Source organism: Solenopsis invicta, chromosome 6, assembly GCF_016802725.1.
Source record: "Solenopsis invicta isolate M01_SB chromosome 6, UNIL_Sinv_3.0, whole genome shotgun sequence".
Taxonomy (NCBI): Eukaryota; Metazoa; Arthropoda; class Insecta; order Hymenoptera; family Formicidae; genus Solenopsis; species Solenopsis invicta.
In genome coordinates, this window is record NC_052669.1 from 11,075,224 (window position 1) to 11,363,581 (window position 288,358).

Below are 288,358 nucleotides of genomic sequence, written 5' to 3' on the forward strand. Positions count from 1 at the left end.
GTGAACTTTTTCGCCATCAGCCGTGATGGCGAAAAGGTGAAAATTTAGGGAATTAATAAATTGTATGTATTTTGAAATAAGAATGAAAGTGTGGTAACAGTTTGAAGAGGTATTATTGAAGAGGTTAACCTTTTTGGTATTGCATTGCGTTGATAGGATAAAGTAATACTTACATAAATAAAAATAATGCTTTTGTGATGTAATTAGATTTGATATTTATATTTGACAAATTGATATTTTGATAATTATATAGAATGAGGTTTCATCAAATGCAAATTTAGATAAAAATATACTTTAAACGCGTTTTGATACACAATGATATAAGAAAGGTGCGTCTTGTGAAATAGAATATTAATCAATCATGTAAGTGTTTATAACTTATAAATTTGGAAAATACATGTGTGAGCGGAGAATTCAGTTTTGATCAAGGTCGTATTCTAAATTATTCAATATTTTTTAATTAAACAAAGTTAAATTTAATGACTAATGAAATTAATTTACTTTAAAATTTGCACACATAAAAAACTAATTAAAATTAATTTTGAAAAACAATGTTTGAATTAAATTACAATGTAATTTTGAGTATTAGATTACTACATAATAAAATAGTTGTTACAATATATGGATCATTAAAAATAAATGTAATATATATTATATTTGTAAATTAAGTTTATGCAATATAACTAAGAAATATTGCTATTTATTTATGAATATTTTTTTTACAATTTTTTTTATATAATAAAATTTTTACAGTAGAAGTTATACTGTAAAAGCAGGTAGAAACTTTTTTCACGATCGCTTGATAGTTGCAATGATAGAGACTCTAATGGTGAATTTCGGAACCTAAACTAAACTTCCGCGCATTATTCATACATAATCGCTATGTGTGAAAAGATTCACGTGAACTCTCTATGAGTGAAAAATGAAAAATGAAAAGTGAAAAGTGAAACGTGAAAAGTGAAAAGTGAAACGTGAAAAGTTCCACGTGAAATTACATGATTGACCCCCTGGATATTAAATCCTATTTTTGATACGTTATTTACATGAACAACTTTTACAAATCATAAACGTATTTAAGGAACGTTTAATTAGTATATGATAGTATTTTATAGTATTTTTATACGTGTTATAAATGTAAATACATTTCTGGCATTTTATAAACCATTTTTCAACGTATAAAATACTTTCCGTATTATATATACGTAATAAAAACGATTATTATAAACGTATATTGCACTAACGTATAAAAACCGTTTTACCTATATACATATCTGCCACATACCTATATCTGTTTTATACCATACTTGCGTTTAATAAACGTATAAATTTAAATAATCTAGTTCTTATTGGGTTTATTGTGAATAGTCGACTAATAATCATTTATATATTAACTATTAAAAGTAGTGTGCTGGTGATTATTCCAAATAACCTGATTATGAAATTAATAATTACCTATTCAAAAACTATTAGGAAATGATTATTGCAAATAATCTAATCATTAAATGCTACATAATCACTATTAGAGAATGAATAATCACTATCGTAAGTCAATATAGTGATTATTGCCTTTCCAATAGTTCATTTCCGTAAGAGTTGTGGACCGTTCGATCGGATTACGACGCGAGTTTCTCACTTGAGAATAATTACAATTAAAAAAAAAGAAAAGAAAATAAAAGGGGAAAGGGACGGAGTGAATGTTGAGAGACTTACTGTTTGGGAAATCCTTGAGCCAACTCTGTAGTGGAACTCGTGTAGTGGTTAGGAAATTCCTAGGTCGGACCCGTGAAAGATCTGCTCACAGTAACTGAGTGGATCCGCGACAGTCGTCTACGGTGGTGGACGGTGAGCACGGTTCCAGATGTGATATGATGTTCTCACTCGCGAAAGAATTAATTATGGTCATCGTTTCGTTAATATGCAAGTGCTTGCAAAAAATTTGAAATGTTGCAACTGCATGAGGGTTCTCAGTTTACAAAATATTGTAGCTGAAAAACGTTCAGGCCTTTATTCAATTCTAACAATTGTTTGCGAAGAGTGTAAGACCCAAACTACAGTTAGCACAGGAAAGATGCAAATGCATAATGGTCACAAGTATGCAGAAAGCAACTTATTACTTGTACTGGGTAAGTTTTAAATTCAATAATATTATTCAATGAGGACGATACAATTATAATATATACTATATATATAATTGTAATGCTTTTTTGTAGGTGCGATACACAGTGGCGTTGGTTATACTGGGTTGAAAAAATTATTAGCCTGTATAGATATCCCAGGTATTTCAAGTGATTTATACAAGCGATACGAAAAAATAGTAGGAGACTCGATAAAAAAGAGTGCAAAAGACAGCTGCAAGAAAGCTGCTGATGAAGAACGCCGCCTAGTGATTGAGAATATGAAAAAGCTGTGTGAAGAGTTGTAAGGAGTTATTTTAGTATTTACTATAAATTTTGATTAAATATCAGTCAATTAAATCAAGATTGAAAATATGGAACGTTAATTTTAAATAAAAATATTAAATTAAAAAATACTTTTGATTAAATAACTATATAGAACTGACAAAATAAACATGACCACAGACATAAACATTGAATATTTTTCCATAGTAATGAATTGTATATTGATAATTAGTAGGTTTCGAAACTTGCATTAGATATTAAACAATAGGCACAAAATATGTGTTTACGTCTACAAATCAGGGGATGTTCGGAATAAGGATCTAAGTCAATTTCGCGACCTCTAAAATACGTAACAATTGACTCAGTCGGAGGCCAGCTCAAAATCTTAGGTCCTTATTTTACGCACCTCCTCAAATTTATACAGAACACAATATTTTCGACTGCGTAACACTATTTCTGAAAAAATGTGTAAGGGTTTTATTTTAATAATTGAATGTAATTTTTTATCTCTACGTACAATGTACATTATTTGTATTTTTTATTCTTTAAAAAAATTTCTAATTGGTTTCTAATAAAATCATGGATTATTTTGTTTTAATTTCTTCTTATTATAGGCCAGTTGAAGTTGTAAAAGACTATCCTCACCTAAACTTGCTTCAATCCTACAATGATCCCAATATTCCATCTTGTTCACGACAGACGAATGAAAATTCGACCGATATGACGTTTTATTCGAAATTAACAGACATTGTAAATATCATCGTATCTTACGACATGGGCTGGAGCAACGGAAGAAGTTATGACAGCTTGAACGGTTATGCCACAATTGTAGGATTTTTAACAAAAAAATTTTAGATTATGCCACTCGAAATCGTAAATGCACAATGTGCGATAAGGGTCACAGCAAAGAAGACCACGACTGTCGACTCAATTTCCAGGGGAGTGCGAAGGCTATGGAGGCGGACACTAGCGTTCAACTTATTAAAAAAAGCAATATTTTAAAAGAAGTTGGTTTAAACGTTCGTGTTATCATCGGAGACGAAGATAGCTCGACAATTGCGGCAGTATGCAAAGAAAGCGGTGAAACCGTTCACAAATTAGCGGATAAAAATCATTTAGTCAAACATTTTACGAATGAATTGTACGAACTTACCAAAAATGCAAACAATTAAATAAACAAGGTGTGATAAGCCACGTAAAAAAATGTTTTACGTATGCAATTGCGCAGAATAAAGGCCAGACTACGCAACTAGCTGATATATTAAGAAGTATACCAGATCATTTGTATGGTCAACACAAAAATTGTAAGGAATGGTGTAGTCGCCAGAAAAATTTGACAAAACAAACAGTTAAACTAACTGACGAAACACTGTTAAACGAATTAAAAATAATATTTGATAAATATGCAAATAACGCGCAAAAATTTTCAATGGCGGCATCTAGTCAGAGCAATAAAAGTGTCAATAATATAATCGCTCACAAAGCACCAAAAAATGTTTGCCTTAGTAAAAGCGCTGCTTGCGATTTTCGTGTTGCTAGTGCTGTATGCACTAAAAATGATGGTGAATGTAGCATTTGAAAAAAAAATTAAATCTTTTATCCGGTCAACACACATCTATTTACGCACGAGGAAGCGATCAGAAACGAGAACGAAAAGCACGTTTAGCTTTGACAAAAGTTAAAAAATTACGTCGGCATGAATTAAAGGTGCAAAGAGAAGTCTTGAGAAAAAAGAAAGAAAAAGTGGAGGATGTTCAATACTTCCCAAACTGTGGAATCAATCAAGATTTTAATTCAAGTGTACACACTGTAGATTTTATATCTCTCAATGAAAGCAAAATGGTATTTTTTAATTTAGAAACTTCAGGTCTTAATGCAACGGCTGATATATTGCAAATTGCTGCAAAATCGGGCAATTACATTTTTAATGTTTACATTGAACCATTGCAAGAAATATGTACAAGCGCAACAAAAATTACTGGATTGCACAGCATTGGTCCGAAATTATATTATCATAATAAGCTACTAGAGACATGCACTCAAGAAAACGCATTGCAAGCTTTTAATTTATTTTTAAAGAAACTTGCGACTCGCTGTCTGCTAGTGGCACATAATGCGTCTTTTGATATACCACGACTCCTCAGGCTTATTTTAAAACACGATATGATAGAGCCATTCTATGTAATATCTGGCTTTTCCGATAGCCTTGCAGTTTTAAAAAAAGCATTACCCGATCGAAAAGGACCAGGTAAATTCAAACTATCAACGTTGTACAATGATTTTCTTACAACCGATGATGTCGACGATAGCGACAAAATGTTTCACAATGCCGAGTTTGACGTTGTGGCATTAGAAAAGCTTGTACTTCACTTTCAAGTTGAAGAGAAGCTTTTTTTGCATGCAAAAACGCTTCAAGTAAGCTTCACAGAACTTGAAAAAAACAGTAAAATAAATATAAGCTTGCAGGAACTAAGCAGTTTCAAAAATATTATATCGCGAGACGTTTTAAAAAAAATTGCTATAGCCGGATTTACAAGTGCTTCACTTATAGCAGTTTATAAAAGTGCAGGAAAGGCTAAATAGAATTATTATCTGAAAAAGTCGATGGAAAAGCACGAGTGACTAAAAATAAGAAAGTATTGAATAAAATTATTCATCATATCGTTAGTCTTCTTTAGGATATTTGGTTCAATACTTGTCAGATTTTATAGTTGCGTTATATAATTTATAATTATTATGTGATATTTGTTATTTGAAGTTACGCTTTATTACGTTAAGGTTACGCTTTGTTACGTTAAGTAAAGAATTACTACTATAAATATACGTTTAAAAATAATATAATTGATTTTCAAATTTCATTTATTTCGCATAATCGTTTTCCTTTCCGATCCAAATAAAAAGCCGCGCTACTGTTACTACGCACATGTGCTGCGCGCGCGGCGTTGCCGCGTCTCAGCGGTGGCTCTCCTTCCATGCGACGACTCGCTTCGAAGTGCTGTCGGAAACACCATTTCGAACTTCGATAATTCAACAACGGTACCGCTACGAATCTCCGTTTTTTTTTATGTTGTTTATAGCATCGCCCTGCATCATATCCTACTTTTTCAGAAAAATCGTATAGATATCACAGTCGCTATGAATTAAAATGTCACTTCAGCGCACGCTTGGGCTATACCTTACATGTTAAAAGCTGCAACTTTGAAAATTAATAACTCGAATTCGGTACCGCTATGTTTCCTGGAATTTAGGGGATATATCGATAATGATTAATAGCATGCAGTTTAAATTTAAAGCATTTTGTATAGAAATCGATTAGCCGGTGAACGTCCTTAATGTTTGCCGATGGAGTTTTATACGTTTTCGGGATCGAGCAACGTGTTACCTCGAAAGGCTCCCATAAATTATTTTTTGTGTCAACGAGTTTATTTGTTCAGCTAATAAGACGATTTCCGATGACGTTATTATTTGACACTTCTTAATAATTTATGGTGCTTTGATTTGTGACATTTCTTTTATAATTTATGATATTTTGATTTTTATGACATTTCTCTTATAATTTATGGTGTTTTGATTTTTGTGACATTTTTACTCGCCTCTGTGGCCTATTTTATGTCTCACTGTATTCCCGGAAATCGAAGTGAGATTAAGTGGGTCATCGTTGCTCGGCCTCCGTCGTATAGTGTATCCGTCGTCAAAAGAAAAGAATCTTACGTCGCCGGACGTAACAATAACATAGTATATAAGTTTTTTTTTTACTTTATATTTTATACTTTTTTGTAGAATTTTATTTTAATGTAAAATAAAATGAATAATTTGTCCTTAGTTGCACTTCAATTTTTCTGTAAACTTGTTTTCTTATATTTTTATTTTGCTGTAACTCGCAAGCGCACTATGACATCAGTGTGTGAACACGTATCTTCTGGAATTGAACTTATATCACTTGCACGCGTAAGACAAACATGCATGCGAGCGATATGAGTTGCAAATGAGGACACATCTGCGTGCGTTATGAGGGTTATGCGCATGCGAGTACTCGCACGTGTGCGGGAACAGTGCGATCATTGTGCGCGCATTTTGTTATCTGGGTATATGTGCATTCTTATCTCAAAGTTTGTTTTCTGATTCTCTTTATGGGATGGAATCCGATAGCGCATGGTGCGATAGCCCACCAACCTATCATCTTGACTTATCTAACTCAACCAACGGAAAAACTCTAGGCATTGGCCGCTGTGAGTGTTAAGCCCGTATTAGATTACGCATTGAAGATTGAGATTGAAGATTAAATATTGAAATTTGACCAATCAAAACAAGGAAATTTTAACTTTTTATATTTTGATTGGCCAAAGCTCAATCTTTAATCTTCAATCTTCAATTTTCAATGCATAGTCTGATACGGGCTTTAGTGTACTATCGGTCCCGTGTGCTATTGGGATTCGTCTCTCTTTATGTATAATACATTTATAATAAACGTTGTTCTGTGACACTATTAACTCCGTGATTCACTCGTATCCTGCGATTATATCTTTGAAAACATCTGCATGACCAACAAATAACAAAATTTGTCATAATCATAACATTTTTTGCGCAACGTGTCCGAGCGCGCATCGTCTTATGGTGACCATGAAATCTTGACACTCAGTTATGTGAAACAAGAAATCCAAAAAGATTCTTAATCTACAGATGTTTGATTATCGTTGGGATTAGAATTATTAAAATCGAACTATTTTTAAAATAATTATTATGCATGTAAAAATAAATTTAAAAAAATCACTCATAATTTCTAATGCTTTTTTATCATTTTATGTCCTGCGTATTAGCGTATATTAAAAATTTTTTAGGTTATGTATGTACATGCTTGTGCCCACATAATACATGGATGTCCCCGGACGTCCAATACATGTCCACAAAAGTCCTTGTAATGTCCTAGTATCTTGTACGACTATAGGACGTTCCAAAGACGTCCGAAGGACATCCTGGTTTATCATAGCTGCAGTATGACGTTTGTAGGATATCTATAGGACATATTTAGGATGGTTCGTAATATTTAACATATTATGTATACATACATAATAAATATGTATTCGAAAATTGCGTTGTTCTTTATATTAAATAAGACATTTTGAAGATGTTCTAAGGACGTCCTTTAAATCTCTAGCAGATATTGGTGGTACATTCCAAAAAAGTCCGCTATATACATATATGTCAATGAAGTTGAGTATTTTTATAATTATCATCATTATCATTATTATTATAACACAAGAATTTTATAAATTATAAAATTATAAAGATAATTTTTCGTGTTAAAAAATATTTAACAAAAGATATATTTAACCATATATAAACATAAACTACAAATTTTGATAATATGAGAAGCTTTAATATACAGTATATAGCTTTTTAATAAAATATATTATTCGTTAATATTTAATATTTCATTATATATAATATTTAAATTACGTAATATTTAATACATATGTATAATACTATAACGATTAATTTAATATGCTATTTAATGGCTATTTTATTTGTGAGGAAAATCCTACTCAAAATATAAATAAATAATAACGTATATTATATCAAGTAAAATTTTTCTCAGAAAAAACGTTTTGGAACGTAAACTTAAAATATAAAGAAAGTAATTATATCTAGCAGCAAGGTATATATATTTGATTTACAGAATCATATCTGTTTACATGATTCTGTGAATCAAATACATGTATACATTAAAATTCGATTTAATTATAATTTATGAAATCCTGTAATTTCGGATTGAAATGAATTTAACAAGTGAGTGCTGGCACCACCGCTAGGCGGCCACGCCGCGAGAGATCTTCTCGTGAGTCGAATGCGGCCACGGGCGTTATATCTAGGCGCCACCGCGGCCGACTCCCAGCTCATAACTTCAGTAAGACTTTTAGGAGTTGTTTGTTGAAATCTCGAGACGAATACTCGCTCTCAGTCTTTTCAAATGTGACGTGTGTGTGGAACGCTGTTCCACATAAATTTTTATAATTTTTACATGTAAATAACAATTTGTATTGTTATTTAATCTTGTACAAAAATTAAATATTTAATTCAAATTTAATCTTTTTTTAGTCCTTTTTAACGAAAGGGATACAAGAAATATTTTTTTGTAAATTAAAACATTTATAACGTTTTATATTAATGTATTCTGTTTTAATAAATCTATCTGGGTTCCGATTTTACAATATTTTCAATCTGTCTTAAGGCTCCTGACTCCTCAGCCGAGAACTCCGCGTTGACGGTAGCGACATTTCGTCGCGGACAAAATTAGAACTAATACACGTGAAACGTGACAGATTGACGATGAAATGTTATCGTGCATGTCATTTTGTTATTATGTGTTTCATTGTAAAAACATGACTTGTCTCGTATTTACCAAATTCGTAAAAATGGACCGCGAGTAAAGTTTCTTTGAATTTTATACATAAAAGTACATTTTCCACTCCTTTTAATAGCTATCCGTGTGTTTTCCTGTCTGAATAGACGTCACTTTACATGCTTTTTACGACTATTTACTGACTGCTAGGCGAAAAAAGGATAGTCGTGACCGATATTTAGAAGTGTTTTAAAGCCATCTGATTAGTCTGTTTTATCCAAATTGGCATTATTTAGAAATGGCACGTCGGACAAAATTATGTGCCCATGTGTTTTCCTGTTTCAATTGCTTCACTTTACATGCTTTTTACAACTATTTACTGATTGTTAAGCGGAAAAAGGATAGTCGTGACCGATATTTAGAAGTGTTTTAAAGTCATCTGCTTAGTTTGTTTTATCCAAATTGGCTTTATTTACAAATGGCATGTCGGACAAAATTACGTGTCATTTCATGCAATTTCTCGCTTCTGACGTCACGACTATCCTTCGACTATCCCACGACTTCAATATGGCCGCGGCGAGTACTCAGGAGCCTTAAGGAGGTGGCCAAAGATGTAGAAAAATATATAGATTATTTTAGAATGCCACATCAACTATTTGAAACACTATTGGCATTAGTTGGACCTATTATTGCTAAACAAAACGTTATTCGCGAACCTGTTTACGTTAACATTTTGCACAAAATATGAATAAAATTTACTTATTGTTGAGCTTAGAGATAGCCTAGGGAGAAATGATAATGGAATCAACGTCGAATTAACTGAAAATTCTATTATTAGTTCTCACTGGAAATGATGCTCAGTATCAGAGAAAATATATATATGTCATTAAAAATTCTAATAATTTTTATTCTTACAAATTTTTGTTGAAGGTTGTCCATTTTTATTACACATACATAAATACACGCACACAACAAGTAACCAGCGTAACCGATAAGCCTAGCGCATAAAATAAAAACTTGCGGATAAAATTCGGCGGAACGGACATAAAACTGATCGGACCAATCACGAGTTTTCCGCCAATTCCGCATTCCTTGTAGAAAAATACTATTAAGCACACTAGTGCACAATAGTATTTTGAAGTACTACGGCATTATTGCACCACTATACTACTGCACTGAACACTTTTGCACTTTCTTTACAAAAAAATTCACATATGTGAAAAAAGTTATGGACAGTTTATTAAAAGTCTTGTGCCGCAAAAAAATTTATGAAAATCAGCTTTTTTCCGCCGATTACATGATCTTTCCCTCTTAAATGTAAAACGCATAGTGAATATAATATTTTATGTCTTATTTGTATCTATGGTGCGTTTCGTTTAATATTTATTTCTAATTTTTTGTCTGTCTGATATTTAATCCATACAATACATAAATTTGCAGCAATTAACATTCCAACGTTATAGCAAGGTTGCTGCAATATTGCTGCAAGTATTCCTCCATTGCTGTACACTGTGTAATGTTTTGCTGCAATATTGTTGCAAGTACTCATCCATTGTACGCACAGCATAATATTGCATAAACGTTATATTACAATGTTGCTGCAACATTAGTTTATGATCAAAATATATTTTTACTAACTATGAGATTTAACAAATATTACAAAAATTAAAGATGGAAAGAAATATTTTCCGAATATTTGATTAATTTTATGTAATGTTTAATAAAAATTCTTCAAACAAAGGATTACCTGATAAAAAATGCCGTTAATTCCATCCATTTCTATCGCATGGCGTTTGTCATTCGTCAATGCTCGTTTAACGGAATTCAATTCAAGTGATCCTTGTTATTTTACACATAAAAATATATTACGGTGCTCTTGAAAATCGAGCGATTTACTTTGGTTTTGAGTCTCAAAGCTTTTTCGCGACGCCAGTCTTCGCACCTTCGCGGCTTGCGCGGTTTGCGCGGCTTCCGCTAGGTGGTCACGCCGCGGGGGATCTTCTCGTGAGTCGAGTGCGGCCACAGACGTTATATCTACGCGCCATCGCGACCGTCTTTGCAAATCGCACTTCAGTGAAACTTTTGGGAACTGATTGTTGTAACCTCAAGACAAATAGTTACTCTCGTTTTTTTTTTTCAAATGTGACGTGTATGTGAAACGCTGTTCCACATAAAATTTTATATTTTTACATGTAAATAACAATTTATATTGTTATTAAATCTTATATATAAATGTTTAATTCAGATTTAATTTTTTTTAAATCCTTTTGAACGAAAAGAAAAAAATATTTTTTATTACGTTTAAATTATTGATTTATGTATCAATATGTATTTTATACGACTATATATAATCGTAGTGACTATTGGGTTCAAATAATTTTTCAATAGTTCTGTGTAAATAGTTCATCCCAATAATCTGTGAAAAAACTATGACAAATAATCCAATAGTTTTATTAATAGCTTTACTAATAGTTACAATAGTCCGTTTTCATACGGGAATGCAGAAAAACCGAAAAGAAAAGCAGTTTTGTACCATTTCTCTGTAATTTCTCTGTTAATTTTTCTGCGATCTTATCACACATTTGTTTGCAATTTCTACGCAAAGCGGCCCAATTTTAAGACTTACAGCACAAAAATATGTAAAAAAATTGCATACAAATTTGCGTAGAAACAACAGAGAAATATTTTTGCCAGGGTGAACACGAAAGTTCTGTATTTCTCGTAACTAATTTAAAAAATCATAGAACAGAATGAATGCGCTTCATTATGTTATTTTATTTTTGTCTTGACAAGAATATTTTTTGAAAGGATCTCCAAAATTGAACTTTAGATTGAAAAAGATGAAACAATTTTAACATCAATTTTAATATAAATTTTAATTGAATTTAAAATTTGAATTTTTATGCCTACTTTTATATTAAAATTATGCTAAAATTTTTAAAAAATTTTTCTGTTAATTGCCTAGCAATTTAATCACATATTTTTGCGTGTAGTTTTAAAGGCTCGGGAAAAAAACCCGTTTTTTTCAATTTTTCCGCGGATTTTTTCGGTTTTTTCCCAAGGGTAGAAAAATTCATCAGAAAAATTCAAAAAGTACCAAAGTTTTCATGATTTCTTAATTTTAGTTTGCCATACTTATTTTCGAATCCGGAGTTTGCCATACTTCGTGAGATAGCTCAATTTTCTGTCTTATTACTTTCATACTAATTAAAGTTTTTAAGTTTGTATTATAAAAATTAAAAGTATGTAGTCTAAATTCAATGTTCATAAGATAATAGCAGGTCGAGAAAATAATTTGAATTTAAAGTAATTACATTTATATAACAAAATATGTAGGAAAAAATAAACTATAAAACGAGACTACACTTCAGTTCATTAAACCGGAATATAGAGAACTAAAGTTAGAAATAACTACAGAATAGTCCATACAAAATTATATTAATTTAGTCTCTGTCTTTAAGTTTTTCTCAGACAGCATAAGAGAAAGAACGTTGGCTCTATGAGCTTGTGCGAGCAGTCGGTAAGCCATTTTTTGTAATCTCTTATGGTAAAATTTCTTATGGCAATTGGGAAAATTATGATTCACATGTCTAGAGCTAATGCTGAGTTCATTTTATATGTATATATCTTCACAATAACCGCTTGTGCAGAGAATATGTACAAAGTGCAGTTATACATTTTAACTCTACTATGTTATTACTGGAAGTTTAGATTATGTTCTACTATAAAAGTAGAAGGAGAAATAAAAATTTTAACAAAAAAATAAGATTACATAACTTCCAGGATCATATTAATGTGATGAAAGACATTAAAAATTAAGTAACATGTCATTTATATAGTAAAAGCAGCAATTTTTTGCAAAAAAGCAATTTTTCCGAAAAAAAACGGAAATTTTTTCGGTTTTTTTGCGCAATTTTTGCGCAAAATAGCCATTTTTTAGATAAATACCAGAGAAATGTGTAGAGAAATGGCAGAAAAATATTTTCGCTTAGGTTGACTGAGGCCGGTATTCATAGTCGATTCTTATTTCAAGATCGTCTTAAGTAACGTCTTAAGATGCTAATACAGCTCTCTGATTGGTTGATGGCATCTTAAGGTAATACTTAAGATGATCTTAAATATAAGAATCGACTATGAATACCGGCCTGAGTATTGTATATGTGTTTTACATTTATTGTGGTTCTTAAGAAAGATCGCAATTACTCACCATGCATAATTTTATGCATTAATAAATTGCATGTCTAGGCTGCATTCTAAAATTCATTGCAAATACTGAAAATTTATAATTTACATTATACTATAGATATTATATTATAGATTTTTAGTACTCTGATGAAAAATGAAACGCACCTCTAGTTGAAATATCAGAACACAGCTTCAAATGGATATTTACGTCCCCGAGTGTATAATCGATCTTGAATGCCGTGCCGTGCTCCGCCGGTCGCAGAACGTGGCCTAGAGTTTACGATTGTGACGATGGCGCTCGGGCGGAGTCGGGCGCGCCTTCGGTGACGGCGATGTCATGGCGCAAGATGGCCGCCGGTATCGGGAATGGTGTATCGTAGACAAGGGCGGTAGGAATTCCGGAAAATAGGTGTGTCGGTGTTTCAACGTTACGTGTAGGAAAACGCGCCGTTAGGATGCTGCCCGACCGCGTCGTTGTTGTCGCTGCTATGGATTGAACCTCGGAGTATCGGCGTCGCGCAGTACAGTGTCTGTCGTGTACGAATCGTATGTATGAATCGGCGCCGCGCGTCTCATCCAGTCACTCTCTCTCTCTCTCTCTCTCTCTCTCTCTCTTTCTCTTTCTCTCTCTTTCAATCTTATTTTCTCTCTTCTTTCTTCGATGTCAATGAAGTAAGCAAACGTCACGAAAGTCTCCTGGTCCATGATCCATCTTCGATCTCCTTTCTGCTAGGATTACTATGTACTCACGCAAGGAGGACAAGCTCCATAAGAGCTCTTAGTGCTAGTTTAAGACTCGAAAAGGAAAATCGTCGGCGAAAATTGAAGAATAAATCAACATGTGACCGAGAAATTCAAGAAAAGTCCAAGAATGAGGTGACACCGGCTTTCTTCTAGGTGTTAACTATGCTGTGTGAAAATCAGGCTTCTAGTGGATAGGCCACCGGATTGTTGAACAGTATGATCGAAAGTCTCGTTACTGAATTGGAGAAGAGGACGGACAGTGATATACCTGGGATAAAATATTATTGCCATCTAATGTTCTCTCTAGTCCCAAATATTTTATAATGGATGCAACGTAGTATTACTACTGTTAGTACTATTATTATTGCTTACGTAGTTGACTTGTTAAAATTGTTTTCAAATCATGAACCAGACTAGAAGAGTTACAAGAATGATAGCTTGGAAGAGCAGTTCTGTATCAAGTTGTTTCTTGCTTTGATAACTAAACATTATTTACAAAATGGCATTAATAATGTATAACAGCATTGAGACAACCAGAAAAACTCGTTAGAATTTTTAAAGGGAATACATATGGAAGTGTATTCTCAAAATTATGAAAGCATGAGTTACGCTATCATTCAACTGTTTCAATTTGAAATTTTCTCGCATTTCATGAAAAATTAAATATCTTTGTGAAAAAAATTGGAAACAAGTTTTTAAAGATGCATTTTAGAAAAGAAAGATAAAGCTTTAAATTTGTCTTGTAGTTTTGTCGTTATGATATTTTGTTTCTAAATTACATAAAATTGATAAAATTTAAGATTATTTTTTCAATATTTTTTTTTTACTTTAAACACTACAGCTTCATGACATTATCGAACAGAAATTAACAAAAAATTCTTTTTAGGTTGACTTTCAAAGCTTTAAAATGCTTTTATGAAACAAATTAATGCGACAATTTCATTCAATGATATTAACTTTCTTGCATAAAATTTATTTTTTACAAAAATTAAAATGTTTTTTAATATTAAACCATTTATAAAACTAAAGTATTTGTGGAAGAAAGAGAAAAGAGAAAAATGTTATAATGTGCTTGTTTGTATAAATTAAAAAAAAATTTTTTAAAAACTTTATATTTAATCTTTCGTGTTTCATGCATGTTGAAAATTTTAAACAGTAGTGTTTTGTTTTCCTGAAACCTGTTTTGAAGGAAGAAAATATTTAACGAGAAGGAATTAAAATAGTATGAAGTTTGAAAATGTGTGTTTCTAAAGGAAAAATTTTAAGATCGGTGAAAATGTAGAGATTCATAACAAAGTGTTTTCAAAACAACAACAAATTTCTATAAAGTAATACTGAGATTTTGTTTATGGAAATAAGAACAAGGGTACGAAAAAATGTTCAGTGATCTTGATGATGTATTTTTTTTGAGATAGAAGAAAAAACAAATTGCTATATTTTCTGTGTTACTGATTTATCATGGTGCTAAATAAAGCTTAAAATCAAAAGTTGATCGAGTGGTTTTACCAAATGGAGCACAAGATTATTTCAACACTTAAGTCTGATTCAAAGATGTTTCTATGCCATTGAAATCAGAGAAATGAAAGAAGGTTATATTGAAAATTAAACTGCGAATACAGGTGATTGAGATTCAGTAAGAAAAAAGAATTAGCAAACGGCTTTCGAATTTGATATCATGACAGCGCGCGCAAGCCTCTCTCTCTCTCTCTCTCTCTCTCTCTCTCTCTCTCTCTAACTGAAAATTGCAAGATTGAGTGTGTATACACCAAGTTGAGATGCGTATACGATACGTGGTGAGAAGGCTTTTACTACGGCAAGATGCACGAGTTCTCTTCACTTGCGCGATCGGCGAGGTGAATGCGTCCAGTGATCGGGAAACGTCGGCTTCACAATCGCGACGGTGGACGAGCGCTCTCGATCGAAGCGAGCGCGATCGTGTAGAAGTTCTCATCGACGAAGAGGCAGAGAAGCGCGTTTTTACTACGGCTTCATGTTCGCAGGCACAAACACCTTTGCATGATAGTCGATTTGATTTAGAGAAACAATAATATTCTGTTGACATGTGAGAAGACTAAATAGTAATAAGTCGATCGACGAAAATGTCTAACATTATCAGAAGAAAGTGATATTTGTTTAGTAAAACCTTGGTGATTAATAATTTTATATAAATTTTTAGTTCACGCGAATATTTGTTGATTTTGACACACATTTCCAATTAAAGCTGAAATACATAATATCACAAATTAAATTGATAATATGAACAATATCTTAATATGACCAAGACAATATCCTAAGTGTATGAACACATTTAAATAGCAAGAATGACTATACCGATCGAAAGCAGTTCTTAGTGTTCAATAATTTTCTAGGTGAATTTATAAACATTTACAAGTTTCCCCAAACTGCGCGCCGCATATTTGCCGGACTTAAAACAGTTTTTCAGGAAGAACTTGGAAATGTAATATCACAAAAATTAAATTGCAACTCAATAATTTAATAAGTTTGATACTTATAAGCATCTCTACTATCCTCTCCTCTCCTCTCCCTCCCTTATTCCAAAAAGTGTAAAGAAATTTATTGCAAAAAGTATTACCTCGGCCAAGGTTTGAAACTGGATCCCTCAGCATTCCATACAGATCTATTAAATTGATAAGTAATTTAATAATAGAGAAAGATCAATGTCAAATTATTTTCAGACTATATTTCTTAAACAAAAACTGAACATTGCAAATAGAAATTTAAATTAAAAAGTGTTCTCGGTCAGATGGTATGGCAATTTTTATGGTATTATTTTGTATTTTGCAATAATTAATGTTTTCATATAATCAAAAATGAGTGTTTAAGAAATTGGGCGCTAAAACTGTCATAGTAGGCAATAATTGTAGAAGGCAATAATTTAGATATAATCTGATATTATGCAGAAGTTAGTTATGAAATAAACTAATAAAATATATTTCTGTGTATTAAATAACATTATATAAAATTAAAACATTAAAATTGAACTGTTTTAACTGTTTTAATAAAAGCAGTTTAAATACCGAAAAATAAAAATAAACAATTTATTTAAAAGATAGATAATTTATCAAAAAGAAAATTTATATGCCATTTGTCCAATGTGCACTGACACATTTAAATTATGATTAGTCTCGTTAATAGAGAAGTGTATTTACATTTTACATTGATTTTGTATAAATCTGCAAAACAAGTTTAGGAAGTTACACTTTTTTTCAAAAATTTAAACAGAAAAACGTGGAAATGGTAGTTACTTTATTATTAAAGAACATTTATCCGCTAGATATAATTTTTAACAAAATAAATAGTAGGTTAAAAAATTTTAACATTAAGTATTAAACTTGACTAACAATACAAAAAATTCATGGTGACAACGAATCAGTTTATGCGGAAAAACAAATAACAATTCCAATACATGAAAAGTGTTTCAGAATTAGTCAGCTATGAATAAATAAGAATTTATTGTTACTATAGATGTTTAAATAAACTCGGTAGACAAAATATAAAAGAATAGAAAAACTTCCACATCTAACAATAATGTAATATATAAAATATGTTACAAGAACTAAAACATTATGTGTAGACCAAACAAGAAGAAAATTAAAAATAAGATTAAAAGAAATAAATAATATCAGATATAAACAATATCAAACAAAATTTCTCAAAACACTCATCTCACAAGGGATCCACTTTGTATATATCCATTATATATCAATAGTAAGTTTCTATTTGTTAAAGTACCTCTTAAATGTATTCTTGTTGCTCTATAAGTAAATAAAATAACCGAATCCGGAGATATTAGAATATTTAAAAATTCTTAAGTCTAACAATAAGACAAAAATGTTTCATATAAATTATTAGGGCGAAAAAAATGCTGACCTTGACTAATTTAAGATGTCTTTAAGGTTAGGTCAAGACCTCACTTCTTGACCTGTCGATCATTAGCGATGCCGTGTTCCCCCCCCCTTTTTTTTTTAAGAAACGTTCTCAGACTTGTTTGATTTGCTGAATATTTTTGTAACGATCTGTTTAACTTAATCTCGGCGTCTCTGAAGTTTTGCTAACAAACCGGTGTAGGAATTTATCATTATCTTTCAATCTCTTTTTTTTGCTTTTCAATTGATAAAGCAATTTTTAAAAAATAATCGAAATAATGTAAAGTAGATTGAGGTGAATTGGATTAATTTTTTTTCATAAGTAAAAAAATAAAAAAATAATTTTGTTATTAAGTTTTATTATAAATTTTTAATTTTTACACCTTTGGCTTGAGTTTTATGTAATAAAATCGTACATAAATATGGAAATTTCTTATTGCGAAACAAAAAAATTTAGAAAATGAAATTGTCGATTCGCTCCAACATCGGGCGTAAAGCGGATCACCAGTTTAAAAGAAATAAAAATAAATGAATAACTTTGAAATAAGCTATTAAGCCTCTTTGTTACAAACTTGCAAAATTGGGATTGTGATTTTATATGATAAACATTTCTTCGCGCACTCACGATCTCTGTGTTTTTTGACTGACGCAATACAGAATTGTTGTTTATTGTTTTCGCTGCAAAGGGAGCATGCGAAAGAAACTGACATGATAAATAGATCGTATGAAACAAAAAACGATAACTGTCTTAAAATTTATAATGATGCGATTCGTCTCGGTCTACCCTAATTTTAGCAAGTTTAATATTGATAAGATTTTTCATTCACTTATTATTTCTTATACATTTTAGATTTCTTAGGAGAAGGTACATAGTCAAGATCTTTTTGATCATTAAGAGTAACATCGGAAAGTCCATAATCTACATCTTCGTTTTAAGAGGTACTTTATCAAATAAAAACAAAAGACTTACACGTATTATTCTACAAGTAGGTTTTTTGCCAAAAAATATCTTAAATTACGGTCATTTATTAGATTAGGACGATACACAAATTTCAGATTCTGTACCTAAATATTGCAAAAGAATGATTTCTGTAATGGTACCTATGAAAAAACAAATCAATAGACAATCTGAATAAAGATACTGAATTGGATGATAATTTTCTCTTATTTAGTCATGCTTGAAAGACTTACCAAGAATTTCTAAACAAAAAAAAAAAAATGACAGGATTGATTATTTCTTATTAGCTACATGTGTATCACGTTCACCTTACATATATACACATATACATATATTTTTTTTACCTGTTACACTTTCACTTATATATATGACTCCGAACGAAATAGATGTGAACAAACGATCATACACTTATCCTGAATTTTATTATAAGTTATGAATTTACACAAATATTCTATTTACATGGCACACAATTGCGATGAAAAAATGATTTAGCAATTGCGATTGCGGAAATTTAGAACGCGAAGCATGAGCGAGAAGGGGGAGAAAGAGAAAGGAGAGAAAAGAAAGAATTGAAATGCAAGAGAATGAGGTACTTGAGCTTGAAAGAGAAGAGAGATGTCAAAGAAGCGCGCTCAGGAAAGAGTATGTTTGACGTGGAATACGTACACGGGCGCGCGTACATACATGTATATATCTCATTTTGTGTGAGCCTATCACACGCTACAAATAGTGCGTGCATTAGCGGCGTGTGCGGTAATTCACCAATAATTCTCTCGCAGATCCATTATTTTCGGGGTGTGTGAATAATAACGAAGTAGTATAATAATCGACGATAGCGGTAACCTACAACGTGCAAAATGTGGAATATGATGTGCGATGTGATGCCGACGATCGCGGAGGACAGTATGAGCCAGCGGAGCTCGCAATTCTCCGGCGAAGATGGGAACATTGAGCAACTGATGGTGCAAATGTTGGATGAGCGTGACAAGATGATGGAGTCGATGCGCGAGCACCAGGAGCGGCTCCAGGAGATGGAAGCGCGATTGGCAGAAGTCGAGAAGGAGCGGGATGCCTTGAATCGTCAACTTAACGCAAATATTCCACAGGTAAATCAATTTTATGTTTATCAGCAATTGGCTCGATAATTTTGTTTCGAATGATAATAGCGATATTATCACGAATCTATCTTGAAGTGTTTACTTACAAGAAACAGAAAGAGTTATTTTAAAACAGATAAAGAAAAATGTCAGATGCTTGTAGAAAAATGAAAGTTTTAGTTAATATACAAGGTAACTATTAAGTATTCTAAAATATTTTAAATGATGATAAAATAATGATAATAACATTTGAAGCTTAAAAAACTCAAGCTCGTAATAATATGACATTTAATTTGCAAAATTCTTGTTTTGAGACTCTTTAACTGCATTGCGTGTCAATCGTGTTAATCGTGGATCTTCGTAATTGTTGAAATATTTATGTATCAAATGTAAAACGCAAGTTTGATTTAATTGCACTTGCACTTGCACATATATTGTCTTTGTAATTGTCTCATTTTCCGAAAGATGCTCGTTATTATTATCATAATTAACTCCTTGTTTAGTATATTTTATTTTACCATTTAACTCGTTGATTTTTCTCTTGCAAAAAATGTTAACGAATACACTTACCAATATTTCAATTTCTCAAATGATTTATTGTTGAGGCTCCTGAATAGTCGGCCGTATATATAAATATATATGGACTAAACGTTCTGTATACGAACTGAATCTAAAAATTAGTGGTTTTTAAACAGCTAATTGTTTTACTTTCTATTTTATTTTCTTCTTCACGGGAAGATATTGGCTATGACAAATATCAGCTTTACTTCGAAAACAGAAAGTTTGGTCTAGACATGTTGATATGTCGTCTGGCCTACTTGCCGAACATGTTTTTATCTTCGGAGTCAGTCAATTATATTTAAATTACCTGATGATCATGATTGCTGTTTTATCTGATTATCTTTGTATAATCTAAGTACACATAAACAACTTTTTCATTTTAATGCGATTTTAATTTTTAAAGTTAACTTATTAGAGATTTATATTTTAAGGCTCTTGTCTAATCGCCGCGGCCAGTCGTGACGTTATAAGCGAGAAATCACATATAAAGTTTTCCGACGTGGTATTTTTAAATAAAGAGTATTTGGATAAAACAGAATAACGAAATCGCTTTAAAACATTTGTAAAAATCGGTCTCGACTATCCTTTTTCCGCCTAACAGTCAGTAAATAGTTGTAAAAACGTAAAGTGAAGATGTCTGTTAAGTTAGCACCCCCACCACAAAAAACCGAAACGCCACCTATGCCAAAATTAAGTGCTTTTTATGTGCTAATTATGTACCCAATTTGAAATTTTTGTGCTCGAGCGGTTTAGCAGGAAATTGAGATTGAAGGTGGGGGGTGCCAGCTTAACGTTAAGTCAGCACCCACTCATATAAATAATTAATAAAATAAAAAAATAAATACACTAGAATTAAGTGTTTTTTATGTGCTTTCTAACAATATATAAATAAATATTTGTACTCAATCTCTTTGACTAGAAAATTGTCTTCAAAGTACGAATCCACCTTTGCAGTACAAGAGTAAAGTACCAGTAAAAATGCAGACATTAAATTGATTATAATTCCAAAATATTTTTATATTTATGTGCTTTCGAAATACGCACGAGATTTTTGTGCACTTTATTCTTATATCGCGAACGTGGGTGCTCACTTCAGGGGCAATTTTTCAGTCGGACGGAATGAGCACAAAAATTTCGTTTTGCATATTCCGAAAGCACATACATAAGAGAATATTTTAAGCTTATAATTAATTTTGTAGTTGCTTTTTTATTGACACTTTACTTTTGTACCGCGAACGTGGGTGCTTACTTCAAGGGCGGTTTTTTGGTCGAAGAAAATGAGCACAAAAATCTCATTTTACATATTTCGAAAGCACATAAATATAAGAATATCTTGGGCTTATGATCAATTTAATATCTGCTTTTTTTTGGTACTTCACTCTTGTACCGGTACAGTGGGGTGCTCTCTTCAGGATCGGTTTTTTGATTATGGGATTGAGCACAAAAATCTTGTCGTGAGTATTTCAAATACTCACATAAATAAGAAAATACTTATTTATGTGCGAACATGGTTACTTACTTCAGGGGTGGTTTTTTGGTCGAATGGGATGAGCACAAAAATCTCGTCTTGCATATTTCGAAAGCACATAAATATAAGAATATCTTGGGTCTATGACCGATTTAATATCTGCATTTTTACTGGCACTTTACTTTTGTACCGCGAATGTGAATTTGTACTTTGGGGACGATTTTCTGGTCGAAAAGGTTGAGTACGAACATTTATTTATATATTGTTGAAAAGCACATAAAAAGAACTTAATTTTAGTATATTTAGTTTTTTATTTTATTAATTATTTATATGGGTACTGGCTTAACGTTAAGCTAGCACCCCCATCTTCAATCTCAATTTCCTGCTAAAACGCTCGAGCACAAAAATTTCAAATAGGGTACATAATTGGCACATAAAAAGCATTTAATTTTGGCATAGGTGCTGTTTCGATTTTTTGTGGTGGGAATGCTAACTTAACAGACATCTTTTTTATACTTTAAGAAAATAAATTAATAAAAATATGAAAAAATTTATGAAATCAACATTATGATTGAAGATTTGGGAGTTCTTGTTTATTTTTATGGAGAGAATGAGAGGAAGAGAGAGAGGGGGGAGAGGGTGGAGAGATTGTGATGGGGGGGGAGAAAGGGAGGGAGGGTTTGTTTTACGCTGCACAATGACTTTTATATTCTTTAAACTGCATTACGAGGAAAAAATGCATGAGAAAAATATAAACAAAACATTTTTAGGAAGCAACAAATATGTAAAATATTAATATATGATTTTAAAAATATATTTATTGAAAATTATAGAAATAATTACCCAAAACTGATAAAAATAGAAAATTGTTATTATTTACTAATGATTCACACTATGTAAAACTATTTTTAACTAAGTATTGTTTGAATTGACATAAAAATGTGTGTGTGTGAAGCTGGCGTATCATTTCGTGGAAACTCACAAAATGTTGAGAGTTCTGGCTTTATTTACAATAGTTCTATAGTTCCTGATAGATAAAACAAATAGTTCCGGCCTTTAAAGCGAAAAAAACGTATAGGACAAAGTGAGACGCCAGGTTCATGCAACGTCTCAGTTTGTCCTGCGTCATTTTCCAGACCGAATTCTTGTAGGATTTTAAAAGATCTATAGTTCTAGATAAGTTCTAGAAAGAGTTCTAGCGTTTAACATAGTTTATTTAATAAAAAAAGAAAAATTATTATAAAATATTTATTTTATAATATTACATAATAGAGTTCCGTGTACAAAAAAATATTTTTCCTCCAGTTCTGAATGTATATAAACGCCTTCCGAAGAGTTCCGGTCGATTGCATAATTTATTAGTTAATAATAAATTGTTAACTCCCGCCAAACACGTATTTTGTCATATATGGTTGAGACGCTGGTCTTTATTCGAGAGTTCTGTGTACCAAAAAATATTTTTCCAATAGTTCTTAACGTATCAAAGCGTCTTCCGAAGAGTTCCGGTCGATTGCATAATTTATTAGTTAATAATAAATTGTTAACTCCCGCCAAACACGTATTTTGTCATATATGGGTGAGACCCTGGTCTTTATTCGAGAGTTCTGTGTACCAAAAAATATTTTTCCAATAGTTCTTAACGTATCAAAGCGCCTTCCGAAGAGTTCCGGTCGATTGCATAATTTATTAGTTAATAATAAATTGTTAACTCCCGCCAAACACGTATTCTGTCATATATGGGTGAGACGCTGGTCTTTATTCGAGAGTTCTGTGTATCAAAAAATATTTTTCCAATAGTTCTTAACGTAACAAAGCGCCTTCCGAAGAGTTCCGGTCGATTGCATAATTAATTAATTAATAATAAATTGTTAACTCCCGCCAAACACGTATTTTATCATATATATGTGAGACGCTGGTTTTTATTCGAGAGTTCTGTCTATCAAAAAATATTTTTCCAATAGTTCTTAACGTAACAAAGCGCCTTCCGAAGAATTCCGGTTGATTGCATAATCTATTAGTTAATAATAAATTGTTAACTCCCGCCAAACACGTATTTTGTCATATATGGGTGAGACGCTGGTCTTTATTCGAGAGTTCTGTGTACCAAAAAATATTTTTCCAATAGTTCTTAACGTAACAAAGCGCCTTCCGAAGAGTTCCGGTCGATTCCGTTATTTAATATTTAATAAAAAATTATTAACTCCCGCCAAACACGTATTTTTCCATACATAATTTACCATACATAATTTATTAGTTGACGCTGCAGCGTCTCACCCATATATGACAAAATACGTGTTTGGCGGGAGTTAATAATTTTTTATTAAATATTAAATAACGGAATCGACCGGATCTCTTCGGAAGGCGCTTTGTTACGTTAAGAACTATTGGAAAAATATTTTTTGGTACACAGAACTCTCGAATAAAGACCAGCGTCTCACCCATATATGACAAAATACGTGTTTTGAGGGAGTTAACAATTTATTATTAACTAATAAATTATGCAATCGACTAGAACTCTTTGGAAGGCGCTTTAATATGTTGAGAACTGTAGGAAAAATATTTTTTCGTACACAGAACTTTTCGAAAAAGACCAGCACCTCACCTATATGTGCGGAAAATCGACTTTTTCGGGAGTTATTAATTTTTTGTTAATGAACTAATATCGGAATCGCCCGGAACTCTTCGGAACGCGCTTTAATATGTTGAGAACTGTAGGAAAAATATTTTTTCGTACACAGAACTCTTCGAAAAAGTCCAGCACCTCACCTATATGTGCGGAAAATCGACTTTTTCGGGAGTTATTAATTTTTTGTTAATGAACTAATATCGGAATCGCCCGGAACTCTTCGGAACGCGCTTTAATATGTTGAGAACTGTAGGAAAAATATTTTTTCGTACACAGAACTCTTCGAAAAAGTCCAGCACCTCACCTATATGTGCGGAAAATCGACTTTTTCGGGAGTTATTAATTTTTTGTTAATTAACTAATATGGGAATCGCCCGGAACTCTTCGGAACACTCTTTAATATGTTGAGAACTGTAGGAAAAATATTTTTTTGTACACAGAACTCTTCGAAAAAGTCCAGCACCTTACCTATATGTGCGGAAAATCGGCTTTTTCGGGAGTTATTAATTTTTTGTTAATTAACTAATATCGGAATCGCCCGGAACTCTTCGGAACGTGCTTTAATATGTTGAGAACTGTAGGAAAAATATTTTTTCGTACACAGAACTCTTCGAAAAAGACCAGCACCTCACCTATATGTGCGGAAAATCGACTTTTTCGGGAGTTATTAATTTTTTGTTAATGAACTAATATCGGAATCGCCCGGAACTCTTTGGAACGCGCTTTGGTATGTTGAGAATTGTAGGAAAAATATTTTTTCGTACACAGAACTCTTCGAAAAAGTCCAGCACCTTACCTATATGTGCGGAAAATCGACTTTTTCGGGAGTTATTAATTTTTTGTTAATTAACTAATATCGGAATCGCCCGGAACTCTTCGGAACGCTCTTTAATATGTTGAGAACTGTAGGAAAAATATTTTTTTGTACACGGAACTCTATTATATAATATTATAACATAAATGTTTTATAATAATTTAAAAAAAAAAATAAATAAACTATGTTAAACGCTGGAACTCTTTCTAGAACTCATATAGAACTATAGATCTTTTAAAATCCTACAAGAATTCGGTCTGGAAAATGTCGTAGGACAAACTGAGGTGCTGCGTGAACCTGGCACCTCACTTTGTCCTATGCGTTTTTTTCGCTTTAAAGGCCAGAACTATTTGTTTTATCTATCAGGAACTGTAGAACTATTGAAAATAAACTCAGAACTGTCAATGTTTAGTGATTTTCCACCAAATAATGTGCCAGCTTCACACACACATTGGGTCTGGAAAATGACGCAGGACAAACTGAGACGCTGCGTGAACCTGGCGTCTCACTTTGTCCTATACGTTTTTTTCGCTTTAAAGGCCAGAACTATTTGTTTTATCTATCAGGAACTATAGAACTATTGTAAATAAAGCCAGAACTCTCAACATTTCGTGAGTTTCCACAAAATGATACGCCAGCTTCACACACACCATAAAAATTACGTTATTTTAGCACGACTTGCTGATCCAACGGGATGTACCACGCGAGCATACTGTAAATATTGCAAGTGTACCTTAATTGCTCATAAAAAAGATTTACTTAATCATTCTAAATCTTTAAAGCATACATGAAACATTAAACTCGATTAAGAAGCGAAATTAGATATATATATTAATGTCAGACAAGATGTTACAAATACGCAAAGAAAAACAGAATTAAAATTAAGTATTTTTATTGCACAGCTTTCATCAATAAATACAGTTAATCATTTATGTGAATTACTTTCGAGAATAGATTCAAATTCCGCAATATTATCTATTTAATTTGAAATTACATAGAACCAAGTGTACAATGCTATTGAAAAATGTTATTGCACTTTGTATGTTTCTTTAGTTAGTAGATGATGTAGGTGATTCCTTATTTTCTAATATTGTGGACGAAAGTACAGATCTTGTTTCTGATAAAGTTCTGTGTATTATGATAAGATACTATTCTGTAAAAAGAAAAGAAATTATTACTACATTTTAAAGATTACTATTATTAGAGAAATGTGATGCAGAAAGTCTTTTACATTATAAAACAGCAATTGATAAATGATAATCTAAAATTAAAAAATTTAATTGGTATTGGTGTAGATGGTGCTAATGTAATGGTAGGTCGGTTATCACATTCTTTTGCAACTCTTTTTATAAATGAAGTCCCAGATGTTGTAATAATAAAATGTATTTGTCATTCTCTCCATTTGTGTACTGAAAAAGCTTGCCAAATTCTTCCTAAACGTCTGGAATTTTTTATAAGAGAAGTTTATAATTATTTTTCTTATAATGCGAAATGTATAACGGAATATAGAAATCTATACTTACAGTTGAAAGGTAATATTCCAAATAAAGTAGCAAAATTGTCAGGAACAAGATGGTTAGCTCGAGATGCAGCTATACGTACTATATTATTACAATGGGATGCTTTGTATCTTTTTTTTTAAAAAGTCAAGATAGAGGACAGATGTTATATGGCAGAACAATTATATTTAATAATGGATTGTTCAGCTTATAAAGCGTATTTAGTATTTTTAAGAGACAACTTGGCAATTATATGTAAAACAAATATGCTTTTTCAAAGTGAAAATGTTAATCCATTTTTATTATTTGGAGACGTGTTTATGTTATACAAAAGCATGTTGCAGAAGATTGTTGTGCTTGGATAATTAGAATTAATTACTAATGCACAATTAGCAAATTTTAATTTTGAACAGCACAGAATGCATGAAGACTATAGCTGGATATGAGTTTGATATCATAGTTAAAACAATGAAAAAAGACGATATATTAAATGTAAAAATAAAATATAAACAATTTTTAATAGCTATTTGCAAAGAAATCTAGTATAGACTTACACTAAATATTGATATTCTTCAAAAAATTAAAATTTTATGCCTGAATCTGCTACCTCTCAAAAGAAAATCCAAATAAGAGATATAATGTTGCAATTTCCAAGATTTTTTGTAGAACATTGTCAATTAGAATGGAATTTAATTGCTAATAAAGTATGGAATAATACAGAGGATTATTTACAATTTTAATCAAAAGTATTTAATGATAAAAACAGTGCTGGAGAACGTTTTAAAAATATTAACCGATTAGCATTAGGCTTATTTTTATTACCAATTTCCATTGCAACCGTAGAAATAACATTTTCCATTTACAATATAATAAAATGTAAATTGAGAAATCAACTTTCTATTGACGTGACAGAAGCTATAATGAGAATAAGATATTATTTGAAATTCAAAAATCTACATTACTTGTGTAGATTTTGAACTAACTACATCTATAATCGAAAAATTTAACATATTAATGTATGATGACTTAAATCTTGGTGATTCTATGGAAATCCTAGAATTATTTGAATCAATATAATAATTAAGTATTTTATCCAGGTAGCATACTATATTTTATAATGTAATGTTTTACACCGTTATACATATTTTAGTATAGTTAAGTTACAATGAAATACAATTATATATATATATATATATATATATATATATATATATATATATATATATGTCAGTCTATAGTATATAATAGTATATTTACATGAAGTATAATATGTAAAGAATGTTTATCTTAGTTGTTCAGAGTTTTTTAATATATACGTTAATATATACTTACTTTTTAAGCAAATTCCGTCTTATTTATTAAATCTTACTACTATTTGATCTACGAAGGCTATAGCACACACTTTGCGTAAAGTGTTATAAGACGCAGTTGTAAATTGTTACCAGTTGTAAAGTACATTGTAGAAGGTAGTAGAACTTTATGCTTATAGCCTTTCTACAATAAGCTATTAACCAGTATGATAAGTTGTAAGCTATAAGAATTGACCAATCACAGTCGAATATTTTTTTTCATATTTGACTGTGATTGATTAATTCTTACAGCTTATGACTGATACCGATTAATAGTTTATTGTAAAAAAAGTCTTTACAACAGCGTTTGTTATAAGAGCGAACCAATCACAGTACTCGGAGGATTGTCACGTGTTCTTGCCGTCATCGTTCATAAGACGTATCTTTATTGTAAATAGATCAAACTTGTTATATAACATTACTATTACTATTATTCTACTTCTATAATCTTACAATTTCTTTTATGCAATTGTAGACTTAATCAACTCCCGGGATTATAAATATTCATCAAAATTAATTTTGCTAATAAAAATTTAGGGGATTTGTTCTAGTTGTTAGGGGTTTTTAGGGGATTTTAAAGTACTTTTTAGGGGCTAACTTTTAAAATGACTTGGCAACACTGCGGTAGTATCAAAGTGGCTGCGGTCATAATTTTACGATGAATAAAAATAACGAACAACGTGTTGCGATTACATTTTGCGTTAAAGCCGGTAAAAGTGCTACGGAAACGTTTAAAATGTTAAAATTGGCTTATGGATCTGTTATGTCTCGTGCTACTGTTTTTTGGTGATATAACATTTTTGCGGAAGGTAGAGAATCGGTTGAAGACGACGAAAGGAGCGGACGGCCATGCATCACGAAGAATAACGAAAACATCTAAAATCGCAGTTGTGTTAAAGGACCATCGTAATGCGAGTTGTAGGTTGATAGAAGAATTAATTGGAATACCAAAAACCATTGTACAACGCGTTATTAGGAGCGATTTGAAGAAAAGAAAGCTGTGCGTGCGTTTTATTCCACATGCGTTAACCTCTGAACAGAGACAGCAACGAGTTTCTCACGCACATGACTTGTTGGAAATGATTGAAACAGCCGAATTTTTTTGAATCCATTATTACGGGTGACGAAAGTTGGTGTTTCGCGTACGATTCTAAAACGAAATGCCAAAGTGCTGAGTGAGTCGGCAAAAATTTGCCGCGACTAAAAAAAATTGCGATTTTAAAAATCAAAAATTAAGACAATGTTGGTCATTTTTTTTTTACTCCAAAGGCATTGTCCACAAAGAATTTGTTTCTCAAGGTACTACTGTGAATGCTTTATTCTATCAACAAGTGCTAGATTGCCTTTTCAAAAGAATTGCGCGTGTTAGAATCGAGTTGTGGAGAGATCGTTCTTTTTTTCTCTTGCACGATAACATACCGTGGCGATTAACACTCAATTTTTGACCAAAAAAATGGTTCCTGTGCTCAGCCACTCATCGTACTCGCCTGATTTGAGTCCCCTTTACTACTTTCTGTTCCCCAAATTAAAGATGGACTTGAAAGGGGACCATTTTGCATCGATAGACGAGATACAAGAAGCCGTGACAACGAAGTTAAGCAGTATTTTAAAAGAGAAGTTTTTGAAATGCATGAAAAGGTTGAAAGATTGTGCCAACAGGTGTATTACTAATGGAGACTATTTCGAATAAAAAATTTGTTGAAAACATTTTTGTAATTTTTTTGCGTTTTTTATAGCCACAGTCTTAAAACTTATGGGACACACTGTATACGTTTGCTCCATAGAGATGGCTGGAAAATTGTGCAGCAGCTTAAAGGGCAATTAATATTACATTAAAAAATTTGTGCGTATACAACGAGATGAAATTGAACTGATGTGTGAGGATTATAAGATAATTCTAAAATGTATTAAAGATTGTTTATTATGTGCATTATTTTTTTTAATAAGTTTTTATTTTATTTTTTATATACATTTCTGTTATGCTCAATGTTTAAATAATGTTTTATTGTAATTCTTTGATAAATATATTGTCTAGACTACCTTTATAATTAATAACTTAATATTAATTTTTTTGTTTTTAGTTTCTTAATATATTATTCAATTAATATAATAATATCCTGCATTGTTCTAAATTAGCGTTATATGTTTAATTATCGCTCAAATTTTGAATACACACACGCGTTTGCAGGCGCGCGCGCGCGGCGCGCGCACACACACACACACACACACACACACACACACACACACACACACACACACAGAGGGTGTGAAAATTTGCATTCCTTAAAAACAGATTTTTTGGAACATTCTAAGAAAAATTTTAATATAAAAATGTCGAAGGTATAATGGTTCTTAAATTATTCGCGATTAAAGTTTACGAATCACAGAGCTGACATTTGCGCGCTCAGGCATGGTGACATAACACGGTACCACAAGGGTACCTCTTGAAATTGAGATTGTCATATAAATACATTTATATTAAGAAATTACAACTGTAGCAAACATATTTGTACATTACATATGCATAATTAACGTTTTCAATAAAATATTAATTCAATAACAAGATATTACGATAATTGTTGGATCAGTTGTCAAAATCACTTTCTTACCATGTTCATATGATAAGAATTGTTATGATAATATATTATAAAGTAAAAGTTCCTATAAAAAGGAAAGTTTTTATTATATGAACATGGTAATGAATTGATTTTGACAGCTGACCCAACGGTTATCGTTACATCTTGTTATTGAATTGATATTTTATTGAAAACACTAATTATGCATATGTAATTTACAAATATGTTTACTATAGTCATAATTTTTTAATATGGATGTCACTACGTTTTTATATGACAACCTCAATGCCAAGAGGTATCCTTGTAGTACCTTGTCATGTCACCATGCTTGAGCGCGCAAAATGTCAGCTCTGTAATTCGTAAATTATTTTAATTGCGAATAATCTAAAAACCATTATACCCTCAACATTTTTGTATTAGGATTTTTTTCTTAGAAATTTCCAAAGAATCTGATCTTAAGGGGGAAAACCACAGTAGAGCACGAAAAAGTAAGGCTATTTTCGGGAATTTTTTTTGGGTCAATGAAATGATGAATCAAAAATCTGTAAAATAAGCAGTATAACATCATAAACGAACTACAATTTAAAATTTTTTGACGCATTTTTATTACAAAATGGCGGCTGTGCAACACTTGTCCTGTGGCGCCTATTTTTACAGGAGGGCCCATGGGCGGACATCTACAGTCCGTAATTTTTGACCTGGAACAAAAAATGAAAGTTTTTTAGGTTCTATATATAAATGGGTATGGAACTGCGTAGGATTTTTTCGATATGTTAATTTTTCGCAAAATGGCGCACGTTTTAAGAAAAACTTGCAAATGTAACAAAAAAAACGCCATAAAATTGTTGATAAAAAAAACTATATAATATAAAAAAAACCCCTACGCAGTTCCATAGAGAAAGGTATTCTGAATATACTGTGAAAATTTCAAACCGATCGGTAAAGATTTATTCAAGTTATGTGTCCGCCCAGTTAAAAAAAAGTGGTTTTGAGAAAAACGCGTTTAAAGTTTTAAGTACTGTAAAATCATATAATATTTTTATATACCTCTAATCGGCGATGCCTGCACCATACAACTGGCCTTCTTCGTCAATTTCCTGTTGATGTTTGGCCTTTTGAATTGACATCTGGTCGATTCTGGCCTGTTTTGCGCCCTCTGTCATGGATCGCTCCGCCTTCTGTATTCGCCTTTCATTTAATTCCATACACAGCTCATAATTTTTCGGGCCATTTTTCATCTCCATGACTTCGATTATGCGTAAAACGGACAGTAACCCGTCATTAAAAATGCACGAAGCGATGTTGACAGCAATATCGATAACTTTTTTGCCTGAATTTAAAGTTTTTGGAGCAATCGCCCACACTGTCGATTTCAAACTTTCATTATTATTTTGTGTGAACCGCCGATGCAGCGAGTGAGAAGATCATCCGCAGTGAGTTGTTCGTAAACTGGCTTAATTGCTTCATAAACTACATCAGACATTGGTGGTTTGTGCGTATAGGTAGCCAAAGTGTTAGAAGATTTCGCCCTTTGCCACGAGCACCATGAATTTTTTCCAGTCGGGCAATTGTCGTGTTGGGGATGGTTATCCGTAGATATTTTGTGAAGTAATGTGGCCCATATAGCTGTCTTCATTTTTTCGACTGATTCGCAATTTCTACGAATAGCTAACCCGAAATATATTGACAGTTCGTCGATCAGTTTACCTGTCAATTTCCCTTTTCCTCCCAAGCCTTTTGTGCGTTTCTTCAAATTACGGAGGTGGGTGCCCATGCGTTTTTGTACGTGATCTACGCATTTCTTTTTAGTTATCGTCACGTTTTCGTACGGTTCAGCATCTGTGACACCTTTAAAGGTTTTCGAGTCTCCATCGCCTACATAACTTACATACTGCACATCATGCAATTCTTCAGAGCGCTGGAACATTTCAATGACAGCATCGACCTCCATTTTTCCAGCTGATCCCTCGTGATTTGTTTCGCAATTGTCAACATGATTTTCTGCCCATTCCTTGTATTCGTCGGTGTGTTCTTTTTTCGCCCAGAATTCGCATGATTTGCAGTATTTTGATTTCACTAAGACATCGATAACTGTACCAGTGTGCCAACCGATAAGTGAAACGAAACCATACAGAGATGAAAAGCCGCGTTTTCGCCATGATCCATCGCCCGACACCGTGATTCCGTTTATTTCTCCATTCTCGACAGAAAGTCTTTTTTCTTCTTTCGCTGCATTTGACAGACTCCTCTCGGAAACGATTTTTGTTGCATTAGAAATATTTTGAACGATTGTGTCATAAACCGATTGATAGACCGGGCGGGGCAGTTCCATAAATGCACAAAATTTTCGTAGGCCTTGCAAACCAACACCAAGCAATCGCATGGCAAGAATAATTCTACGATTAATTTCGTAGGCATTCTTGACATATGGGCAACTCGGTATTTCTGTTTTGTCACAATTCTTACAGGATACAACAATTTTAAATCCTAATCCTCGTTTACTGCTTTCTGTGAAACTCACTTCACAGTGACACACTTTACACACGACGACATTGGAAATGGCGGCAAAAACTGCTACAAAATTTACGATGTTATAGCCAAACGTAGGATCCACTTCAATGTCAGTAACATCACGCCCTTTTAATTTCTTCGCCGATGCGCTGACGTCTAAATCCTCCGGCTTTTCTATTTCATAGCGATTCAACGGTCGCTTGTTTTTCTTTGTCGGTCTTTTTTCATACGAATCAAAACCTTTTGCACCTTTCTTTTCACGACAACTCCTTCTGTCACTCATAGTTCTCAATAATCACTGCTTATTTTCACTATTATTCGAATATTATGGAACGTATATACGAGGCAAAGCGAAGCGAAGCGAAGCGAAGCGAAAAAGCGTCCGTTTCAACGATCGAGATTCGGTTTTCTAACGGTTTACACACGTATTCTTTGAATGCATATTGGACATGGTGACACCTGTAGGCATTCTTAAGTACTATAGAATTTTCGGAGAAAAATTCTTTCTCCATCGACTGCCATTATACCTGCTCCCGTACTCATAAATTACAGCGCGCGCCGGAATCACAAAAGGCGCTCGGAGCATACCTGAGAGGCGTTGCTGCAGAATGGAAAATTTGGGTATTTACACATTTTTGCGGCACTCCATCTTTTGGAATATTATTCTTAAGACCCTAAAGCACCTTATAAGCGAAAAAAAAAATTTCGATTTTTTCAAAATTTTACTGTGGTTTCCCCCCTTAAAAGGAGATGCAAGTTTTCTGGGACATCTTGTGTGTGTGTGCGTGTGTGCGTGCGTGCGTGCGTGCGCGTGCGCGTGCGTGTGTATATATATATATATATACAGGGTGTTGAAAAGAAAGGGTTACATTTTGATAGCATGTAGCATTAATCAAAACAAAAAGAAAAGATCTAAATAACGTGGGTCCTAAGACTAATATCATCAAAGATACAAGCTATTTTGTTATTTGAGCTCTTTGTCATTTTCTCATTAGTCGTGTCATCTTTAGAATGTAATGATTTAAAAATAATTTTAAAAAGTTGGTTTATTTAAAAGAAATACACAATGTCTTGTTACAAAATTATGTATTTTTAATTTTCTATTGTTTAGAATTTTTTTATTTAGAATTTTCCTGCGTTAGAAGCTTTAGAAATATCATTAGAAATTTTATTAAAAATATTATTTTATCATTATTTAACATTAAACAACAAGCATAAAATGTTGTCTTTAATGTTTTTATACACCGCTTTTTAGAGTGACAATCGATTTATCGAAGAAATATTTTGATATAAAAATTTTGCTTAAAAAATTATATTAACAAAATTTCATGTTATTGTTTTAACTTTTTATAACTCGAAATGTATACGGCCGAATAAAAAGTTAAATAACAAAAAGACACTTTAGTGTATGTACCTTTGTGTGATAACACTCAAGATTAAGAATAATGAGGAAGTGTATATAATTAAAGGTTAAAAGTATACCTTGATAAAGTTTAGAAGTGCTCAAAAGTAAAAATGCCTTATAACAATTGTCAGTCATTATATATTGGGATATTAGCATCACTAAAAAACGGCGGGCTACTAAACAAATAACTCTATAAGCTATTATTAGAATACGTCTCTTAATAACGGAAATAATAAGAGTATTCATATAGTCGACAGTAGCCATAATAGCCTTTTCTCTTCTATATGTAGATCTGATAGCTATACACACACACACACACACACACACACACACACACACACACACACACACACACACACACACACACACACACACACACACACACACACGCACACACACACATATAGAAAGTAAAATATTTATTTTAATCACTTGTCAAAATAAAATTATCATCTATATAAAACATTTTTAAACAACCAAAAAAGAAATTTTTGTTATACTTTGACATTGGGCCTTATTAAATTTTTGTTCTTTTATTAAGCCCTGAATTAAAAATGAATAAAAAATAACAAAGGAATTAAACATATTTTTTAACTCACTGTTAAAATGATTAATTACAAATACGAAATACTTTAAGATCTATATTATTGTAAAACATCACAATTATTTTTAATTTTGTCTATAATTAATATTTTAACTTTAAGAAATTTTGCTATTTTAGTGCAATTTTAACTTATGGAAAGTTAGTGTCATTGAAAATCATTTATTCTTTGTTGCAAGCCACATACATAATAAAAAAATGGCAAAGATTATAACAATAAATGTATAAGTGGGCCTTATTTAATAATACATCGTTTATAAAAGAGTATATTTATTTCAATATATATATATATATATATATATATATATATTTAGGGGAGACCGGGGCAAATCGTTAGACGGGGTAATTCGATAATTGGAAATATCTGTTTATGGGTACATATTAAAAATTTACTTTAAACACTGTAAACTCGTCCTAATGTAACGATGTTGCTAACAAAGATTTGTTGGAAATGGCGTCATATTGAAGTCGTAGTAGTGAAAAATGTGTTTTGCGACAGTCGAAGTAATTTCTGATAGTCGGCATTTCTTCGAAATTTAAATAAGATAATAAGGTTTTTTTGAAAACTTTGAATGTATTGTGTCAAGTTGAACGTATTTGAAACATTTCGTGTTTACTTTTTGCTGTGTGATGTCTATTTTTGTCGATCATACGCAATAATGCGCACAGTTGATGTTGGGACTATTCGTAATACCGAGCACCGGGGTGATTCGTTAATACTGATTGCAGCGCCTAACCTAAGTTGAGTAACCCTAACTCTTTGGCTGTGTTACGAATGTCTGCGCTACGCAGAGTTAAACATTGAGGTAAAGTTCTTCATTGATTTAGTTCAAACATGATAATATTGTGTCTTTTAGTACTTAGAACATGAATATGAATATAAAATTGTCGCTCTTAAGCAGGTAAAAAGTTGTAAAGCGTTAAAGATTGACACTTGTGAGGTTAGAAAATCTGTCACACCGATGGCATAAAAGAACATGCGAACGTGTATGTTTGCATTTGTTTTTTGTATACCTACATCCTTTTTTAAATAAAAGAAAGTCTTAACAACAGTTTTTTTTACAGACTTTTAACTTAAAATACAAATTTCGGAATATTTCCGGACTAGTTACGAATTACCCCGGGCTTGGGGCTATTCTTAATTCTTGACATTGGTCGACATTTTTATATCTACTTTAAAGCAAGTACATTTTCATGTTCTATTTATATCGGCATTGTGAAGGGGAAGGTTCATCCTTTCAAACCGGCTCATGTTTTTTTTTTTTAATTAATATAGGACTCAGGAGACACAAAAGAAAAAAAGGTCTAACGATTTGCCCCGGTCTCTATATATATATATATGTATATATATATATATATATATATATATATATATATATATGTATATTATATATATATATGTATTTGTTTTTTTTACAGTTAGAATGTTAAATAATATTATAATATGTTGTAATAAATCATTAAACAATATATATTTGTTAAATTTACTACAAATTTTTATAAAATTAGCTGATTTCTTTACTTTGTTACAAGCTTTTGTTGCACTGAATAAACGTGTTGCTATCGGTATTAATTTCCTTTTTATCTATTTCTTACATTTTTTTAGCATATATTTTAAACATAAATCGCATTTTTAAATGGTAAATTTAAAAGTGTGTTTTATTTAGTACTGGGCCTTATTTCAAGTATCTTATATAGTATCTTATATATCTCTATCACCCTTGTAGAAAAATACTACTGAGCACTACTAGTGCGCAGTAGTATTTTGAGGCACTATTGCACCACTACACTACTGCACTACAACACTACTACACTATTGCTACTGTAGTGCAGAGGAGTGCAGTAGTTTTCAATAGTGCTAACAATAAGTAGTGTTAAGATTTTCTGTAGCTCTTATTATTTTGTTTTGTCATAAGTTGTTTTTTATACATATTTGAAAAAAGTTATGTATAAATAATTGCGATTCTTATCACTCGAACACATTTTATTTAACAATACATTCACGTGTGAAATAATAAGATTTTATATGACCACATTTTAATATAATCCTAGCAAATATCTTATTATTCATCATGAAAGTTTTCATAAGATTTGTTATCACAATAATATACGAACTAATCAATCCAGCTAACAAGACAACGTCGAAAACATAATTATTTTCAAATCGGTTGTACTGTATTGTATTAGTTGTATTATGTTTTACTGAAAAATTTAGATTCACAATTTAATTGAAAAATTGAAAAACATTCAATTAAACGCTATAGAGCTCAATCATTGTACTATACAACTGATTTAAAAGGTATTATGTTTTACTAAAAAATGCAAGTTTAAAAACGCATTCAATCTTATTAGACCGAACAGAGCCTTCTAATAATTTTAATAGAACATTTTCAGCAGGAAAGGAAGAATGATATATAACATCTCTATAAATGTTTAAATCATACGCGGACTAATAGAAACGATTAAGATACGATTAATATTTATAAAACAAATATAATAATATTCAAAATTTGATTTATGTAATTTTAACAATACTTTTATTAGATACACGGGAAAATCTAACTTATACCTGTCAGTATGATAAATTATTTACTGACCTTTGATGAAGATTTACTGCTTTTACATATTGAACACTCGTAAAACTAAATACTACAAAAAACTATTTAAAACTATGTGGTCACTGAGTGAGAATGCGAAATTAGACTTGTATCAGCGCTGCATCCTAAATTGCAATATGGTGAGTTTAATAACAAGAGCTTATTGTAGTATAATGTAGTAAGTTGACCCTATTACTGTAATAAGTTGGCCTTCGTAATATTCATATTACAATAACCATACGCATGTGGTCCATCGAATGTAGTATTTTCGTGCGGGATTACAATAATCACATGAATTACAATTCCTAGCCCGTGAATTTTTTCGTACGAAAAAGTGCAATAGTGTTCAGTGTAGTAGTGTAGTGGTGCAGTAGTGCCGTGCTTCAAAATACTACTGCGCACTAGTAGTGCTTAATAGTATTTTTCTACAAGGGCAGAAGTACAAAAGTACAGAATTTGAATGATAATTAAACATATAACGCTAATTTATATACAGGGTGTCAGAAAACTAAAACTTATGCTCTCGTGGTTTGATAGAGCAAGTCATATTGAGGAGAAAAATCTTTTATCATTTTTTATTATTTGCCATAGTTATTGAAATTGGTCTATCGTCAAGTATGTTTTTAATGGATTTATAATGGATTTATAATATATATATATATATATATAATGTGATGTTCTTTCCCTGGAGTTAGGGCGATCGAAATGAATTAACCAAATTTGTTTCTCTGTAAATAAGAGTTTTATATTAAGCATATATTGCTATAACTATAGTATGTACAAAATTTACAAATCACCTGTAAATAAGAGAAACGACAATTTAGGTCAATTATCTGACTCTTCTTACAACTTTGCTTTTATCACTTATTCTGTTAGGTTACTTCTATGTTTCTTCTATCTATCTATCTATTCCTCTCTTATCCTTCTTTACATGCTTGATGATTAATTTGTTACTCGGCGAGACATCTAGCAGGTTGTCATCGCAGCGCGTGCAGAGTATACTGAGCGCGCTAATTTTGAAGAGAGTATATTCTCTTTACATCTCCCCTCTTCGGGAAAATTTTCCACTGTTTCTCAATCCTCTTCGGCTTCTAATAGTGGAATTAGCTTTGTCGCATGGAATAGACTTGTATCTTGATTTCTTCTACCAGTTTTTATTTTATAAATTGAGTTTGAAACTTTTTCCTCTATTGTGAATGGTCCGATTCTTAGTTCTTCTAGCTTTTTCCTGTTGAGTTTGTTCCCGTTTTCTATGAATACTTTATCTCCCACGTTGAATTCATGGTGTTTTCTATTCTTGTCGAATATATTTTTGTTATACTTATGTGATTTTTGTGTTCTCTCTGATGCTAGCTTTTTGTCCCTTATCCAGTCTTCTCCGTTTTTCTTTCTTCTTAATTCTTCTGGTATGTTGCTGGTGTCTGTTCCGTGTAATAGGTACTCCGGTGTAAATCCTGTGATTGTATGTTCTAGTTTGTTGTACCTATTCACACATTCCCGTGCTATCGTTGTCCATGCTCTTCTATTTTCTTCTTCGTTGATTCTGCATCTTATTTTGTTTGTTAGTGTCTGGTTCAGCCTTTCGTTTAGACCATTAGAGAATGGTGCATTTATTGCAGTGAAAATTAGTTGTATTTCTTTCTTTTTTACATAGTCTTTAAACTCTCTTGAATTTAGACCGGGGTATTGATCTGTCAAGATTGTTCCGATCTTTTCTATCTCCAGCACAGTTTGAACTAATTTTATGAAATCGTTGGCATTTTGGCTTTTTGACGTTGAAATAAACGCGTATCTCGTGAAATGGTCGACTAGTAAATGTATGTATTTTTTTGTCGATCTAGTGCCTCCGAATCCTCCGATTGTATCTATAGACACGATTTCAAAGGCCTTAGTTGCTGGTCCTAATTGTGACATAGATCCGAATTTATGTTGTCCCCTTGATTTATTCTTAATGCATATATCACATTCTTTACATATTCTTTTTATGTTCTCCTGCAAATTTTTAGCGGTGTAATATGGGCTTATTTTTATTCTTGTTTGTGTTATTCCTGTGTGGCACCACTCTTTGTGTGTTCTCTTAATTAACTCAATGCTGAATTTTTCAGATAATATTATTTTTTCTCTCTTTTTAATCTTTTTATAATATATGTTGTTTTTCTTTATCAATTTTTCTTTCTTGTTTTGTAATAATATATTGTTCTTCTGGTCTAATTTTATTTCATCTATTTCAATGAAATTTACAGTTTTCAATAAGTCCTCTTCTTCTTCTATATTAGCGCCAAGTACGGGGTTTCTGCTTAAACAGTCCGCTTCTGCGTTATCTTTCCCTGGGATGTATATAATCTTGAAGTCGTATTGAGATAAATAGTGGGTTAGGTCGCCTAATTCTTCGTCTGTTCGTGCCCTCACATTCATATTCTCTAGTGGTTTGTGGTCCGAGTGTACTTCGAAGTATCTTCCCATCAACCAGTGTTGCCAGTACTTTATGGTTTCCTTTATAGCTATACATTCAAGATATATTGCTTTCTTCCTCTTTTGTGTTTCATTAAGTTTTTTTGAGAAGTAGGCCACCGGTTTTTCTTTCCCGTCTTCTTGCGTTTGTTTTAATATTGCGCCTATGCCTTCGAGGGATGCGTCTGTATATATTTTGATTGGGAGGTCCTTGTTAAATATCGCCAGCACCGGTTTAGAACATAGCATTCTTTTTATGTTTCTGAAGGCTTTTTCGCAGTCCTCTGTCCATATGAATTTTTCATTCTTCTTTAGCAGTCGATGTAAGGGGTTTAGTAATATTGAGCTTTTCTCTATGTATTCGTGGTAAAAGTTTATTTTCCCCAAAAATTGTCTAATCTGCTTTTGTGTGGTAGGAGTCGGGAAGTTCTTTATTGATGTTATGTTATCTTTCACTGGTGTGACTGTATTTTCTCCTATTACATGTCCTAAATATCTGACCGAGCCAACTGCGAACGTGCATTTCTTAAATTTCAACCTGAATCCTTCTGTCTTTATTGCTTCTAATACTCTTTCAATGTGGTCTAGATGTTCCTCAAACGTCGATGAGTGTATTAGGATATCGTCTATATAGTTTACTGAAAATTCCATTAGTTTATGTTTTCTCAATATGTTACTCAGAATTCGTTGAAATATAGCTGGAGCCGTTTTTAAGCCAAAGGGTAGACATGTCCACTGAAAGTGGCCGTCTTGCGTCACAAATCCCGTTTTTCTTCTATCCTCAATTCTTAGTGGTATTGACCAAAAAGCCGAGTTTATGTCTAGTTTTGTAAAGTATTTGCAGTTCCTGGCTCTTATTGTTATATCGTTTATTAAAGGGAATGGTTGTGCTTGAGGGACAATGTTTTTGTTTAAGTCTCTGAAGTCTATACACATACGTGTTTTCCCTTCATCCTGCTTATATGCTAGCGTGACAGGTGCGGCAAAAGGGCTGTAAGATTCTTCGATTAGTTTTTTCTCTAATAATTTGGCTATCTGTTTTTCTATTTCTTCTTTGTCTTCTATATTGCATCTGTACGGTCTTTTACTGCAGTATCTCTCTACTATTAAATCGATTCTGGCTTCGTACTCCTTCACCTTTCCAACGTCGTATTTGTCTTTTGCAAACGCTGATTTGTTGTTATCTATTAATCTTTCTATCTTAATTTTTTTATCTTTGTCTAAATGTTCTATATTTATTTGGAATTCGTTTGTTTCCACGTGTTCGTTAAAATTAACTGAACACTTTTCCGTTTCATTTTCTATTTCCCTTAGTATTATCTTTGGTTCTTCTATCCCTTCTTCTATTTTCTGTGAGATCTCTAAATTTTCATTCAGTCTCAACTTGAACGTGGGGATTAAATCCAATCCTATTATAAAATCTTCGAAATCCTCTCTTTCAACTATGTATACTTCTACTTCTTTTTCTATATTATATATTTTTATTCTTATTCTTACCAATCCATTTGTGTAATTCACACCATTGATCGACTTTAAAAATATCCTATTTACATCTTCTCTATTATCCTTTATCTTTATCCATTTCGAGTTTATTAAGGAGACTTGAGAGCCTGGGTCATATGTTCCCATTATCTCTATCTGATTCTCGACTAGCATTTTAAGTTTGATCAATGGTGTGACTATTCGTTTTTTTTCTCTGTACTTAGGTCTACTTCTATTACTGAATTGCTTCCTATGGCTTTTGGCTTCTCTTTTTCTTCTCGTCTAAACCAGCATTTCTCTTCTGGGTGATATCTTGCACCTTTATCCATCTCCTCACATGTTTTGCATGGTTTCCTTTCTTCATTCTTAACTCTGTTTTCTGGTTTGCCTTCTTTTCTAAATGTTTTCTTTTTATCTGTTATTCCTTCAAGCTTCTGTAATTCATTCACTAAATCTCTTGTATTTTTTATTTCTTCCCTGTCAATTTTCTCTCTGATGAAATCTGGTAAGCCAAATGCAATCCTATCTATCATTGTATCCGCGTCCATGTCCTTGTTTATTTCCAGTAATAGTCGTTCTTTCTTTATTGCATATTGTATTAGTGAGCCTTCCTTGTACTTAAAATAGTGAGCATATGTTCTGCTACTCCATCCTTTATTTGCGAAGGTTTCTATTAGTTCTTGCTTCCATCCCTGCCAATCGTCTTCATGTTCCCCTCTTATTACTGTAGAAGTGTACCAGTCTTGGCATGTTCCGTCTAAAAATGCTCTCAATAATTCGATTTTGGTTTTATCCTTTTCTATATTAAATCTTCCACATTCCTTCTCGAATGTGTCTAACCATTGTTTAACATTGGATGTTTTATGGTTGAATTTCCCTAATACAAATTTATCTATAATGTGTTTTAAATTTTTCTCTTCTTCTTTTTTTTCTGAGTTTTCCACTAGTTTTCCCAGTATTTTTGCCAAATCTGAGTTTTCTTCAGTGTGTCCTCGCGCTATTTGTTTTAAATATTTTCCTCCAAACTGGATATTTCCTTCTTCGTCTACGTATGTCTTTTCCAATTCTTTTGTCAGCGTTATCCATATTTTCAACTCATCGTGCCTCCTTCCTAATGATTCTTTTACTTTTTTGAAATTCTCCGTCTTTGTTAATTCTCCGTGATAATCTGCATAGATGAGTTCATCTGGTATAGCGTATTGTTCCCCATCTTCTGTAGCGATTGAGGTTATGGCCGCAACCGTAGATTTGCTATCCTTTGGGGACACCACCGCTTTGAATGCAAATCTTAATTTCATCTTGTGACAGAAATTGTCGTTTTATAATGTGATGTTCTTTCCCTGGAGTTAGGGCGATCGAAATGAATTAACCAAATTTGTTTCTCTGTAAATAAGAGTTTTATATTAAGCATATATTGCTATAACTATAGTATGTACAAAATTTACAAATCACCTGTAAATAAGAGAAACGACAATTTAGGTCAATTATCTGACTCTTCTTACAACTTTGCTTTTATCACTTATTCTGTTAGGTTACTTCTATGTTTCTTCTATCTATCTATCTATTCCTCTCTTATCCTTCTTTACATGCTTGATGATTAATTTGTTACTCGGCGAGACATCTAGCAGGTTGTCATCGCAGCGCGTGCAGAGTATACTGAACGCGCTAATTTTGAAGAGAGTATATTCTCTTTACATATATATATATATATATATATATATATATATATACACAGGGTGTTTCAGCACCCGTACACCCCTTTTCTCTTCGCAGGATTAGGACCAATCAAAAATATGTTCAGACGAAAGTTGTAGGGTTTCAAAAGATCTATTCAATGATCTGATCAGTTTGACCTTGGATGGCGTCGCCAAGGTCAGATCGAAATCACATTAAGTTTTTTAAATGGAACACCCTATTTTTGATTCCAGAATCTAATAGCTGGTGTCAAGACCTTTCCAAAACACTATAAGAATGTTTATTTTCGTTGACTACTTTCCGAGTTGTGCGGCTTGAAAGTTACACTACCGCCAGCATCAGCATTACTCAAGATGTACCATGTGGTGGTTACTTAGTCGGATTTAATCTTGTGGGTGTGTGCATACGTGCATGCGTATGTGTATGGGGGAGGAAAAGGGGAGTCAAAGTTTTATGTACTCTGCTTTTGTTTATTAACTGGATTGATTATGTTTGATGATCAATCATGTCCAGATTGACTGTATGCATTTTCCTGTGCTTAGCATTATCCAGAATGAACGACGTGGACGTGACGAGAATTTCATCCCATTGGGGTGCTTGATTCACGTGAGTCCCCTTGCCTCTCACGTTTGGGGTGCTTGATTCACGTGAGTCCCCTTGCCTCTCACGTTTGGGGTGCTTGATTCACGTGAGTCCCCTTGCCTCTCACGTTTGGGGTGCTTGATTCACGTGAGTCCCCTTGCCTCTCACGTTTGGGGTGCTTGATTCACGTGAGTCCCCTTGCCTCTCACGTTCGGGAATGAATGAGTGTATGTTTTGTTAAGCGACTAAATGTTCAAAGTGAGCACCATTCTCTGCGATGCAAGCATCAACTCTATTTTGAAAATCATTGGTTGCTCGAAGAATTTCCTCGGCACGTAAGGATCGAATTGCTTCACTTATTCTACGAATCATATTATCCCTCGTAGTCGGACGTTCATGATAGACCAAGTTTTTTATCCTTCCCCAGAAATAATAATCAAGGACGGTGAGATCTGGTGAACGGGGTGGATAATTGATTGGACCGGGGTGGATATTTGCCTATCCACTTGTCGGGGAACATAGTATTTAATGCCGCACGAGCAACTCTCGATGTATGAGACGGACATGCATCTTGTTGGAACCACATGTTCAGGCGCAATTGCAGAGGAATATTTTCTAGTAAGACAGGAAGATCTGTCATTATCAAGGCGGAATATCTATCACCGTTTAGATTTTCGTCAAAGAAAACAGGACCTATGATTTGACTTCCAATAATTCCACACCAAACATTGACTTTCCAAATGGTTTGATGATCTACTTCTCTCAACCAGTGAGGATTATTTTGTGCCCAATAACGAGAGTTCCAAGTATTAACAGATCCATCACTTTTAAGTGTACATTCGTCAGAAAATAAAATTTTCAAGTGGAAATCAAGTGGTTGCTGTCTTATAAAGTTGCAAAATACAAGTCTCTGTCTAATATCGTTATAATTCAACGCTTGATGAACAGACATTCTGTAAGGGTGAAATTTGTTATTTTTTAGAATGCGCCAAACACTGATTTTACTAACACCAGAATCTTGTTCTCGTCGTCTTAAAGAATCATAAGGGTTCAATTCTGTCGATGCAAGAATTTCCACTGTTCTTTCATCCATAATCGGACGACGAATTTGTGTACCTTTGTTATGTTGAGGCTGAACGACACCTTTAATTTTGATTCGTTTAGCCAAACGTGAAAAAACATTTCGCGAGTGAGGAGTCCGATCAGGATAACGTTCCCGCCACAATCTTTTCGCTGCAATGAATGTACCTCGACACTCACCTAAAATTAGCAGCATATCATATGCTTCTTCATTGGAATAGGACATGGCTAAATAAATCTAGACTAATAAAGAGGGTCGGATTTTTGTTGCGCGATTGATACTGATGGTTATGACGGATATGACGGTTATTGAAGACGTAGGTGACAAGTTTGAGAGAGTTATTGTCACTCGTGTTGAGTTGAGTCACAATAGCGTTGTGGTGAATACATCTCTACTACATCCTATGCAAATAACAATATGTATAAAATCACGAGTTAGACATCGTTACGCAGAAAGCCGCGCTCGTTATTGCTCGTGTGCTACCGTTAAAGTAATAATGTAATTACATAATATTATGACATACATATGTATGTGACTATCTACGGTCGCGACAGCTAACTTTCACGATTTTTCATGATCTGTTTTTGTTGGCCCGGCTCGCGTGTTTACTTTCTTTGTGTCGGCTGCACGGCTTTCTGCGTAACGCGTGATTTTATATTGTTATTTACATGGTGTTGGCGGTAGTGTAACTTTCAAGCCGCACAACTCGGAAAGTAGTCAACGAAAATAAACTTTCTTGTAGTGTTTTGGAAAGGTCTTGACACCAGCTATTAGATTCTGGAATCAAAAATAGGGTGTTTCATTTAAAAAACTTAATGTGATTTTGATCTGACCTTGGCGACGCCATCCAAGGTCAAACTGATAAGATCATTGAATAGATCTTTTGAAACCCTACAACTTTCGTCTGAACATATTTTTGATTGGTCCTAATCCTGCGAAGAGAAAAGGGGTGTACGGGTGGTCTGAAACACCCTGTATATATATATATATATATATATATATATATATATATAGGTTGGAACTGATAGTTAGCAATTCTAGAATTCTTAGCAAGAGATTAGCAACTCTAGAATTCTTTGAGACTTATAGAATTTCATCGTGAAAATCACTTTTTTAGTAACATGAGGTGCGGACAAAGAAATAAAAAAATTTTGTAAAAATATTTAATGGCCAGAACTATAGCTTATACCTATTGGGAACTTTAAAACTCTTCGAGAACTAGAATTCCGTAGTCAAAATCAATTTTTTCAAAACTTGAGGTGCTACGGAAAGTTGGCACCTCATATTTTTAAATTATTATTTTTAATGTTATTTTGGCGAAACTATTGTTACAAACTATCAGGAACTTTAGAATTATTGTGCAAATAGAACTTGCATAAAAAGTTGCGGTACAGAAGAATGAGGTGCTAACTTTAACTCTTACATTCTACAGCGCGAAGCATCTTTTGTCTTGAGTGGTTACATATACGTAGGTTGCTCCGTAAGTTTTGCGTTTTGGCAACACTGCTGTTGCTAGGTAAAATCTAACCTTACTAAAAAAGTTTGACAGTTTGGAAGATTTTTAGAAGACTCGAAGCGTTTTGTCGTACGGAGGCTACTTGTATTGTTTACAGTGACTTGAAAATTGTGTCTCAGCGAAAAAATGGAATTAACACGAGAACACTTTCGTGCGATGATTTTTTACGATTTTTGACGTGGATTATCGAGACAAGAGTGCATCGATTAACTTGCTTCTACTTTTGGCAATAAAGCACACAAGGCCACTATTTGTTACTGGTTCAATGAATTCAATCGTGGTCGCAGTTTGCTCACCGACGAACCTCGCGAGGTTGTCCAAAATCTGCTGTTGTGCCAGAAAACATCGACGCTGTGCGTAAACTGATACTGCAAGATTGACGTATGACATACCGTGAGATTCAGACATCCCTGGGTGCTGGTATGAATTGCATACAAACGATATTGCATGAACATTTGGCCGTAAAAAAAATTTGTTTACGTTGGATTCCGCATAATTTGACAATTGCTTAAAAAAGGATTGTGTGAAGTGGTGCAAAAAATACTGAAGAAATTTGATCGAGGTACGTCAAATGCCGCGTATAACCTTTATACAGATGATGAGTCATGGATCTATGCATATGAGCCGGAAACTAAACTGCAGTCATCTGTGTGAGTCTTTCAAAATGAATCCAACCCAACAAAAGTTGTTCGCGCTTAAAGCACTTCGAAACAAATGGTCGCCTTTTTTTTTGAAAAAACGTCATGTGGCATTAGTACCTTTAGAGAAACGTAGAACGGTTAATTTTGAGTGGTACACAATCATTTGTTTGCCAGAAGTTTTTGGCCAAATAAGGAAAAACAACTCAAAACGACGAATCATTCTTCAACATGACAATGCGAGCTTTCATATGTTGGCTTAAACAACCACCTATTTGATCGATGAAAACGTCGAATTAATGGGTCATCCACCGTACTGTTTTGATTTGGCACCCAATGACTTTTTTTTGATCCCGAATATCAAGAATAAACTGCGTGGTCAACGATTTTTGACGCCAGAAGAAGCGGTTAATGCGTTTAGAACACGGGTTTTGGAGGTACCATTTTCCGAGTGCTATGGATGCTAAAATAAATGGTTTTAGCGAATGCAGAAGTGTATTGATCTTTATGGAGAATACTTTGAAAAACAATAAAGCCATTTTCAATGACAAATTGTCGTGTTTTCCTTACTAGTCGCAAAACTTTTGGAGCAACCTTTGTTCTTATGACTCTAATTTTTAAAGATATGTTATAATAATAAAAATTACAAATTAATACATAAATATTTGTGCTCTCAAAATTTAAAATCAGTAATTTTTAAAACATGGTCTAATGAGCAAGCTAAATTGAAGTGTTAGTTATAATGTAATAAATATAATGATTTAATAAACACTTTAATAAATATAAACATAAATGTCAAACGTTTTGATTGTATAATGCGGTCATCTTCAGTGACAAACAATATTCTAAATAATAGTTAAATTCAAACACAATACAAAAAGCAAAATTAGCGTTTGTAACAAAAATTACTGTTTCTTTCAATTGAATTGTACATTGTACTGTTGCATCATGAGTGAGTAGGTCCTAGGTTGTTCAAGGGGTGAATCCAAGAAAGATCTAATGTATTTCCATGACAATATAACTATTGATTTACTTTTGTTATAACGCAGATCATTAAGAGAGTATTAAGCTGTAATATATTTAGACAAAATTTGGAAAAATAAAATTTTAAAAGAAAAAAGGAAAAAAACAAAAGAAAAATCTAATCTAATAAATCTCATAAATATTATAAATAATCTAATAAATATTATATTTAAATATCGTACGTCCAAAAAAAGTATTCTATTTATAAATTGAAATTTTCTGTAATCCCTTATTCTAAGCGACAACTTTTATAGAAAGAGTATTCCTTTTTCAAAAATGTAAACTGTTCATGAAAAATTATAAGTTTTTCTCCTGTATTAAGAGGACTATTTATTTAAAATGGAAACCATCTTACATGCGGTACGAAAAGCAATGTGTGTCGCTGCGTGGCATTACCGTGACTGCCGCTCGAGAAGACGCATTAACCTATAAACTCTTTGTGAAAACATCATAGAAGAGTGAAGAAAGAATAATCAAAGGGTTAGTGAGAGTGTTTGTGCGGTACTCAAGACGCAAGTTTTATCTTGTTCAAATCAGCTTTACTTCAAATAAATTTTTTAATAAGGATATCACAAGTGTACGATTAGCTCAGTGTTAGCATATTAGGTTATTGTTCCGAAGTTCGAATCTCGCCGGCGCGCGGCGCCGATGTGTTTTTAAAAATTTGTCAAATAATACGTAATTGTAATTAGTGAAATAGAATCTTATATGTGAAACAGTGAATATAGATATAAAGCTATAAGAATAATAAAATCTGTTAAAAAAATTTTTTTTTGTTTTTGCAAACATCATATGCTTGGATCTCTACGTTAACCTGCCTATCAGAACTCTATGTTAGAATATATTCAATAGCAATAACAATATTATATATTCTGCATGCAAGAGGAAATTGATAGTGAAAACAAAATAAAATTACTCTAAATGTAAAAATATTGTGCTTAGACATTTTTCTTGTTAGTTCTAAAGGATTCCTCTTGAGGCTGTATAGAAGAATAAAATCCTCTAAGATTTAGCGGATTTAGCTAATATAAAAATACAAAATAAAAGAGAATAATAGAGAGTTGATAAGCCGCGCAGGTTGTTATACGCCAAAAACAAAACAAGACATGTTTACGAGATTTAAACGTTTTGATCTTTTAATTATTGGTCATCCTTGGTGAAATACAAAATAATCAAAATTAGAAGTCAAAAACTTTGCGCTATCCGCTTATTAAAATAAAACGCCTCATTCCGTGGTGGCTCGTGGAACGTGCCAAAGAGATAGAATTCTTAGAACAGTTGATAGCAATACAGACTAAGAGTTCTAAAAATTATATCACAGATACTTGAGGAAGGATGTTGACAGCACGGAATGCTTAGAGACGAATGTCAAGGAGCATATGAAGACCAATAATTAAAGGGTTGAAACGTCTGAATCTTGTAAACATGTCTTGTTTTGTTTTTGGCGTATGAACCTGCGTGGCTCGTTAGCTCTTTATTATTCTCTTTTATTTTGTATTTATTATATGAGCCTAACTATATTTATTTTGTTTTTTTTTGTTTTAATATAAAAATTATTTTTTTTTTGGAAGGGGGCTGTATTTAAAGGAAATTAAAAATAAAAACAAGCGTGATCAATAATCTTGTAAGAAGGGAATGAGATAAAAGGAGGTGGGATCTGATCTTAATCATATATTTTTTATATATTCTTAAGGTTCATAAGGATTCTATGTCGAATAGAACAAAGAAAAATGTGATATATTAGATCCAATGCAAAGATTGTGATGCATCACATGTGGGTCAAACGGGAAGAACATTAAAAACCAGAATTTCGAAACATTTTAGTAACATTCGTAGAAACACTGACAATCATCCCGTGTTGACAGAACATAGGATCCATCACAATCATGACTGACTGTGAGAGGGTGAAAGTATAATAAACCATTCCTGTATAAAAGCAGAATTTCAGAATTGCTACACATTCAAATGTAAAAAAAAACGACAAACTTATAATCAGGTACTGAGTTTTTACATTATAGATATATACATATCGTTTTTAATGATTTATTTAATTAATTTTGTTATTTTTGTTTTTATTTTTAATAACTTGAAAGATTAATCTCCGTGTTGTTTTTGTTTTTATTTTTAAATTTTATTTTTTTTTTGTTTATTTTAATTGACTACTTTAACCCTTAAACACACCGATCCTGTAAAATATGGAAACACATTTTTGGGTCTGGGAGATTTTTTCAACTTTGAGAAACTATAACTTTGATTACAATCAATATTTTTCTCCGATTTTTTTTTCTAAACGAAAGTTCAAAATCTCAGGAGTGACTGCATAATTGGCATTGTCGAAAAATAATTTATTGTGAAGTTATAAAAGAAAAACCATTAAGCAAAAATGAGAAATTGGTCAAAAATTCAATTTTTCTTCAAAAAATCATATTTTTGCAACAAAAAACGTTTAAGGACTTTCAAATACGGCGTTTTAAAGCTAAAGAGTCACTTTCAAAATAAAATTTGGCAAAGTCATTTCTTTTGAAAAGTATAATTATGTAACATGGAGAATATGAGGTATTTTTGGACATTTAAAAATCCATACTTCATTCACAATTCATACTTAAAAAAAAAAAAATTATATCATTGTCATTTCTATTAAAAAATGTACTTATGTAACAAGGCGAATATGAGATATTTTTGATTAAATTGTGCCTAAAGTTGAAAATTGATATGTTTCATGATATATTTCGGAAAAACTCTTTTTTTTACAGCATTTTATAGTATTTCAACTTTAGATAGAGTATATGCGAGTAACATCCGCGAATCGACTTGTTCGAACGTATTTTGTCCAGCTTATTTATGTAAAATATTCACAAAAAAGCTTCACTTACACACTATATGGGTCGCATTGACCCTAACAAAACTTTATTGCCGTGCCGTTTGAATTCTAGTTGACCAAAAAATTTGATCAATTATATCAATCGGAAGAGGAGATTTCAAATTTTTTTTACGTCTTGGTCCGAACTTTCTATCTTATTCCGTCTTCACATAGCAAGCGTTCAAAACTTCATATGGGGTTTCTCAAACCCACTTACGTGTTTAAGGGTTAAGATAATTACCGTGTACGAAAATGTCATTATCAGTAAATCATGTATTTTACGTTTATACACTGTATCGACTGATTTTACGATCTTTCAAGTTCGATTTGATGAAAATGCTATAATGCCTTATTTTATTGTTAACCATACAGAATGATTGTTGAACTTATTTATGATATTTTTGACGATTTTAACTTGTTTTCTCTTTTGTACATTTATTATATTGATGCTTCTTGACGTGGATGGTGAGTTATACATGTGGACTTTAACGTAACCTTTTTTTATTTGTTTTTACATCAATTTGTATTTTTAGTTTGATGTTTCGTTGTCACGGAATCAATAAATTCTATGCCAATGTGACATGAAGGAGAGACGTGGAGATGTTCTTATCGTTTCTCGTCTTGGAGATGTTTTTTGAGTATGTATGCTGAGGATGGCTCGAAAAAGACCCTAAATGTATATGGATTTATAATAAATATATTAAAAATTTAATTTGGAAAATTACCTGTGCACTGCTTACTGCGCTAACACTCTGATCAGCCCTACTTTGTCTTGACAATTTTGAGAGTTTATTTGTGTTTGATTTGTAAAATCAATAGTTTCAAAAATCATGTTTTTATCACATGCACGGCATTTATATTTTTGCAAATGTTGTCATTATATTGCTATTTACATGCTGTTAAATGCGGACAGCAAACCAATGAATAGAGTTGCTATCATGTTGCCATCATATGCACATTGCGTTCAACGAAGTGATGCCATCAAGATGCTATTAACTTATCATCATCAAATTTATAATTCACGAGTGAGCAACAATTTCACACATAATAAAGAAGCACCCTGTCTCTAGTTTGTAAATATCAACCGCTGCAATCATTAATAACGGCGTCTTAAACTTATGTGGCTATCTGGAGTATGTTAAAGACAAAAAATTTTTTTTCTACTGTTATGTCTGATGTTTCTTCATATGCAATTGTAATTTTAATTATATAATTTGGCATTGATGGCTGCTTCAAAACACAAAAGCCTGAAGGTGAACATGAAAGCGATTCGATGTCGATTCGTTTTCTATTACTTGATTCTTTCAAAAAGAATCAGATTTATTTTTTTTTATTAAATTATTGTCTTCATCTCTTTTAACTTTATTACACTTTTAAAGATGCATTTCAATTGTGGAGTTTTTGCATTTGCTATTTTTGCACAAGCAATACATTTCTATTTATTGACATTATCAGCAGATAAGTTACAAAACAAGCTCATAATGTTTTTATGTTTCCCTTCTAACATATTTTTCAAATTATTTTTGTATTAAATAATTACTTCACCAATAAACAATAAACGTATAATTATTTTAATATAACTGAAATGGGTTGTAGGAAGTATGAATATAGAATTGCGTTTGTTTTTATACTCTGATTCTAGCGCATAAAATTATATTTATGTTTATCGGGCGTCTTTATAAGCTGCTTGCGAATTAGAATATTAATAAATATTATTTATTTTATAAAAAGTTTATATTTTATTGCTTTCAATAGAAAAGATAGGTTTTGTCAGTTTTTTTCTAGAAAATATCAAAAAAATGTGGAATTTTGCCAATTCTGTAAAATATTTTAACCCTTAAACACACCGATCCTGTAAAATACGGAAACACATTTTTGGGTCTGGGAGACTTTTTCAACTTTGAGAAGCTATAATTTTGATTACAATCAATATTTTTCTACAGTATTTTTTTTAAAACAAAAGTTCAAAATCTCAGGAGTGTGACTGCATAATTGGCATTGCCGACAAATAATTTATTGTGAAGTTATAAAAGTAAAACCATTAAGTAAAAATGAGAAATTGGTCAAAAATCCACTTTGCCTTCAAAAAATCATATCTTTGCAACAACGTTTAAGGACTTTCAAATACGGCGTTTTAAAGCTAAAGAGTCACACTTTTAAAATAAAATTTGGCAAAGTCATTTCTTTTAAAAAGTATAATTATGTAACATGGAGAATATGAGGTATTTTTGGGCATCTAAAAATCTCATAAAAAAAAAATATATATATCTTTGTAACAAAAAACTTTAAAGAACTTTACAATACGGCGTTTTAAAGCTAAAGTTTTATACTTAAAAAAAAAATTATATTATTGTCATTTCTATTAAAAAATGTACTTATGTAACAAGGCGAATATGAGGAATTTTTGATTAAATCGTGTCTAAAATTGAAAATTGGTGTGTTTCATGATATATTTTGGAAAAACTTTTTTTTCTACAACATTTTATAGTATTCCAACTTTAGACAGAGTATATGCGAGTAACATCTGCAAATCGACCTGTTCGAACGTATTTTGTCCAGTTTTTTTATGTAAAATACTCACAAAAAAAGTTTCACTTACACACTATATGGGTCGCATTGACCCTAACAAAACTTTGCTGCCGTGCCGTTCGAATTCTAGTTGACCAAAAAAGTTGATCAACTATATCAATTGAAAGAGGAGATTTTAAACTTTTTTTACGTCTTAATCCAAACCTATCTCATTCCGTCTTCACATAGCAAGCGTTCAAAACTTGATATAGGGTCTCTCAGGCCCACTTACGTTTTTAAGGGTTAAACGTATTCTAAAGAAATCAATTTTTGAATGCGATTTATAAGTTTCCAATTAATTACTTTTAAAAATTTGTTAATTTTTTTATGTGCATTTTATTACAACTATATATAGTTGCAGCAAATAAATAATGGTTTAAATAGGTAAAAGTTTAATTTAATCTTTGCGTTATGGTGTAGCTTTAGAAGCTACACCTACCACGTTTATTTTATCAATGAATCAATTGTTTCACGTATTTCTTTAACATGTTTGATATTACTAAATTGTTAAAAGTTTCTTCTAACTAATAAATTGGGTTTTAAAATTATATTTAAATAAATAATTTGTCATTAATAAATATATACTAAAAAATTGTAGAGATTAAATTCGTTTGCATAAAATTTTTCATAATAACTTATACTTCAAAATCACAATCCGAGGGTTTTTGAGGTTGCTGATTACGAATTTGATGTCAAAAATGAAAAATGGCGGATACAATATGGCAGACAAAATTATCAAAATTGACTGGATTTGCTTGAAACTTGCTATTTACGGGTTCTCGAGGTTTTTGATTACAAATTCAATGTCAAAAATACAAAATTAAAAATGCCAGATGTAATATGGTGGACCGATATGATATACGTAATTTTTGAAGTTTTAAATAAATTTGGTTGATTTAAAAAATTCTGTCTGCCATATTGGATCCATAATTTTTAATTTATATTTTTAACATTGGATTCTTAATTAGTGACCTTCAAAACTTTTGAGTAACATGTTTTTAGCGAATTTAGTTGATTTTGAAAATTCCGTCCACCATATTGGATATGCCATTTTGAATTTTATATTTTTCACATCGAGTTTATACTCGATAACCCTCAAAAACTCCCCAGATAAGAAGTTACACACATTATATTTATTAGGAAAAAAATGCCACAAAGAGTTAATATTATTTTTAAAGCTTTTTTATACTAAATACTATTGAAGTCAATATATTTTTAATGGAAATACATAACGAATTGTTTAAAGAATATATTTGTTAGTTGCAAGTAAATTAATTTTTTATTGGAGTGATCATATTTTGTTGCAAGAAAATTTTATTACTTTTCTTGTTCGCGTAATTCAAATGCTGATTGACATTTGGATTGCGTGCAGGTTGATGAGATAAAGGGAATATTGGTAGCTGGTAGAAAATGTACATTTTTTGCTGAGCCCTGTTTTAAAATATGTATTTGTTGAAATATTCTATTATTGTTGAAAATTACAGATAATTTTGGAGTTATTTATTTACTTTTTAGTTACTATTATAAATAAATCTTAAATAGAAAATGTAATTTCATAAAATTACAAAATGCCATTTCTCAATATCATTTTAGTTTTCTGACATGTATTTTAAAGTATAGAAATATTATAACACAAAATTATATTGTTATTATTTTTTTAACATTAAATAAGAAACAAAATAAAATATTTTAAATATTGTAGATATGTTCAACTTATTTCAATAAACATATCAAAGTAACACTTATAAGTTTATAAAATATTTGGGATAGTATTATTAAAACATTTTTCAATCATTGGAAATATTATTAGATAACATGCAATATTATATAAGATGTTAATAAAATTCGTATAAAATCAATATTTTAAAATGTTTCTATAATATTCCTTTCTTACTGGGTTGCGCCCAATTTGAATAAAATTGCTGCAGTAAATTCCATAATTTTGAGATTGAGCTTATGTATTTGCTCTGAGTTAAGGAGTACGAATTTACGCGTAAAAAAGACTTTGATTTTCTTTTATCAGGATTTTATTTTTCTTAGTTGCGGCGCATGCCTCTCTTACAATCGTCATACATCAACAATATATCTACTCTGTCGCACAGCGCTGCGTTTTCTTTGCTTTCAAAAATCTCATTATATAAATAAACGATCAACGAAGTATAGTAACCAATCAATGTGAAACAAATATGTGAAACGAAACAGAATACACAACTGATTTTTATCAAATGAGATTGGAACATTATGAAAAGTGTTACTTTGCCGATTTTAGATTTTATTCACTCTTACGAGTGAAGGTGCATCCACAATAAACCGATATTAGCCGTACCATCTTCATGAAATTTTTATTAATTCTATTAGTGTAGATAAATTTTTTTTTTTTTTTTCAAAATAACTCAAGTGGAAATTGAATAAAATTGAAAATACAATACTGTTATGAGATTACTGTATCATAAAGGCGTGTCCTCATTTATGTCGTATCACCGTAATCGTGTCATGATTGCATGTCAAAATGATACGTAGATACGGTATGCAGACACAATATGGCGCCCCGTCTACACTTGGCTGATCGTGATACGTGATTATGATATTTATGATACAATACAAGAGCTACGACATAAGTGAGGACACGCCTTTACAGTATCCGTTGTGAGATTAACGTACTAAATAAGAGTTTACGAGTTTTCTTGCCTAAGAATGCTGAAGAGTTGAAATATCACAATTTCTATGTAATTGTTAAGTTAATGGGGTTTACATAAGTTTTTTCTTATATTAAACACTCTACAATTTGATTTTTATTTTTAATATCCAAAATATGTTAAAGAAATTATTATTATATATGTATTATGTAAGTGAAGGTATAATTTTAGATATTAATAATCATGATAATAGATCCTAATAAAACAAATGTAATTTGATGAAATAATGACGAAAATTTTTGTGTTATTTGTAGAATAGTATGTAATTGCACGATACAGAAAAATTTTTTCAGATTTTGTTAAACAAAACTACGAAAAATTGTTTTGTTAAATTAGTAAAGGAATTAAGAAACTCTTGCACTTTAAAATGTTATGTTCTTGTATTTCATGTTTAAGTTATTGAAGAAATAGCGAGCGACTATCATACGTTCGTTCTTCGATGGTCTGGTGGAATCCTCGAAATTATAAGTTATAGCAAAATTGCTACTTTTGTTTATCCATAATTCAAGAGCATAATATAAAAAGTAAGAATAATATTAGCTATTTTATAAGGGGCTATCAAATGAAAACGAGACAGACTGTATAACACAGTATATACAGTTTGTCTCGTTTTCATTTGACTGACCCTTATAATATATGGTTAGCATCTTTTCCATTCCTAAAAAAATAATAGTAAGAATAGTTGTGATTTTGACAATTGTATTTTTGACAGGTAAAAAAATGAAGTCATGATGGAAGATAAAGAATCTCTGTTGACAATTTGTATAAGAAAAATTCTTATGAGATCTTGTAAGAAAAAGGAAGTTGTTAAAAAAGTGTTAATTTTAGCACTTCTAAATAGACCTTAAAAAATCATTGTTTGGGTCCTCAAATAACAAGAAAAAATACTCACATATCTGAAAAGTGGAGAGAACATTGCAAGAATAACTTAAATATAGTAAAAAATAATATTAACCACGTGCATGATTAATAAATGGAAAGCTATAATTTTTGCTAAAATTGTGAGTACATACTGTATGTGAAGATTACAGACTACTTTAGCACAATCCAGGATACACCACGTGAAGGTATAGTCCGCCTAGCATTCCTTGGCAGAAATTGGGACTCCACAGTTTGTCACTTCTGTGATATTTTGTGACTTCAAACTCTTTCTATCGTGTGTATGCGTGTGTGTACGAATGTATAATGTAAAAATAAAAGAATTCACACCTTGTTATGTTTTCAGAATCTGATGATTCTTTATTAGTGATCATCGTAATCATTTTGTATATTTACTCGTTGATAAAACAAAAGGTGAAAGTGATATTATTATTGAGCATACTTGTGGATGTAAGGTGGGTCAACGTGTTGTTGGAAGTTGTTCTCAACATTTGTGTAGTTTCTGATAAAGCTTGATTTCAAAGAAACATTTTAATGCTTGCTCAATTCCTCGATAATTACTTTAATGAAGAATCTATCAGACTGAAACTCGTTTTTAGATCTGAAATGGTGTAAATTTGGTTATTTTTATATTATACATTCGCGCACACATGCATACACATGCATACATACGGGGGAGGGGGGAGGGAAGAGAGAGAGAGAGAGAGAGAGAGAGAGAGAGAGAGAGAGAGAGAGAGAGAGAGAGAATGAGAGTGTGTGTGTTTAAATAGAAATGTGTTGTCCGTGTATTGTTGTCAGTCATTTGAACGCAGCAGGCGTCTCACGGAAACACCCGCGTGCAACAGTGAGTTGCACCGCCCCTGTCTACCACTTGTATCCGACCCGTCATACGCTAACTAATAGCTAACTTTTTTTATAATTTGAAAACTAAGCTTTAGACAAATTTTTGCCAAAGGAAAAATCGTCTCAGAATTCGATTACAAATATACCAGTTTTGGGACAAATTCGTTATTTTGAATCACCCTGTATATCCCATTACTTTTAAAACATAAAATATTTAAGTTATAAACTAAAATTAAAATATGAAGAAAAATTAAAACATTAGCTTTAAGTTTAAATATTTTAAAAAATATGGCATAACAACCAAATCTATATACTTATAAAAAATAAAAAAATATGAAAGGACAAAAAACATTTTTATGGACAAATAATTAAAGGGCTAATGAAAATGTTCGCGCGGTACTCAACACGCAAGTTTTTTACTGTTCAAATCAGCTTCACTTCAAATATAACTTTTTATTAACGATATCACAAGTGTGCGATTAGCTCAGGTATTAACGTACTAGGTTAAGGCCACGGCACAGATTTATTAATTCTTTTTGCATAGCTGCATTACCGTATGCATAAGGAAATTGATTAGTCCATTTCCTTAAGCATGTGTTAACGGACCATTCAATTTACCGTTCCGAAATTGTTCGAATCCCACCTATGCGTTTTTAAAAAAATATAAAATAATTCGTAATTGTAATTAGTGAAATAGAATATATGCGAAGCAACGAATACGAATTAAGCTACAAAAAAATAATATCTGTTAAAAAACGAAAAAAAATTTTTATACATATATTGGTGTCACGTCATGACGGCACATTGTGCTCTATTTTTACTGTGTTTCTGCCGTTAATATTTGGTAGACGATGTTCTATTCTTGCCGTGTTTTTGATGTCACGTTATGACGGCACATTGTGCTCGATTTCTGCCGTATTTCTGCCGTATTTCTGCCGTTATCATAATGGCAAGGTATGCTTTAGTCCTGCTATGATTTAGTTGTTATATTATGCTAGCCTATCGAAACGGCAAAAACTACCCAGATAGCCAAATGAGTTCAAAATGCCGTTATGTTGCTGTTAACCGTTTCAGCAACTGATGTCGACAAACTAGGGATAAGGTGCTTTTTCACTATGTGTGAAATCTTGCCCTCACATAAATTCTAAATTTAATGATAGCAAATTGATAGCATTTTGATGGCATTACTTTATTATACTCAAAGATTATACGTATGATAGCAACATGACGGCAACTATTGCCATCGGTTTGCTGTTCGCGTTTAACAGCATATTGACGGCATTTTGATGACAACATGAGTACAACTTGTCACGATGTGGTATCCGTGATATACAGTATGATGACAGCAACATTGATGGCAACATTTGCAAAAATATAAATGTCTTACATTTGATATGAAAACAAGTTAATTATTTACATGTAAAATATAAAATTACATAAAAATATAAAATTTTATATGGAACAGCGTTCCACACACACGTCACGTTTGAAAAGAATGAGAGCGAGTATTTGTCTCGAGATTACAACAAGCAGCTTCTTTTCATTGAAGTGTGAGCTAGTGAGTCGGCCGTGGTAGCACCTAGATATAACGTCTATGGCCGCACTGGACTCACGAGAAATCCCCCGCGGCATGGCCGCTTAGCGGTGGCTCCATCCAGCACTCACTTGTTCGCGTGGGGCCTTACACACGGTGGAACGGAATATTGTCATGTCAACAAATTGTTGACAACAAGCTGCAATTTAGGAACTTCAACAATATTCATCAGTATTCTGCTTCTTGATTCAAACTTTTGATATTATAAGTGCCATTATTTTGTTCTCATGCTGTTGTCATTATGACATATACGAATGCGAGCTCATGACGAGCCTGCTGTCATGAGCTCGCATTGCTCAGTTTGCTGTCAGTATGACGTGTTATTATTCATAAATGTTTGCTCTTAGAATTTCATTAACTGGTGACATGTTTTTGTTCTCTTGTTGCCAACTCAGTTTCCGTAGGACTTCGATATCAGTAAATTGACAGCAACTTCACAACAACTCGTGAAGTGCATTAGTTTACTTAACATGCGAAATCACGATTGGCTATCTGGGTAAGCTTAAAGACGACACAATGGATAGAAATCTGCTCTGTACTCATGATTGAATTTGCTGGCGTACTGTCGACATACAGCTACATTTTGCTATCTGGGTACTTCTCAAAATTACGTAAAGAGTATACACATGTAAAATCTCTACTACCTACAAAACTGAAATTTAGCTATAAAATGTTTATAAAAACCTTGTTTTGTGACATTTATTAGTATGTAAGATTTACATACTAGAGATTAAAGATCATTAATTTGTAAAGATCATTAATTTGTAATTTCTTTATAATTAATAATGCCTTTTATTACATTAGTTAGTGTAATAGTTATTGGCACAGATATTTATACTAAACCTAGATTACTAGGTTTGGTTGAATAGCTCCGGCAAGATTTCCGGATTTGGTCATCTTACCCAACAAGAAAATGGCTCCGACGCGTGTGTTAGTGCGTATGTATTGTCAGTTGAGCCTAAAGAGGTTGCTTGTTGAGCCGGTTGAAAAAAAAGAATGAATGTATATGTTTGTAACATACGAGTTTTATGACATTCTAAGGTTATATTTCAAATAAGCATTACATACACGTTTTAGATTTCCTTTAAATCGGCTTGAAATATTGCAAATGTGGATTGACGCAATTGAAAGAAAAGGTTTTCAACCGATGAAAAATCTTATTTGCAGTGCGCATTTTAAAGCTCAGGACCATATGGACAGACCAAGTACAAGCGGTGTGCTTGGTATATTTTTTAAGGTTCTTGTTCCTGCATTAATACCTATAAGCGGCCATTTTGTTGTAGGTAACATGGTTGAAACCGGAAATCCTTCTTGCTTCAATACTGTCACGTGCTAATGGCAGAGGTTAGCGATCTAGGTTTAGTATAGATATCTGTGGTTATTGGTATATGCAATGTCTTCCCTCCTATTTTACAAATGCATTTTTTCCCTCTTCAGTAAATTAAAAATTGTTTATTCTACCTGATGAACTTCTACCGTATAGGGTAATTAGTAGAATTATATCTAACAAATTGGTGTTCATAAAAATTATGTTGCGTTAATATTTACTGAGTTATTTTAAAAAAACAAAATGGTATTCCATCATCTTCTTTCCTTTATTTATATAATTGTTTTCTTAAATTTGGACATTTATATCTCTTTTACAGATTTAAATAACATTGTAATTTTTAAAGTGCTTTAGAATCACATTAACATTTAATATTAAATTTCTATGAATATAAAATTATACAAAATTATACTAAATCATATTTTGTTTCAAAAAAATTTTTTAAGTTACACAATTTGTTACTACCAAGTATTTTCAAAAATAACTCCACGTGACTAATCAGACTTATTCTTAAATGCAATACAAGAGTCTTATTATAAAATTTCTTATAAGTGTGATGATTGTGATGAATCAGGAAATGTATGTACATATGTATACAAACATTTACAGACAAAATTTTAGCAGTTAAATTTCACAATGTATTTAAATATTGCTGCCACATCATATTGCATGTCTATATTTTAACAATGTTGCTGAAACATTGCAGTAACATTACAATAGGTAAAAGTGCAATGTTACTGCAAAGATCCTGTGCTAGTAACTAAATGATGTTGGCAATTTTCTATTTCTTTTTCTGTCTGTGACTAAAGATAAGAAAAGAAAGATTTTCCTCGACAAAGGCATGAGATGAAAAAATTCGTTTTTAATTTACATCTTGCTCAACAAATATATACAAGTTAAGACAACTGATTACATGAACGAGATAATATAAGAGAAAGTCGAGAAAAGTATTAATTGATATCGCATACAAAAAAAAAATAAATAAATAGGAAGCAATATCTTTATTATAAGTCAAAACTATTTAAATTATTATATCAATGGGTAAAATTGAGAGAACGAAATTTTCATTGTTCATCATTTGTTAGTTGTAGTGGCGAAACAGAAATTTGTAGGCGGTGAGAGCGCGCAAAAGAGTGAGTGCAATACACTAGGTTTACGAGATTTGCCGATCAATATTTACCCCACCTATTCGTTTGCCAGAGCATGAATGAACTTCACCTCTTACACACTACTCATGTAGTTCAGTAGTTCTCCACTTGCTCGTGTACTGCACTACTAGGCAGTGATATAAATTACAACGGACTGACATCGCATTAGTTGTGACAAATCGTTATAACTAGCTGCATGACGACTTACATTACGTATATTCTATACTTGTTAAGAAGAAGAGTGAAGAGAAACAACCAAGTATATGTGCTCTTCAAATAAGAAATTGTACCACCCATATAATATATTTAATTTTTAAAAATAAAAATTAAATGGTAGCTTTAATTCTCCTAAAAAATAATGATATCACAAAATTGTGTTATTTAACTCAACTCAGGTGATATGTAAATGTTTCTAAAAAATGTATAAAATTTTTTAATGCGCTAATTTGAAAAAATAATGTATATTTCCTTGAAAAATAACCTTTGTACAACTACTTTCAAAAAAATAAAACTCATTCTAATGATGTTGAAGCTAGCAGCGGATTCGCAGTAGCAGATTCGTCAAAGCAGGGATTCTCATTCAAAATAAAATACATAAGAAACTTTGACATATAAAGGCAAATTAACAAGTAACTGCACGAAATACACTTATACGCTTCTAAATAGATCAGACTATCCAGAACAATTAACAAAAATGCGCAGGTCTACTAAATTGTTTAAATTATATAACGAGTTATTGCAGAAACAAGGTAAGGAAGCCTTGAGAAATCATACTATTTCTTTTCTATAATGACAATATTATATTCCTATACGGCGCAAGCAAGCAACCTTAATATGATTGCTAATAAATTTCTAGCGCCGACCAAGCCCTTGTTTCTACAATAACTCGTTATATAATTAAAACAATTTAGTAGCCGTGCGCATTTTTTTTAATTTTTCTCATTAGTCGGGATTGATTTAAAAGGCTATAAAGATGTTCTAAAAAAATTTGCAGCCCCGACCGAGACTTCGTTTTCCTGTTTTTGCAATAAATTTTATATTGTTTAAATAATTTTTCGTAGCCGTGCGCATTTTTTTTTTAATTTTTCTCATTAGTCAGGATTGATTTAAAAGGCTATAAAGATGTTCTAAAAAAATTTGCAGCCCCGACCGAGACTTTGTTTTCCTGTTTTTGCAATAAATTTTATATTGTTTAAATAATTTTTCGTAGCCGTGCGCATTTTTTTTAATTTTTCTTACTAGTCGGGATTGATTTAGAAGCCTACAATAATGTTCTAAAAAAATTTGCAGCCCCGACCGAGGCTTCCTTACCTTGTTTCTGCAATAACTCGTTATATAATTTAAACAATTTAGTAGACCTGCGCATTTTTGTTAATTGTTCTGGATAGTCTGATCTATTTAGAAGCGTATAAGTGTATTTCGTGCAGTTACTTGCTAGTTTGCTTTTATATGTCAAAGTTTCTTATGTATTTTATTTTGAATGAGAATCCCTGCTTTGACGAATCTGCTGCTGCGAATCCGCTGCTAGTTTCAACATCATCTCATTCTATATAAATTTTTATATAGAGATTTAATTTTGTAAGAAAATGACAAAAAAAAACTTATGAAAGAAACGCATGTGCATTTATTGAAAATTGTTTATATGGAGTGTTTGACATTAGATAATTTTGTTTATAGGTAAATACGGATTAAACTGAGTAAAAAAAGGCTTATACCATTTTGCGATTATCGCAGTGCTTAACGAGAAATCAATTAATAATAGTATCTACTCGGCTTATGGCTTGTATTTTGATGCACTCTTGCATTCTGCGGGTAATAGACTGAACAAATTTCGCGATCTTTAGTAAAGTAAATGTCCTAGAGGCCGGACATTAACAGCTAATTTTAATTGAAAACATTTTTTTTAAACAAAATGATACTTTTTTTATGTTTTTTTTTTATATCTATTTACATATAAAGATAATAAAGATTACAATTTAAATTAAAAAAAAAAATAAAGAAAATAATTATCAATTTGTAGTTTATTAAATATTTGTAAATTTTTTTGTACGTTTATCAATATTTAAACAGCTGAAAACGTTTGTGTATATGTACCAATATCCGGATACAATTTGTTTCAATGTCCAACTGTAATGTGACAATCAGTTTGCTAATATTAGGAACATATAAAAGAAAATAGAAACAATGAATAAAATTAATGAATTTATTTTGAAGTATGAATAAAATATGTAATTAATAATAATAAAAATATTAATAATAATAGTATAATAATAATAATAATAATAATAATAATAATAATAATAATAATAATAATAATAATAAAATAACATGACTGAAAAACTTTGTTTCTGTATGACTTTTTTTTGTTTTTAGTCGTTTTTACTAGAGTAATATTTTTATATTTTTCAAATAATGTAATTTTAAGAACATTAAATATTGCATTTTTTTGTAGAAACTTTTCTCTTTATTTCTAATGTTTTGTAAATAATTTTTTGTAAATACTCTTTTTTTCTTTTAACATTTTATATATATATGCAAATTATAAGAATCTATTTTCAATTAATTTCAATTAGTTATTTTTAATTATTAATATATAAAGGACACATAATAATTCCATACATTATTCTAAGGTTAAATAATTTGTAATTATTACACAATAATTATTTAATGCTATAAATTTGATACTGTATTAATAATTTATTGAATTGTTAATAAAGGAATAATTATTGAATGATTAATTACATTAATAAAAAATACTTGAGTCATCTTGAATGAATTAATACAACGAATTTTGATCAGTAATTTTTATTATTATAAATTCAGACTGTTAATGTAAACAGACATTAAGATAGCTCTAAGGTACGTAATTCCAATAATCGGACATCAAAATATTTATATATAAAATTAATTTAAATAAAAAATACCATAGGTATATATACTTATAGAATATATACTCAAAGGATTATTTCTAATTAAAATATCTAAATATTTCTATCAAAAATTAGTTAAGAGGATATTTTTTCTGCGTTACAAAAATTACGCGCTCTTGGTAAATTGATTAAGGATTAAAGTCAATTATCTTATGTAATGTACTTTTAACTCAGTTTATTAATTATTATTTGAGGAAATATTACACAACTCTAAACTTCTAGTATATACAAGAGTAATATATCAATGATTTTGATTTTTATATAATATTTACTGTAAGATTTATATTTGTAAATATTTAATAATAATTATTTCTTTAATATACGATTGGACACTGGGATGTTTTGGATATTTACCTTAATTAATTACCTTATTTTCGATGTTATTTTAGCTGTTTTTTTAAACACAATTGCCGTTTTATTAAAAATTGGTGTACTGTGAGACTCATTGTACAAGAATAAGCTATATTAAAAAATTAAGACATAAGATTAGCAGGCCTATGTTAGTCACAGCGATCCTTAGTCCGTTATTAGTGGTCGATTTTTTATTTTAAAAACCAGAGAACAGACTCTCGCATAGCTGCATAACCATATGTACAAGGAAATTGACAACCATATGTCAATTAGCACGTGCATAAGGAAATGGACAATCAATTTCTTTATGCATATGGTTATGCAGTTATGCAAAAGTTTGTGCTTCGGCCTTAAGTCTGTCTTAAGTAATGTCTTAAGGCGATGCTGGATTGACGGTGAAACTTGACGTCGGTACTGCTGATTGCTACAGATTTTTTTTTGACGGAAAGTCGAGCGAAGGGAATAGGCTAGCGTTCTTTGTCTAATGCACTTATTTGTCCTTGTTCTTCGACTTTAGCGCCATCTAATGCATGGTCTTAACTACCATGAACACAATTTCTGCTCTTTACACGAATTCCACGTGCAAATTACATAAATAATTTTCAGATGCTATATCTCTCGTACTAAAGCTTTTATGATCATTCTGCAAGCGCTTTGTACTTTCAATTAATTCATATCTTGTTAATTACTTATTTCATACATACAATGTCTAAAACTTTTATATGGGATACGTGTTGTCCCGAGTCGGTTGCAGAAACCGATAATTAAACTACAATTTTTTAATCTACTTTGGTTTTTCGTATTAAATTATAATTAGCGAAGTATGTTTTTGTCACTACTTTAATTGTGGAGAAGGATTTTGAGATCTGTTAAACCAATTAAAAGATATGAATGTCCAAAAATAAGTACGTATACAGACCGCTTCAGCATCGTCTTAACATTAAAAAATAATATGAATAAATTAACAAGTATTTATTATGTATATTATTATACATATATTAATGAATTAATAAATATTACATTAATAAATAAAAAGTAATATTAATAAAAGAAATAATCATATTTTATTAACAATAGAAGAAAATAAATAGCATGTAATAACAAATTATTGCTTTTTGATAATTGCTTAAGTGAATATCTATTTATATTTATTGAAACTTTTTTTTATTAAAAATTAAATCTTTTATCTTTATAATTTTGAAATTTAATTTCAAAGGATACTTTTCTAGTTTTTACTGTAGAATTTACAACCCAATCTTTTTTATTGTGTTATAAATTTCAACCATTATATATCTTACATGGAATTTAAATATATAGAAACGTTGACCAATATTAAAGAGAAGTTTTTAGTCAAAGATAAACAAGATGCACTATACGACTATCAATCTGAAAAATTATGAAATTTAGTTTTTTCTAAGCCTGAGACTTTTTTTATATTCAAAATATACAAGTGAGACTGAATCATAATTTTATCCATCTAATATTTAAATTTCAAATTAAATCTGAAATACACATACTTACAAAAACTAATTTAATTGTGATATAACTTTTTTTTATCTCCTCTAATATTACAATCGCGAATAGGGACATTCAATTACAGTTGTATTGCTTATAATTTTAACTTGCGCTAAGTACGTCTTTTGATGCACACAGGTCCTTCAGAGCTTAGGGCTGAGTAAACTGGCTAAGTTATCTTGCGGGATTCTCTTCCGAAGTTAGCTATAGCTTTATCATTTATGAGTTAGTTGGTTAGTTTGCTTGAATGGGTCATTATTTTGTCTTTATATGATTCTTTTATTCTTACGATTTCTTTACAGTAGGTACATTTAGGTTATGATATATTATCTTGTTCATTACAAATCAAAGTGCGTTAAAGGGATGCTAAACGTAATCCTAAGCAAGAAAAATGAGTTTCTGTAGTAATTGCTATTAGTGGGCTAATAAGATTAACCGCGTTGTTGCTACGTAGAATTAACAATTTTATTAATTTAAAAACGGACGTTTTGACTCAGCTTCGAATCATCTTCAGCTACAATTTCTTTTCTTTTGAGTCCAGTTACATTCGTTTGCTTTTGCAAGATGGGAGAAATGGGTTTCATATCAATTATTGGAAAATATCATTGCAAATTGATTAAACATTTCCATTTTGTTAATTGTTAGAAAAGAGAAAGAAGAGTTTTTTGTGTGTGTTTTTTCAAATTGTTACTGGCTATGAAAAATGAATGAATCTATTTCAATAATCCCTTTCCACAAAAAAAATTATGAGTTAATCTAAGCCATCCTTTTCGAGATGCAATATTTATGATTCAAAGGTATTGCTTCGTATTTGGTGGAATCAAAAAGATGATGTATACTATGAACTATTAAATTTGAATGAAGCGGTCATTGTTAATCGTTATCGACAACAGTTATATAAATTGAAGCGAGCATTGGATCAAAAACGATCACCAATTGCGAGTAAATGATGCAAAGTAATTCTTCACGACAATGCTCGATCTCAGGTTGCATTATCAATCAAGCAAACGCTGTTAGAGCTGGAACGGAAAGTTTTACTGCACCCCGTGTATTCTCCAGACATTGCTCCATTTGATTAAATTACTTGTTCCGTTCAATGCAACATGTTTTAGAAAATAAACACTTATAATTTTGATAAAGTGCGAAAATTTATTGAAAATTGGATGAACTACAAAGAATTTGGTTATTGTCGCAAAATCTATGTTTTGTCAGAAAGGTGGAAAATAGTTATAGCAAATGATGAAAATATTTTAAGATATTTGTTCATTATCTTGTTTAAATAAATCAATTTTTGAGAAAAAAAACTCTAAAGTAAATCATAGTTCTAGTATAACAATTTAGATTGAAATCTTTGATCTCAATGTTTGAATGCAATGCTGTTTCCCAGAGTTGTATTCCACATATTCAAATTGATTTTATAACCTTATATAGAGTGACTTATATAGAGGCAATTTTCTTCTTAAATTTAGTTAGGATTTTTGACCCAACATCTAATATATTTTACGTAACTGGAGCCTAAGCTTCTTTCTTTAGCTTTTTCTATATAAATCTCCTATCAAGGTATATACCTAAATGTTTCACATGATTTGCTTGAGGAATCTGTATATTGTTTAACATTGTGACAACAGGATGAATTTCTTGTTTTGTTGAAAAACATGCACTAATTTGCTTTTATTTACTTTAATTCTCCATTATTTGAGCTAGTAAGATATTTTATTTAGATTACCTTGCAAAAGTCGAAAGGTAACTGAATCTTTATGTGAGGCCATAACCTTTGTGTCATCAGGAAGCGTTTCAATAGTGACTGTTAGATTTGTGGGTAGATGTTGCGTATGAAGTAGATTTAATATCGGTCACACTATCCTAGAGGCTTTACTTGGATTGGATAAAAATCAGTTGTTTTATTACTAATTGTTTTTATTACTAATTTATTACTAATTGTAACTAAAAGATAGCAATCGCTTAAGTAAAACTTTAATAAGTGGAAAGAGTTATTTGGAAAATTCAATTTGATTTTATATATTTAATAAGTTCTTGTACTCTATCAAATGCCTAACTTACATCCAGAAAAGTAACTGACTATTTTTTTTCCTGTAAGGATATATTTTATCCACAAGTTTATGCATCTAATTAATTGTCTCATATTTTTGTCGGAATCCAAATTGATGTTTAGGTATGAGATTTTTATTCTCAATTATAAGCATGAATCTCTTAAAATAAGAGATTCAAGGATTTTAGATATTATGGACAATAAGCTTATAGGTTTATATGATTTTGGATCCTCAAGATTTTTTTCAGGCATAGATTCCATTCTCACTTGAACTACTTTTTATTGAGGAGAAATGGACTTTATTCTTAATATGGCATTAAATAACTGAGTAAGGTAAATAATTCCTACTTTTGGTAATTCCTTAAGAATGCAGTTCGTTACAAGATTGTAGCCTAGTACTTTTTTACTGTTTAATTTTCAACTGCGATAACTTCTTTCTTAGAAAACTTGTTGAATTGATTATTGCAAAAGAGAGGAAGTCGCATTTAAAACATCCTGCACTTTCATGTTGATCCCTCATATTGATGGGGTGTAAATACTTCAGCTAAGTGTTTAGTAAAGGTTGTCGCTTTTTCTATTTCACTTCGAACTCATTTTCCATCTGGCTTTTGTAATAGTGGGTTTGCAGTTTTAAGTTACTTTAATTTCTTCGTAGCCTTTCACAGAAAATAATTAGTAGCAGCAATGGCTGCGTTTCTAAGTTTTGTAGGTATGTTTGTATATTATTATTTCTTTCATTCTCAAGTATGTTTTTAAGTTCTTTTAGAGCATGATTTAATCGAGTCTTTAGCAGGGGGCATCTAGATTGTTGCACTGTTTCCTTAATCTTCTTTTTTCAACAATTTTTTTTGTTGTGGAAAATTTTAACATTGGGTCTTCATTCTTGTTCATGAAAATGGTCTCCTAAGCAGTTCTTTGAATAGATGTATTGAAATATTCCACCGCCATTGTTAAATCCACGTGACTCTTTAACTTTATATTTATTTTAAATCTAGTGCTAATGGTTTCTTAAAAAAAGGATCTAGTCCGTTCTTTTGTTGTGTCGTATGCAGTTTTTAGATTTTTTTTTATTATTTTAATGTAACAAATTCAAGCGCATAATTCTAATTTATGTACGTTTTGAAATTGTTTGTTGGCTCATTGCAAGTGTCTGCAAGTGTCTCTGATTGAATCTGACAAAAATTTTTTTCCAAAACTTGTTTCAATTTTTTGTTTTCAACTTTCTTTGATTATCCAGTGCGTTCTTTATTCTGGAGATTGAAATTGCTATCTCGGAACTTCTGAACTTTTTACATGTATTATAAGATACAGTATTTTTACTTAATGCCAAGCAAAACATCTTTTTAGCCTATCTTGTTGATAGCTAAGCATGTTTTGTAAAATCAGGCAACTTAATGCTGAGCATAAATTTTTGTCTAACTGCTGTGTATTTGTTGAAAACGTAATGCATAGTCATACGTATTTAACAACTTGAGAGCAGATTTAAGACATTTTATGTCAGCAGATTCAGAGCAAAACAGAGAGCAACTGTTGTTCATTCTGTTGCCAACAAAATGACTTCTATTCGTGGAAAACATTTTGCTTTGTTAATTGTTTTCAACAACATAAGAGCAACATGATGATAATAAAAAAGATAATGATGCTGTGCTTTTGTTGTTTATTTGTTAAAAACATTAAATATATTAATTATTGTCTTGTAGCCAAATTAAATGTCGAAAATGATCCATTTGTGTGTGTGCGTGTGTGTGTGTGTGTGTGTGCGCGTGTGCGTGTGTGATTGTGTGTTTGTGCGAGTGTGTGTAATGTAATAAATAAACAGGCGTAAATTATATATATATTTTTTATTTCTATACGGGCTACTATTGATATTAATATAAATAATAGCTTGTATAGAAATATAAAAAAAATCAATTAATTTACTCTTGTTTATTAATATCAATAATAGCCCAGCTTGAGTTCTATTCGAGTCGTACAATACATTTCTAAAACCCATTTTACGACGCGTTTTAAATAATAGTTCTCTATTTTTATTTTTCAAGGTTGAAATATAAATTAAAATTTGTTTTATTTGTGGCCGCCAAATATGTTCATTCTCTCGTTTTAAAGGAGCTTTGTATCCTTGACCGTAAGGATTACGCGAATTTAGAAAATCAAATAAAATATCAATGTAACGAATAAATCGAATTGTTGTTTCACAGCCCTGAAATTGTGGTAATTTTAAATTGTTCAGGCAAAACTCTAAAGTGTCAGCAACACTCTGACTTAAAGTTTTGGCAGCCAAATTAACTTTTATTTTCATTTTAAAATATCTTATGTGATTTAACCGTAATTTATTTCTTTTGCGTAATTCTTCAGTTTTTTGCAAGTACACTAAAGAAGTAATATATTTCCATTCAATTTTGTTACCATCACTATTTAAAAGTATTTTCCAATTGTTAAGTACATTTTGAATTAATTTAAGCATGTGACAACCATCATATTTAACGTACACATAGTTTTGAGTTACAGGATGAAGAAAATAAGGCTATAACATTACATGCGATATCAAATTTAGCACCTAGTTTTTGTACCATAGATAAATGCTCACTAGTACCATCCAAAGTTAAAGACAACTTCAACACCAATTTCTTGCAATTTAATTAAACTACTCCTTATTAAACCCGATGAAGTATTAGAGTCAATTTCGTCGATCAAGAAGTAAGCAATGGGCAACTTCGAATTATCATCAATAGCTACAATCATTAAAACTAATGCATTTTTGGCTTCTCGCAAATTATCGTCCGTTTCAAATACAGCGCTAAAATTAACGTGTCCACGTACTTTACCATCTCTACTTCTCTGAGTTCTTTTTTTTATTCCCTATTTTTCATCTATTATAAGCGAGACAATAATTTTTTTATTTTCTAAATTTGCCTTTTTCACTTTATATTTTAATGATATAAAACTTTCCGAAGTAAACTCTGGTTCTCCATCGATGAAATTGTACCACGATCTTAATACACTTGGTGCAGGCAAAGTTATGTTCGTCTTTTCACGTACATAATTATATGCACGAGATGAATAAAATTCTAGAGTTAGTGCTAAGCTACGCAAAGCTGGTGGGTATTTTTGTTTGCTTAATTTCTTACCATTTTTTATAGCACGTTTTACAAATTCTTTAACCCCCTGATCCGATATTGTATTGAGGCAGCTCAAACAATTTTCCGAGACCATATTCTTGCGTCGTAAATCTGTTATAACTTCTTTTAAGATTTTTATTTTAGTTCGAAGATGTCGAAGCTGTCGGTTTTTGATTTTAATTATTTGTTCCTTTTTTTAAATATTTCTTTACTTTTTATAAATTTCTTATGTTGTGTTGACGGAGAAGCATAATAATGATGATCATGATGTACTGATTGGGAATTTATAAATGTTTTTTCATGTAACGGTTGACCGTTCTCCATTACTATGATTTATAATTTCAGTGTAATTATTAGATGTCGATAATCCATTGACCTTTTCATCTAAAAGATTAAAAAAAACTTTTGCGCATGCATGGAAAGAATTTTTTAATAATAATTTTTATCTTATTCATTATTACTTACCATTTGTGGTAAGTACAATAAAAGATTCCTCAGAAATAGGTATATTTTTTTCAGAGAAGTCTTACTAGTACTTTGATCTGAAAAAAATGAATTTTTGAACTCTTCAATTTGTAACAATATTAATGAAAATTAGTTACCTCATGAGTGTGTTTCAATTAGGTCTCTTAATTCATTACAAGATTCTTGTTATGGAGGATCAAACATAGCATTGTTGTTGAATTGTATCTTCTGATTCAATTCTCTTTTACACGGAAAAACATTTTCTGGTGATGTTGATACAACTGAAAATAATATAATTGTATTAAATTTTTATTTTAATAACTAAAGAGAAATATTTATTAAACATAAAAATAAAGATTTTACATGATTTTATATTGTTAAAACATTCAACCTTAAATATTGTTGGAACGCTGTTATCTTTTAACCAATATCTTCCTCATATCTTGCGAAAACATTTTTGCTTAAAATGTTCTGAACATAAATAATTGTTTGGAATCCAATTCTTGATTCCCATATTATCAAGCCATCTTTAAAATATCTGATTTGTCTAATGGAAATCTAAGTTTACAATATGAACAGAAATTAATAAATATATTCATTTATAATTGGAAATATTTAACCGTTAATGTAATACATACGAATTGAAATAAGAACGCCTTGTACAGTCAAACTGGATCTTAGTGCTTTTTATAAATTTTAATTGTGTGATGTTTACTTTTTTTCAAATTCAACCGACTACGTGTCAAATTACTTTTCTGGTCAGAACGCAGCTATAAGTTGAACATGAACAGGTAATATCACATTTATTAAATTAGAAATAATTTAATAATTAGCGATGCTAACTTGCATTTTGATGCTAGAGGAGTTCTTATTTCAATTTGTAAACATTTATTTACAAGACGTTTTTATTTCAATTTATAAACATTTATTTATATTTACAATTAAAAAAAATTGTTATAATCTTACTTGAAAAAGGAATATTCTGATTTATGTATTCGCTTTCGTTTGCAATATATACAGTAATGATAAGGATTATCAAAACGCGTTGGAATACTGTTTAGTTTCAATTGTACTACACATCCTGAACGGTCAAAGCAATCTTCTATGAAATGATCAGAGCATAAAGTGGTCGAGTTGGTTGGTATCCAATTTTTAACAGGATAATTATTTAGTCATTATTTTAGAAGTTGCTGATTGTTGAGAGGAAACTTACAATATGTTTAAGGATATAATATTGAGATTTTGAGCTATTTAAATTTATTGTTATAAATAAGACAAAGATAACTTTTATATAGATATAATATATAAAACTGTATCGGAATTCCTCAAAAGTGAGATGAAGACACACTAATCCATCAATTCAGAGAAAAACTTCAAAAAAGTACATATAAATAAAAGTAATACAATAATGCAATACTTGTGATATGATGATGTAGATTCGTGCCTTCTTGTATTATTACAAAAGCAGCATCGTCCCATTTTAAATTACAGGAGCAAAAATTATTGCATAAACAGTTGTAAATACTTTTGTAAACAATCTTTCTTTTAATTTTGTCTCACTTTGGGCACGTGTCGCCAACTTGACTGAACTCTTATAAATAGGGCGAGTTTTTTAATTCATCGATTGATCAATCGCATTATGTGCAAATGCGGCTTTTACAAAATAAAGTTGTATTTGCGCATAATGCGATTAATCAATCGATGAATTAAAAAACCAGCCCATAAGCTAACCTAGGGATTAACCAATTCTACGGATGATGTTGTTATATAACCCAATTAATATAAATTTTACGACGCTGGTTTTGACAGTTTGATTTTCAAATTGTCAAAAAAAAATAATAATAATAAAAAAGAAACATGCGGGTAAATGCGCATGCGTGTGCAAAATCTTTCCAATTTGGCGACATTCAATTAGAGTCACAAATTCGACGCAATCAGCAATCTATAGTATATATCTATGATCATTACACTCTTCTTTTTTACGCATATTTCAATCCTATAAAAGAATTTTCTGATTCTGTAAATCCAATTCGTAGATTTACATTAATTTGTTAATATCAATAATTCGTATTACTTTAGCATCCTCTGAACGGATTGTAACGTTTGAAGGCTCCTCTTTTTGTGGAAAAGCATGTGCTGCCGTGTTGAAAAATAAAGTTAGCACCTCAGAAACAGTAATACTAAAACTGTAACGAAAATCCAACAAACTTTTTTTTCACATAATGGAAGCACGAAAATTTTATTTTCATTACACTGGGTAATGATTAATTTTTATTTCCTATTGTTACAATTTTATAATACACTTTTTTAATGAGAAACACAATTTTAATGAGAAACACAATTTTAAACAACAGAAATGAGTGTAGAATATTATTGATCTTAATATCTTTTAAATCACACGTTACATATGCTTTTATTAAGAAAACGTATTAAAGTAATAAAAATCACTCGCGGCTTCATATGTAAGTTTTTTATACAAGTGTAGTATGAAGCCGCTAGTGATTTTGTGAGTTTCATCATGTAAGGAAAAAATTGTGCTGTTTGGAGGACTGTCTTCATTCCACCAATGAAGAGACGGACTAACAACACTTACACACACACACACACACACGCGCGCGCGCGCGCGCGTGCACATACGCACATACGCACACGCACGCACGCACACGCGCGCGCGCGCTCAAGATTAACATTCGATACACGAGTTTGAGTTTGCCTGTTTGCCATCAAAAAAATCACAGACGGTATGCGACATACACGACAATTTTAAGATAGTTTAGGGAAAATTTGTTATATTTAAAACAGAGGGAAAAAATTCTTTTGTAAAAAACGAACTTCTAATTGTATTATAATTGAATTTAATAGGCTGATAAAGGCTAAGTAGAGCCGAAACGTTCTTGCGTAATTTGTTTAATATGTTATTGTAAATTAAATCTTGAATTAAATCGTTTAATTTAGCTCGTTAATCTGACCGATTATTATTATACTTTGTGTTTAATCACAATACGAGCGTTTTCCTAAGCTTTTTATTATTTAATGTTTATTGTTTTATTGCAGGAATTTTCACAGCTGACAAAGGAATTGGCGGCAGCGCGAGAAAGCATTTTGGAAAGAGAAGAAGAAATTTCTGAATTAAAAGCAGAACGAAACAACACACGCGTATGTAGTTGAATTTTTTTAATATTCCAAAAAATTTCTTTATAATAGAATCCTTTTGTTCCTTAATCATTTTTTTCAATAAATAAATATCTGACTTTCGAAAAATGTAAGACTAATTAGTAAATATAATAATTAAAAAATTTGCTATTAAAGGATTAATAATATTGAATTAATTAGCGTAATTTTCTCATTAACATAATGTATTTCGTTATCGCTATTTGCAGCTCTTACTGGAACATTTAGAGTGTTTAGTATCGCGTCATGAACGGTCGCTCAGGATGACAGTTGTGAAACGTCAAGCTGCTGCGCAATCCGGCGTATCGTCTGAGGTAGAAGTGCTCAAAGCTTTAAAAAGTCTTTTTGAGCATCACAAGGCTTTGGACGAAAAGGTACATTTTAAACCATTTTATGAAATCGCTTTTGCAGTTTTTTATAAACCAGGATTGATTTATAAAGATTTCTGTTATAAAAGATATTCTGTTACGAAAATCAAGTTATTTACACTGAGAAACAATTTATTGTGATTTAAATAAATATGTTATTAGTACTATTCAAGTAAATTATTTATATTACACAAGTAAATATTTCTTCAAAATAGTGATGTTTTTTATAAATTGACACACTTAATATTTACTTGTATAAATAATTTATTTGAATTCACTAATAAGATGAGAGGATTCAACTTGCCATTAAGTTGGACTTTTCTCATATTAGAAAAAAATATAGAGTATTAACAAACAAAAAACAAGTACACTGAAGTGTCTTAATTCAATTTTACAAAAAACCGCTAAAATAAATTCAAAATATATAATTATTTAAAAAATATCACTATGTGCTTGGCGTTGAACCGTCATCTCTAAAATTTACATTCATAGAATTTGATATTTGCATATTTTCGATACATTTATAAAATAATGTAAAAATGCATATAATCAAAATATAATAAAATTAAAATTTGTTGCTAATACGATAATTAGTCATCATCTCGATTGTTAGCGTATAAAATCCGTTATCATATCAATAAAGAATATAGTGCTCAAAATTCTTATACGAAAATGATCTTCAGACATTGTACTATAGAAATATACAGGCTGTGTCTTATGGCGATGCTGGAATGATGAGCGAACTCATTCAATGTTGGTACTTAAGATTTTTCTTTGATAGAGAGTCGAACGGCACGCGGTCACGCGCGGAGCAAAAGATAAAAAGAATAACACTAAAACTAGGCGAATAGGCTAGCGCTCTTTATCAAGCGTACTCATGAAAACATTATCTTGTCCGTCATTTTCGATTCAACGCTATCTAATGCAAGATCTTTCAACTACCATGAACACAATTACTGCTCTTTGCATCAATTCCGCATGCATTACATAAACAATTTTTAGACACTTATCTCTCTTATACTGAAGTTTTTAAGCTTATTCTGCATATGCCGTGTTGTTCTTACGTTTAATTTATACGCTGGAAACTACTTATTTCATACGTACGAAATCTACAACTTTTATATTGGACAAGTATTGTCACGAGTCAACTGCAAGAACCGACAATTAAACTATAATTTTTCAATCTACTTTTGTTTTTTGTATTAAATTGTAATTTTCATGTTTCGTCACTGCTTTAATTGTGTAAAAGGATTTTGAGATCTGCAAAGCTAATTAAGAGATCTGAGTGTTCGAAAATAAGCACATATAGAGACCGATTGACAGTGAAACTCACTCGACGTCGGAAAGATTTCTTTCCGACGATAAGTCGAGTGATTCGTGGTCGCGAGCGGGACGAAGAGTAGTAAGGGATATAGGCTTGCGCTTTTTGTCAAACGCACTCATCTGTCCTTGTTCTTCGACTTTAGCGCCATCTAATTCAAGATCAACATGTTACACAATTACTGTTCTGTTACTATTCAAACTGCTTTTGCACGCCCATTTACACAAATGAAATTTTCGAAACAAATTTTTTTTTATACTAATGCTTCTAGACTCATTCAAAAGGCACAGTATTGTTCTTTGTTGTAATTTTGAGACCGGACCATGCTTATTTTACATGTACAAAGTCTCAAATTTCTATGCGTAGCAAATGTTGACTAACATAACTATATTTTTATAACTTTTTTTTGTTTTTTATATCAAATTGTAGCTATCAGACTTTTTTATTGTCTGTACTTTCATTCTGTAAGAGGATTTTTTAATCCGTGTCTTCAATAAAAGATTTGTTGATCCGCGTATACATCCGATGACTCTAGCATCGCCTTAATCCACAATACTCTTTGAAATATTTAGAATTATATAAACACTTAAAATACATAAAAATTTTTTAAATAAAGGTGTTAGATTTCAAAAATTTATATTTTATAGGTGAGAGGAGGGTCAAAACAGAATAGTTAAGGTTTGATGATAAATAAAAGCTAGATTTTTATAATTAATGAATTATCTTTACTTGTGAAATATTCTTTGGATTTCATCTTTCAGTATAGTTATTATTGAAAAAAATCTTTAGTGAAATAAACTATTTTTAAGGTAAATGAGAAAGATGCTCTTCTCACTATCTTGCCCTACAAATGGGGTAAAACCAAGCATCCCCGTAGGCTGATATGAGGTACACTTGAAAACGGAATATATTTTAAAAACATAAATACAAAGTAGAAAGGCTCTTTTGTTAGGTGATATAGTAGTTTTTATAATATTGCTTTATATTTTGTAATAATTAATATTTATGCAACATAACCTAAGAAGATGTTACATCGTGTCGAATATTTCTGATTCATGTATACAGTCGAAGAATGTTCTTTTTTTTTGTTGATTTATACACTTTATCTGATATCATTGTTCTGTGATTACGATTTATCTCTCAGGGCATTTTTCAGCAAGACACAATGTTGATACAATGTAACACAATGAATTATTTTATCCTTGTTTGTCAATTGTGGCGATCATTTTGATCACACGAAAAATAAAATATAAAATTTAAATCTGGAAAATAAAATACAAAAACAATAGAAAAAGAATACACTTCAGAAAGAAGAATAAATTATAAAAATTATATCTCATTAAAATTTAACAAAAGAAGATGTAACAATGCATGCATATCACATGCATTATTTCCGGCGAACACCAGCCGGAGGTCTCTGTTCGACTTTAAACAACAGAAGGTGCGCTCGCGCCTAAACGCTTCCACGACGATAACACCGCTAACGGCCGAAAGCGGTCGTTAGCACGAGGCAGACCCGTGCACGATAGAAGGCCGCGCGCACGCGCATCACTGGCTAGTCGCAAGAAGAAATCCCCGCGAAAGCGCGTCTGTACCAGCGGCCTGGAGGAACGGGAATCCCGAGATGAAATCTCGTAAGAAAACGAGATCATGCGAAAACGGCCGAGCGCGCGAGCCAGGAGGTATAAAAGGCCTCCGCTCGCACGCTCAGCATCCATTTACCGTTCCCGATCCTGATCCGCAACTCCTCTTCGGCGAGAATATGCGGTAAAGGTTCTTTGCCGCTTGCCAAGATACTTGGTGGCGACAAAGGACCTTTACCGCCGGTCCGGGTGTTCCTGGCGAAATCCGGCGACTCCGCGCCAACCAGAACCACTCCACCAGCTATTAAGCCAGACGCACCGCGGAAACGATTGATTCGGCGTATGAACGCACCGGGCTAGCCCGCGTATTTGCGCCGTCAATGTACCGTACACCGCGTCCCGCCGAGTATAAACACGACCGCGCCGAGAAACTCGGCTAGTCGGAATACTCGGAAAAACCGGCACTGATTCCGAGAACTGCGAGGTTTCTTCGCAATTTTGCGGTCAAGGCCGCTTGTAAATGTACTGTAAATAGCACACCGTATTTGTTTCTTAATATCATTGTCCGTCTAAAGATTTAGATTATAGCGAATTACATTTCCGCCCTGTCTTTGTCTCTTCTTTTCTTATATTCTTGTAATCCACCGCGGACGCACTGTTCACACTCCGACTTGAAAAAATATATGTTGTATTAGAACGTTGCATTAGAAATAAATGTTATAGTCTCGTCAATCATCTCTCAATACCGCGTATTGATTTATTTTTACTCTCCCGCTTCGAACCTATTCCGTTAATCTAGCCGCGAGATAACTCCGCGCATTAACGAATATTGGTTGTTTCAAAGAAATTAAAATTATAAATCAAAAACCAGATGGCGAAGTTACTAAAAAGATGTCACATATGATATGTAAGGAGGAGATTTTCGAGACCAAGGCATTCTCCTCAAATCTTTTCAATGGCTGAGTGGAAGTTAATTGAAATTGAAATTTAGAAGATCAAAGAATTTCCAAGGATTTCTGGAGAATTCCAACTAAGTTACTCTTTTGGTGATCCAAGGATCAGAAGAGATCAAAATATCCTGCTCGTTCCTGAGGCACAGATCAATCCCATTCCAAGATAGCCTCCTAGAGAATACGAGAAAAGAACTTAAACGACTATCTCAAGAGTTTCTAGAGCTACTCAAACATCTTCTTTGACAACGAGGGAAGCTTCAACATCGACGAGAGATCTTTTGCGTTTGAGAGATCTGAATCTAAAACATTAAGATTATCTAGACCCTTCAAAGATCTTCATAATTAGCCGACCAGAAAGAAGATCTATTATTAAAAAAGAAACCAAACGGCCCTTTTCAGGGCCACCTATTTATAAACACCAAAAATAATTAAATAAATATTTTGTTAAAAGGTTAATGCTAGCGAGTTATTATTCTTGCTACATCAACAAGGATGAAATGATTCACAGTTGCATTGTGCCCTTTGGTGTATCTTGCTGGAAACACATACTTGGTTTACAGCAAGAACATATCCAAGTCTGCGCATATGGACAGCATAATAGGGAAAATGTAGTACTTAGTACCGTATATCTAAATATGGCATGCTCTGGCCTGCGATTATTGTTAAAAAATTGAACAGGTGAAATAATCTCTACATTTTAGAGTGATTAAGTCGAAATCGTAATATATTTAAATTACACAAAACTGGGTGTTTACGGTTTAGAAATAATTAAATCCATAATAGAAACATATTTTTAATAAAAATTACTTTTATAATTAAGTATTACCATTATCAGTATATACTCGATATGTCTCTTATATATTGTTTATCTTTGAGAATGACATTCTACTGACAATGAGTTGTTATATGAATGTTTCACGTATATTTGATATGAGTGTAGACTATGTGTACGATATCTTGTGCTGTTTTTGAACACGCCCCTGCGAATCGCTAACAAGCAATGTACATACAAATGCATACGATGTTTACAACTATTAATATTGGATTAATAATGTTGATGATTTTCAGGTACGTGAGCGTTTGCGCGTGGCCCTTGAAAGAAATACGAGTCTTGAAGAGGAACTAGGCCATATCAAAGAGGAAGTGAGTATTCGTACATTTTGTTAAATTAAAATATAAAGATATTACAAATGTTTATTTTTTGATGTAACGATGCGACCCTAATAATTTCACATCATTGCCACCAGGCTGGCCCAGTTCAAAAGGGCAACGTATCAATTTTAAGTTCTACAGCGAAATGTCCTAACGACCGATACAGCTATTATAGGAGCGCGCCGTGAAGGCGGGGTCCGTGAATTCATTAAGTCAGCTCGCACGCGCACTCCGTTAGGGAACTAGCGATTCTTTAGATTTACGAAAAGTACCGAAGCCGAATCATTTCATTATGCGTTAATTATTTATCGGGACTTAGCGGTTGGGATGTCTTCCTAGTTAGTCATGGCTACAGTGTTCTTGGCCGCCGAACCTGTCCGCGAGCACTAGCTTCAATTAGGGTGACTCTTTCAAGAATTCCAGGTAATTATTTACTTTAGGGGAAGCAGCTCCGATAATTTTGAGCGTTACATATGTTGTCAAGGTCATGGTCCTGAGTAACCGTCCACAAGTTTCAGCCGTCGACTCGCCTTTTGTTAAAAAGTTATCAATTAAGAAAGTTTCATAAATAAAACAAAATTTATATTAATTTTAGTCTTATACACATACTTTATTCAACAATATTATTACTAACTGGATATATATTTTTTATGATTTGGTGATATCTATTCTACTCCCCCCTCCCCCCCTGCTTTGGAGGCGAAACGAAGTCTACAGATTTATTACTGTTTCACATGGGTACTGTATATCTGCAGTCCTCATTTTGCCCCCGAGATGGGGGGGGGGGGTGGGGGTAGGTAGACTTTGTTTTGCGTGGAAAGTCGCAAATTTATCTAGTATATTGAAAAAATATATTTATTAAATATTTTTAACATATTTATTCATTATTGACACTAATAGAAGTTAGACAGAAATTAGACATAATATAAAAAAAATTTGTCAATAGATTACTAACAATAAGATAGGCCTTGTTCCGCATAAAAGGTTAAAAATCCATTATAATTTTAGTAAAACTTTATAAAAGGAGAGCAGCCTCTGACGACCTTGACCTTGATATATGTTATCAAGGAGAGGATATTGAACAACTTTTCCTTATAAATTAATCGGCGCTCTCGTAGAATGAACGCTTAAGCGCCCGCGTCGAATGTCTACACGGCCTATAATTTGCTAACTTTATTCTCTTATAATTTAAAAAGTAAGCGTCAGACAAAATTTTTGTATAGGAAAAATTGTCTTAGATTTTATCCAAGAACACGTCTTTACAGGGGCACATGGGTCGTTATGAATCACCCTGTGTACAACTCATTATTTGAGCCTGATGACCCACCCCCTTCCCGCATCCCGTCATTAGTGAACTGACTGAGATGGAGTAGGTTGGGAAAAATACGGGGAGGGGGCGCGGGGGAGGATCGGAGCCCCTCCCCCGTCCAAGCATCTACATTTTACGCAGAACTACTAAAAATAAAAAAAAATTATTTTAATACAGTTTTTCTACTATAACGACTAAAGTACTAAAGCTAGGTAAAATATGTATATAACATTTTTTATAGAGCTTAGTACGAGCTTTATTTATTATTTGACACATTTTTTTGTAAAATAAATATTTTATGAAATAATTCAGAAAAACTGTTTTTCTTTCACCAAGTATATTTCGAAAATTGTACGAAAACGCTTACTTTATAAGGAAAAATTGTTCAATATCCTTGCCTCTATAACATATGTCAAAGTCAAGTTCGTCAGAGACTGCTCCTCTTTTTATAAAGTTTCACCATAATTTTCACAATGTTTTTGGAATTATAATTTTTTAATAAATAACAAACGACGGCTAAAACTTCTTGGAGGTCACTCACAATCAGGGGTATGATTTTGACAACATGTTAATATCGATGCCATCGGAGTTTTCCGTAAGATGAATAATTACTGAATTCCAATCAATCTTGCGTTGAAATATTGCCATTTCTATCGACAAAAACGAAGTCGAATTTGGGGTTTTGCACCGAAAGTTCCTGGTTGACATGTCGGATCCGCACCCGTCAAATTTGCGAATTTGCCTGCGCTGAGCGGCCCGCTATAGCAAATCACTAATTCGCGAAGCACTAATGCTTCGCCTTCCACTGAGCACACGTGAGCACTCAGCCGAATTCTCACGTGAATAGCCCGTGGTACGCGATCAACATCCTGGGAAATGGCGATATCGCTACAGAACTTCGCCGCTCATTAAATATTCTTACCCTATATTATCTCGCACATGAAGAATTTTTGGTTTTATTGTTTCCGAACAAATTACTATTGTAAATAGTACTTTCTTTTGTAAATAATTCTTTGCCTATAATTGTTTTTATTTGTTAGTAGAAGATATGCTCTAGAATTCTAAAATTAAATCTTTTGTGTAATATCTAAAATAACAATCGCGTCGAGTATTTTTCTTCTCTCTTGCTCGAACCTATATTTGAGGCTTGATTGATGAACTAATCCGTGCATCGAGAAGTTGGTTTACTTTGAGAATGCTTATGTTATCTGGAAATATCTGAAAGCTTGAAATGTTTAGGAAATATTTTTGTCTAGAAAAATCAGAATTTTTAGAGAATTTTTATATGTAAGGTGATGTGGGGTAAAGTTGGACGTGAGATAAAGTGGTATTTCTTTGTAGTAGTGAGTTTAGAGCAAAACGGAAAATTGTCATCTATTGCTTATTATGATAGCTCATGTTTCAATTAGCCATTGGAGTTTGTGTACAAATATTTTGTTCTGTACGAAACCAATCTTAAAAGTCATTTTTATAAAGTTTGTCTTGTGTTCATAATACTCGTTATTTAAGCAAGTTTTTAAAGTGTTCAACAAAGGAAACTTATGTGCAGTTATTGTTTTTCTATTATTTTTCTAAGTAAAAAAGAAAATGTTGTGGAAACTTAATCTAGTTTCGGTAATGAATGATTGCGTGTAAATTAACGTTGTGGGATAAAGTGGGTTTTTCATGTTTTCTTGAAGAATTAGTGCAAATCAAGTGATTTTTATTAATTATTTTGAATGTTTTTACTTATACACGGAGAAAATTTAATATTAAATATTACTATAATGTGACAATAACTGCGAACTATCAAAGAATTATAAGTTTAAATACTTTAAATGTTATAGTCATTATAGAAAAAGGGAAGGATTTTATTGCTCTATTTTCAATTATTTATTATTTAGGAGTGTTGATTAAACATAGAAGTCGATTTAAGTTGGTTTTGAATTTTTTTGGTGTCCCACTTTATCCCACCATTTTTTAAAAGCCCAAAATTTTTTGTTTTTGAAAAAATAACTAAAACTACAACTTAAAATCAAAATTTTGAAAATCCGCAGTTATAGAAAGTTAGTTTTTTTTTCGTCTTCTAGTGAAAACAACCATTGATTGTTCAAAAATTCAATTTTTTGACACTTCTATGGAGGCAGACAAAAAATCCGTCTTACTTTACCCCATATTACCCTATATAAATTTATAGTAGAGTTTATGTTGTTATTGCATTAAAATAGAAAGATAAAGATTTCACTTTATGTAAAATTGATGAAAATTTTCTGCTTTCTCTGTCCTTTTTTTAAATTCGATATTTGAAATAATTTAATACAAATAGTTTTTAATTTTTTCTTCGCAATTGAATGAATAAGAAAGATTGAGAAAAATCTCTAAATAATATAATCAAATTTTTAATAAATTGAAGAGAATTTAGGATTAGAAAATTTAAATTAAAAAGGTATAAAAAAATGTTAATTTAGTGCCAATTTTAAATGTTTGCATGTGTACAAAAATGTGTCAGTTAAACATATTTTCTATTAGCACAGGGATATCTACGCGATATCCTAAGAACGTCCTGTTTTATTGAGCAGGATATCGTAGTCAGTACTTGTTATAAAGTCCTGTGGACTATCAAATAAACGCCTCATTTTTTCCTGTAAATATTCTATGGACGTTCTAATTCTATGAATTTCTTCGAAATGTCCGTATAAATATTATTATTATACCACATGATTCCAATGAGCAAAACAATATTTTTGTAACATTTTTAAAAACATTTTTGCAATGAAAAAAATTTCTTTTCCATCAATTTTCTCTCAGAAATTTTCAAGCGGCCATCCGCAGCATTCGGTTATGAACGTAATAATAATCAAGAAAGAAACGTGGTCTCTAAAATTGGTACTTCAGGCATCAATGCAACGCACTGTACATGTAGATTTTTAGTTAATGTTACTTTTGATTTAATCCATTTTAGCAGTATTGCCACCACTTTTCGAACAATTGTTATTTCTTGTTATTTGATCTAAACAATGATTTTTTAAAATTTTATTCAGGTTTTACTTAAAGGCTAAAATTGACACTTTTAACAGCCTTCTTTATTTGAAACTTACTTGTAGAAATTCTAATTTTTTCTGAAAATCATACAGCACAGAACACTGTTGCAGAAACTTTACAATTCTGCAATATTGCTGAAATGTTATATTCTTTGCTGTATATGAAAAATTTTCTAATAGCCATCTTGGCAATAGAAATCTTATGAATGTGTCAACATAGTTTTGTTTCTCAATAAATAATATACACGAAACATTATAGTTATAGACATTATAAATATTAAAACTTTGAACATTATGGCTCTTATTATCACTTAATGTAAGTGTGCTTGCAGTTTCAGCAATATAAAGTAAGCGGGCATCCATCGAAAGCATTAGACGATAGACCGAAAGAGAATGGACAGGCGGATGAAGGTCAACAACAGAATAAGGTAAAAAGATTGTGTTATCGATACTTGATGTTGATCGAGCCATATGTGCATAAATATTCACGAATACATATATTTTTCATACAACGCACTAATCATGGATAAGTGGAGATGTTTAAGATTTGTCTGAGAGTCGTAAAATGTTTTTGTGGAGTTTCTTCTCACTTTGCATGCTCATGTGTAGCATATTATATATATATATATATATATATATATATATATATAATATCCACTTTCTCTCACTTGGTAATGTTTTACTTGGACCTTTTTTTATATTATTGAGGTTTATAAGGTTCTAGTTTAAGTGAGAGCTGTGAATCGAATCTGTATTATATTGGTTGGTATATAATTGATGTATAATTATATTTCTTTTGTAATATCTACTCAAATATTGAAGCACTTTGAATTATTACTAACGTGTATATGTTCGCGAATTGTATCATCTTATCTTTACATGATACGTAATATAACAACAATATATTACCCAATGTATTACAATAAGATATAGCATGAATGTTATTAAAATATTACAAATATATCACAGTAATATTAAAATATTAGTCAAAATAAATCATAATATATCACAATTGTTATATTAATATTAATATATAAATATTATGGTAATATTGATCAAAATTGCGAGAAGTATTATATTTTATTTCATTTTTATATTTTACGAATATATCACAACTGCGTATTGTATTACAGCAATGTAATTGTAATTGGGGGGAGAGGGGGATAAACTTCCGAATGACGCCTGCTTCTGATCGACCTAAAATTTTATTATACATCTAAGTTGTTTTCAATGTGAGAAATAAAGTGTGCCCCTTGAATAAAATAATTCCCTTGGAAAATGTAAAAAAACTTTTTTACATTTTCCAAGGGAATTATTTCAGTAAGATAACACTTATTAACTAAAATCGATTCTATATCACATGTACATATAACATATATATTATAATATGTATAATATAGGAGTGAGAAACGAATATTTGGAAGCCAAAATATCTCAAAAAATATAGTTTTATAGAAAACTATTTTAGACATTATAGGGTTTAAATAATTCTATTTCCTCATTTTAGCAGTTTGACTTTGAATGGCATTACTAAGGTCAAGACAAAATCATCTTTTATTTTTTAAATGGTACCTCTATTTTTGATTGAATATTCTAATAGCTCTTTTTTAGACTTTTTCAAAAATTATAATTTATCCATTTTAAGTAAGTCATTTCGAAATTGTCGACCTTTTCATGGTTGGACAATTACCGATATTGTCTTCGTTGTTTGAATTATCTTCCAATTTTGCTTTTGTAGACTATACATCTTAAAAAGTTTGCTAACGAAACAGCTTACTTAAAAAAAATAAAATTGTATTGCTTTGAAAAGATCTGTAAGACTATAAGAATAGGTAATAAAAATACGTTTCTCCTAATTAATTTACATTGATATGTAATAGATTTAATTATTTATTAACGAAATACAAATTGCACATTATTGATCGCTTTTGACTCTTATGTACCTTTGTTTTTACTGCTTGATTTTTGTATTTTGAAGAGTTCTTATCTTTCAAAAATACGAAATTTTATTTAAAAAATTTAAGGTGACTTTTTCGCGCAAAAATCTTACATAAGTCCCCTCAATTCTCGGGGTGAGACTGGAGAGTGAGATTTTTATCCACTAAAACTTTACGGATGTCTTTAACGCTTTGAAAACTCCAGCAGAATATTTCCAGAATGCCTCCAATTATAGCTTAAGAGAGGCTTCCATCCTGTGATAACAAGACGGAACACTATCCATCCCTTGCTGGTACGGGATCTCGTTACTAGACTGCTCTGTGTGTTCGGCGATTTCTCGGTCTTGTCATACTTACAACGGTTTCAATGTTTGCTGATCATGAATCTGTTATTAAAAATGGCAAATTATGGAAATAGGGGGCACAAAAAAAATTTGTTTTTAACCCTTGCTTTTTAAAGGAGGGGTTATTTTTGTCCAAGCGATTTTAAAAATTATAAATACTTTGAAAACAAGTGGGTAGTGCCCGGGAAAATACTCGTAAAAGCCTGGCAAAGTGCGTCATTCTGTCGATGAACAGCGAACAATGAAAGTGAAGCGTGGACAAAATGACCTTGTTTACAGGTAACGTATATTTGTTGTACAAGTAAGTAAAATAATTTTTTGTGTTTGTTGACTTTTACACATAAAAAACATACATATATATTATTTATACGAAAATGTTTTTACTTAGTTTATCTTTAAAAAAAATGGCAATTGCTCTACCGAAAAGGTATTATAATAACCTTTATCCTTGAATGATACATATTTTGGAGAAGATAATAGTAAGGATATGAGAATGTAGATTTTAAATAAAGATGAATTTTTTAAAGTCGAATACCATATTTTTTTATTACGAACGTTTATTCTTACAAGTTTCAAAATTATAAGATTTTATGGCCCGAACTTAAGGAGTTAAATTTAAAATTTAAATTTAAATTTAAAAATATTTGTTGGTATATTTTTTTATTAAAATATGAACCTTAAACTTTATTTTTAATTTATTAAATTTTATTTATTTGTTCAAAAGTTACAAATTTTGGAACATATTACTACCATATACGCATTTTAGTTTATATATTTAAAAAATAAAATATTAAACAAATGGATTTGTTAAATAATGTATAAATCTTTTATTTAGAATAGTTAAGACTACTACATGATTTTTTTATTATTTTTTGAATTACTTAATCCATTAAGAAAACCATACTGGACATTGATGACCCCCCTTTACAGTTAATGGTACCAAAAAACACGTTACACGGTGAGGGTTAAAATGCAATGAAGAGGCTTTAGAATAATACTTAATACAGGGTGTACCAGTAGAATTCGGACAATTTTTAAATTAGAATTTTTGCCATATAATAACTTGTGAGCCGGCAACTAGATAGCATTCAAGTAAACCTCATCCATTGGGAACAAAAACATAACTTTGTCATGGCCGAACTGGTTAAGCAGTGTCCAGAATATAACCGGAGAGCTGTGCTTGTTCAAAATCTTTGCGTGGGACGTACCGTGTCCGGAATAATAAAGTTCTCCGATCACCCGAAATCGACAGTTTACGACATTATTCATCACTATATGGCTTTCAAAGGATCCGAAGAAGGTTCTTAGACGGCCACTTAGTGCAGAATCGGCTCTTCGAAAACATGAAAATGTGTCGGAGTAAAGCCTGCTAATAGCCTAGACTTTATCCGCTGGATTATTTCGTGTGCTGCGTGTTTGAGGGACACTCCAACAAGACTCGACATCCTAACGTTGCATCGCTGAAAGCCGCTGAAAGCCGCTTGAGGCATTGTTTGCGTGTATGGTGAAGAAATTTTTAACAGAGACATGCGCGTGCTTCCGGCCCAAAATTGAAGCGGTCATCGAAGTAGAGGGGGCTATATAGAATAAAACTGTTTTTTTAGGAATGCTTTAACCCAAATATAAAAATATTTTTCTTACGATTGTTATTTTTTATTAAAAGGATTCTGAAAACTCATAATAAATTTTTTCGGATTCTACTGGTACACCCTGTAGATACATTAGAGATTACAAATTGAAATAATCCAAGGATAATAGATACGAGGTGTGTTCAAAAAGTATCGCCAATTTTGTGTTTTTTCAAAAATTATTTATTTATTCATGAATATCTATTTTGTCCCCTTCAAAGTAATCCCCATGAGATATTATACACTTGTGCCAACGGTTTTTCCAATCTTCGAAGCACTTCAAAAAATCATTTTTTTTTATCTTGTTCAGCTCCTCCTTCGATGCCGTCTTTATCTCGTCAAGCGTAGCGTAACGTCGTCCTTTCATGGGCCTCTTCAGTTTAGGGAACAAGAAAAAGTCACAGGGGGCCAGATCTGGGGAATACGGTGGCTGCGGCATCATTAGTGTGTTGTTTTTGGCCAAAAAGTCGCGCACAAGCAACGATGTGTGAGCAGGGGCGTTATCGTGGTGCAAAAGCCAATTTTTGTTCTTCCACAAATCCGGGCGTTTCTGGCGGATTGCTTCGCGCAAATTGCGCATAACTTGCAGGTAATATTCCTTATTGACCGTTCTACCCTGTGGCAAGAACTCATGATGCACCACGCCCCTGCAATCGAAGAAAACTGTCAGCAAAACTTTCACATTCGACCGAACTTGGCGCGCTTTTTTCGGTCTTGGTTCGTGCGGCAGCTTCCATTGAGATGATTGAGCTTTGGTTTCCACGTCATAACCATAAACCCACGATTCGTCACCAGTTATGACCCTCTGGAGCAAATTTGGGTCGTCGCGGACAGAGTCCAACATCTCATTAGCAATGTTCATGCGATGCTGTTTTTGGTCGCAATTGAGCAATTTTGGTACGAATTTCGCGGCGACCCGTCTCATGCCCAAATCATTGATAAAAATCGAATGGCACGAGCCAATCGATATGTTTAGGTCCTCAGCAATTTCTCTAACGGTGATTCGACGATTGGCCAATACCATTTTCTCCACTTCATTAATTTTTTCGTCTGTTGTTGAAGTGCTCGGGCGTCCGGCACGCTCTTCGTCGTTCACATCTTCTCGGCCTTCTGAGAACATTTTGTACCACCGATAAACGTTGCTTCGGTCCAAGGTAGCTTCTCCGTATGCCACAGTCAACATTCGGAATGCATCCGCGCACTTAATTTCGTTTTTCACACAAAATTTGATACAGGTTCTTTGATCCATTTTTTTGAATAGGTAAAAATCGAAGACGATCCAAAACACGTGCAAGCAAAGCAGCTGTCAACAATTAAGTGAACATTCAAAATGGCCGAGCTTGTCGGCATAAGTGAGAGACATAAGTACCAACATAACGCCACAAAAAGATCGAAATTCGAATATACGTAACCCGCGAAAATTCAAAATTCGCGATACTTTTTGAACACACCTCGTATATATAGAAACGTAAAAAAATTAAAAAAAAGAGAAACATAAAATTAAAAATTAAAAAGAAATAATGGAGACAGTGACCACCACGTCCTCGCCGTTGTCTCTGGATTTGACTAAGAGTGGTCAAGTAGGCCGTTATCATCGACTGAAGCAAATAAACTTACACCAGTATCTAGTATCCATCATTTTTACGGAATTTTTCAATTTGAGTTTTTTTTTAATCCTATTTTAGCAGTGTTCAACAGAAGACTTCGAAAGATTTATTTTTTGTATGAAATATGTTAAATATGTGACTTTAATTGGGTACAAATATTTTGGATTGGCCATTTTAAATATGCCATCAATGATTTTTCCATTTAATTAATGGATTCGTAATCAGCGTGTCTTAAAGAGCACGCTCAGATTTGTTTTGATAAATAATTCGATTATTGTAATCCAACAAAACTGCATGTTAAGGGTGCCATTTTGAATCTCCTAATTCCATAATTTGCCATTTTTAATAACAGATTTGTGATTCAGTGACCCTTAAAACCTTTAAGTTTATTATGAGAAACTTTTATAATATATTCCATTCATAATAAGATATAACAATGCACTCCCCAATCAAAAAGTGTATTTTCCCCGACGACCATCCGTCAGAGGCCTGGCCGGTGCGCCACTTTAAATTACTTTTACTAGTTATAGACGCTAACGGCTGCACTCGGCCGTTAGCAAGCACGATCCACGCGCGAGCAAAGTTGGGACGCATGCGCAGTGCGATCCAATTTTCCATGCCTGTATCACTGGCGCGCTTGAACAAAAAAGTGAGATAAAAGCGAAGCGCTCCGAGGAGGAGAGTCATTCTTCGAGGAGGAGGTCGTTACCCGAACATGCTAATTGCCGGATAAATAACCCGACGATTAGCACGAGAGTTCATCCTCCGTCGAGATACAAAACCGATCAGATCTCCGCTGTATCTGGAGCTACGCAATCCCAAAAGCAACTGACAAAGCGCGGTAGATGTTCTCTGTCACTTCCGAGTTTCTCGGACACTGACTGTTCCTGACATCTACCAATAGCCCAGGTACACGTCACCAAGGTTCTTGAGCGAAACGGTATCTGAGTATATTTCACTCCTTGACGAGTTGACTGCAAGTTTGATAGAGGTTCTCGGCCGCCGACTCCGTCCCATACATCCACCCACCGCGTGAAAAGCGTCTGAGGTTCTCGCCCGCTCCTGAGATACTCGGGCACCGATGGTTCTCGTCATTTACATCCCCGAATCCACATCCCGGGGCTTCGGGAACTCGCGCCTTGTTTGAGGCCTCGATTCCGAACGCTTGCCTGTGAGTCGCGTATAATTCTCCCGCTTTGCGCGAATCCCGTACACTGGCTTGAAAGCCTCGACGACTCTTCGCAACCCGCCTCGTGTCGCGCACTATCACACGGACCGCTTGTAAACAAGTCCTGATTGCATATTTTGTATCTTTTGCTCACGATATCTGTGCGAAATATTTAATATAAATTGTTCATGCCAACGTAAATTTTTCACGTCGTTAAGATATGTAACTTTATGTACAGTTAGAAGCACTGAGGTTGCGATATTTTTTCTTTGATGGTTTTCAGAATGCGGTCTTGCTTATTGAGCGGCAAATGTAATTGATTCTTACTTGTGGATCCAAGCAATAACGTTTGCCGCTCGATGAGCAAAGCTACATTTCAAAAACCATCGAAGAAAAAGTGTCGCAACCTCAGTGCTCTCGACTAATCTCTACTTCCTTCTCGCTCGAACTAATTTCTATTCTCGTTATTTCTCGAAACTGAACTGATCACGCGTATTAGAAATTATGGTTTATTTTAAAGTTTCAACCCTTAAATACACAAGTAGGTCAGAGAGACTTCATATAAAGTTTTGAACGCTTGCTGTATGAAGACAGAATGAGATAGGAGATTTGGATTATGGGGTAAAAAAAGTTTAAAATCTCCTCTTTTGATTGATGCAGTTGATCAACTTTATTGGTCAACTAGAATTTGAACGGTAGCAAAGTTTTGTTGGAGTCTGTGGAACTACATTGTGTGTGAGTGAAATTTTTTTGTGAGTAATCTCATATAAAATAACCGCACAAAACACGTTTGAACAGGTTTGTTCGCATATGTACTTGCATATACTCTAAAGTTAGAATACTATATAGTACTGTGGAAAAGAGGGCTTTCTGCGCAGGGTCTGAAATGTATTATAAAACACATTTTTTAATTTTAGACACTTTAATCAAAAATTCCTCATATTCTCCTTGTTACATAATTATACTTTTTAAAAGGAATGACAATGACAATTTTTTTTAAGTGACAATTTTTTTTAATGATTTTTTAGCTTTAAGACACTGAATTTAAAATCCTTAAAAGTTTTTTGTTGTGAAGATATAATTTTTTAGAGGAAAAGTGGATTTTTGAACAATTTTTTATTTTTGCTTAATTTTTTTTTTATAACTTCACAATAAATCATTTTTCAGCAATACCGATTGTGTAGTAACATTTCTAAGATTTTAAACTTTTTTCTGATCAATTACGTTCTCGAAGCAACTTATTAAACTGAAATCATATTGCACGCGAGTTGATTTAGTTCGCCAGGACCAAGAATTAAACAAAAATGTCAATCACAGAACACACGAAACTTCTGAACTTCTGTACCTTTGCCTAACTCGCGAAGAAATGCATAAGATATTAACGAATACAATAAACTACACTACTCGCGCAAGTAACACAAATATATGCATAATCACGCAGAAATTACGATAGACTTTACAACGACGATGACTGCAGCGTCAGCAAGCACGATAAGCGAAAAGTCTCTAGTTACGCAGTTTGGCAGAACCGAACGAACGACGTTATAGCGACAAAAATGCAAGCTTGACAGTACAATAAAGGGCGCCTGGGAAAGAACTCAAAAATAAAGCTATTCCAGTCGGCTTCCGTCCTAAATCGGCAATTTTAATGCAATAATGACGTTTGTCTCACCACACGGCAAGGTTTGTCATGGGAAGTCTTTTGGTCCTGCGTCCTCTCGTTCCTTGCAATTTTTTCTATTCTTCTTCTTCCTTTGCTTATGGATTTCTGATTCATAAGAATCAAAGTACCATGGTTTAAACAACGTTAAATATTGGATAAGAAGTTCAATAAAATTCAGTCGTATTAGCAATGTAATTGGAATAAAAATCTTGAGAGAATACATTCAAAGAATAGAACGATGCTTCTCTTATTATTACTCTTGAATTTTTTCTATTTCCTGTGGATTCTGATCCATACTCATCAGAATTATTATTATTTTTTTTTTTAATGATCTCGAACGGCCACTTACCGCTTACTGCAGGAATAGTAAGCGGAATACGGTCATTTGTATAAGGAGGTTCTGCATCGGATCTATGATTGTTCTTTAAGGCGATGCTGTATTGACGGTGGAACTCACTCGACGTCGGTACTGCAGATTGTTGCAGATTTTTCTTCAATGAACTTAGGGTCGCGCGTGAAGTGAAGAATAAGGGGAATAGGCAAGCGCTCTTTGTCAAACGCATTTATCTGTCCTTGTTCTTTTGACTGTAGCACCTTTAATGTCTCTGAACTACCATGATCACAATTTCTGCTTTTTGCACCAATACACGTGAAAATTATATAAACAATTTTCATACATTTATATCTTTTATACTAATGCTTCTAAGATTATTCTGCAAGCGTTGTATTGTTCTTTGATTTAATTCACATCTCGCTAGTTACTTATTTCATATATACAATGTCTAAAATTTTTATATGGGCTCATGTTGTCACAAGTTGGCTGCAGAAGCCAATTAAGAGATATCTGAGTACAAAAATAAGCACGTATAGAGACTGGTCCAGCATCGCCTTAACGGGGTTCTCTAGTTGTTCGTGGACGGCTTTCCTTGCGCTGCCTCTGCAACTTTGATTCCTTTTCCGTTTCTGCAAGTAAATTCTGGATAGAAGTCTATCTGTATGCCTTACATGATATAAGAAAGAGGTAAGGTATGACTTACATGTTCTCGCGTTCCGGAATGCTTCGGTAATCCTTGGCGATAGTAGCGTTTCTTTTGCTTCCTCCTAGATGAACGAGACGTCGTAAATACACAGGAATAAGTATTGCAATTGCTTATTTCTGCCTTGCTTCTTGGCGTTTAAACGCGAAATTTTGATAAAGAAAAGATAGGACGAATACACACACGCACCAACGAAAACTCATCTGATCCTGTGTCGGGAGGACGCAAGACTTGTGTCGCGTCTCTGCGATTGAGCCGCACGGCTCTTGTACACGGATGACGTACACAGGTTGTGACATCGCAATATATAGAGTTGATTTTGTCTTATATAAAAAATTTTTTTGTTTTTTGCAGTTGAGACTGCTTTATTTCTCACGCGCACTTTATTCCTTATATTGAAAACTTATATGTAAAATTTCAAGTCGATTGGGAACAGAGGTCATTTGGAAGTATAATATATCCCTGTAATATTTTATTGTTATTTATAAACGTGTAATATATCGTATATATTTCTGTAATATTTTACCATAATATGTTCTATTCCAGTATATTTACAATATTACGTGTTATGTATGTTGATCATTTCATTGAAATATTTTCCGTGTTTTATTCCGCGGAAGACATTTAAAGTAGCATAAGATTCTATATCAAATTCTCATTATGTAAACATGTTCTTTTTCTTCCGAAAGATTACTTAAACAGGCGCACTTTTGTCTCGGATGATAACTAAATTATCATGCTGAATTACCTTTTGTCTATCATTCATCGATTCGCTGCATTCACGAGAGAATGTGTCTATCATAGTCGTGCATGCTGGTCGTACAATCGCGTAGTATTCGTGTAGTGTAGACGTAGTTTTTGGGAATTACGCGGCGATGCAGAAGAGGCAATGCGAGCGAGGCATTCTGAATGTAGTGTTGTGATCGGGCAGAATGAGACTGAGCAGGCAACAAGTCAGCAACAGCAGCAACAGCAATATCAGCAACATCAATTGCAGCAGCAACAGCAGTTGGTACAAAAAGGTACAGAGAAGTTCGCCGAAGTTGGCAGTAGACTGAGCAATGGAAGTCTCGATCCGATCGAGCAGGATTCATCAGTACGAATAATAGATTTGCAAGCTACTCTCGACAAACAGGTATGAATTAATATTATATATGGTGGAACAGATAGAAAAATCCAACTGTTAACTCAGAACTTCAGGTAGTTTTCATCTTTGTGAATATACATATACACACGCACACACATATATATATATATATATATATATATATATATATATATTATATTACCCAGCAAACAAAAATAAATTCAAATAAATTGAAAATTGCAATTTATTTTAATTTATCCCAGTTTGCGTTTTAGATTCCCGGAATATTTTCGGATTCAAATGGACTAAAATAGATTGAAATACGAAATGCGCTATTCATCATTTTGAATTGGGACAGATTCAACTCTTCATTATATTATTTTCGGATTCAAATGGATTCGAAAAATTTAAAACTCAAATTCGAAAATGTTAAAATAAATACATTTTTGTTTGTTCTAATCTTTTTTGTTTTCTGAGTGTATATGTATATGTATAACATAAAATTATATATACACTACTAAAAAAAGGTGGGGGGGGGACACTTTTCAGACACCAAAAATTAGGCTATTTTTAAATGACTGTAACTCGGCGAAAAATCGTAGGTAAAAAAAATGACAAAAGCATTTTGAAGCTTGAAGTTTCAACTTTAACGCTGTATTAACAGATTTTCAAAGTTCTTTTAACTTGTCTTATGCAGTAAAGAAGCACACTTTGTTTTGTTCCTTAAAATTTCGTATCTTCGACATTTTGCAGCTCGACAAACGAATTTTTTTTTGAACAATTTAAAAAAAACTTTATAAACTACAACATTTTTCTACAAAATGCTTTTCTTTAAATTTTTCTACGATTTTTTTTAATCGAGTTACACAACTTTGAAGCTGAATTTGCATTTTTTTTACAAATGATGTCCGTATTCCGTGAAAAATTATTGTAGATAAAAAATGAAAAAAGCATTTAAAAGCTCGAAATTTCGGCTTTGACATGCTATCAATCTGGTTTTCAATCATGCTGGTTTTCAAAAATTTTTTTAATTTCTCAGTGGTATGCCACAAAAAAGATACACTGTTTTTTCCTTAAAATTACGTATTTTTGACAGCCTATAGTTCAATAAAACAATTTTTTCTCGACAAATGCAATGCAAGTACCATAAAGTATGATATTTTCTCTACAAAATGCTTTTTTTTATTTAATTTTTCTACGATTTTTTTTTGACTGAATTACAAGATTTCGAAGAAACACATTTTTTACAGTACATTTTTCCGAAAAATGACGCGAAAACGCTTACAAGCGGTAATTAATCAGAGAGGAGCAAACACAATATTAAACACGCACACACTAACACACACACACACACACACACACACACACACACACACACACACACACACACACACATGCACACACGATGTGCAAAAATCCGACCGGCAACTTCTACGTGGTGCACATTGTGTATTGTCGGCGGTAAACGTCATTTTTCGGAAAAATGTACTGTAAAAAATGTGTTTTTTCGAAGTCTTGTAACTTGCTAAAAAAAAATCATAAGAAAATTAAAATAAAAACATTTTATAGAGAAAATGTTATACTTTATGGTACTTGGATTGCATTTGTCAAGAAAAAATTGTTTTATTGAACTATAGGTTGTCAAAAATACGTAATTTTAAGAAAAAAACAGTGTATCTTTTTTAGGACATAACACTGAGAAATTGCAAAAATTTTTGAAAACCATTGATAGCATGTTAAAACTGAACTTCGAGTTTTATTTAAATGATTTTTTAATTTGTTATCTACGATAATTTTTCACGAAATATGGACATCATTTGTAAAACATGCAGATTTAGCTTCAAAGTTGTGTAACTCGGATAAAAAAAAATTGTAGAGAAATTTAAAAAAAAGCATTTTGTAGCCAAAATATTGTAGTTTATGAAGTTTTACTCGAATTGTTCGAAAAAAATTTGTTTGTCAGCTGCAAAGTGTCAAATATACAAAATTTTAAGGAACGAAACAAGGTGTGCTCTTTATTGCATAAGACAAGAAACTTTAAAGAACTTTGAAAATCTGTTGATACAACGTTAAAGTTGAAACTTCAAACTTTAAAATGCTTTTTTCATTTTTTATCTACGATGATTTTTCGCCGATTTTACAGCCATTTGAATATAGTCTAATTTTTGGTGTCTGAAAAGTATTCTCTATTTTTTTATTTTTTTTATATTTTTAGTAGAGTATATATAGGTGTGTGCGTGCGTGCGTGCGCGCGTGCGCGCGCGTGCGTATGCGCGTGCATGCATGTGCGTGTATATATATAAATCATGACCAGTTCTCATAACCTTGTTTTTGCAATGAATCTTAATGTTAATTACACATGCTTATATATAAATGCACATGCACGTATACTTACATGCATATATATAGCATACGCACGCGCGCACGCGCACACACACACACAAATAGAGAGGATTAGAGAAGAAAAGGAAAGAAATAAATGATAATTGAGGACAAGAATCATAAGAAATTATTACGTGAATCGATTTTTTTTATCCATTGAGTATAAAAGAACATATTATGATACAAGCACTGTTTAAAAAGGAAGATGATAAAAATTGAAGTTTTATATAAAGAAGTGACTTCGAATTCTCATGTCCATTTCCAGAATTATATATTAACTTCAGATGTTCAACATTATATGAATTGCTTCAATATAATTAAACTTCATAATATAAATATTCTCTCTTAGCGTGAGATTAAAGTTTATATTACTTAATATTACACGCATTGCAATTTTCATGTTTCTTATTAATTTGCGTAAAAGAGACTCGGTCTTTCTCGCTTTGCGTTCACTTTGGCGCAAGACGCGACCACGCTTCTTGATAAATCTGTTAATTAAGGGATGATAACAATAGAAAATGTCATACAAACAAATAAATGACATAGTGTCGCAAATCTTCTCTTCTCATTCAATCTTGCATAACCTAATCTTTAAATATCAGCTACGCATATAGTTGCAATCACAATATGATTGCTTCAATCAGGTGAGGATGTCCAATCAGAAGTTACAACATCGAAGTTGCTTCTTTCTTTATATAACAAATAAAATTTTCTGTCTTTGCGTAATAAATAAAATCTTTTAAGAAACATTAACTTTATTTAAAAGAAATGAAAAAGGATTAAGTAAATAATTCAGGACTCTTGAAATTTTAAACAATTAGTAATTGGAAATTAGGCTAATGAGAGCGGGTAAAAGTACGCAATCATATTAATATTATACAGCTTATTTATTCATCTTTAAAATACAAACGAACGAACGTTTTGCTTTGCTTTGGAGTTATTTTTAGCGTATCAGTAAAAAATAAAAAAATTGAATTTAAAAACAAAATTGATGATTCAACTGCTTTCCGTTTTTGGTGACTGATGACGGCTAGAATTTTTTATTTTTTATTGATACGTTGAAGATGACTCCAAAGCGAGTCGAAACGTTTGTTTGTTTGTAATTTAAAGATGAATAAATATTCTGTGTAATATTAATATGATTGTGCACTTTTACCCACACTGACTTTTATTAGCCTAATTTCCAATTACTAATTGTTTTAAATACAAAAGACATTTCTTTGCCTATTTTGTCGGGTGGAGTAAGAGGGGATATCCTCGTGGATAAGATGAGATACACTTTAAAAGTATACTGTAATTTAATACTAATGTCACAAGTGAAAAAAATGAGATAAAATTGTAAGGAAATCACAAAAAATATAAATTATGGTCTAACTCAACGTAGATGCTTACTTTGCTGGCTCGTAGATAACCTACAAAAGGCCACATTTAACGCGTATGCTCGATTGTGATTCCTGCATTAGAATTGCGCGATATAGAGGATGTTCTGTTTTACTTTGCTATTTTGTCTTGCTCCTCTTGCTTCCTCTAAATTTTTTATACAGCACAAAACATTACAAAATATTTCAGCAATGTTGCAGCAACATATATAATATTTTTTTCAATATTGTTGGAATATTTTGTAATATTTTGTGCTGTATCAAAAAATTCCAGCAATGATGCAGCAAATATTTGCAATATTTCTGCTGAAATGTTGCTGCACTATTTCTGGAATGTTATATTTTATGCTATAAGTTAATTCTTTAAGTTATTTTCTATAATTAAAGATATTAAAATGTTACAAATAATGATTATGAACTAATTTGTATTTTATTCTTACATTAAATTTTATTTTAATGGAAAATGAAACATTTGAAATATTTATTCTTTGATGATCTTTAATATGTTTACGAAAAAAAATAAAGAGATAAATTACTTAAAGTAAAAAAAACACATACATACATGCTTTAAAAAAGTATATCCACGTAAATAGAATAAAATATAATATAAAATATTTTAAATTATTTAAATTATTTATCTTGTTTACAACATTGTTAAAATGTGTAAATGTTACTGCAATATTGTATTCTGTACTATATTGTAGATAATAGAATTGTATGGTAGATAATGTAATTAGAAATGTATAATATAAAAATTAAGAATTAATTCAGTGTTTTAAAACTAAATCTATACCTAATGTAAGGAAAACCATACACTTTTCAGTCCCTGAAATATTTGTCATTACTTTTAATGACTTTGTTCCATCTTTCATGCAATTGATGAATCTCCTCTCGAAAAAAGGTTTTGATACAGTAAAGTCATCCATGTTTCTCGCACTTCTTCTAATGTTTTAAAATAAGTATAAAATGATGTTGGAGCGATCGGAACAGGTGATAATTCGATAGGATTAGGTTTGATGAGGAAGCCATATGAGGAAGAATTTCTCAGCTCACTGAACAAATGACGTCTTTTGTCTTTTTTATGACATGGCCATTGTCGTACTGCAAAATGTCTCATTCTGTGTCTAGTAAACGATCCTTTTCTTTCAATTTTACCACTTAAACGGAAAATTACTCTCGTACGTTAGTAACGATCTGAATATTAATAATCTGGTTAAAGGCTTGAATAAAATTTTTATTTAGCAACTGGTCAAGTTGTTTGCCTTTAAATCTTTTTGGATTGGCCATTCATTGATCAGAACATTCTTGATTACAAAAATCGAAATCACCACTCCGAAATCTCTGATACCATTTCTTGCATGTCTTATGCGTTATTGCACCTTTGTTAAAAGCAGAACGAATCATTTTTGTGGCTTCAAAATTTCTTTAATTGAAATGAGAAAAAATATAACGTTTAATATGAAATGCTTGTCGGAGATTGTTTTATGAGATTATGTTATCTGTTTTGCCAAGTTATACAGTGTTTTATAAATGTTAAAGTAAGTACTTTAAAATTTTTAAATGATGAAAAAATATTTAAATTAAAACTGGACTTATAATTAATTTAAAGGTACTGAATTAATTTCTGCAACGAATATATTACATCATAACTTATATCACACATAGTATTAAACGTCCTTATTACCATGCGAACACCATTAATATTATAATTCAATGTGAATTATCTCTTTTTGTATACAATATTTTCAGTGCCATGGCATGTTATAGAATGAGAAATAAATATTCATTTTGAACTTTTTGATCGCATGACTAGTGGTTGACAAATGGATATTAGCTAGATCGATATTTTATCTATAAGAAGTTTTGCTATTTCCTCGATGTAGTGCAGATACAGAACAAACATTAACCTGTGAATACAACAAAGCGTATAACTTTTTTTTGGATTAGTCTTATATAGAATAGACATTATCTCTGCTTAAAATTTTTAATTAAAACTGATTAATTAAAACTTAATGAAAAAATTAGAATTGGTTTTAACTGGATTAGTGTATCGGAAATTTCTAAAGTGAATCGGATATTTTCCTAATTATTTCAAATTGGAATGAATCGGAGTAGACGCAATGGGATTCAATCGGCGTATATCCATGTATATATAATGAGAAAATACTAAACAGGAATTAATTGGTCATTTTATATTTTCTTCGAATACGATTTAATAGGTTTTTTTATAAAATTATGAAACTATAGGTTTTAATCGCACAAATTGGCGCTGAATCTAATGGAAATCAATTGTCGATTTACTGTATATTAAAACTTTTGATTAAAATCAATTGGAAAATGAGGAATCGGTTTTAATTGGATTTAAATGAGTGGATTGAGATGAGTGCATTGAAATTTCGAAAAATGAATCGGAATGTTTTCCATATTACAGCAGAAGCAGTCGCAATAATGACAAACAAATTAATAAACGAGGAATATTTTTTATAAATTAATATTTAATATAAGTTAAACTTAATTTTTAAATTACATAAAAATAAAAAAAAAATTTTTTTTAATTTTTTGCTTTAATTAGTTTTGAACTTTTGACATTCTGGAATCTTTGCTTTACTAAACTTAGATAATATTTAAAGATTAATTAATTATTGTAAATTATTACAATTTATTACTTATATAACATATAACGGGTATATCAGAGCGGACGCAAATTCATAAATACGCAGATTATAGAATTACACACAGAGCCTTAAATAATAATTTTACAGCCGCATAAATAAACGCATGGGTTCGCTTGACCATCGCCAATGAATATGTGAATAAAATTGATAGTTACCTTACTCTTTGTTTTCATTGCGACATACAAATTACAATCGAATTACAACTATTTTGACTGTGTATTAACTTTTACCCATGCGCATGCGCTGTAATGATCAAATCCATTGGGATATTGTAGGATTAAGTCTCAGAAGATTTTTATCGGAACTTATCGATTCTCATTGGGAAACAATCGGCAAACACTTCCAGTCAGCAAATCGGATTGAATAGGAAATTTGTGTTTACGTTCCAAATCAGATTTAATGGAATATCGTACAATTGAATCCTAGAAGGTTTTTCGATTGAATCCCGGAAAAAGAATCGATAAGTCCTTCGATAAAAACCTTTTGAAACTCGTACGATACCCCATTGGATCTGGTTCGAAACGTAAACATGAATTTCCTATTTAATCCGAATCATCAACTGGGAGTGTTTGCCGATTGGTTCCCACTGGACCGAGAATCCGTGAGTTTTCCGATATAAACCTTTTGGAATTCAATTGTATGATACTCCATTGGATCTAATTCGGAACATAATCATGAATTTTCTACTCAATCTGATTCACCAATTGCGGCGTTTGCCAATTAGTTCATATTGATTAATAAAATCCGATTAGTTTTTTATTCCTTGAATCGCTGATGTTCCTATACATTGTTATTGAAAATATCATTAAATGGAAATCTTATTAAAATCTTATTGTTTCCGATTTATTTTCAATAGGTTGTAATTTTGGTTCCAATACGTCCCATTCATTTTTATTAAATTCCTATTAGTAGGTTTCAGTAGGTGTAAATAGTTTTAAATCGTAAATTTTAAGCAGAGTAGATATGATAGATTGTCATAAAATTTTCACACAGCACGGAACATTTCAGCAATTCCTGATAACACAGAAGATTTTAACTATGTTGCAGAGATAGTTTAATTTCTCAATTGTGTATCATTACATTTGTATTATGTCTGTTTGAAATATCATAATTGCAGTATTTCTGCAACCATCTTCATTGAAACCTTACATTTAAAATGTTTCCGTAATATTAAATTTGGTAAAAAATAAATGATTTTTTGTTTCATCTTTCAGAAGAAAAACAATTTTATTCTTCTCATTATATTAGGGTTATTAAAGAACATTATTTTATTAAAGATTGACGCATTACTTTTTTTTTCCTAAAAAGTAACTTATTACCACTATTTGTTATCAATTTTAAAAAGTAAGACATCGTTACTGTTACGTTTTGTTACTTTTTCACAAAATTTTGATAACCTTTTCTAGAATAGCATTCAATCATCTATATCTCTATTTGATTAGTTCAATAGAAATCTATAATGGTTAATTGCAATATGATCTGCATATATGTATTCTGTTTAAAAAATAATGATAAAAGCAATAATAAAATTTGTTATTGTTATTTTAATTACTATTATAAACAGGAAAAATGATTATTAAGAAAAAATAACAGCAATAACGTAACGGTATTACAAGTAATCCGTTACTTCCCAACCTGCTTATTATTTCTATATATTATAACTAATTTGCAAAGTTAGGAAGTAATGATAAGAGTTACAATAAATAACGCCGTTAATTGTTACTGATACTTTTTTAAAATACTTTTTCATAATTTGATAATGACGTTACAATTTGCTATAATAGTAATGATAAGGTGAAGGTTGGAATAGTCGTTTTTAACAATTTACTCATTACGTATTAAGTTAAAGTAACGTGTTATTTTTATGTTCCTTTTACTTATTACATAACGAGGCAATTAACGAATTACTTTTTTTGATGGTCTAATTTACACCATATGTTTAGTCCGCTATCTATACCCAGATAGTCAAATAAGTTCAAGATGTTGTTATGTTATTATCAATCGTTACGCAAATGTTCTGACGTTATACTTTTTATGCTTCCGTCTGATTGGTTGCTGTGACTTCTACACTGATTGCTACACTGTAGAAGAATCATATTAATATACACCTCATTGTACGCTACTCGAACATAATCCGAATATAGTGAAAGAACATTTTAATTTTATCTTATACAATTTGATAATAATATACAATAATGTGTGAGAAAAATCAGTATCAATGGTGCTTTATTCTACTCTTATATGAAGCATGACGTCATGACCAATAAGAACGCATCGTCAGATTAGCGTTAGGAATTCAAATTTTCCCTTTTTTTTGATTGAATATATTTCATGTTTAAATAATAGGTATAAAATCTAAAAATTACTAATTTTTAGAAAAGCTATTGGTTTATTTACATAATAATATAAAAAAATCAAAATTTAGAATAAACGTTAAAACCAGATTGTATTATCAAAACATTAAGGTACCGAGCCAAATAAGGATCACCTAACTTATTTTATTTTTTATAAATTCCATTTACAAAGATATTGAAATAAAGTAAATGAGAATAAAATATTTATTTCAACCATTCGCCAAAATAAAATTATTTTTTATATAAAACATTTTTAAATAAACAAAAAAGAAATGTTTTTAAACTCTGACAAAAGGCCTTATTAAATTCTTATGCTTTTAATAAGGCCCGAATTAAAAATAAATTGAAAATGACAAAGGAAGTAAACATTATTTTCCAACTCACTGTTAAAATAATTATTAATCACAAATACGAAATTTTTTAAGATCTATTTTACTGTAAAACATCACAATTATTTTTAATAATGTCTATAATTAATATTTTAACTTTAAAAAATTCTAGCTATTTTAGTGCAATTTCAGCTTATGGAAAGTTAGCGTCATTGAAAATTGTTATTCTCTGTTGCAAGCCATATACATAATAAACAAATGCAATGACTAACAACAAAATGTATAATAACAATAAATGTTTAAGTGAGCTTTATTTAATAATACATTATTTATAAAAAAGTATACTTATTTCAAAAAATTAATGTATATATTTATGTTTTTCTATAGTTAGAAAGTTGAATAATATTATAATATTATAATATGTTGTAATAAATCATAAAATAATGTATACTCATTAAATTTACAACAAATTTTTATAAAAGCGGCTGATTACCCACTTTGCTATATGCTTTTGTTGCACTGAATAAACGTGTTGCTACTGGTATTAATTTCCTAGTCCTTCTTTATCTACTTTCTATGACATATCTTTTAAGCATATATTTTAAACATAAAGTGCGTTTTTAAATGATAAATTTAAAAGTGGGCCTTATTTAGTACTGGACCGTATTTGGCTCAAGTACCTTACATTAATTTTTATCTTTGCGCTCAATTTGGAAGATTTGACTTTGACAAATTCTTTTAAGAAATAGAATCTTGTCGTTTCAAAACATATTCTTGTCAAAATAAAAATGAAAACTTTGTAACCTGTGTAAACTTTGTAATTATACCTTTTCTACATCATACGGTTTTTATTTATAAAAAAGTTTTGTCGCGTCGCGTCCCTCTATCAATGGTGCTGCGTGCTACTCGCGAGTGATAATTTCTTATTGTTAACATTTCATTTACAATAAGATACAATTCAGAAACTTTAATGATATTCAGCAAATATTCTGCAATATGTGTAAAATGTTAGATATCTTACGTATCATCAGTTTATCATTATGTTGACACGATATTGTATATGAAAGCGAGCTCATCATGAAAGCGTGCCGTTTTGTTATCAATATAACGCGTTATTAATCTTTCACGTTTGTTTTTGAAATTTTATAAATTGATGAAATTTATTTGCCGACATCTTGCTAACTTTATTACGTAAAATTTTGATGTCAGCAAATTAACAGCAACTTCATAATAATTCATATAGCATATTAGTTTGTCTAATTATGCTTGACTATATGGATACATTATAATTTACTCAAACATGATAGATTACGACAATATAAATAGTTGTGAACTTGTTTGGGTCAGATAATCTTTTGACGATCTCTCTTCTTTCTCAGGTGCTCTCAAACTGTACGATATAATTCGTGTAAACGGAGATTAGGAAAGTATATCAGTAAATCTTGTTAGATAACATTACGTGAGAACTAAGGTTACATATGTATATTAGAGTATTCATAGGTTAAAAAGGTATAAACATTATCACAGATCTAAAACATTGCAAATGTCGCATTGATGATTACTTTAGACCAGAGTATACATCAAAGCATAGATCAGATTGCGTAGTATAAATTAGGCTAATGAGTAATGCATGACAACGATTTTAACGTGACTGTTTTCTAATTCTGGCGTTATCATTATCGTTATGAAAAATTGTAACGTCAAAATTGTCATCATTTTTATAACAAAATTATTTTTATAACAAAATTATTTTTATAACAAAATAAAAATAACGGTAAAGTAATGTAGAAAGATATTCGACTGTTTATGTAATATATAAATCTAAACAAGAACGCCTTCCATCATCGTAGCTAGATCCTGGTGCTCTGTATTTACTCGTATGATTTTATATATTACTTATGTACCAATACTACGTATTCCTTACAATTTTTTCAGGGGGGAGAGGGTTAATATTTGATGCTAGTAAGCATCGTGTATTTTTAAATTAATTTTAATTTAATAATATTATTGACTCTTATTCGATTATAGTTGTGTTACAACCGAAAGTAACGGCGCGCAGTTTATGTTGAATCTGAGAAAGTTTATAAAATCACACGAGTAAATACAAAGCACCAAGATCTAGCTACGACCGTGGAAGGCGTTCTTGTTTAGATTTGTATGGTAAAGTAATGATCTCATTCTTGCTAATGTGTTCTGTTAGATAGAGTAGACAAGCGTTGATCTTTATTGATCCAACGGATAAATCAGATCGTTAAATCACAGCTACTGCCATTAAAATTATTACAACAAATTATTACACGACAGTAAAGTTGTCATTCTAACAATGAATCTGATTATGAGATGAACATATTTGACTAAAAAATTATATATATGTGTGTAATGATAGATCTACAATAAGTCGGTAGTCTTAATTTTGAGAGGGTTGCAGTGGTAATATAGCATCCAGACAACTATTTAATGTAAATAAAAAACAAAGAATTATTACCAAAATTATAAACTAAAGAAATCAAAAAAAGAGTTACATAATTTTCTACGTTTACGCCGCGTTAGCTTTGGATAAAAGAAAGTTTCATACGTGATTATAACTGCTATTATTTATTCAGACTCATTTGAATTAGCAACAGAATAACTGAATACGTTCGAACAGGTTCGTTCGCGTATGTTACTCACATGTATTCTACTAAAGTTAGAAACTATATAGTGGTGTGCAAAAGGGGACTTTTGCGCAGGATCTGAAATATATCATAAACCACATTATTTTTCAATTTTAGACACCTTGAGTTAATCAAAAATACTTCATATTTGCCTTGTTACATAATTATACTTTTTGAAAGAAATGACAATGTCATAATTTTTCTTGAAAGTATGACTCTTTAGCCTTAAAACGCCATATTTTAAAGTCCTTAAAAGTTTTATGTTGCAAAGATATGATTTTAAAAAAAGTGGATTTTTGAACAATTTTTCATTTTTGCTTAATGATTCTTTATAATTTTACAATAAATCATTTTTTGGTAATATCGATTATGTAGTTACATTTCTGAGATTCTAAACTTTTATTTGGGGGAAAAAAAAGATTGTTAGAAAATATTGATTGGAACCAAAGTTATAGTTTCTTAAAGTTGAAAAAGTCTTCCTTAGAAAAGGAAGACTTAATGTAATATCTCTGTCAATATTATGTTGCAAAAAAATAGGAATGTTGCATCAACTTTGAAATAATTTTGCAATGTTATTTAAATGTAATTATATTGCTGCAATGTTACAGAAATATTTTATTACGTTTTGTGCTGTATGTATTTCATCATAATTCATACAACACAGAACATTCTAGCAATATTGCAGTTATTTCGTAATGTTTCTACAAATTGTTAAAGTATGTCGCAATGTTGCTGAAATGTTATATTGCATTTTGTGCTGTATCACTTCGATCATAAAGTTTTGTTTAGAGTTACAGTAACGTTCACACTTCTTGATTTTTATGGTATACAAATAGCTTGACTGGTAACTAGTATAATTCGACAAATGCTGTAATTGATATAAATTGTTATAAATATTATTTTAGAGTTCAGAATTAAGTACATGGCAACGACGAGTGGCGGAGCTAAGCGGACGCGTCGCCGAGTTGGAGGAAACACTATCTAAAACGCAGAAAGATCTTCTGAAGGCACAGGAGGCGGGTCTCAAACTGCAGAGAGATTTGCGAGAGAACGCAGCGCAAAAAGAGGACCAAGAGGAGCGAATAGCAACTTTAGAAAAACGATACCTCAATGCTCAACGGGAGTCTACTAGTCTTCATGACCTCAATGAGAAATTGGAGCAAGAATTGCAGCATAAGAAAGCTCAATTAAAGGTAAATTACACATTAGTCTTTATTTTCTTTTTTTTTTCCTTATAATTACGGCACAGTAACTTTCTTATGATTAATTGAATTTACTGAAGCTTCAAGAGGAAAAAATTGCGGCTATACAAGAGAAACTCGAGCTTGCAGAACAGAAACTAGCTCAATATGCAAAATTACCAGAAATGGAAGAACAATTGAAACAGAGGATGGAGGCTCTGACGCAGGTGAGGAGGCCCAACCAGGTACGCAGGGGAATCATATCATGTCATATCATCGGCTCTCTCTGTTTTTATTCCTCTGCACTTTAACATTCCCGAGATACGATGTTTGTGTCTAGAGAGCTTATCTTTTTAAATATGTATTATTTCTGCAGTGTTATTATTTTACTTGATTTCAGACAATTTTGCTGCTATATGCTCTAGTACATGTATAATACATAATAATAATGATAAAATACATTCAGTATACATACAGTTCGAGTATTTTTGTGCACCGCAGTGTGTCTTTGCAATATTTACGCTGAAACATACAAATTGCTAAATTAAATAGAAGCTGAATTTATATACCAAATTTATTTGCATTTTTTAATTACACGATTTCTTTACATTTCATACAGCACAGAATACAATATTACAGCAATATTCTTGCAATATTGTTCTGGACTATATGAGATATTTTTGAAAAGTGATTATGTCCTATCTTAATATAATTTGCAAACTGACTAATGCAGCATGAATAGTGAAAGTCAATCTGGTCTATACAAAGTCTATTACTTCTGTAAATGATGGATATGTTTTAATCATGACTTTTAGTTTATGAATAGTATGTCACTTTTTGAATGTTTATTAATATTTTATCTTTTTCTTTTTTCTTCTTATTCTCACTTGTATGGATATAATATACTTTTACTTTCTTACTGTTTTTAGAATGTCTCATTTAGATTATTAGAATAATTATGTATACAGAAACATACGATAAATTATATTCATTATTTGTTCTAAATAACATTTTAATACATTTCTGTCATTTTCTGTCCAGTCATTCTAATCAATCATGAGAGTTGTCATAAAATCAAAATTTGCTAAAGCGATAAGAGACAGTTTCATAAATAATAGTTTTACATTAATTATGTTAGGTCATTATATATGGAAGTCGACGATATCAAAAATAAAATAATAAATAATAAATAATTTTAATTATGTAAAATTTAAGCAGGCTCAGGAGAGGCATGGTAGTGCGGAAGATAGAATTCAAAGATTGGAAGCACAATTAGAAGAAAAAAATGCAGAGGTGATGCGCGTTAACCAACGGCTAAAGATGAATGAGGAGCATAATACACGTCTCAGTACAACCGTTGATAAACTTTTATCTGGTAACTTTTTGATGCAATATTTCTTCTGTATTAGATCCTATATGGGATTGTGGGATTATGAATCAAAATTATTTAAGCATATATTATTTTATTATTACCCATACAGCACAAAATACAATATATTTTAGTAATATTACAGAAACGTTGCAAAGTTGCTGCAACATTGAAACATTTCTGTAATAGTGCTGATATGTTATATTGTATCTGTGCTGTCCATATAGATATATTGTTCTAAAAGAGTAACGTAAATAATGCTTAAAATTATATTTAGTGTTTTTTGTTTCAAAATAATGTTAGGAATAAAATATAATTTTATAATTAGAATTGAATTTTTCCTTATTACTATAATTGATCTTTCAAAAATTTGTATGCCTTTCTTTTGAAATAATATTCTCTTATTTTTAAAGGCAACAGATATTTGATGTTCTATATACTTGCTTATATACATATTTAGCTGTTTATTACTATAAATATATGACAAAATTTAAGTGACATTAAATAAAGAGCTTAAATTTTTTTTTAGAATCCAATGAAAGATTGCAAGTGCATTTAAAAGAAAGAATGCATGCATTGGAAGAAAAAAACGCGCTCACTCAGGAATACGAAAAAACGAGGAAAGTGGCAGAGGATTTGCAAAATGAAAAGACTGACATTGTTAAGGAGTTGAGTAAAGCGCGTCTTGAGATTGACAACATTAAAAGACAGATGCTTCAGCAGGAAATTGCTTTTAATATTCAACAAACGGATGCTCTAACGAGAAGTTTATCGCCAAACGCCGTAGATCCAGGCTCCTTCTCGAGGAGCGCTAGTCATAGCAGTTTTGATACGCACTCGTTACCCAGAAGAAGTGGCAAACGATCTATCGAAGATGATTCGTCGAAGGTACCATATCGTTTACATCAAGATGTAAAAAGTACCAATTAATTGTACGTCTAAAAATAAAAATGCATAATGTGAATTTGAATACTTTTAGAATTATGTTGCACGGACTTTAGCGGAGCAGGAATGGGAAAAATTGCAGCAGGCTCATGTGCTCGCTAATGTTCAGCAAGCGTTTGACGTTTCAAGTGACGCGGAAGGTGATGGGGATAATGAAAGTATCTTCAGTTGCACAGCAGACGTAATTAGTCCTACCGGGCACACTGATGCCCAGACGTTAGCTTTGATGTTGCAAGAACAATTAGATGCCATTAACAAAGAAATAAGATTAATTCAGGTAATTAATGTTATATAATAATGTATATAAAGCTATGTTATAGAATTCAGAATTTTTATGTAAGAATTGTAAATTTAAAAAAAAAATATTAAAAAAATTTTTTTATTTTTTTTTACTATTAAATAGTAAAATAACTTGCCATGCAGATTACTTTTTGCACTTTATGTTTAGTTCATTAGTCATTCTTTTTAATTTTGAAGAATCATTTTTAATGGTTTTAAGTTCTGAGTAATTAAAAGTGGAGGATTTTATAGGAAGAGAAGCAGAGTACGGAGGCACGTGCGGAAGAATTAGAATCTCGCGTCGGCAGCCTTGAACATATGAATTTGTTAGCGAGAGGTAGAAGCCTCGAACGAGCATCGCCACCACTAAGCGGGCGATCTACACCAAAATCACACCACAGTCCAAGCAGGGATTATTTGCACAAGTACCACACCGTTAGTAATCACGTAAATGCAATAATTGTTATTTATGTTAATCCGATTGCATAAAGTAAGAGGAAAGTGATTACGTTGCTTATATTTTTATTTTTTTTTTCACGTAGGCACCTGCATCAATGTCTCCGGCGCATTTACATCAATACGCTGCTTCCTTAGCTAGTCCAGGCCAATTATCAGAATCTCTTCCTGCTAGTCAGGTTAGCTAGCAACTTGATTTTATTATTATTAAATTAAGGAGGTTCTTCAGTCTTTTAACATAATATAAGAACTTTTAATCATTTTTTGAGAATAAGTTTATGATTAATATATAAGTATTCTTAAATTATTTTTAACCGTTTTGACCTTATAGTTTTTTTTAAATAACTTTCTAAAATAGTAAGGGAACATAGGCCGACATGTGAAAACACAATTAATGAAAGAACATTAACAATATATAGTTGGATCAACTAATTAAAGAGCATTAATAGCTATTGTTGGTATTTAACGCTGATATAATTCTTGTGTGATTTTATATACATTTTAATGTTCATGAATCTATGCGCCGATAATTTTGTTAGTCTTAAAATACGGTACAGTTTTAAGTGAACAAGAATAATAATATCATAATATAAATGCAATTTAATAAAAATAATGCTGATAAGCAACAATGCCAATAAGAAACCCCTTGCTCTCCAAATATTATACTATAAAGAATTTCTTGCGAAAAATAAAATTCTAACGAAGGAATCTTGAACTTCCCGATTTTCCGGGATGTGTGTCTTAATTATTTTGTTCGCTACGGCATGTGGTAATATTACAACAATCGATAATATTTATAAAAACGCATGTTAAAGGCACATGTGTTAATAAAAGAACATAGACTGATATGTGAAAATTAAAGCGCCTTCTAATTAAAAATATCTTTATTTTAGTAATAGATTAAATAGTACATTATATTGTGATATTACTAGGATTAGGAAAGTTAATATATTTTTTAACAAAATTAAGTTAAAATTAATAATTTATAAAATTAATTTAGTTACGTTAAAAATTATATGAACAAAAAATGACTTATTAAAAGTTATGATAAGATTAAATTAACTTAAATTGTAAGTTAATTTTGAAAAATATTTATATTAAATTGGAAACTTGTAAGCTTTTAAAATTGGATTACTCAAAACAATTACAATATGAACAAATTAAATATTTTTGTATTAAATTGTATTAAATATGTTTATAATTAAATTTATATGAAATAACCAAAAATATTGCTTTTTATGTGGAAATAAATAATTTTCTTTTTATGTAAATAAATTTTTATCTTATAAAAAGGATAATAAATTAAAATTATGTTTTTCAAAAATAATTAGTTAAAATTAAAAACTAAATTGTTTAAAGTTAACTTAGTTAAGTTAAAAAATTATTAACTATTAATTTTATTATTTAACTTTTAATTTTTTAAGTAGTTACTCAATTCTGGATATTACTAGTCTTGTTCAACTTAGAATTGTATTCCAAGACCGATAAATTTATCGAGGTGTAGATTGGTGAACTTAAAAACGTATAGGGGACATTTTTTGTGGGGTAAAGTGGGACACGCATTGAACTATACTCTAACTAGAATGGGCACTGCCATATTACGTCCGTAAGCGGTAAACGTGATAGAAATAGCATGATGCGAGGGGCTACATCTCTTTTTTTAAGCGCATGCGTCAGCATTCACCTTACATTCCTACTCAAAAGTTAAATTTTTTTTTTTGTTTTCATGTTGATACAGCATGTAACGGAATTTGTGGAAACGAGGAAGAAATTAACTTTTACAGAAAGTGTTAAATGTAGAGGAAAAATTTTATTTATGTATATCACTCAAGTCGCTCGTTTATCTATCCTCATGTGCCGGTATTGCAAAACTTTCTAACGTGACTGTACTGACAAAGAGAGGCGGCCCTTCGAAATGGCTCTTTCTCTCGTCACGTTTTTTGACGGCTAGTGCCCTTTCCAGTTAGAGTATAAGAGTATAGTTCAATGGGGACACGCCATTAAAGCTAAAGGTCACGTGCATGCTAATCACGTGATCACAGCGCATGTTCAAGTTGCTACATCTCGTCAATATGATAGATATTCTAACCTCAATAGTCGTTAACTTTGGTGTTTGATACCTCTTCAACCTCATCTGAAGACGATTTTTGTATTATTTGTATGGATACCATACCGAAGGTGTTAAATCGACATAATTCAATCAAATACAACGCATGTGCTTAACCAGTTCACCTGAGATGTGCAAACATCTCAGGCGGTTACTGCACATGTGTTCATTGTGATTCTGACTCGGATTAATTTTAATGCTTTTTTTTAACACAATTACTAATTATCCTATTATATTTTTATTCTTTAATTATTAAATAAACGTTACAAATTGTATTTCGGACGATTTTTACTTGATTTTTTATTAAATTTGGCCAAAAATCATTGTCCCACTTTACCCCACAGTGTGTCCCATTTTACCTCACAATTTTTTTAGATGGCCAAAAACTTACTTTTTGGAAAATCCGAACAAAAATATAATAAAAAATATAATTTTGAAATTCCGTGAGCATAGAAAGTTAGCTAATGAAATTCTCTATCGAATGGACATCTCAAGTTTACAAAAATATAATTTTTTTAATGGAAAAATAAAAACGTGTCCCACTTTATCCCATATTCCCCTATAAAATCACACAAAAAATGTTTACTACGATCCAATTATGATTATTAGGCTTTTTAAGTAGTTATGTTTTTTAAAATAGCATTGAATCTTATGGAAATGTTTTGTCTAATTTATACAAATACCAAAAATTTGAAAAACTATATTCATAAGAAAGAATGGAATTTAAAAAAAAACGTTTTTGAATTAAAAAAATAAAGTTTCATCATCTTTTTCGTGTAAAAGTTTGAAATGTTTTTGAATTATACAAGTCTTTAAATATGACACCATATCAATAAAAAGTTTGGCAACATTGCTTGTTAAATTAAAATATTACTATAAACCATTTTTTTCAAACAAAAATAATAATTAAACGAGCGTCGAAGCTAAGCTAAATATTAATGCTAACTACTATTATTTATTTATATTTTAATATTCATATAATAAACGTTTTAACGTGTCAAGTTATCTTTAGTGTCATTTCGAAATCGTTAACAATTTGAGAGTTTGCATATTTATATAAATTTTAACGAATTACATGCGATAATAAGTTAACTAATATTATACATGAGTAATGTCTTGCGCTTTTTTTACATGATGGTTTCTGTATAAGACAGGACTCAGTAAAAAATGCACATTTTGGCCGATTTTCAGCTTAAAATTTTTTTTTACCTCACTACTTCCCGTATAATCGAAATGCCGATTGATGTTTGAACTGCATGCAGCTGGTGAGGTAAGGGAAATAGCGCTAGCTGAAAATCGACTGAAATGTGCATTTTTTGCCGAGCCCTGGTATAAGGCATTCTATTACTTCGACGTTCATTTAATTTATATTGGTTAACATTGAGAAAATATCATTACATACCTCAGTGGTTGAAGTGGTGGTAGGACGCCCGCATAGAATTCGGTTGATTCAAGTGCAAACTCTCGCTGAGGTGTTAGTTTTTGACAATAAAATTCTTTACAATTTTTTCGGGAAGAAGGAACATTATTTATTCTTCTGAAAGCATTAATATTACATATTGCGGCTTCATGAGTGTATTTTAAGTCTAACGAATGTGCAGCGTGCAGTTCAAATTGGAAATTGTGAAATTTATGATTATTCGGCAATAAGAACCACTGTGACTGACATAGGCTTTCTAATATTGTGTTTTAATTTTATCAGTCCTATATAATTTATTATTGTTAATATTAGCATTAATATTTAGCTTGGATTTGACGCTTGTTTAATTATTTTTATTTTTAATTATTTTTAATTATTTTTAAATTTTGTAATTCACATATATTGAATGTTTATTTTTATACGCGAACATCATTAGGAATTTTTTTTATTTTCTTTTATATTAGTATTTATCAATATTACAAAGAAAATATTTTTAAATAAATTCTTATTTTTATTGTTTAGATTTTACTTATTAGTTATTATTTTGAAGATAACTGCTAAAAAGTTCCTATGTTAAGATACATATGAATGATGGCACCTATTCATTTTTTTAAGCTGGAGAACTTCCTTAATACGAAAGATTTCTTGAGTAAAATTTAGTGAGTAAAAATACAATTACAATAAAATTTACAATAAAATTAGGTTTTGAGAAAATTTTTATTAATCTTTATTCTATCCGTACTCGAATACCTATTTTAATTTGGTAAAATTTTTTTTAATGTTTTAATGGTTCTAGCGTCCTGAAATTTCACAATGAACTATATTTTTTATCTAGTTTATTTTTTTTTACAAAAAACACGTTACATTAATCAAATAACTCTTTGTGTTATTTTTCATATTTTTTAATTAAAATATTATGAATAAAATAAGAAATGAACAAAACGTTTACAATTAGAGATGCAAAAAGAGTATAAGTTTTGACTTTTTTCATTGAATTCCTACACAAAATATATATGGGTATCCAGGTATCTCTTTGATAGAAATAGGTATATAAAAAATAAAGCCTAATTGCTCGAATTACAGTTGTCTCAATAAAGTGTTTCTGAGAAGAAGATTAAATTAGATAGAAAAAAATATATAATTTACTTCAAAAATTTTGGAGCGTTAGAATTTAGAAAAATTGTTTTACAAATGAAAAAATTACTTAGGTATTGCATCGGTAGAATAAGGATTAAATGAAATATAAATTGATTTTTATATACTTTTTTTATTTAAAAAACATTTGGATCTCTTAGAAATTTAATATGGTATAAAAAAATAAATTTGTTAAGAAAAATAAAGAACTTTTTCTTTCTTGGAGAAACATTGATAATAACTTGATAGGTAATAAATTATAGTGTACAGCGTCATAATATCATGAAATCATTTCATTTATTAGAAACATACGTTTTAAGTGATTTCCTTTTTAATGACAGATTGTTTGGTCAATATTCAATCATAAAAAAAAAAAAAATTACGTCGATAATTTCTGTATTATAAGCAATAGAAAAAGAAAAGATTTCCTAAATGAATAATAAAATATTATTCTGCACTTAATTTTAAATTATGTTTAGTTTCATAGAATTTTAATTTAAAGCTTAATTACAGAAATACATGGTTTGTCTGTAAAGTAATAAGACTGGCCGTTGCGCGACGCTCCAGTCGCCAGCAGCGCGTTTTCTGCAGGTGGGATTTGTGATGGGGGAGGGGGGTCTAAACTTGTAAGCAACGCACCAGGCGACAGCCGCGTTTGAGCTCTGAGGATCACGCGTGGCGCAAAAGCTGTTTTTGAATTTTTGTTACGGCAGAAAAATGAAGTATTCGCTGGAGCAGCGATACATGATTAAATTTTGCTTTCACCTGGGCAAAACCGCTTCCGATTATCTTGGTTAATGTGGCTTACAAAGACGATGTCCTGTCAAGGCCTCAGGTTTTCCGGTGGTTTAGTGAGTTCAAGAATGGACGGAAGACCGTTGAAGACATGGAGCGATCTGGACGGTTTTCAACGAGTGGTTTGGACGAAAATGTGCCTGTACATTGGTCACATTTTCATCCAAACCACTCGTTGAAGGGCGTCCAGATCGCTCCATGTCTTCAACGGTCCCCTGTCCGTTCTTGAACTCTTGAAGCACCGAAAAACCTGAGCCCTTGACAGGGCATCGTTTTTGTAAGCCACATTAACCAAGGCAATCGGAAGCAGTTTTGCCTAGGTGAAAGCAAAATTTAATCGCGTATCGCTGCTCCAGCGAACGCTCTATTTTTCTGCCGTGACAAAGATTCAAAAACAGCTTTTGCGCTACGTGTAATCTTCACTAGTCAGAGCTCAAACGCGGCTGCCGCCTGGTGCGTTGCTTAGTTTAGACCTCCCATTACAAATCCCACCTGCAGGGAACGCACTGCTGGCGACTGGAGCGTCGCGCGACGGTCAGTCTTACTTTACGGATACACCATGTATATTCAAATATATACAGGGTGTCCTAGAAAGCTCATATGCTTTTTTAAGAGCGGATTCCTTGGAAAATTTTAAGAAAAAAATTCTAATACAAAAGTATCGAGGGTATAATGCTTTTCAAATTATTCGCGATTAAAGTTTACGAATCACAGAGCTGACATTTCGCGCGCTTAGGCATGGTGTCGTGACAAGGTACCACAAGGGTACCTTTTGACATTGAGGTTGTCATATAAATACGGAGTGGCATTTATATTAAGAAATTATGACTGTAGCAAACATATTTGTACATTACATATGCGTAATTAACGTTTTCAGTAAATATCAATTTAATACCAAGATGTTACGATAGCCGTTTGGTTAGCTGTCAAAATCAATTCATTACTATGTTTATATGATAAGAATTGTTATGGTAATATATCAAAAAGTAAAAGTTCTTGTAAAAAGAGAAGTTCTTATTATATAAACGTGGTAATGAATTCATTTTGACAGCTGACTCAACGGCTATCGTAACACCTTGTTATTGAATTGATATTTTATTGAAAACGCTAATTTTGCATATGTAATATACAAATATGTTTGCTACAGTCATAATTTCTTAAATGTCACTGCGTATTTATATGACAACATCAATGTCAAGAGGTACCTTTGTAATACCTTGTCATGTCACCATACCTGAGCGCGCAAAATGTCAACTCTATGATTTGGAATCTTTAACCGCGAATAATTTTAAAACCATTATACCCTTGACAGTTTTGTATTAAAATTTTTTTCTTAGAATGTTTCAAAGAATCTGCTCTTAAAAGGGGATGCGAGCTTTCTCGGACATCCTGTATATATACAATTTAAAAAATAGGAAAGTTACAATAAACGATACTTTTCTACATTTTTATTAAGAAAAAAACTGAGGAATGTGTTATTAAAAAATTTTGAAAATTTTTAAAAATTACATATAGAAATGTAATAATGTTTCTCGTCTGTGGCAGTTGCAGTTGTCAGGAGAAGAACTGCATTCGGTTAGCGAAAGAGATAGTACCGGTGTAGGAAGTGGTAGCGAAGCGGCGTCTCCCTTAACAGCCAGGTCTCTTCGGTTGGAACGAGTCGTTCAAGCATTAGCTCACAGTCAGGAAGAACTCAGAAGGTATATTTTTCATTTTGTTGGCAGAGAAATCTTGATTTCAAAATCAGTTTGTCTTTTATATTACGCCAATTGTATATATTCATTTATAATGTAAATTATTTTTGATACTTTGGTAAAAGGGTAATTATAACTCTAAAAAAAAAAGAAGCGAAATATTGAATATCTTACTCGTATATGCATTTGTAGATATCTTGGGGAAGTCCCAGTTACGCACAAACTAAATCGGACACAGCGAATTGAATATATCGCAAATTTTTAACTTATACAATTAAATTTGGGGTTTAAATTAGAAATTTGTGGGGGGGGGCAGGGACGAAGCCCCTCTCCCTTCCAGGCATTTACTTTTTTAAGATGCTACATTACGTGAATTACGTAGGTATGACAGGTATCCTAACCTCAATAGTCGTTATTTTTAGTGCTTGATATTTTGATTCGCAGTCTGACACTTTTCTGTCAAATTTGTTTATTTTGTACGAAAACGCGTCGAATGAGTCTAATTTCATCAAAATCGGAGGTGTTTAACTTGCTGTGTCCGATTTATTCTGTGCGCAACTGGGACTCACTCGATGTCTCAGTCGTTAATGCAAAAAGCATTGTTCAAAGGATATACGCTTTTAATGTGGGGAAACTTTGATTTTTATATCCCATATAGCACGTAATATAACAGTAATATCAGCAATATTACATTCAGATACAACAAGAATATTGCTGAAGTATCACAAAAATTATCACAGTATTATTAAAGTGTCAGTCAAAATAAATTACAATAATTTAATGGTGGCATATAATAATTGTATTTCTATAATATTGGGATGTTACGTAAGTTTGTTCGGTTTTTTACCCTGTTTTCAATGAAACAGTACTCTGATGAGTACTATTTGATTGAGAAAAAAATAAAAAAAAATCGGATAAACTTGTGTAACAATCAATATTCATATTATACTCAATACTCACATAGTATTTATTAAAATTGCGAGGAATAATAATAAATCATTTTTTTAAATTGAATTTATTTACCTTTAGCATATAAAGCTAAGAAGGGGATTTGGTTTACAATTGATACTTATATATTCATCCATCCATACATACCAATGCTAACTATACTTCTCTATATCTATTCTCTTACCTACCCCTTATACCTATGCCTGTGCTTATGCCTATAATTCCCTTTCTATCTTACATCTTAATTAAAATTTTTTTTTCACGTATCCTCACATTCTTCTTTCTCCGTACCTCCATTTCTCGGTTTCTTCCTTCCTTCTTCTCAGTTCTTCCACTTCTCTTTTTTCTTTTCTCTGTTTTACTTTTTTTTAAACATCTTTAATATTCTTATTAGCCTTCTTTTCTCCCAACTTTTTAGATTACTCAATTTCTTTGTAATTTCTGCATCTATCTTTGCCGCCTTGTTCCATATAATTATTTCTATTTTCTTTTTCTTTTATTTCATCTTATTTAACTTTTTCTCCAGCTTATGTAAACTCAATCTCCAAAGGCAAGAGATACGGTTCCACGCCTATTGTCTCCTATTTCTCCCATTTAAATACTTTGTCTTAGCTTCATTTTACTATATTCTTCTAAAATTCTTCTATTATCTCCTTTTTCTTTTTATTTCCTTTTCAACAGTTCTTTAAAATTCCATCAGCCTCTTTTTCTTCAAATTCTTCCATATAGTTCGATTTCTCTTTCATTTCTGTCTACACCTTTATCGCCTTCTTGTCTTATACAGTTCTTATTTCCTTTTTCTTCTTTTCCGTTTTGTTCGTCTCCTTTCTCCATAAACCATTCTGCCAGATTTCTTGCATTATCTGTCACTTTATGTTTTCTATAGCTATTTCTCCTTATATCTCTATCACCTAATTCGCCAGTTCTTATATTAATATCTTTCCTTATTAACAAATTTTCTTTTTTTTTTTTCTTTACGCACCGTCACCCTTTTCATTTTCCTTACCATCCGTGTTTAATTCCGCTGTCTTCCTGTCTTACCGGCCCTCTCGAATTCTCTCGCCTTATTGTCTGCCCTATTCTTGTTCCTTTCTCCTATATCTTTCAATATAACCGCAAATCCTTTCCTACCTTTGCCTCTAATTACCCGTCTTCTCTACCCTTCTACCTCTATAGCTCATACCTCTTTACTTTCCTAATTCTTTTTAATATACAAAAACACTCATACTCAACCTTGCTCTATCTCCACACACACCCGCACGCTCTCACACCGCTTAACCAAGTCTATAAGTCATCTTAATATATTTATATTACATATGTATCGCAATTGTGTTATTGTATAAAATTTATTTTTTTTTATTTTGAAATACAATTTTTTGTTTGTCTTTTCAAAAAGCATTATTTTATCATTATGTTATTAGAATTGTCTCCCAGAAAGGGATAAATATGCTTATTCTAAATTCTTAATTTGATTATTTACTAAAAGACTGCTACAAAATCCGAAGCACACGTTGTGTATTGTGCGTCAACAGCGAGAGAGTGACAGCCTAATTCGTTGCGCCGAGATCTCTCTCGGTCCTTTTATCGAGAAAGCGTCACGCATTGATAATGTGATTAGTATCCGTGACGTTATAAAATACACAGCTCTTCCTCTTTTTTACAAAACAGTTTCTTAGTTTAATGGGGCCTAATCTTCTTGCTTTTGCTGATACAGATATAAGCTAATAAGAAGCAAGAAAGTCGTATCGAGACGGTTTCTTTTTAATTCGCTGGGGACGTGTATACATATGCATTTTGCTCGCTCGCATGTATTTCATTTTCATCTACAGGTCCTTCTTCCTGCGTATTTTCCTCCGTCTCCTCAGCTGGTACTTGGACGGCCTCATTCGCGCCTCATTCATTCGGAACATCATTTATCGGTCTTTCTTCGCTATTTCTGGTATCTTTAATTTCGAATAATTCGAATTTAAGATATTTAAATTTGATTGCGTCTTAACATCCTGAATGCCTTGCCCGCTTCCGCGTAACTGATTAATATACCGCTTTCACATCTTTTTATTTTCTAATAGTGTAACTTCCCTAACTTTTTATGTACAATCCTGAATCGTATTTAATTTATTTTATTCACGTACATGTGCGCAGCAACTTTATCTTTGATTTGAAAATTTTTTGTTTTTTTATCACACTTTGTCAATCTTTCATCGAAATTTTACTTGGAAAGATTAAATCAAATTAACTTTGAAATTTTTGTCCAAAAAGAAAAAAAACATTAGCTGGTGATTATTTCACCTTCGAGTTTAAAGTAAGTGCAATAGTAAAATAAGAACTGTTTTAATATTATTCTTCGTTAATTTGGTTCACCTTAACTCTTGTTTGAACAAATATCTCGGATCATTGGTACTCAAGGTGATATGACACAATTCGTCTGTGAATAATTTCATTTGCTCTAACAAAATCTTCTTAAGAAACAGAAAATTTCCCATTATTTGTTATCATTGTCATTAACATTCGCGAAATATCGAATCTCGATAAAATATTGCGGAATTTTTTTATCATGCTTGCTTCGGTAATATTATTCATTACATAGATCTCCAGTCATTTTGTACATGCATCTACACAAACTAGAAAATAGGTTTAAAAGGTCCTGTACAATCCATATGGATTCTCTGAAATGGCTCGTTTATAGGCTCCCAATAGTGGAACGGTACTGATTTAGGATTGTTTTGAAAACGATTATATTCTTTGGAATTTCAGACCGGTTTTCCGATATCACTATTAATACCTTGCCACCACATGTAATTTCGATTTAAGTCTTTCATTTTCATCATCTCCACGTGTTCGGAATGCAGTTCCTTAAGAATCCTATTTCTTAAAACTTACAATGTTGGCTTCTCTTAATAAAATTCTGTTGCTTAATGCAAAATCGTGATTTTGTAGTTTCAATCTTTTTAAACATTTATTTTTCTTTAAATCTTTTTTCTGTTTTGCTTTTTCTTTTGTTTCTATCATTTTTGTGAAATTTATATTTTTAGTCGTTTCTATTCAAATTTTATTCAACTGCAAAATATTTATAGTTTCTATCGTATAAATAAAGTTTTTTTTTTAATTGGTAATCGAGGAAAGCTGTCCGCGTTGCTATGATTTTTGGTTTTCCCATATTTAATCTCGAAATCGAACTCTTGAAGGAAAACGGCATAATATTGCATGCGTATCGCGCTCTATAGCGCAAAACTATTTTGCGTGTTGAGAATCTGAGTAATCGATTTCTTATCTATATAAAACGTATACCGCTTACTGTACAAAAATTATGTAACTTTTTAATTTCAAAAATGACGGAACACGCCTCCTTATATATTTTCTTTGAGTCTGCCTTGCATTACGCATTCCGTACTAATTGGATATATGTACATGTGACAACGCTGCTCTGTATGGGCTGGCATCAGTTGCTGAAACGACTAGCAGTTTCAGATTAAACGGTACTAATATTTAATTAGTACGAAATGTTTGTTTGGCATGTTGAAAAGCGTGCTCACAATCTGACGTCTAACTAAATTGAATGTTTATTTTTAGTAATTCGTTTAGTAGGCTTAGTATATCACTAAGATTTTCTATAAAACGATTATAGTAATTGATCAATTTTATGAAGACTTGAATTTTTGATATATTCGCAAACCTTATAACTTTCACTACTTTTACTTTCTACTGTTTTTTCTTAATATCGTAATTTTTAATTATACAAAGTGTAAAATTCTGGACCTTTGAATATCGTAAAACCAAGCAATTCTGAAAAAAATGTTTTAACAAAAGTTTTAGGGTTTAAAAAATCTATTTATTTATGATATTAATGATCTTGGGTGGCGTCGTCAAGATCAGGTCAAAGTCACACAATTTTTTTTTTTATATGACTATTTCTGATTCCAGAATCTAATAGCTGATGTCAAGAGCTTCTCGAAACAATATATTAAAGTTATTTTTTATTAAGTACTTTCCTTTTATTAAATCATGAGGGTTAAAAATTACAGAACCGCTGCATTACCCAAAGTATATCGCGTAAATATGTTTGATCGAATTTTCTTTTCTAATGCGTGTGTATGCGTACTTGCGTACACTGACGCACCTCTTTTTTTATGTGCATTTACTTTCTCCATTTATACTCTCAGCGATTTCCACCTGAGATTTCAATAGATTTTCAATTTATTGCATAGAACCCCCTGGGCGTGCAGCGAACATTACAATGTTCTGCTTTGAAAGAACGACATTATAGTAAATGCTCAAATTGGTATCCCTTTACAGTTTGGTAATATGATTATGGAGATTTAAAACTGCATTTCTGCAAAATCCTTTAGGTATATATTATTCTAATTTCAACTGTCTGTTAACTAATTTCATCATTGATGTAAATAAAAAATTTCGAGGTTTTACAATATAAACAATAATAAGTTATATCGGACTGATAAAATTAAAACACAAGAATAGAAGGGTTACGTCAATCGCAGTAGTTCTTGGTGCCGAATAATAATTTTTAATTTTTTTTTTCCTCGGAGAGAGGAGATATTATATGTGCTTCGTATTGTACCAATATTACTGTTCCAGTTTCATGATTGTGTTTCAAGTCCGATGAATATACGGCGCGCAGTTTGAGTTGTAAATTGTAAATGAAAAATTATTATTCGGCACCTAGAATCACCGCGACTGACATAGGCCTTCTATTCTCGTGTTTTAAAATATAAATTTTATCTATTAAATATCTTATCAAAAAATAATTGAGTAGATTTAAATCGGGTGACCTTGCTGACCATTCAATGTAATCCTTTCTTCCTATCCACTTATTCGGAAAACTTTATTCAAATATTGACATACTATACTTGTAAATCATAGTGAAGTGGCGTCCAATCTTGCTGGTACCAAATCTCATTGAAGTTCTAACGATATTTTGTATTGCTGCTACTATTTCATTTCGAAGCATAGCAAAATAGTTTTCCGTTGTAAAATTCAATGAAGATAGGCTCAATAATCGCGTTATTTAAAATCCCATTGATTTTTTACGGATTCTGAGCATGTGCCTCGCGCATTCAATTAGAATTTTCATTGTTCCAATATCTGTTATTATATCAATTTACATTCCTAGTTAGCTAAAAAGTAATTTTATCTGGAAAAACTATGTTAACTACAAATAGAGGATTTCTATCGATATTTATTACCATTTTTTCACAAAATTCCATACGACGATCAAAATTATCTTCACATAGTTTCTGTACCAAACAGATTTTAAATAAAAGGACTTTCTCCTTTTTTTAGAATGTTAAGATTGACATAGGAACGATGTTATGCTGCTGTGCAACTTTGCGAATTGAATTATACGAATTTTCAACAAGGGACTGCAAAACATTTAATTTTTTATCAGGATTTGTCGCTGTTGCAGATTTATCTTGTCTAACTCGATTTTTAATAAAATCTATTTCTTCAAAACGTATAGTATGAATCACAGTTAATTTAGATATACATGGTTTGTCCGAAAAGTGAGATTGGCCGTCGCGCGACGCTCCAGTCGCCAGCAACGCGTTCCCTACAGATGAGACTTGTGATGGGGGGGTCTAAACTAAGCAACGCACCAGGCGGCAGCCGCATCCGCGATCTGACGTAGTGAGGATCACGCGTGGCGCAAAAGCTGTTTTTGAATCTTTGTCACGTCAGAAAAATGGAGCGTTTGCTGGAGCAGCGATACGGGATTAAATTTTGCTTTTACCTAGGCAAAACTGCTTCCAATTGCCTTGGTTAATGTGGCTTACAAAGACGATGCCCTGTCAAGAGCTCAAGTTTTTCGGTGGTTCCATGAGTTTAAGAACGGACGGCGGACTGTTGAAGATATGGAGCGATCTGGATGCTCTTCAACGAGTAGTTTGGATGAAAATGTGCCTGTACTTAGCAACATTTTCATCCAAACCACTCGTTGAAGGGCGTCCAGATCGCTCCATGTCTTCAACGGTCTCCCGTCGGTTCTTGAATTATTGAACCACCAAAAAACTGCTGGCGACTGGAGCGTTGCGCGACGGCCAGTCTCATTATTTTACGAACAAACCATGTACAGTCGTGAGTTAAAAGGTTGCAACACATTTTCTTCAATTGTTTTTAGAATCTAGACTTGCTCATCGAACGGCGAACGTCATTGGTCTTACCTGTGGATCCAACCAATTAAGCATTGAACCATCTAACCATCGAAGAAAATGTGTTTCAACCTTTTTGCTTACGACTGTACATTATTTTCATTTCTATTTGGTTGAAGAGTTCTATCACTTGTACATAAGATCTTTGACGATCATTTCATCTTTGCATCATCAAAAAGGATATTCGTTCTCTTAGTAAACATTATTAGTTTAAACTCCAGTTGTAAGTTTCAGGAAGACTTGTAGCAGTCGAATAAGTTTAACAAAAGAGATCTTTAGCTTATGTAGTTTCAGCTTAGTTTGAGCCACATCTAATATTACCTTACTAGTTAAATAACAATTGTGATTAGTTGTTATCAGGAAGAAATGGGTGATCATCCCTCCCATCTCATCAATCATTTATACGCATGATCACATGCTAATGGCAGAGGTCCTAAATTTTAACTAATGAAATTGCAAAGTACACTGCCCAGCAAAAAAAGTGGTACACTAAAAATTTAGGAAAAATTTACCAAACTTTAAACTCTTGTAAAACAGGAAATATTTATGATACAGGCATGTTTTAAAAACGAAATTAAAGATTGAAGCCTGTGCCCTGAGAAACTTTTAATACCGATTAAGTGGCATGATTAATTTGCTAATGGCCGATGACATAACGAAAACTTGCAAAACCGAAAAGTAAAACGTGAAGTTTCTAGAATTTTGTGGAGTGAAGTAGTTGACGTAACTCAATAAGGTAAAAAACGTATAAAAGTTTGAAATTTTTTTTTCAAAATGCGTTTTTGCGTAACTCGATACGATAATTTTTTGGGAAGTTATGCTAATTTGTAGAAAAATTGATTTTTACGAGATAATAATGAATTATGAATTGCAATGCCACCGTTATCAATGCGAATCACAAGTCTGTTTAAGACATGTTGGTTTGAAAACATCCGTGTGTGTGTGTGTGTGTGTGTGTATGTGTGTGTGTGTGCGCGTGCGTGCGTGCGTGCGTGCGCGCGCGCGCGCGCATGTGTGTTAATGTGTTTGTGTGTGTATGTGCATACCACAAGGACCCCGTGGTTCAACTTTACAGTATTTAAAGCTTCAAACTCTTCTTGTGCAGTGCGTGTGTGTGTGCGCGCGCGCGCATGTGTGTTTGTGTGTTCGCGCGCGTGCTCGCGTGCGTGCGTGTGCATGTATGTGTGTAACACACACACACACACACACACACACACAACACATCGCAAGGAGGGTTTGGAGTCTTTAAATACTGTGCAGTTGACAAACCGCAGGAACCTTATCCTTTTGGTATGCAAATACACACACACACACACACACATTCACACGTATACGGACACACACACACACACACACACACACACGCACGCACATATGTTTTCTGTTTTGGATAGAATTGTAGTGATTTGCATTGATAACGGCGGCATTGCAATTCATAATTCATTATTATCTTGTAAAAATCAATTTTTCTACAGATTGGCATAACTTCCCGAAAAATTATCTTATCGAGTTCCGCAAAAGCGCATTTTAAAGCAAAAATTTCAAACTTTTACGTGTTTTTTATTGAGTAACGTCAACTGCTTCACTCTACACAACTCTAGAAATTTCACGTTTTACTTTTCAATTTTGCAAGTTTTTGTTATGTCATTGGCCATTAGCAAATTAATCATGCTACTTAATCGGCATTAAAAGTTTCTCAAAGTACAGGCTTCAAGCTTTAATTTTATTTTTCATTTATACACAGGGAAACATCCCTGTATCATAAATATTTCCTATTGTAAAAATATTAAAGATTTAAGTTTCTTCAGTTATTAAATATTGAGTTAGCTTGGTTCATGCCGAGTGTTTGTCATGGTTTGTGAAAATATCACGACACCGTGTGATATTCGACGATCTCTAGCACGGAAATATGTGCCATCGAGGTGGATCGATACTATTGGTCAATCCCCACGTATGTTCTTTGCTGGGCGCGAGACAGTTGCCGAGCGCTCTGCAAGGATCATTGCGAAAAGGGAGCTTGAGGATCCGTGCGATTGAGACGTTCGCTCCGGTACATCGTACGTACGATACAAGCTGCCGTGTCTCCGCGTAATTAGTTACGTGTGATTAACGATTTGTCGTATTGACCTTAGATTACTTGTGCGATTGAGTGCAACGCATATCGCGACTAGTTGCGAGGAACGTTGAACTTTCGAGACGGTACGCATTCCACGATTCGTCGCGTAGAGCGGGTGCGCCGTATAGGCATTGCGTAGGGAAGTGCTTCTGAGTTTACGCATCTTGGCTGAAAGGGTTACGGATTTGTGTAAGTCATCGTGCCCCGAAGCTCGAGCATTGAACATTAATTGTACGGTTATTTGGATTAAAGAAACTCTGTTGCTGTGACTTAAGTGCGTAGTTATTGTGTGATCATGCGCTGCCGGCGTGCTCCCTTCCAACTTGGTCCGCGATACGCTTATACAGTCCACAAAATTTAAATAGTAATATTTCAAGACGGGAAAATAATATCGTGTTGTACGGATTGATAATTTATTGAAGGTCCCGTATTATTTTACAAGCGTTTAAAGTTTGATCAATTTTTCTTAAATTTTTAGTGTATTGCTTTTTTTGCTGGGCAATGTATTTTATGAAAATAAACTTTACTATAGTGTTTTGAAAAGTTCTTAACATCAGCTATTAAATTCTAAAATTAGTAATAGGGTGTTTTCTTAAAAAAAAAAAGAGTGACCTTGCTTTGATCTTGGCGATGCCATCCAAAGTCAAACTGATATCATTAACAAATAGATCTTTTAAACCTTGCAACCTTTATTTGAAACATTTTTTTCAGACGTAATAGATTTTTAAAATATTCAAGGGAACCAGAACTTTTTATACAATCTGTACATCCTTGATATCTGTTTTTTTGAAAACGAATTTTTCTGTACCTACATTAATACACACATTATTTGGATAAACGGCTTAAAACTAGTTTTGTATGTTGTCATGTACTCCGCGGGCATGTGGAGTACGCCTCGTTGCGAAGCGGCGCAATCAAAGAAAAGACGGGAAAGAAAGAATTTACCAAATTATTTGGGGGGGGGGAGGGGCAGACGCGTTCATAAGTCACGTCAACTGATCCGACACCAATGTACGCGAAACGCAATTACACGATAGATTATTCTCGAGGAAGGAAATAGATGGGCTAGAAATTCAACAGAAGGTGTAACAGTAACAAACAAAGATATATTCTTTGAACGAAATGAGATAAAAATTAAGAAAGCAGCCACGAAATGCACAAGAGGGATAACGGCTTTCCGATGCCGACATCCAACAAAATCGGCATACGACTTAACTTGTCCGTATTACCGTAAATTCGCTCGGGCAAAGAACCACTGGTGTAGACTACTTCAGCGCGCAATCAATCGCCTTTACTCTTTGTTAAGTGTAGGTTTGTACATGCGTAGGAGCAATAGAAGATCAAAGTTGAAGAGAGAACGTGAATTTATACGAACTTGACTTGGATACATACAGTTAGCAGGTTTTACAAAACTTGAGTAAGAGTGCGCAGGAGTACGCCTAGATGGTTTATCTTTGTTGTTTACCGAATGTTAAACAAGGATAGAATGATGTCTGGGTGTATTTAGACGTTCATTCGCAATCCTGCAGAACGTGAGAACGTAGGGCGGGAAGAGAGCGCGCAGCGTTGGCTGCGCACAAGTTACCATGTAAGCGTGTTTGATTCTGTCCATGGAAAAATTCCAAACTGAGAAGTCGCTATCTTTCTACAGACTTTACTACTACAGTCCATGATTAATGTAACGACTAGAGCTTATTGGTCATTGCGTTAATCTTGAATTGTAAGTATGTAGAAAGATAGCGACTTCTCAGGTTAGAAAATTTCCCCATGGTCAGAATCAAGCACGCTGAGTGTACAACTACGCCTAAAATAAAAATCACTAAACGCAATGTCTCTCATGGCGCGACTATTCAAAACACGAAGAAAAATGAATTGTCCTTATTCTTATCACACTTCCACCTTTTTAATGTTGTATGATATTGCGCGATTAATCATAGAGGAATAATTATCGTGTCATATGTGTACACGGAATAACCCTATCTCAGATATTACATTTTCAAACTTTTCCTTTGGTAATGCTTTTATAAACAGGTGCTATTTAATGCACACACGTAAGTTACAATTTTGCGATTCTGATATTCCTCTCTGAATGAAATAAAACTTTATTTCTATATGTTTTGCTCGGCAGTGAAATTTAGGATTTTGAACTATTATAGTTTGATAGCAGCTTGATTATCTATACAGGCTGTCCAAAATATTTGTTCATTCTCTCGTGGGTTGATAGAGCAACTCATACTGAGAAGAAAAGTCCTTTACCATTTTTCATTATTCGCAGTTGTTACCAAAATAAAAATTAATAAACTCGGCAAATGAGCACTTACTTTCCCTACCCACCGCACACGAGGACCGCCTGTTAGTCGCCAAACCATAGGCAGCCTCGACAGGCGGCGCGGTAAAAAGGGAGAAGCGGCAATGGCTGTTTTACGACGCGAAATAAAAATTACACGCAAATACGGTTTACAGCATTTGAAAGTGTGAATCATTACCTTTAATTTGTGTTTTTGTTGAGCGTTGTACGATTTTTTTTCACTGAATTAGGCAACACTGAAGCGAAGATGGCCTCTTTTGCTTCAATGTTGAATAATTCAGTGAATAAAAATCGTACAACGCTCAACAAAAACGTAAATTAAAGATAAAGATTCACGCTTTTGAATGCTGTAAACTGTATTTTTGTGGAATTTTTATTTTCCGCCGTGGAGTTTTGCAAAATTCGTAAAAAAAATCCAACAAATATCAAAATCTTATAAAAATCTTGCCAAGTTGTACAGCGTAAAATGAAAATCGCACACAAATGCGGTTTAGAGCTTTTGGAAGCGTGGATCTTTACCTTTAATTTGCGTTTTTGTTGAGTTTTGTACTATTTTTTTTCACTGCGTTAGGCAACACTGAAGCAAAAATGGTTTCTTTTTTTAATGTTGAATGAATCAGTGAATAAAAATCGTACAACACTCAACAAGTACGCAAATTAAAGATAAAGATTCACGCTTTTAAACGCTGCAAACTGCGTTTTTGGGCAATTTTTAATTTACGTCAAATAAACTCGCAAAATTCATAATAAATTTTGCCGCATTTTTAGTTTTATTCATATAAAGCTCCGTAAAAAATTAGTATATGTTTTCAAAGTTGATGAAAATTGTATATAGAAACATTGAGCTGTAAAATGCGTTTTAAAACATTTGATTTATCATTTTTGTTGATTTATTACGTTACACTCTCTTTTGGAGAGTAACTGTAGATGATCCTTTAATTTTGCTGTTGAACGCTTACTTAATCTTTACTGAAGTCGATATTTGAACTAAAAAAAAAGAGAAATTGTAAAACGATCTTTCAGGGCTCATTTTAAAGGGCGTAACATTTCGATTATTTAAGTTCATTTTTCTCGAAAATTCTTTTACACTAGAAAGTGAAGGAAGAAATTCAAGAATGATTTTTAAAAATCAAAAATTTACAAAATTAAAAATTTTTTATAGTGCAATAAAACATCAAAAATATTGTGGATTATTTTTTAATTACTAAATCATTTTAAAGGCTTTTTTAACTTTTGACTTTATGTTAATTTGAATGGCAAACAATTTGCAACTTTCAAAATTGTTTCAATTTTGCAAATTTTGGATTTTTTTAATTTTTCTTGAATTTTTTACTTTATTTCCTAGTGTAAAAGAATCTTCAAGAAAAATCAACTTAAATAGAAAAGTTATGTCTTTTAAAATGAGAACTGAAAAATCATTTTACAATTTTTTTTTTTTCGAAGTTCAAATATCGATTTCAGCAAAAATTACGCAAACGTTCAAAAGATTAAGCATTTAACAGTAACTAAGGATCACCTACAGTTACTCTCCAAAAGAGAGTGTAACGTAATAAATCAACAAAAATGATAAATCAAATGTTTTAAAAACGCATTTTACAGTTTAATGTTTCTACATACAATTTTTATATCGACTTTGAGAACATTCAATGATTTTTTACGGAGCTATACGGATAAAAATAAAAATATGGCAAAATTTATTACGAATTTTGCGAGTTTATTTGACTTGAATTAAAAATCGCACACAAACGCAGTTTGCAGCGTTTGAAAGCGTGAATCTTTATCTTTAATTTGCGTGCTTGTTCAGCGTTGTACGATTTTTATTTATTGATTTAGTCAACGTTGAAAAAAGATTTTTTGCTTCAATGCTGAATAACTCACAATCAGTGAAAAAAAATTGTATAAAGCTCAAGAAAAACGCAACTTAAAGGTAAAGATTCACGCTTTCAAATATTGTAAATCGTATTTGCGTGCAATGTTTATTTCTCGTCGTAAAGCTTTGCAAAATTTGTAAAAAATTTTGAAATTTGACGCATCTCAATTTAAATCCGTGTAACTTTGTAAACTGTAAATTATTTAATGATTTATCAATCTCAAAACTAGAGATTTCAAGCTTTAAAATTAAAAAAAAAATTTGTTTACGATCATTTTTGACGAAGTTACACTTTCTTGAATTACGCCTATTTTTCGGAGTCAGAATAAGTGATTCTTTAATTTTGGCGTTGTGTGTATATAAATATAAAGATATTAGAAATATGAAGTTAGTAAAAGTAATTTTTACTTTTCAACACTAAATTCATATTAATATTCATTAAACTCACAAAAGCTATAATTATTGAAAATTCCATATTAATTTTATATCCATGCTATAAATTCCATGCTAATTTTATATCATAAAAGTAAGCATTATTAATGTTGTAAAATTAACTTTAAATTATGAATCCAAATTAATAGAACATTTTTTTTGTAAAAATATGATCTTTTAACTTTAATTTCTTTTTTGAATCAATTTTCTATAATGATTTTTAAGAAAGTTATAATTTTTCAAAAAATTATTCTGCATTTGCTGTAACTTTGTTCACTTATTTATCAAAATTATATAGTTTCACCAATTGTTATTGCCATTTCACTTTTTAATCGTATATTAGAAGGTTGAAAGTTGAAACTAACAAGGGGAGGACCAGGTGAGAGACCCTGGGATTTTGATCCCAATTTTTTTAGTTATTCTGGAGACGAAAAAAAAAGTTTTCGTCTCCCGGCGTTTCATCGAATAGGCTTTAGTTTCAAAATAATAAATTTGTGAAAATTGGCCATACCGCCAATAAAAAAAATATTGCACACATCCGGGAGCGAAACCAGATCTTACGATTATGAAGCAAGCACCTAACGCATGGAGCCGACTGCACTGGTTGCGAGAACAGTTACCAGGAAGGCTCATATGGCGCGCCGCGGTATGGCCAATTTTCACAAATTTATTATTTTGAAACTAAAGCCTATTCGATGAAACGCCGGGAGACGTAAACTTTTTTTTCGTCTCCAGAATAACTAAAAAAATTGGGATCAAAATTCCAGGGTCTCTCACCTGGTCCTCCCCTTGTAAGTAAAATTACGGTTGAAAACCATCGCATTACAGTGTACCTTTTAATAATAGGATAAAACACGAATGACCTCACAATGGCTAGTGAGGAATAAAAAATTAAAGATCATATAATAAAACAACTTCTGTAGATTCCACTTCAAAACTGTGACCTGTTAACAATATGTACATTTTTTTCATGAAAATTGTAATTTGAAATGTAATTTGAATAAAATAATATTATATATTTATTTCAGCAATTATTTATGTTGCTGTCTATGTATTATTATTTTGAGTTCTTTTCTTAAAGTTTCTCATCACTTTAGTCCGCAATAGAAATTCTTTTAATGTTGCTATGTTCGACGAATCTTGGTCACAAACGATAGCAACAATGTGGAAGCCTGTATTATTAATCTTTTTGATGTATATTTTTATACAGCAATTAATTGCGCAGTTTTTGTTTGTTTTCTACAAAAGTTATAATTGATATTTTCAACCTGATTTTAAACGTGTAACATGAACACTAAAGCGTGATCAGTAATTTTTTTCGTACAATTATTACCCCAATCCTCAATAAGACGTTTTTCCGTATTTCATAAGTGAGCTTGAGTTATATTGCAACCTTGTCCCACATGTAAATATAAACTTAATTTCTCGACATACTTGGAGCAATATTTTTTAGATGTCTCAATTAAAGAATTCAATCCATGGATATTTTACAGAGCAATAATTGTAATGTTTGTATCGACTGTGTATGTCTAAGAAAAAAAAAACAATAATCTTCAGATCCATCATCGTCAAAAACTATTATCCGATTTCTTTGCAGATTGACTAGGTAATTTCACGTTGTTGGATATCCTCCACAGAGCATGCGAAATTTAAGCAATTATGTCTCTCATAGCTCTCATATATATTTTAATTTTATTAATTTTATTAATTTTAAACTATTTTAATATGGCGCTTGTTTTAATATTGTTAATTTTAAATAATTTTATTATTATGCAATACTATTTATTTTAATCGATGGCTGATAAGGACGAAGTAGGTCAAAACGTTCTATTTAGATAGTGAAATATAGGATGTCAGATGAAGTTTGCCCGTGGTCTCGTGGGTTGATAAAGCAAGTAAAATTGAACAGAAAAGTCCTGTATTATTTTTCAATATTTGCAATAGTTACTGAGATAAAAATTTTTTAAGTCGGCGAATGAGCGCGTATTTTTTCTGCCCACCGCATGCGGGGACCGCTTATCGGTCGACAAGCCATAGGCAGCCGCGACAGGCGGCGCCCGCGTGCAATGGGCAGGAAGAGTATGTGCTCATTTGCCGACTTTATTTTTATCTCGGTAACTATTGTGAATATTGAAAAATGGTACAGGACTTTTCTGCTCAGTTTTACTTGCTCTATCAACCTACGAAATCATGGACGAACTTCATTTGACATTATGTATAATTGTAAGTTTTAATAAATTGACATTCGTTATAAAAATAGCTTGTTTATTTGGTTTGAGTTAAAAATTTTATTTTGTAAATACGAGCGACGTTTTTATTATTATCAGTAATAATATTGATGCTGTTGTGTTTAATATCTTTTTCTAATGGTAAATATAGAGTTAGCAATATACTTTTCTTTAGGCATCAATGTGGTATATAAGGAATTAGTATATTTTCTAAAAAATGTAAACCGCAAATCCTTAATTTATCTAATGTTTGGTTTGATGCATTTATAAAAAAAGAAAATTGTCCATTTTAACGTTCTTGTTCGCTGATGCAATGCGTCAGTCAACCAAATTGTCCACTGCGCGGGAAAAATTAAATTTGAACCAACTTTGATTAGTCACAGCATTGCATCTTGAATATCAAGTGTTTTTACGTCAATCTCGAACTTAACTTTTTCCGCGTGGCGGAAAATTTGAAATTATACCGCGGAAAAGAAGAAAATGACAAAAATAACAAAATGTCAAGTTAATTTTTACATAAAAATTAATTATTATCAAAGCAAAAAATAAAATAAGACTAACGAATTTTATTGCTTAAAAAAATTTTTTTTTCTTTAATTTTTTTCCCTTTAGTTCTCTTTTAAACTGCTCTCAAACCGTGACTAAGGTAATATTTTTTGCAACAATTTCTTTACAATTTTTCCAGGATACTAGTAGTAGTAGTAGTAGTAGTCGTAGCAGTAGTAGTAGTAGGCGTAATAGTAGTAAAGTAAAGTAGTTAAAGCAGTAGTAGTAATAGCAGTAGTGTAATAAATACCACTCCGTCATATATACCACGCGCTCCGCCGAACATCCGCCATACGATGTACGAACACGCAGCTCCGCTATCCGCCTAAGCAGTACTGCGATTGCAAGCATTGACCGATCATCGCTACTAGCTCCATTTGTACACACTAATTAGCGGGAACCGTAAAGCCAGGTATATAAGCCAGTGCAAGTCGTAAGTTAGATCTTCCCAAGATCTCTAAGCTTTTGGACCGATCTACGAATATTCTCGTAGAACCTTCTGTCCGAGCATTCTTGGGCGCTTCCCGGAGAATTCTCACTTCAGCTTCTTGGTCGAGCATCCTTGACTTCCTATCCAACCGTCTTAGGTCCCGAGTATTCTTGAGACTCCTTATTGATAATCAGGTATCCTCGATTCACGCTCTGTCTAAGTCCGCTATTTGTATCAGCCTCAAGCATACTCGAGGTTTCCATTGAGACGTCGAGCATTCTCGACGCTGCTGCGCCGATCCGTTTCTCACGAGATTCCAGGGCGGCTGCCGAGCATTTTGACACCGTCGGGAGCTACGCGAGTCTTACGCCGCTCCGTTGCAAACCGATTCTTCTACGGTCTGCGCCACGAATCACGCGTACGTCAGGACGAATCCACACCGCACATTTATTCACAACCCGCCACTGCTCGTGCTACGCGCTCCTCGACTTGCGTCCGTTCACGTCGCTACTCGACAACCGCGCCTTACGATCAATGGCCCATCCGGCCACCCATAGTGTACCAGTCGCAACATGGTCTTCTGCCTCATATCCCGGGCGAAACTCGAGTAGCCCGCGTAGCATGTCTCCACGGAACGCGCGCTTGCAATTCCGATTTTCGTAATATAACTTATTGTTAGATTCACGCGTATATCCACATTATATTGTTTATATTTTTGTAAGTTCTTTAGTCTACTAAATCGTTTAAGTTTTTTATTCTTTTTGTGCTTTAGTCTAACATAAATCATTCATATTCTGTATTATTTCCGAAGTCCGTTTGATTTAAGATTATGTATGTCTTAATGCTATAATATACCTATCATGTTTTATTATAAATCACGACCCAGATCATTTATAAATCATGGCATCCGGCGAGCTTATTTGGCCCAACCAATCTCGATCCCGCCGAAGTATTTGCGTTACAGTAGTAATACAGTAGGCGGAACTATATAGCTCCCAACGTTACTTAGATTTTTGCGATTTCTCTGTGATTGCTCACTATTCTACAAAGCCGACTTTGAGTACAGATCGAGCCTAGCGTTTTCCATCAGGTTACATAGCCTGTATACCTTTACATCATGAAGGATTTCGGACTTCAAAAACACTTGAATGTCCCAAAGATTTGTGTCTTTTTAACGCAGGACAGTTGCACAAAATGTATATACTGTTCTCTCTTTTTTTACTACAAAACCGGCATTCCTTTCTACTGGTTTATATTAATTATTGATTTTAAAGAATAATTTTTAAACTTTCACGAAACCCGCTTTTTTCAATTATTCATAAATTAAAAATTGTTTTGGAATTTCTGTTACACATTTAAAAGCAAAAATGTATATAACAAACTTACAAATATTTACAAATGTAATAAGCCTTTAAAGAGTTTATGAAAATGATGGATATTTTTGTAGAAAAATTTCTAAAAATAGTCAAATTATTTATATTATTTTTTATTATTTATAGAAACAGTATACATATATTTAAAATATGTTTAAAAATGACCAGTTATGTCAATTTATTATTATTATTATTATTATTATTAAGTGAGAAGAGGGTCAAAGCGTGCCACTGTCAGTTAGTCACTGCGACCTAAAAGATCTATTATGACCATGCCTTTTCTTAGATTTGTGCCAAGGCTCTTGAAGAACCCAATGAAGGGAGAACCCCTTGAAGGACCCGTCGGGATTCTAGCTCCTTAATCTAATCAGAGGTGATAAGCATCTCTCCTAGGGATTTTTGTTTGACATGGCCGACGGCCGGACAGTTGCACATAATGTGCTCAGCCATTTCAGCCGATTTCATCAGAAGCAACAGCCATCATCCTCAGCTTTGTCAATTATGCTGAGGTGATATCTGAGTTGGCAGTGGCAGTTGGCAGAGAAAATACCTACCAAGGAATTTAAATCTTCTGATTTAATACGTCCCGTGTTCTTTACGTATATGTGATGAACTTCTTTGCCTGGGCTAGTCCTGTCGTGCCGCTCTAATATGAGGACTTTTGTCCGTCCTCCCAGTTTCTGATTTGCCTTTTGATGTTGCTGACAGTAACCTTGCACCATGGCTCCGACTCTATTGGGGGCGAGCGCGCTTCTTTCTTTACAAGTTTATCTGCTACCACATTGCCTCTAATGCCCTCGTGTCCCGAGACCCACCAGAGTGTGACCTGGTTATCTCTGGCGAATTGTTTGAGGTTGGCGATACATTGCCAGACTAGTACTGAGTTACACGTGTGAGCTGTAGGAGCCCTTACTACTGCTTGACTGTCTTAGAATGTCAATAGTTGCGCTTTCTATATCTTTGTCCCGGTTGATCATGGCGCAGGAGTTGGCATACACTTCTGCCTGAAAAATGGAAGGTGCATTGCCCATAAGATCGATATGCGGCAGTTAGGCCCGCTAATACCGGCTCCCGCTGTGTTTGTTGCTGTTTTGGAGCCATCAGTGTATTCTTTTTAAAGGGAGGCCCTTCCAGTGCCCACGTTTCTTTATCTATGTAGACAGTTTCGTAGTTGTGCTCGAAGTTGAATTTAGTTTTTATCGCATCCATAGGAAGTTGAGCTATGTCGCTTAGGCAGTCTGTCGTGAGAATCCTCATATGTCTAATCCGGTCGATCATGGCTTGTGATAGTTGAAGATTTGGTTTGCCGAGCTACGGGCTTCTTTCCGAATCTGTAGGTAAAGAGGCAGCAGGTCCAGTAAGGCCTATATAGCTGCTGTGGGGCAGGTTCTTATTGAACCCGTGATGCAAAGGCATGCAAGCCTCTGAATCTTTTGCAGCTGTTGTTGCGCTCTTTGTTCGGTTTTTGACTACCATATTATAGCTGCATAGGTGACCATGGGTTTAACAGCTATATGACCAGTAGATTATTTTTTGCTTAAAATATCAATTCCTGCCTAGAAGTCTACGGCAGGTTTCAAGGTAGCTTTTGACTAAACCTTTTTTAGATGGGAGTTCCATAATAGTTTTTGATTTAGGATAACTCCAAAGGATTTGACCTCTATCTTGAAACTGACCACAGCCGTCTAGTGTGGATGCTGTTAGATGCAGTTTTCTTCTCCCAGTGAAAGGCACAGTGGTGATCTTCTCGGGGTTGATGCGTAGACCTTTTTTTCTGCACCACTGTTGCGTGATGTTCAAGGCTCTTTGCACTCTGTGCAATACGATAGCGTGCAACTGTCCTCTGATTGTAATAACTATATTGTTGGAATAGCCTTGCACCGGGTGACACTTGATTGGACACGGAACGATTGGACACAGCACGATTGAAAACGTAATATTGTACACGTAACGATTGGAAATTACACGATTGGAAATTGCACGATTGGAAACTGCACGATTGGACATCGCATGATTGGACACCGCACGATTGGAAACCTAACCTCGTTTTTATGTTAGCATGCGCGCGCGCGCACACACACGCACACGGGATGGACAAGGGGATGGGCCTATAGCTTTCAATTGTACAGTGTCTTATTGTGCGGTTTCCAATCGGTACGTTTCTAATTGTGTTGTGTCCAATCGTCACGTGTCTAGTCTCCCTTGCATCCCTCGAAATTGGTCGTCAGTGTGTCCAGGAGATCGTCCACAATCACCGACCGGAGAAGCGATGATAATACCTCTCTCTGCGAGTACTCCTTTGCAGCGGTGATGATTGCAGATTTTCCTGCCATCATGGCTTTGACACTACGTTACTCAGCATGGTTTTGATACAGGTGGTGATTGCTGGGTGAAATCTTTTTCCAATGACCGCTTCCTCGATAGAGTCGTACAACGTATTGTCGAAGGCTTCCTCTTTGTCCATGAAGGCACATAGGACTATCTCTTTGTCTTCATGGGTCCTTTTTAGGCTGCTCACCAAACGATGCAAAGGGGTAGTAGTCATACCAATTTGTCCAATAGTTTTTAATCGTGCTTTTGCAGTAGCAGGATTTTTTAGAAGACTATAAAATGATACACTGGAGGTTGAAGTACAATTTTGTACACAACATCTTTGTACTATCTTAATTGCTAATTAATTATTTAATTCAAACGTTAAAAGTTTTAGTTAATAAAAATTGAAAAGAGATTTGAGAGTTTCAGTCTCAGATATTTTGTCTCAGTTACAAAAGATCCAGATTGTCTACGAAGGTTAATATCATATTGTGTTAAAATAATTTATAATTTTATATCTTATAAAATTTTTCTATATCTTGGAATCATTTCTGATGTATCTCTGATCCTAGTTTCTCAGGATTTTTTTTGCTTTATAAACAAACTGCTTCTTGCTACTTTTGATGGAAAAATTTAGAAAAACTGTTGACCGTTATTAACAAAAAAAAAAAGATTAAAATTGTTAGTTAGTTTTTCTCCATAACGGTAGTAAATGAACGATAGTGATGCGCCCAGCCTCCGGTTTTAGATTTGTGAACTAACTAAACTTTTGTCACTACTAAAGGGTGAAAGTTTGTACTCCCTGTAAGCGGCCGTGTCTATTGGTTAGTTGTGTCACAATTGCCTACTTTTTATATTTAATTTTTTTAAATAAAAGAAATATTCCAAATCTTAGCTTTGGACACATTGAGAAAAGGGAAAATTATTTCAGAATTTAATCAAGAATTCATTTTAAGAACAAAAGGTTATTTTGAATCACCTTGTATAACTCCGGTATATTGCACCTACCATTGCAAAATTTAGTTTACCAAGTATTATTTATTATGTTTAAGAAGAATTAAATCGTACCAATAAAAATTTTATGCTTTTTATTATTATAAAAGAATTAAAAATATGCTACTTCCTTTAATTTCTTGTTTGTCCCGACGAAACTAATTTAATTATCAGAATATATATGTACACTTAGATAACCAAACGTGATATTACATATTGAGCAAACTAATGTATTGCATGTGTTGCTATATATTAGGGTAAGTCAAAAATTATCCGCACTTTTCTAGAACACGTTTTTAAGATCACACTGCGCTCTGGGCAGGCTTTAAGTTGGCACTACTGGGATCCCATGATCAAAGCTGGACCCACGGGGGTGAAACTAGTATCGTGGTTTCCGGTAACACGGAAAAAGTGGGGCCCACTTGAAAGTGGGAGTAGAAATGACTAATCAGAAAATGCTTTGATGTAAGTTGGTAAGACTGAGCATCTACTCACCCGAATTTCATGTGGTAGCATTGATGAACTAGTCTCTCCAACAATGCAGAGCAAAAGATGGTTTGTACAGGCAATAACAATTAATTTATGCACAATTAATTAATGATCCGAAGTCAATACCAGAATTTTAAAGCTATTGTTTATTGAGACCTTGGTAAACAGAAGCAATGAAATCCTAATAATGAACCTTTACCGGTTTCGGCATAAGTTAATGGTTATTGCCTGCATAAATAAACTTTTATATTTTTTGTCCTGAAGACTCCCTTCTACAGTCCATTTAATTTCTTACTTTACCACGAGTTGGCAGGGTCTTGCTTTTTGTTTCTTATGTTAAGTACAGAGCTTTTATTTCTCATAGTATATGTTTTGTGACTGGACCTTGATCGCGTCAGTTTGTTTACCGTTACGAGCGTGTAAATATGGCCGCTCCGTTAGAAGTTTGCAGGAAGAACAGAGAGCCACGATGATACGATTTCTTTAAAGGAAGGAGTGAAAGGTGCTGAAATTCACCGGAGGCTTTCAAGACAATGAGGGGACAGTGCTTTACCGCGCAGAAGTGTATATGAATGGATCGAAAAGTTTAAAGGTGGACGTACAAGTGTGACACACGAAGAGAGAGAGAGAGAGAGAAAGAGAGAGAGAGCGCGCAGGACGCCCGTTAACTTCCACCACCGACGAAAAGGTTTAACAAGGTCAAGAGTTGATACTGGCAAATGAGCATATTACGTGAAAAGCTTCCGATGAACCCGTGGTGGGAGTAGTAATGATGTGTGCAGTTTGCAAGCGTCTCTCTCTAATTCTTTGCCCTCTCACTTATTTTTTGACCGTAAGTCCCCACGTGTACCAACCTTGTTTAACTCCGTAAAGTTGTTACAACTGAATGTGGTTGTTTTCGTTGCACGCACGTCATTTAGTATTGTATCGGTCTCTTTATCGTATATGTGCGTGAATGTCGTACGATTGCATTTATCGTATAATTATAATAAAATGTACATTGGATTCGACATAAAAAACGTATGAAAGATGTCGATAATTTTGAAAAAAAAAATGTTAAGACTTATCTCCACGATGCTGAAACTCGGTGCAACTTTTCGGGCTGAGAACTGTGTGATCAATTAGCTTGTCACTTTTCCGCAAAAGCTAAACGTTGATTGGTTACAAATTTTTCGATCTGAGAACTCGGACCGATTTCTAGCCATTTCTAGTATCGCAGGCTTTTATAAATAAACTTCTGCATAGTAATCAAAGAATAGCGTAATATTATTACAATTTCTACGAGCTAGTTTCAAAATTTCCTGTTTGTGACCAATTCAGTACCAATTGTAATTGATTATTTCTGGTCAATTTTATTTAACGACAACTACAATATGTAAGATAATAATAAAGTATATAAATGTAGGATAATATTAAAGGAAAATAACTAATATAATAAAGGATAATAATAAATGACTTTTATTTATATGAAAGAAACTCTGATATATTTAAACCAATGGTTTTGCGCTCATGTTATAAATCACAGATTAATTATAGGCCGTAAACGAGCAAGACGGTTGTTAATTTAATTAATTTATTAAAATCTAAAAAGATTGCGAGTACGTAACGTTTCGGTCTTACTAGACCTTCAGCCGTAACGTTAACATTAATCTATCATCTTTTTGAACATATTTTTTATTTATTTTTCTACTCGTATATAAATACGAGTTTGTACCAAACATTAATTGTAATATTTCATCGAGAATGCATTGATAGTATTCGGTATTTTCTTTAACAAGTGTAATTATTTTTTGTATTACATAATTTTCTTGAGAAAAGTAATCACCATGAAAATTTATAAAGCATTTTTCAACAATTTTACTAATATGAATTAATTCATCAGAGGGATACATTATTAGGTACCCTTCAGAGACATAATGATATGTATCAGGTACCAGAGAAAAGGACACGACGAACATATAGCAGGGTGTGACAAAGATGCAAAACAGTTGTAGTAACCTGATATCATCAAATATTTAGTTTTTCGTTGTTGGCAGACCTGGGGACTTACGGTCTCTCGATGTGAAAAAGGGGCGTGGTTTCCGAGTTTTGTGCACACCATTTCTACTTCCACCATGGATGAACCTTTTACTCCTTCCGACCAAAGAAATCGTATCAGAGCTCACTGTTCCTACTTGGTCCAAACTTCGAGCGGAGCGGCTATATTTACACGTTTGTAGCGGTAAACAAACTGATGCGATCAAGGTCCAGCTTTGATCACAGGACCCCAGTAGTGCCAACTTAAAGTCTGCCTGCCCGGAACGCAGTGTGACAAACTTAAAAATATGTTGTAGCAAAAGTGCAGATAATTTTCGACTTACCTTTGTATTTACTGTGCATTTGCTGACATTACCGACGGAATACTATTAAAGACCAATGATTTTACGGAAGTTTACGTGACTATTAAGATTTAAATGATTAAAAGAAAGAAACTAATATAGTATCAATTTACATTATAGGTAATGTAGTATTAATTTTATGATTTGCTTTTATTTTTATCTATATTTACAACTCTAATTTTATTAAAAACTACAATTTTTTTTAATGTTCAAGTTTGATTATCTATAGAAGTGATAATTGAATAAAAATAATTTTTAGACATACAACATGATTGCTTGTACATGTAATCAAATAACGAAATTTCAAAAATTATCAACATTTATTTGTTATGTGTCAACAATATGATAGCCATATGATAGCAAAAATAATCCGTCGTTCCACCTTAAACATCATGGTGAAAACATAATGGCATCAAAACATGTATAATGATTGCTATATGTTGCTGTCTATCTCTTCAAGTTAAGAAGCTTTTTAATTGTAATTTGTTGCTAACAAAGTGTTGACAATTAAAAATTGTCATCTCTAAGCTGTATGTAGCATTATTAGAATCATGGACGCCGCGGAACTGAATTTCTCCTAAATAGAAATCATACAATATAGAATAAAAGGCGTAGTGTTTCAAGAGGTTTGATAAGTACATGTTTTGAAATAAGAGGATTGCATTTTAGAAATTTGAGATTTTAAAATTGAGTCTTTAAAATTAGAGTCTGTATAATTAGTATTCAAAATGGAAATTAATAAAATGTTCTGAGAACCAAATGTTTATATGTGCATCAGGAGGCTGGTACAGCACATTTTGTTCGCATATTATCAGCATTATGCAGTATTCATTTTTTGGCATATTTTACTTTTATGTTGCTACTAACATGCTATTAACTGTTAGTTGCAGATAGTAAACTTATGATAACAAGTTACCTTTAAGTTGCCTTCAATTTGCAATCAATGTGTTATTAATTGTGGATGGCAAACTGATACAAGTTGTTGCTAAATTGCTGATTTAACAAATAACCTTTTTGCGAGTAACAATACACTGGCGTCACATAACCTAGTCCCTGCAAAGGAGGTTCAGGACGCAAAATCTTAAAAACCCCCAACAAATTGATGCTGACATGTTCCCATTTATTTGTCGTTAGAATTGGAATTCACCTGAGTCCGACAGACATAATGCTGTCTTACCTTGTCCCGAATTTATCGAAATTAACCTTTAAACACATAAGTGGATCTGGGAGACTTTTCCGGAAAAATTTTACTTTTGTGCCATTTTATTTTAGTTGAGCAATGAAGTTGGTCAATTGTAGCAGAGGAGACTTTAAACATTTTTTCCACTTAGCCCAAATCTTTTTTTTCATTCCGCTTTCACACAGTAAGCGATCGAAAATCTAAGAGAATTTTCAATATGTGTTTATGGATTAATTGCTGTAACAATTGTAGACAATAAGATTAAACTCACTGCATTTGGTTATTTGAGATTGAAAAAAATACGAAGTCGGTTACCCGGAAAAAATTTTTTATATTACAGGATGTCCCAGATCATTGTATAAATCTTCGCACGATGAGGTAGAAGGAATTGAATTAACCAAAAAGTCTAATATTATTTTGCGATATTTGCATTAATTTTTGAGTAATAAAATATTAAAGTCAGTCGAATAAGAGCGCGCAAAGAGACAAGCGGTCGCTCGCCGTAGGACCGCTCGATGCGAAGGCATGAGGGAGCAGTGCGGTGCCAAGCTATTCTTTCCCTCGACGCACGCCACTTAAGCTCGTATCAGACTACGCATTGAAGATTGAGATTAAAGATTAAAGATTGAAATTTGACCAATCAAAACAAGGAAATTTTAACTCTTTTTATTTTGATTGGCCAAAGCTCAATCTTTAATCTTCAATCTTCAATTTTCAATGCATAATCTGATACGGGCTTTACCGTCGCCTACAGTCGGGCCGCGATGAGCAGTCCTACGGCTCAGGCGAGCAACCGCTTGTCTCTCCGCGCGCTCTTATTTGACTGACTTTAGTATTTTATTACTCGAAAATTATTGCAAATATTGCAAAATGATATTAAACTTTTTGATTTATCTCGATCTCTTCTACCTCATCATGAAAAGATTTATACAACGGTCTGGGACACCTTGTATAATCATATGTAATTATATATCAAATATGTCCATATATATTGAAATATATATAATAATATAATTATGCATAATTTTTATATATAATTATATATAATTTTATACAATCGTACATAATTATGTATAATTATATACAATGACTATTCAGATAGCAATGCATTCCTGGCACATAAAGAGAACTATTTATTACAAACTTTCGTTTGGTTGCAATCACGTTTCTATAATCAAGATGTTAATCTCTTCGTATAGGGCATTCTAAAGAAAACAGGAAGAAAACTGTTTCCCAGGCAACTGAAGAGCAGTACCGTACAGAACTTTTTAATATAAAATTTCCACTAACTTGTTATAAAGTCGCATACACGGCATGCGTTGCTGGCAACATCTTAAGCAGAATCGGAAGCCGCTTTCCTCAAAAAAGATGACAACTTAGAAACGCATTTTTATCAAATTGATAGCAACATGCGGGAAACTTGCTATGTGGGTACATAAAATTATGTGCAATTATTTTATGTGTATATATATATATATATATATACTTAAAAGTAAAAAAATTTTTTTTGCGTAGTTGGGTCAATTTTCAAAAAATTTACACAAAACAACCAAACGCGTGTTAGCTGCGTGTTAGAACGCAACAAATTATTTTTACAGAATAATCATATTTATAACTTTTTTTTTTAACGATGGGGAAATACTCATAGGATCCCAGGCTAGCTAGACCTGGGACTTGAGTCAGAGCTCTTATGAATCATGACCCACCTACCTATTAAAACTTCACCGTACCTGCACAAACCCTCGATAAGGAGGAACCTCGGAACCGCTGAGGAGCAGTACATCAGAGTCAATATATATTCATAACTTACAAGCTAGAGTAGACAACTTTGAGTGAATTTCATAGTCGAATAACCTCCGCCTTCATTCTAATTTCACAGTCTCCCGATTATCTTTTAAAAACTATACTTTCTCACCTACTTAGTGGAGAATCCAAACGTACCTTAAAATGTCGAATGCAGTGAGAATCCTGCAAATGGCGTCGTGCCTCACTAAATAGTGCTACCATCGTTATACAAGGTGTAACAAAACTGACGATAATAATTTTAATGACAGATTTTTTGGAAGATTTTAAAACGAAAATTTTAATACCAAAATGTTGATGCTAATAATTTTCAAATGGGAAGAGTTTAAAGATTACGAATAACGGCTAGAATTTTGCATGCCCAGGGATAGCAATGTGTTCCCTTGAATCAAATGCCTTTATAATGTGAGGCTCTTTAATTACTTTATTTAAAATGCGTTTTTGGGCATTTAAACGTAAAGATTAAATGTGCGTGTTAATCTTTTTAAACGGAGTGGCTGACTGACTGAAGATTGGGTGCCTAGCAACTGAACAACAGGACAAAACTGCAATGCGTTGCATATATTAATAAACTATCAGGCTCGCGGACTATTACATCTTACAATAATAATAATAAAATTATTGTGAAAATACGCAATAATAGTTATATTAATAAACTAATTCTGTTTATAATAAATTTAGTGTAAAATCAAATAAATAGTATTTGCACGTAATAGTTCAATAATTATGTCGGTATTGATATGTCACATATCAAAATTGTCAAAATGTTAGTCATTATCGTTTATTTGATTTATACGATAAAAGTCTTTATGTAAAATTGACCTATGAAGACATTTTTTTATTATTACTAGAGATTCGATATTAATGTAATATCGATATTGACATAGAATATGCACATACCGATTACATTACCTGCAAAAATTGGCGATTTTTCTTGCGGATATAATGAGATTAATTGTAAGTGACTTTTGTAGACAATTTTGTTGCATGCTGAACACGAATTGGTTGTGATATCCAAACTTGGTTATCACGTCACAATTTTGAGAAAAATGATTTCAAAGAGGTAGAAAACGACAATTTTGAGAGTTTCTATGTGGTGTTATAGTACTAGCAACAAAAATTTTTTCTAAATTTTATTAACGCTACATGAAAGTTCTATTTCGCTACGATCTTTTATTTTCTAGATATTATTGGAAGAAGAAATACTAGTTGCACGCGCCAAAAATCATTGTTCTTTTTATGACATGATGTTCATATTTTATTAATGATTTTATATTCTTTTAAAGCTAAATGTTTATATTTTCATGTAGCGTTAACAAAATTTAGAGAAAAATTTTTCTGCGGGTACTATAACACGAAAACCCTTAAGAGGATGCTAAAGTACTATGAATTACTGACATTTGCAGTGGACTAAATATCTTCGTATTGGCGTTACAGAATCACAAAAACCTTTTTTAGAATTGAAATACGTAAAAAGAAGATGCGCTCTAGTCAATTTTACAAGAAAATCGAACAAAAATTAATAAATCATTAAAAATTTACTTGTATAGTCACCTGAGGTTAAAATCGTCATTTTTATCACTTTGACGTCATTTTTTAAAAATTGTAACGTGATAACCAAATTTGGGCAACGAATTCGTGTTCAGCATATGTAAAAGTCTATAAAATTATTTACAATTAGTCTCCGCAAAAAAGTGTTTATTTTCGCAAGTTAATCGATACGTGCATACCATTCTACCTACATTAATATCCAATCTGGTAATGATAAAACAATGATGTAAGCCGATCTTACTTAAAGACTTTTATCGTATGAACCAAATAAACGATAATGATTGACATTTTGACAATTTTAATATTTGACACGTCAATATTGACATAATTATTAAACTATCATGTGCAAATATTATTTATCTGATTTTATATTTTAAATTTATTATAAATAAACAGAACTAGTTTTTTAATAAAACTCTCATTAGGTATTTTTACATTATTTTCATTATTATTAAAAGTTGTCGATTTAGCGCGCCTTGAGCATATTACAATAGCGCGCGAAATTCTAGCCCTGTTATTCGTATTCTTTAAACTCTTCTTATTTGAAAATTATTATAGCCTCGACATTTTGACATTAGAATTTTTGTCTTAAAATCTTCCAAAGAATCTGACATTAAAATTATTATTGTAAGTTTTGTTACACCCTGTATAAATTTTGTTATAATATAATGTCATAAAAGCTAATACTGATTGTTTGCGTGTAAAATAATACTAAACAGAAATAATATTAAACAAAAATTTAATACAGACGTTTCGATACTCAGTTTTGGATCATCTTTGGTATATATAATATAAAATTATAAAATTATTACGGCAGTATCTTTTTAACAAATTGCGCAGATCTTGATTATTCCTTTCCATGTATGTTGGTTGAGATAAATAAAAATTATTTGCATGAATAATGTTTAGAAGATTGAAGAATGTCTAGAATGTATTATGCAATTTTGGGTTCTAGTTAAGACAATACTTGATACGATTTTAAATATGAGAATTGAATACCGACTCATATGTTGCATTGCAACATAATACAAATATTACAGAACTATTACATTGAGTTATATATTTCATTGTATCTCAATGATTAAACTGTAATAATATTACATTAAATTGTAATATTAAATGTAATATTACATAATATATCGCTGTAATATTGTATACTCTATATTATATTTTATATAATTACTTTAATATTGTAACGTTATTCATATATTACATGCTGTGTGGGATCTATATCTTAATTATGTTATATGTATGGAGGTTGGCCGAGGTTTATTTTTTCTTAAGTTAGTACTTTTTATTGTTTGTGCTATCAGACGTACCGGACAGAGCGGATTTCCGAGTGGTTTCCCCACGCACAGGTTAATTAATGATACTAATATTGCATGTAAATCTTATTATTATATGCCACTGTGCGTGACGCATTTGAATGGCTCTTGTGGGCATGAAGTAAGCAACTTTTGTCGACTCAGGTTACGTTAATGATAATTTGTTCACTGTTCAAGCGATTATATTGTTTATTTATAAATCTTCAAAGATGTAAAGATATAAGGATGCAAAATGTTACTTGCATGCCAACAGTATCGATTCTTGCAATGATTCGAGCACAGTGGCACGAAAACATTCAATAGTTTCGATAAACTCCCGAAAATCTTAGGAAAAATCGATACTAGTTTGTTTTCGCATCTATCGTATTTTTGAATCTGCCTAGTTCATGATAGATGTCACAGTATTAGATTACATTTATACGCTATGATATTTTGGCCGATCGATCATTTTGCCGAATTGGTACAAACGTATTATTGTGTTTAAACAATTTGATGGTTTTGTAGAGCCTATAGAAAAACCGTATTGTCTGAACACGTTTATTACGATAATGCACCATTAATGACTGATCCGGTAATGTTACCGAATATGGTATATAGTTTGCGCGACAAAACCGAATATCATTTTTGACCGAGTCGATGATCTTTCGCATACGATCAACAATCGTATTATGTAAATGCGCACATATAAAATGTATTGTCATTGTAAAGCACGGCAAAATAATCGATCCCGCAAAACGACCGATTCGATCAGCAACCGTATCGTGTAAATGAGGTTTTAAACAGAAAAAGTAACTTACAGAACCGAGAAAATTGTATTCATTATGAAACACGTTAATCTGTCTCGTGCATGAAGTTATTCCACACGAATAAATTACAAACATACAGACTGAATGTCAACATCGTGGACGCACAGAGTATTTTAACAAGAGATATAGGATTTGTTTTTTTGAATAAAGGCAAAGAATGATTATTTTTTCAATCAAGATCTCTTTATTCCATTATATATTCCAGAACAAGGACATACAGATTATGTGTAGAATAGTATACTACCCAACTAGGTGTATTAGCTCTTTTTGCAGATTCTCTTTTCTCGAAGTTTTTTATCACTTTTTTACAAAGATGTATTTTAGCTGTATTTCAGCAATAGTTTTAATATTAATTTTGAAAGCGTTAATCATTGGATTATTAATACCTTTTTTTTTAACGTAGTCTCAAAAAAAAAGTATAACGATGTTAAATCATTTGATCTTTGTGGCTATTTTGTGAAATTAAATGACCAGAAAACTTGAAATACATTGAAGTGATATTTTTGCTACTAGTATAGCATATGATCTCATTTTTTTGGAAGTAGAGGTTTATTATGCCTATATTCTCCACTTGAATCTATAAAAAATTAGTCAATATGTCTCTATAGCGCATTTCATTCAATTGTAAACAATCTTTCCAGTTTTATTTACAAAATATGTTTCAATGACATTATTCGATTAAAATTTGCATCTAACTATTATACATTTTGGATGCATAGGCTTCTCTTGAATTATACGCAAATTTTTGGAGCTCCAGATTATTTTTCTTATTAACATAATGAAAATGCGCCTCGTTGCAAACGTGATTCTTATTTCCAAAAATTACTTATAACAAAATTTAAGGATGTTGTGTTTTTGTAACGTTTTCTGATAAACTTTATTAATTTAAAAATGCTAGATAAAATAGGCGTGCGCTGCAAAGCTTTTAATCTTACATAATTTCATACAAATTACAAATTTATTATTACTATTAACACATCAATACACATAGTCAAAATACGTCATTTTCGATGACAGCCGCTCACACAATTAGCGCAACGAGATTACCAATCGGCATCGTGGAAAAGCGACAACAATAACTTCGGTATATTTTTTTTACATGCTTTTTTTAGAAAGGACAGCTATGAAATAACAAGAAACATATGATAGCCGTGATAGGTGAAAAATGCCATGCAATTTAAATTCTATATCTCTTGTGAATCACTCTTATAATGCAGAATACGATGATACTATGGATGCGTGCATGTGCGTGCGCCCGTGCATGCGTGCGTGCGGAGGAGAGATTGAAAATTTTTCTTCTAATTCTTCATATAAATTTTTGAAATTTCTACACAAGTTTTGAATTTTTTTAGAAAACTTTTCTGATTTTTTGTATGAATATCTTTCAGAAATACTAATAAAATTAAAAAAAAGTATTTTAGATAGGTCAATAACTAGTACGATAAAAGATATTGTATTAAATATGTTACATTAATTGTTTATTTAAAACCATTATGAATTAAAATGTTTTAACTTAATTTGTGTAGATCATCCTCAGCCAATTCTATCAGTATCTAAATATATCCATTGTTTAGAAGAAAAAATAAATTGAGAATAGAAGTTATTAGTCGATATAAAAATAAAAATAAAAATGAAAAACAATTGCATATGTAGTCAACAAAAACAAATTTAAAACAAATAAGTTATACAAAACGGCAATAAGAGTGCGGATGATAGTACACAGTTTATATTTCTTTTTTATATACCTACATATAATTTAATCAAAACGTATGTTTGTTTCGGTTCACAATTTAAGCCATCTTTAGCGCAATGTTAAGTGGGAAGCTAACAATGCCAATAAAAAAACGTAAAGAATGAAGAAACCGAAGCATTTATTTAGATATTTAAAGCAGGAAAATTCAAGCCTTTTATTCCATTGATATTTGTGAGTTCAGGTAATTAGTCCAAAGTTGTTTGCAATTTGGAAATTATCATCTGACTGTAAAGTAGTTAGAAACTCTCCCATCTGTAGAACGCAAAGCGATGAATTAACCGTAGTTATAATTAGTCAAGAAGGAGTGAAAAAATGAATAATTTAGCGTATAAATAAGTCAAATATTAAAATTCAAACTTGCATGACAAAGACAAAACGCAGTTAAACAATGAATGGACTGCTGCATATGTTTTGATTAAATTATTGTATATGAAAAAGAAATATAAACTTTGCATTATCATCCGCGTCTGGCCTTTATTGCTGTTTTGTACAATTTATTTATTTGTTTAATTTCAAGAGTTTTAATAATTTAGTTACAAATTTATTGTTAAATGATAAATAAATATAAAAAATGCAATTAAAAATAAAACAATACTCGTCAAGTAATGTTCGCGCTGCAAGTAAGAAGTTTCTTCAATTCAGTCTGATATAATTTTTTAAATTTGGGATCTTATTACTAATATGCTTAAAATTTTACATTAATGACAAAGAAATATGAACGATACAAGTTAAATTTGAATTGACATTTAATGAAATTTTATTTAATTGACTATACTTTTTCTTATTTCTGAGCAAAGAAACAGATATGAAAAATTTTACTTTTTCGGGATTTTTTCTACCATGGAGAAACATTAACTTTTCTAATCTGATTATCATTTATAATACATTATATGTTTGTTATAATCTAGTTTCGATTTTTATTTATAGTACATTATATAATGTTAATATAAATATCTGATCTTTGATGTAGCTTGCTACTTTTTATTTTTATTTACTATATAACGATAAATTTTAATATGCTTTTGTTGCACATATGACACTTTTTTATTTCCGCTTTTATATTGATTAGTAAATTATATCCTCTATGTATTTCTTTTTTTGAATGGATAGGTAGTTTTAAATATTGATAAAATTGGCTGAGAGAGAGAGAGAGAGAGAGAGAGAGAGAGAGAGAGAGAGAGAACTCACATAAGTTGAAACGTTCTAATTTGAAATAGTTTTAAATAATTAATCTAACATTTTTAATACAATACCTTTTACTATGTCCGTTATTGACATATCTGCAATACTTTTTCATGCTTTGTTACTTTAGAGTGAAAAAAAATGTCATAGTATTTTTTAATTAATTAAATTATTTTTTCAAATTTGAAAATTTGCAGATTTTAAATTAACATAATATCTAAAATACTTAAATAAGAATATTTAAATCAATGAATTATTCGACACAAATATTCTGCTAGTATAGTATTTAATATACTGTACTTTCATAACAATTCATTTACTTTTATGTCGGAGATCAATTTTTAAGGCTCACTTTTATAACATTATAACATCATTTTATTATTTCATTAAAACAATTGAAGAATTTTATAATGCTTCTTTAATTCTATCGTGTGGTTATTCTATTGTTGTATTCGATGAGACGAGCACACAAAACACTCGCGAAGTGAAGAACGAACGCACGACACGAAATGATTAGACACTCTTTTATAAAAAGGAACACTGACTTTAATCTAATAACTTTGTACAATAAAACCGTAGCGGAATTATTTAGAATATCTTGTGACAGCTCCGCGTTCCAGAACAGAACAAAAGCCGGCCGCGCTTCTAATCGAAGTTCCTTTGGCCAGCTTCTCAAGTTCAGCCAAAGAACGGGCATAACACTGCCCCTCTTTTTAAAAACTTGTTGTCCCGACAATCACAAACTCTTCTCACATCTTCGGACCTCTTGTTGTCTCTAGGACCTATCTGAGTGTTACTGCTCACAAGATTCCGAGCCACTTTCTTGGATTCAAACGACACTGGAATTATTATTTTTGCTAATTGAAGAAATCCTCCGTTCTCACAGAATAACCTCTTCAAAGAAATCCTTCGAAGAATTCTTCTGAGGAATCTTTTTTCTTCAAAAACTTCGAGCAAGGGGGGTATCTACCGTGGACCGAATGTCTCGAAAAACACCAAGTTCCTGCCTCGGCACTTGCCCTCAGTCCCACGGGAAAATCCACGGTTTAAAAACCCGGGGCAAGGCAGTTTTCTTTAAAAGAAGTACTATAGTGATCCTCCACATGAAGAACGTTGTCTCAAAAATTTCTTATAACTGAAACGAAAAAAAGAAATCCGACGAGTAATCAATTCTAAATAACAAAACCCTGCAAGGAAAATCTTTAAAATCAATCATTCTTTTTCCTTATAACTTAAACAAAATTTTAAGATAAAATTTTCCCGCAAAAGACTCAAATCTGACAATTTTCTGCTCTACTCTGGGCTCTTGCCTCAGGTTACCGAGCGCCGTCAGCGTCATTCCCAAACCAACACTTTTCTGGGAGAATAAGAAATCTTAGACTCTTCCGCTCCATTTCCAGCTTTTGCCACAGGTTACCGAGCGTCGTCCGCATCTACAATCACAATCCACTCGACGACCTTCTGCTCTACCCTGGGTTCCTGCCACAGGTTACCGAGCGTCGTCTCGAGCAATATCAAACAAAAATGACGATTTTCTGCTCTCACCCGGGTCTCTGCTTCGGGAAACTGAACTGTTCGTTGCGAATCCATTCTCTTGTGCTAATTCAAGAAATTCTAAAAAAAGAATTAAAACCCATTCTCAGTTTCCGAAGAAAGAACGATTCTCCAAACTCGTCCTCCAAGGCGTGGACTTCCAGGGAAGCACGATTTCCTGCTCTACCCCGGGCTCTTGCCACGGGTTACCGAGCGTCGCCCGTGTCATTCCCAATCCAATACCCTCCAGGAAGAAAAAGGAACGAGAGAACGTCTCTCTCCTCTCCCCTGAGACGAAATTTTAATTTCGAAAAGAAGAAATCCTAAACCTAAAATCGTAACTCTCTCCCACATCCTTTATTTTAAATTATTATACAAAACCTAAACTGAAACATTCTCTACTTCTTTATTTTCCCCTTTTTGAGAAAAATTATGTTCTTGAATAGTTTTAATTGCTTTTGCCCTCAATTGCAGAATGCAAGGAAGTAATTTCCTCATGTTGAAGAGTGCGTCTCAAAAACCCGTCAGAGATTGCAATATTGAGCACAAGCAATCTTACGCGCACTTCGTGAGAACACTCGGGATAGGCTAAACGTGAAAGTCGTTCTAAATCGGCTGCTAACGAAGCCAAATCTTCTCCAAATTCTTGCTTACGATTCGTAAACTGCGCGTAAAAAGTTTGAGTCATATGATCTTCCCCAAACGTAACTCGAGTTTAGATTTAATTTTTCCAAAACTAAAATCTTCTAATAAGAAATGAGACTCGTGAAATTAAAACAATAAAAATAAAATAAAATGGCTAATACGAGTCGGGCGCGGGTAATAGTGCGCAGAAAATAATAATCACTGGTTTACAAGTAAAGAGACATAATTTAATTTCGAACGTTTTGGCTCTTGCTTTGAGCCATCTTCAGCGTACAATCTCTTCAGTAAAGCAACCGATAATGAGGCGGAGCGCTTTTTTGTTAGAAAGTTGTCGAGAAATAGCCCAGTTAGAAATAGTTTTTCGAAACGATGTTATTTTGATGTCGAAAATGCAAGTCGAAAATTTTTGAAATTTTTATTAATTTCGATGGATTTTTAACTCCAATTTCGAGTAATTTTCGATTCGACATCGAAACGATATCGAAACGATATCGAGGAGCTATTTTGATATTTTTCGAGAACATCTCGTCAAACACGAAAAAATAATTTTTTCTTTTTAAAGAATTATTTCTGACTAGGCAAAATAATTGAAAAATCGAGATCGTTTCGATATTGGTTCGAGATAGTATTATTGCTAAAGGTATTTTTTTTATTTTTGTGTATTTAAGATAATAACACTTTTGATTAAATTTATTTTTTCAAAAATTGTTTTATTTTCATCGCTTTATTAAAAATAGATTATTTGATTAAGATTATCTAATCGGAGTACATGTGCTTTGGTTAATTTGATCAAACACAGAAGGTATATCATGCTGCAACAATTCTATTTCAAAATAAACATCGGAAGAAAAATATAGTTTATAAACGTATGTATTGTAATAACTTTGGTATACAAAAAAGATAAAACTAGAAAAATCGGTTTGCGAAGAAAGACATCATTAGCTCTATTGCTGATAAAAATTTTTCTGAGATATACTTTTTATACGAATTACAGAATATTTTTCAAAAATATTAAATAATTAAGTTTTTTTTTTAATTCTTCATGTATGCATAAATTCTGAAATATTCTAATATTCTATAAAAAAACTGAGAAATTTTCTAAAAACTATAAAATATTACAGAAATTTTGAAAAATTCTGAAAATGACTAAAAAATATCTGAAAATTTTGAAAATTATATTATTTAAAAATTTGAGACAAGTTTATATACTTTAATGAAAACTTTTCTTGGAATTTTTCTGATCTTCTGTATAACATATTTTTTAGAATAGTTCTCAGATTTTTTAATGTAAACTTTAGAATATTTAAAAATACACATATATATGAAAAATTCGGAGAAAAAATATGGATTTTTCAATATTTCTAAAGTGTTCCAATTAATATAAAAATTCTGAAAAAAATTTTAGATAACTAATAAAATTATTGTTCAAATCGATGTCGAATGACGTTGATTTTATAAATCATTACATGTGAAAATCATTCCATTTTTCTTTCATGTAATAAATAATAAAAATGAACGATGAAAAAATAGAAATGCAGTTAGTTAATTTTTTTTTTTTTGCATTATCGCATCGTCGAATTGATGTCGAATCGATATCGATTCGATTTTTAAACAAATTTTTCCAGAATATAAGATTATTTATTACATATACATTCCAAAAATATTAAAAAATGTATGAAACTTCCTATATTCTCTTTATATACGCAACTTTTGGTTACTCAAAAATGTTATAGTTTTGACGTAAGTTTCGAATCAATCTTAACGATGTTGAAACGACATCGTTTTGAGGAACTATTTTTGACTGGGAGTCAAGTTGTTCGGCTCGAGAGTGATCGGCATGGCTCAAACTACGAAATAAAAAGTGTGAATCACGGGAAATAACTAAGAGAAAAGAGCTCATCTCAAAATCGGCAATTGTCACAAATAAAAGTAATCCATGGTATTAATAAGATTCTTATCACAATAGATATATAAAGACATAATCTGCTCGAGCGGTGAGCACGTCCAGTGTGTGCGAGAATCAAAAATATACTAAGCGAAATTAGGATTGCTGCAGGTCGAACCGATGAATACAGAAATAAATGTGGTTTACGAGAATGAAACACGAGAATGAAAATAAATATAAAGAAAGATATGGTAAGCACAAGAGTAAGAATAAATACAGAAATAAATAAGGTGAGCACACGGATCATAAGTTATTGACGATACACAGATAAGCATGGTGTAGGCAATTGGTGACTCATTGTAAATTAAGGTCATTACGTTGTTGTTTGATATATAAAACTTCCGAAATAAGTCGCTTGTAATAAAATCTTTCGTCAAAGTTCTTTCATTCAAATTCGTGACCGAAATCCAATCTGTAATCCGTAATGACTGAGTGAGAAGAAATGTCTCTACGAATATGATTGCGATGCTCGGAGATGCAAGTTTTTAAATGTCTGCTTGTTTGTCCAACATATAACGCGTCACAATCCCAACAAGAGATTTCGTAGATGACATCTTTACGGGAGGAAGATGGAAGGACATCCTTCTGAACTTTGATAAATTTACAGAGTTTGTTCAAACTGTAAAAGGCAATTTTTATGTCGGAATTTCTAAAAATGTTTTAAAATCTGTCTGATATTAGAGGGAAAAGAGGAATAGTAAATCAGATGGTTTTCTCAATTGTATTCGAAGTGTTGCCAAGAGCTTGTTTTTTAGACTTTTTCGAAAAAAAGCATCTAATTGTAAGTCGCTCATGAATAATTTCGAAAATGAAATCTAGGGGATAGTCATTGTTCAAAAGGATGTTAATGAGTTTCAAATGATTCCCGTGGAACCTCGGATGAGACAGAAGAAAAGCCCGGTCGACAAGGCCCATGACGACAGCGCGTTTCTGAGAGACAGGGTGCCAAGAACGAAAGTTGAGATACCGTCCTGAGAATGTCGGTTTATGGTACCAATCGAATTCAATAATCTTGTCATTAAGAATAATGATAGTAAGTAGATATAGTAGGCCGGTTCTAACTCAATTTGGAGTGGGAAAGGGGGAAGAAAGGGGAGGAGAAGAGAGGGAAGTTTTCCTTTTTTTAATTAATTAAATTAATATCAAGCAATTAATTAAAATAATTTTTATATCAAGGTATTAATTAAAATAATTTTTTTATTTTAGACTATTAATTACAATAACTTTTATATTAACCTATTAATTAAAAAAAATTTTATATTAACTTATTAATTAAAATAATTTTATATTAACTTATTAACTTAATTTTTATATTATATTATTAATCAAAATAGTTTTTATATTAATTTTACGTCAATTTATTAAAAATTTAAAATAAAATAACAAATTTTGGAGAAATTGCCCCACCACCGTTACCCTAAGTCCCACGAATAGTTTTCTCTCTCGTTCTCTCTCTCTCTATTGTACATAGTTTTCTCTCACACTCACACACGTTATGTTCTTGTTCATATAGTATGACTAACGCTTTATCTTTTAAGGCAATGATCAGGTATAGGAAAAGATAATGTTGAAGACATTTTTACATTTTTTCATTCTTTTATATTTATTTGCCATGTAATGCATCATGTACAATAGTATCTAAAGCGTAAGCTAACATTTCACATTCTAAAAGCGAGGTTTTATCATATTTTTCTCGCAAGAGTTTTACTGCATCACATTTATTATTAACCTAATTTTGACGTAAAAGAGATACAAAAATGTTTATATTTTTTGCTCACTGTGTATGTATATTGATATAAAGAACAATATATATGTTCAACATAATGTTCAAGTTCAAGCAGAAAAAGAACAGTTTTTGGTTTCAAATACATACAAATATCACGTAATGGTTAGTTTAATAATATTTTCATTACGTAGTTTAATGAGTTGTACAATGAGATCTTGAATTGGTAATACTGAGGAAAGCGAAGTCGACTGCACGAATCGCTCAATGTCCATACGTTTCTGGAACTGTGCTGTCTACGTTGCATGAGGTAAGATTATTTGATTATCTCGGTTGTCACCAATAAGTATCTCCACAAACGATGTAGGTCCCACGCTGATTCCTATGTCGAGATATTTATACGTTGTGGACGTCAATGCCAATCTCCTCCCCAAAATGCGAGGTGTATAGCGTGGCGATGTTCTGTAAATAAAAATATGGATGTGAGCGGAAAAAATATATAAAAAGTGTATAAAGGATACTTACGATTTCTCGCATGCTACGATCGGAACGTAACAATTTGCTATTTTTTCTCTCGTATTTTTGTGAGTTATTCACTGAGCGACTAATGCGTTAACGTTTTTAGAGTTCTTTTTATTTTGCAATCACCACCACCGCATCGACAATTAAATGAGGAAATTATATATTTTGTGATGAGATCATACACGTATTCAAAACGCAACTCATACAAGCGCTGACAGATGAGATCACAGAATGGTATAATTCAATTTTGACATGTCTGAATATAATTTGATACCACGATGAAATCATGTAGAAAGTACTGTAATTTTGTATTTTCAGCGTAATAACGTAACACAATGTAAACTATATGTTTTATGTATCGCTTTTGCAAACAGTATTCTATGGGGCATATAGAAAATTCAGATTTCATCAGTAACAGTGAAAATTATATTCTGTCTCTTTATTTTCAATATTATTATTTATATTTTACGCTTTCCACGTTCTATAAGACAAAAACAATCTGCCACGGTTGTCGTCAAGCATTAACTCCACGTCATCTGATTTTTTCATTAATAGCTTGCCAAACGTCAAAGGATACTTTTGTGAAAGTACAGCTTGAAATCACTTTTGTCGTAATATTGATATAAAAATTAATGTATACATATACATGTTTAATGCAATGGTCAAACAAAGAAAAATACAATTTTTTACCTCAAATACATTCAATTATCGCGTAATATTAATTTTCGTAAGAATAACGTTTTTGTAAACATTCATTATATCATCACTTATTCTAGTACATGCTATTGCAAAATATGCAAAATTAGTGGCTTCTTACAGCGGCTCGTAAATTTATAATTGGTTTTAAACGTCAAAATCTTTGACAATATAAAATATGTAAAGTGTGGACGACACTATGAAATGAGGTCATTACATAAGTTGTTTCAACGTTACAATGTTTCACCAACCAATAGTTATAGAGGAGAAGAGGATAATATGACACCTATTTTGATTTTATTGAATAACTTTGTTTATAATTAATATTTTTTATTGAAATTTGAACGCTTACATTTGTCAAAGTATTGTTTGACAGATTCTAGACTGAAAATAATAAAATACTTATTATTTGAGACGTGATTTATAAAAATCTAATGTACTGTATAATTGGTGGAAGAAGAATAGTGGTTGTAAAATGGATATTCATAAAAAATAATTTTAAAAATTAATTTAGTTTAAAAGAAACGCAGTACTTTGTCAACAAATTGTATATTTTTAATTTTCCATTGTTTAGAATTTTCCTGATTTAGAATTTTTTTTGTGTTCAGAAACTTTAGAAATACCATTAGAAAGTTTATTAGAAATATTATTTTATCCCTGTTTAACATTAAGAGGATGCTATAGTGACCGAAGAATTTTCTCGGCACTGCAGATTATTTTTTGAGGGAGACCAGGCTATCGCTCTTTGTCCAACGCATAGATCTGTCTTTGTTTTTTGATTCGCCATCTGCAAAAAATCCTATCAACTGCAGTCACTGCTCTGCTTGCCATTGTTTACGTGCGTTAAACGAAATTTGTACACATACAGCTGATTACATGTTAAACTTTTTTGTTAGGCTTTTGATTGGAATGACACATAGTCAGTGTTGTTTGTTAGAGTTTTCTGAAGTCCGGGCTGGTCTCATTTCATACATACCAGCTACAAAACGTCAGTAAATGACAAAAGTTAACCTTGCTTAACAGATTTACGAGCCAAAAATAAATAAATTTTTAACTTTTTGTTCTATTTTCTTGTAAAATTTACCAGTCCGGACTTTGTTTTTGTGCGTACTTTTATTTTGTAAAAGGAGTTTGTGATCTGTAGAGCCAATTCGAATATTAATGAACATTGTAATGTGTTGGTAATTTCCGTCAGTATAGCATATTCTCTTAAACAACAAGCATAAAATGATCTTTCTAATGTTTCTAAACACCTTGTAGAATGATAATCGATTTATCGAAGAAATATTTTGATATAAAAATTTTGCTTAAAAAACCATATTAACAAAATTCTATGTTATTGTTTTAACTTTATATAATTTGAAATGTATACAGCTGAATAAAAAGTTAAATAATAAAAAAAAAACATTTGAGTGTATGTACCTTCGTGTGATAATACACTCAAGTTTAAGAATAATGAGAAAGTGTACGTAATTAAAGGTTAAAAGTGTATCTTGAAAAAAGTTTAAAAGTGCTCAAAAATTAAAATGCTTTATAACAATTGTCAATCGTTATGTATTGACATATTAGCATCACTAAAAAACGGCGAGCTACTAAACGAATAACTCCATAAGCAGTTGTTAGAATATGTCACCTAATAACGGAAATAATAGGAATAGCCATATTGTCGACAGTAGCCATAATACGCTTTTCTCTACCAAAGTATTTTTGAAAAATGTTCTTTTTCTTCTATAAAACAACCGCATTTCCGCGTATGCCAGAGCTGTTACTAATAAACGCGATAAGCAAAAATTATCGACATTTCTGTTAATTTTTTTTTTGCGAACAGACATTCAGACGTCGTATTACACAAGATGTTAACGTACAGCTTAATACAAAAATCTGTAGCATTTTGAACGGCCCGACTCACTAACTCTTACAAATCTATATATTGAAAATCATATATACAGGGTGATTCAGAACGACCCATGTGTCCCTGTAAAGACGTGTTCTTGGATAAATTCTGAGACGATTTTTCCTGTACGAAAATTTTGTCCGACGCTTACTTTTTGAATAATAAGAGGATAAAGTTAGCAAATCACGGGCCGTGTACACATGGTAGACAAAGGCGGCGCAACTCACCGTCCGACGCGGGCGCTTACCCGTATCGGACGGTGAGTTGCGCCGCCTTTGTCTACCATGTGTACACGGCTCGTGATTTGCTAACTTTATCCTCTTATTATTCAAAAAGTAAGCGTCGACAAAATTTTAGTACAGGAGAAATCGTCTCAGAATTTATCCAAGAACACGTCTTTACAGGGACACATGGGTCGTTCTGAATCACCCTGTATATATCGATAAGACAGTCACACACGCACACACACACACACACACACACACACACACACACACACACACACACACACACACACACGCACACACACACACACACACACACACACACACATACACACACACACAGAGTCTGTAAGCACTTTATCCAACTACATTAGAGAATTCAAACTTTCTGAAGATTGTCGTACAGTGCTTGCTATCTAAAATTAATAAAATTGATAGTAACATTAATTAGTAAAATTAATATAAAAATTATTTTGTTTAATAGTATAATATAAAATAGTATAATATAAAAATTAAGTTAATAGGTTAATATCAAATTATTTTAATTAATAGGTTAACATAAAATTTAATTTAATTAATAGGATAATATAAAAATTATTTTAATTAATTGCTTGATATAAAAATTATTTTAATTAATTGTTTGATATTAATTTAATTAATTAAAGAGGGAGAAACCTCCCTTTTTCCCCCCTCTTTCTCTTCCCTTCCCCACCCCAAATTGAGTCCCCAATTGAGTTAGAATCGGCCTACTATGTCTATTGTAGTATCCAAGAAATTAAGCACCTTTGTTGCCCATCTCCATGGTGAACTGTAATCGAGGGTGGAAAGAGTTAAAATATTTAAGCGTACAGTTCACCTTATCAGAGGGGATCGCCATAGCAATGTCGTATCTAAGAAAAAAGGAGACATGAAAATTAAGGATTTTAAGCAGTTTTGTCCCCAGATTCTGCAGCACCAAGTCTGCAATGACCGGAGACAGCGGAGAGCCCATTGGCGTACTAAAGTTTTGTTTGTATACGGTGTTATCAAATTTGAAATAGGTAGATTCCAACACGAACCAAACAGCATTCACAAAATCCATTTTGAGAATGTTGCAGTTATTGGAAATGTATTCCTACCTATTAGATAAATTGTTTACGGCAAGCTCGATAGCAATGTTGGTGAAGAGGGAAACAACATCGAGAGAAACATGAATATAACCTTCATTGAGTTGCTTATCTGTAAGTCTTTTAACAAGCTGAAAACTGTCACTGATATTACTATTCGCTATTGGTATGCTATTTGATATGATGGAATGTAAAAAGCTGGCCAAGGAGTGCAACGGCCCATCAATGGACGACACAATAATTCGCAGAGGGTGATCCTCTGTATGTAACTTTGGTAGGCCCTCGGCAGTATTCCATTACTGCTGTAAAGAGATTTGTATTTTGCGTGAGAGATGTACTCAGAGTTTCTCCATCCCGCCAGCAACAGTCTAGATTCGTTCGTAATTTGACGAGTAGGATCCTTAGCCACTCTTGTGTGTTTTATTATCCGAAAGCGACCATCTTGCTTCTGTAATCCGAACGATCTAAGGCTACTGTTACATTGCCCTTATCAGCTCTGGTGAGAATCAGATCCGGGTTATCAAGAAGAAATTCTTTGATTCTTGCGATAAGTTTGAAAAAAGATAACTCGGAAACAGAAGCAAAAACCGATTTTAATTCATTGATGACAGGAATGGCATGATTCCTAATGTCAAGATATAAAGAAACTAGTAGTCTTTTGATATTATTTTCAATGCTTTTAATAAATTCAAAAAGAATTTTCTTGCGATCGTGACACGGGAAAGAAAAACTGTCACCCAGTTGTAGGAGACATTGAATATCCGTGAGGATATCTATATAGGATATCCGTGGGGATATAGACATAATTAAATTATGTCTCTTTACTTGTAAACCAGTGATTATTTTCTGCACACTATTACCCGCGCCCGACTGGTATTTGCTGTTTTATTTTATTTTTGTTGTTTTAAATTTTCTAATTCCGTTATTCCGTCTAGAACTGAACGCGCTTTTCTCCGTAAATTCGAACTAACGCGACCGCTTTCTTAGAATTTTCCCAATTATTCGCCCGCGCGATTAATTCAAATTGCGTAAATTATTTGCGCAGCAGAACACTTCTGTCGAAAATATCTATATCTAATTTCAAATTGACGCTTGCGTTTCTGGAATCTTGAGGAATCTTCGCGGTAGGAGGACAAAAAAAGGTAACGACTGTCCTGAAAAATGTTATAACCGTTCCTTTAGATGCTGAAGTCCCTCGTCACGTTTCTGAAGCAGCGCCTGCATTTTCTCGTCACGTTGCCACTGCTTTTGCCTTTTAGCATGAAGCTGACGTAATTCTATAGCGATTGTCCGAAGAGAATTCGTCTCGGTGGAGAGTCGAGGTCTAGCAGGCGTACGAACACGCATTCTCTTTCAAAGAGAACGTCCCTCCGCTCTCGCAGGAGTCGCTGCTGTTAAGGCGATGCTGGAGATACCGACTGAACACTATTATTTTTAATTTCAGTAAACTTTTTATTGAATTCACAGAATGATAAATCTTTCTCAACAATTAAAGTATTGACAAAAACATAATACGCTGGCTACAATTTGACACGAAAAACGGAAAAAAGTTGCAAAACTATGTGCTTCTGTAGTAGTCTCGTGACAATATATATTGCGTATAGAAGTTCTAAACTTTATACTTACAAAATAACCATCCAGGGTACTGTGAATTACACGTAAGATTGTTAGTGTGCTTTCAAAACGATCCTAGAAGCTTTAGTATAAAAGATATTTCCAATCAAAAATATCGTGTTTATGTGTGCGTGCAGAATCGATGTGAGAATCGGTGAAGAGTGAGACAGAGCACTAGTTTAGTTTCTCGATGTTGCATTAGAGGCGCTAAAGTCAAAAGAACAAGGAAAGATGAGTGCGTTTGACAAAGAGCGCTAGCCTATTCCCCTTACTCTTTGCCTCACACGCGACCCACAGTTCGTAGAAGAAAAATCTGCAGCAATCTGAAGTACCCACGTCGAGTGAGTTTCACCGTCAGTCCAGCATCGCCTTAAGTCTTCTGAGATATCTATGATCTTTTGTGGTCCGAAATTGGACGAACCCCCAAAATGCTGTATTCGACGAGACGAAGGGAAGAACACTCGCGAAGGGAAGAACAAATGCACGACACGAAATGATTAAACATTCTTTTATAAAAAAGAACACTGATTTTAATCTAATAACTTTGTACAATAAAACCATAGCGGAATTATTCAGAATATCTCGTGACAGCTCCGCGTCCCAGAACAGAACAAAAGCCGGCCGCACTTCTTCTGTCTAATCGATGTTCCTTTGGTCAGCTTCTCAAGTTCAGCCGAAGAACGGGCATAACACTATTTATGGTTGTTTAATTACAAAAAATCAAACTCCATTTATGATATTATTGGTTCGAACTCGTACCTGGTAGAAGTTGTATTTGACAACGTTGACCACAGCCACACATGATCAATGTGTACTTTTTTTTTTTTTTAAGCACTGTGAGTAGATGGTAATCAATCGCAACGTAGTCAAAAGACTACTACTCAAAAATTTTAATAAAATTTTGAAGAAATGTTGATGCATTTGATATATCATGAAATTTAATGACATTTTTAATGAATAAAATTTTAAGTATATCTTGCTGAAAACAATTATTCTTTGTGTTTAATGAAAAACAGATGACATTGCAGTAAGAATTTAATGAAAATAGTACAGTGATTGAATAAAGCAACAATAACTAATAAACCGCACTGGTTGCTTTGAATTGAGGTATTTTGAATTGAAGTATTACAAAAGATTAACATCTGAAATAATCTACATTAAAACATAGAGAAACGGTATTAATTTTAACAAAGATACCGAACTTTTAGATAAACCTTATTTTAATTTGCTTGAAAAAATTCATAATAATGATTTAAAATAGATTTGTTTACAAATATGTTTTTATTTGATCCACATCAAAAGCGTTTTCAAAATTGTAATTATCATTTCACTATAAACCTCCGATTTTTTCACATGTGTACACAGTAACTTACCGTCACGAACATTGTAAGTCAGTATTTTTTTATTTCATTATTGCGTAGATTGATTTGTGAATCATTTTATTCATTGCATATGTCTTTCTGTTAGTGCAACTGTTCAAATATTAATTGTTAAATAATGGTGCTAATATTAATTGTTAAATAATCGTTCACATCACAAAACTTTTCTGGTCTCAAGTTGTAATTGACAACTATATCATTTACGTTGATAAAAAGAGAAAAAGAAATTTCCGATGCGAGCACGTTAACAATCGATGATTCCATAAATATTAATAATCCTATTTGTTTCTGTTTATTGCTTATGTATTTCTAAAGAAAACTAAGTAAAGTTAAAACTTGTTTTGTTATATTGTTTGTTAGATCATAGCTACAGATTTTTAAAAAATTTTATTTAAATTGTAACAAAATTTTAATGACGTTGTAACGAAAAATTGCAAGTATTCTGTAATGACAATTTAACGGCATTTAATTAAAATTATAATAAAAGTTTATGACATTACCACAAAAATTCGCAGATACTTTGTATTGATAAATTAACATTTTATTGAAATTACAAGTTGCAAGTATTTTGTATTGTCTAATAATTTTATTGAAATTGTAATGAATTTTTAATAAACTTATAATGGAAAATCGTAGATACTTAGCAATGACAAATTAATAACATTTTATAAACTAATAAATTTTTAAAAAAATTTTTATGAAATCATTGTTCAAAATAAATATAAAATTTAACAAAATAACATCAAAATTTTATTAAAATTTTTCTACCAGAGATGAGATAAAACCAACAGTATGTTACATCGTTGACTGATGGATCTGACGGAGTTTTATTTCTTATAATTAAAAATCACACGTAGGAAAAACTACAAAATAGAATTAAAAGCGCATTATAAAATTTTTCAACTCTATTTTAATGAAATGATGAAGTATTGTTTTAAAGAATTAAAAAAAATTAAATTAAAGTAAATGAAATAAAAATAAATAAAATAAGGACAATACGAGTATATTAAAAGGGTACTGAGTTTGTTTATCAAATGTTTTATTCGTATCAAATAGTGGGTGTTATTGTGTTGGAGCAAAAGTTTGTAATGTTTTCTAAGTGAAATTTAAAGATAATATTTAAATATTTGTACATAGATTTATTCAACCATGTATGTAGGATTTTTTTCCATTATCTATTACCATCTTTGTGGCAGTTTTATGATTTATTTTCTCAGAACTTGGCATCTTTCTAAACGATGAATTGCTCTAGATGGTTTTTACAGGCTTCCAGGGAATTAAGTTTCTTCCATTAACAAAATTTTATAAGTGTTAATCCGAAGATCAAATGTAAGATTATGTGAAGATAGGACATCACAACCAAAGCTGTATTAATTTCTGCCATGTCTGTAAATAGATATGAGATTTGGCGTTATCCTGATGGAAAACGACATTCTTCTAATTGACTAATTCTGGACGTTTTTTATTGATTGCTGCTTTCAATCAATTCAATTGGGAACAATATTTTTTCGAATTTAAAGTCTGGTTGTACGAAAGAATCTCATAATATACGATGCCCTTTCCATCTCAACAGATAACAGCTTTACTTTTTTCGGATGCAAACTGGCTTTTGGAGTGTTGACTCTAAACGGTGACTCATTTTGTTTTCCATAGGACCTTTATTGCTTCTTTATTATTATAAACGCTCTATTTTTCATCGGCCATGATCATTCGTTTAAAAAAGAATATAGCCAAATTCTTTATAACGCTCATATGAAATGGTGTATTTCTGTGTTGTTTCGTGTTGAGGATTATTTTCAATTAAAGTTATGATTTGATCATTAATGACTACAAGCTTGCCAAAACGTTTTCAATCTTCCAGATCAAAATTACCACTTCTAAACCGAGTAAACTACTTACGAACTCTCATCTACGATACCAAAAGGCGATATTCTTTTTTCCGTTTATACAGTGGGTCTTTCCGAAAACAAAAGAGGGTAAAGAATGCCCCCACCGATTTTGATGAAATTAGGCTTATTTGACACGTTTTTGCACGAAACGACCGAATTTGAAAAAAGTATCGCTTTGCCTTGCAAACTGAAATATCAAGTTAAAGTTAACTACTATTTAGGTTAGGATAACTGTGAAATGGACCTCACTTTGCGTCGCAAACATGTGGAATAGTACATTTGTAGACGTATTCTGTAACTCTTAACGATAGCTCAGTATCGTTACAGTGTTGTTGCGCAGCTTTTCTACCATATACAAGGTGTCGCAAAATATTCGTTTATGCTCTTGTGGGTTGATAGAGTCATACTGAGAAGAAAAGTTCTTTACCATTTTTCATTATTCGCAATAGTTATCAAAATAAAAATTAGTAAAGTTTGCCGAATAAGTGCGTATTTTCCCTGTCCACCGCATGCAGGCACCGTTTGTCGGTCGCCAACAATAGACAGCCGCGACAGGCGGCGCGGTGAGGCGAATAAGATAGCCATTGCTGCTTCTCCTTTCTTATCGCGCCGCCTGCTGAGGCTGCCTATGGTTTGGCGACCAACAGGCGGTTCCCGCGTGCAATCAGTAGGGAAAATACGTACTCATTTGCCGACTTTATTAATTTTTATTTTGGTAACTATTGTGAATAATAAAAAATGGTAAGAGATTTTTCTTTTTAGTATGACTTTCTCTATCAAACCACGAGAGCGTGAACAAATATTTTGTAACACCCTGTATAATATCTGTGCAACGACGCTGTAACGATATCCCTAGTTGGTAATTTTGTCGTTACGAAGTTACAAAATAGGTCTACTGTACTGGGATTCTCTAACTTGTTATGACAATTCGGTATCGTTACAGTGTCGTTGTGCAGATATTATACGTGATAGAAAAGCTGCGCAACGCAGCTTTTTGTCGTTATAGACACATAACAACAACATAACAAGTTGGAGAATCGCACTACTGGGGCCGTATTCTATAAGTCTTAACGACATCTAGGGATATCGTTACATGTCGTTGCGCAGTTTTTTTACCATATACCCATACAGCATAGAAAGATTGCAGGAACATTGCAGAATGATTTCATTGAAACATTGTAATATTGCATTTTAATTGCGAAACATTGCAGCAACATTAAGATGTCCGCTTTTTGAAATATTGCATTGAAACATTCCATTTTTCCAAAATATTTACATAAGTATTATTACATCACATAATTTCAATGAACAAAATAATATTTGTGTAACATTTTAAAAAACATTTTTTGCAAAAAAAAATCTCGGGAATATTTTTTCGGAAATTTCCAAGCGGTCACCCATCCAAGTCGCAATTCTGGTGAACGTTGCTTGATCTTAGTGATAGCTGCAAATTGATCTCTCATGATGACCTGTGAACACTTTATGCTGATATGTATATATAACTGGTAGATCAGGTCAATACACGTTATCGAAAAAATGAAATATGTATAATTAAAGCACAATATTTATATAAACATATATAAAATTATAGTTTTTTTTTACTAATTTTGCAAATGCAGAATAGCATTTAGAATAACTTTTTTATTATTTGTTTAAATAAGAATGTAATTAAAAAATATATATTAATATAATATAATAATTAAATTAAATATGAAAAAAATTTTATTAAAAGACAATTAAAAAATATTGTTCGTTTATTAGGCTGTAGATCGAGGTTTCTTCATATATGGATCTATTTTGTCTAGTGATATAAATATTTATGTTTCTTAACAATACTATGATGCATACAGCACCACGAGACCGCATGCTTTTTTCTAGACGTATTAAAGTCAACATTTGAAGGATGTCTGCAGACGTCTATGTAAAGTCGATTTGCAGTCAACTTTGAAAGCTTGACTTGGATGAGTCGACTTACAGTCGATATATGGACGGTTGTAACGTTAGGGAATGTAGAGATTCAGCGGAAAATTTAGTAACTTCGCCCAACATTAGTTTGCTAAATGCGGATGAATAATTATGGATGAGTAAAATTAATATATTATTATACGCGAATATTCTGCTTTGGCTCTTTATTGCCACTACTTTATTAAAAAATTACGATATTGCAATGTTTTCGGAATATTACTGTCATATGCCATGCGATGTTGCAGGCATATTGTTAATTTATGTTTCTGCAATGTCTCCGTAATATTGCATTGCAATCTGCAACATTGCAACATTGCTGCAATGTTGCTGGAATTTTCTGTGCTGTATGGGATAATATCTGCGCTACAACGTTGTAACGATACCGAATTGTTGCTAAGGAATTACAGAATCCCGCTACAGTAGACTCGATGGGGAAACCGTTAATCAAAATTGTGTACACTATTGCCTAGTAATGCCCAGTAATTTTTGCCTAGTAATTCCTAAAATCTGTATACCTACTGCCCTCAGCGGTTTTCCCCTCAAATAGACTGCTTAAGATGCTACATTTCGGCTGTTCCAAAATTTATTGTAAGTACTGAAAATCTATAGTTTACGTCACGTATACTATAGCTTTTCAGTACTGACAGTGAATTTCGGAACGCAGCCTTTGTCGGTATGACAGATACCCTAACCTTAATAGTCATTAGTGCTCAATAGTCAATTTTTAGTGCTTGGTTTGCAGGGCAGACAGATACTTTTTTTCTACCAAATTTGTTCACTTTGTGCGAAAACGCGTTGAAAGAGTCTAATTTCATCAAAATCGGAGGTGATAGAGGTATTCTTAACAAATACCCACTTGAAATTCACAAATCCATAAACAAATTGTAGAGAAAAACGCGTTGGAATACTTTACCTTTTCAAAATACGTACATATATATATATATATATATATATATATATATATATATATATATATATATGCCATATTTAACCACGGATGAATGAATTCATGTGTTTAAACGCCGTCTATTGAAAAATACTAGGAACTGTTGTCCAAACTCAATATTTCAACTGCACATTACGTGTAACCTCATGGACTTCAATGACTATATATGTTATTAAGGTCATTCTAATAATTAAAAGATTTTAACCATCGCTTATTAATAAAAAGTTGTTAATAATTATTATTATTTTAAACAGTGATATAATATATGTATATTTTTGCATGGATTGTAGTTTTAAATTGTGATTTAATTTGGATTAAATTAGGTTTTGGGATACGAGGTGCAGGGAAAAGGGCTGTGTCTTTTGTAAGAGCAGTTAAAACTAATCAAAATAATCAAAATAACGTTAATAAGCCGTTAAATTGATCAAGAATATGAGTGAGGCTTGATTGCGCACATAAATTATTGGATACGAGAGCATTTCCCAATCGGACCCAATGCAATTGAACATAGTAATGATCGGATACACATCGTTTCAATCGGACACGGAGCTGATTGTGCACGGACTCGATTGCCCACAGACCTTATTGCACACGGACCCGATTGCCCACAGACTTGATTGCACATGGACTCGATTGTACATGGACCCGATTGCACACGGATCCGATTGCGCACCGACTCGATTGCCCATCGAGTTGATTGCCCACCGACCTGATTGCGCACTGACCTGATTGCGCACGGATTTGATTCTACACGAAGAAAAATTATTTTAAGAACAGAAATGTCCTCTGACGAAAACACAGTTAAGAAATAATATATATCTAAATTTTTTGGTATATGTACTTTAAGTATCCAAGATGATTTATGTGACGCTTTAGTACGAATATCAGCTGTTCTGTTAATGAACGAAATATTTTTATCTCTTACAACGCAAGTAAGTTCAGAATCGCAATGAAGCTTTGCACACATCATCCTGAATATTAAAAGTATATAAATGTTTACACAGAAAAATTGAAATCTTTGTCAATATATTTCTAAACAATGTGTTATTGAAGAAAAATATTCGTCGTTATTTACATAATGCATTATAATTTATTTAAAATTTAAACGTATGAATACATTTTCACGAGTTGTAATATGTAATACATTTTTAATGCACCATAATAACAAGACACCAGTATACTCGTATAATAAAATACAACAAAATGTACTTTCTGAAAATTGAAAAGTACAATAAAAATGTATAATAAAAATATATTTTATATGCTTTGATTAAGAAAGATTTTTGTAAGAACTAATACAAGCGCAATACAATGAAATTAAAAATAAAAATACTGTCAAAACTAAAAATAAATTAAGCATTAGAATTGATTTATAATAGCTGAGAATAGCGGTAACCGTGAAAAATCGTTATAAACCAATCCCTAGGGCGGTATTTATAGTTGATTCTTATTTCAAGATTGTCTTAAAGTAACGTCTTGAGATACACGGATCTCTGATTGATTGATGACATCTTAAGACGATCTTAAATATAAGAACCGGCTATGATTATCGGTCGTTAGACAAATAAAATTGACGAATTGTACATAAACATAAGATAGAAGCAATATAAAGTGTTATTAACATTGAAAGCTTTCACCTAATGTTTATGTATAATTCACTGTCGCTTATTTTCATGTAGTTTGACAGGTGTAAGGTTATGAGGTTATGTCCCTTGGTTTAATTAACGAAATAAATGTTAGAACAACATAAAAGGAATGTAAATTTTACCAGAACATTTATATCATATTCAGTAATTTGTTGCTTTCATGATCCAGGCTGCATAACCTGACTCTACTTGCGTTGTAAGAGATAAAAATATTACGTTCATTAACAGAACAGCTGATATTCGTACTAAAGCGTCACATAAATCATCTTGGATACTTAAAGTACATATACCAAAAAATTTAAATATATATCATTTCTTAACTGTGTTTTCGTCAGAGGACATTTCTGTTCTTAAAATAATTTTTTTTTGGGTAGAGTCGTGTGCAATCGGGTCTGTGCGCAATTGGGTCGGTGCGCAATCGGCTCCGTGTGCAATCAGGTCGTGTACAATCGAGTCCGTGTGCAATCGGATCCGTGTGCAATATGGTTTGTGGACAATCGAGTCCGTGCGTAATCAGCTCCGAGTCCGATTGAAACGATGTGTGTCTGATCATTACTGTGTCCATCCGTGTCCGATTGGATTTGTGTGCAATAGGGTCCATGTCCGATTGGGTCCGTGTCCGATTGGTTCCATGTCCGATTGGGTCCGTGTCCGATTGTTTGTGTGCGCAATCGGGACAGTCTCAAAAATATGATATCAAAATGAGTCATCAGAAAATGATGGCAAAACGATAATACCATGATAGTAAAACGTTTTTTTCCATGACAATGATCTTGTCTACCATTTTAATGATGACATTAGTTTGATGTTATTTTAAATAAAAATATTATATAATATTATTCAGGTATTTAGAAAAATGTATATGAATTTGTATATAGGGCATTCCATGTGAAAGGAATTTACTTAAAAGTAAACTGCTTGGAATTTTCTAAATGATAATAAAAATATGTTAGTGAACATATTGTACCTGTAGACAATATGATTAATAATAAAAAAGATAAGTATTATATTCCTTGTATTAAAGATATTGAAGGCTGTCAAGAAATTTTTTTTTTTTAACATTTGTAGCTAAAACATTTTTATAGACGTGATTTTTTTAGAATTTTTCTCATGCTTTCAGATAAAAATGTTAATTTTCGTTTGAAAATTTTAATAGTATTAAAAAATTAATTTTTTAGTCATAAAGAAATAAAAAATTATATCCACATTTTTAAAAATCTAAAATATTCTCAAAAATATTTCAACACATGTTTATCATACCATAAGCAAATTTTGGGATTGTAATGTGATCCTTTCGAAAACGAATATTTTTTTCAATACGAAATTATAATTTTAGCCAAAAACTAGATACTATCAATTTTTTATTTTATTATTTTATACTACATAAATAATATATTTTTAACAAATATATAAAATAAAAAAATAATTGTGTCTTTGCGTTTTATATTTTTTAGACTTATTTATTTCTTTTATATTTCTTCTATTTTTCTTTGGAAAAAGGTCTTGTTCTTCATCAAAACTGAATTTTTAAAAAATTAATTGATTTTTGCTCGCAGGAATAATTACATGATATTTTAATGTACCCGGAATAGTTTTCGCTAATGCAAATTTTGGTTCCTAAACGTACTTAATTTAGAAGCAAGTTGAGCACAAAAAATACTTAAAAGTAAATTGACCAAATTTGTGTCTGCTTTTATATCCTTGTATTTTACATTTTGTTTGTGAGTTTAGGGTGTCAGTTTGCTATCTAGCGGCAACTCGGTAGTCAATCTATTCGGTACAATCATTGCGCGATGAAATTTATATTATTATACCGACTAATTAACTAAGAGAACGAAAGTTATAAAATAAAATTTTATCAATTAATAAATTAAGGACTCTAAAAATTTGAACAGCAATTGAACAATAGGCTACTGAGAGTCAGGGCGGGTACGGAATGCGCAAACACATGTATTGATATATAATCATTTATTTATATCTCTTAACAAATGAACTCACTTTGGAGTCATCCTCAGCGTTTCAAAAATAACAAAAGTCGAAAAAGTTAAAACCGGCCGTCATCATTCACTGTGCCCGGGAAGCAGTCAAGTCACCAACAGTTTGCCAGATCCGTCGTGGCATCTCAACCCGTGGTCGTGTTGCAGGCATTGACACTTATCTATGTAACTATCGTATTTTAGGTTTTTAGATAGATATAATTATTTAAAAATATTCATGATTCACTCATTAAAACTGATGAAGACCGTTGAAGCTTTGGATAAATTTTAATCGTGAGAAATAAATGTTACATGTCACAGTATACACTCAGGCGATCAAAAACAAAGCGTGCTCACCGTCTCAAGTACGAATATATACTGACTAAATCGAGTTGCTTGAAATTATAATGTCTCTTATACACGCCAATACGGAAAGAAAAGTAAATAAATACATATATACGGACGGAGAAGTAAAAAGTAAATTTAACGGCAAATCAAATAATACAATTTAAATAGAATAAATAAAAAGATAAATAAAAATAGAAATAAAAACAGTCAGCAATGATTGTCTTGTTAATTAAAAATATAAATAAATAAATAAAGTAAAAATAATTAGTGGTGAGACAACTGTTGTTACAATCAAGAAAACAGACAGTATATAAATAAATGTAAATAAATAAAGATTAATAAATTAGTGGCGAGTCAAATATTGTAAATTAAACTACTAAGCACATATAATTCTATTACAATTTATCTAACAACTTAAGATACGCATGGTGCAGGCATTCAGTATCAGTTTACAAATTGAGACTATTATTTTGTAATTGAATATGTAGTATTTCTGATGTCAATCGTGTGTCTAAGAAGCGTTCGTTACCTAAGATTATAATGTTTTCCCAGTCGAAATCATGGTTACAATTAAGTCTATGTTCTGTTATAACGGAATGGCTGTTCGTATTCCAATTAATATGTTTGCGATGTTCCGTGATGCTGGTTTTTAATTTTCTGCTGGTTTGTCCTACATATGACGGATTGTAGTTTTTACATAAAATTTTGTAAATTACGTTTGGTAAATTGTAAAATACGTTTGGTAATTCGTAAATATATCGAATAAGGGAGGCAGCCCCGATGATCTTGACCTTGACATATGTTGTCAAGGTCATGATTCTAAGTAACGTCCAAGTTTTAGCCGTCGCTCGTTTTTCGTTAAAAAGTTATAATCATAAAAAGTTTATGAAAATTAAAAGCAATAACTATACATAAACTCACATATACACATAAAAATGTGGGCGGGGGAGGGACTTTGCCTCTCCCCCTGCTCACCTCCTTCCCGTATTTTTTCTAACCTAACCTACCCTTATTTTTGTCGAAATTTGTAATGACATTAGATTTGAATCTATGGGTTGGGTTAGGAAAAATTTTTACGTGTGGTACAGAGAAACTTTTCTTGCCCCCCCCTTCCCGTATTTTTCCTTTTTTTTTATTATAGTTGGGAAACGCCTTTATGGGTCCCCGGTCCTGTGGGGACAGGACGGAGTATGTGAGACTCTCCGACCTAGAAGTGCCCGGCATACTCACTAAAACCCAACTTTTTCCGGCGTCTGGGCTCGGGACGGATCACGGGATCGAACTAGCATGCACCGCAATCCGTCCTAGCCTAAACGGGCTCCCGCCCGAGAGCAGTGACCCCCCTTTGGAGTTAGCGGCCGAGACTCGACCGAAATCGAGCCCCAGCCGCCCCAACCGAAATGCCAGGAGTGCGACGGACTCCCGTGGAAGAGGGCCCTAGGTTTGCACTCCCGCATTCCAAGCCCCAGAACGGGTCAGCCGGGCAACTACCCCGCCGCTGATTTCGCCCGAGGCGTACCTCCTCAATAGTGGAGAGGGTAGGGCTCTCTGTCCGATCTAGTCGGTGCTGCGAGGGTCCCCCCTCCCCACTGTTCCTGCCCGGCTATCCCCCCTCCCTCCTTCCTTGAGGAAGGGGGAAGGAGGAAAATGCAGCCGCGCCAGTGGGTTGTCTCTGGTGGCGGCACATCCGCCGTCCTGTATTTTTCTTAACCTAACCTAACCTAATTCCATTTTAGTTTAATTTTAAATCTAATATTGCAACATGGTTAATTGGATATTCTTGGCCAAATTACAACTAAAATAGGGTTAGGTTAGATTAGAAAAAATACAGGGAAAGAGTGCAGGGGGAGGGGCGGAGCCTCTCCCACCTATGTGAACCTGGCACCCGACTTTAAGAAAAAAATTTTTTTTAATATCCATTTAATTAAGCTTGGATTGTACCCGTTTGTACCACATTTCTTTCCGTTTGTACCTCAAGGGGTTGAAAAATATAGAGGGTTCAAAAAATGTTAGCACCCCACATTATGATATTTGAAATTCGCAAGCGGAGGCTGTTTCAGAATCGTTTGTATCCGTTTGTACCACCACGCGTTTCGTTTGTACCCCTAAGGGGGTGATTGTACCGCAATTTCAAAACAGGGGTAAGAGCAAACTTCGCCATTTTTTAAGATATTCGAAATCCGCAAGCGGGTGCTGTTTCGAAATCGTTTGTACCTGATTGTACCACCGGGCGTTTTGTTTATACTCCTAAGGGGGTGATTGTACCGCAATTTCAAAATAGGGGTAAGAGCAAATTTTGCCATTTTTCAAGATATTCCAAATCCGCAAGCGGGTGCTGTTTTGAAATCGTTTGTATCCGATTGTACCACTGCGCGTTTTGTTTGTACTCCTTAGGGGGTAATTATACCGCAATTTCAAAATAGATGTAAGAACAAACTTTGCCATTTTTCAAGATATTTAAAATCCGCAAGCGGGTGCTGTTTCAAAATCGTTTATACCCGATTGTACCACTGCGCGTTTTGTTTGTACCCTTAAGGGGGTGATTGTATCGCAATTTCAAAATAGGGGTAAGAACAAATAATTAAAATACTACTTTCAATTTACACAAAATTATAAGAAAAATTTATAATAAAAAAACGTAAATAAAAACACAAATTAAAAAAAAATAAAAAAAATAACAAAAATAACACAATAAAAAATAAATATGATAATATGCACAAACTACAAAACTTGATGCAACTTCCTCATATAATACATTTAAATATCAGTTCCATCAACATAATAAAATATTTCTTTAAACTTCGGTACAATCACCCCTTTGAAAGTACAAACGAAACGGGTGGTGGTACAATTAGGTATAAACGATTTTGAAACAGCACCCGCTTAGGGATTTCGAATATCTTGAAAAATGGCGAAGTTTGCTTTTAGTTCTATTTTGAAACTGAGATACAATCACCCCCTTATGGGAACAAACAAATCGCGCGCTGGTATAATCGGGTACAAACGATTTCGAAACAGCACCCGCTTGCGGATTTTGAATATCTTAAAAAATGGCGAAATTTGCTTTTATCCCTATTTTGAAATTGCAGTACAATCACCCTCTTAAGGGTACAAACAAAACGCGCGGTGGTACAAACAATTCTGAAACAGCCCCCGCTTGCGGATTTCAAATATCATAATGTGGAGTGCTAACATTTTTTGAAACCTCTATATTTTTCAACTCCTTGAAGTACAAACGAAAAGAAATGTGATACAAACAAGTACAATCCAAGCTTAATTAAATGTATATTAAAAAAAAAATTTTTCTTAAAGTCAGGTGTCAGGTTCACGTAGGTCTCTCTTCCGCCCACGCGTTTTTTGTACTACATGTAAATATTTGAGTTTTTCAGAGTCTTTTTACCAATTTTAGTTTTGTTTAGTACTGTTCCGCGCAGTATGCGTGTGCGTGTGCATGTGCGCACGTAACCTAACCCATAATTTTAAATCTAATATCATTACGAATTACAACAAAAATAGAAGTAGCTAGGTTAGAAAAAATATGGGGAGAAGGTGCAGAGGGAGGGGTTAAGCCCCTCTCCCGCCCACGCGTTCTCAGTATCACATTTTTATGTGTATATGTGAGTATGTGTAGTTATTACTTTTAATTTTTGTAAACTTGTTATGATTATAACTTTTTAACGAAGGATGAGCGACGGTTAAAACTTGTTGGACGTTACTCATTGTCAGAGTCATGACCTTGACAACATATGTCAAGGTTAAGGTCGTCGAGACTACCGCCCCTATTCGATATATTTACTCTACGTTTTTTATTTGGTCCTTAAGGAAAACAAAGAGAAACGGGAGAAAATCTTTCTGTACTTTAATAACTCTGCTTAATTTATTGAGACTGTAGAAGGCCAATTTTACATTTAGATTATTTGTAATAGTTTTGAACTTTTCTGAGATCATGGGAATATACGGTAATAAAAACCACTGAGTTTTTTTATTTTTTGTGTTATTGTCGGTATTGTTCAGTTTGTTTAAATGTATTTTTGTGAATTAGAGATTTTAAGCGACTATTGATAGTCTCGAAAATAAATTCGGGATAGACGTTAATTAGCAAGGTGTCAACAATAAACTCAATATTCTTTTGGTGCAATTTTGCGTCCGATAATAAAAAGGCTCTGTTAACCATCCCCATGATAGTGCCTCTTTTTTGTGACCAGGAGTGAGCCGATAGGAAATTTAAGTATCTGCCTGAATGTAGGTTTATGATACCAGCCAAAAATTAACCTGTTGTTATCTTTAATAATGGTGGTGTCTAAAAAATTTATCTTGTCACTTCCCTTCTCTAACGTGAATTGCATTCTTGGATGGAAGGACTTAAACGTCCTCAGTATGAGGTCAGTTAAAAAAGATATTGTCCTAGTATATAATAAAATTTTATTATATACTAGGATAATATCTTTTTTATGTAACGAAAATGAAAATTTTTTACGACCGCTAACAAATAATTGAACAATAAAACGTTTAAAAATTAACTCTAAAAGGAAATATCTTTAAAAAATCTGTTTTATAACGATTTAGCTAAATTTTAATTTTGTATTTGGAAAAACATTTGTTTTTGGAAGAATCCCATTGTGATCCCAAAATTTGCTTTATAGTACGATATTCTATATGTATTGAAGCATTTTTCAGAATTTTTTCAGATTTTTAAAAGTAGATATAATTTTTTGTTTTTTTACTCAAAACTTTAAAATTAATTTTCTCAATATTAATAAATTTTGTACACTAAAATTAACGTATTTATCAGAAAGTACGAAAAAAATCTTAAAAAAAATTATATTTATCGAAATGTTTTAATTTTAAGTATAAATGTTGAGAAAGAGAAAAATTTCTTAAAACGACAGTCTCCAATATCTTTGATGCAAGGCATACAATACTTATTTTTTTATCATCAACAATCATACATCTTATACTATACTTTGTTTAAAAAAAGGTGACTTTTTATTTTTCTCGAAAAATATTTATTTATTCATCAATATTTATTTTGTCTTCTTTAAAGTAATGCCCCTCAGATATAATACACTTTTGCCAGCGCTTTTTCCAATTCTCGAAGCACTTTTGATGTGCGCTTTTTGATATGGCTTTGAACTCTTTCAACGATGCGGTCTTTATTTCTTCAATCGTGGCAAACGTCATCCTTTTATGGGTCTTTTTAGTTTTGGAAACAGGAAAAAGTCGCAGGGATCCAAGTCTGGAGAATGAGGCATAATTACGGTGTTGTTTTTGGCCAAAAAATCACGAACAAGCAATGACATGTTAGCTGGCGCATTATCGTTGTGTAATATCCATGACTGATTGTTCCACAATTCCGGGCGTTTTTTTTGTATTGCTTCACGCAAAAGGCGCATAACTTCAAGGTAATATTTCTTATTGACCGTACGACCTTCTGGCAGAAACTCACGATGCACCACGCCATTGTAATCGAAGAAAACAGTGAGCAAAACCTTCACATTTGATCGAACTTGGTGTGCTTTCTTCGATCTTGGCTCTTTTGGCCGCCTCTATTGGGATGATTGGGCTTTGGTTTTGATGTCATAACCATATACCCACGTTTTGTCACCAGTTGTGACTCTTTTGAGCAAATCTGGATCGTTGTTGACATCATTCAACAGCTCCTGAGCGATGCTTATGCGACGGTTCTTTTGGTCAAAATTTAGCAAATTTGGTACCAAACTTTGCTGCCACACGTTTCATGCCCAAAACATCCGAAAAAATTGCATGGCATGAGCCAATTGATGTGCTGACATCCTCAGCAACTTCTTTAATAGTGATTTGATGATTTTCCATAACAATTTTCTTCACTGCTTTAACGTTATCAGTTATTGACGTGCTAGGGCGTGCAGGGCGGACATCGTTATTAACATCTCGATCTTTTGTGAAGAGCTTGCACTTATAAACATATTTTTGCTCAAAATAGACTCGCGAAATGCCATAGTCAACATTTTAAGTGCGTTGGAGTACTCAATTTTATTTTTCACATAAAATTTACGGATTTTTTGATAAATTTTTTTGATAGCAAAAAGTCGCCAAGCACACCAAAACACGTCTAATCTTTATATCTGTTAAAAGCAAACTAACAATGCAAAATGGCTGATAATGTCAACATATGTTGGGGACATGTGTACCAACATAACAAAAAAAAATTCGACAATTGAATGTACACCCAAGGACTTTGATTCTGTCCATGGGGAAATTTTCCAAACTGAAAAGTCACCACTTTCTACATACTCGTAGTTCATGGTTAATGAAATAACTAGAGTTTATTAGTCGTTACGTTAATCATGAACTGTAAGTATGTAGAAAAATAACGACTTCTTAGTTTGGAAAATTTCCCCATGGACAGAATCAAAGTCCTTAGGTGTACATAGCCCGCAAAATTTGAAAAGTCATCTTTTTTTGAACAAACCTCGTATGTCCACTAACATGTTTTCATTATGATTTAAAAAATTGCAAGCAATTTATTTTTAAGTGGACCCTTCTCACGTGGAATGCCTCAATATGTATGCATACACATACGAGGTGTGATCAAAAAGTAAGGTGACTTTTCATTTTTATAAAAAAATATTCATTTATTCATCCAAAATTATGTTATCCCCTTCAAAATAACCCCCCTCTGATACAATGCATTTGTGCCAGCGCTTCTTCCAGTCGTCAAAACATTTCTGAAATGCACTTTTGGGTATTGCATTGAGCTCCTCCAGCGATGCAGCCTTAATCTCCTCAATCGTCGCAAATCTTCGTCCTTTCATAGGCCTTTTCAATTTTGGGAAGAGGAAAAAGTCGCAGGGGGCCAAGTCTGGCGAATACGGTGGCTGAGGCATGATCATAGTATTGTTTTTGGCCAAAAAAGTACTCACTAGTAACGACGAATTTCGCTGACACACGTGTCATACCCAAAACATCCGTTAAAATTGATTGGCATGAGCCAAACGATATATTAAGATCATCAGTTATTTCTCTAATCGTGATTCGACGATTTTTCAACACAATTTCTTTCACTTCCTGAACATTTTCGTCGGTTTTTGACGTGCTGGGGCGTCCAGAGCGAGGTTCATCGTTAACATTTTCTCGGCCCCACTTATACCATTTATAAACATTTTTTTTGCTCAAAGTTGACTCACCGTACGCCACTGTCAACATTTCAAGAGTTTTTGAACACTTAATACCATTTTTTACACAAAAATTAATACAAATTCTCTGCTCCATTATTTTCAACAGCAAAAAATTGCCGAGCACGCAAACACGAGTCTAACCTTTATGCCTCTCACATAAAAACAACACATGCTATATAGTCAAAACTGTGAACATATGATCGTGACGAGTGTACCAACACAAAAAAAAAATTTTGAAATTAGAGTATACAGAGCGCGCGAAATTCAAAAAGTCACCTTACTTTTTGATCACACCTCGTATATACATATGCATATATGATATACAAGGTGAGGAAAAAGTACCGGGACATCTAAATAAGTTTTGTATGGTTCGAGATATTGGATTGAAATTTACAGGATTATAATGATATCATACAATCTACATAATACTAAAAACGCCGATTTTACCAACCCGGGAAGGGGGGGGGGCGGAAAAATCTTAAATGCAATGTGGAACCGTGTAAGGGTTTGTTTGAAAGGGTTTTTTAAGACGAGAACAACGCAATGTCGCCAAGGTCTCTACGATTTTTTTCGCAGAGTTATGATTATTTAAACATTGATATTTTGCAGTATGGAGGGCCCACGACGAAGACGTAAAAAAGACTTTCCGGACTTTCCTTTGCGGACACGTGTGGATATTTTTATTTATTTAGATTTATTACTGCGTAAGCACGCACACCGCACATGCCTTCCTACATGCACTTTTATCCACACGTGTCCGCAAAAGAAAGTCCGGAAAGTCTTTCTTATGTTCTCCTAGGCCTTTCGCTACTGCGAAATCTCAATGCTTAAATGAACATAACACTGCGAAAAAAATCATAGAGACCTCGGCGACACCGCGTTGTTCTTGTTTCGAAAAACTCTTTCAAACGCACTCTTACACGACCTCACATTGCATTTAAAATTTTTTTGCACCCCCCCCCCTCTCCCGCCTCTCGGGAGTATTAAAATGGGCGTTTTTGGAGTTATGTGATCGTGATACCACTGTAACCCTGTAAATTTCAATCCGATATCTCAAACCATTCAAAAGTTACTTAAGTGTCCCTGTACTTTTTTCTCACCCTGTATATATTACGGTAAATCAAAAATTATCCTCACTTTTGTTAGAACACGTCTTTAAGGTTGTTACACTGCGTTCCGTGCAGGCATACTTTAAGTTGGTACTGGGATCCCGTGATCAAAGCTGGACCAGAACATTCCAGCAATACTATAATAACTTTGCAATGTTTCTGCAGTAGTTGAAATGTTGCAATCTTGCTGAAATTAGACTAAAATGTTTGAGTTTTTAAACTTTTACTGTTTTTTCTTGAGTAAAATTTATTATATTCTATTATATTTCGTACTTCAAAATATTATTCAGTTCACTATCATTAAAATGGCTTCTCGTCCTATAAAGATTTAAATTTGATAATCATATACGTACTTCATATAAGCCATCACAATTTATTTGAATCTATTTCTTTTCTTGAGCGTAGTTTATTTGAGAAAAAAAAATTTCTTTTTTATAAAACAAATTTAATAATATAGGTGTCTCAAAATTAGTTAACTTTACAATAAAAAATTATTTGGCAAATTTAAAATTGATTCTTTTTAGTGAATATCACCCACACACACTTATGTACTTATTATTAGTAAACATCAATTAACAGTAACATAAGATTAATATTATAATTTCTCACTCGACAACATGAATGAAATATACTGTTATAGGTACATTACATTTTTGTTAGGTGTAAAATTATAACATTATGTTACTGTTAGTGTTTACTATTATTATTTTATTATTATTTTATACGAATATATAAAATACGAAACATTACAAGAAACATACATATTTGTTGTAATAACTTATGTATGATAATATTAATTGCTAAATTACACGTGTAAAATAATATTATACAGAAAACGTATAAACTAGAATAATAACCAGAGTAGCAAAGTATTATAGAGAGAGAAAAAAGTATTATCCATACAGTATAAAAAAAATTGCAAAAACATTGCACAGAAATATTTTATTGCAACATTGTAAAAACGTTGCAAAATATTATAACATTATAGCGGTAGAAAGTCCGCTTTTAGATATATTGCAATTTAATACAAATAATATTGTATCAATATTTTAATGTAATATATTTTTAACATTGTATATTATGTTAAGATGTTTTTAGTATGAATAAGCAATTTATGAGATTTTTACGTACATATCAAAAATTAAGAAGATAATTGTGTACATAAATTTATAATGCGCTATTTCATAACGTATTAAGTTGATAGGAACATAATGTTAGCTTTTATATTATTAAACTTTCTGACTTGTTTTTGGAATAAATATTTTTTTAAGTATAATATATTTATTTTATATACCATTTTACAGCGCAGATTTTGCTTTATATTTCTCTGTTATTGGTTTTATTTTTATTATTATTTTGTGTCCAATATTATTTACAGAATTCATGATGGAAAAAAAGTAATATTTTTATTTGAGTTTAAACTAGGCCATAAAGCATCAAAGGCGATTTGTAATATCAATAGTGCATTCAGCTAGCGCAAACGAACGTACGATGCAACGTTGGTTTCAAAAATTTTGGAATAGAGATGAGAGCCTTAAAGATGAAGAAAATCGTGGACGTCCATTGACAATTGACAACGATGAATTGAAGGTGTTAGTCGAGGCAGATCCACGCACAACGATTCGAGAGCTTGTAAAGTTAGACGTAAGTCCTTCAACAATTCTGGACCACCTCAGGCAATTTGGAAAATAAAAAAAACTCGATAAATGGGTGCCGCATAAATTGAACAAAAATAAAAAAAAATTGTCCACGACCTTCTTCATTTTCATGGTTCTCATCTCTATCCCAAAATTTTTGAAACCAACGTTGCACTGTATGTTTGTTTGCGGTTCCTTGACAGAGTGCGCTATTGATGTTACAATTTGCCTCTGCTGGCCTAGTTTAAACTTATATGAGAATATCGCTCGCAATTGCTTTTTTTCCATCATAAATTCTGTAAATAATATTGGACATAAAATAATAGTAAAAATAAAATTAATAGCAAAGAAATATAGAGCTAAATCTGCACTTTAAAATGGTTTATAAGATGAATATATTAAAAGGAATATTTGTTCCAAAAACAAGTTGCAAAGTTAAATAATATAAAAACCGACATTATTTTCCTAGCAACTTAATATTATAATACGTATTATATAAACTATATTACTATAATATTATATCGTTAATATTATATTGTATTAATACATTATTAATAGTACAATTGTAAATTTATATTTCTCTAATTGTTTTCTTCATTTTTTGCCTTTGTATACACGTGTTGTCCCACAAATTGTTTGTGATTTAAATAACGCTGTAATTTTTAGAGTGCCTTAAATTACATTAAAATTTAATATTAAAACATTTTTGTCAGTACAAGTTATAAAATTGAATTGTATTTTGATTCGAAAGTTCTTTAATTGCGAAAATTGTTGTTACTGAGCATTTTTAAAAGTAACATCACATGACTTATCGTGATAGACTTAAGCTTACATGCTATATAAAACTTTTGTATAAAATTGCATATAAGCTTGAAAATATAAACGCATACGTAAATATTATATACTTTTATATAATCTTAACAGTTTATTTTTGTAACGTATTTAAAATATTGCTGCAACATAATTAAATTTATATTGCTTATTTATAATTTAATAATATTTCCAAAACATTGCATTGTAATATGCAAGGTTGTAATGTTTTTGCAATGCAGCTACGAGATATGGAGCTCTGCTGTATGGAAAAAAGATAATATTTTTATGCAAGCTAGAGTGTAGTAGCATCAATTAGAATAGAAATAGAAACTAGATTAGCGCTCCATGCAGCAGGCATGGGCAGCATAACAACGGCGCACTCAATTCTGGAACTCCCCCTTCCCCATTGTCCTCACGTCACAGCAGCCAGGACAGTCTGCACAAGAACAATTTCTCCAGCGTTGGACTACCCATCGGACAACTGTCGACGTCACATCTGCACATACAGTCAACCATGAGTCCTGCCACAGCGGCCGCGGTCGCGGCTGCGCAGAAAAAGAAAGGCATTAAGAGTAGTCTCGGCAGATTTTTCAGCAAAAAAGAAAAGGTGAAAGATTTTTCCTCTTTTATTCGTATTTATTCTTTTTTATTATCTCAAATATAAAAATCTGTGAGTTTTTATAAGAATATGCTTCTTTACAAAGATTTTAACTCAACAAACGCAATTATATAACAGCAATATTGATGCAATAAAAAATTACAAGCAATATAACATGTACGTTACATGTAACGTCCATGTTAATTGTAATTTCCCACTTATAGAAAATAATAGTTATATCGAGAGGATAACCACTCTTGAATTCCGGTGTACAACCCGTTAGAAGTCCGTTGAATTTTGTTGAATTTCTCAAAGTCCGCCGTAGTCCGATGAAGTCAAACGTAGTCTGATGAAGTTCGATGTAGTCCGATGAAGTCCAGCGAAGTCCGTGAAGTCTGGCGTAGCCCGATGAAGTCCAACGTAGTCCAACGTAGTCCGATGAAGTCCGCGAAGTCCGATAAAGTCCGATGAAGTCCATGTAGTCCGGTGAAGTCCAGTGAAGTCCGAAGTCCGGTGTACACTTATTTTCCGAGTGGTTATCCCCTCGAGTTATATTATATCAATACAACATACAATTGAAATAAAATATAATTGTTATGTATCTATAATGTTTGTATTATATTAATCTCAACAAACTTAATTCGGCTTTTGTACACTAATTGTAAGTGTGAAAAGTCTTCAAATTAATTCTAACCAAAGGCAAAGTTTTTTGGTTGCTTTCACAGAAAATTAATATAAAAACTTTTGTCTAGGATTAGCTTATGCAAGATATACTTTCAGGGAATTATGTTTTAGTGAGGAAAGAAAAATAAATAATTTTAAATCTTATGTAATTATGGTATAAACATTTTTATCAGTACACAGGGTGGAGAAAAGGTACCGGAATGGCGAAATATCTCGAAAACTAAGCATTTTAGAAAAGTTTCAGATAAAAGTTGTAGGGTTTCAAAACTGTAGGGTTTGAAAAACTACAATGTACTGTAACTTTGAAGCCTCATAACTCGAAAAGTATTTAAAGAAAAGTAACTTCTTTATAGTGTTTTGAAAAGTTCTCGAAATTGACTACAAGAAAATGCAATAAAAAATGTAGAATGTTAGGGAAGTACCAATACTTCTTAATTATGGAACTACCGATACTCTAACATTCTATAACTTTTTAAAACACTATAAAGAAGTTATTTTTTATTAAGTACTTTTCGAGTTATGACGCTTGAAAGTTATAGTAGCTACCAAGCCTTACAACTCGGAAAGTATTTAACGAAAATAAACTTATTTATAGCGTTTTGGAAAGTTCTTGACACCCGCTATTAAATTCAGGAATCAAAAATAGGGTGTCCCATTTAAAAAAGTTAATGTGATTTTGATCTGACCTTGGCGACGCCATCCATAGTCAAACTAATAAGATCAATAAATAGATCTTTTGAAACCCTACAACTTTTATCTAACACACTTCTAAAATGCTTAGTTTTCGAGATATTTTGCCGTTCTTGTACTTTTTCTCCACCCTGTATATTGTAAAATAATCAAATTGTTATAACATAAATTAGTTAACATTTTATAAATTATAACAAAATGTATTATTATTTCAACTGATTTAAATGGTTATACGTACAAAAAAATTACATTTAAAAAAAACTTAAATTACTTGTTTTTTTTTTAATTTAAATTTTCTTGAATTATGTACAAATACTTTGGAGATAATTTTAAAAATAAATGAAAAATTTTTTAAAAATTTGATAAAATATTTCTAAGACATTATACGTACATTATTTCGTAAAACACAACTTGTATTGATTAAATTATAAATGAAATTTCAAATGTCATAAATAACATTAAGAAAAAATAAGTATCTTTGAAAAATTCCGTATTATTCTTAATGTAGTATAAAGTATTAGCTCCGTAGAATATAATTATAATATTTTAATATTAAAATTTTAGAGAGTTAATTTTTTGTTTTACAATGTAAATTACAGAAATTTTCAATAACATTAAATTTTTTAGATGAAGATAGATAAAATAAATTTTGTCCATCTTTGAGCGACTTTTATGACTCTAACGAATAAGAAATAGGATATTTTTTGATATTACATAAAATTTTTATTTAAAGAAATAGGCCAATCAATGTGTTCCTGTTTTAAGTATGTATTTTTAAATAAAACTAGTTAAAAATGCAGAGTTAGAATAAATATAAAAATAAATAAATAATAATGGCGCTCTGAATAAATGCATCTGTATAATAACTACAATTTAATCTCGACAAATTATCTGAAATTAAAAAAATTAGCTATTTTTTTCTTTACATTTGTCATTTTTTGATTACGGAAGGAAAATTTTCACAATTTTATTTTCTGCAAAACGGCATACACTTAAATTTTAAAATTGCATTTTTTTGAACAATATATTCCTTTCTTCTTTTTGTTATAACTTAAGAAAAATATTAAAAGCTGGATAAAGCTTTCGTGAAATGATACCGAATGTTATTAAAAATATTGCTTTAAATTGTCAAATTAACACCCTGTATACGACTCTATATTTAATTTATACTAAACAATGTGATACGCATATTAACAAAAGGAACCCTTGATAAACAAGTCATCGATTTTAATAAAATTTTATGGGTGTTTAGTATTCACTCACACCTTTATTGTAATAAAGTAATTAGTTGTGAATATTAAGTGTTCTCGAGAAAATAACGATTAAATATTTCCAACACCTATAGTACCGTTACAGCTTTTAGTTTTTTTATAAGATCTAAACTATAAAAAAAAAGCAATAACAAAACCGTTTTATTCGGAGACCGTTGTAAGTATGACGATTTTCCTAACGCCGGACGCTACGTCGCTGACTCAACAATCGTCCTTCTGTAACGGTGATCTGTAAAGGTGCTGGAATATTTAATCGTCATTTTCTCGAAAATGCTTAATATCCGCAACGAACTGCTTGATTACAGTAAAGGTGTTAGTGAATACTACTACATATCCATAAAATTTTATTAAAATCAGTAACTTGTTTCTCAAGAGCTCTTTTTGTAAGTATTATATCAATATCAAATCGCTTGATATGATTGGTATAAATGAGAATCAAAGTGCTCAGTGTCAAATGGTAATACACGGCAGAACGCAGTGACTGTTTTTCGTGTTATTCGTATCGCATGTAAGAGAACATTGCGTTTGATGTAAATAGTCCTCTTAATACAAGAGAAAAACCGTTAGAATAATATTTAATACATTGTTTATGAATAATCCACTTTATCAGAAGAGAAATACTTTTTATGTAAAAATTTTCACGTATAATATGGGATTACAAAAAATTTCACTTTATAATTGGAATACTTTCTTTGGATGATACATTACATTGTAACATTTTTGCAAAATTGCGAAAAATTACAATGTTACTGAAATGTTGCAATGTTGCTATAATATTGTAGAAATGGTGCAGTATTACTATAATAATGAAAACAAAGAACAAGCTTGCTTATTTACGAACGTTATGAAATGATCAATAACGAGTAAAATATTACTGTAGTATTGTTGAAATGTTCTGTGTTATATGGAAGATAATGAATGTCTTAATAATTTTTTTTTTAAAAGTTTTCGAGCAATTCAATTACACGGATTACAATTCGTATTTGGGGTGTTTACTATTTTAAAAAGTCTACAAAATTTAAAACTTTTAGGAAAATTTAACGAAGTTTGTACTTAAAAATTTTGTTTTTATTTTGGACGCATATAAAAATGTATATTATAGGAGAAGAGAGTATTATGGCTACTGTGGACATTATGGCTACTCCCATTATTTTCGTTATTAAGTGACGAATTCTAACAATTGTTTATGGTATTATTTAACTAGTAGCCCGTGATTTTTTAATGGCACCAATATGCCATTACACAATAACTAACAATTATTATAAGACATTTTTACTTTTGAGCACTTCTAAACTTTTTCAAGGTACATTTTAGCACTTAATTACACATACTGCCTTATTGTTTTTAAACTTGAGCGTATTATCACATGAATGTATGTACATTTGAGTGTTTTTTTGTTATTAAATTTTTTATTTGGTTGTACACACTTTGAATTATGCAGAATTAAACAATAATATGAGATTTTGTTACTATAGTTTTTTAAACGAAATTTTTACATCAAAATATTTCTTTGATAAATCGATTGTTACTTTAAATGGCGATGTTTGGAAACATTAAAGATATCATTTTATGTATGTTGTTTAATGTTAAACATAGATAAAATGATAGTTCTAATGATCGATGGCTCTCAAGTCTTTCAATGCAGGAAAATTTGAAATTAAAACAATTCTAAATGATGTAAAATTAAAAATATATAATTTTGTAACAAAATATGTATGTTTTTTTTTTAAACTAAACTAATTTTTAACAAATTAATTTTGGACTAGCTATATTATCACCACTTTTTTTCTTCTATCGATTATGCAATGCGTCACATTTTTATAAATTACGTCCTATGTAATAAATATTTTATTATTTTGAGTTTAGAATCTGTTAAAAAACACTTTAACGAATAGAATCGTCTCAATTACAATATAAAATATTGATTATAAACAAAGTTATTTAGTAAAATAGAAATGATTGTCATATAGTCCATATACAGGGTGTTGAAAAAAAAGGGTTACATATTTTGACAGCAGGTAGTATTGATCAAAACAAGAAGAAAAGGTCTTATTAATATGGGTCCTAAAACTAATATCTTTAAAGATACAAGCTATTTTGTTATTTGAACTCTTCGTCATTTTCTTATTAGTCGTGTCATCTTTAGAATGTAATGAACAAAGGAGTAAGGGAGAGTCCCCACTCTCACATGGGAGGGTACAATGGGGATATCTTTTTTCTAGGTGTCTTGAAAAATAAAAAATAAACAAAGAAAGATAAAGAAACAATTTTTATTTTAATATGAAATATGAAATATTAAATCATTTATCTTCCATAAAAAATATTGAAGTAAAAAAACTGAAAGTATGATAACAAAATAAAAACTCCTTTTTTACAAAATCAAAAAATTTTAATGCTGACTCGGCGTTAGAAAAGATGCTCTATGTGATTACCATTCACTCTCACGCACTCTTCAGCCCTACGTCTTAGAGAATCACGCATTCATCAAGGCCCATGCAATGTCGTTTGACTTGTAGTATCTATTGCGAACCAAACGTAAATATCAGGAAAGAGAAATAAAGTTAGAATGCGCGATTTGAAGATGATACGACTAATAAAAATATGACAAAGAGTTCAAATAACAAAATAGCTTGTACCTTTGAAGATATTAGTTTTAGGACCCATGTTAATAAGACCTTTTTTTCTTGTTTTGATCAATACTACCTGCTGTCAAAATATGTAACCCTTTTTTTCAACACACTGTATTAAAATTATTAGATTACTTTTATTAAAAAAAAAATTACATTCAACTAAACATTGGCGGTCCGAAATGGCACTCAAATTGAGTGTTAACTTCCAAATAAATCTCTAAATTGAGGGATAGTATTCAATTTGAAAGTTATTTTGAAATGGACCGTCAACACCTAATTGTATTTTTTTTATAAGAGCAGTTTTTTTAATAATATATCTTTAATTTTCTTTAATTTGACTCTGTTGACGCTTTCTTCATGTTTATTTTTTTTTACTGACACTCTTTTTTAACTATATTTCTTAAAAATAAAAGACTGACATTTTTATGTTGTATAAAATTTTATGCAGATTTTGAAAATTATTTATTTTTGTTCAGTATTTAATATCTAATATTTTAAATAAATAGCTATTAATTTTTTGTGATTGCATGAATAAAAAAGAAAAAAGAAATAAATAATCAAATTAATCTTAAATTCACATCTAAATTGTTTTAATTTTGAAGCCTAAAAATTCAGCGAGAATATCTAGAAAACTTCAAACTTATTTAATGTATATTTATTTTATTAGAACATTGTTTTTAGAAAAATTTACTACAAATTCTCATAAATTTCTGCGTGTACTTGAATATAAAATTTATTAAAAAAAAAGAGAGAGAAATTTGACCAGAATGGTTAATAAAGCGTTTTGTCTGTAATAACCTTTGTCTTTTTATTACTTTACATAGATTAAAGGAAAAGATACGCCAATGCCGGGGGATATACCAGGCATGGGAGGCGCAAGTACACCCGCCGATCCAGATTACGGTGACAGTGTGTGCGTAGCTGGTACTCTTGGAAGTAAAAGTGATTTTGATCGCAGAAAAAAGAAGAGGTATCTATATAAAATTACATTTATAGTTTGTTTGACAAGAACATATAGGTTGTTTTTCCTTATAAAAAAAAAAAAAAGATTTGTTAAAAATTTAATTTGGATCTATTAATGCATTCAATAAATTGAAATGCGTTTACTTAGTAAATTGTCCAATCTCCTTTGTTATCTACTGTTATGACCTTGCAACTTCGAGGCATGCCTTTCACGAGATTTTCAGCCATTTTCTCAGGAAGAGATCTCTAAATTTCCTGTACATGAAGCTGCTTTAAATTAAAAACCCTCTTTTTTTTAGTTTGATCTTCATTATTGCCCACACATTTTCGATAGGATTGGCATCAGGTAACTGGGAAGACCAATCCATGGGTGTGTGAAGCTGGCACATCATTTGGTGGAAAATCACTAAACATTGACAGTTCTGAGTTTATTTTCAATAGTTCTACAGTTCCTGATAGATAAAACAAATAGTTCTGGCCTTTAAAGCGAAAAAAACGCATAGGACAAAGTGAGGTGCCAGGTTCACGCAGCACCTCAGTTTGTCCTACGACATTTTCCAGACCGAATTCTTGTAGGATTTTAAAAGATCTATAGTTCTAGATGAGTTCTAGAAAGAGTTCCAGCGTTTAACATAGTTAATTTATTTTTTTTTTTTAAATTATTTTAAAACATTTATGTTATAATACTATATAATAGAGTTCCGTGTACGAAAATATATTTTTCCTACAGTTCTCAACATACTAAAACGCGTTCCAAAGAGTTCCGGGCGATTCCGATATTAGTTAATTAACAAAAAATTAATAACTCCCGAAAAAGCCGATTTTCCGCACATATACAGGTAGGTGAGGTGCTGGACTTTTTCGAAGAGTTCTGTGTACGAAAAAATATTTTTCCTACAGTTCTCAACATACTGAAGCGCGTTCCGAAGAGTTCCGGGCGATTCCGATATTAGTTAATTAACAAAAAATTAATAACTCCCGAAAAAGTCGATTTTCCGCACATATAGGTGAGGTGCTGGACTTTTTCGAAGAGTTCTGTGCACGAAAAAATATTTTTCCTACAGTTCTCAACATACTGAAGCGCGTTCCGAAGAGTTCCGGGCGATTCCGATATTAGTTAATTAACAAAAAATTAATAACTCCCGAAAAAGCCGATTTTCCGCACATATACAGGTAGGTGAGGTGCTGGACTTTTTCGAAGAGTTCTGTGTACGAAAAAATATTTTTCCTACAGTTCTCAACATACTGAAGCGCGTTCCGAAGAGTTCCGGGCGATTCCGATATTAGTTAATTAACAAAAAATTAATAACTCCCGAAAAAGTCGATTTTCCGCACATATAGGTGAGGTGCTGGACTTTTTCGAAGAGTTCTGTGCACGAAAAAATATTTTTCCTACAGTTCTCAACATATTAAAGCGCGTTCCGAAGAGTTCCGGGCGATTGCATAATTTATTAGTTAATAATAAATTGTTAACTCCCGCCAAACACGTATTTTGTCATATATGGGCGAGACGCTGGTCTTTATTCGAGAGTTCCGTGTACAAAAAAATATTTTTCCAATAGTTCTTAACGTAACAAAGCGCCTTCCGAAGAGTTCCGGTCGATTGCATAATTTATTAGTTAATAATATTTATTAGTTAATAATAAATTATGCAATCGACCGGAACTCTTCGGAAGGCGCTTTGTTACGTTAAGAACTATTGGAAAAATATTTTTTTGTACACGGAACTCTCGAATAAAGACCAGCGTCTCACCCATATATGACAAAATATGGGTTTGGCGGGAGTTACCAATTTATTATTAACTAATAAATTATGCAATCGACCGGAACTCTTCGGAAGGCGTTTTGTTACGTTAAGAACGATTGGAAAAATATTTTTTTGTACACGGAACTCTCGAATAAAGACTAGCGTCTCACCCATATATGACAAAATACGTGTTTGGCGGGAGTTAACAATTTATTATTAACTAATAAATTATGCAATCGACCGGAACTCTTCGGAAGGCGCTTTGTTACGTTAAGAACTATTGGAAAAATATTTTTTTGTACACGGATCTCTCGAATAAAGACCAGCGTCTCACCCATATATGACAAAATATGGGTTTGGCGGAAGTTACCAATTTATTATTAACTAATAAATTATGCAATCGACCGGAACTCTTCGGAAGGCGCTTTGTTACGTTAAGAACGATTGGAAAAATATTTTTTTGTACACGGAACTCTCGAATAAAGACTAGCGTCTCACCCATATATGACAAAATACGTGTTTGGCGGGAGTTAACAATTTATTATTAACTAATAAATTATGCAATCGACCGGAACTCTTCGGAAGGCGCTTTGTTACGTTAAGAACTATTGGAAAAATATTTTTTTGTACACGGATCTCTCGAATAAAGACCAGCGTCTCACCCATATATGACAAAATACGTGTTTGGCGGGAGTTCACAATTTATTATTAACTAATAAATTATGCAATCGACCGGAACTCTTCGGAAGGCGCTTTGTTACGTTAAGAACTATTGGAAAAATATTTTTTTGTACACGGAACTCTCGAATAAAGACCAGCGTCTCACCAATATATGATAAAATACGTGTTTGGCGGGAGTTAACAATTTATTATTAACTAATAAATTATGCAATCGACCGGAACTCTTCGGAAGGCGCTTTGTTACGTTAAGAACTATTGGAAAAATATTTTTTTGTACACGGAACTCTCGAATAAAGACCAGCGTCTCACCCATATATGACAAAATACGTGTTTGGCGGGAGTTAACAATTTATTATTAACTAATAAATTATGCAATCGACCGGAACTCTTCGGAAGGCGCTTTGTTACGTTAAGAACTATTGGAAAAATATTTTTTTGTACACGGAACTCTCGAATAAAGACCAGCGTCTCACCCATATATGACAAAATACGTGTTTGGCGGGAGTTAACAATTTATTATTAACTAATAAATTATGCAATCGACCGGAACTCTTCGGAACGCGCTTCAATATGTTGAGAACTGTAGGAAAAATATTTTTTCGTACACAGAACTCTTCGAAAAGGTCCAGCACCTCACCTATATGTGCGGAAAATCGACTTTTTCGGGAGTTATTAATTTTTTGTTAATTAACTAATATCGGAATCGCCCGGAACTCTTTGGAACGCGCTTTAATATGTTGAGAACTGTAGGAAAAATATTTTTTTGTACACGGAACTCTATTATATAATATTATAACATAAATGTTTTATAAAAAAGAATTAAAAAAAATAAAAAAACTATGTTAAACGCTGGAACTCTTTCTAGAACTCATCTAGAACTATAGATCTTTTAAAATCCTACAAGAATTCGGTCTGGAAAATGTCGTAGGACAAACTGAGGTGCTGCGTGAACCTGGCACCTCACTTTGTCCTATGCGTTTTTTTCGCTTTAAAGGCCAGAACTATTTGTTTTATCTATCAGGAACTGTAGAACTATTGAAAATAAACTCAGAACTGTCAATGTTTAGTGATTTTCCACCAAATGATGTGCCAGCTTCACACACACCCAATCCATTGTAGTGCCTTTGCCCACTCTAGCCGCTTTTTGACGTGTTTTTCGCTCAAAAAAGGCTTTAACTTTGTGGACCGCCAACCGTATCCGGAATCAAGCAATTGTTGTCTAATAGTATAAAGGCTCACTTTTACACCCTCTTTCAATAAAAGATTCTTTGCTCGTTGTAACGAACATACAGGATTTTTCTGAAATATCTTGATGCTAGTTTTATCATTCTTTTTCGTCGTTTAGCGCCGAGTGCCACGTTCCGGCAGATCATTAACATTTTTTTGTTTCGTTATATCGTTTCACCCACTTTCTAACAAATCCCTCTGACTTTTTCATGTAGCGGCCAGCAGCTGTATATTACATTTTCGGTCCTTTTGTATGTTTACGCAAAGAAGCACTACTTTAAAACGACTTGCATACACAACACTCATTGTGTTTATTTTGCTCTGTTATAAACAAAACAAGCCAAATAACCGCAAAGCATTCTTCTGAACTGTTCAGAGAATTAAAAAAACCGAACTTAACATCTGCGTCATCTAGTAATAAAATACGGAACCGTACGCTCTTGTCAAACAGACTGTATATAAAAATTACAACATTTTGTTATTTTCACGAATGTTATTAATTTTTTATTAAATTTTTTTCTAATTTTTTGCTGAGTTCAAAATTAAAAACTGATGACCAGAAATAAAAATTATTCCTAAACATTATTTTAAAATATTAAAAAAACAAAATTCAAAACAGACTCAGCCATATTAAAATTAAGTTATGAAACAGAGGAAATGCGAGTTAAACGCGGTAGTTAGTGTGTCAATAATGAAGTGTAAATATGTCTAAATAATTTAATATAAAGAAAGAATTAAAAAAAATACAAATGTCAAACAACTCATTAGCGCTGCCATATCGCAAAGTCTTTGTTAAAGGTGGCAGTGCTAGTGAGTTGTTTAACATTTTCTTTTAATTATTTCTTTTTTTAATTTATTTTTAATTTTATGACTTTGTTAATTCCACGGTTCATCACAGCCTACTGCCTGATTCTCATGTCCATCTGGTTTACCAACATGTCTCTTGTGGGACATTGCTTTTTATGGAGATAACCACATGATTTGCCATTTTTTCGCTCTCGCCGTTGTACAGAATCGGCGCTATTTGAATTAAAAAAATTTTTGTTGAGAACGATTTTAAAGAAAGTTGAAACTTATTTAAGTATTTGCGTCCAATGTTTATTTACGTATTTGCGCTATCGATGTACTAAATCGACACTTTATTATTGACGCACTAACTATCGTGTTTGACTCGCATTTCCTGTTTCATTACCTAATTTTGAAATATTAGACATTTTCAAATATTTACATTGGTACAATAAAGATTTTTTAGAAAAAAATATCACTTAGCTCATATTGAATACACATGTACATACTCAATATCACTTTATTTTATGTTTGTCTATTTTTCACAAAAAATGTTAGTAAAAAAAAAACAATAAAATGTTCTAATGTTACGTTTATAAGTTTGTAAGTTTATTAACATATTGACAGAATACAAAGAACTATTTTTGTCAACAATCTATTAAATAAATAGTTGATTCATCTAAACTTTTTCTTCTTAAAACTATGGCTTATAAATTGCAGTTTAGTAGTGTAGGCTTATATATATTTTCCGTTGTTGCCAAGCGAGGCATCTTTTGCATTATCAAGTGCGCAATGTGATAGCAATGAGAGAGCATTTGATAGCAATAAAAGAGAAAACGGTCGTGGAAAACTCCGAAGACTGGCTCCGAGCAGTCCGAGATTTTTTGCGACCAGAAACCCTTTTCCGAGCGAGCCACGGGCCTAAGTGCGAACCCGTGGATCCTCAGTCTTTATCCGCAACTTACGCAGAGAGGCTTCTGTCCTGACAACTTGTATTTTATTCTTCTAATAAACCATTTTTACTGTGAAAACTCCACAGTAGGTAGTTTAAAATTTATAGTCTGGAGTAATGAAAGTAACGAAAAAACATTATAACTATGATGAAAAAGGTTTGTCGAAAAATTAATTGGAACATCATTAAAAATTTTCTGAAATTTGTCTACGTTTTGAAACATTTTTCAATAAAATTTCAATGAAATTTCAGCACAATTTTATTATAAAAATAGTCATAAAAATTTAAATTTGTTTCAAATTCAAAGTAATTTTAATAAAACTATTAAAATTATTTTGGTTTCTTTCATTTTAGAGTCCAATTTTGGAAACTTGCTTTCAAGAAATTTTTTGATGAAATTATCTTGTTTCAAAAAAGAGAAGGTTCTATTTAATGGCAATGTCACATATTGTTCATAGTTAAACAACTTTTGCGACTTTTCATTTGTGTATTTTAGTAATATTTTGTAACATTTTTTAACAAAATTTAGAGAAATTTCAATATTTCTTCAAAAAATATAATTAAAGAAATGTAATTTGCAAAACAATTTTCAATAAAATTTTAATTTAATTTAACAAAATAGCAAAGTTTTAGCAACTATTTAACAATTTAATTAAAAACTTTTCAGTAAAAATATCAGAGAAATTTCAATATTATTTATAATAAGAAATATTAAATTTTCAGAGGAATTTTTGCAAAAAGTTTAGTTAATTTTAAGAATTAGAGTTAGAAATTTTGCAGAATTTTTAGTAAACATTTAACAAAAAATAAAATCATTTTTAGCAAAGATGCCAAAGAAATTTTAATAAATTTTCAAAAAAGTTTTAACTAATTTTTAGAGAAATTTTCGAACTTTACGCAGAAAAGTCAGTTCAATTTTAGTGACTTTTTACTATTTTGCTGAAAAATTTTCAAAAATTATTGTAGTAAAATTACAGCAAAATTTTAACAAATTTTTAGCAATTTTGCTGAAATACCATTTTCAACAATTTTTAAACGTTTTAGTAAAATTTTTTTATCAGAGAATTGAAGTATATGTGCTCACTTCATTGATCTAGGCTATATTGGTTCTATCTTAAAAGAGTTTCTTAAATTATAAGCAGGGTATTATGATGAAAATATAAATTAAATACAGCGTTGCAAGGTATAAATATTAGGCTATAATAATATGAATGATGGAGATTAATAACCATCACTTAATAGTAACAGAAAACAATAAGAAATAAACAAAAGGCTAATGAGAGTACCGCGCGGTTATTATTGCGCATAATATTTATCAGTCATAGAAAGCAATAATTTTTTCAGGTACGAGTAATATTATAATGCAATCCAATGGTTATGTTTGCGAAAAATTGAAAAAACCTATTCACACAGGCTTATCTCTTTAAAACACGAGACATTTCAACTTTCCAATGATCATCGTACGACTGTTAATAACGATATTTCAGATCACACACTTTTTAATTCAAACCGCTCTGTCTATTTTTTCGTTCTTTCTTAAAACATATCGATGGAAAATATTTTTAACATATGTCTATTTAATATAATCTTTAACTTCACGGATAGAAGAGATATAGCAAATAAAATTTTTTAAGCAATAATTTAATAAGAAAGTTTTTGCTAAAATTATTTTTACATTATCTGTCGAATAAATTCTCTTTAAAAAAATTTTTTTAGTTAGAATTTTATATTAGATTTCAACCTGATGTTCTTATATTTGAGGATTTGTATCACACAGTTATTGTTTAAATATTGATAATATAATGAGATAAATATTATAATATCTACATCACATTATGTTGTGATTCAGATGCAAAGATAAATAATTTATAATTGCTGTGATCTTCTATATATATTTAATATTTTAATCCAAGCATGTTTGGTAGCATGTTGGACTCCTCACGGCACGAGCTTTTAGCGGAAGCGATGAAAGCCGGAACACCTTTTGCTTTATGGAACGGACCAACGGTAGTCGCCTGGTTGGAGCTTTGGGTGGGCATGCCAACGTGGTATGTTGCGGCTTGTCGAGCAAACGTCAAAAGCGGTGCTATCATGAGTGCTCTTAGCGATACCGAGATTCAGCGAGAAATTGGTATAAGGTACGCTGTAAAAATGTTGAATAAATTATGTTTAAAAGAATTGAAATAAATATTACATTTTATATTTGTAACATAATGGTTACAGTATATTAGAACGTTACAACATCGTATCTACAATTGTTTTCTATACTTCTGTCACAGCAACCCTTTACATCGATTGAAGCTGAGATTAGCCATTCAGGAGATGGTGTCGCTTACAAGCCCGTCAGCGCCGAAAACTTCTCGCACAACATTAGCATTTGGTGATATGAATCACGAGTGGATAGGTAATGTCTGGTTACCGAGCCTTGGGCTACCTCAATACCGATCCACTTTCATGGAGTGCCTTGTTGATGCTAGAATGCTTGATCATCTTACGAAGAAAGATCTTCGTGGTCAACTGAGAATGGTTGACAGCTTCCACAGGTAGGGGGAAGACAATGTTGCTTAATCCTTTGAAGCATACATTTTTCTTTACAAATTTCTTGAAACTTGATATTCAGAAGTTTTTGAGGTTGTTGATTACAATTATGGAATTAGATTTTTAAAATTTGAAATGACGGATTTAACATGGCGTACCAATAGACCCAGGTACCTAAAACTTGATATAAAAGTTTTTGGAATCGCTAATTACAAATATGGAATCAGAATTCGGAAATTGTCAAAATTTATAATGGCGCATCAAACATGGCATTAAAAATATAAAAAAAGAGATCTAATTAAAATTGAGCAAAGTTTTTTTTTTAAGATTGCTAATGACAGATCTGAAGTAAAAAGGATTAAAAGTAATAAAAACAACATGATAGACTCAAAATGTAAAAGATTTGTATTTATATGAAATCCAAGCAATAGCCTTATTATCCTATTTTAGCCATCACATTTCAATAATTTCTTTTCGCCTTGTTGTATAATTTTGTTAATTTTTTGTTGTATCATGCCTATTTCTGACAGTTTCACATATTAATTATGTTTTTGTTGGATATTGTATTATTGTTTCAAGGAACAATCGAATATTTCTTTTTTGACTTTTACTGAAACATTTTTTTAAAACTAGTACAATAGAATATGATACAAGGAACCTTTAATTGCATATTTTTATACGAGTATAGTAATACGAAATCTTACTTTTTGGTCACAGCTTACTTTTTTCTTAATATACTTCTCTGTCAATAAAAGAAAATCAAGATAGCTCCAATTTTGGCAAAACATTCGCACTTTAACATTCAATATTACATCTCAGTGTTTCTTTTAATGGTTTGTATTGTATGGGATAATCCAAATTTAGTAAACTTGGTGGTTATAACTCATACATCACAGAATAATTTCACAATATTGTAGAAATATTGTAAATATTGCTACAACATTGTTGAAGTATTCTGTAATATTATATGTGCTATATGGGAATATTTCTTTAGGTAGCATACAATATTTCCGCAATACATTTCAAAGTTTTACAATATTATGCAATATTGTTGCAGTATTGCTGAAATGTTTCAGCCTAGGAAATGTAGTTAAAACGGTTGACTTAATGAAACGGGAAATAGCAATATAACCGTACTTTACTTGTACGTCACACATAATGTCTATGTAATTCTCCACAATATTAGAATTACATTAACTTGTTATATTACTGGTTTTTTATTATTTGACCCAAAATTTCACAAAAAGAATATTAGTTTATTGTAGACACTCTGTAGACACTTTAACCAATGCTATCCTGCTAAATTTATTTTTGAGACAATTAATAGCCGTTTTAAATTTTTAATTTATAAAAGTACACTTTAAGCAAACAGACAATAATAATGTGGCTACTGATACAATAAATAATAAAGCTCAGTGGTTTTTGTTACCATATATTCCCTTAATATCAGATAAGTTTAAGACTATTACAAACAATTTAAACGTAAAATTGGTTTTTTTTAATTTGAGTAAATTAAGCAGAGTTATTAAAGTGCAAAAGATTATTAAAGTGTTTTTCCTAGGAATTTAAAGAAAAATTATATGTAAAATTATATTATATTATACGAGGGGGTAATCACTCGGAAAATAAGTGTACACCGGACTTTGGACTTCAAGACTTCACTGGACTTCACCGGACTACATGGACTTTATCGAATTTCATCGGACTACGTTGGACCTAAGTTGGACTTCATCGGACTACGTTGGACTTCATTGGATTACGCCAGATTTTGCCGGACTTTATCAGACTTTGCCGGATTTTGACCTACTTTATCGGACCTCACGAACTTTGCCAGACTTCATCGGACTACGTCGGACTTCATTAAATTACACCAGACTTTGCTGAACTTTACAAACTTCGTCGGACTTCATCGAATTTTATCAGACTACGTTGGACTTTATCGGACTACGCCGGGTTTCATCGGACTTTGCCGCACTTCATCAGACTTCGAGAAATTTGACGGACTTCTAGCGAGTTGTACATTGGAAATCAAGAGTGGTTACCCCCTCGTTATTATATTATTTATAAAATTATATGTAAAGATTGCGATGCGTCATGCCAGGTCAAACCAGTAGAAAATTAAAAACGAGAATTACTGAACATTGCAACCACATTGATTGGAATACGAATAATCATTCTGTTATTGCGGAACACACTAAAATGTAACCACGGACTAAAATGTAACCACGATTTTGATTGGGAGAACATAAAAATTTTAGACAATGAACGGTTTTTAAGCAGGCGAATAATATCTGAAATGCTTCATATTCAATTACAAAACAATAGTCTCAATTTGCAAACAGACATGGAATGTCTGCATCACGCGTACCTCGCATTATTGAAAACATTGGAAGAGATTCAATTTTTTGAATGATGTACAATACAATTTTTGATTTATCACAATTTTCATAGTTGACTCAATTTATTTATATTTTTATCCGACGTGACTTCTGTTTGTTTCATTATTTCTCTGTTTTTATTTATGTATTTGTTATTTATATATCTATAATGTAAGCTTTACTTTCCTTGTTTAGTTCAAGTAATATGTTCCATCAATATAATCTGACTGACTCGATCTAATACAGTGAGGCGTGGTTGTGACTCGTGTCAAGTTAACGCGTTAGCGAGAGACGCGTTGCGTCTCTTTACACGAGTCAGCGACTTCCAAGCACACGAGATCTCAGTAACAGCTGAACTGATCAAGTTCTAAATAGTCTTAATCAATAGCTTGGATAAAATGGCATAATAAAAGTGTTTTTATTTTTTCTCTTCGTACCTTACGAGCAGAGATATCGCGACGCAAAGTCCAATTCTCGAAAATTTTATGTAAGAAAATGTCGTTATCATGATTATCATCGCCAAGTGAATCTTTTTGAGTACACGTTTTTGACACAGAGTGGCGCTTGCTTGCATACAGTGTTTGCCGTTATCTATATAAAATTATCTAGATAATCATCTAGATAAAAAATAGCCTATCTTATCTTTATCTAGATTATTATACTGTACGTTATCTTTATCTTAGATAAAAAATATTATTTTTTTAAATTATCTGAGATAATGCAAATAACGAAAATGAAGTATTGTCTTTAACTCCAAATTACCATTTATCTTAACAAATTTTTTCAAGATTGCAAAATTTATTGCCAGTACTGAAAATCTATAGATATGTAATGCTAACTAGATTTTTACTGGCAATATATATCGAAACGCAGTTTAGATTAACAGTAGTACTATATAAAAATTTCCCTAAAATTATAAATTTGAAAACTTTTCCAAAGAATTTGTCAGTTATTATATAATGTGATTTATATTTACAAATTTTTTTATTTTTATTTGCGTAATAATTAAAAACAAAATATTTGTTGTTAGTATAATATAATTATTTGAAGAATTTTTGTTTTTAAAAATATTATTTTAGAAATAAAATTATAAACATATTTTATATTCTAAATTGTTTTTTGCTTAATAATGATATTATCTGAAAATTATCTAGATAAACCTATAAATTTTTTATTTTATCTAGATAAATGAAAATTAAATCATCTTTATCTCATTTAAGATATATTTATACGTAATTTATCTTATCTGTATCTAGATATATTTTAAGTTATCTAACCGCAACACTCGTCTAGCTATATTCATGCGACCAAGTGATGCTTCATTCATAACAGTACTAATAACAGGTTTCTAAACCTGAATAGTGTTTCAATTAAAAATTCAGTTTGCGCGGCAGACTTCTTTCTGCCGAATTCGATCGTTTTATGCAAAAATGTGTCTATTGATTTTCTGCTTAAATTTATCAATATCGGAGGTGAGCCATACATCAACAATTTATATTTAACCCTTTGTACTCGAGGCTTTTTCGCTCGGGCAAACCAGCAACTCGAGACGATTTCGACTATATTAGGAAAGCATTTTACAGGTACTTTGAAAACATTTTATACTCAGACAAACGTATACAAATAATAAAATTTTATCAATTTATTTATTTTTACATTGAATACAACAAAATCTGTTAAATATTATACTCTATAATTAGTTTTCCAGCCGGGCACCGCAGCGGCGCCGCTCGTGTGCAAAGGGTTAATATATTGTCTGCTTTACTTCCCGTATAATATCAACACTAATGCATCTAAACATCTTTCTTGTAAATTACCATAAAACTTTATAACGTATGTTTGAGATAGCATATACGTTTACAAATAAATTTATTTAAAACAGATTTTTAATTTTTAGAAAAAAAGCCTGAAATTATGAAGTAATCTAAAAATTCTGTTTGAAGGGAGAAGCAGCTATGGCTGCCTTACCCGCCTCACCGCGCTGCTTACCGCGGCTGCCTATGATTTGGCGACCGACGGGCGGTTCCCGCGTGCGGTGGGTAGGGAAAGTATGTGCTCATTTGCCGACTATATTAATTTTTATCTTGTAACTATTACAAATGAATTTGAAAAATGGTAAAGGACTTTTCTTCTCAGTTTTACTTGCTTTATCAACCCACGAGAGCATGAACGAATATTTTGTGACACCCTGTATGTTTCATGTAATATATCATTCTTCACTTACTAAGTTGAAATCATGTTCTTCACAACAAAAAAAGAATACATATTGTTTAATACCACAAAACACGTGATATCAGTACAAAATTATCTTTCAAAAAAGGTAAAAAAAGGTGCCAAGTGTGTGTGCCCATAACGCAATAAACTGACTGATAATAGACTGATGTCGGCTGAATAATTTTCAAGATTTACTTATCTAATACGCTAAGAATGACTCCAAAGTGAGTCGAAACATTCATTTTTGTAATTTAGAATGAATAAATATTTATTATAATATCAATAATTGGATTGCACACTTATACCTGCGTTGGCCCTCATTTCCAATTTGTAATTATTTAAAATTATAAAATTATTATGAATAATGTAAAACAGAAATAGAAATAATTGAGGCAAAATATCATTTGCTCTATAAATTTTCAGTTAAAAATAAAACCAGGTTTTTCTAGCAGGTGGTTCCCAGCTGAGTCACCGCAGAAATGTTTGTTGAGATAAAGTTTTATTTTTTCTCTAAAGTGTTTTCAAAATGTACAATGAGACTTACTTAGTATGCATTACGTGCAGACACAGATTTAGATTTGCTTTTATGCATGTGTAATGCTAGTTAATAATGCCTTTCAAAACTAGTTTCGAAAAGGCATTATCAACTAGCATCGCATAACACAATGGAATTTCCGCTTTGATTTGAAATTATAAATTAAAAAAAAAATATTAATATCAAAAATAACGTATCAATTATATATATAAAGTTGTAACAACAAATATCAAGAAAAATAGATTGTACGTCTTTTTTAAATATTTTGTCTAAAATATCGTTTTTTACTATTAAGAAACGAGTTTTTTATCCCGTTATTTACTCCGATTTTTAAAATACCCATTTTTTTCTAGTACCTATCTATTTGTCTTTAATCTGAAAACTCACGCTATTCAACTTATGCAACGTTTATATAATTTTGGTTACATATTCCTCTACGGACGAGCAATTTTATAATTGCATCGTAACAAGTGTACGCAGTAACCTTATTTTCCTCGAGAGTCTGAAATCTTCATAGACTTTCTTTTTTTATCTCAAACTTCTTTAGCATTTACTGTAATTTGCACATACGAGGTGTGTTCAAAAAGTATCGCGAATTTTGTGTTTTTTCAAAAATTATTTATTTATTCATGAATATCTATTTTGTCCCCTTCAAAGTAATCCTCATGAGATATTATACACCTGTGCCAACGGTTTTTCCAATCTTCGAAGCACTTCAAAAAATCATTTTTTTTTATCTTGTTCAGCTCCTCCTTCGATGCCGTCTTTATCTCGTCAAGCGTAGCGTAACGTCGTCCTTTCATGGGCCTCTTCAGTTTAGGGAACAAGAAAAAGTCACAGGGGGCCAGATCTGGGGAATACGGTGGCTGCGGCATCATTAGTGTGTTGTTTTTGGCCAAAAAGTCGCGCACAAGCAACGATGTGTGAGCAGGGGCGTTATCGTGGTGCAAAAGCCAATTTTTGTTCTTCCACAAATCCGGGCGTTTCTGGCGGATTGCTTCGCGCAAATTGCGCATAACTTGCAGGTAATATTCCTTATTGACCGTTCTACCCTGTGGCAAGAACTCATGATGCACCACGCCCCTGCAATCGAAGAAAACTGTCAGCAAAACTTTCACATTCGACCGAACTTGGCGCGCTTTTTTCGGTCTTGGTTCGTGCGGCAGCTTCCATTGAGATGATTGAGCTTTGGTTTCCACGTCATAACCATAAACCCACGATTCGTCACCAGTTATGACCCTCTGGAGCAAATTTGGGTCGTCGCGGACAGAGTCCAACATCTCATTAGCAATGTTCATGCGATGCTGTTTTTGGTCGCAATTGAGCAATTTTGGTACGAATTTCGCGGCGACCCGTCTCATGCCCAAATCATTGATAAAAATCGAATGGCACGAGCCAATCGATATGTTTAGGTCCTCAGCAACTTCTCTAACGGTGATTCGACGATTGGCCAATACCATTTTCTCCACTTCATTAATTTTTTCGTCTGTTGTTGAAGTGCTCGGGCGTCCGGCACGCTCTTCGTCGTTCACATCTTCTCGGCCTTCTGAGAACATTTTGTACCACCGATAAACGTTGCTTCGGTCCAAGGTAGCTTCTCCGTATGCCACAGTCAACATTCGGAATGCATCCGCGCACTTAATTTCGTTTTTCACACAAAATTTGATACAGGTTCTTTGATCCATTTTTTTGAATAGGTAAAAATCGAAGACGATCCAAAACACGTGCAAGCAAAGCAGCTGTCAACAATTAAGTGAACATTCAAAATGGCCGAGCTTGTCGGCATAAGTGAGAGACATGAGTACCAACATAACGCCACAAAAAGATCGAAATTCGAATATACGTAACCCGCGAAAATTCAAAATTCGCGATACTTTTTGAACACACCTCGTATACGTAGATGAAAGAATCATCGGATAGTGTAATTTTCTTTGTCATACATCGGATCTTTACTTTATCCGTTACAGCTCCTGAATCTCACATCTCCCTCTATAAATTTTTGTGTTCGAGGTATGTTTTCATGACAAATTACCATGTACCGTAATTTTCTGTGCTGAATAAATTTTCTATCGGCGACAGAATGTCGCCGATACTCGTCTTTGATTGTACCATGATAATTTGGTAATTCTTGTTAAGTTAACTAATAATTCGTGTCATAATATCACGACGATTCTTCTTGCTTCGAAAAGTTTCCATTATAATCCGGGATATGACTGTTAGGGAAGTACCGATACTTTAACATTATATCTTTTATTGCATTTTCTTGTAGTCGATTTTGAGAACTTTTCAAAATACTATAAAGAAGTGTGAGATTATTTTTTAATAAATACTTTTTGAGTTGTGAGGCTCGAAAGCTACAGTGTACTGTAACTTTCGAGCCTCATAACTCGGAAAGTATTTCACAAAAATAAACTTATTTGTAGTATTTTTGAAAACTCTTGACAGTTATTAGATTCTGGAATCAAAAAAAGGTGTTTCATTTAAAAAAGTTAATGTGATTTTGATCTGATCTTGGCGATGCCATTTAAGATCAAACTAATAAGATCAGTAAATAGATCTTTTTAAACCCTACAACTTTTATCTGAAACATTTTTTCGTATCTTCTATATTTTCCGAGATATTCGGCCTATTACGTTTGAAATTGTTCACCCTGTATAATACCAAACAATCTGTATACAAAATGAATCTAAATGAAAATTGGTAGTTTAATTCTTACAAAAAAGTAGTACTAAAAGTACTAAAAAATATTCAGTAATAAATTACCGTGAATAATGGTAGTATTATTTTGGCGAGTTCTTCAGAAAGTACTGGATAATACTAGATTACTGGGAGTATATTATTACACAGAACTATTGTACTTACAAGGAAATCTTTGGAAGTGTCCGCTTTAGATTTATACTAGCTTTTAATATTGTAATACAGATAAAAATAAGGACACGTATTTTTTTATACGTTTCCTATCTCACTTTTAGGGAGTGAAACACCCCTTTGAAGAAAATTGGTTTTTTTCTCTCGAAGCGTATATCGTCGAAACTATAAAAGATGAAGAAAAATGTTCTAAATGAAAGATGAATGGTTTGAAGAATATTTTATAACAGCGAAAAAATAATTAAAAAATATTTTTTTAAATACTTTTTCCCACCACTTACCTATTTTTTTCAAAATTATTATTTTTTTTATAAGCAAAATAAAGCTTATTTTATTACGAATTCAACGGTATATATAAAGTTATGATGCGACATTTCCATTTTTCAAAAATAATTAAAAACCACTCGATAATACATGATACGCGCACCCGTCCGTGTATTATGGAAGTGTTCCCTTTCGATTTTGACGGGCGTTTAATACGTTATAGTACTGATCAAAATAAGGAACACGTATTTTTTTATACGTGCCCAATCTCACTTTTAGGGGATGAAATACCCTTTTGAAAAAAATTGGTTATTTTCTTTTGAAGCGTATATCATCAAAAATGAAAAAAATATAAAGAAATGTTTTAATTGAAAGTTGAATAGCTTGAAAAGTACTTTATAACAGTGATTTAAACAATTTTTTTTTAAATATTTTTTATATTTTTACCTACCATTTACCTATTTTTTTTTTCAAAATTTTTCTTTTTTTTACAAGCAAAATAAAGCTTATTTTATTACAAATTCAATGATATATGACAAAGTTATAATGCGAGCTTTCCATTTTCCAAAAGTAATTAGAAACCACTCCATAACGCATGATACGCGCACTCGTCCGTGCACTATGGAAGTGTCCCTCTTCGATTTTGACGAGCGTTTAATATTTTGTAGTACAGAGTTATATAAGGGACTCGATTATTTTTTATACATGCCTTTATAACGCCTACCCATCCGTGCGTTCGATATTACTTCACAATAAGACGGATTTGTCTTATATGGAGTTGACTACGCGAAAGAGTATTGAAGACAAATCAATACAATACAATAAATGTTGAAATAAGAGTTTTATAATAATAATAATAATAATAGTAATAATAAAATGATAGTGACTTCTATTAAACCGTTAAAATTAGTCAATTTTTTGATAATATGCCACAGTATGTACGGAAAACGAATTATGAGTAAAGAAATTATTATTTATTCATAATTTGTTTTTAATTGCAAATATATTTTTTTTATTACTTTAAAATAAAATGACACCACACTGAAGAATAACAACATCTACGGTGTTGTAGCACATTAATTTTTTGTGTACAAAATAATAAATATAATTAATATAAGTTAAACATTTATTTACTGGTCTACATGATTCGACTAGAACATTCGTTTTCTTCAACCTTTTACAAACAAGGAGACTTGGATTATAAAAAAATTATTACTTACACATTTTATGCCTTTACTATTTAATGCCAGCTCATCAATTAAAAACAAGAGAACTAACATAAAACTAATTTAAAAATTAGTTAGAATGTCATCTTTTATACTCCATTTATACAATTCAATTTATGTGTTTATTATATACAAAATTTTATTAGTGTAAAAATATTCATAACGATGCCACTTGGCGCGTGCACTTTGGATCATTTCTTACCTTGAAATTTAATTTTTACGTCTCGGCAGTATTGACCTTAATATGTATACATTCAAGTGTTACATAAATGTTTTTTTCGATGTGTACGATTTTATGATATTTACGCAAACTGTCTTTGAAATGTTTTTGTCGTCTCTTATTACAAAAAAATACGAGCAAACCATGATGTGTGAAGTATTGAGCACACGCACCATATGTTTCTGGAAAAGTTTTTAATTATTTTTGGAAAATGGAAAGGTCGCATCATAACTTCGTCATATACCATTGAATTTGTAATGAAATAAGTTTTATTTTGCTTATAAAAAAAAATTTTTTTTTAATATAGGTAAATGGTGGGAAGAAAATGTAAAAAAAGTTAAAAATTTTTTTTAATCACTGTTATAAACTCTTCAAATCATTTAATTTTTAATTAGAACATTTTTCTCTATCCTTTATAGTTTCGACGATACACGCTTCGAAAGAAAACAACTGATTTTTTTTAAAGAGGTGTTACATACCCTAAAAGTGAGATTGGGCACGTATAAAAAAATATTTGTCTCTTATTTTAATCTGTACTATAACGTATTAAACGCTCGTCGAAGGGAGACACTTCCATAGTACACGGACGGGTGCGTGTACCATGCGTTATCGGGTGGTTTTTTGAAAGATGGAAATGTCGCATTATAACTTTATCATATACCGTTGAATTTGTAATAAAATATGCTTTATTTTGCTTATAAAAAAATAAAAATTTTGAAAAACAGGTAAGTGGTGGAAAAAAGTATTTAAAAAAATTTTTTTTAATTTTTTTTTTTTTTGCTGTTGTAAAGTACTATTCGAGCTATTTAACTTTCATTTAGAACATTTTTCTCTATTTCTTATAGTTTCGACGATATGCGCTTCGAGAGAAAAAAACCGATTTTCTTCAAAGGAGTGTTTCACCCCCTAAAAAAGGGATTGGACACGTATAAAAAAATACATGTCCCTTATTTTTATCTGTATTACAACATATTAAAAGCTCATATAAATCTGAGGCGGACCTTCCGAAGGTTTCCTTGTTAATACTACTAAACCACTGATATGAAAAATTACGGAAACCATTTGCTATAAAGATACTGAATATCAGGACTTTTCGTAGTAAATAGTTTCAGTAATTGTTCATATCATTACTTCATATTAAATATTTGTACATATTAACATTTTACATGCTCGTGAAATTTTGTAGGATATGATGTGATTTATAATAAATATTAATTTGTGCAATTTTTACATCAGTAGTTAATTTTTTAATAAAATTATAATGTTGAAATGTAATATTTTGTTTGTTGAAATGTAATATTTTCTAATTTTTTAATATTTAAATACTGTTGGAGATTGATATCGTTGCGTGCAATTTATAGGGACTTTTTATCCCATAATATGTATATCGCATATAGATTGCAATTGTTATACGCTATTTTTAATTTGTTTTTATTCTCTTATGGCTTTGTATCGCCTGTCATATATATTTATTGTATTCAGTAGTTATTCTTTGAGTTATATACATTTTATTAACACGCATCTCTAGCCTTGTGTTTTCTGGTCTAAACCACTGCGACAGTCGTAAAATCTTCTAACAAGTTATGGGCCCAGAATCACTAATATTGTAAAAATCAAAGTTATTGTGTTATATATTGAGAGTGTGAAGAAACATTGAGCAAAATGGCTACTACGAATAGTTTCCATATTGAAAAATTAACGGAGGATAACTACGAATCCTGGAAGCTACAAATGAAGAGTGTATTAATTTGTAATAAGCTATGAGCGTACGTAAACGGAGCCAGAAGAAAATGCAATGCAATGGACAGCTAAGGACGAGAAAGCACTGGCATTGATTGTGCTGAATATTTCCCGCGGACAACTCAACTTAGTGAAGAAAGCAAAGACGTCGAAAACAGCGTGGGATGGACTCAAGCGTGTCTTCGAATCGAAAGGACCCGTCAGAAAGGCGACATTATATAAGTAATTATACCGATTGAAGAAGGATTCCAGCACGATAATGAACTAATAAATGACTTTATTAACAAAACCGAGCAACTCGCGGAAATAGGCATAAAAATACCGAAAGATTTATTGTCGACAATGTTATTAGGATCATTACCCGATGAATTCGAAAATTTTAGTATTGCCATTGAATCTAGAGACGAGATACCTAATATCGATAGTTTAAAAGTAAAACTTCTTGAAGAAAAAGCTTGACAAAACGATAGGGACGGAAAAAGTGATTGCGAGAAGAACAATTTAAGCAATGAGGCTTTAGTCGTTAAAACAACACAGAAATTTAGTAAAAATAAGCACGTTGACGCGAAAGAAAAGCATCACAAACCTTTTTCACAAAAATTCAATAGCAACTGTCATAATTGTGGAAAATTAGGACACAGGAGTTTGGAATGTCGATTCAAATTGAAGCGTAACGCAAAACAAAATAATGTAAGTGATGCATTAACTGCTTGTATAGCGGAGAAGCAAAAATATGAATCTTGGTGCCTCGATAGCGGCGCGACGAGGCATATGTGCAGTAACAAACGAAGCTTTTTAAACTTAAACAAAAGCATAAAGTAAATACAGCCGCGGAAGAATTTGTTGTATCTACTGGCTCAGGCGACGTACATTTAAATGTTAAATTAAGCAGGAATTTAACACAAGTAATTAAATTGCAAAATACATTGTATGTACCTCAATTGCGAAATAATCTTATGTCAGTGTCCAGTATTACAGAAAATTATAAGGTAATGTTCTACAAGGACCGTGCGATAGTCAAACGTAGAGATGGTTTAACGGTATCGACAGCAACGAAACATGGTCAGTTATATGTAGAGGATGTAGCAGACAGTCATGCAATGGTAATGAAAGAAGCCAATGATAGCAACCTGAAACGATAGCATCAGAGACTTGGACATGTGAATGTCAATGATTTGCAAAAGATGAAGAAAATGGAATTAATAAATGGTATGAATCTCGCAGGTAACCCAATTTCATTGCGAGGTATGTGATAGATGAAAAATACATACAATACCATTCAAACAATCTGATCATCAAGAAAATCAAATTTTAAGTCTTGTACATTCTGATATATGTGGTCCTATGAGCACAAATTCACTAGGAGGAGCGAAATATTTTGTTACTTTCATCAATGATTGCACTCGCTATACAGAAACTGTAATGTACTGTACGAAAACGTTCGGATGTACAGGGAGCATTTAAGAAGTACAAACGGAAAGTCGAAAAACAAACTGGACATCACATCAAGAAACTTTGTACAGACAACGGAATAGAATATCTCTCAAATGAATTCAAGAAATATTTAGAAGAAGAAGGTATTGTACATCAGCTCAGCGTAGAATATACGCCTCAACAGAACGGAGTAACTGAACGGACGAATAGAACTTTGGTGGAAATGGCACGATGTCTTATGCTACAAGCTAACTTACTACGAAGCTAACTTACTAGCGATTAATACAGCTACGTACATATGTAATAGATGTCCAACAAAAGTACTGAACAAAACGCCGGTTGAATTATGGTCTAATCGGAAGCCTTACATTGGATTTTTTAGAATCATCAGAAGCAAAGCTGTTGCACTTAACAAAGGAGAAAGACGAGGAAAATTCTATCCAAAAGGAGACAATTACATTTTAGTAAGCTACTCAGATGAATCGAAAGCTTACCGATTATGGCGACCCGGAACAAGGATTGTTATCAAAGCACGAGATGTTAAATTCATTAAAGACATCAATTCTTATAAAAATTTTACACCAAATTTAATGATTGCTCCAATCTTTACAACGGAAAATTCACAACAGCAAGCAGATAATACAATAGAAGAAGATCAGCAAATAAGAAAAATGGACAAGACAGAAGAAGAGGAAGAAGAACAAAACTCTCTACAGTTGGAAGATTCAAAAGAAACGAATGAAGAAGAAAATGCAGAAGAGGATCATGAATATTCCAAGAAAGATGAAGAATGTCGAAGAGGACGTGGACGTCCAAAAATCATCAGAATAGGTCAGCCTGGAAGACCGAGGAAAATTTATCAAAAAGACAAAGTTCAAACTACAGATCCGTATTCTGTCTCACAAATGATGGAGAGAGACGATCGAGAGGTATGACTAGCTGCAATGAAAGTGGAATACAATGCTCTAAAAGAAAACAAAACTTGGATTTTGGTTCCAAGACCCGAAAATAAGAAGGTATTATCTAATCGATGGGTCTTCAAAATGAAACGTAAGCAAGATGGCCGAATTGAAAAATATAAAGCACGTTTAGTAGCGCGAGGACACATACAAGAACAGGGAATTGACTACGAAGAAGTCTTTGCTTCTGTGCTAGATATGAAATAATTAGAAGTCTACTTGCTGTCGCAATAAATGAAGAAGTGTATGTGCATCAAATGGACGTAATCTCAGCTTACATACAAGGTGATTTGTCAGATGAAATTTATATGGAACAGTCTGAAATGTTTATTCAACGAGGTCAAGAAGATAAAGTTTGCAAATTACAAAGACCTTTATATGGTTTAAAGCAATCAGGTCGTGAATGGTATCGAACATTTAATAATTTCATTGTAAACAATGGTGGAAAACGCACACAAGCGGATTCGTGCGTCTATGTATTTAACGAAGACGAAGATCGAGTCATCCTTGTTTTGTATGTAGATGATTTGATACTTGCATCAACAAAGATTACAAGACTTGAAAATGTAAAAACAAAGTTGCAGTCTGCATTCAAAATGACTGATCTTGGAGCTATCGGTAGTATTCTTGGAATTTGTGTAAGAAGAAAAGGTCAAACAGACGATATGCATCTTTCTCAAGAAAAATATGTGAATGAATTGTTAGAAAAATTTTACATGAAAGATGTAACAACGGTCTCAACACCAATTGAATTAAATGTTAAAATTTCTAAAGAAATATGCCCTTCGTCAGAAGAAGAAAAACTCAGAATGCAGAATAAACCATACAGAGAGCTTATTGGAGGGCTAATTTACTTGGCAAATGCAACGCGTCCAGATATCGCATTTGCTGCAGGTCTATTAAGTCGTTTTTGTGAAGACCCCGGTGAAATGCATTGGCAATTAGCAAAGAGAGTGTTGAGATATCTAAAAGGCACTTTTCACTATGGAATAACATATACAAAAAACAACGAAAACTTAACAGCATATACTGACTCCGATTGGGCAGAAGACGTTGACGATAGAAGATCCTGTACTGGTAATTTATTAATCTTGGCTGGAGATCCGGTGAGTTGTAAATCAACGAAACAGACGTAAGTTGCCTTATCGATTATGGAAGCGGAATATGTCGCTTTAGCGGAAGTTTTCAAAGAAGTGATGTATATAAAAAGATTATTACCTCATATGGGTTTTTATAAATATGTCCACGTTCCCATAACAATATTTTGTGATAACCAGAGCGTTATAGAATTGTCTAACAATGCAGTATCTCACAAACGAAGCAAACATATTGATATAAAATTTCATTTTACTCGGGAATTAGTAGATCAGAAAGAAATAAAAATTATGTATTTGGAGACTGATAATATGCTTGCAGATGTATTAACTAAATCGTTCCCAAAGACTAAACATAAGCAATGTATTAAAATGTTAAAGTTAAGTTAAAATCATGATTAAAGAATTTTTTGTTTGTTTGATTACTAAATGTAATTACGCATGCATCGATAGGAGGAGTGTTGGAGATTGATATCGTTGCGCGCAATTTATAGGGACTTCTTATCCCATAATATGTATATCGCATATAGATTGCAATTGTTATACTCTATTTTCAATTTGTTTTCAGCCTCTTATGGTTTTGTATCGCCTGTCATATATATTTATTATATTCAATAGTTATTCTTTGAATTATATACATTTTATTAACACGCATCTCTAGCTTTGTGTTTTCTGGTCTAAATCACTGCGATAGTCGTAAAACTTTCTAACAAATACTTTAAATTTAATTTGTAATTTAAAACAGTTATGGTACATATTAGAAAATTAAAAACAAAATAGTTGTTACTTTGTTCATCCGCTACTGTTTGTTAAACAACGATCTTTACCGTTTACTATTTAAAAATCTTTTTATGCAGCGACGCTGACTTAACGTATTGGAAAAACTCACATTGTCTACACAATTGCACTGCATTATTTTCGGCTTCGGACATACTAATTTTTTGTATGCGCTACACAAGTTTGATTATTAACCATCGTATGTGGAATGGAGTAATAATTCTACACTGAAGATGATCCAAAACTGAGGATCGAAACGTCTGTACTGCAATAATAATTTGTTAATTACATTAATTCACACACGAACATCTTGTGTTGGCTCTCATCGGCATTAATTCATTTTTTAAAAATAAAATAGTAATATACAAATTGGAAAACTGAAAAGAAAACATTATATTTCAATATTACAGTTTTATTAGAAGGTTCGTAAGCTGTATTTTCTTTTTCGTACGAATATTACAATTGTGTATTATCCAAGATGTTTTGGAGTTTTCCGGCAGTATCCCAGCAAATTTGTAAAGAACTTCGCCTATTTTTATAGATGGTTTTGGGCTATCCGCATCCAGTTATCAATCATATACAATTTTGTAGATAATAATGATAACATTAAAAAAATATATAAATTTTTAGATCCTCAAATCCCAACCGAAATTATTTTTGACCTCCTAATGATGTTATTTTATTCATTTGATGGCTCGTTATTAAAGCTGTCCAATACGACAAATATTACGTTCTGCAATATAGACATGGTATCGTATTTTATTAACATGTTTGGACTCTATTTGAGCTTTAAGAAGTGTTGGATACATAGAGGGTCCATTTTAACTTTAGCATCGAAATATCTTATAAAATATACAAGATATGAAATGTTTTAAATAAAAATAGTAGGGTTCGAAGAGGGACATAAAATATCATTGATTCGACCTTGGGTGGCGCCACTAAGGTCAGGTTAAGATAATCGATTTTTTAAAATAAAACATTCTATTTTTGATTCTATTATCTAACAGTTGGTATCAAAAGCTTTAAAAAAGAGTATATGTTTTTATTAAGTAATTTCCGAGTTATAAGGCCTGAAAATTACAATATAATGTAACTTTCAAACCTTATAATTCGGAAAGTACTTAATAAAAACTTATACTGTTTTGGAAAGCTCTTGATACTGGCTATTAACTCAATGACAGTAATGACATAGCATTAACTCAAAAAGTATCTGTAGAAAATTTGTTAATGGAACAGATACATCCACAAATAAACTTGTTTCATAGATTTATTTATACAAACATATTAATTCATGTGGAAGGATATGAACGTATACGAGAAAGTGCGTTAATAACATTGTGCGTTTGTAAGGCAAAACAATGGTTTCTGTATCACTTGCGCTTGTAATTAGGACTCTTCAATCCAACAATATGAAATGCATTTTAGATACACGTCTTTATTTAATAAATAAGACTGTTTATTGATATCGCTTACAATTAGTTAATGATTTTTCTGATATTTTCTGCAGCATTATAGAAATAACTCCAGAATGTGTGTCTATTTATCCCGAAATGATACAGTGTAAATGTATTGTAATGTAATATCATATAACAGAAAATTGTGCATGTGCTGCAACTTTGTTTGTTTTACCTAAAAATAAAAGTATTAAATAAGTTTGTCTGTTTTTTTTCAGCTTTTGCCTGTTGTTTATTTTATAGCTTATTTTATATATTGGATATATCATACCCTTTGCTTCAAATATAAAAGATATTCAAATCATAACGCGTTTGAGGTATGCATTTATCTCACTATTATATTAAATAAAATATTCTCGAAATAGTTTGCGATATTAAAAAATTTAGAGTTAATTATATATGAATTTTGTACTTTAACGTTTGTCTCAATAGTTAAATCTCATTTTTACCAGTATTTAAGTAGTAGACTAATTGTAAGTAATAAATTACTAGGAAAACTACTTGCTCATTCTATCAGTACTTCATATCTGAGCTCAATTAATAGATTTTTCAATATTTCAGTACTTTATTATTATAGACACAAATATTGAAATACATGCGTCAGTGCTTTGGGTGTCAGAAAGAACCACTAAAACTCTTAATTATTAGTCATTTGTCAGTAGTTGAATTACAAAAGTAGTTAAAATACAAAAATAAAAGACTAATAATAGTCGCCAGTAATAAACCACTTGACCTCAGTAATAAATTGGTCAACTAGTAATACTTTTTTGTAAGAAAAACAGAGTGAAATAGTTGTTTTGAGGGGTTCTCTATTTTATTTTTTTTTTTTTCATAGCAAGACATCGGCTATGAAAGATTTCGGTGTTACTTTGTAGAAAGTTTAATATAGATATGTCATTGAACTCCGGCTTGTTTGCCGAGCATTTAAATGTGATTGGGGTTTTTATCTTTGGAGTCAATCAATTATGTTCAATTAGATTCTGATGAGTAAGCATGACACACACTGAACTTTACCGAATGTGAATACACACGCACGCACACACGCACACACACACACGCACACGCGCACGCACGCACGCACGCACGCGCGCACACACACACACACACACACACACACACACACATAGCGCGCGAATAAATTTTTGTTACCAGAATGAAAGCAGAACTCTTTTTGCAGACTTAAAAAAGTTTTTGCATAACATGACCATTTTTAAAATGTCCAAACGTAAATATAGTTTGTACATTGAATAATGTACGTTTTTAAAACATTTGTATTAAGTTTGTGGACGTTGAAATAGATTGCCACTAAATCTGGATGTCGTATGCTGTCTGTATAATTACGTGAGTTAAGGGTCAGATGTAAATCTAGAGTTTTCTATTTATAAAGTTGAAATAACGAATTATTTATCTGTAATATAAATAAATAGTTGTTATGTAACATGCAACATTGCATTGATTATTGCAACATACATATAGCGGAGCAATACAATACCCCTATAATCATTTTTGCAACTGCAAACGTTGGTAACAGATTTTGGTCCGCATATGGCATACATTGTTATTTCTGGTACTGTTAGCAGATTTCTACAAAATTTGCTACAACCCTGGTGGCAGAGTGTATGACAAATTAACGGTGAAAAGCAAGCAAATCTGTTGAAAGTTTTGACGACAAATATATAACAAGTATTAGACAAGTTTGCTATTGCAAAAGTTTTAACAATTTTCACGCAAGAATGCAACATTATTTCTTTGTCAAAATACACGACAGACGCTGGAAGTTGATAGTAGACAGATCTGTTATATGTATTGATTGACAGATTGATGGCAGATAGTGAGCAATCTTGCTATTACGAAAATGTCAGCATTTATCACACAAGAATGCAACATTAGTTGAGATTTCCGTAAAGAGCATAATGCACATAACGTAATCTTTGTTGATCATCCAAAGTTAAACAAGGATAAAATATTACATTACGCATATCATGCGCTCTCTTTACGGAATTTGGCCACTATCTCTTTATCAAAACAATTATACAACTAATTTGTTTATAACAATTATAATAACTATAAATTAGAAAGTGTCATATATGTTTCTTTAGTAATTTTTTCCATGAATTAATTGATGCAATTAGTTTTCCTCGACAGTCATTTTTAACAATTTGTTTATAACAATTAATTGCAAAATTGACTTTTGCGACGTGCTCTTTACGTCAATAATGTTTTTTCATGTTTCAATACTATTTCTAATTGTTATTTTTTGGCTGGTCTGGCTATGGGTAAGAAAAGGTTTTAATTATTTATATAGTTTATATTAAAAATATCTAAGGCTAAATAATTAAAGGATTAGTGAGAATGTTCGCGCGATATACAAGACGCAAGTGAATATGTCTCGGATTCAAATCAGCTTTACTTCAAATATAACTTTTTATTAACGATATCACAAGTGTACGATTAGCTCAATGTTATCGTGTTAGGTTGTTTTTCCGAAATCTTAGGTTCAAATCTCGCCGGCGCTGACATGCATTTTCAAATTTTGTAAAAATGCGTAATTGTAATTAGTAAATTAAAATGTTATATATGAAACAGTGAATACAGATTAAGCTATAAGAATAATAAAATCTGTTAAGAAAAAAAAAAATTTTTGTTCTTGGAAACATCAGATTTGATCTGTATTTGATGTCATTCTGTCAACGCATTTGACAACAGATTTGGTCTGTTTGATGCCAAAAATGATTGATGACAAAAGTCATCACATTGTTGTTATCAAATCTGTTCTGGATTTGGTTTCAATTTGACTTCTAATATGTTCTTCAGATTTGGTTTACATTAGACATCTTATTGCGGACACAGTAGAATACGGTTTTGGTACAAAATTCCGTTGGAATTTGGGTATAAAATGTTTGCTGGATAGTTTCATTATATTGAATATAAAGTAAAGCCTTCTAGCACACCGAAGTGCAATATGACAATGGAGAAATATGTAATTATAATATTACTATAATATAAATAGAGTGTAACATCTGTTATATTCAGGGTTGGGAAGTGACATCGTTACCGTTTTTGTTACTTTTTTATGGTAACGAGCGTTACTTTTTTATGTCTGTAACGGTAACGTAACGTAACGTCATTACATTTTTACAATAATGGTAACGGAATTCAGCCGTTATTTTTCGTTATTTTAGCTGGCAGTATCTATGTTTCATAAAATGCGTCATTTTATGCTCGTTTTACATTCGGTAACCAACATGCGTTTTATAGAATTCGGCTAATTAGTACTATTAATTATTGAATTAATTTAACGTAGACTTTTTTATTGATCAATTATGTTTAATTATCACTCATAATCATTTGATATGGTATATGATTACGAATCGCAATTGCGATAGAATTTATATTCAGTGATAGAATCATATTCTTGAATGTACACATGGAGACATATGGTACATGTATTTATAGTCCACTCTTATATTTAAGATTGTCTTAAGTCATCTTATGATGACATTAACCAATCAGAGAAACGTATCAGCATCTTAAGACATTACTTAAGATGATCTTGAAATAAGAATCTACTATGATTACCGGCCATAAATGCTTTAACATCTGAAGTTGCATGTGTATTGAAGACGACATAAGAAAGAATGAGATAAAGGCATGAAAAGATATAGGAAGGTATTTATGTCCTTCTGTGCGGATTTTGTAAAAAAAAACACATGCAATGTTTCTTTTTATCACGTATTGAATAGATTTTTTTGACGTCAAAAAATCCCTATTTTAACATCACCAAAAAGTAACGAAAAAGTAACGAATCGTTACTTTCCAAGCAACAGTAACGGTAGCGGTAACGAGTTACTTTTTACAAACAGTAACGATAACGATAACACGTTATTTTTTTAAGGTAACATTCCCAACCCTGGTTATATTATACGTTGCTCCAATGTCATATTACATTTCAGTATTTGCTAAAATATTATCTGGTTGTTTACAGGATAGAATACAATATTACAGCATTGCCATAACACTGTCAGTTGTCAGTAATATTACAGAATTGCGAAGTTGCTGTTATAGTAACTGAAATATTTTGTGCTATATGGATATACAATATTATAATTATTGCAATACTGTTATTACAATATATTGTTACAATATATTGCACATATTATTATATTATTTATATTGTTACAGAACAAGTTTGCAGTATGGCATTTCCTGCTTAAAACGGTTAAATTACGATAGACAACAATTAGAGGAGAGAAGACGAGTGGCAGAAGGTACCAATATAGATGTACTCGTGTGGAGTAATGATCGTGTTATAAGATGGGTACAGTCGATTGGTTTGAAGGTAGTTAAATCTTTCCAATGTTCTAATACAGTGGTCGGCATGATTTGCAACTTCGGCCAGATTTTCAAGTCGATGTTTATTGCTCTATTTCTTGTCGGTTTCATATGATATCAACGTATTATACCAATGTTTCTGAGACAAAATGTTGCAGGTCTAATTACGCGCAATCGGCAACAGCTTAATATCGTGCATAATTAAAGCCTCGGTAAGGCTATCTCAGAAGTGAGTGGTAGTATTGTATAAATTGTACTTTTTATAAAGCCGTTATAAAAATTTTTTAATAATTTTTAACCTTCAAATACATTTTATCCGGGGAATTAACACATTTCTCGTCTGGTTGATTTAACTTTGAGAAGCTGTAACTTTGGTTTGAATCAATATTTTTCAACAATCTTTTTTATGAGAGTTTAAAATCTTAGAAATGTGACTACACAATCGGCATTGCTGAAGTATGATTTATTATGAAGTTAAAAAAGAAAATTTTTTTGCAATAGAATACTTAACAATTTTTCCGGGGAGGGAGATGTTACATATCCTTTTAAAAGCATTAATATTATTATGACTGTGTTTCAAGTCCGACGAATATGCGGCGCGCAGTTTGAGTTGGAAATTATAAACATTTAAAAATTAAAAATTATTATTCGCTCCATGAAGTTTTACTCTTGAAAATTTAAAATAAATTAGCCACTGGGCTGATGAAAGTATTGCGCAATAATAAGTCAGTCGATAATGAACCACAGTACCGGACGTTTCTTATAATGGAGTTGCGGATGTAATTAAGTCAGTTAGTAGGAATGTTTTTAAAAATTGTGTTATCTTTCACACGATCTCATAATTTAAATTAAATACTCTGTGTCGAACTTGTTTTGTTAGACGACATTGTTAAGACAGTTCCAACCACGTGTGGACACTATAAAGTCACATTGAACAACTCCTTCGCTATGGAGTTTTAATTGATATCAAACTTTTTTTTTTCAATTGCTGAGGATGGCCCAAAATGGTGCCAAAACGTCTAAAATAAGGTCTGCGTATTAAACAAAACTGACTTATGCACTTATTACCGGGCCATACTTTCATCACTCCAGTGACTAATTTATTGGAAATTATTATTCGGCACCAAGAACCGCTGTGACTGACATAGGTCTTTTATTTGTGTGTGGTAAAAAGAAGAAACCATTAAGCGAAAATTAAAAAATTGTTCAGAAATCCACTTTTCCTTTAAAAAAAAATTATGTCTTTACAACAAAAAGACTTTAAAATACGACGTTTTAAAGCTAAAGAGTCATACATTGAAAAAAATTATTGCGTTGTTATTCCGTTTAAAAAAAATAAGCAACAAGGAGAATATGAGGTATTTTTGATGAATTTAACTGAAGGTATTTAAAATTGAAAATTCATGTGTTTTATGATATATTGCAGACTGCGTAGAAACCTCTTTCTCTATAGCACTTTATAGTATTCTAACTTTAGGCAGATTGTATGCGAGTAACATTAGCGAACCGATCTGTTGGACATGTTTTGTCCGGTTTTATTAAATAAGATTACTCACAAAAAATTACACCAGAGAGGAACCTGAGAGCAGGTGCGACTTTATTTTGAAGCACCTCTATGTTTCGCGAAAAAATGGACCTTGAACTGTAGCCAATTGCGTCGGTAATGTTGCATTTTCGTGATTCTCTACGGTGTTATACGTTAGTTAGATAAAGACAACTATTGTCTAATTTTATTTAACTAACTATATATACAGGGTGATTCAGAATAACATATTGGTCTGCTTACTGGCGATTATTCGAATTCTGAGACGACTTTTCCTTTAATAAAAATTTGTCCGGAGCTTAGTTTTTAAGTTATAAGAAGGAATAGTTAGCATATGACGGGTCAGATACAAATGGTAGACATGGGCGACTCATTGTTATACGCGGGTGTTTCCGTGAGGCACCTGCTGCGCTCAAATGACACAACAGTACATGGACAACACATTCTCATTTCAACTTTCTCTCTCTTTCTGTCACTTCAATTATGCTATATTTAACCTGTCAAATGTCGATCTCTTTCATCCGGCCGTCAAATACCGGGATGACCGCGAAATCTTCAAGTTTACGGTCACAGCCCAGATAGCCAAATAATTGCAAGTTGTCGACAACTTCTCACAAATATTTTTATTAGTTGTCAGCAAAACAACAGAAGGAGGGAGTCTCTCATCATTACGTTCTTGCCAGCAATAATTTTTAAAATATAATACCGGCAAGTTTCCAACAACTTATCAGCATTATACTTATTACAAGTTATAAATGGGAATTGTTGCTCACATGTTGCTGTCATATTGCTCACAGATTGTTATAAACAATTTTTAAAATATACTAATGGCAAGTTCTAAACACAACTTACGCTATACTTATTACACAGATTGACTTTAATAATTTTTCTACATTTGTTCGACAATAAAACTGAGTATATTGATACTAAATTGACTAAAATATTTTCGTCGCATTAAATAAAAGGCAACGTAATAGCAATTAACAAGCAATTTAATCTGTACAATGATTTACTTTAGAGTGAGTTATCACATTTTGCTATCTCGGAGGTGCGACACATGCGACGCAACAGTATTATAATGAGTGTACGCGAATAATAAAATGCAAATGGGATTACTTAAATATCATTTGCAATTTAAAAATAGCAAATTAAAACGCACAAGAAGGGAAAGGAGAGGGACAGAAAAAGAGGGGAGAGGATCGTTACGATCACACAAGATGTGTTTACTCGACGATAGCAAGCAGTCGATTGGATGTTATTGGTTATGTTGTTATAACAGTGTCGAATGATTGGTTAAAACCGTAAGTCAAAACGCGGCAATTTAAAATAAAAATATTGATTAATATGATTTATATTAATACAACTTATTAGAAAAATGTTGCAAATGTAGAAGAAATTTTGATAAAATCAATTCTTAAATATTTTGAATAAATGATAATTATCTTGATAAAGTCACTTATAGATCATATAATTTTTAACGAATAATGTAAACATGCATTTGCAACATTTTTCTAATAAATTATATTAATGTAAATCATATCGTTGTGTCATTTGAGTGCAACAGGCGCCTCACGGAAACACCCGCGTGTAACAGTGAGTCGCGCCGCTCCTGTCTACTACTCGTATTCGACCCATCGTACGCTAACTATTCCTTCTTATAACTTAAAAACTAAGTTTCGGATAAATTTTTACTAAAGGAAAAATCGTCTCAGAATTTGATTACAAATATGCCAGTGAGCGGACCAATATGTTATTCTGAATTACCCTGTATATACAAGGTGTCCGTGAACAGGGAACCTATCGCTTTGAGAACATAGAGGAAATGAAAAGGGACAAAAAAGTCTTATACAATTTGTGAAACAAGTGACAGTCAGAGAAAGCAATGTCTGGAGAATACGGCGGGTGGAGTAGGACTTTCTATTTCAACGTTTCCAAGTATGTTTGTGACCGACTTTGCGACATGGAGTCGAGCATTGTCATGCTGCAAAATCACTTTATCGTGTCTCTCGTTGTATTGCGGCCGTTTGTCTATCAATGCTCAGCTTAAACTTATTAATTGCTTTTGATACAGATCGCCTGTGATTGTTTCAAATGGTTTTAGCAGCTCATACACTACGCCGAGCTGGTCCCACCAAGTACAGAGCATGACTTTTGAACTGTGAATATTTGGTTTGGCCGTTGACGTGGAAGTATAGCCGGGAAGTCCCCATAATTTTCTGCGCTTGGGGTTATGAACCCAGTTTTCGTCCCCAGTCACAATGCGATACAGAAATCCCTTCTGTCTTTACCTTTCAAGCAGCTGTTCACAAGCAAACAAACGCCGTTCAACATCTCTCGGCTTCAAGTCGTACGGCACCCAATTTTTTTGTTTATGAATCATTTCCATAACTTTCAGGCGTTTTGAAATGGCTCGTTGAGTCACTCCCAATGATCCTGCCAATTCTTCTTGCGTTTGACACGAGTCTTCATGAAGTAATGTCTCCAATTCTGCATTTTTGAAAACCTTCTTTCTTTCACCGCCATGCCGGTCTTTGATATCAAAATTACCGTTCTTAAAGCGTTGAATCACTCACGACACGTTCTTTCACTAATAGCCGTCTCGCCATAAATATTTGAGAATGAGCCTCAGCCGCAGATTTCTTCATATTGAAGCAGAAAATTAAAACCTTCCGCAAATGATGAGAATTTGGTTCATAAACTGATATTTTTAATCGAGAATAACTTTACGATGCGGATACAAATCGACTTGTAAGAATGTCAGGAGGATTTGAATGAGGCGCCTGGAAGGGCAAAGTCTGGAAGACACTTCAAAGGCTATGCCTGGATCAAAAGGAGAGGTAGGGGAAAACAACGGGCATCACCACGAGGTGTTGAGCAAAGCCAAGAGACACGTTATACATATAACACAATGCTTAATAAAAGTAGGCACGATACATTATATCACGCAAGATGTCGGACAGGCCCGACTGAACACGCGGACGGGGACGAAGTCGCACACCACGGCCGGAACGCACGCACCCGCTGGCTCAAGTTTCCTTTTCGAGAGCGCGAGGCGCGCGGTGGTCGCACGGCGCAGCCAATCCGGGCCTCAGGCTGACGCTGAGCCAATATCTGAACAGTATCGCTGTGACGTAAACAATATGGCGCTGCACTAGCGCCTCTAGCGGTGGAAGCGTGAACTAACAGCCGAGGTTAGCGGAGATAGCCGATAACTTAGCTCGACTATCCTGATTCACGCGTCCCAAGTGATTTACAAGTATTGAAAAAAAACTTTGGTATGAAAGGATCACATAATATGATAAAGACTTCTATATAAAACTAAAAAAAAAAAAGATAATGCATTTTGGATATCTTATAATAATATCACATTATAATATTACGATTAATCTTACAATTAACTATATTAATATCAAAAGTTAAATCTAAATATTAGGAATTAGAATACTGATTGTTGAGAACAGGAATATCACAACTCTTACATAACTATGGTACGAACACGGAGTATTATAACGTAGGAACGGAAACTAGAGTCGAGATTCTTTCAAGGCACTATCGGTTTGACATGAAATTTCATTCGATTTGGAGATAAAATTGAATTGTACGGTTTTTGACCAATGTTAAAACCGGGAATGTCTTGAATTACGTAACGATTATTATTTAAAACTTTAGTTACCGTGCATGGACCCTTATAAACAGGTTTTAATTTTCTATCTTTACCGGGTTTGGTAACAGTATCTCGTATCATGACGTGATCGCCTTTGTTATACTTAGAAGGTGTTTTATGTTTCTTGTCATAATAGACTTTGTTATAATTTTTTATTTTGTCTGTAATGTCAAAAGCTTTTTTACGACTTACATCTCTTTTGTTTTCGATTTTTAAATCAGTTTTAGCAAGAGAATTTAAACATTCAACTATTTTCCCATCGGCAAAATTTCTTTGTTGGTAACCGAATAATAAATTCGAAGGAGAGGATCCAACTGAAGAGTGAAAGGTATTATTTACTACGTATTGAATAGTATTTAAATGAGAGGACCACGAAATTTGATCCGTAACAGCTTTCTTTAGCGACGATTTTAAAAAACGATTGACTCGTTCAACCGAGCCATTTGCCGAGGAGCGGCGACGGCAACCAGCGGATGTTTGATGTTGCGAGCATGAAGAAATTCTGCGAACTCTCTTGAAGTAAACGCAGTGCCTCTGTCGGACACTATTTCCCGAGGATTACTAAAAATATTAAATAAAGTTATAAAATGCTTAACAACCTCTTTAGAGGAAGTTGATTTTACCGGGAAAAACCAAGTAAATCTGATAAAAGCGTCTACCAAGACTAAGACATACTTGTAGCCTTCATTAGATTCCGTCAAGGGACTAAAATGATCAGTATGTAAGATTTGAAAAGAAGCCGATGGAGCTTCAACAAGTTGCAGTTCTCCTTCATATATGTTAGTAGAAGTATTAGCTAATATGCAAACGATGCAATTGTCAATATAGTTCCTTATTCTACTACGCATGTGGGAAAACCAGTATGTTGCGCTAATACCCTGAAAGGTTTTTTCGACACCGCAATGTGCAGCTGCATCGTGATAAAGACGCAACAAATGAACTATCATAGATTCAGGAACCACGAACTTTGATTTATCAGCACATTTCTTATAAACTAAACCATCGATTAGAACGTATTTGTCTAAATTCGTGCTTTCCAACTCTGTTGCGAGAGCTTTGATCTGAGGGTCAGCCAATTGACGGTATTGTAATTGATTTTCTAAAGAAGTAATTTCCACTGAGGCAGCAATTCGGCTGAGCGCGACTACGTGACACATTTTTTTACCACTTTTGTGTATAACTTTAAAGCTGTAATTCTGTAAACGTAAAATCCAACGTGCGATACGAGGGTTAAGGTGTGCTTTGTTCACAGCAAATTGTAAAGCATGACAATCAATAACCACTGTAAAAGTAAGACCGTACTAATAAGCGTGAAACCTCTCAATTGATTTTATAATTGTACGCATTTCTAATTCAAATGAGTGGTATTTACACTCAGCACTGTTTGTAACCTGGCTGTAATAAGCTACCGGGGTCCAGTAACTCGAGAGTTGTTTTTGCAAGAGAATAGCTCCAAGAGTTATAGCGCTCGCGTCTGTATGGAGCTCTGTCTCTAAAGCTGAATTATAAACTTGTAAGACGGGATAAGACGTTAAAGCAGATTTAAGCTTATCAAATGCTTGAATGCATTTATTATCAAAAGCAAAACTAATTGATTTATGCAATAAACTATGTAACGGTTTGACTATTTGCATAACCGGAAATGAATTTGCGAAAGTAATTGGTGAGACCCAAAAATCTCTGCACCTCTACAACCTTAGTTGGGACGGGAAAGCATTTGACGGCTTCTACGTGCCGATCGCTAAGTGTTATCCCAGCAGGAGAAATTATATATCCAAGATATTTGATTGTATTTCGTAAGAATTGACACTTTTTGAAATTGACTGTAAATTCATGCTTTTTGAGTAATAACAAGACTTCCTTAACCACTGCTAGATTTTCTTCAATTGACTTTGACGGAATAAGAATATCGTCGATATATATAATCATTTTGTCCCGCGCTATCAACGGCTGTAAGATTTGAACCAGGCGCTTCTGGAAATTGGCCGGGGACTCGCAAAAGCCAAACGGAAGACGGATGTATTTGTACTGACCGTCCGGGGTCGCAAAAGAAAAAAATTTGGTGTAATCCGGATGGATTTTAACGAAGTGAAATCCGTCTTTTAAATCGATAACCATAAAAACGATATTGTCGCCAATTCTCATAATGCAGTCTTCAATAAGCGGAAAAGGGCATTTCTGTTTTAAGACCCGTCGTTCAGAGGTCTGAGATCAACGCACAAACGCAATTGACCGTTCTTTTTTCTCACCGGAACGACTCTTGCACAGTAATGCGAACTACTCTGTTTGATAATTTTTTGTTCAAGTAAATCTTTAACTATTTGTCTAATTTGTAAACGTTTAGCACGGCAAATCGCCTTGGCGCATAAGCGTAAATTGAATCGTCTTTTAAAGCAACTTTGACACAATAATTATCATCTTGGATTTCCACATCAGTGTTGTCAATTTCTTTTAACAAACTGTTTAACTGACGGTCTGTTTTCTCACCAAAATCGGTTTTAAAATCATGAATTGGAGAATCAGAATCATGAAAAACTTCAACGGCTTGAACTGAAGTTACTTCGTTTAAAAGCGATAAGCTATTCAGAGGATTCTCTTCGTAAAAAGAACATGTCATTAAAATCTTATTATCTTTAAAAATATCACGACCGAATATCAAGAGTGTAGACCAATTTGTTTTCCAAAATTTGGAATTTAACATCAAACTCTTTATTTGGTAGTAAAGTTAAACTTATTTTAGCGTTCTCAAACTCCTATGGTCGGCAAAGCCATGTCATTCGATGCCATGTAATCAACGGAAGAAACATCATGAGAATCGCGATGGCTAAGACAAATTTTTTTATGTACTGACAAATGGATAAACGAGATGAGACTACCCGTATTGACTAACGCTATTAATTCACAAGAGATTCCATTAATGGAACTGATTTTTACAATCGAGCTACTTATCTCTAATTTTGTTGGAGAGTCATCTTGAACACACCCCACGACCGACGATGCAACCTTGATCTCCTGCTGCGACCGGAGATGCTGCAACCGACGAACTCTGAGAAGATTGCTCTTTTCGCTTCAGCTTGAAACAATCCGACTTCAGATGTCCTTTTGCTCTGCAGTAAGCGCAGAAGAGATTAGCGCCTTTTGAAGAATCCACAGGTTTGGACGAAGAAAGATTCCCTGAAGATGCACTCGACGGAGAGATTGGACGCTCTTTGGGCTTCTCCTTCCTCGCAAAATTTGGGGACGTCTTGTATTGAGGTTTGGTTCCGTATGCACTAACCAATTGACGCATTTGTCGTATAAGCTCATTAACGGAGGGCGCTTTGAGAGCTGCAGCATTCCCTCTAATAGTGAAATTAGTAATTCCACAAATTAACAAATTGACAAGGTCCTTTTGACCCAAATGCAAAGGTCTTAGAATTTTGAGCTTTTTCATCACATAATCAGCGAAGTTTTCTTTTGGATAATTCCATAGACATTGTTTGGCTCGATCTATGGTATCGGTGAAAGAAACATCTTCAAACCTTTCGAGAATGGCAGTTTTGAAGTTATCCCAGGAATCTGCGACAAATTCATCTTTGTTGTCGAATCATTCCTTAGCAAGCCTCTGAAGGTTTCGTGTGGCAGCATATAGCTTTATGCTATCATTAACCTGGTGAACACGAGGTGTACGCTCTATTTTCTGGATCCATAGATCAACTCTATCTCCTTCTGAACAAGTGAAGATTGGAATGTGAGATGCTAGAAGACCAATGGCTTGAGCGGGCGGTATCAAGGCCAACGAAGGTAAAGGCTGAGGCTTAATCTCCAGCTTTCGATTAAAATCCGAAGATGAGATTGAAGGATGTGCTAAGGTATCCTGGCGTCGATTCATCTGTTGAATCTGTAAGGAGAGTGCCTGAAGCTGCTTCCGCATTTTGTCGTTTTCCTTTTGTAATTATTGAAACGACTGACCTTGAGGGCTTATATCAGAACCGCCTTCAGCAAACGTCGTTAGCAAATCTGCTGCTTCACGATCTCGTTGATGAGTGAGCAGCGCCTCGATGCAAGCAGGCTTGGAAAATTCGTCCGGTAGACTATGCTCCTTTAATTTCTCTTTGAGCTGCTGAAGAGAGAAAGAGCTTAGGAATTCTACATCCATCTTCTTCTGTCTTAGACGATGACCAGTGAACAGGAACAAACGTGCACGCATGTTACAACGAGTATGCGACTCGCGGGCGGAACTACTTCACATCGAAATGCGGCGTAGCGATGCGAATACGTTAACGCTGGAATGCGCCGCCGTATCAAAGCGATTAATTTCGCATAGAATTAGAAACTTGTATGGCAGGCGAATGGATCATTCGCCGGAGAGCCCGGTCGCGAGATAAAAACCGTGATAAAACCAACGCGAGTGACGCGCTAGAACTCACGGGGCGGGACTATTTTTCGATAGCGTATTATGCGAGAACTATGGCGTCTGCACGAATTCCTTGTCGATGCACCCGGCACAAGAAATATATGCGAACCGAACACGAAAAATGTATAAAACGCGAGTCTCAGCGAGCAAGAGATAGAACCTTGTGGTGTATCCCACTTCTGAGATAGTTGTAAGAATCTCAGGAGGATTTGAATGAGGCACTTGGAAGGGGAAAGTCTGGAAGACACTGCAAAGGCTATGCCTGGATCAAAAGGAGAGGGAGGGGGAAACAACGGGCATCACCACGAGATGTTGAGCAAAGCCAAGAGACACGTTATACATATAACACAATGTTTAATAAAAGTAAGCACGATACATTATATCACACAAGATGTCGGACAGGCCCGACTGAACACGCGGACGGGGACGAAGTCGCACACCACGGCTGGAACGCACGCACCCGCCGGCTCAAGTTCCCTTTTCGAAAGCGCGAGGCGCGCGGTGATCGCACGGCGCAATCAATCCGGACCTCAGGCTAACGCTGAGCCTTAGAACATATAGTACTGGAAGGAGCATAGCCCTATCAGTCCCGTGCATTTGATTGTCCGAGAGTAGATTAACAAGGATGGAAAGATGATGATCCTAACTTGTAATGCGCATGCTCCATACAGATGCGTGCACGGTCGCCATCCAAGGCATCTAAGCTAACCTTCAATTGAGCTTTGTAAGTATTGAGTTGTATTGAGTTCAGGACGCGTAATCAAAAAACCCCTTTGGAAGAATTGAACACTATTCTACGAAATTGTGACAATAATGTATTGCTACATTTGCAAGAAACGAGATCAGGCGTCTACATATCACATGTAAGTTTAATTATTTACAAGATCTGTTTTTTAATCACAGAACAGAAATGATTAGATTAATTATTAAACAATATTTAAAGATTTGAATCCATCATACGAATAAGCAACTTTGCGAAAAAGATAATTATATCAGGCACAAATATACGAAACTTGTACTGTTCGATAACCAATAAATAAATATACAAATTATTATTTACATTTGAATGCGTTTTTATTCAGTTAATATAAATTATAATTTGTCACTTGTCACTTCAATATTTTTTTTATCATAAATTAGTTTTTTATTGACCCTGTATACATATACCGTTTTGTGCTATAATTCATTTGCCCGCGCTTCTCTGATCATGCGCATTACAAACTAGTATCATTATCTATCTATCTCTGTCAATCTATTCGACGACACTTTCAAGAGACTATGCTCCTTCCAGTATTATATGTTCTAAGCGCTGAGCCAATACCTGAACAGTATCGCTGTGTCGTAAACAATATGGCGCTGCACTAGTGCCCCTAGCGGTAGAAGCGTGAACTAACAGCCGATAACTTACAGACTAATGTTTTGATGGGGTTATCTTGAGCCTAAGTTTATTGTTGACGTTTACATCTGTTTATTTCCACCACCACATACCGCTAAAGCCATCTTGGAAAACGGCGGAAGCAAAGTTGTACATCTAATATATTGATAAAATAAAATATTATAAGTATAAAAATTATTTACTTCCAACTTTAGCACATTTACTAACTAACAATAGGGTCAGTCGTGCACTATAAATTTTTCACGCCGACCTAACTAGTGAAATAACAGCCGTTAAAAATCGCTACTGCGGGGCCGTATTCGTTCACCAAAAAGTTTTTTTATGCGGGGTATAGGCGCGTACTGTACCGATGTACGCGACGCGGGAAATTTTGCTTGGACGCGAGTAATCCCACGATGGCTAGTAAAAGTTAACATTACATTTTTATTATCATTAACTCTGTAACCGACATACATGTTTTCATTACCGGAGAATAGCATACATAGGATATTTGTTCGATAATTTTGAAGTTCTTAAAGTGCTCGAAAAATTCTGTTAAAATTCCCCAATGTTCTGTGAGGTTGTCTCTATTAAATTATTTCTTCCAACACAAAAATCTTTTAGAAAGGAAATGCGTAAATCCATACGCATAAGTATTCAAAAAATAAGAATCGTTAAATAAGGCATGAACATGAACAATCTTGTGTGCTACTGCAGAGTTAATGTACATCTTCCATAATAAATCATATAACACTTAAAATAATGCTATTTTAAGTTTTTGCGTCGTATTGAATTTTAATGTTAATCTATTTTTACAGTATATGTAATATATACAGTTCCATTATAAAAGACCTGTTGAAATATCTTTTTAGAAAAGCGTGTTAAAAAAAACCGTTTAACAGAAATAGTAGAGTTTAGAGGGAAGATACCTTGGTTTGACTTTGGGTGACGCCGCCAAAATTAGGTCAAGGTTACATTAATTTTTTTTAAAACACTATTTTTGATTTCAGAATAGCCGATGTCAAGAACTTTTCAAAACATTATAATAAAGTTATTTTTCGTTAAGCACTTTCCGAATTGAAGCTTGAAAGTTACAGTATAGAGTATAATTTTGTTAATAATTGTTTCCTATTGAAACTGGAATGATTACATTTGTCAAAGTATTGTTTGACAAGTTCTAGATTCAAAGTATTAAAATATTTATTATTTAGAAAATAATTTATGAAAATCTAATGCATTGCATAATCGATGGAAGAAAACAAGTGGTTGTAATATGGCTATCTATAAAAATTTTTAAAAATTAGTTTAGTTTAAAAGAAACACAGTACCTTGTTACAAAATTATGTATTTTTAATTTTTTTTTGTTTAGAATTTTCCTGCGTTCAGAAACTAGAAATACCATTAGAAACTTCATTAGAAATATTATTTTATCCCTGTTTAACATTAACCAGAAAGCATAAAATGATGTCTCTAATGTTTTTAAACATCGCCCTCTAGAATGACAATCGATTTATCAAAGAAATATTTCGATATAAAAATTTTGCTTAAAAAATCGTATTAAAAAAATTTCATGTTATCGTTTTAACTTTGCATAACTCGAAATATGTATAGCCGAATAAAAAGTTAAATAACAAAAAAACACTCAAGTGTATGTACATTTGTGTGATAATACTCAAGCTTAAGAATAATGAAAAAGTATGTGTAATTAAAGATTAAAAGTGTACCTTGAAAAAGTTTAGAAGTGTTTAAAAATAAAAATGCCTTATAACAATTGTCAGTTATTATGTATTGGCATATTAGCATCACTAAAAAACTGCGGGCTACTAAACGAATAATTCCACAAACAATTGTTAGAATACGTCACTTAATAACGGAGATAATAGGGGTAGCCATATTGTCAATAGTAGCCATAATACCTTCTTCTCGTCTAGTAAGCCTTATAACTCGTATTATAACTAAAATTTATACAAATAACTTCATTTCAGTGTTTTGAAAAGTTTTCGAGATCGACTATAAGACAATGCAATAAAAAATAAGATATTTATACTTGAAAATTTGAAGATAATTTTTATGTGATCTTAATCAGTCAGTGTCATACAGATATTTTTGCTTACGCATTACTTCAAATCCTATAACTTTTGTATGAAATACTTTTTTTGGAAATGCTTAGTTTCCGAAATATTAAGATGTACTGATACTTTCCTAACATCCTAATTATTTTCTTGTAGTCGATCTTTAAAGATTTTCCAAACACATAAAGTTATTTTTCATTAAACACTTTTTGAGTTATGAAGCTTGAAAGTTACAGTATACTGCAATTATGATTTGAAAAGCTTTTGATACCAGCTATTAGATTTTGGTATTAAAAATAGAGTATTTTATTTTAAAAAAATTGATGTGACCTTGATCTGATCTTATTGGCCACCCAAGATCAAACTAAGGTACCCTTTTATGTCTCCCTTCGAACCCTGTAACTTCCGTTTAAAATGTTTTTCTCTAGAATGTTTTTCTAAAAAGACATTTTAAGGCTCCTGACTCCTCAGCCGAGAACTCCGTGTTGACGGTAGCGACATTTCGTCGCGGACAAAATTAGAACTAATACACGTGAAACGTGACAGATTGACGATGAAATGTTATCGTGCATGTCATTTTGTTATTATGTGTTTCATTATAAAAACATGACTTTTCTCGTATTTACCAAATTCGTAAAAATGGACCGCGAGTAAAGTTTCTTTGAATTTTATACATAAAAGTACATTTTTCACTCCTTTTAATAGCTATCCGTGTGTTTTCCTGTCTGAATAGACGTCACTTTACGTGCTTTTTACGACTATTTACTGACTGCTAGGCGAAAAAAGGATAGTCGTGACCGATATTTAGAAGTGTTTTAAAGCCATCTGATTAGTCTGTTTTATCCAAATTGGCATTATTTAGAAATGGCACGTCGGACAAAATTATGTGCCCATGTGTTTTCCTGTTTCAATTGCTTCACTTTACATGCTTTTTACAACTATTTACTGATTGTTAGGCGGAAAAGGGATAGTCGTGACCGATATTTAGAAGTGTTTTAAAGTCATCTGCTTAGTTTGTTTTATCCAAATTGGCTTTATTTACAAATGGCATGTCGGACAAAATTACGTGTCATTTCACGCAATTTCTCGCTTCTGACGTCACGACTTCAATATGGCCGCGGCGAGTACTCAGGAGCCTTAATGAATCTTTTAAAATAGGACACCCTCTATACAAGGTATCTAATAACACAGGTCTACAAAATTGAGGAGAGGTCTTGTTCTTTGAACTTTGAAGAATGTTTCTATAGGATTTCGATGCGCTGAAGATGACAACTACGTTGTCCGTTTTTTTTCCATCACCCTCCATTTTTTAAATAATCGCAAAAACATTTTTTCGAACTTTATTCCTTTATGAATTTTTTCTGGTTAAAGGGAAAATGATAGCGAGGTCAGCTTTACGGGATTTTACGCAGAAATGTTCTTACAATACAGAAAATATTTTTTCGCAATTTATAAAAATGTTTTAATCAAACCGTAAACAAAAAAACTTTTAAAAAATCGTGAAAAATCGTAAAAAAATTGATACATTTTAAAATAATACCAAATAATTTAAAAGAAAAAAAGCTTGAAAAGTATTTGACCATTTGGGATTATAACGGCATATTTGTAGTTTAAATTTTTTTTTAAATTAATTTCTGACCATTTGTTAAAAACTTATTGAATTTAAAGCATAAGTATACAACTGTATACGGGTTTAATTCTCAATATCAAGTTTTAATCGAAAAGGTGGGCGCAGTGAAAACGTGCTGGGTCCATAACTTATTGCATAAACCGCAATCGGACTGTTTAACCTATTGTGTAGGTCTCAAATAAAATCTTTCTCTATCATACAGAAAGAAATAAAACCTTTTATTGTATAGTGCACTGACACAATGGGAAATATATACTTTAAACGATTAGGCTTGACAAAATAAAAATAAAAATCTCAAGACACGCGAAAGGCGCAAAGACAGAATTACACACAATATAGAGAGGCGTTTACACACGTTAATATTTGTCGGTAACAACGTGATCTATGTATATGAGATGAGACGATAACTAAATACTATTGCAATAAGTATGATTTATGACAGAACCATTTACTCCTGAAAAAAAATGTCGTAAGCTTTAATAATACGGTCAACAAGTTGTTGATGTCACGTGACTAGCAAATAGTGGTGTAATAGCCGATTCGGGAATCAGGTCTTAAAAGTTGCAAATTGTACTGATCATTGCTCTTCTATGACTAGTTACGATAGAAATTAACATTTCAATTTTAACTCGCAGGAATATGGAAATAATCTCTTAGAATCGGGTGTGCATGGTGCGCTCATAGCTCTAGATGAAAGTTTTGATGCGAATAGTTTTGCATTAACTTTACAAATTCCCACACAAAATACGCAGGCAAGTGCAACAATCGTATTAAAGTTTTATTTTAGCGGAAAAATTTTAATGAAATTTTAATATTTGCTAATGAAATTTCTATGATATTTTCTGTGATAATTTTAATGAAATTTTAATATTTGATAATGAAATTTCTATAATATTTTCTTCTATTTTATTCTATTTTGGAATACTTAAAGCAATAATTTCATCAAATTTTTATCAAAAATTTATTACTTTGAAATATTATATTAACAATGAAATATTATATTAACTTGTGAAAAACGATTGCGATTTTTTGTTGCAATTTCATTAAAAATTTATTACAATTTTAATAAAAATGCCTGTTTTCAATAAATAAATAGTAATAATAATAATTTTTTATTGAAATTTTATTATCTTTCTTTTATTAAATTTTTATTTTAAAGTATCATCTATTTTTTATTGCGTGCAAAAATAATCTTTTCGGTGAAATTATAATTAAAATTTTGTTGCATGTTTATTGAAATTTCATTAAATTTAATCATTCATTAAATTTATTGAAATTTTATCAAAATTTCATTAAAATTTTTTTACCAGACTATACTTGCGTCTAATTATATTGTAACAAAAATTTTAGAAACATAAATGTTGTTTATTTTCGTAGGCAAGACAATTACTACAAATGGAATTTTCCAATCTGTTATCAATGGCAACAGAAAGGCGTCTGGACGATAGCATGAAATCCTGATCCATCTCGTCAAGTCGGCTGCCGCATATTCAACCACATCATGTCTAGTCGAAAACCCCAGCTATTGCTACTATCTACGCGCAAAGTGTGTTATAAAAGTTGTAAGAGCTTTAAGTATCACGCTAGGAGTATCTTCATATTGTTATGACAAATGTGACATTTGGTAATAATACAAGATTTACCGAAGTGTGTTTTGACATAAGCTGTTAAAATAAGGTTTCACGATTGTATTCGATACTTAAGGTCCATCTTCAATTGATTTTTATGCCGTGTGCGCGTATAAATTAACGCGCCACATACGCATTATATACTTTTTGACGATGAGGAGGAAAGAAGATAGTTATTTCTCGAGCGATTTTTTTATATAGATATCGAAATGTAGCAGGCAGTCGTTGGATTATATTACTAGAAAGACACGACGATGTATAAATAGCACTGTCCTTAAAAGCACGAGATATCAATTGCAGATGATTAACGACAATAATTCTCTCTGAGTTAGCTTCATTTATTTATAAAGTCGATAAGTCTCAGTATTACGGTGTTATCTAGTAGAGTGTATTTGTCGTACGACTTGATACGACAACATGTACTTATAATGTTTAATAAATATTTAAGGCAGGGTAAGTTAATACTTTGTATCGCACAAAGAAAAATAAAACAGGAGTCTACGATATCGATGCTTTTGAGGAAATTGTTCATATATAAGGTGTCCTGTAATTGATAACACGATCGAAAAAGTAAATTTACATGAAAGAACAAGTTAAAAATGTTGAGTGAATTTTTCTCTGTGAAACTTTCTTTTATCTTTGTTAAACAAATAGATGCAAATGATTGAATAAATTTTGCTATCGAATTTATTTTAAAGTCTATTCAAATATAAATAATACAAGTTTATTGCAAGATGAACTTATTGATGTACAGGATATTTCCTGTAACTCAATCATTAGAATATATCTGTTTTTAATCTAGTGAGAAATAAGAAATTGAAATGATATAAAAACGAAATTTGACCATCAAAAGGGGATTGAAATCAAATATCGATTCGAGATTCAAACAGATTCGATTTATAACAATTTTTAACATCGAAAGCAACTAAATTTCGAACATCAAAACTACTATGAATTTGATACGATCTGTGAAACTTTGTAGTATCTGTAGTCTCTTCAGAAATCCATTAATTTTTAATTCTTCCTCCAGCAAGAAATGACTCGTCGAATCAATATCGAAATTAATAAATTTACTTTAAGTCAATATTAATTCGATATCGAATCAATGAATAATTCCGGTCATTTCTCCTTCTCCTTATCTTCCAACTTCCGTATTAAGATTTTGTTTTTTCTCCATACTCTAGAATTGAATTTCTTGTATAATTTAGCTTTTTATTCTGTTTAATATGAAAAAAAGATTAATCATGCAAGAAGTTTAGTTAAAAAGTACAATGTGGATGAAATCCTAATATGACAGGGAAGTGTATCAAGCAAATTTAAATTGAGAGTATAACCATACCGGTAGAAAGCTAATTTTAATGCTCAATAATAATTTTCTAGATGAATGAACATTTCACGTTCCTCCGCGCGCCACATGTTTAATTTTAAAACGCAACTGTCAAGTAGAACAAAAAATATAATATCATAAATTAAATTGTTAATCAATTTAATAACTTTGATGCTCATAAGTATCTGTATTACTGAAGTAATAAGATCTGCTTTTAACCAGTATGGCCATTCTTTCAATTTATGAGATTTAACCATCCTGAAACCATGCTAAAAGAAATGGATTTTAATTACATTTTTTGAAAGTTTGAACTTTTAAGAATATTAATACTTCTAAGTCCGAGATAAAAATTCCAAAAATTGGCTAATTGCGAATTTATAGAGAAACCAGTTGGCTACTTACCAAGGAGATACATCTACCTTAATATATTTTTTGTGTTCTTGTATCTCAAGGACCATGTCTTTTATTTTTAAATTATTGAACGGTTTTTACAGACTAGAAAGCTTTACACAGAAAAACAATGAAAACATTAACTCAATAATATAGAAAATGGCTTTAAAAGTTGAAAATAACGGTATAAAAATTAATGAAATAGCATTATATATTGCTGCAATTTATCTTAATGATGGTTCCAAAACATTCTTCTGATAATGCAAATTATGGGACTGAAAATAGAATATCGAAATAATGAAACGTGCCAAGAAATTGATGAAGCGTACACCATCATTGCAAAAGTTACACGCAGTCACAAAAGATGCTCGAAAAACATAGGATTTTACTAAAAGAAGCTGATAATAAGTTTTTAGAAGCTGAAGGCTTTATGGTGCTAGCGTAGCAGATTAGAGGTAAGACATTTTATAATATAAAAAAATTGTTTTGAATTTTTTGCGTTTTTTTTGAAACTATGTTTTTTAAGATGGGTGTAAACTTTTCTCAAAAATTAGTAGTCCCATAGACTTCATTTTTGGCAGGAATATTTTTAAGAAGATTATCTATCATGTTGCGTATGATTCCTTGTTGATTCATTTGTTTATAATAAACTTTTTAAGTTCATATTTTAAGGTAAAAATTCTTTTTCCAAATTAATCCTTTTTTTATAATTTTCAAAAAATAAAAATTTCTACGCAACACGATAATATAACATCTGTTTACAAGAAAATATTTTTTTTTTTTTTTATTTCAGACCATCTCCTCTCTCATTTCGGAAATGTTACATCCGATCCCAACGCGAAAGAGCTTTGCAGGAATTGTTCTGCAGCTTATATTTGTAATTCAATTTTTTTTTAATTTACAAATTTGTAGTTTAAATGTTGTATCTCGTATCTCTAAAATATAAATTAATTTGACGTAGCAGTAAATTTAAAAATATTTTAATTTTATGTTTATTTTGGACACGGTCAAGGTCCATTTGTTTGATACACTTTTCAATTATATTAGGATATTGTTTATATTATATACACGCACAGAAAAAGGATAAACAGAAAAATAGGCAGAAATTTTCGGTTGTTACGATAAATATACTGACAAGTACCTTAGTAGTCGAATTGGCTAGCACGCTCGCACAGAATGTAAGGAGATCCAGGTTTAAATCCTGGCTGAGATAATATTTTTCACAACAAATTCTTTATAGTTTTCGGGATAGGAGGGATTGTAGAGATGTTTGTAGACATCAAAATTATTAAATTGACTAGGAATTTAATTAGTGACGTTACGTTTCTGGTTCTATTTAACTGCTCCGTTTTAAAGTCCAGCAAATGTAACGTGTAGTTCGGGAGAATTTGTAAAATGTCTGTAAATTCATTTAAGATATTATTAAGTAGAGGAGAAGAGGGTATTATGGCTACTGTCGACAATATGGCTGCCCTTATTATTTCCGTTATTAGGTGACGTATTCTAACAATTGCTTATAGAGTTATTTGTTTAGTAGCCCACCGTTTTTTAGTGATGCTAATATGTCAATACATAATGACTGACAATTATTATAAGGCATTTTTGAGCACTTCTAAATTTTCTCAAAGTATACTTTTAACCTTTAATTACATACAATTCCTCATTATTCTTAAACTTGAGTGTATTATCACACAAAGGTACATACAATTGAGTGTTTTTTTGTTATTTAATTTTTTTATTCGGCCGTATACATTTCAAATTATATAAAGTTAAAACAATAACATGAAATTGTGTTAATATAGTTTTTTAAGCGAAATTTTTATATCGAAATATTTCTTCGATAAATCTTTTGTCATTCTAAAGAGCGGTGTTTAGAAACATTAGAGACATCATTTTATGCTTGTTGTTTAATGTTAAATAGGGATTAAATGATATTTTTAAGGAAATTTTTAACTGTATTTCTAAAGCTTTTGAACGCAGGGAAATTCTAAACAATGGAAAATTAAAAATATATAATTTTGTAATAAGGTTCTTTGTTGAAACTGTGTTTTGTAACAAGGTTCTTTTAAACTAAACTAATTTTTTAAAATTATTTTTATGGATAACTATATTACAATCACTTTTTTTCCACCGATTATGCAGTGCATTAGATTTGTATAAATCACGTCCTAAATAATAAATATTTCATTACTTGGAATCTAGAATTTGTCAAACAATACTCTGACGAATGTAATCGTTCAAGTTTCAATAGAAAATATTAATTATAAACAAAGTTATTCAATAAAATGAAAATGAATACCATATTACCCTCTTCTCCTCTAATAAGATCTACTTTCGATCAGTATAGCCATTCTTTCAAATTAAATTTATTAGTTAAGAAGAACAAATTTAATAATTCAACAAATCAATTTCGATGTCGAATCGATAAATCATTTCAACAATGGATCAAAAGTATTAATTTTGGTCTCGAATCCATATTTTACATATAAATGAATGTACATAGAGTTGCAACAGTGAAATTGAATGAAACAGTAACAGAAGTGACTATCTATCATTCATGTCAAATTGTTTATGGCAATTCGAAAACAAGTCGAAATTCAAACGTCAATTTTTTTCTTTTGCCAGCGCTATTGAGTTAATTTCAATAATCAAGGCGTTGTTTCAACATTGTTTCAACATTGTTTCAATATTGGTTTTCTTATTGAAAGTAATACGAAAAAATACCAAAGGAAAGAATAATTTGTTTTGAAGGGTCAAATATTATGATATAGAAAGATTTTTCTCTAGGTTATATTTTTTGAGATTTCAAAATCATCGCCATTTTTTTAAAAGGGATAACATATTTTTAATACTAAATAAAACAAACGCGCGCTACTGAGCTTTTGATATTACAAATTACGCATTTAATAATAAACTATTAATCCACGATACACATAACTGTCAAAACGCGATTTCCACAATGACAGCAGCTCATGAAGTAAACACAGCGGGAGAACCAATAGCATTACCGAAAAGCGTCAACAATAAACTTTGAGGCTTTCGAAAGATATTATTAATTAACGTGCACTATTTCAGATAGGAACATAGTAATGTAGTTTATAAAAAAAAACAAATTTAATCGTATAAGATATATTGACTTTCACGTGACTAAACATAAAATAATTATATTTATATAAAAAAAAACTGAATCAACTAAATGCATTTTCAATGTTTACTTATTTAATTATAATGGATGTTTCAATGGTTGTTTCTAATTGAAAATATTACAAACATTCACAGCTATTTATTGATAGTATCCTTTTTCATAGTATCCATAGCAACTTATTGAAAGTGTGAAACAGTCATTTATTTATCGTATTTTAAAATGTATAGAACTAGATAGACAAATAATTGCAAGTGGTCGACAAGCCTTGCCACAAATATTCTCTTAGTTGTCAGCAAAGCAACAGAAAGAATATTCTCTTGTCAGTACGTTCTTACCAGTAACAGTTTCGAAATTATAATACCGGCAAGTTCCCAACAATTTATCGGCAATATATTTATCACAGATTGGCTGCAATAATTGTTCTACATTTGCTCGATAATAAAACTTAGCATATTGATACCGAACTTAGCATATTGAACTGACCAAAACATTTTCATCGTATTAAAAACAGCAATAACGTAATAGCAATTGATGAGCAATTTAATCTGTGCAATGATTTGCTTTAGATTGAGTTTTCACGTTTTACTATCTGGGAAGTTAACGGTAATCATTTGAAACACCAAAGTAAAGTAAATAAATAAACATTGAAAGCGTGTTTAATTAATTCAATATTTTTCTATATAAATAAAATTTTTTTATGTTTAAGATCATCTCAAGGTCAACATACTTATACAAATTAGTTTTTTTCCTTTCTAAACTGTAAAATGTCCGAAAAGTCGTTGATTAAATATCTCTCCTTAAATATTTCCAAAAATAAATATTTCTGAAAAAGCATTTTATATGAAAGTTGTACGATTATAAATAGCGCATTAGATATCAGTAGTAGTGTGACCTTGGATATTATTGTTAAGGCCACATAAAAATTACTTTCAAATTTTTTAACTAATTTTTTATTGCCTATTTCTATTTTCTTATAGTTGATAAAGTTTTTCAAAATACTATGTGTAAAGCCTTTTTTTAATCAATACTTTTCGAGTTAGAAGTACAGCTAGGTTTACAGTATCTTTAGTATATTAGCATTACCTAAGATGTATCGCTTAGAGATTTCTTAATCAAATTTAAGTCGTTTATACGTGCACGCGCGTACCTATATGTCTCTCTTTATTTCTCTTTTTCTTTCCCTTCCTAATCTCCTCCATCTCTCTCCTCCCTGTCTTTCCCTTCCTCTAAGCTACAGACTATATAAGTTAGAGATCTTTTCTGTTAACTTCATTCGATTGCTAGTTTTCCTGGGATTTGCGGAACTCGTATATCTCTTCCTGACATTATGTACCAGGATTATTGTTGTCACATAATTATCTTTGATTATAAAGTATTTATTTAACATACTAATGCTTACTGAACAGGAGCGTATATCCCTTTTGATAATGGAGGATGCGAGGACAGGAGATTTTACACATAAGTATTAGAACTTTTCACTTAAACTTTTAAAAAGGAGGGTAATCTGAATCGATTGCCATTTATATTGTACAACATTTTGAAGAAACAGGTTTTGTTAAAGACTATTAGATAAAATAGACCTGCAGTAGCGACAAATCCTGATAAAACTTTAAATGTTTTGGAAATTGTTGTTGAAGATCTGCGTAGTTCAATTCGCAAAGTTGTACAACACGATCGGTCCATAAAATTCTAAAAACGGAAAAATTTTATTTGTATAAAATCCGTTTGGTATAGGAACTATGTGAAGACGATTTTGATTGTCGCATAGAATTTTGCGACAGAATGATGTGAAATATCGATAGAAATTCTCCATTTGTAATCAATATTGAGGCTACTTTTGAGTTAACCGAAAATGTTAATCGACATAATTGTAGATATTGGAGTATTGAAAATTCTAATTAGATGCAGAAGGCACATACTCAAAATTCACAAAAAGTTACTGTATAGGCTGAAATTTTAAATAATGTGATTATTAGACCTTTCTTTATTGAAAGTAATCTATAACAGCAGAGAATTATTTAACCTTGCTTTGGATGAAATAATACTGGTAATACAAAACATCGCTCGTCATTTCAATGACATTTGGCACTAGTAGAGAGGCTATAAGGAGAGTGGAGCGGATAATGTTCCCTGCTCTGATTAGTTTCGCCATTTTTAGAATTATTTCCGCTATTTGTATATGTGTAAACTTAGGTATATGTCATTCGCATATACGTATATGTATCTTCATCATTTACTCTAAAAACCTTGCTTGTTACCAAAAATTGTACTAAAAATGGCAGACTTCGGTGAATTCACTTACAGCTTGTCTAGGCACCAGTAGTGTCCCTAAAAAATAGAGTCAGCCACACAACTAAAAATGGCCGGGTGAGGGAGCGACGCGGGGCACTCGTAATGGGATCTACTCCTACCATGGTAACACTTAAGCGGAACATATATGATTTCTGTGCTGTGTGACGCCATTTTAAGGTCTAAACAATGAAAACAGTTACGTTTGATGACCAGACTCTATCTGCTAGGGATACTAGGCACTAGCAATATGAAACGCCACCTAGGGTTTAGCACGCCAATATTTGAATCAAATTTTTCCGAATAGGTGTGTAAGAAAAAGATGTTATATTGAATGGCCAGTATGGACATCCGATCTAAACCTACTCGACTATTTTTTGCGGGAACATTCAAAGAAATTTATAGAATTTATAATACAAAGTCTCGAAATCTTGATAATTTTTTTTAACAAATAACAGATAGATTTAGACTGATACTCTGTTAATTTGAAATTTGAAATGCAGAATTTTTATAACTCATACTGCAGAGGAATTCTAATTTGAGCATTTGTAACACACATACATTGAGAAAAAGAGATGGAAGGAGAGAGAAATACATGCAGACACGCGCGCACACACACACATGACTTATAAATCCGATTGGGCAACTTCCAAGCGATATAAAACTTAGATAAATATTATATATATTATATATTATTACCAGCAGTACTGTAACTTTTAAGCTTGAAAAGACAGCTTGAAAAATACTAATTAAAAAAGGCTTTATTATAGTATTTTAAAAAACTCTTAACTACATAATAACAATGTGCCATAAAAAGTTTCCATTTGAAGTTTACATAAAAATTTTAATTTGAAATTTTTGTGTAATCTTGACAGTGATATCCAAGGTTCCCCTACTATTATATAGTATACGTAACATTAAAAATCCTACAACTTTTGTATGCAATATTTTTAAACAACAATAATAAAAATACAATTAAAAGTTGATGAGAGTACAGCGTGAGTAATAGTGCGCAAAACAAATTAATTGGTCATTAACAAAATTTATTCATAAACTAATCGAACGTTTCGACTCACTTTGGAGTCATCCTCAGTATATCAAATAACAAAATTCTTAGTAATTATCTAGCTATCGTCGGTCCAAAGCGCAAATGAGTCACTAACAGATTGCCAATACCAAAATAAAATTTTCATCTATCATATGTGATGTCAAAGGAGAGGACATGATCTTTCTCAAGAGACCGATAAAAAGTAGTGAAGCCTTGGCTATCAAAAATCTTAAAAAACATTTAAATTCCGTGTGGATAGATAAATTAAAACTCGGCTCTCCAAAGATACATGGTTATTCTCACTGAACTGCTTTAAAGTGAGCTTCAAATTTTGTTATTTAGTACGCTGAAGATGACTTCAAAATAAGTCGAAACGTTCGGTTAATTTATGAATAAATTTTATTAATGATCAATTAATTCGTTTTGCGCACCATTACCCGTGTTGTACTCTCAGCCTTTAATTGCGTTTTTAATTTTGTTGTCTAAATTTCGATAGTCTTTAAGGAAAAAAACTACGAAAACAAAAATACGAAAAAATTACTGATATACCATAGAAGAACTGTGGTTTTTCAAAACTATATTAGTAATTTTTTCGTATTTTTGTAATTTTTTTATAAGGGTCTTTTGTTTAAATACAATTGTTGAAACATTTTTTTAAATGTTTATTTTTTGAGATATTTAAAGGATTCAAAAGTTTCGACACCCTGTACATCATTATGTTAATGAAAATATGCTATCCTATTAAAAAAATGACGATGACCTTGAAATTTTAAAATCTTGAGAAAATTTTTTTGAATATGATAATACTTGCTTAAAATAAATTATTTTTCTCGGTTTTTTGTATCTTTTCGCATCATTAAAAATAACAAAGATATTCTACATGATCAAATTATAAAAAGAACACTTCATGTATATAAATTTTTCAATAATTTAAGTATTTTAATTACAAATATGTTATTGAACCGATAGTGTAACAATTTAAGTATTTTATTTTAAATTATACACAAAGTATCCTCATAATCTAAATATATAAATATGTTTTTTATTTTTATGATAGACAAATATGTTCGAAAAAAAGGATACACATCTTCCCTTTTCCAAGGTCACAATTTTGGAAATTTCAAAATTATTTTTTAACATGAATTATTTAATTTATATGAATTAATTTCATAAAAATAAATATAAAAGTATTAAAGTAAAATTATCTAAAAATAAATAATTTATGAGATATATTATGTTATACTTCACTACATTTTGAGATGTTAATGTAGATCTATTCACTTTTCGATGATTTTACCTTAAGGGCGTAACTTCATAAACGACCGTTTTTTCTAGATTAAAAAAAATGACAAAATTTATTGAATTTAGACAAAGTACATAATAATATTCACTATTTAAGCTAATTAAAAAAATTTTTGTTGAAAAATTTCAAAATGGCGATACAGCAGCTGCTTGAAGTTGGCTCTTTGAATTTGCACCGGGCAACGCCGAGGTCACAAAATTAATGTGAAACAAAAATTTCAAGAAAATTTCATTAATTTATGTAAAAACGCACATCATATACTTAAATAATTAATAAAATTCATAAAATTGCAAAAATAGTGACATAAAAAAACATCACTTCTTTTTTTTATAAACAATTATTGTTTAAAGAAAAATATTAATGATTGGATAGATATATGCTGAAGCCAGATAGTTGAAGAATGATCATGTAAAATTTGAATATGATCGGTCAAGTAGTTTTTGAGTTATTTTCCCGGCGCGCAAAATTTAGCGTTTTGAGAAAAAGACGTTTAAAGTTTTTGTAAAGAAAAAATTGCGAAAAATTGTAATTGATTTAAAACCTCGATTTTTGATCAATCAGCAATTCCAAAGCCGTATAGCAAGTCTTCCTCTTTCTGAAAGTCTTGGAATTGTGCTATTTTTCTTATTTACGAACAGTACAGGCTTCTTTTGGCAGATGTTTTTATATCTACGCACTCCGGTCACTGAGACCGACTCACCTTTCTTTGAAATTAACATAAAAGGAAGTCTCTTATAACTTTCGTTCTTTTCTATATTTTTGAGATGATTTCTTAACAATTTAAGCAAGAAATGGAAAACGGTGAAAAAAGTCAATTTCACATGAGGTTCCCCCTTTAATGTTTTTATATATAAAATAAGAAAAAAATATATAAAAAACTTACATTTGTATACGGATATAAATAAATTGTGAAAAATATTGATGTAAAAAGATACAGTTACATTTAATAATTGCAATGATATATTATAAAACTGTACTTGTGCAAAAATAGAATTGTTAATCGATTTTACTTATTGTATGTATTGTGTGTGTGTTGTGTGTGTGTGTGTGTGTGTGTGTGTGTGTGTGTGTGTGTGTGTGTGTGCATGTGAAAATATTTAAATGTTCTGAATCAAAATATTACGAAAATATATAATAAATATTTTCATTTTTACTTTTATAACATTTTTATTTTATTCTTCACATATATACATATATTTAAATTATATCTTTCCATTTATATTATAGGACACCCTGTATATATCATGTACAAAAGCTGCTATGTTTCTGTCGTATCAGGTAATATAGAACTGGAAAGCGCATAGAGATGCATAGAAATTACTGATTATTTCTTTTCACAGTCAAAGCTCCAGAGTATTTGATTTTTTCTTACTTTGATGATGTTTGAATATTTCCAGTGTTATGTATACTATATATTAGGCCATAACTAGCGTGTAATTTCCCATACAGCATAGAAACACTCCAACAATATTGCAGCAACTTTTGCTGCAATGTTGGTGAAATTTTGCAACGTTGCTGCAATATTACTAAAATGTTATTTTGTATTCTGTGCTGTATAGGACGTATATTGTATTATTATATGCGAGCGAAGTGATTACAATTAATGCTCGCTTTTTGTTTACTAAAAGGATTCAGAATGGATATTTTATATTATGAGATATTTGCATATTTGCGGTTATATGAATGTATGTTGGTAAATGTGTTGTAAGATTAAATAACTTTATTTATATTTTGTAAACGAGGCTACTGACCAATTTTATGAATATTGTTTGTAATAATTATTGAATTTAACATTATGTAGGCAATAATCCCATGCAGAACATTCCAACTACATTGATGCAATATTGTTGAAATGTTATATCGCATTCTATGTATTGGAATAAAGCCATAGCACAGAATATAGTATAACATTTCAACAATATTATTATAATATTGTGGCAAAATTGCAATAATATTGTAACAATATTGTAGCAGTATTGCAAAGTGACTGCAACATTTCAATAATGTTACTGCAACTTTGCAACGTTTCTGCAATATTGCTGAAATGTTTTATGCTGTATGAGTTGTGCCGCTATTTTACTTACATGTAATTAATAAGCATGGTCGGTAGCAAAGTAATGCAATGCATATGGTAATCACGATAAAAAAAACTGTATGATTATGCGGAGGAGGTGTTAATCATAGATAGCGATTAAGAACTATAAAAAACAATATTGCTGAAGACAATGATTGTGCGACGGTAATTATTATTGCCAATTATACAGACATCAAGTGAAACAGAAAATGTGGTGAAAGACTGAGACACTAATAGTGATTGTAATAACGAACTGGTCAAGTTGAAAAGAAGGAAAAAGATGATCACAATAATGACGATAAGTTATAAATACTGATGTTGTTAATGTTGATACTTGAGCAATCATTGTTGTTGATGTTTGTTTCTCATGAACTGTAACTCTTCTTACATGCTGTTTATTCATCGTAGGCTTCATGGTTCTGCACGACCTTCCGAACGGGTGTAAATGTACCAAATAGTTTCTACCAAAGACTTTATATCCATTATATAGACATTGATTCGTCGATTAGACTTACGCAGAAAAGATGCAACGTTGGCGCTTCTGATACGATGTAATATCCTAAACAGCCAAATCTGTCAAAAACAGATTTCATGTTTGCTACGGATTGTATCGATAAAATACTAGCGGAAATATAAAATATAAAAATCTGCTATCAGAATTTATAGCAGATATTGACTGCAGAAAGTAGAATCTGCTATTTCATAATTATTGAAATATATTTCATTTAAATATACAATTAACACTTTTATTATGGAATTTTAAAATGCAAAAGTGGGGCTAAAATATGCAGGACATTTTTGTGTATTGATTTAGGTAATAATATACCCATACAACGTAGAATATAATGTAACATTTCAGTAATATTGTAGCAACATTGCTATATTTCATCAATATTGCGAAAATGTTATAGTTACTGCACTGTTGGAATGTTTAGTGCTGTACAGTACTTACGAAAAATACACTAAACTAGTCATTTCGGACACTAGTTGAGTATATTTTTTGTAAGGAAGGTAAAGATTTTCAATAAAAGTGATTGAATATGAATTTGATATCAATATTAAATGTCAAAAAAACGGATTTAATATAAAAATCTTATAAAATTTGTTTAAAACAAATTGCATTAGTTTTTGTGGGGGACAAAGTGTAATTAACCAACAATTGTAGTTAAGGATTAATAATTTTTAATACTTTATTGCTAAATAAGAATTTGATGTTAACATGATAAAATTTAATCCTAATTCCCCATACTTATTTTTGGTTACCTTCATCTTCCCCTATGGGTTTATGGAACCTTGCAACATTGATATATTATATCTCTGAACAGAAAGAATATTTTTTGGCTTATAATACAAAATTGATACCTCCATATATAGAGTCTGATAAAGACGATAAATGAGATCCGAATCAAAAATATTTTATAGTCTCAAGAAATTGTAATTTAAAAAACGATCTGTTTTACAAAAATTAGCAAAAAATGAGTACTTTAGATAGTCAAAATTTTTTTAATCCTAGTCTTCAAATTATATTATAAAAAAGTTATAATATAAAAAAATCGCATAAGGGTATCCATATGTGGGGAGCTAGGGTTAAGCTGGTAAATCAAATATGGCGAAAAATTATGCAAAATTTTTAATGAATCGGTATACACTTTTATTTTTTTATAAATTATAAATTATGATTTTTTCGTCACTGATTATACGTATATACGAATTCAATGCAAATTTCAGAAATATAAATGCAAATTCAACAATATTTAAAAAATGTAAGCTTTTTGTTCGATTAAATTGCACCTATGATTGTAACGTGTTGTTTTTATTTTTGGATTCATTTACTTTTAATCACAAGCGGTAATAAAAGAATTACATTTGAAACTCAGACAGCATAGGACATCTTTTGGACATTCGGACTTGATTTCAATTTGGTCCAAACGTCCATGGACTTAATACGAATGTTTTAAAAACGTACATTATTCTACGTATGAAGTATGTTTACATTTGGACATTCTTAAATGTCCGTCTTATGCAAAAAAATTTTCTAAGTTTGTTCGCGACGTGTTGCTTTCGCTGACTTGACATTTTTTTTTTATAACAAATTAGGAGTTTTATTTTCGTTACAAAGCATTTTGTGTGAAGTGTGCTCTCAATCGAGTTTTAAAGCTTAGTTTAGACTGCACGCAGCAAGCGACAAGCATCGAGCCCAGGGGCCCTATTCCTGAAATCATGCGATTAATTTTCGTATACGAAAATGGCAAAGTAATCAATAAGAGAATATTTTTGAATTATTCCATTGGCTATTCTGCCACTTTAGTATACGAAAATTATTCGCATGTTTTCAAGAATAGAGGCTCAGATAGCATAAGGACGTCCAATGGATGTCCATCGGAAGTCTGGTTTTGGACATCGGATACCCTTTTGTGATAAAGATTCATCGGGTATCTATGATATAAGTTGGAACAGGTTTTCAAATTTTTACAAAAAATTTTTATTTATAAATATTTATTTTAACCCTTACTAACCAACGTCATTCGCGTTTGAGCAAAATTTCTCGCATTGCGTACGCCGGTACAGTACGTGTTACACACGCCTATACCCCGCCTAATGAAACTTTGTTGGTAGGGGAATATGACGCCGCAATAGCGCTTTTTAACTGCTGTTATTTTAATAGTTATGTCAGTGTAAAAAATTTATAGTGCACAACTGACCTCCTCTTGGCTGGTGAAGGTGTTGAAATTAGAAATAAATAATTTTTTATCTTTATATTTTATTTTATCAATATATTTGCACAATATGTATAGCTTTTAACATTTTACTAATAAAAGTATTTGATTTTTATGTTATTATATTTTTATGTTATTATGTTTGTTACGTCTGGTGGATAAAATTTTTTATTTTCCCGCGTCATCCGTATTAAACCATTTAATAGAAGCGAATCAAACTCGGAAATACCCTCCGACCAATTAAATAAACCCCGCATTAAAAACCATAATTTGCTATCGTTCGATTTAAGTAAATCTCATACGGCTGGCAACATCACGGTGCTGCCTCCTCGACGCGCGACACCCGCGAGCGGCTATAAGCGCTGCACGAACATCGCGCGCGCCGACCCCTTGGCTTGCGACCCCCTTTAAAACCACGAGGCTTCGCGCATCGAAATTCTACCCATCTTTTCGATTTAATTAAAAATATTATGAACAATAAATTGATAATAATTATTGAAGCGTAATTCTTTCGCGGATAAGTGTTGCTACTACTCCATGCGGCTCAAATTAAAATAACTTTAAAATTGCAACAAATAAAAATGTTAAAAATTTTGGATAAATATAAAAATTAATTTCATATAAATAACAATAAAACTTTAACTTTGTAGACATAAAACAATAGCGTGTGCATGGCGCTATCGTCCCGTATACTCCAAATCACGCCAATTTAAAAATTAATACTCATAAAAATTTGTAGGAAATTCTTTCTGTTAAAATTTAGTTTCCTGCAGTAGCACCAATAAAATATTAACTTGTAACATTACATAACGCTTCAGTACATGGTCCTCCACCGTACCATGTACGCCAAATCAAGATCCATTAAGAAACATAATTTATATTAATTTTCTAAATGTAGGAATTCGCGTCGAAGCATAGTACACGATACCCCCGCAAGTTGCGACCCCCGGGAAAGTCTACAAGCATCTCGCGCGAACTATAGTATTTCTACGCGTTTAGAAAATCTATTGCTTCGAATTTTCCGTGAACCTGCGACGTCCCGCGACACCTCTTGCCCATATCCTTGCCTATAAAAGGAGCGAAATCGGAGCTTCAAAACTCAAATCAGTCTTGTTGGTCAAGCGAGTTGATCAATTCGCTGCCCGGCGACCGCCAAAGTGCAAACCTCCAGGCACGATCTCACCGACGGGTGAGTTTGTTCCTAGGCGAAGACGTTGGTCTTTGGGGTGGCCCCTGAAGTGATTGGATCGCCTTTTCCTTTTCTATCATCCTTTCTCTCTCCCTCCTATCAGAGACTCAGAGGGCTGAACCATACCAAGTATTAATAGAGTGTGGCTTCACTCGTTTCTCTATCTTTCTCTCCCATCCTGACGTTGAGGAAGACTCGCAAACGCGACTCTTCGGCATCTCCTTTTTCTCTCACTCCCAGCTTCGTCGAAGAAGATTCGCGAACGCGACTCTTCGACGTCTTCTTCTCCTTTCCCTCTTCCGTGGCGTTGAGAAAGATTCGCAAACGCGATTCCTCGCCTAACTTCTAGTCAGTAACTCTCAACTTTCTCCTAGATAATTTCCACCCTCAGAAAGGCATTCGGACGGACGTTATCTCCGACCCAGCGGATTCGTCTCTTAATATATTTTCTTTCCTTTTCTTCTCGCTTCTCTTTATATATTTATATATATTTAATGAAAAACTTTACTAATTAATTTACTAATTTTATAGATCTCTCACGCAACTAAAAAGACTTTTCTCCCTTCTCTCATTTAAATATATATATATATATTTGGGGGGGGGGGGAAGACCGCTAAGTCATAACACATAACGCATATTTTTTTTTCTTGTGGCAAATCCTTTAATTTAATTATGTATCTTTTTAAGCGAATATGGGCCGAAAGAAAGTTCATCACGCGTACGCCGGCGGACGCAAACGGTTTTTCCATCGATTAATGAGGAAACTTCACACAGCAGGTGAATTCGATCCCTCGGCGTTTCCGCCTCCGCGACTTAGCTCCTTGCCTTTACCGATGGAGGTAGAGAAGGTTTTATAAACGGAACTTCCATCCATGCCGGAAGTGGAGCAACCCTCCCTAAAAACAAGAAAAATCTATGGAAATTCCAGCGGCAAAACGCATAATGAAAAGCGGTCTACCAATAAAACGAAAGCAGACGCGACCGGTTGCAAATTATGTACCAACCTGAGTCTCGACACGCCTTTTACCTATTTCTATCGCGGCTCGGAAGCCCGGACCTCAGTAACGTAATCTCTAAATCCCGAATAATAGAAAATGTGAGACCCAATCTTGAGGTCCAGAAGACTCCTTCGGGATTCGTAATTACCCAATACAATTGATTCGAAGTTAAAACAATTAAGATCCCATATGTGATTATGTTAATTTTCTGTGATTCAACTGTATTCACCGATTTTCCTACTAATTATGTATTATTATTTTACTATTAATGTTATAACTAGACTCACACTAATTATTTTATGTTCATGCACCCGTTGAATTCAAGCCATTCATTCATTCAATGCATTTATATATATACCAGAAAAATATTTATAAATACACATATACATATAATTATATATAACTATTACACACACTCTTACTCATTTAATCCCACCCTACATTTGACCACGTTTGTACAACATTTTTTTTTATTTTTAATAAACATTCTATTTTTCTTAAAATTTATTATTTTTATTAATTATATAATTATAACCTTTCCCAACATTTTCCCCTCTCTTCATATAAATAAATTATCGTCTATCTAGGCGTGTTATCGCACGATCCAGAGCCACGACTGGTGACAGCTGTCTTAATTTCTTACAAACCAACATCAATCAAAATAATTACGTCCCGGATTTCAAACGTCCGCGAATCCGTGGACGTAACAATGTTATTACATTATATGTAGGTATATATATATATATATATATATTATATATAGTTTTAAAACATATATAAAGATGTTATTTTTTTCTTTTTAACACTAATTTTGTATTAAAATTCATTGAACTCGCAGAATTGAAATTACATTTATTGAAAATCCCATATTATCCGTTAATTTTATATCATAAAAATAAAGCATTCTTCATGTTGCAAAATTAACATTAAATTATAGATCCAAACCAATAGAATATTTTTTTTATAAAAATATGATTCTTCAGTTTTAATTTTTTTTTTAATTAGTTCTCTACTGGGATTTTTACTATGGCCGCCTCAATAAGGATATTTCACGTCTATGCATAGACGTGGAATATCCTTATTGAGGCGGCCATAGTTAAAATCCCAATGACAATTTAAAAAAAAATGATTATGATTTTTCAAAAATTACCCTGCATCTATCGTAACTTTGTTCACATATTTGCCAAAATTATATAGTTTCATCAATTGTTATTACCATTTCATTTTTTAATCGTATACTAGAAGATTAAAATTAACAATAAGTAAAATTAAGGTTGAAAACTATCTCAATATAGTGTATTCTATTTTTTAATAGAAAAGTAAAACGTGAATGACCCCACGTTGGCTAGTAAGGAACAAAAAATTATGTGGCTAGAAAGGGTTAATATTGTAAAAAACCGTTTTTTTAACGTTAAATAAAATAAAAATGTTTTTTAATATAAAAAAATCGAGAATCTTTCTCAAAAATTTTTTCTGGAAATTTCCAAGCCGTCACTCATTGAAGTTGTAATTGTAAAATAATATATTTTAATATAACCAATATGCTTTTAATTATGTTTCTTTTTTTCAATAATATATGTTGACTTGATATACATGTGAAAAACACAAAGCGTTCACAGATTATCACCAGGCGTCAGTTTGCAGCAGTCGCAGAGATTCACCAATGTATGTACGGCTAGAACACGACTTAAATAGGTAGTTACTTGAAAATTTCCGAAAAATATTCTTGAGATAAATTCTCAATTTTTTTCTTACTTTAAGTGTTACGTCTGGCACCTCAAAATTTTCTTTAATTTTCCACGCCATCCGCATACATTTATTAATATAGTTCTCAATGCGGTTAAATTTTCTAAAATACAACAAAAACAAATTATAACAAGAAATTTGACATATAAAAATAATATAACATAAGCAACTACTTCAAATCAGAATTTATAATAGCTACGCGTAACCATTTATTTTTGTATGATATTTTTCATTATAATAAAATAATAGACCCGTGATTGCATGATGATTATGTGTACCGAGTGTTATCGCGCCGTACACGTAAACTTGAGATCACTATTTAAAATATAAATTATTTTGAATCGAACATTACATGCGGAATTTAAGGAATGCGACTCATATTACTCGCACGCACCCTTCCCGTGCCTCGCGGCTCCCGCCTGCGTCACGAAGCTCGCGCGGCCCGATCTTAACTATTTTCTCAGACGCAAAATGAAATAGTTTTCGCCTAGTAGCATTTATAAATCCATAATTTTCGACCTGAAAACTTGTTGCGCGTACATTTAGCTATCATATCGCGCTTGTCACATTTAAATATTTTAAAAACTAAAGTTGGTAAAAATCGCAGAAGACCAACCCGTCTCGCGGCACTCGCTCGCGCGACTGCCCCGCGCCTCTCAACTTCCGCGAGAGCCTTGAAGCGCCCGCGCGCATCGATTCCTAAAGTTTATTCAGGTACAAAAAAAAAAACAGTTTTCTCATAGTAGAAATAACAAAATTGCAAATTTCAACATGCAATCTTGTAGTGCGCTTACTTCGCTATCTTACCGGGCACACGGAATTAAAATAACAAGAAAATTGAGAGCGCTAAAGATATTCAAAGTATAAAAATCGTTTTCACCCAGAAGCAATATTAAGACTCCAACTTTTCGGCGACGTAATAATTCGAAAAAATCAACACTACAGACCCGCATACTTGAAATTAAAATCCCTTGTAAATTACATTTTATATTAAATTTCAAAAGTATCAAAATGTAACTATGGGATCGCACGCGTCTCACCGCGTCTCGCGATTCTGTGCCAAGTTTCCGCGAGCGCGAATCAGGGCGCGAACTGCGTCGCGCAGCAAGGTGCGGAATTTAAAGGGTCTAAACCTTTACCATATAGAGAAATAGACAGAAAATGGAAAACCTTTCTCTCCCCCCTCCTCCGGTACACCTCACTTATAACGTGGAGTATAAATAAGGGGCGAACTCGGATTTCCGTGTCATTCGATATCTGGCTGATGATCGGTAAGGCGCGTACCCAGGGCGACTTCCAAGATCATCTTGCTAGATTACGGGCGGGTTATCTATTTTAAAGATAATGGAGCTTCTCCAAAATTAAACAGGCCTAGACAGACTATATTCTGTTTTAAAGTTTATTTTTCGTTGAGAATTAAATTTTCGAAAATTATTTCCTCTTTACATTTACTTTCTTGAAACTTGCTTCTTTACAAATTATTTTCTCTCTAAAGTTATAAAATTTTATTCAATCGAGATTTGTTTTTCTGAGATAATTAAAATATCTACTACTCTTTCCTTCTAAAAGTAAAGTCAGGACGAGCGCTTACTAGCTATCACTAGGTAGCGAAACCCTGATTTACTTTCCCATCTAATCATGCACCTATCCCAAAATCAAGACAAGCGTCTCCTAGCTATCGCTAGGTGGTGAAACTCTGATAATCCTTCTTCCAAATTTAAAATTTATTTCTGAAAGATAGAATCTCATTTAAAATAAAATTACAATACAAACAACGCGCTTTATTTCATTGGTCTCCGAGAAAAACCTTAAATTCACTCTCACTTATTCAAAATAATTTGGTCTTCGGTGACTCTCAAATTATAAATCATCTCTTTTTCTTACTTTAGAAATTTTCTTTTGCTTGTTTCTTTCTCAGTAACTTTATCTCTCTCTATCACCAAAAAAATTATAACTATTGCCTTCTGTTTTTGTTTTGGGCATTAGGTTCTCTACTAAGAACATAAAAAAATTTAAAAGAATTAATACTCAATTATTTGCATGGAAACCCCACAATCACATCATTTTTTAAAATGGATTACATAGAGCATGATTAAAGAAAAGAGAAAACGCGTAAGCCCACACAGACACCCCGCGTGAAACCAAAGATAAAACATAGCGCAAAAGTGCAATTTAAAATCGCGAAAACGGCACTTTATAATTTTATAATGTATATGTAAGAGATCTCTCTCATCTATTTTTGGTTTCTAACAAATATATTAATGAGTTAAAGATATTAAATACGAGCACTTTTATTACACGCCCACACACACACACACACACACACACACGCGCGCGCGCCACGCGACGTTTTCATCCACGCATTCTTCCACACGAAAATGAATAAAAGAAAAAGGAAAAACTTCTCACATTTAGCATTTAGTCGAAACATCTAAAATTAATTCCAGTTCTCTTCTCTTAAAATTTTTTGTTAATTAAATGAGGGAGATTTTCTATTTAAGTGACAACTGGTGACAGTGCCCAAAAAATATAAATAAACCAATTACACCGCCAGTTTCTAAACCGGTGGACGTAATATTAAGTAACATTTTTATTTTATTTAACATTAAGAAAATGGTTTTTTACAATATTAAAATAAATATTTATAAATGAACTTCTTTTTCGTAAGAAAAAATATTCTAGGGAATGTGATAGAACAATTTTATTTACGGAATCGTTTTCAGCTACAAAAAATATATAAGAATTATTTTATCTGGATTGTGGTCCAAAATTTCTTTAATGTATTAATTTAGTTCTATTTTAGTCCATTGCGTCTTAACGTTTTTAAAAAATCCAAAATGGCAACACTGGATGTTTTTAAAACGTTTTCAAAATATCCATGAATCTAATTTGTCCTTTTTAAATATATTTTTATTCTATTGTTTAGAAAAAAAATTTACAACATATAAATTGTTTGTTTATTTAAATGAAAACGTAATTTTATTAAAATTTAAATTGATTAAAAATTTAAATTGATTAAAATAAGGTTTTCAAAATACATATTATTGGTAAAAAATATTGTATTAACCACAAATATGTAAAGAACACAAATAAATCAAGAGAGAGCGAGAATTCCTCATTTTTTTCTCAAAGCATTCCAAAATCAAACAATATAAAATAAAAATATAATAAAACTATTTAATATTTATTTTTATAAATGATGCAACACTTTTGACTAATATTGCAAATGTGCTGTACTGGATTTTTAAAAATAAATTTAGAAACCTCTTTTTTAAATCTATGTATTCATTTTTTTCATAGTGCAATTATCAAAAAAAGTCTCAGCAATTGTTTAACAAAATACTTTTTGAATGAAACTTTTGTGATCTTTAAAACTGCCATTTTGAATATATATATTAGTAAATTAAAAATTTTTAATAAAAAATTCGAAAATTTTGATCTTAACAATACATCACAAAATGTTCCAGCAATATTGTAGCAAATTTGTAACTTTTTCTAATATTACTAAAATATTGCAGTTGTTTCAATATTGCTAAAATGTTATATAGTAGTCTGTTCTGTTTGAGCTATAGTAAACCTGTTTTTGAACAATTTTAATATTTAAAAAACGTTGTTTAACTGACGTAGATTTCAGTTTATCATGTTCTTTCAGTTACATGTCATGTAAACTGAAAGACTTAAGATAAACTTAACTTTCTGCTACCAGATTGTGTCAGCAAAAGACCCCGCAGAATCCTTATGGAAAATGGCTTTCGTCGGAATTTTCTGAAACTGTGCTATATGATAGTTCTTGATGTGTAGATCAAAAGTGTCAATGGGCACAAGGTCTGAACAATTATAGTTTTTGAGTTACAGTCTTTCAAAGTTGGCGATTTTACAGTATAAGGTTGTAGTAGTGATCACATAAAGTGGTATATAAAGCTTTGTACATACATAATTATACTTGTATATATTTTCCTACTTACATACGTACGTATTTATAAACTTTTTACAATTATATGTATAATATATAATATATACATATGTTTATTTATATGTTACATGTATATTTATTTTTACATCTTTTTACATTTCGTTATGTTGATGAATCTTATATTAATGTTCACTTATTATGTGTCATAAAAATATGTTTGAATCGTATCTTTTTCAAAAACTACTTTATGTGATCACTACTGCAGCCTTATACTGCAAAATCGCCAACTTTGAACGACTGTAACTCAAAAACTATAATTTTTCAGACCTTGTGCCCATTGACACTTTTGATCTACACATCAAGAACTATCATATAGCACAGTTTCAGAAAATTCCGACGAAAGCCATTTTCCATAAGGATTCTGCGGGGTCTTTTTGCTAATAGAATATGAATTTAATGTAATTGATGTCAAGTTACCATAACTACTTTGCTCGAATCTGCTGACAAATTATTAGCATATTGCTAGCATGTTGTTAGCATATCTTGGTAAAAAATTTTCTTATATCTTATATTTTTAAAATTTTTTAATATTTAAAATTTATTAACATTTCTAAATATCTTAAATTTTTTTTAATAAAAATAATTTTTTCCAAAATTATAGAATGAAAAATTCTTAGAATATGTAAAAATTTATATATGCAGGATGCCCGGTAATGACTGCTGTACATACCTATTAAAAATTATAAATTAAAATCTGAATATGGTCCGATGAACGTCTATAAGAACGTCTTATGGCCGTTTGTTTTGCATAACTTCGGACATCCATTAAACATCCAAAAAGGATCTAAAATAGACATAATTTTTAGCACCTTTTCGAAAAAAAAATTTATTTACAAATATTTATTTTAATACTGTAAAAAACATTTTTTTTTACCCAATAAAAACAAGAAAGTAATATTCGTTTATTTTTTGGTATTATCGAAACTTAGTATATTAAACTTATTTAAAGCTGGTCTAATTTCTGTTTCTATGACCGTCTCAAAAACGTTTTTGTGTCCCAATTTTTATTCATTTATTAAACGTTAAGCATATACAAATTATATTTGGAGTAGAGAACCAAATAAATAATGACATAGTCGTATAAAATACGTAAATATTGATAAATCAATAATTTATTCGTTTTTTAAATCTTAATTAAAAATGTATGTATAGGGTTTTGCAGATATATTTAGGACACACAACTGATTAGGCGTAATAAAATTTATCATGTAAAATAGTCATTAAAATTATTAACTCTCTAAAAAAATTCAATGAAGAAGGAAAAGAAAAATTAGACACATACCATAAAAATCACCAAATTATTACAGAAGGTATTTTTCTTACTATTCCCTTATTAAAAATTAACAAAAGTTTCTCCCTCTCCGTTTATAAAATAAATTTACTATATAAAATAATCCTGAAGAACATAATCCATGAGAAATCATCATAATATATTTACCTAAAATACTTAATTTATACATAGTTATTAAAACACATAATATTATATTCATATGAAATACAGACGAATAAGTTACCAATCTTTTTATCTACTTGAATTAAACATAAAATTCCTACAATTATTCCTTTAACAATTCTCAAACTAAAAATTAAATAATTAAATTTCATTAATGACAACTGCCCTGACAGTCTGCCGTATGCAACTAGTTGTGCGTCCTAAATGTATCTGCAACACCTTGTACTCTGCCAAAAATGTACAATTAAAACAAATTAAAAAAATTTTATTTATACATATGCAAGCTAAAATAACAATACAAATTGTCATTTACATGTAAAAATATAAATTTTATGTGGAACAGCGTTCCACACACATGTCATGTATAAAAAGAATGAGAGCGTGTATTTATCTCGAAGTTACAAACAGGTCCTAAAAACTCACTGAAGTATGAGGGAAATTAGCCGCGGTGGCGCTTAGATATAACGCCGCACTCGACTCACGAGAAGGAAAAACTCACTTCCCTGCGGTGTGACTACCTAGCGAAAGTCGCGCATGCCGCGAAGGCGCGAAGGCTGGCATTGCGAAAAAGCTTTGAGACTCAAAACCAAAACAAATCGCGCGATTTTCAAGAGAACCGTAATATGTTTTTACGTATAAAATAACTATTAATAATTGAATGTCTTGGATTTTAACCGTATTTGGTATTTCCGAAATGTTTTTTAAACGTTTTTCACTTCATAAATAATATATAAACCTTTCTTTAATAAACTTTTAATTAACTGTACCGAATGTGATATAAAATACGTTTATTATTCGTTTAAATATTGCTGCGATGAAAACGTAAAAATATAATTTACACTCAAACTTTTATTAACATATTTAAAATGTATATCATACCTGGATAAATCCTATTCTTGATACGTTCTTGATACGAATCCTGTTCTTATTTAAAGGAACAACTTTTGCAAATCATAAACGTATTTAAGAAACGTTTCTTTAATTAGTATATGATAGTACTTGATAGTATTTCTATTCGTGTTATAAACATAGAAACAATTCTGGCATTTTATAAACCATTTTTCAACGTATAAAATACGTTCCGTATTATATATAGGTAATAAAAACAATTATTATAAACATACACTACTCAAAAGAAAATAGGGAACACTTTCCAGACACCAAAAATTAGGCTATTTTCAAATGACTGTAACTCGGTGAAAAATCATCGTAGATAAAAAATAAAAAAAGCATTTTGAAGCTTGAAGATCCAACTTTAACGCTCTATCAGCAGATTTTCAAAATTCTTTTAACTTCCTTGTCTTATGCAGTAAAAAAGCACACCCTGTTTTGTTCCTTAAAATTTCGTATTTTTGACACTTTGCAGCTCGACCAACAAATTTTTTTCGAACAATTCAAGTAAAGCTTCATAAACTACAACATTTTGCCTACAAAATGCTTTTTTTAAAATTTCTCTACGATTTTTTTTGACCGAGTTACGCTACTTTGAAGCTAAACCTGCATTTTTTACAAATGATATCCGTACTCCGTGAAAAATCATCGTAGACAAAAAATCAAAAAACCATTTTAAAGCTCGAAGTTCCAGCTTTAACATGCTGTTAATGGTTTTCAAAAATTTTCTCAATTTCTTAGTACTATGCCCCAAAAAAGATACACTGTTTTTTCCTTAAAATAACGTATTTTTAACAGCCTGTAGCTCAATAAAAAAATTTTTCTCGACAAATCCAATGCAAGTGCCATAAAGTATGACATTTTCTCTACAAAATGCTTTTTTTAAAGTTTTCTCTACGATTTTTTTGACCGAGTTACAAGACTTTGAAGATATACATTTTTTACAGTACATTTTTCCGAAAAATGACGTCTACCGCCGACATTAGCATTACCCAATGTGCACCACGTGGAGGTTGTCGGTCGGATTTTTGCACATCGTGTGTGTGTGTGTGTGTGTGTGTGTGTGTGTGTGTGTGTGTGTGTGTGTGTGTGTGTGTGTGTGTGTGTGTGTGTGTGTGTGTGTGTGTGTGTGTGTGTGTGTGTGTGTGTGTGTGTGTGTGTGTGTGTGTGTGTGTGTGTGTGGTGTGTGTGTTGTGTGTGTTGTATCACAGCAGAGATAAGGACCCCGCAGTTCGTCACTTCTGCAGTATTTAATGACTCCAAACCCTCTCTGCTGTGTGTGTATGCGCTCGCGCGCATGAGAGTTCAATAGTGTGTATTTCCTCCTCTCTGATCAATTACTGCTTGCAAGCGTTCTCGCATATTTATACATCTTGCAATACGATCTTGCGGAATGTTGTGCCAAATTTCCGTTAAAATTTCTCCCAATTCTTCTAAATTTCGCGGCTGTTCCTCGCGACGCCTTAATCGTCGTTCCATTTCATCCCAAATGTGCTCGATTGGATTTAAGTCCGGGCTATTGGCGGGATGATTTAACAGTCTAATTGCGTGTCGTTGAAAAAAACGTCGCGTTATATTCGCCGTATGAGGTCGAGCGTTGTCCTGCATAAAAATAAAGTTCCGACAGGTTCGATTTAATAGCAAAACGTGTGGTCGTAGAATATCGTTGATATAACGAACACCCGTCATTGCCGGAGGTGGCAGGATCACTAGATCACTTCGTCTTGTAAGTGATATACACCCCCACACCATCACGGAACCGCCGTTGTAGGATCGTATTGGCATAACGCAACGTCGATCATAGCGTTCATTTCGTCGATGCCAAGTACGTATACGAGCATCATTGCCATAAAGGCAAAAACATGATTCGTCGGAGAAATATACATTTCTCCAATCCTTAGCGGTCCAATTTATGTGATCGCGCGCAAATTGATAACGTACTTGGCGATGTACGAGTGTGAGTCTTGGTACTTGTGCACGAACACGAGAACGAAGACCGGCTTCTCTCAAACGGTTGCGAATTGTTTGTTCGCACACATGGCGCAAATGAATGTCATTACGAATGTTTCTTGCGGTAATTATTCGTCTTTCTAATGCATAACGAACAATGGCTCGATCTTGTCTATTTGTCGTTAATCGAGAACGACCACTACCTTCACGTCTCGTGTAATTTCCCGTGTCTTGATATCGTAACCAAGCTCTATTCACTACGGACACAGATGCACCAATATCTTGCGCCACATAACGCATACTAAAACCTTGTTGCAAAAGCGCAATTATGCGTGCAACTTCTACGGCCGATAAATGTCTACGCGGCATTTTGAAAATTCCGTGTCGCTTATCACACTGCGAGAATCGCCGGCGTACTAAACAAAATTTTATTGTATTGAGCATGCAATGTTTACATATGGTCATCTTTGTCTAAAAAGAGATTTTTTTTAGACTAAGACGACTATATGTTTACAGTTCACAGGATTGGAGAAATGTATATTTCTCCGACGAATCATGTTTTTGCCTTTATGGCAATGATGCTCGTATACGTACTTGGCATCGACGAAATGAACGCTATGATCGACGTTGCGTTATGCCAATACGATCCTACAACGGCGGTTCCGTGATGGTGTGGGGGTGTATATCACTTACAAGACGAAGTGATCTAGTGATCCTGCCACCTCCGGCAATGACGGGTGTTCGTTATATCAACGATATTCTACGACCACACGTTTTGCTATTAAATCGAACCTGTCGGAACTTTATTTTTATGCAGGACAACGCTCGACCTCATACGGCGAATATAACGCGACGTTTTTTTCAACGACACGCAATTAGACTGTTAAATCATCCCGCCAATAGCCCGGACTTAAATCCAATCGAGCACATTTGGGATGAAATGGAACGACGATTAAGGCGTCGCGAGGAACAGCCGCGAAATTTAGAAGAATTGGGAGAAATTTTAACGGAAATTTGGCACAACATTCCGCAAGATCGTATTGCAAGATGTATAAATATGCGAGAACGCTTGCAAGCAGTAATTGATCAGAGAGGAGGAAATACACACTATTGAACTCTCATGCGCGCGAGCGCATACACACACAGCAGAGAGGGTTTGGAGTCATTAAATACTGCAGAAGTGACGAACTGCGGGGTCCTTATCTCTGCTGTGATACATACACACACACACACACACACACACACACACACACACACACACACACACACACACACACACACACACACACACACACACACACACACACACACACACGATGTGCAAAAATCCGACCGACAACCTCCACGTGGTGCACATTGGGTAATGCTAATGTCGGCGGTAGACGTCATTTTTCGGAAAAATGTACTGTAAAAAATGTATATCTTCAAAGTCTTGTAACTCGGTCAAAAAAAATCGTAGAGAAAACTTTAAAAAAAGCATTTTGTAGAGAAAATGTCATACTTTATGGCACTTGCATTGGATTTGTCGAGAAAAATTTTTTTATTGAGCTACAGGCTGTTAAAAATACGTTATTTTAAGGAAAAAACAGTGTATCTTTTTTGGGGCATAGTACTAAGAAATTGAGAAAATTTTTGAAAACCATTAACAGCATGTTAAAGCTGGAACTTCGAGCTTTAAAATGGTTTTTTGATTTTTTGTCTACGATGATTTTTCACGGAGTACGGATATCATTTGTAAAAAATGCAGGTTTAGCTTCAAAGTAGCGTAACTCGGTCAAAAAAAATCGTAGAGAAATTTTAAAAAAAGCATTTTGTAGGCAAAATGTTGTAGTTTATGAAGCTTTACTTGAATTGTTCGAAAAAAATTTGTTGGTCGAGCTGCAAAGTGTCAAAAATACGAAATTTTAAGGAACAAAACAGGGTGTGCTTTTTTACTGCATAAGACAAGGAAGTTAAAAGAATTTTGAAAATCTGCTGATAGAGCGTTAAAGTTGGATCTTCAAGCTTCAAAATGCTTTTTTTATTTTTTATCTACGATGATTTTTCACCGAGTTACAGTCATTTGAAAATAGCCTAATTTTTGGTGTCTGGAAAGTGTTCCCTATTTTCTTTTGAGTAGTGTATATTGCACTAACGTATAACAACCGTTTTACCTATATACGTATTTGCCATATACCTATATCTGTTTTATACCATACTTACGTTTAATAAACGTATATAAAATGATTTAGTTCTTATTGGGTAGTTTTAAATAAAATAGAAATAAAAAATAGGAAATAATAAGCTCAAGAGCCACGCAGGTTGTCAAACGCAAATAAATAAAGCACAGCATAAATTCAATGTCAAGCAAACGTTTCGACCTTTAATGACGGTCTTTCTCAGATTTAAAAATCTATAAAACAACAAAATAATCGCACTAATTAAAATATGAACTTATCGAAATAAACAAATAAAGGTCAAAAATAAAAACATAAAAGTTATCAAACAAATAGAAATTGTGCGAAATCGCGATGTACATACATACACTAGGTTCCACCGATGCCTTAACACATGAACTTGTACGCGTGTCAAGGCATGTCGATATAGTAAATTCGGCGTGTTCCGACTCAAGATATTTTTATATTTCATGCCTGTCATCTGACAATTATACTCAATTAAATTATTAACAACAAGTTACCTCTTTTTGGTTTTAATTAAATTTTTCTTCCATTAAAGTATATAATCATTTTTTAAGTCGAAATTAAATGTAATTGGTTTACTTTAAGAAAATTAATAAATATTGATAATAATATAAATGTTATATTAAATTTTAAAATATATATGTATTTTATATGGTTTTTAAATGCAATTTAAATGTTATTTAATTTACCTAATACTCTGTAGATGCTTGAATTTTTTAATCGATAGATTTTTCTATAAATTCAAGATAAAAACATTAAATTATTTTTCAATTTTTATGATTCCATAACATAAGGTTTTCAATTCATAAATATGAAATTAGACTTGGACCTTAATAATATTACTCTTAGACATTAATAAAAATATTTTTTACATTTACTTTCAATGCAAATTTCGATTTTTAAAAAATGAAAATAACTTTTAAACCTTTTTTCTACCGTAATTTCGTTGATTTACTACCTTGAAAAAACTACATGTGTTGTCTTTGTTCCCAACTTCTACAAAATATATTTTTATCAGATTTTTTCAAAAGGTGCGCTACAACGAAAAAAATTAAAATAACATTTTTCTTAATTAATTTTCTTCAAGAAATGAGCAGATAAATCGTTTCTACCAGCTCTTCAACGTTTTATTTGTCTATATTCCATATTGTAATGTTTTGTTGATCACAAGTTAAAAGTTATCAATAACTAAATAACTTTTTAATTTTTATAATTCCACAACATAAGCATTTATTTCATATTTATGAAATAAAAACCTTATGGAATTATAAAAATTGAAAAAATATTTAGCTATCACTAACTTTCAACTAGTGATCAGCAAAATATTTCAATATGAATTTTGTAGACAAATAAACGTTAAATAGCTGACAGAAATAATTTACCCGCTCATTTTGCGATAAAAATTGACAAAAAATGTTATTATTTTAAATTATTTCATTGTGGCCTGCTTTTTGAAAAAAATCTGAAAAAATATTTTTTGTAGGAGTTGGGAACAGAGTTTCACATGTAATTTTGTTAAGGTGGCCCATCAACGAATTCAGGGCGAAAAAAATGTTTAAATGTTATTTTCATTCTTTATAATCAAAATTTGCATCAAAAATAAATGTAAAAAATATTTATTTATTAATGTCTAAGAGTAATATTATTAAAGTCCAAGTCTAATTTCATATTTATGAATTGAAGATCTTATGTCATGGAATCATAAAAATTGAAAAATAGTTTAATGTTTTTATCTTAAATTTATAAAAAAAATTTAGCTTTAATTAAATAGCGATTAAAAAATTCAAGCATCTACAGAGTATTAGGTAAATTAAATAACATTTAAATTGCATTTAAAAATCATATAAAATACATATATATTTTAAAATTTAATATAACATTTATATTATTATCAATATTTATTAATTTTCTTAAAGTAAATCAATTACATTTAATTTCGACTTAAAAATTGATTATATACTTTAATGTAAGAAAAATTTCACTAAAACCAAAAAGAAGTAAATTGTTGTTAATAATTTAATTGAGTATAATCGTCAGATGACAGGCATGAAATGTAAAAATATCTTGAATATATCGGAACACGCCGAATTTACTATATTGATATGCCCTGACACGCGTACAAGTTCATGTGTTAAGGCATCGGTGGAACCTAGTGTACATCTTTTTTCAACGTCGTAACATAATAAACGACCTCACAGAGCGTGTGCAGAGACAAGAGCTTTGTAAAAACAACATGAATTGGTTGCTAACAAATAAATAAATGAGAAAGTAATATTAAAATAATTTTTAAACTTGTAACAGACAACAATACAAATTAAATAGTTAAAAGAAATAAACGGAAAATAAATAAAAATAAATATAAAATAAAAAAAGCTGTACAAGTCATAAGTTATAAAATTGTAAAAAAAAATTTATAAAAAATTATGCAAAATCAAAAAAAGGAAAAGAAAATAATCGAAAGAATTTTATACAAAATACCTCTAAACACAAAAACTCGTGTCACAGCATTGTGAGATGGGATATTACATCTTGGTGAGAATAGATATAAATAATAAGAACCGAATGAGATAGCCTCGGTGACCCGAACAAAAGGAATAGAAGGAGAAGGAATGACGAACCTAAGAAGGGAGAATACGATCGAGGATAGGAAGATACGCATCCGAGAGGAGTTCGGTATCGCTTTGTTTATTGAGTCCATGTAATTGATTTTTGATGTGTAACATCTCGGATATAGGCCGGTATTCATAATCAATTCTTATATTTAAGATCACCTTAAGATGTCATCAACCAATCAGAGAACCGTATTAGCATCTTAAGACGTTACTTAAGACGATCTTGAAATAAGAATCGACTATGAATACCGGCCATAGATCTTTTAACATAAGAAGGATCTTTGTCTAAAATTTCCACGTTCTCCCAATCAAATTCTTGGTTTTCTCCAATGCGATGTAACGGGATAACTGAAAAAGAACTAGCCTTTTTAGTATCCGCTTTATGTTCGCTGACTCTTGTTTTTAATTGGCGTTTCGTCTGTCCCACGTAAGAATCGCAGTCCTTACAAGTAATTTTATAGACCACGTCATTACAAGAAAGATGCTCTATATGGTCTTTGCCAGTAGTTATAAATTTATTCAATTTAACAGGGATTGTGAACGCAACATTGCAGTCAAACTTACATGAGAAAGACGAAAATTTCTCTGATACCGACTCAATGTAAGGGATCGTAAAGAATCTTCTCACATGTTTATCCTCAACGCAGGTGTTATCTTTATAAAAAAACTGTTTGAGTCTGAAATTTATCATGAAAAAGATAAAATTTAAAGGACAATTATTTTTCAATAAAATATTAACCAGAGTTATGAAGTTCTTACGATGAAATTAAGGATGTGATAATAAAAGTGATTTGTCAACCATACCAAAAAATAAAAATGTTATTTAAAGTAAAAAAAATCGGGAATCTTACTCAAGAATTTTTTTTCGGAAATTTTCAAGCGGCCACCCATCCAAGTTGTAACTTCGCCAAACGTTGCTTGACCTTGTTACGTCTGGCGTTAAAAATTTTTCTTCTTTCTCATGCCATCCGATAATATTTCTAAATCAAAACATTTCTAAAATAGTCGCGTTAACTTATGGATTCATTATGGAAAATTCCTTTTGATATTAATAATCGCGTAATTAACTAATATATTGGATTCATTCGACGTGGATGTGTCGATTTTAAAATATTAAAACGCGCCCGCGAGCGCGCGCGGCCATACAGCGTTCTCGAACATTCGGCAGCGCGCGGTCGCGCGACGGAATACGGCCTCCAGCGGAACGCAGTCCCCCTCCCCGCTTACCTCTGCGGCTCGCCCCCGCGCGGGCGCCAATAAGCGTGGGAGCCAGCGCTAGCCGCGAGGGCGCGCCGTAGCGCCATTTTCGAACCCATAAACACCCTCGCGTGTCCGGAGCGTATAAAAGGAGCGCGCGCGGAGCAATTTTTGATTAGATCGCTCTGAACAGTCGGAGTGTGCGCTTGAACAGGCGGCCAGCCAACGGTAAGACTGGCAGAGGGATCCCAACGACGGGAGGGTTATTCTTACAACCAAGGCAGCCGAGGAATAGCATCGGGATGTCTCCTTCCTCTACCTCTCCTTTGTAGAACATGGCAGTTGAACCACACCGAGCGTATGCTTGAGTGCGCCCTCAGCCTAATCTACACTCCTTCTCTCCTTCCTCGTTCACCTGTCCTCAGATTGGTCGCGGCGTAATTAGCCTACACCACTTCTTGACCACTACTACCATTTCTTCCTCTATACCCTGAGATGTGTATTTTCTCGAGTTGCGCGCGACCTGATGTCATGCTTGTGATTGCGCCTTCTTCGGCATCTCTTTTCCTTTCATAACCTCTCTTCTTTCCTAAAAATCTTTTCACCGGCATCCTAAGTTATTCCTCGATGCTCCGGTATTTACATTTAGAATTAAACTTAAAAAACGTTTAATTTTAAATTAAAATTAAATATAACGTAAAATTAATTTAAATAACTAAAAATTAATTTTCAAGATCACTCCTACTGTTCCATTCATTGCACTCCTGCGCATACGCTTCCGCAAAACAATTCTCTCTCTTCAAATTAAGTTAACATTCGGAAAACCAGTAAGAATTCATTTCACTTTCATTTCTTTTTAATCAGAAACTTTTATTAATCAACAAAATGGCATAAAGCAACATGGGCAAGAAAACCCATCGTGGTAAGGCCGGAGGACGTAAACAATTCTTACGCGCTCTACATAAAGAGCTGAACGAAATCAAAAATTTTGAATCACCTACACATTGGGCGGAGTTCCCGGACACCTCCCCCTTCCCAGCGGAATTCCCGAACCTTGAATTCCCGGAGCTCGCCGTTTCCTACCGTCCTCCCAAACGGGATATAAAAAAGGAAATAATTGCGTTTAGGAGTCGAGCTGTCAAGTCAGCACCGGAATTCGTACCGGAGAGGAGACAAACTCGACCGGTATCTCCATCGGTCTACACAAAGAGGCCTAATAAAACATTTAAAGATCCGCGAATAAAATTTAATATCCAAACAAATTTTAAGATTAGAAAAAGTTTATCCGGATATATTTTAAAAATAAAAACATAAATTGTTGTTCGAATAAATTATTATATTTTGTATTAACATTTATCTATTTATACTTTCTTTCCTAAATAAAATTCATAAAAATTATTTTCATATAACCATGCTCTCACACAATCATTTTAAATCCAATCCCACGCCACCGCTTCCTAGTCACGCTTCCTAAATAATGATAATAAAATATAAATAATCATTAAAATTCAATCAAAAATAATAACGAACCTAATAAAATAAACATTTTGCCCTGGATATAATCCAGGGCTGGTAACAGCAGCCCATACGACAATTTATAAATCATAAAATATTAAATAACTCATAATCAAATCTTTTTCACCAAAAACGTCCGACCCACGCCCGAACATAACAATCTGTAAGACTGCTGTGAACTTATGCCTGGTGATAATGTATGTACGTAAGTAGTTTATTTACAGGACCAAATACAGAGTTTCTTTTCTTGTTATAATGTTTAAGAAATAAATTTAAAAAAAACATTTGTTTTATTGTTTAATTTGAGCGGTACGGTATTGTACTCTCGCCGCTACGTACTATATTGCAGGGATATTCTTATCTCAGATTTTTTGGTTCCGCAAATCTTTTTAATAAGTATGTAATTTACCGGTGGTAAACAAAAGTGAATTACTTCGCTTATTTAAATTTGACGTTTCAGTATAAAAAAAAGTCCTAATCACTAAAAAAAGCCTGAATCTCATAATACTTTTTAATGAGGATAACTATAAGTACAAAAATAAAAAATAACAAAGAATAGAACAAAAAGAAAAAAACAGGATATAAATAGAAAATATGAATAAATGGTGCGTTTAGTCTGGCATGTTACCATACTAAAGTATCAATTACGTTATTACTTTTATTACTATATATGTAGTATAGTAATATGTTAATAATTATGTATATTGATTCTAATGAAGCACATAATGTTTTTGTATGAGTGTGGGTGTAATGTGAGTGTAGAAATGTTTGCGAGAGGGTATGTATGTAAGTGCGGTGTATGTATGTAGTTGTGTGAGTGGGTATTGCGTATTTTGATTAGATGTCAGCTAACCACTAGTATTTACTTTTGCTTTTCCTCCTTTTTAATTTTTCTTCTGCAGGAATTGACATATCGTAACGCCAGTCTATTTGCTTATCGTTGCTCGACGAGAACGGAGGATATTCTAATTTTTTATTGTTTTTACGTCTAGGATAATGGTAAATTATAGGTTGTTACAATCTTGTATATAGTCTTTGTGGTCTAGGTAAGGGAACGTTTCGGGAGGTAAAAATCTATTTTGGATTGTATTTTCGTAATACATTGTGTTCGAGTATAGCGCTGCAAAGATTAGACTATTTTGCGTTATTAGGCTTGCCTGTCGGTAGTTCTCGCGAATTAGGTTGATTATGAAATTATTGATGCGGGGAATGTTCGCTTTATTATAGAGTCTTTGGTTACTACTATGTTTTATGTAATCAGATTCCGCAAATCTGTTGATATTGAGGCATGCTCTCAGACATTTTCTTTCAAAGATTCTTGCTTTCTCCATGAAGGACGCACTAATATTGAACCATATAGGACAGCCATATGTTAATTGATGTCTTACTAGGAGTTGGTAATAGATTACTTTAACTTTAAGGCTCAGATATTTTGAATAGAATAATCTTTTGAGACGCCCGAAGGTGCTATTTGCTTTTTTAAGTGTCCATATACTCTTTATAGAGTAGTCTCTCATCGAGATTTATTCCTAGATACTTAACTAAGCTCTTATGTTTAACAGTTTCTTTGGTGTTATTTTTGGGGGCGCTTTCAATATTGAATATTTTGTAGTTTTTTCTAATATTTCTGTTTGCATGCAATAACGATGTTCTGAACAGTATCGTTTCACATTTATCAACATTTATTTTTAATTTCCAGGTTTCATAATAGTCTTCTAATTTATGAAAAATTTTTTGCAGTTTAGATTGGGCTTGTAAAGTCCACCTATCCGCCATATATATGATGAGATTGTTTGCAAAGGCAATTGCTTTAGGATTTCCAGGTTGGTTCAAGTCAAATAATTTAAGCATTTTGCTTATATAAATATTGAATAACACGGGCGAATTAACGTGCCTTGTTATAGGCCGTTATTAATTTTATAGGTAGTCTTAGAGAGGACATCCCCACTTGATATTACCAGCGATCTTCCTGAGATCATGTTCCATATTAATTTGGTTAGAGGGTTTGGGAATTTTTTCTGTATTATTTTATATAAGAGACCGTCCAACCAAATCGAATCAAATGCTTTCTTTAAATCTATTAAATACGCTCCTACACATTGTTTATTGTTGAGTGCCCAGTTTATGTCCGAAGTCAATTTGTTAATCGCGTGAATTGTAGAGTGTTTTTTGTTGAAATCCAAATTGACATTCTGGTATGATATTATTTTCTTTGCAAAATAGTGTGATCTGGTTATTGATAATCGTCTCGTATATTTTACTAATATTAGGTAGAAGACTTATTGGTTTATAGCTAGCCGGCAATGTCTTATCTTTGTTTTTTTTTTTAATAGTTACGACTTTAGCTACTTTCCATTTATCTGGAAATAGTGTGTATAGTTTAACAGATTATTGAAAATAATTGTGTAGTTATATATTAGATTTTGGGGGATGTGTTTTAGAATTATATTTGGGATTTTATCTATTCCAGATGATTTTTTGTTGTTCAATCTTTTAAATTTTAAGTTTAACTTATAAGTATTGGTAAAGTAATTTGAATATTCATTCTCCGTATTGGGGTCGTCAGCTGTGTTTTTATCACTGAATGAACATATTGCTGTATTATTGTTCCTTTCTATTTCAGTTTTATCTTAAAATTTTTTTGTTTCTCTATTTGTTATTTTATTGAGACGTGTTCTGTTGTGGTTCTGTTCTTTGTTATTAATACTGGCAAAGTATGCTCCCATCACATTTAGTTTGTCCTGCAATGATTCGGCAAGAACATTCCCGTTTTCGTCTTTTTCTGCTTGATCTACATTTATTTCCGTAGTATTTAGAATAAGCGAATTTGATGGTATTTTCAGCGTATCAATTTGTGCTAATTCTTTCTTTCTAAATATACTATTTAATTGCGGAACATGCTTGCCAAATTTTTTGTCGATATTTTTGTGCTTTTGTTTTTCCAGTATTCGTTAATGGATTTTGAAAATTCTATTTTTAATTTGTCCTTGATGTCATTTAATTTTGCTTTTAGGTCCATTTTTCTCATGTTTATTTTTGGCCAATTTCTGTGTGTGTGGTGTATTTTGGTTAATATTTTGTTTTTTTGATTTTGTAATTTTTTTATTTTGCCATTTATATACGCGTTTACCGAGTTTCTTTCTTTTATTGTAGGCACGTTCTTTTCTATTGTTTTTAGGATTTTATTATCTATAGTTTGTAGATATTCATCTTTTTCCGGTATAGTTAGGTTTCTGTCATTGGGGATTTTAAAAGTGATCTCTTTTTCTAGAGCTTTGCTAAACTTTTTCCAATTTACTTTTCTCAGATTATGCTTGTGTTTTCTATTTTCTGGTGCAAGCTCTAAACCATTTTCCTCGTCCAGGGATACATGGAATCTGACTGAGTTGTGATCACTATCGTAGGGTATGTTATCCAGACTTTGGTCATCGTCTATGTCATGAAAAGTGATTCTATTGTCAACGAATACTATATCTAGGAAGGAGTTACCGTGTGGGTATGACGGATATTTGGTGCTGAACAGTCTTGTTTTATATATTATGTTGTTATTTTCTAACCAGATTTTAAGTGATACTCTTCGGGAGTTATTATTTAAATTTTTCCAGTCAGTGTGTTTAGCCAAGTCCCCGGCTATTAAATAGTAATTTTCCAGTCTATCCAATTTAAGAGTGTGAAACGAATTATTAATACTTGGTTGAGCTCTTTTTGTCCCCCGCATCTGACGTATGCGGCAATTATGTATAATTTTTCATTTGTCCTTGTATCTATTTTTATTATAGTGTGTCCTAAAATTTTGTCTTTATTTATTTTAACCGTGTTTACTTCTTTATGTTTTTTTTTTATTATTATAACGGTGCCTCTGCCTATGTTTATCGTTTCGGTACACCACCTTCATTTCGTATTATATTATAATTTTCAAAACTTATTACATGATTTTTATTTAGTTTTGTTTCATTTAGCATTATATCGGAGATTTGTTAAATTCATAAGGGATGCACTCTTTTGGTTTTTTTATTATTGAATTAACATTTATAGATATTATTTTGATTTTCTTTAGGATTTTTCTATTTGTGTTTGTTTGACTATATTTCGACCTATTGTTCATGTTGTCCTTGATTGTACATAAATTTTTCTAGTAAGTCAACTATTGTATTTATTCGCAGAGAGTTATTTTCTGCTATTTTTTTTAGTCTAGTCATATTGTTTCTAATGTCTATTATCGCGTTGTTTAGTGTATTATCCCTAGTGTTATTTATTGTATTTTGTTTTATGGGGATTGTTTGGTCCTCAATATTTTTATAATTTGTTGTTTTATTGTTTGTGTTTGTTGTATTTCTTACCGCGTCTGAGTATTTGAGTCCCGGTTTAATTAATGCACTATTTATACTTGAATTTATTTTTTTTGTCTTCTTTTTTATTATTTAAGTTCGATTCTGTTAATCTTTTTTTATTTTCAATTATTTTAGGGCAACCTCTGTATGACGCCGGCTGTCCATAGTTACTGCAGTTAACACAATACATTTTTGATCTCTCGATTTGTATATGTGGCGGACAGCTACACTTTCCTGGCTCGTGATCCTTCCCATACAGCACAAAAAATTGCAGCAACATTGCAGCAATGTCGCAATGTTGCAGATTGCAATGTAATATTACGGAGACATTGCAGAAACATAAATTAACAATATGTTTGCAACGTCTCATGGCATATGCCAGTAATATTCCGGAAATATTGCAATATCATAATTTTTTAATATTTATATCAATAGACGAAATGGGTCTATATATGAAGAAACCTCGATCTACAGCCCAATGAACAAACAATATTTCTTAATTGTATTTTTAATAAAAATTTTTTTATGTTTAATGTAATTATTGTATTATATTGATATATATTTTTTAATTACATTTTTATTTAAACAAATAACAGAAAAGTTATTAAAAATGCTATTCTGTATTTGCGAAATTAGTAAAAGAAAAACTATAACTTTATATTTGTTTATATAAATACTGAGCTTTAATTATACATATTTCATTTTTTTCAATAACGTATATTGACCTGATCTACCAGTTATATACACATATCAGCATAAAGTGTTCACAGGTCATCATGAGGAATCAGTTCGCAGCGATCAAGCAACGTTCGCCGAAGTCGCGACTTGGATGGGTGACCGCTTGGAAATTCTGAAAAAATATTCCCAAGATTTTTTTTGCAAAAATGTTTTTTAAAATGTTACACAAATATTGTTTTGTTCATTGGAATTATGTGGTGTAATAATATTTATGTGAATATTTTGGAAAAATGAGATGTTTCAATGCAATATTTCAAAAAGCGGACATCTTAATGTTGCTGCAATCTTCCAACAATGTTGCAGCAATGTTTCGCAATCAAAATGCAATATTACAATGTTTCAATGAAATCATTCTGCAATGTTCCTGGAATCTCTCTGTGCTGTATAGGTTATTACATTTAACGCATCTGTAAGGTAAATTACAATTAGCGGCAGTATGGCCTAGACGCTGGCATTTTTTGCATTGGATTGAATCCCTACGCATCAATTTTTCCCATTGGATCTGTTGGTGGAAGAGATATTTTATTTTCTTTAGATTATTTATTATACTATTTGGTGACAGTTGTATTATGTATATAGGTAGTAATCTTTGTTCCTGTTTTGATTTGTTAGTTGTGAATCTCGCAACTTTTGTGAATTCTACGTTTGTGATGCTTAGGGATTTCTCTAGGACTTCTTTTTCTTCGTATGAACTATCTAAACCTTTTAAAAGTACGGTTACAGGTTTATCTATCTTAGCAGTATATGTATAAAATTTAGAATTGCAAATCTCTAGTAATTTTTTAGTTAGATTAAAATTCTCTATTGTATCTACTTGTAATATATGTTTTACGTTATTAATCCTTTTGATAAAAAAATCTTTTATATTTTTTAATTTTGTACTTAGCAGTCTCGTTGTATCCTTAGGGTCTTGATATAATATACTGATTGGTGATGGTCAGTCCTTTCTTCTTGCTCTCTGGGGTGATGCGTGTGAGGTGTTTCCTTGGCTGGGTAAGTGGTTTTCCCTCTGTTCGCCTATTGTGGCCTCCTTGTTTGTACGTTTTGGTGGAACAACTTCCTGTTGTTGCCTGTGCTCTGTTGATTTTTCCTTTTTAAATATTCTTGGAAGTCCAATAGTTCCTTGTCGTCCTGGCTATCCATTTGATCTTTGCTAGTCATGGTGTTTGAGTCATCATCATTTAGTGCCTCAAATCTGTTTTGCGTTTGTATGTTGGCCGCAGGTATCTGTTTTCTTTGGTATTCCTCTAGCAAATTTTGCAGTCTACGCATTTCTGCTTTCAGTAGTTCATTTTCAGCTGATAAGTCTTCTGGGTTTGGTGTTCCAGGACTCGTAACCTTTTGTCCCGACACTGAGGGTACAGGCAGCTCGTTATTGATCGTTTGATTTTTGTTCCTTGCCATATTGAGGTTAGGGGCGGGTTTATTTTATATTGCTTGGCTCTCCTATTAATGGCATAATCTATTTTTTTCTTTGATATTGCTTTGCTGAGTAAGTTATGCAAAGCGTTTTGGTCATTTTCTGCATTTACTTGAGCGCGTTGTGTCAGCGGTCTTTGAGGTTATCTCTCTTGTATTCTTGTCGCCTTCTTCTATAATTTGGTTCCAGTCGGCTTTTTCTTTATCAGATTTTACCTTTATCATCTCTGCGATAATTGACTTGTCTTTTATGACATTTTTCGTCAATTTCTCCACTATTTTCTTAATAAGAGAGTCACCGGCTTGCGTGCCATGTAACCACTCGATGAGAACTGCCTGGTGATGATCTATGAACCCTGTGTGAACACATGTATATCGAGTCAATATATGTTATTGAAAAGATGAAACATATCATTAAAGCATATTATTTATGTAAACATGTATAAAATTATATTTTTTTACGATTACGATTTGAATGGCTAACTTTGCTGGAAATTTCCGGAAAAAATTCTTAAGAGATTCTCGATATTTTTTACTTTAAAAAACATTTTTATTTTATTTAATGTTAAGAAAACGTTAAACAGTTTTTTACAGTATTAAAATAAATATTTTTTTTTTTCAAAAAATTGTTACATTAGCGAAAGCAACACATCGCGAGCAGACTTGAAAAATTTGTTAAATAAGATAAACTTTTAGAATGTTTAAATGCAAACATACTTTGTATTTGCGACAAAAGACGCATGAAACATTATGCCTGCGCGTAATAGCGCGCTTCCCGATTAACATCCAAATCCGAATAACTCCATACAGCACAGAGAGATTGCAGAAACATTGCAGAATGATTTCATTGAAACATTGTAATATTGCATTTTGATTGCAAAACATTGCTGTAACATTGCTGGAAGATTGCAGCAACATTAAGATGTCCGCTTTATGATATATTGCATTGAAACATCCCATTTTTCCAAAATATTCACATAAATATTATTACATCACATAATTTCAATAAACAAAACAATATTTGTGTAACATTTTAAAAAACATTTTTTGCAAAAGAAATCTCGGGAATATTTTTTCGGAAATTTCCAAGCGGTCACCCATCCAAGTCGCGACTCCGGTGAACGTTGCTTGACCTCCGTGATCGCTGCGAACTGATTCCTCATGATGACCTGTGAACACTTTATGCTGATGTGTATATACAGGGTTGGGCAGAGGAACCTGACACATTTTAATAACCACTTGCGCGGCCGCTATTAATCGGAAGAGGTTGAAACTCCGGGAGAATAAACTAGACACTTGAAGGTTTTTTTTTGTTTATTTACCAAAAATTATATCGGCTAAATGATGGCCGTTACAAGCAATACAATTTTCGAGGCGTTTTTCGAAATTATCATACACTTTTTTCAACATCGCTGGCTTTATTTCTGCAATTTCTCTCCGAATATTGTCTCTCAGCTGGTCCAAGGTTCGAGGTTTGTTAGCGTAGACACGTTGCTTTAAATAGCCCCACAAAAAGAAGTCGCACACTGAGAGATCGGGCGAACGTGGTGGCCATGGAAACTCAGTGTTGCGAGACAGCAGACGGGTGCCGAATTCTTCGCGTAGGTTATTTCAATTCCTGGGTTATGAGAATTTTGTAGGGATGAAAATTCATCGCTTTCAACATTCTGCTAAACGATCGACGAGACATTCCGAGAGCTTGAGCATGTTTACCGGCAGAACGGCGTGGACTTCGTTGCAAAGAGGTGCGAACGCGTGTCTCATTTTCAGGGGTTCTTACCGTTCTTGGTTACCCTGGAGGCTTTTGTTTCGTGGCTGTGGCTGTTTGTCGGAAGTTTTTGACCCACAGATTCACAGAATTACGAGAGGGAACCGGATCTCGTGGACGAAGAGAATATTCAATACGAAAATCGCGAATTGCTTGAACGTAGGACTGAGTTATGAAAAAACGCTCGCAAACGAACGCGCGTTGTTGCGGCGGCCACTTCTCCATACTGGAACTGTACTGATATGTAAACATAAACCTTCAACCATCTATTTTTCGCTTCCGGAGTTACAGCGCCCTCTTTTCACTTGAAGGGGAATAACGATTTTTTAAAATGTGTCAGGTTTTTCTGCCCAACCCTGTATAACTGGTAGATCACGTCAATATACGTTATCAAAAAAATGAAATATGTATAATTAAAGCACAATATTTATATAAACAAATATAAAATTATAGTTTTTTGTACTAATTTTGCAAATGCAGAATAGCATCTGGAATAACTTTTCTGTTATTTGTTTAAATAAGAATGCAATTAAAAAATATATATCAATATAATACAATAATTAAATTAAATATAAAAAAATTTTTATTAAAAGAACAATTAAAAAATATTGTTTGTTCATTGAGATGTAGATAAAGGTTTCTTTATATATAGACCTATTTTGTCTATTAATATTGTTACGTTCTCATGTACGAGAGATAACCAAGGATGTGAATGGAATCAAATGAGATACTCTTACTTGAGAAATACACTCTGAGATATATTCTGAAGTATATTCTACAACGTGCTTGCTGGTCTGTTGCTAACTGTCTGTCTTTACGTTACTCTTTGTCGTGCGTTGCGTCATTGTCGTTAAATGGCGTGCGTGTCGCGGTGTCAACACCTCCCCTGCTTGAAGTTGATTTGGATACGGGAAAAATTACATAGTTCCTGTAACGTTTCGGTGGTCGTCGAATTTGCGATTAGGTTCTCCGTGGTGGCCCTCGCATGTCTGTAGTCTTACCGGTGTTGGTTGTTGGAAGCAATGGTGTCTGAACTTCCACTGTTGGAGTTGGTACAGGTGTCTCCACTGGGGGTGCCCCTACTGGAAGTGGAGCAGTTGGAACCTGGAGTTCAATCTCCTTGCATAGAAGATCGAATAGATGTTGGCCAATGGTTTGCTTATTTTTAGTTTTGACATTGGCTCTGGCGCGCATTTGGTTCAAATGCACCCTGTGTATTTTGCCGTCGGATGTACGTACATTATACATCACCCAGCCTCTGGCTTTGATGACGGTCGCTGGGATCCATTTCCATTTGCTCACAGAGTATGACTTGATGTGAATATGTTCCTCCGGTTTGTATTTTCTGTGTTGCTTTCCATGTCTTTTGTTGTACCAAGCTTGAGCTTTGCTACTAGTCACGGATTTTGATGGTGTCTGATTGCTTAGTGGTTTTAATAAACTTAGAGTTGTTCTAAGATTCCGTCCGTACATTAGTTTGGCTGGGGATTTTCCTTCTTGAGCACTGCGATTTGGTGTGATACGGTAGTTAGCAAAGAACATCAGAATTTGTTTTCTGTTAATTGTTTCTTTCCCTGCTTTCTTTACGTATCGTTTAAATGTGTCTACAAACCTTTCTACTAGCCCGTTTGATTGTGGATGAAACGGTGCTGTTCGAACATGTTGAATGCCATGTATCTCACAAAATTTCTTACTGCCCGTAAACTGCGTTCCATTATCGCTAACGATAGTTTCAGGAAGTCCGTGACGTGCAAATAAATCTTCGAGTGTCGAAATTACAAAATCAGCGGTTGGACTTTGTGTATCAGTGATTTCAAGTCATTTGCTATATGCGTTCACTACGAGAAGGTAGTAGGTATTGTTCATTAGACCTGCGAAGTTGATGTGGATTCTGCTCCACGGCCCTGGCGGCATTGGCCATGATGCCAATGGGACTCTAGTTAGAATTTTAGCAACTTCAGCGCAATGTTCACATTCAGGAACAAATCGTTGTATCTCGTGATCGATGTTTAGTCAGTAAACGAAACTTCGCGCGATTAATTTCATGCGCTCCATTCCTGGGTGTGCTTTGTGAAGTCATTCCAGTACTCGTGTTCTGAATTGTTTTGGAATGATTAGGCGGTTGTTCCAGATTAGACATCCGTCGATTATTGATAATGCTTCTCTTCGTTTGTAATACTCAGAGAACTCACGACTGGTTTCGTTGAAATTTTCCTACCATCCTTCACGAATGCTTTTCATGACTGACTTCAGAGTTTTATTTTTTGCTTTAACGTGCTTTACCATTTTGAATGTGAGTGGCAAAGTATCTAATGTCTGATGCAAGATTTGTTTGATTGATGAGTCCAGTTTTATTGTAGCGATGATGCTGTTTTCATCTATAGTACTTTGGCCTGTCAGTCTGGACAATACGTCAGCGTGCCCAAATTCCGTTGTTTTGACATACTCAATGTTGAAGTCATAAGCTTTAAGTGTTAAAGCCCAGCGTTGAAGTCTGTTAGCTGTGTTGACTGGTATGCCCTTGCGTGAACCAAAAATGGCTAAAAGAGGTTTATGATCTGTTTGCAAAGTAAATTTTTGCCCGAAGATCATCCGGTGGAATTTTGTGACTGCAAAAATCAAAGCGAGACCCTCTTTCTTACTATTAGCTGTATGATTTCTCGGTTGTGGTTAGTGTGCGTGATGCATGATACACGGGTTTGATTACTTCATTAGAAAAGCGATGTAGAATACATGCTCCTATGCCCGTGTTTGAAGCGTCACCTGCCACGATTATTTTCTGACTTGGATCACAATGTGTTAGCATGAGATCTGACTGAAGAATGTTTTTGAACTTGTCAAATGACTGTTAACATTCTCTGGACCAGTTCCATTTAGAATTTGTCTTCAGAAGCTCATCCAGTGGTTTTCGCCACTTGTGCATGTCCTTGATAAATTTACCATAGTAATTTACCGCACCGAGATACGAGCAAAGTGTAGGTGTATCATGTGGAATCGACATGTTTGCGATTGCTTTTGTTCTTTCTGGATCTGGACAAATTCTTTGTTCATCGATGATTTGACCCAGATATTTGATCTGTTTTATATAAAATTGGCATTTCTGTGGTTTGAGACGAAATCCGTATTCTCGAACTCGCTGCAGAAGATTTCGCAAATTTTGATCGTGTTCTTCTTCATTTTCACCAGTTACCACAATATCATCGATGTATGCTGCGGTGCTTGACAATCCTGCAGTCATGGCATTCATAATCTGTTGAAAATTAGCAGGGGCTGTTTTTATTCTAAATGATAATCAATTGTACACAAATAAGCCTTGATGTGTATTAATCGTTAAATACTGCCTTGAATCCTTCTCGCCTTCAATCTGCAGAAAAGCGTCTGAAAAATCGATTTTGCTAAATATCTTTTTGTTTGGCAATTTTGCAAAGATATTCTCTGGCGTCGGCAATGGATATTGATACGGTTCCAATGCTTGATTGAGTCCTGTTGAGAAATCACTGCATATGCGAATATCGCCGTTTGATTTTCGTGTCACTACGATGGGTGCTGCCCAGTCTGAATACTCGACTGGTGATATGATACCCAATTTTTGAAGGCGGTCCAGTTCCTGATCAACCGTCGGAACTGCGGCATATGCGACTGGACGCTTTGCTCTAAATGCTGGCTTGGCTTCTGGTTTGAGATGCAGATTGATTTTTGTCTTGGTGCAATGACCCACAATCACTGAATACATCAGAAAATTCTGATTGAATTTCCTTGATTCTGTTGTAAGATTTTATGGTTGTACACACTGCGTTGATAGGTACTTCTCCAAGGCCAAGCTTGTTGAACCAATCTGTACTTAGAACATTCAGACTTTGAACATGTGTGATGAAAACCTTACCTGAATTAATGTGATTTTTGCATTGAATGGTGCAACTAAATTCGCTTAATAACTGTAACGGATTCCCGTTTGCTGTGCGAGCGTTTTGTGTTGTAGGTAGGTATGCTGGTTGATGCAGTTTTCTCCATGTAGACTCGGATATGATTGTAATGTCTGATGCAGTATCTAGCTGTAATTTGATTGGAATCTCGTTGATTTTACCATTACGTGCTTTCTACGATTTCCGCTAGTAATCTGCTTGACTTGAGATGACTGGCTTTCCTTTGTAGGTTTAGGAGTCTTGCAGTAACCTTTTTTGTGTCTTTGTTGACCACATTGTTTGCATTTATGAGTTTTGAATCCACAGTTACGTGAGTAATGCATAGCGCCACAAAATCAACATGGTGTTTTTGGTTTCTTAGATGGGTCAGCATCGTTGGTTTTATTTTGTGACTTTTTGGAATGAGTTTGTTGAATTCGCTGCTGTTGTTTCCCCTTTTTGTGTGAGACTGCGCAGACTGACATGGAATTTTGCGTACTTGAAGTGCTTACCATAGCAATGTCCTGTTTGAGATTTACAAGACGTTGTATTTCCGTAATTAAATCATGCAGCGTGATATTTTGTTTGTCAGGACGCTCCAGTAGTGAAAGAAGTTTTGTTCGGATTTCCGTTTCTGTATTTAGTCCACTTACGAACATGAGACATTTGAATTGATCGGCTGTGATTTTGGCGCCTTCACATTGCTTGTTTACACGGGCTGCGTATGCTCTGAAATCCTCATTAGATTGTTTAGACAAAGTTATGCAGTGTTGCCTGGCGGAAGTTGCCTTGCCATATGCTTGAAAAATTGTTGTAACTGCAAAAACTGTTGCTGAAGCAATGTGGATTGCTCTTGCTGTGACTTGATGAATTGTTCTAGCAGTTTTGAGACATCCATTGTTAACCTTTTAGGTTAGGTTAATTTCGTGTTGATTAAGAATTCAAAGTTATCTCCAAATCCTCGTCGCCAAATTGTTACGTTCTCATGTACGAGGGATAACCAAGTGAATGGAATCAAATGAGATACTCTTACTTGAGAAATACACTCTGAAATATATTCTGAAGTATATTTTACAACATGCTTGCTTGTCTGTTGCTAATTGTCTGTCTTTACTTTTTGTTGTGCGTCGCGTCATTGTCGTTAGATGCGTGCGTGTCGCGGCGTCAACAGATATGAATATTCATGTTTCTCAACAATACTCTGATGCACACAGCACCACGGGACCGCATGCCTTTTCTAGACATCTTAAAGTCAACATTTGTAGTCTACAGACGTCTATGCACAGTCGATTTGCAGTCAACTCTAAAAACCTGACATGGATGAGTCGATTTACAGTCGACATATAGACGGTTGTGCTGTTAGAGAATGTAGAGATTCAGCGGAAAATTTAGTAAGTCGTCGCCCGACCTTAGTTTGCTAAATGCGTATGAATAATTATGGATGAGTTTAATTAATATAATAAAGAGAGATATTTTGACCGTTGCTGTATCCATACAAATTGAACAAGAATGCCTTTTACGGTCGCAGTTAGGTCTTCGTGCTTGTATTGTTTGTGTGATTTTATATACTTTCCTTAAGTTTAATGAACTGCGCACCGAATTAATTTTTAATCATAACACAATTTTAAATTGAACAAGATTAAGTAATGTCACGTATTATTAAATATTAACTCTTTTCTCCTCTGAAAAAACTGTAAAGAAATTATTGCGAAAAATATCACCTCAGCCAGGATTTGAACTTGGGATCTCCCGAATCTCCGGATGTCTTAGCCAACCCGATTACTGAGGCTGTGATGATATTTCTCCCCATAATCAGCATTTCTCGCAATTTTCAGGGGGGAAAAGTGTTAATATTTGATAATACGTGATATTACTTAGTTCAATTTAGAATTGTGTTATGACTGAAAATTAATTCAGCGCGCAGTTCATTGAACTTGAAGAAAGTATATAAAATCACACAAACAATACAAGCACGAAGATCTAACTGTAGAAGGCATTCTTGTTCAATTTGTATTAAATTAATATTATACGTTAATATTCTGCTTTAGCTCTCTATGGCCATTACTTTATTAAAAAATTATGATATTGTAGTGTTTTTGGAACATTACTGGCATATGCCATGAGATATTGCAGGCATATTATTAATTTATGTTTCTGCATTGTCTCCGTAATATTGCCTTGCAATCTGCAACATTGCAACATTGCTGCAATTTTGCTGCAATTTGCTGTATGGGATAATATTTTGTTTCATGTTGAAAAGTACATGCGGATGATGAAGCGTTCCTACCTTTCTTATAGAAGAGTAGGACCTAAAAGATATAATCTACATTGTGTGATTGAACACGTTGATATTAATAATGTTTTAATTAACCAGATTACTATTTCGGATTTGAACTAAATTTTATTTGCGTTAGATTATATCTTTCAGAACTTCTGTAAAGACAGTGGAAAATCGTCCATAGTCTGCCTATATTTTGCAACACAAAAGACGAGAGTACATGATTTTTTTCTTCTTTGATTGGTTTATTGTATCATCATAACTTAGTAACGACTGCATTATATATTTCGCATAAGAGATTAGATTTTTAAACTAAAGGCCACCCATAAAGCATCAAAATTTTTTAGAGATGTTCAAATATTCTAACAAAAAATATGAAACGTTTCAAAAACGTAATATTTTAGAAAAGTTTTGAAATATGTTTGCAACAAAAATACATTTTCAGATAAGGTAAATGTTCCAATTAGTGACGTAATAACGTTATTGTAATAATAAATTAATAAATTAATAATGTACATCTTAAATAAAGTATGCAAAATTGATTTTGTTTAGAAGCTTGAACATTTGAGATTCTAATTGTGTTGTCTTTTTTTGTTTATAGGCAGATTTTAATTTGTATATAATAGTTGCTGAAAAGTAGCTGAAGTACCATTTACAAGTGACATGTCAGTTTGGTTCTGTCCCAATTTGTAACATATGCATGCTTCTATTACTGACAGGCGACGAACATATGAACGTCTCTATTACTGACAGGAGGTTAATATACGACTGTTCCTACTGCTGACAGAAGCTATATATTAACTTTCTTATTACTGATTACATATTACTGCTTTTATAAGAAATATTAAACCTTTTATAAGAAAAATTAAACATTATACCGTTTTGTATTTAACAAAATTTATTTAGAAGAAACATCTGATTATCTCTGTACCGTTCTATTTATTATATTTATTGTGTTTTATTAATTCCGACTTAATGACGTCTTTCTTTATATTTATTAAAAAAAATCTATGTTAATTTATTACGATGTAACGTCAACTTACAAAATGGCTCGAATTGACAGTGCTGGTAAATTGTTTAAATTTTTATTTTTAACTTCCGAGAATTTATGTTCACTGTCCACCACAGATTACGACATGATCGATCATATATCTGTAGATCACCATCTTGGTGATCAACATTGATGGATCATTATTTGAAAATTTGCTTAGAATTTTTGAACACATAGAAGCACCTACACAGCGTGTCAATTTCTTGCTCTCGAGTCGGATACAACTTATGCTAAATATGAGATGTCTTTCTTTCGTTCAATGCGACCACTACGTTACATAATTATTAGCATATATGATTTTGTTAATTTATAATTATCGTTGAGAATGACTTCAAGGAAAGTCAAAACGCGTTCGATCGATTAATGTATACATTTCGATGTACTAAATCTTAAATATATTGTACATTTTATCATTGAC

General features: G+C 32.2%; 3 protein-coding genes, 1 long non-coding RNA gene and 1 pseudogene across 24 annotated transcripts; 2 read left to right on the forward strand and 3 right to left on the reverse strand.

The window, feature by feature from the left end:
- Positions 1 to 13,252: 13,252 nt before the first annotated feature.
- LOC105199525 (liprin-alpha-1) lies at positions 13,253 to 239,540 on the forward strand. 21 transcript variants are annotated; one of them, XM_039450861.1, is made up of 23 exons: positions 13,253 to 13,470; positions 13,658 to 19,619; positions 75,485 to 75,586; positions 75,811 to 75,975; positions 80,895 to 80,969; positions 85,640 to 85,735; positions 95,623 to 95,826; positions 108,457 to 108,744; positions 108,834 to 108,977; positions 109,948 to 110,107; positions 110,631 to 110,989; positions 111,081 to 111,323; positions 111,578 to 111,772; positions 111,868 to 111,960; positions 118,783 to 118,937; positions 149,367 to 149,411; positions 186,238 to 186,493; positions 192,584 to 192,729; positions 200,041 to 200,253; positions 200,395 to 200,658; positions 221,999 to 222,155; positions 237,464 to 237,580; positions 238,206 to 239,401. In XM_039450861.1, exons 2-23 carry the CDS (start codon positions 19,371 to 19,373, stop codon positions 238,287 to 238,289), a joined length of 3,810 nt encoding a protein of 1,269 aa, XP_039306795.1. In that variant the 5' UTR covers positions 13,253 to 13,470; positions 13,658 to 19,370; the 3' UTR covers positions 238,290 to 239,401. The 21 variants fall into 21 exon arrangements, with proteins under 21 accessions (XP_039306795.1, XP_025994905.1, XP_025994906.1 ...); XM_026139120.2 differs by having other exon boundaries at positions 13,266 to 13,470; positions 19,293 to 19,619; XM_026139121.2 differs by having other exon boundaries at positions 13,272 to 14,016; positions 19,293 to 19,619.
- On the reverse strand, positions 38,269 to 39,639 carry LOC120358123. Its single transcript, XM_039450867.1, has 2 exons — positions 38,415 to 39,639; positions 38,269 to 38,345 (listed from the first exon to the last, which is right to left on the reverse strand). The coding sequence occupies exon 1, from the start codon at positions 39,529 to 39,531 to the stop codon at positions 38,692 to 38,694; it is 840 nt and encodes a 279-aa protein (XP_039306801.1). The 5' UTR covers positions 39,532 to 39,639; the 3' UTR covers positions 38,269 to 38,345; positions 38,415 to 38,691.
- Positions 41,616 to 43,200, reverse strand: LOC120358122. The gene is made up of 2 exons (XM_039450866.1): positions 43,003 to 43,200; positions 41,616 to 42,933 (listed from the first exon to the last, which is right to left on the reverse strand). The coding sequence occupies exon 2, from the start codon at positions 42,846 to 42,848 to the stop codon at positions 41,748 to 41,750; it is 1,101 nt and encodes a 366-aa protein (XP_039306800.1). The 5' UTR covers positions 42,849 to 42,933; positions 43,003 to 43,200; the 3' UTR covers positions 41,616 to 41,747.
- On the forward strand, positions 53,620 to 58,679 carry LOC120358124. The gene is made up of 2 exons (XR_005575054.1): positions 53,620 to 56,733; positions 56,922 to 58,679. It is a non-coding gene; the product is annotated as an uncharacterized LOC120358124 (long non-coding RNA).
- A 44,017-nt stretch (positions 239,541 to 283,557) lies between the features above and the next one.
- LOC113004790 lies at positions 283,558 to 285,509 on the reverse strand (annotated as a pseudogene).
- Positions 285,510 to 288,358: the final 2,849 nt, after the last annotated feature.

Excerpts from the sequence above, each read along its gene's own strand:
- LOC105199525 (XM_039450861.1), top strand. The coding sequence starts at position 19,371 with ATGTGGAATATGATGTGCGATGTGATGCCGACGATCGCGGAGGACAGT. Across the intron at positions 108,745-108,833 it reads ATAAGAAAGCTCAATTAAAG|CTTCAAGAGGAAAAAATTGC; the intron begins GTAAATTACACA and ends AATTTACTGAAG. Across the intron at positions 111,773-111,867 it reads ACCACACCGTTAGTAATCAC|GCACCTGCATCAATGTCTCC; the intron begins GTAAATGCAATA and ends TTTTTCACGTAG.
- LOC120358123 (XM_039450867.1), bottom strand. The coding sequence starts at position 39,531 with ATGTCACAATTAGGACCAGCAACTAAGGCCTTTGAAATCGTGTCTATA.
- LOC120358122 (XM_039450866.1), bottom strand. The coding sequence starts at position 42,848 with ATGAAATTAAGATTTGCATTCAAAGCGGTGGTGTCCCCAAAGGATAGC.